The sequence below is a fragment of the Odocoileus virginianus genome, chromosome 1 (genome assembly GCF_023699985.2).
Source record: "Odocoileus virginianus isolate 20LAN1187 ecotype Illinois chromosome 1, Ovbor_1.2, whole genome shotgun sequence".
Taxonomy (NCBI): domain Eukaryota; kingdom Metazoa; phylum Chordata; class Mammalia; order Artiodactyla; family Cervidae; genus Odocoileus; species Odocoileus virginianus.
In genome coordinates, this window is record NC_069674.1 from 100,912,496 (window position 1) to 101,156,288 (window position 243,793).

Sequence of the window (243,793 nt, forward strand, 5' to 3'; positions counted from 1 at the left end):
TTGCAGAGAGTCAGACACGACTGAAGTGACTAAGCAAGCATGAGACCCAATTACCTATTCTTAACACTGTATTCAGTGACATCAAGTCAGTAGTTTAAAATCAGCCACACTAGGAGTATTTACACCACAGAAATTGGCTATAAATCTACAAATTGGGAACTTTCTTTGTCCCCTGAGGGCTAGTTGATAAACATTTATCAGAACATCACTGACTGTTTTCCTTGAAGTGGCAGGTTTACATTTCGTTGAAGATAAATTTTCTGCCAAGTCCCCTAAATTTAAATAATGATAGGTTGCCTGACAGTTGTTCTTTAAAAAAAACAAGTGCTCCATGAGAAGTATTTTATTCATCTCATTTTCAAACTATTAGATGAACGCTTTTTCCCCGGACAACCTATGTACTTTTTAGTATGCAAAATGCTTTATGCATATTTTCCCTTCCTTGAAAAAAAAAAATTAAAAAATGTTTTCAAGTGTTAAAATGTAATCAAATTAGTAATTTTTACTGCTTCATCAAAACCTTCCTAAGGAGCCAGTGTTAACCACCACTGCTTTTCAACACCTGTGCAAATGTCAATAAAGTAGAAAATGCAAATAAGATCTTAGTATTTTTATGAAAAGAGTTTTATGACTCCTCTGAAAGTATCTTGGGTTCCCCAGAGCCCTATAGTGTATACTTTGAAATCCATTGTTTTAGACAAACAGAAATTTAGAAACTTTACCAGCAATATACTCTCAATTAAGTCTAAAGAAAATAATGCCTCAAGAAACAAATACCAACATCAGATTATATCAGAGGAGAATTTGAGATGTTCAAGAAGGGATGATAGAAAATAAAATGGTAAGCATGTTAAATGAAAATATGAAATAATACTAATGTATATATTGAGGGATTAAATAAACAAGAGAAACTAAAATAGCAAATAATAAAAGTATTTAACTCAGGAGAGAAGGTATATGAAAATAAAATATTAATATTTGAAATTCTTGATTTGTTTCAGAAGACAGACAATATAACTAGACTACAGTTAAATCAAATATGAATGTTAAAATTTTCAAGGGAACCACTAAAATATTAGACATGTATATATCTTACATTATACTTTGAACAGGCAGAGAAAAAAAATGAAAAGAGATATTAAAGGGAGAAAAAAGGACTGGAAAAGTCATAACAATGCACCTCAATATATTTGTAGTTAAAACAAATAAAAATCAATTAACTTATCATGTTAAAAGGAAAATACTGATGATTTCCACTTTTGTCTATGGTAAAGGAGTTTGTAAAAGACTGACCTTCCATCAGGAATAATTGTTGACTGTAATGCAAATGGATAAACAACTATTTGAACATACTAGCGAGTTGCATTGACATCCAGAACTTGAAACAGCCTACATGACAGACAGGATAGAAACACTTCGATGAGGTCATGACATTTTCGCCCTATCTCTCCTTGAAATATTTGCTAATATGTAATTGCTATCAGGGGGCTTCTTAAGTGACACAGTGGTGAAGAATCCGCCTGCCAACACAGCAGATGCAAGAGACAGAGATGCGAGTTCAGCCCCTGGGTTGGGAAGATCCCCTGGAGGAGGAAATGGTAACCCACTCCAGTATTCTTGCCTGGAAAAATCCATGGACAGAGGAGCCTAGTGGGCTGCAGTCCATGGGGTCACCAAAGAGTTGTATGTGACTAAGCATGCACACATACTTGTTGTCAGCCTAGAGATCGTGCAGAAAGCAGCAATGCTAACCCTTTAACATTCTCACAATGCTAGGAAGACAAATGGAGTTTAATGCTACCGACTCAGCAAGGACTTGAGGGACCAAAATCATGGAGTTTAAGAAACTGCAGCAATTAAGCCTGACATTCTGCACATCTTTTTCTCAGATACATTTTCCTAATCCCATACTTTGTAAGATGGGAAATCTAAAAGCTGAGAAACTAATTCTCTTGTGAAATACTCCACTATGATATCTATTTTCTTGAATATATTAATCATAATTATTTTAGAGTTCACATAAAATACTTCCAAAATCTAGTTCACCTATGAGTCTACTTCTATTAACTACTTTGCGTTTTATCATTTTGTCACTTAGGTAGTTTCGTACATTTTTATTTTAATACTAAACACCACATGTAACATTGTAGAGTGTCTGCTGCTGTTTTTCCTTTAAGGGAATTTAATTTTCTTTTGTCAGGTGGTTAGACGAAGGCCACACCTTACTTCCAACAGAAATATTTGCATATTGATGAAAAATTTAAATCAGAAACATATAACTTTTCTAAATTTGTATATATCTAATATTCATGTGTGCCTCAGTCACTCAGTTGTGTACTCTTTGCAACTCCAGGCTCCTCTGCCACAGAAATTTCCCAGGCAAGAATACAGGAATGGGTTGTTATTTCCTTCTCCAGGGGATCTTTCTGACCCAGGGATCACCCAGGAATTGAATCCATGTCTCCTGCGTCTCCTGCATTGGTAGGCGGATTCTTTACAGCAAAATTTTAAAAGATATCATGCAAAAAAAATAAACAGAACAGCAAAAAAGTAATTCCACCATTTAACACTTAGTCATTTATAGCTCAAGAAAACAATCCCTAGTAAACACAAAAATTGAACAACAGAACTAATAAGTTCAAAGTAATGAAAATTATAAACGCTATAACCCATGTATATAAAGCTAGTACATATTCCTTACAAACATACACTTTAGGAGGGAAATGGTAGGAACAGACTGGGAGTTTGGGGTTGGTAAATGCAAACTGTTACATTTAGAATCGACAAACAAGGTCCTACTCTACGGAACAGGGAACTATATCCAATCTCCTGGGATAAACCATTATGAAAAAGAGTGTACATATGTGTATAACTGAGTCACTTTGCCATACAGCATGAATTAACACATTGTAAATCAACTCTACTTTAATAAAACATATATATATATATATATATATATATACACACATATGTACAGATATACATATACATTTTTCACTGAACCTAGAACATTTACTAAAATTGGCCACACTTTAGGTCGTTTTATCAAGTCTCAATAAATTTCAACACAACAGGGCATTTTCTTGTGAAAAATGAAGTGTTAGTTGCTCAGCCCTGGATAGTTAAGGTGCACATCAATGGAACGATTTCAGTGAGCCTACATCTTCCCAAACATAGAAAAGTGCTAAATTTATTAACTCGAGATGTCTGGTTTTTCTTTAAATAGTAATCTCTTGATGTTCTGATTGCCTAGGATTTGTTTTGTTTTGTTTGCAAAACTCATATACTGGCCCTTCCCTTACCTCTTGGGAACAGTCCCTCAGAGCTAGCTGAAGGCTGTCCCCAGGTTAATGTCCTCAGTAAGTGTGTGGAATAAAACATAATTTTGAACATCTAGGTGGTATTTTTTTTCTTTTAGTCAACACCAACAAAGCTGAAATTTGGTCCAAGGAAAGACCTAATACAATTTATAAATCTCGGACAATATTGATGAAAAAAAAAAACAGCCACAAATAAAAATACTTAAAAATAAAAATAAATGAACTCTTACAAGGATGCATAAGAATATATGCATAAGAATATATTTGAATATATAGACAATAAGAATATATTTGAAAACTTAGGTCAAATATTCCAGGGAAAAAAAACTTCACTAAAACAAAGCATAGAAAAGGCGAGTCCTTAAACTGTTCTTAAAAATTAAATAAGAAGTTAATATATATTCACAAAGAAAATGCCAGGTTCAGATGATTTTAAGGTGAATTCTGCTAAAATTTAAAGGCAGTCATGTCCATTATTTTACAAAGCCTTCTAGAAATTGTAGAAGAAGGCATTCTCCATAAGACAAATCATTTTATGAAGTCAGCATTATCTTACCCTTCAAAGTGGATATGAATCTTAGGAGAATAAAAAAATACAGACTAATCTCAATTATGAACATAAATCTGAAATCTAAATAAAATATTAAGAGATATAATCCATTAATGTGTTTTGAAAAAGCTGTATGTATTTCAGATATTCACAATTGAATCAACATTAGAAAATCTGTTTATGTTAATCTTCACTTTACATCATCATCTCCATAGACTCGGGTGGGAAAATCAATACAATGAAACATTAGTTTGTGTTAAAATTAATCTAATTTAAAAAAAAAACAAGACAAACAGCATATTCAATATGAATGTAAAATCAATCCTTTAAAATCAGGAGCAAGACAAAAATGTCCATTAATACCACATCAATCCCATCCTGTATTGAAAGTACAAGGCAGTTCAAAAGTACAAGAAAATGCAAGCACATAAAAGAAATAAATGGAAGAAAAGCTAAATAACTTGTAGTTGATATAAACTGCCTATTTAGAAAACCCCAAAGAATGAAAAACTATTAAAATTAATAGGAGAGTTCAGCGGGAATACTAGACAGAAGACCAATATGCAAAAATCAATTGCATTTCTGTACCAATAAACAAGGTATTAGAAAATGTAATTAAAACAATAGACACTGTTTACAATAGCAACAAAGGCTATAGGGTGTTCATGGCAAATATAGGAATAACCTAACAAAAGATAATATAAAAATACTTTTGGGAGATATTAGGGGCCTAAACCAAAGAATAAACAGAGCACAGAGATGAAGCTGACAAAAGATGAGGATGGAGACATAGTTAGGGCCACATCATGATGGGATCTAGGGTCTTATTAAGTGGTTGGAAATAATTCTGAGAGCAACAAGTATCCTCTGAAGGAATTTAAGTGGGGATATACACGAACTACCTAGACTGTGATCATTCTGGCAACAGTGTGGTAAACAGACTGAAGGGGTAACACTTGGGATGGGACTTCCCCGGTGGTCCAGCAGTAAAGAACCTGCCTGCCAATGCAGGAGACTGGGTTTGATCCCTGGATCAGGAAGATGCCCTGGAGAAGGAAACGACAACCCACTCTAGTATTCTTGCCTGGGAAATCCCTTGAACAGAGGAGCCTGGCAGGCAACAGTCCATGGGGTCACAAAGTCAGATACCACATACTGACCGAGCATGCACGCATGCACACACACAAGAACCCAACATTTGGGATCACGAAAGAAAATAAGAGACTGTTTAAGCTATCCTATCAATACTGAGGGCTTCCCTGGTGTTGGTAAAGAATCTGCCACCTTTCAGATGGTAAAGAATCTGCCTTCAGTGCAGGAGACCAGTGTTCTATCCCTGGGTCAGGAAGATCCCCTGGAGAAGGGAATGGCTACCCCCTTCAATACTCTTGCCCAGAGAATACCATGGACAGAGGAGGTGGCCTGAATTAGGGTGCCCAGAGGTCATTCATGGTCTAGTCCTAGACTGCCTCTTCAGCTCCACCCTTCATCAAGGCCGTCTCATACTCTGTTCTTGCAGTCCAACAAGCTCCATGTGGTTTCTCAAAGCTTCAGATGTGATATGAAACCTTGTCTCCTGGGACACTTTCCAGACTACCTTTTTCTGACATTGGCCTGGATTGGTCTTTCAGTTCTGAGCTTAACTATTGCATCCGATTGGAAAACATTTACTATTCCTTCAAAGCTGAGGCAGTTTGTTCATAAAATATAATTTCATACTTCTACTGTAATATCTCAATTGTTTTATGGAAATGGTCTCTTTATTTACTTCCTCCCCTCTAAGTCAGAAACCTAGATCTTATTCAATGAGGTATCCCTCGAGCCTTACATATATCTTGGTTTCAAAAAATATTTATTGGTATGAGAAAAAGAGATGGGGAGACAGGGAAGAGAAAGAAGGAGGAAAGGGCAAATGAGGGACAAGAAGAAATTCCATCTATTGTGTGGTATCCCAAAGGTCTTTTGCAGATCCTAAATAGAAGACTGGTGATAATTTGTTTAGCACCACTAAAAACCTTAATCTTGTCTAGAAAATGTAGCTCATGGGATTTCTACTGCACAATCTTAACTTTGGGTGGAGGAAGTGGTGAATCTTGGCCCAAGTGACAGTTCAAAGCAGAAGTTGGCAAACCTGGAGGTCATATATATCTCTGTTCTGTAAATAAAAGTTATATTGAAACACAGTCCCGCTTTAAAAACTCATTTGCATATTGTCTATGACCACGTTCATTTCACAACATCACAGCTAAATAGGTGTGCTATAGACTATATAACCCAATTGTCAAAAATATTTATTATTTGACCTTTTACAGAAACACATTGACAATACCTGCTGTAAAAAGCCAGAGCTCACATCATCAACTGGGAGTGGATTAACTGAACAATTAATTGATCAATTATGGTTACTTCCTGGTGGCACAATAGCACAACAGAACAGCCGCTCTCTTCTAAGTTCAGTCCTGGGTGTCATGAATTGGGTTAGGTAACATGACAAGGTCCCTAGGGGTACTAAATTATTATTTACAAAATTTTTAAAAATAAGACACAGAGACAGAGAAAGATGGAGAGAGAGAATAATTGATAAGAGTTATCGGCAGAATATCTTCCTGATACAGCAAAAGAAATTCTTTCCACTTGTGTAAAATAATTTGTCAGACATAGTCATCATACCCAGCCTATGGTTTTTGCCTGTCATTTTAGAATATTTCTCTTATGAAAAATATAAGACCAGTAATCCCGAAGGCTGCTATACTTTTATTTCAGAAAAATAGTTGATCTTGACTGAGGCTATGGAGTTCTTATTATCAAAGTGCTTCTTCTTATAAAGATTCAAGGAATTTTTACTTTTTGTGGCTATGGCATATTTATATCAACTACAGTCATTTCTCAAGACAGACCTCATTATATAGATAGTTCCTTAAGAGATCTTGACTCAATCAAAATAACAGAGCACTTCAAAAATTTATATATATATATATATATATATATATATATAAAATACACACACACATATATATATATTATGGCTATAAGTTACCATTTTCAAGAATTCTTATGGAAGTTTAAAATTATTTTACGATTGGGAAAGTCACACAGTACTATTTATTAAAAATTATAAAATGATGACTCTAGAAATATCATGCTGATTAGTTTTACTTGGATGCTTCAAAGGGTAATTAAACAAACCATCGATTAATCATTTTGCAGTGACATAAAAAATAACTCCATGAAATAAAAATTATCATAGTTTTGTGACAAGCTATTCCTTTCAGCTATCCTTCTAGAGGTGCAAAATTACATCTTTCAGTATTTCAAGAAAAGTATTGGCACATTTGTTCTTAATTAGGAAGAGTTTACTTCATTCACAGATGTATCTTTTGTACATCTTAATGTCTTCCTAAAAAGCTGTATAGAAACAGAGCTTTTAGTAACAAGTGTCAAGAATATATGTGTGCATATACACACACACACAAATACACACACATATAAAAACCCAATTAAAATCTTGGCTTTTGCATTGTGTTTTAAGAGGTTTTATAAATTACTTAATCCCTCTGAATTTCAGTTTCTCAACTACAAAATGGGGATAATGACATTTATCTCATAGGATACTGTGAGGAATTGAATGAGTTAAATGTAAAGCTATCTTATATTGTCTGGAATATGGTAAATGCTGGGGGAAAAAAAATTTTGGTCAGTCAAGTCCAACTCTTTGCAACCCCATGGACTGTAGGCCACTAGGCTTCTCTGTCACTGGGAATCTCTAAGCCAGAATACTGGAATGGGTTGCCATTTCCTTCTTCAGGAGATCTTTCTAATCCAGGGATCAAAACTGGGTCTCTTGCATTGCAAGCAGATTCTTTACCATCTGAATCACCAGAGGAGCCGGACAATGTTAATATCATTACGCCACCTGCATTGGGGAAGCTAACTATGGTGTTCCACCACAAGTAAAAGCCCCTGGGTGAAATCAGTTATTATCCCTATAACCTTTCTCCTGCTTGGTTGAGCTTTGGTTTTCATGTTTGATATTTGAATTTGTTTTCTTAATTTTAGTAAGTATGCACTTCCTCAGTGGATATTCTTAAAGTAGGCTAGGTTTACTAAGTATTACTGGCAAATTGAGTCTTGGAAAATAGTTACTTGGCAATGCCTTTAACAGACGTGGCAAATCTATAGCACACACATGACTACTTCACTCTCCCATGCCAAGAAAGATACCATTAATTGATGACATTTCTTTTCCACCTGAGTTCTAATGCAAGCTCAGAATACTCCTCAATACACCACTCCTGAAAGGCAAGAGCAGTAGATCAAGGATTACAGATGAACTGAAATCTGGCTGGCATCCCTGATGGCACCTGCTATATTTTCATCATTTATTTTTTATCCTCTAATAATTTCCATTCCGTTTAGTTCTTATATTTCATGCCTACCTTTTTACCTGCTTAAATCTTGGATCTACAGTGACTGCCACCCATGCCATCATATCTAAGATCTACTGCTCAAACTGATACTAAGGTATTGCTTAATGAATTTCTATAAAGCAGGCAGCTGCCTAGAAATTCATGCCTGCCCTTATGGGGTTTACAGTCTAGTACATTTATGAATATTGACAAATAGCCGCATTAAAATTTTAAATTACAGCTGAATTAAATGCTATGAAGAAAATGTATATAACAGAATTCCTGACTGAATCTAGTGAGTCAGAACTTCCTGGTGGTCCAGCGGTTAAAAATCCACCTGCCAACGCAGGGGACATGAGTTGATCACTGATCTGGAAGATCCCACATGCTACAGGGAAACTAAGCTCATGTGTCACAACTGCTGAAGCCCATGCATCCTAGAGTTCATGCTCCACAACAAGAGAAGCCACTGCAATGGGAATCCTGTGAACAGTGACTAGAGTAGTCCCCACTCGCTGCAACTAGAGAAAAGCCCATGCAGCAACAAAGACCTAGTGCAACCAAAAATAATAAATATAAGTAAATAAGATTTTAAAAAATCTAGTGAGTCAAAAAAGGCATCCCTAAGGTAGTGGTGGTTGTGCTGAGGTATAAAGATAAACAGGACTTAAGTAGAAGTAGGAGTTGCTGAGAGGGAAAATACTCCAGGCTGAAAGGCCATTAAGAGTGAAAGTTGAGGGCCAGAAGGATTTCGGTATGCTTAAAGACCTGGGAAGACCAGTGGCAGCAACTTAGACTGACAGGAGGGAGAAATGTGGTTAGACAGACCGGCAGGGGCCAAATCATCTAAGGACATTTGGGGGTACATTAAGTCTTTGACACTTCATCATAAGAACAGGTTGAAAGCATTGAAGGGGAGAGTAGCATGATTAGATTTGCATTTTTAAAGATTATTCTGGGCATCATTTTGATAGATGGATTAAAGTCAGTAAGACATGCTTGCCAGAACTCCAAATGGGAGGTGACAAAGTCTAAATAAGAACATAGAGTATGAGATGGTCTTGATTAAGGAATAAGGGGAAATACTTCCGTCTCCAAAAACTTGTTGATGAAACTTCCCTTCTTCTAGGGTAGTTCCCCTTCAGTGTCTATTTAATGGAAGATAATCACATATTCAAACTACTTTACTACACTGTGGGATATTTGCAGTAAGTAGTTTAAGTACATAATTGATAAGCAGTATCTCATCATTAAATCAGCCTGATGAAGTTTCATTCATTAGATTAGGTTATTAAGATATCTTTACTCTGGACTTCAGTCTCTGCTCAGCTAAAACTCCCAACCATCCATTTACCTCCTCTTTCTTGATGGCTCGGGTCTCACTTTCTTCCCAGCTTGAGATTGCTTGTTCAGCTTTCCTAACTCACTGTGTCTGTCTACATGATTTCCAAGTAAGTAAAGATCTTCCTGCCTAAGTTATTCCCAAATTACTTTTGACTTTGTATTGAACTATGGGTCTGTGTCATTCCTAAGAAGTTACACTCCCTCCATCCTCTCTATTCTCTATATTGTCTCCAATTTGAATATTCAAGTGTCTATACAGGACCAGCAGGGGTCACAAATAGAAGTGATTGAGTTGTGACTGAGGCATAGGAGAAATACTAAGTAGAAGGGGCTTGGCTATTCAGCTCCATCCTGATGCAGTCACAGTTTTGCCAAACTCTCCAACTTATCAAGAAAATCCAGAAATCCAGAGTATGCAAAAGAGCTTGAGCATTGCATGCATGCTAGGTCACTTCAGTCCTGTCTAACTCTTTGAAAGTCAGTCAACAGTGGCCTGCAGGCTTCCCCATCCATGGAATTCTCCAGGCAAGAATACTGGAGTGGGTTGCCATGCCCTCCTCCAGGGGATCTTCTCAACCCAGGGATTGAACTGGCATCTCTTGTGTCTTCTGCATTGGCAGGCAGGTTCTTTACCACTAGCACCACCTGGGAAGCCCATCTTGGGCATTAAATGCAGACAAACAGCTCAAAATGTACTGCAGGACAAACAGATGCATACATAGGTTTGGGCCACTGGTTGTAGCTTTATTGCCTTTGGCCATCATGTTCACGGAAAAGGCCGAGTTCTGACACTGGGTGACTCAGACTCAGAGGCCCTTAGGACCCAGTTGCAATTCAGCTTGTACATGGTGGAACCAGCAAGAACCTCACCCCTGAGATGAGTCCAGAGTGCATTGGTCTGTACAGGTTCAAGCTCTCAACAGCAAATTTGTGTGGTGCTGAGAGGCAGCAGTAGTACACTGGTCAGTCTTTTTGGACTTCTGTTTACTTGGTACTTGGAAAGAAGGTTGATTCCTCATTCATTCCCTAATTTTAGTGCCTGAAATAGCCTGTCATGATCTTGGGAAATGGAGGAGGATGGATATCCTCAAGAGGGTCATGCTGAACTACAACAATAATATGAGATATTTTAAAATTCATTTAAAACTACATATGATTATGTTGGTACACATACTGGTGAAAAGCACATTAATAGAAAAAAAGCACATCATTAGTACATCTAAAAATTAAGTATACTTTTAGATTATTCTTAGTAGTGAGGTGACTGTCAAACTCATGTAAGTTGGGAGGACTTTGTCATCCGTTGTGCAAGTTAGGAGTCTTTAACGAGAACTGCTGTGTTAGACAAACTCCATCTGGATCTTCATCTGTTATGCACTGATGTTTAGATAGATTCCTTAACGCTTTGTAGCTTACATGGTACATTGGCTTTACCCAGGAGTTTGTAAGGAAAACTTACAAAACTAAGGTCATGTGTATTTCAACCACCCATCATCCTCCTGCAGACAGAAAAATGGGAGCCTAAGCAATCTTCTGGAACTCCAGATGAATCCAAGGTAGAGCAGAGAGAAGCTGTCTCCTGCCTACTGTTCTCATCCCTTGTGAGGCAAGAAGGAAAACAACCTTCTCAGGCAATGTGGAACTGAAAGGCAACTGTGTATTGCCATGGAGTTCATTCAGACAAATTAATATTCATTAAAGGGTCATATTTATACTTTTTATGCCTAAAATGGGGCTTCCTATGTGGTGCCAGTGGTGAAGAACCTGCCTGCCATTTCAGGGGACGTAAGAGATGCAAATTTGATCCCTGGGTTGGGAAGATCTCCTAGAAGAGGGCATGGCAACCCACTTCAGTATTCTTGCCTGGAGAATCCCATGGACTGGAGCCTGGCAGGCTACAGTCCCAGGGATAGCAAAGAGTTGGACACAACTGAAGCAACTTATCACGCACAAACACATGCTTACCATGAGCACCTGAATCTTGACCACGGTGGCAGAATACATCTTCCAAATTTGGAAATCTCTCTATATATTAATATTTAGGCTCTTTAACTGGACCTTTTGTAGTCTACAACATTACTGAAACCATACTCTGAAAAGAGAACTCTATTTAGTGTTCTCTACATTTAGCACATGCATAATTTTTTACAGAAAATGATGTCTTGGATGGATACATGTGCATGTACGGATGAGCCCCTTCACTGTTCACCTGGAACTATCACAGCATTGTTAACCTTCTACATCCCCAAACAAAATGATTTTGGTGTTAATAAAATGAAAATGAAATTTTGTAAAAAAAAAAAAAATTCCAATTCCTCTTTACCATTGATTGGTAAATCCAATCTAAGATAAAACTCAGAGCACAGTCACTTTTCTGAGCAGATAAGGATCTTTATTCAACTAGGCATTACTACCCCTCATCTGTGTCTCTGCTGAGTTTGCCCTAGGATATTGTCTTTTTATATCACATATAAAATAAACTTTTTTGAAGTTTATTTATTTAAAATAAACTTTTTTGAAATAAACTTTTTAAAGATTTTTTTTTTGATGTGGGCTATTTTTAAAATCTTTATTGAAATTGTTACAATACTCTTCTGTTTTGGGTTTTTTTTTTTTGGTCGCAAACATGTGAGATCTTTGCTCCCTGACTAGGGATTGAACCCACATCCCCTGCCTTGGAAGACAAAGCCTTAGCCACTGGACTGCCAGGGAAGTCCTTGGAATAAATTTTTAATCTTGGCTTATGTACTTCGTCAAAGCTCCATTTCAGTCCAGAAATTTTATAACTTTGTTATTAAGGAGGTATTAGTTCTTCCATTACATTCAGAACTTGTGCTTCTCATCACCCATTAACCTGGAAATGACTAGTTTGTGATATACAGATGCTGTCTTTCTTTGTTCCTTTCTAAATGCTTTGTGTCTGAATACTCTGCATCCTAATCTGTTTGAAAATCCCATATTCTACTTGAAAATTCAAATTTTCTGTTGCAGTATCTAATTAAAAATTGACCTTTGTCTCTCTTTCATCCTTATCCAATTGGTCAAAATGGTGTAAATGAAACACAATATATCAAAATTTATGGAATGCCACTAAAACAGTATTTAGGGAATATACAGAAAAGTTTCAAAACAATGACCACAACTTGCAACATAAGAAATTAGAAAAAAATGATCAATTAAAACACAGAGCTAAGGACTTCTCTGGTGGCCCAGTGGTTAAGATTTACCTTCCAGCACACGGGGTGTGGGTTCGGTCCCTGGTGAGGGAGCTAAAATCCCACATGCTTCACAGCCAAAAAAACAAAACATAAAACAGAAGCAATATTGTAACAAATTCAATAAAGAATTTAAAAATGATTCACATAAAAAAAATCAGAGTTTGCAGAAGAAAGAAAATGAACAAGACAAAAATAGAAATCAATAAAATGGAAATAGAGAATAATATAAATAATAGATGTAAGCAAAATCTAGTACTTGAAGCATATAAAGTTAACAAACCTCTAGAAAGACTAATCAGGAAAAAGAGGAGATCCAATTAATTAGTAAATGATATCACTATAGATTCTAAAGATATTAAAAATATAAGGAAATACTAAAAACAAATTTATGCCGTTAAATTCACCAAATTAGACGAGACAAATGTCTTAAAAGACATAAGCTACCAAAGCTCACTTACAAAGAAATAGATAACATAAATACCCCTATATCTATGCTGCTGCTGCTGCGTCGCTTCAGTCGTGTCCGACTCTGTGCAACCCCTTAGATGGCAGCCCACCAGGCTCTGCCGTCCCTGGGATTCTCCAGGCAAGAATACTGGAGTGGGCTGCCTTTCCCTTCTCCAATGAGTGAAAGTGAAAAGTGAAAGTGAAGTCTCTCAGTCGTGTCTGACTCTTCCCGACCCCATGGACTGCAGCCCACCAGGCTCCTCTGCCCATGGATTTTCCAGGCAAGAGTACTGGAGTGGGTTGCCATTGCCTTCTCCCCCATATCTATAAAAGAAACTGAATTTCTAGTTTAAAATCTTCCTATAAACTCCAGACCCAGATGATTTTGCTGGTGAATTTCAGCAAATATTTAAGAAATAAATAATATCTATTCTACAATAGCTCTTCGATAAATTCAAAGAGAGGAAATATTTCCCTACATTTTAAGAGGCTATGTTTACCCTGATAACCAAGAGCTGAAAAAAAAAGACTATACAATAAAGAAAACTACAAATTAATAACCTGGATCAATAGAGATGCAAAACCTACATAAAAATTAATAGAGTTGTATAAAATATGAAAATGTCAATACATCAGAACAAGTAACAATAATATGTGGAATACAAAGTTGATTAAAAAATCAGTCATTATAATTCATCATATTAACTACCTTAAATAGAAAAACCCACAGATCATTTTAATGGAAACTATCTACCTTATAATCATTAAAAAAAACCTGCAAGCCAGGAAAAGAAGGGAATGTGTTCAATCTGATAACAGACATCTAAGAAAACCTTACAGCTAACATTATACTTGATGTTTTTGCCTCAAGGTCAGGAACAAGACAAGGATTGGTTCTTGCCACTTTATTCAATACTGTGCTGAAGACTCTAGCCAGTGCAATAATCAGGAAATAGAAGTGAAGGGAATCAAGACTGGAAAAGAAAAAGTAAGATGAGTCTTATTCACAGATGACATGATCATCTATGTTGAAATTCTGTCAAGGATAAGAAGAAAATAAAAACTTCATTTATTGTTAACAGGAATGTAAAAAAGTACATCCTATTTGAAAAACAGTTTGAAAGTTTTTCAAGAAGTTAAAAGTAAATTTACCTATTATTCAGAAAATCCATTCTCGGATGGCTCAGATGTAAAGAATTCACCAGTCAATGAAGAAGACCCAGGTTCAATCCCTGGGTTGGGAAGATCCCTGGAGAAGGGAATGGCAACCCACTCCAGTATTCTTGCCTAGAGAATCCCACGGACAAAGGAGCCTGGTGGGCCACAGTCCAAGGGGTCCAAAGAGTCAGACACAATTGAGCGATTAACACATACCCAGGAAAAATGTAATCATGTTTAAAGGCTCACACACAAATACCCACAGCACCATTATACAAAATAGTCCCAGACTGGAAGCAATCCAAAGTTCATTAACAGATGAATAGATAATCAAAATGTATATTCCTATAAGCAAGAGAGTTTCAGAAAAACATCTATTTCTGCTTTATTGATTATGCCAAGACCTATGACTGTGTGGATCACAATAAACTGTGGAAAATTCTAAAGGAAATGGGAATACCAGACCACCTGACCTACCTCTTGAGAAACCTGTATGCAGGTCAGGAAGCAACAGTTAGAACTGGACATGGAACAACAGACTGGTTCCAAATAGAAAAGGGAGTATATCAAGACGGTATATTGTCACCCTGCTTATTTAACTTATATGCAGAGTACATCATGAGAAACGCTGGGATGGAGGAAGCACAAGCTGCAATCAAGATTGCCGGCAGAAGTATCAATAACCTCAGATATGCAGATGACACCACCCTGATGGCAAGAAGTGAAGAAGAACTAAAGAGCCTCTTGATGCAAGTGAAAGAGGAGAGTGAAGAAGTTGGCGTAAAGCTCAACATTCAGAAAAGTAAGATTATGGCATCCAGTCCCATCACTTCATGGCAAATAGATGGGGAAGCAGTGGAAATAGTGTCTGACTTTATTTTGGGAGGTTCCAAAATCACTGCAGATGGTGATTGCAGCCATGAAATTAAAAGACACTTCCCTTTCCTTGGAAGGAAAGTTATGACCAACCTAGATAGCATATTAAAAAGCAGAGACATTACTTTGCCAACAAAGGTCCATCTAGTCAAGGCTATGGTTTTTCCAGTGGTCATGTATGGATGTGAGATTTGGATTATAAAGAAAGCTAAGCACTGAAGAATCGATGCTTCTGAACTGTGGTATTGGAGAAGACTCTTGAGACTTCCAGGAGATCCAACCAGTCCATCCTAAAGGAAATCAGTCCTGGGTGTTCACTGGAAGGACTGATGTTCAAGCTGAAACTCTAATACTTTGGCCACCTGATGTGAAGAGCTGACTCATTTGAAAAGCCCCTGATGCTGGGAAAGATTGAGGGCAGGAGGAGAAGGGGACAACAGAGGATGAGATGGTTGGATGGCATCACCGACTCAATGGACATGGGTTTGGGTAAACTCTGGGAGTTGGTGATGGACAGGGAGGCCTGGCGTGCTGCGGTCCATGGGGTCACAAACAGTCAGACACAACTGAGCGACTGAACTGAACTGACCGATACTCCTATAATGGAATACAGTTTATGAAAACAAACTGACAAACTCAGTTCAGTCGGTCAGTCGTGTCCAACTCTTTGCAGCCCCATGGACTGCAGCATGCCGGGCTTCACTGTTCTTCACAAACACTCAGAGCTTGCTTAAACTCATGTCCATCGAGTTGGTGATACCATCTCATCCTCTGTCATCCCCTTCTCCTCCTGCCTTCAATCTTTCCTAGCATCAGGGTCTTTTCCAGTGAGTAAGTTCTCTGCATCAGGTAGCCAAAGTATTGAAGCTTCAGTGTCAGCATCAGTCCTTCCAATGAATATTCAGGACTGATTTCCTTTAGGACCAACTGGTGTGATCTCTTTGCAGAGACAAACTACTGATACAAGTTTAACATGGATGAACCTCAAAAATACTACACTAAGTGGAAGTAGTACATTACATTATTTATAGTAAATGTCTAGAAAAGGCAAATCTACAGAGACAGAGAAATCAGTACTTGCCTGGGGCTTGGGGTATGAGCAGTAGTTGACTACAAATAGGCATCACTACAAACTTTTTGGAGTGGTAGAAATACTCTAAAATTGCATAATGGTAATAAAACTCCATACATTTACTAAAAATCAGTGAACTGTACAGTTATCATGGGTGAATTTTATGGTTTATGAATTATATTTCAATAAAGCATTTTTTACAAAGTCAACAAAGGGTTGGGAGCAGGAGGTTTTTATGAAGGAAATTTGGCAATATATTTATAATTGTTGATGCTAGGTGAGGGGTAATGGAAAGCCATTCTATCATTCATTTTACTTTTGTGTATGTTTGAAATTTTTCAGAACAGAAAGTAAAAACAGAAAGAGAATAAGTGATTCATATTTAGATCTAATGAGCAATTTCTTTTACACAGTCTGACAAGTGTGTTATTATATGTTATTCATACCCCTAAGCTTCCACATTCATTTTTCACCCACAGCTCTGCTGACCTAAACTTCCTAATATTTCCAATCTTGGTCATTTGTCATTCTTAGTAAGTCTAGAGGGCCACTTTCTATTTAACTTCTCTCTTCAATTATAAATGAGCCACATGCCTGATTTTCATGCACTTCCACAATTCAACGATTTTGTTCAACACACTATGAAACTACCAAAGGTGTGGGCTCAGATGCTCTGTGGCAAGAGAATGGAAAGAAAGAAGCTGTTTTTCACACAGCTTCCAAGTTTCCTTCTCACTCTTATTTTAGCCATCGATTAATAGTTCCCCATGAAGCTATACTATGCCTTACTGTACAATTTTTTCAGTAAGGAAACTATGAGTGCTTGAATTTAATCCCATTTCCCCAGCTGCTTCGTTGGGAGTTTCTGAGAAGCTGCTGGTTTCTCAGTTCTGCCAAGAGCCTGTAGTGATCTTGGATGGGTAGTAATCTAACTTCTCTTTATCTGAGTTGTATCCAAGATTAGGTTTACAATTCTTAAACCCTACTTCCTTTCCTTACAGCAATTTTTCTGGAGATATGACATTTATACAGACTAAATGTCACCTCTTTCTGAAGTGCTCTATGTTTTTATTCTACAATTAGAATTAGTCTTTCCTTCTGAGTTTTTATATCATTTGAATTATAATTCATCCTCAAATTCATCATGACTTGTATTATAAGAAGAGAATCTCATGCCTGTCTTTCCAGTGAGTGTAGGCACTCCTTGAAATCCACAACTTTGGAAAAACCACATTCTATTATTCTGTGAGTAACAGAAGTTAGTATAGTGATCTCTCAAAATGTTTGAGTGCAACTGAATTGAATTGGAGTTCATTTCATCCAATGTCTGCATTTTAGATATAAACTTAAGTCTAGATTGGACGGTATTTACTCATCTTCTTCATCTCTCACATCATGGCGCACAAGAAAACATTAACTCCTGTGCCGTATGCTAAAGTAATTGGAGGAAGAAACTTCCCTGGAAGCTCCAGAAAGCCCAGGCACTCCATTTCCATCCACACTGCCCTTCTCTAAACCCCTGAAAAGCCTAGCAGATTATCTCACCCAGTTTGTAACCCATCCGCAGCATACCCCAGTGCCAAGTCATACCGTCAGGGAGGGAGGCTCTGCTTGTATGTCTGCCTCAAGGTCATCCAACTTTCTAGCTTCAAATACTTTCCATGTTCAACTACAACTAAATGTGCAACTAAATTTGTATAGCAAGAAACTTATTTCTGAATAAAACATTTCCTTTTTCATTCAGATGGTGGCCAAACCCTCTTGGCTTATTTCTATATAACACTCTACAATCAAAATCAACTTAAGCTATGCTCTCCAAAATCTAAGTGGGATATTTTGAATATATATTGGCTTTAATTTTTTGTATTCCCAAATGTAATGGTTCCATTCATCTAGTTTCCAGTCATGGACCCTTTCCTTCATTAAAATCTATGACAGACAAAACTGATCTTTTTTGGTTGTGCTATATAAAGATGAATGTAATCCAGGCTGGACTCATTATTTTATATTCATTACTATAATATATTTTTCTTATTTTAAAAGAAATTATAAATAAAACATTTTCTTGGCTCCTAGGCAGTGTGCCTAATGGAAAAGTTGGCTCTACGCAATCCATTAATGATTTCTGGCTTTGAAGGTCACCCACTCAAAGACCCTTTAGTTAAACCAGCCTATGGGCTAAATTTCTAATGTCTCCAGCAGCAAAACAACTGGTCTTAGCAATAATTGGAAAGAAATGTAGCAGAGTTGAATGTACAACTAAGACTGAAAACAATATATTCTAATCTCTATTTGATGGCACATTAAGGTGCCTTGAACAAGTCCATTGAACTCAGTCCAATTACCTCTGTTTGTCCAATTAAAAATAACTCATGGGAGGTTAGGCTGTAACATTTAAGTCATTACAGAAGACTTCATATGGTGAATAAAGTTGCCTACCTGACCATTGTTGAGTAACTGACATCTGTCATAGAAACTGAATAGACAATCTGAATTCATAGGTTGTATAGAATCTGATCTCTCATGCTTCCGAGTTCATAATTATTAGCTGGGAAAGGTTCTAGTGTTTTCCAGCCAGCAAGTGGCTCTGAATTAGTCCAAAGAATAAAAAACTGGGGCTTCCCTGGTGGCTCAGTGTAAAGAATCCGTCTGACAATGCAGGAGACATGGGTTCAATCCCTGGTTTGGTCCCTTCTCCCCCAGAGAAGAAAATAGTAACCCATTCCAGTATTCTTGCATAAGAAATTCATGGACAGAGAAGCCTGGCAGGCTACACTCTATGAGGTTGCAAAGAGTCAGACATGACTTAGCTACTAAACAGCAAGGATAGATTCAGAGGAACCATCTGCATCACAAAGGCAGAATGCTCTGCTTTTGTCTTTCACATGCATTTTATTCAAAACTCTTTCTCACCAGTGTTCCTAGGTAAGAACTGATGCTAGGCTAGGACTTTCTTAACCTTTAATAAAATTCCATCCTGAAATGTATCACTTCCCATTGGGCTCAAATCTGATCAAACTCTGAAAGTCAAGGCCCCTGATAGCTCTCTTTTCTCCATTCTTTGATATGTATAATAGGGCAACAGAATATTAAAAGCTGAGACATCATTTTGCCCACAAAGGTCCACATAGTCAAAGCTATGGTTTTTCCACTAGTCACGTATGGTGTGAGAGATGGACCATAAAGAAGGCTGAATGTCTAAGAATTGATGCTTTAGAATTGTGGTTGTGGAGAAGACCCTTTAAAGTCCCTTGGACAACAAGGAGATCAAAGCAGTTTAGTTCAGTTCAGTCACTCACACATGTCCAACTCTTTGCAACCCCATGGATCACAGCACACCAGGCCTCCCTGACCATCACCAACTCTCAGAGTTTACCCAAACTCATGTCCATTGAGTCGGTGATGCCATCCAACCATCTCATCCTCTGTTGTCCCCTTTTCCTCCTGCCCTCAATCTTTCCCAGGATCAGAATCTTTTCAAATGAGTCAGTACTTTGCATCAGGAGGTCAAACTACTGGAGTTTCAGCTTCAACATCAGTCCTTCCAATGAACACCCAGGACTGGTATCCTTTAGGATGGACTGGTTGGATTTCCTTGATGTCCAAGGGACTCTCAAGAGTCTTCTCCAACACCACAGTTCAAAAGCATGAATTCTTCTTTGGCACTCAGCTTTCTTTATAGTCCAAATCTCACATTGGTAAATGACTACTGGAAAAAAACAGCCTTGACTAGATGGACTTTTGTTGGCAAAGTAATGTCACTGCTTTTTAATATGCTGTCTAGGTTAGTAATAACTTTCATTCCAAGGAGTATACGTCTTTTAATTTCATGGCTGCAATCACCATCTGCAGTGATTTTGGAGCCCAAAAATTAAACTCAGCCATTGTTTCCAGTTTCCCCATCTATTTGCCATGAAATGATGGGACTGGATGCTATGATCTTACTTTTCTGAATGCTGAGCTTTAAGCCAACTTTTTCACTCTCCTCTTTCACTTGCATCAAGAGGCTCTTTAGTTCTTCTTCACTTTCTGCCATAAGAGTGGTGTCATCTGTGTATCTGAGGTTATTGATACTTCTCCCGGCAATCTTGATTCCAGTTTGTGCTTCCTCCAGCCCAGCGTTTCTCGTGATGTACTCTGCATATAAGTTAAATAAGCATGGTGACAATATACAGGCTTGACGTACTCCTTTCCCGATTTGGAACCAGTCTGTTTTTCCATGTCCAGTTCTAACTGTTGCTTCCTGACCTGCATACAGGTTTCTCAAGAGGCAGGTCAGGTGGTCTGGTATTCCCATTTCCTTCAGAATTTTCCACAGTTTATTGTGGTCCACACAGTCAAAGGCTTTGGCATAGTCAATAAAGCAGAAATAGATGTTATGCTGGAACTCTTTTGCTTTTTCAATGATCCAGCAGATGTTGGCAATTTGACTTCTGGTTCCTCTTCCTTTTCTAAGTCCAGTTTGAACCTCTGGAAGTTCATGGTTTACATACGGCTGAAGCCTGGCTTGGAGAATTTTGAGCATTACTTTACTAGAGTGTGAGATGAGTGCAATTGTGTGGTAGTCTGAGCATTCTTTGGCATTGTCTTTCTTTGGGATTGGAATGAACACTGACCTTTTCCAGTCCTGTGGCCACTGCTGAGTTTTCCAAATTTTCTGGCATATTGCATGCAGCACTTTAACAGCATCATCTTTTAGGATTTGAAATAGCTCAACTGGAATTCCTTCACCTCCACTAGCTTTATTCGTAATGATGCTTTCTAAGGCCCACTTGACTTCACATTCCAGGATATCTGGCTCTAAGTGAGTGATCACAGCATTGTGATTATCTGGGTCATGAAGGTCTTTTTTGTACAGTACTTCTGTGTAGTCTTGCCACCTTTTCTTAATATCTTCTGCTTCTGTTAGGTCCATACTATTTCTTTCCTTTATTGTGCCCATCTTAGCACAAAATATTTTCTTGGTATCTCTAATCATCTTGAAGAGATCTCTAGTCTTTCTCATTCTACTATTTTCCTCTATTTCTTTTTACTCATCACTGAGGAAGGCTTTATTATCTCTCCTTGCTATTCTTTGGAACTCTGCATTCAAATGGGTATATCTTTCCTTCTCTTCTTTGATTTTTGCTTCTCTTCTTTTCACAGCTATTTCTAAGACCTCCTCAGACAGCCATTTTGCTTTTTTGCATTTTTTTTTTCTTGGGGATGGTCTTGATTTCTGTCTGCTGTCCAATGTCACAAATCTCTGTCCATAGTTCATCAGGCATTCTGTCTATCAGATCTAGTCCCTTGAATCTATTTGTCACTTCCACTGTATAATCATAAGGGATTTTATTTAGATCTTACCTGAATGGTCTAGTGGTTTTCCCTACTTTCTTCAAGTTAAGTCTGAATTTGACAATAAGGAGTTCATGATCTGAGCCACAGTCAGCTCCTGGTCTTGCTTTTGCTGACTATATAGAGCTTCTCCATCTTTAGCTGCAAAGAATATAATCAATCTGATTTCGGTATTGACCATCTGGTGAAGTACATGTGTAGAGTCTTCTCTTGTGTTGTTGGAAGAGGGTGTTTGTTTTGACCAGTGCATTCTCTTGGCAAAACTCGATTAGCCTTTGCTTCATTCCGTACTCCAAGGCCAAATTTGCCTGTTACTCCAGGTGTTTCTTGACTTCCTATTTTTGCATTCCAGTCCCCTGTAATGAAAAGGACATCTTTTTTGGTTGTTAGTTCTAAAAGGTCTTGTAGGTCTTCATAGAACCGTTCAACTTCAGCTTCTTCAGCATTACTGGTTGGGGCATAGGCTTGGATTACCGTGATATTGAATGGTTTGCCTTGGAAACGAACAGAGATCATTCTGTAGTTTTTCAGATTGCATCCAAGTACTGCATTTCAGACTCTTGTTGACCATGATGGCTACTCCATTTCTTCTAAGGCATTCCTGCCCACAGTAGTAGATATAATGGTCATCTGAGTTAAATTCACCCGTTCCAGTCCATTTTAGTTCGCTGATTCCTAGAATGTCGACATTCACTCTTGCCATCTCCTGTTTGACCACTTCCAATTTGCATTGATTCACGGGTCAAACTTCCCAGGTTCCTATGCAATAGTGCTCTTTACAGCCTTGGACCTTGCTTCTATCACCAGTCCCATCCACAACTGGGTGTTGTTTTTGCTTTGCCTCCGTCTCTTCATTCTCTCTGGAGTTATTTCTCCACTGATCTCCAGTAGCATATTGGGCACTTATCCACCTGGGGAGTTCATCTTTCAGTGTCCTATCTTTTTGCCTTTTCATTCTGTTCACGGGGTTCTCAAGGCAAGAATACTGAAGTGGTTTGCTAGTCCCTTCTCCAGTGGACCACATTCTGTCAGAACTACAGCATGGCTTAGTTTCATTGAGTTAGAAAAGGCTGTGGTACATGTGATTAGACTAGCTAGTTTTCTTGATTGTGGTTTTGGTCTGTCTACCCTCTGATCCCCTCTCTCAGTGCCTCCTGTCTTAGTGAGGTTTCTCTTACCTTGGATGTGGGGTATCTCTTCACAGCCACTCACCACTCTAGTGCCATGCAGCCAGTCAATCCTAAAGGAAACCAATCCTGAATACTAACTGAAAGAGTGATGCTGAAGCTGAAGCTCCAATTCTTTGGCCATCTAATGTGAAGAATCATTGTAAAACCCCATGATGCTGGGAAAGATTGAGGGCAGGAGGAGAATGGGATGACAGAGGATGAGATGGTTGGATGGCATCACTGACTCAACGGAGGTGAAAGTGAAAGTCGCTCAGTCATGTTCAACTCTTTGTGACCCCATGGACTATACAGTCTGTGAATTCTCCAGGCCAGAATATCGGAGTGGGTAGCCTTTCCCTTCTCCAGGGGATCTTCCCAACCCAGGGATTGAACCCAGGTCTCTCACATTGCAGGCAATTTCTTTACCAGCTGAGCCACAAGAGAAGCCCAAGAATACTACAGTGGGTAGCCTATCCCTTCTCCAGGGGATCTTCCCAACCCAGAAATTGAACTGGGATCTCCTGCATTGCCAGTGGATTCTTTACCAACTGAGCTACCAGGGAAGTTTACACAAACTGCATGAGATGGTGAAGGACGGGGAAGTCTGGTGTGCTACAGCCCGTGGGGTCGCAGAGAGCTGCACACAGCTGAGCGACCGAATGACGACAGGGCAAGGCTGCTGCTGCTGGTGTCATAAAGCGCTGACTTCCACAGGGAATGTGATTGTTGCCCATCTTTTTTTTTTTTCCCATTTATTTTTATTAGTTGGAGGCTAATTACTTTACAATATTTAGTGGCTTTTGCCATACATTGACATGAATCAGCCATGGATTTACATTTGTTCCCCATCCTGACCCCCCCTCCCGCCTCCCTCCCCATCCCATCCCTCTGGGTCTTCCCAGTGCACCAGGCCTGAGCACTTGTCTCATGCATCCAACCTGGGCTGGTGATCTGTTTCACCCTTGATAGTATACTTATTTCAATGCTGTTCTCTCTGAACATCCCACCCTCGCCTTCTCCCACAGAGTCCGAAAGTCTGTTCTGTACATATGTGTCTCTTTTTCTGTTTTGCATATAGGGTTATCATTACCATCTTTTTAAATTCCAAATATATGCATTAGTATACTGTATTGGTCTTTATCTTTCTGGCTTACTTCACTCTGTATAATGGGCTCCAGTTTCATCCATCTCATTAGAACTGATTCAAATGAATTCTTTTTAATGGCTGAGTAATATTCCATGGTGTATATGTACCACAGCTTTCTTATCCATTCGTCTGCTAATGGGCATCTAGGTTGCTTCCATGTCCTGGCTATTATAAACAGTGCTGCGATGAACATTGGGGTGCATGTCTCTTTCAGATCTGATTTCCTCAGTGTGTATGCCCAGGAGTGGGATTGCTGGGTCATATGGCAGTTCTATTTTCAGTTTTTTAAGGAATCTCCACACTGTTTTCCATAGTGGCTGTACTAGTTTGCATTCCCACCAACAGTGTTAAGAGGGTTCCCTTTTCTCCACACCCTCTCCAGCATTTATTGCTTGTAGACTTTTGGATATCAGCCATCCTGACTGGCGTGTAATGGTACCTCATTGTGGTTTTGATTTGCATTTCTCTGATAATGAGTGATATTGAGCATCTTTTCATGTGTTTGTTATATTGCCAATCTTAATGCCAGAAAGAGTGAAGCTTTACTCCATCAAGTATCCTATTTTCTTCAGTGAACTGCTTTCTTAGAAGAGCTCAGGACCTCTTGGTTCTTGGGGTTCAAATTAGGTGCTGACTACACAAGAGCTCTTTCTCTCTTTAAAATCCTCAGAAACTTTGCCTTTACACCCAGGGTGTTGTTCAGACAACACTTATGCTTAATTGGACCGTAATCTTTTCTCAGTCTCAGTATCTGGTGGTGGGAGGGGAGACTGGAACTGGTTATCAAAGGAGTAGCTATTGTATTTATGGATTTTAATTTCTTGATTCACAACCTATTTATGGAATGCTTACTAAATATCAAGTTTTAGATTTCAATACACAAAGAAGAAAGACAGTTTCTGTTCTAAAAGAGTTCATATAAACCAAGGGAAGAGACAGGAAGAAACAAGAGACAAGAGATACAGTGGAGATATACTGATACACTTGAGAGAGATAAATGCTATAATTAAAATGATCAGAAAAAGATCTGTGCATGCTCTGTATTCGTGTGTGTGCATGCATGCACAGTTATAACCAACTGTTTGTGATACCATGGACTGCAGCGGCCAGGCTCCCCTGTACATTGGATTCTCCAGGCAAGAATAGTGGAGAGGGCTGTCATGCCCTCCTCCAGGGGATCTTCCTGATCTAGGGACCAAACCTGAATCTCCTGCATTGGCAGGTGGATTCTTTACCATTGAGTCACCTGAGAAATACCAACTTGGTGACAACTTACGGTTAATTAACACCACATACATTCAGACTGTTTCTTTATTTGGACTTAATATGTTTTTCCTACTTCCTGGTGTCTGTTGGTGGTAGGTACTATTCTCTGATTTTTACAGTTTCAATTTTGTTTAATATCATCTGGTATCCTCAACCCTGTTCATTTTAAAACTCATCTTTCCCCAACACCATTTTCTTATATTCCTCTAGACCTTCCACCAAGAGAGTAAAATGTTGACTTTAAAAGTTACATAGAAAAAATAGATATGCTTTAAAAATGAAGAGGCAAGGTATTGTATTAGTTTCCTAAAACTTCAGTAACAAATTAACACAAACTTGGTGGCTTACAACAACACATGTTCTTTTTTTTTCCTTCTTCTTCTTCTTCTTCTTCTTCTTCTTCTTCTTCTGGTTCCAGAGGCCAGAAATTTTAAATCAGTTTCACTATGATGAAGTCAAGGTATCCCCTAGGCTGTGTTCCTTCTGAAGAGAGGGAAGAGTCTGTTTCCAGGTCTTTTCCAGCTACCTTTAAAGGCCCCTTATATTTCCTGCCTTGTAGCCCCTTTCTTTATCTTCAAAGCTCAACAATCCAACCTCTACTTTAATGTCACATGGCCCTCTCTCTGATTCTGTTCCTCCTTATAAGATCCATAATACACCCTCCTTATAAGGTCTATGATTACTTGGGTCCACCTGCATAATGGATAATCTCAATATCCTTAATTGCATCTGCAAAATTCCTCCTGCTATATAAGGCAATCTTTGCAGGTTTCAGGGACGAGGCTGTGGACATATGTGCAGAGCCATTATTCAACCTAGCACGGACATTTTGAGTCCGGGGATTTATGGAACACATTCAGGGTTTGTGCTTCCCGGCGGCATGTTGTTCGCCAGCACCACACATTTCCCCAGTCCTCAGTCTGCGCCCGGATCTTGGCTCTATATCAGAAATAAATAACATTACCACAAGTGCTCATTCTTATCAATGTTTTCCAATGTAAACATTTCACAGTCTCCTCGCACTTTTATTTAAAATGTATATGAACATTCAGAAATGCAACTGGGGATGATTGTGCTTCATTGACATTTAACTGATCTAAAAACTTCATTTAGGAAAATGCTCATACATTCACAAAACTGGGGATGCCTTAAAAAGTAAAGATGGTTGTAACTAAGTCAGAGTTGAGAACCATGGAGAAACGGACACAGTTTCCAGAGTTTCATTTCTAGTGAGATTAACATTTGTTCTAATATTACATTTAGTTAGTCTTCAGGGAGGAAAAAAATTTTTTCTAAATTAACATCATCAGCTTGACCAAGTGCCAGGAGATGGTGAAGGACAGTGAAGTCTGGCATTCTGCAGTCCATGGGATCACACAGAGTCAGACATGACTGAGCAACTGAACAAAAACAAGAACAGCAAAAATAGAGTTAACAACAGAAGAGAAAGTATGTATGTGAATGAGTATGTGTGTGTTTCAAACGGAGACAAATGCTTCCTGGGCTTTCACTGAGCAACTGCCCATGAGGTTATGGATATAACCAGCAGTTGATAAAACCAACACTGTTAAAGCTATTTAAACCTCCTCCCACCAGCATCTAAGTAACCTTGCAATGGAGAGATCAAGGTATGCAAAACAGTTCAGGTCCTAGGCACTCACTTTTTCTCATTTCAATTTAATGTTCTGTCTATTGATATGAAGCATTAATAGAAGTGCTATGAACTGTTAGAAACCAAAATGTTCATTCCACATCACCAGTGATGAGAAGAATGTTAGTGATTTCTATAAGCAGTACATATACCAAAGGTTAGGATGATAAAATATGGACAAGGACATCTAGTGTTTAAAGCTAAAAATTACACGCATATTGGTACTTCCTTGGCGGTCCAGTGGCTAAAACTCCATTCTCCAAATGTAGGGGGCCTGGGTTTGATCCCAGGTCAGGGAACTATATCCCACATGCAGCAATTAAGAGTTCAGATGCTGCAACTAATGATCCCACATACTGCAATTAAAGGCCAGCACAGCCAAACACTACTATGGGCGAGATGCCTCAGAAGAAATGGAGTAGCCATCATAGTAAAAAATGCATAGTCCGAAATGCAATTCAATTCAGTTCAGCTCAGTTGCTCAGTCATGTCCGACTCTTTGTGACCCCATGAACTGCAGCAAGCCAGGCCTCCCTGTCCATCACCAACTCCCGGAGTTTACCAAAACCCATATCCATTGAGTTGGTGATGCCATCCAACCATCTCATCCTCTGTCGCCCCCTTCTCCTCCTGCCCTCAATCATTCCCAGCATCAGGGTCTTTTCAAATGAGTTAGCTCTTTGCATCAGGTGGCCAAAGTACCAAAATGCAGTACGTGGATGTAATCTCAAAAACAACAGAATGATCTCTGTTTGTTTCCAAGGCAAAACATTCAATATCACAGTAATCCAAGTCTATGCCACAATCAGTAATGCTGAAGAAGCTGAAGTTGAATGGTTCTTTGAAGATCTACAAGACCTTCTAGAACTAACACCCAAAAAAGATGTTCTTTTCATTACAAGGGACTGGAATGCAAAAAGTAGGAAGTCAAGAGATACCTGGAGTAAGACAAATTTGGCCTTGAAGTACAAAATGCAGCAGGGCAAAGGCTAATAGAGTTTTGCCAAGAGAACACACTGATAATAGCAAACACCCTCCTCCAAAAACACAAGAGACGAACACATGGACATCACCAGATGGTCAATACTGAAACTCTGCAGCTGGAGATGAAGAAACTCTATACACTCAGCAAAAACAAGACTGGGAGCTGACTGTGGCTCAGATCATGAACTCCTTATGATCAAATTCAGATTTAAATTGAAGAAAGTAGGGAAAACCACTAGACCATTTAGGTATGATCTAAATCAAATCCCTTATGATTGTACAGTGGAAGTGACAAACAGATTCAAGGGATTAGATCTGATAGATAGAGTGTCTGAAGAACTATGGACAGAGGTTCATGACATTGTACATGAGGCAGGGATCAAGACCAGCCCCAGGAACAAGAAATGCAGAAAGGCAAAATGGTTGTCTGAGGAGGCCTTACAAATAGTTGTGAATAAAAGAGAAGCAAAAGGCAAGAGAGAAAAGGAAAGATACCCATTTGAATGCAGATTTCCAAAGAATAGCAAGGAGAGATAAGAAAGCCTCCTCAGTGACCAATTCAAAAAAATAGAGAAAACAATATAAAGGGAAAGACTAGAGATTTCCTCAAGAAAATTAGAGATACCAAGGGAACATTGCATGCAAAGATGGGCACAATAAAGGAAAGAAATGGTATGAACCTAAGAAAAACAGAAGATATTAAGAAGAGGTGGCAAGATACACATAAGAACTGTACAAAAAAGATCTTCATGAACTAGATAACCACAATCGTGTGATCACTCAGCTAGAGCCAGACATGCTGGGATGTGACATCAAGTGGGCTTTAGGAAGCATCACTATGAACAAAACTAGTGGAGGTGATGGAATTCCAGTTGAGCTATTTCAAATCCTAAAAGATGATGCCGTGAAAGTGCTGCACTCAATATGCCAGAAAATTTGGAAAACTCAGCAGTGGCCACAGGACTGGAAAAGGTCAGTTTTCATTCCAATCCCAAAGAAAGACAATGCAAAAGAATATTCAAACTACTGCACAATTGCACTCATCTCACATGCTAGCAAAGTAATGCTCAAAATTCTCCAAGTGTACATGAACCATGAACTTTCTGATGTTCAAGCTGGACTTAGAAAAGGCAGAGGAACCAGAGATCAAATTGCCAACATCCACTGGATCATCGAAAAAGCAAGAGAGTTCCAGAAAAACATCAATTTCTGCTTTATTGACTATGCCAAAGCCTTTGACTGTTTGGATCACAACAAACTGTGGAAAATTCTGAAAGAGATGGGAATACCAGACCACCTGACCTGCCTCTTGAGAAACCTGTATGCAGGTCAGGAAGCAACAGTTAGAACTGGACATGGAACAACAGACTGGTTCCAAATCAGGAAAGGAGTATGTCAAGGCTGTATATTGTCACTCTGCTTATTTAACTTATTTGCAGAGTACATCATGAGAAACGCTGGGCTGGATGAAGCACAAACTGGAATCAAGATTGCCGGGAGAAATATCAATAACCTCAGATACGCAGATGACACTACCCTTATGGCAGAAAGCAAATAAGAACTAAAGAGACTTTTGATGCAAGTGAAAGACAACAGTGAAGAAGTTGCTTGAAACTCAACATTCAGAAAACTAAGATCATGGCATCCGGTCCCATCATTTCATGGCAAACAGATAGGGAAACCATGGAAACAGTGACAGACTTTATTTTGGGGGGCTCAAAAATCACTGTGGATGGTGATTGCAGCCATGAAATTAAAAGATGCTTGCTCCTTGGAAGAAAAGCTATGACCAACCTAGACAGCATATTTAAAAGCAGAGACATTACTTTGCCAACAAAGGTCCATCTAGTCAAAGCTATGGTTTTTTCAGTAGTCATCTACAGATGTGAGAGTTGGACTATAAAGAAAGCTGAGTGCTGAAGAATTGATGCTTTTGAACTGTGGTGTTGGAGAAGATTCTTGAGAGTCCCTTGGACTGCAAGGAGATCCAACCAGTCCATCCTAAAGGAGATCAGTCCTGGGTGTTCATTGGAAGGACTGCTACTGAAGCTGAAATTCCAATACTTAGGCCACCTGATGTGAAGACCTGACTTGTTAGAAGAGACCCTGATGCTAGGAAAGATTGAAGGTGGGAGGAGAAGGGGACGACAGAGGATGAGATAGTTGGATGGCATCACCAACACAGTGGAGATGAGTTTGAGCAAGCTCTGGGAGTTGGTGATGGACAGGGAAGCCTAGCATGCTGCAGTCCATAGGATTGCAAAGAGTCAGACATGACTGAGCAACTGAACTGAACTGACAGTCAAATAAATTAATAAATTTTTTCTTAATTTGATACATAATTACAACTACTTTGGAAAAATCTGTTGTTTATAGTATGTATACTTTCCATTTTCAGTTTGGAGACCCACCACTAAGCAAAGTTAACTGAGTGTTGATAGTTTGTGGATAATTTGAACTTTAATTAAAATTGACTATTGCTATGAATATACTGTCATTTTCTTTCTTGTATTTCAATTCCAGGCTTCAGGTAGGTAATATGGGGAGGTAGCTAGAGCCAAAATAGGAGGCTGGATTTTGCCTTCAGTTTACCTGAAACCATTGGGCAAGTTATTCAGAAAACACACTGCAAAGGATTCTTATTTCCAACATCATAATGTTGGATGTGATGCTATTACCAACATGTTTTACCTGACTGTAAAAGTCCTGCTGAGATTCAAAGCGTCTACATTTACCATATTTCCTTTAATATTTATTCTACTCTACTTTCATATACATGTCAATGAATGACTTGGACATGGCCTCATTTTAAAGAAATATAGCAAGAAAGCGATTCACAGTTGGCTTTGATTCTGACTCATTAAGTCCTCAGTTGAACTGATACCAGGATCTACCCTTTTCAAGGTTATCAGATTTAGGTGAGAAACAATAAAATCACCTTGGTCTCAGATGTGGTGTCATAATTACCATCTCCATCCTTAGTACAATTTCACTATGGCTGTCTATACCTAAAATACTGTCAGCATAACACTAAAATGTTGTGAAAGAGAGTAAGAGGTCTTTATACTATAATAGTATTATTAATTTTACTGCCACCTCCAAGTCTTACAAGTTTTGTTGATAGAGTGATTCCTCCATTTTTAATTTCTCTGGTCAGGTGAAAAAAAATATTATTGCATATATTTCTCTTTTTTTTTCTTTTTACTTTGTTGGTTAACCCCAGCTTTACCATAGATTATGTAATTGATTAGCTTTAAGATGGTTCAACAAACACACAACTAAGATTTTGTTCTCCCTGCTGTGGAGTTTCCACTCAATCCCTCCCTTAAGGAAATATTTTAACATTGTCAGTATAAATACTAATATGTGCTAACACGTGAGTGAGTGTAATAAGGGGAAAACCCATGATCAGAGAATAAGAGAAAATGTGACAAGTTACTTAATTTCTGAAATCTGGCTTTTTGGATATAACGTGGGATGTATATCTACCTTGTAGAATTGCTGTGAAGGTGAGATAGTTCAGTTCAGTTCAGTCACTCAGTCGTGTCCGAGTCTTTGCGACCCCATTAATCGCAGCACGCCAGGCCTCCCTGTCCATCACCAACTCCCGGAGTTTACTCAAACACATGTCCATCAAGTCGGTGATGCCATCCAGCCATCTCATCCTCTGTCGTCCCCTTCTCCTCCTGCCCCCAATCCCTCCCAGCATCAGGGTCTTTTCCAGTGAGATAAAATATATTTAAATGTCTCATGCAGTACCTAAGGTCAGGATCAAGCCCTCAAAATGAGTAGCTCTGGTTATTAACAGTAGAGGTAGCATTACCAAAATTATTATTTCAGAGTCCTCCTAGGGAAATGAGTGAAATGAATCCTGAGGGAAATCAAAACGTGCCTAATTATGATTTCGTTGCAGTAAAATGGAATAAAGTCAAGAATCTGTATAACTACATGCACAGGCCCCTTTACTCATGTGTAATTCAGTTATTTCCCTCAAGATTCTGGGTAAAAGGACTCTGGGTACAGGACTCTGAATATGATGGTTTAAATAGCTTTTTTTTTAAGTGATCACTATCTTATGATATCTTTTGATCGTCTGTGCAAGGAAGCTGTGCAAGGAAGCTTGTCACCTTATCTTTCGTGCTTATTTTATCTCCTTTATTTTTCATGAAGTGCCTAGAGAAGGGCACTTTCAATTTCAGCCATTTATTATTCTACAGTAATTTCTGAAACATTCATAGGAACTTGGTTAAGGAACTGAATACAAGCGTGACTGAAGAAAGCAAGTAAGGTCATATTAGGACTCCTGGCTATAAATGACAGAAACTCAAACAAGCTTTTTTCAAAAATAAAGAAAGATAACTTATTGGCTGTCTTAACTGGAAAACTTAAGAGCTGACTTTTGAAGTTGAGATTGTTATGGAAGACAGAAAATTCTTATGATGACTAAAAATGAGTTTGAGAACCTGCATTAATATTGGGAAATATTTACAAGCCACAAAAGTTTCTACTGAAGCAAGTACAATGGGTCAAATGTGAAGATACTCTTTCCAGTAAGGAAACAATGTATTTATTCAGCAAATTTTGATAATGTCCATGGCTGGAGCATGTCTAATTGCCCCTCTAAACAGACTTTCTTTCTTCTTCACCCTACTATGTGCTTCAGGACTGACTTGCATAAACTGGGCTTCTTTGTCCTCTACTTTCTGATTTGTTGAGCACTGTTTGAATTTAAGGATAGAAGGAAAAAATTCAGGGTGTTTACTCCTGTATTCAGGGTATTTACTCCCTTTTCTGCTGTGGGTTGGCTAACACACTCTGTTCCTTGACCAACTCCTCAGTTGCTTTTAGATGGGTATTTCCTACAGCTGGAGATCTCAGAAGATTCCAGCAAACATGTGTACCCTTTGTCCTTTCAAGCCTATAGACGATGGCAGCTTTCTACTTTTGTTCGCTTGTGGGCATTTTACCAATCTTTATTGCTTTTCTTTCAACCTGGCCATATGATTGTAAAGAACTGGTTTCTTCAACTATTTTCAATAACTCCTTATGATATCACAACCTCTTTTTCTTGCTGATTTCATGCCTGATAGAATAATTTATACAGGTCTTGCCCAAGAAAAAAGACCTTCAAAAATGTATTTATGTAATTGATTTGTCCTCCCAGGTGATGCTAGTGGTAAAGAACCCGCCTGCCAATGCAGGAGACGGAAGAGACACAGGTTCGATCCCTGGGCTGGGAAGATTCCCTAGAGGAGAACATGGCAACCCACGCCAGTGTTCTTGCTTGGAGAATTCCATGGGCAGTCCATGTCCTGATGAGCTACAGTCCATAGGGTCTCAAAGAGTCAGACCCAGCTGAAGTGACTTACCATGCACTAGTACACACATACTGGATAGGTACACTAACTTTATTGTGCAGATGGGAGGATGGGCTTTACTGATCCCAGTTCTTCATCTCCCTGCAATAGAAGTGGGCAACCATTCTCTTGCTATGGACATGAACTCAAGATGGGCAGAGTGAACTTTCACTCTTTTATGAAAGTACCCAAGTTTTCAAAAGCATGGGCTAAACACCACTGGGGTCACAGTGGTTTTTGTAGGTTATGCATTCATAATCTTAAAGAAAACAGTAGCATCTATCTACCCTGCATGTCCCCTCAAGGTTCAGGAAGGCTTTATTCTATAAATCTTTACCCAAGAGTCATTACTTTTAGATATCAATTCCACAGAGCAAGAATTTCAAAAATTAAATATTAATAACGGCCTTTGCTCTATGTGGAAAGTATCTAAATACTCAAAGCAAGATGAAATTTTCCAGTGATCACTTATGTAGAAAAGTGAGTAAATTGTTTGAGTTAGATAGTGTCTGATAAATGTTTTTATACTTCTCCGGTAATGAGAGGACAGTGATGTGAAGTGGGGAAAAGCCCTAAATCAGGCATAATGTAAACTTTGTTACAATCCTCACATTAATATTTAGTGTAATTTCCATTGGGAAAATCATTTAATCTGTGTCATCTCAGTTTGTCTTCTTAAACTAAGAGTCTGAGGGACCTCTAAGTTTGCTTCTATTTTTATATTTCAAATGCCTCAGGCAGTTTTTAAATCTGTTTGAAATCTGTGCCTTCTAAGAGGTCTTCCAAAGACTGAGAAGTTGGTGAACTCAATCAGAAACCAAGTGTTCCAAGAAGGAAATGGAAAATAAACACAGGCTGAGTATCTCAGTGACCTTTAAAATAGTGGCATCATGCTGGTTGCAAAGTAATATCATATCATAACACTGTCAAGACCATGAAACAAGACATTGAAATTAAATACCAACAAATTAAAAAAAAAATAAGGGAGTGGGGAAGAGTACCACTGCATTCCATTCAGAATCCAAATAGAAATTTTTGGTAGTTACAGACTTCTCACAGGCAATTTCAACCTCTTGCACAGGGCAAGTATGAGTAGTCTATGGGCAGTATTGGAGAAAAAAAAAAGAAAGCATTTCCCTCTGACATCCAAGTAACTCGCAACACTGGTTGGGAAACTCTGAGCTAACAGAGAAAAGGCTGCAAAAACACAGAAAAGGCCACCGGAGACGGGGCTTGGCTGCTAGTGCTGGGCTTTGTTTGCTAGAGAATATGCCCACCTCCCCTATCAGGAGGAAGGCCTGGTTAGAGTAAGTGTGCTGACCATTTGAGATCCCTCAAGGCTAGTGTAGGGGTCAGTGTTTTCTTCTCCAAAGTCAGAATGCATGGGGTTGGGTTCCCAAATGGGTTACAAAGGGAGAGGGCGCTTGAAATGAGCAAGGATTCCCAAAATAGAGACAAAAATTGGGGCCCGAGGACCAAGAATACTGGAATAAGGAACACTTGGCTAGCATGGAGAAAAGAGGTGAGTGAAACATGAACAAATTCTGGAGCCAGAGGGTCATTGCTCATGACAGAACTTTTAGATCCTCCCAACATATGTGTGCAGAATTCTGGGATGGGAGAAAGGGGTAAAGCAGTAAATATCACATCTGTTCATTGTTCAGGTTCTAAACAAGTTTAAAAATAAACAGTAGTTATGGAGAACAAATTATCACTTTCATTAAGCAGTATCTAGGTAGGAGGGCTTTTAGGTGGGAGAGTGAAGTAGGATCATCAGTACTCAACCCCTGAACTAGACAGATGTGAGTACTCAGCTTCTGAGCCCACCAAGACCTCCTTGCAATGTGGAGGTCTGACCAAGCAGGACTCACAGAATGAAGGATAGAGGAGGACTGGTCTTGTAAGCAGTCCTGGTCCTAGAAAAAGATGGAGAGCTGAGTCAAACCCGTCCAGGAATTCTACTCAAGTTTATTGTTGTTTAGTTGCTAAAAATCATGTCCGATTCTTTTGCAACCTCATGGACTATAGCCCTCCAGGCTCCTCTGTCCATGGGATTTTCCAGGCAAGAATACTGGAGTAGTTGCCATTTCCTTCTCCAGGGGATCTTCCCAACCCAGGGATCGAATCCACATCTCCTGCATTAGTAGGTGGATTCTTTACCACTGAGGCACCTGGGAAGCCCCATCCAAGTTCACTACTCAGATAAATCATTCTATTAATAAACTCTTCAGGGCAGAGCATGTAAAGCAGAGGAGAGAGATCTATGCTCTACTGATTGAATTTTATTTGCAGGAAGAAGAGAGTAGAAATAGGGAAACACCTTCTCTACTAATAGGAAGTGGCTTCATTTGAGTGGACTGGCTTGGGCTAAGGTAGAAAGAGCTCAAAAACATATGCAAGTTATCAGTCAGGGAAGGTAGAAGTCACAGTGCCGTGCTCCAAGACCTGGAACGAACAGTGACTGTCCCAATACAACCCCTATGTAATTAATATGTTTTTAAAAGTCTTGAAAACTGAGCCAAGGATAAAAGATTTTAATCAATACCATTTCCATAGCTATTTGTGCATCAGTATTTCCCTGTAGTTACTTGTTACCTAATACTTTTCAAAATACCTCCACATATTGTCATTTTGTTTATGCTCATAATCACCCTTTGGGGGGAGGCAAAACTATCATGATCATTTCTATTTTAAAAAAGCACAGAGAGCTAACATGTCATTTGGAGGGAAGATATTTAGTAGAAGAACTAAAACAAGAACATGGGTTTCCCAAAAATTGTATGAATGGAATATGAAACTTTCAATTTACAGGATGGTACAAGTAGAAACTAACAAAGAAAGTTAAGATATGTCTCAACAAATTGGCCTTATTCTCAGAATATGAACAGTCAAACACATTCAGGCTAGGGCAAAGTTATCAACAAACATCTTGTGTGAAAATCTTTGACCCATCCAGTCCATGAGCTAAAATTTTAAATAGTATTATATAGAGAAAAGTCGGTTTTATTTTGTTTTAACAGATCTATTAAAGGCAGATTTACAGATATTTCAGATTTCCTTTTGCTAAACTCATAGTAATATAGAGAAAGTTTTCTAACTATTATTTTTAGGAGAAAGAGAACATTTATGTGTAAGCCAATCACTTACTCACTTATGCCGAGTGAACAGTAAATGCCAAGCTCCATGTTTAGATGCTTATTAAAACAAAGGAGATTAAGACTTGTATTTAACTGAGTATATTCAAGTCAGAGAAGGGTTTCCCAGGTGGCTCAGTGGTCAAGAATCCACCTACCAATGCAGGAGACTCTGCTTTGATTCCTGGGTAGGGAAGATCCCCTGGAAACGGTAACCCACTCCAGTATTCTTGCCTGAGAAATCCAAAGGACAGAGGAGCCTGGAGCTACATCTGTGGGATCACAAAGAGTCAGACATGACTTAGCAACTAAACAACAACAACAACAAAGTCAGAGAAATGGACACACAGATGAACCTAGCAAATTATTACAACTTAAATAACTGGGGGATATATAGCCTGCAATGGGAGCACAAAGGATAAAACAAAAAGAATTTGTTTAAAATCTGAGCTCTTAAATTTTCTTGGAAATTTTATACAACATATAAATTCTTTTATGCCAGGATCTTGCATTACAAATTGTATGGGAGCTTGGTTTGCCCTACTTAGTTTACACATAAAAATGATTTATCTTTACCACTCAAAAAATGTTTTAAAAGAAAGAGTAAAAGATCAGTATTAATTATCACTGCATGATTGGTCATTTTGGCATTTCGTTCATTATCACAGTATCATGAGGGTGGGGATTAGGAGAGAAAAACAGTTGGATCTTAGAGCAGTAAGAATAAATAAGGATTGAATGATACATTTCTGAAACTCAACATGTTCCATTATTCTAGCTGAGAACAGACTGATAAGTCCCTAGAGGATCTTTACACTCACCTAGAAATAAGAAAATAACTTAATGAATCAACAGAAAGAATCTACTTTTATGATCTTCTCTCAAATACAGTATGTCCCTAATCACATAGAATCCTATGGAAATGACTGATGCCATGACTGAAATACTGATTTGTCTCTCAAAAAAACAGAAATATTTTAGTAGTATTTCCCTTGCGACACACCTCATCTATGAAAAGTTCTTTACAAAGTCTTATTCTGGATAGGAAAATAAGCCTCTGTTAGTTTGCCTGATGAAGCATTCTAAATCTCCCCTGTCAACTGAGTAATTCATTCCATTCAAGCAGAGAAGATCCCAGGGGGTCTTGTTTATCTTATGATGAGAACATAAGCCACAGTTACAACATAACTGCCCAGTTCTGAAGAACTCAGTTCTAAAAACATTCACCTCTGTCAATAGGGAACCCACCTTAGAAGACATATCAGGCCCAATTATCCACCGTTTTGTTCATTCATTCCGTTTCTTCATTCATTCCTTCTCTTTTCCAAATGGATTTATACCTCATCATTTCTTTCTGAAGTGAAACATCTACTCAACTGTGTATTTTTCACAGACAACTGAGATAGAAACAAGTAATTCATCTGCTTGATGTCCTAACTTTAGGAAAGTGCTTGAGACAATCACTAGCTTTAGTGCTAATAAATGTACTACAATACAGGGCATGAGATTGGAGCAACCTCCAGTGAGGTCATGAGTGGCCCCACAAAGCCCGCTGGGGAAATATCTGTGGTACAAAGTCACTAGGTAACATTTCTAGAAATGACAGGTCATTCGTCACAGTGAGGAGGAAACATTGGGGGGCTCCCCACGTGGCTTGGGGGTAAAGAGTCTGCCTGCCAATGCAAGAGACGGAGGTTCAGTCCCTGGGTTGGCAAGATCTCCTGGAGAAGGAAATGGCAGGCCACTCCAGTATTCTTGCTGGGAAATCCCATGGACAGAGAAGCCTGGTGGGCTACAGTCCACAGGGTTACAAAGAGTCAGACACAACTGAGCGACTGAGCAGAGCAAATAGCATCAGGCTATAAGAATGGTAGCAGAAATGCAGAATGCAGAAATGCAGAAGCCTCAGGAAGCACAGAGAGAGAGGTAGGAAGGCTTGATTTGGGGCATTCATTAGCAGTCTGATAAGATCAAGCCTCACAGAGACCAAATAAGGTAACTTAGTAAGTAATCACTTAATCAACACTGGCCGATGATGCCAATAAATTCAGAGGACAGAACCAGCTAAGGGTCTGAGCTAGGTAGTGCAGGTAAAAATACCACAGGTAGCACTGAGTATAGGTAGCAGGGAGGTCAGCACTGAGGGTCCAGGAGAGGAGACTCTTGGGTCAGGAGAGGGATGAGGAACTAGGAGATCCGCAAATGTGCTGGACTGAATGCATGTGCCGTCCCCCCAAATTTACATGTTGAAGTCCTAAACCGCAGTGCAGCTGTATTCAAAGTAAGGAAGTAATTAAGATCAGATGAGGTCATGGGGGTTGGAAGGTCTGGATCCAATAGGTTCAGTGTCCTTATGAAAAAAAAAAAGGCACCAGAACTCCCTCTCCTCTTCTTTGGATTCTCCTTCTCCCTCTCCTGAGCACACACCAAGGAAAGGAAATGTGCAAGAAGGTGGTTGTCTTTAACCCTAGTGGAGACAGACCCACAGGGGTGAGAGTTCAATCCCTGGTGGGGGAGCTAGGATCCCACATGCCTGGTGGCCAAAAAACCAAAACATAAAACAGAAGCAACACAGTAACAAATTCAATAAAGTCTCTAAAAGTAAAAGAAATAAAAAAGAAAAAAAAGGGAGTCACATGATTTTAGGTTTCAGTGTAACTTCTGATCTGAGGAATTTGCTATTACATCTTTAGATGTTATACTTCTCAATAGGATGTAAACACCTGGAGAGCAGGGACTCAGTCACTCACTACCACATCCTCAATTCATAGAATATAGGAGATGTTTAATAAATATTAGCTGAGTAAATTTCACCTTGCCAAAATTGGCCAGAAGCCTCCAATGAGGGCAAGTGTAAACAAATCAGAAGATAAAATAGCTCCCAGTACACTGTTTTGCATACAAAAGACACTGGACTAATACTATACCCCAAACAGTCAGCTGTACAGGCCATCACAATAACAAGTCCAAAGGGTCACAGTAAAAATCATGCTTTAGGCTACTAAACAAATGCCTCGAGGCCCATCTGGTTGTCCTTTGAAAGGCAAGAGGTAGAAAATACTAATGATGAAAGGCAGTTCATTCAGGATAAGTATAATGGACTTTCTCATTTTTTCAAGAAAACAGCCACTGAGTGATCATGACCCATCACTGAAAACAAACTTGGACGCAATGTGCAAAGGCCAAAAGTGTGTGTGTGTGTGTGTGTGTGTGTGTGTGTGTATTTATGAAATACCTCATAATTCACAGATTGTTCAGATAACTCAAATCAAAATACAGATTGTTAATACTGCAAATGCCATATGCTATATGTACATTTAAAGGAACTGAACAGGGAACTGCTGGAGAGCTTAGAAGCCAACTTCACACTATAAGCTTAATTTAAACCACTATTTATTTCATGTACACTTACATGCCATTAGTCAAAGCAAATCCTAAATAACAAGCACAAAATCAAGGAGCGAAGACAATTTTACACACCAAGAAGTCACGTCAATGATGTGCATGTGTAATTGTATTACAGGAGAAAAAAGTGTTGGAATAAAGGGTATACTGTCACCGTGCTTATTTAACTTACATGCAGAGTACATCATGCGAAATGCAGGCTGGATGAAGCACAACCTGGAAACAAGATAGCCGGGAGAAATATCAATAACCTCAGATATGCAGATGACAACACCCTTACGGTAGAAAGCAAAGAGGAACTGAAGAGCCACTTGATGAAAGTGAAAGAGGACAGTGGAAAAGTTGGCTTAAAAGTCAACATTCAGAAAACTAAGATCATGGCATCCAGTCTCATTACTTCATGGCAAATAGATGGGGAAACAATGGAAACAGTGACAGACTTTTTTGGGGGGGCTCCAAAATCACTGCAGATGGTGACTGCAGCCATGAAATTAAAAGATGCTTGCTCCTTGGAAGAAAAGCTATGACCAACCTAGACAGCATATTAAAAAGCAGAGACATTATTTTACCAACAAAGGTCTGTCTAATCAAAGCTATGGTTTTTCCAGTGGTCATGTATGGATGTGAGAGTTGGACTATGAAGAAAGCTGAGCACCAAAGAATTAATGCTTTTAAACTGTGGTGTTGGAGAAGACTCTTGAGAGTCCCTTGGACTGCAAGGAGATCCAACCAGTCCATCCTAAAGGAGATCAGTCCTGAATATTCATTGGAAGGACTGATGCTGAAGCTGAAACTCCAATACTTTGGCCACCTGATGCGAAGAGCTGACTCATTGGAAAAGACCCTGATGCTGGGAAATATTGAAGGCAGGAAGAGAAGAGGACAACAGAGGATGGGATGGTTGGATGGCATCACCAACTTGATGGACATGTGTTTGAGTAAGCTCCAGGAGTTGGTGATTGACAGGGAAGCCTGGTGTGCTGCAGTCCATGGGGTCACAAAGAGGTGGACATGACTAAGCAACTGAACTGAAAGTGTTGGAACCAACAGTTTAGTCTAATACACTTGATATTTTCTGAATTTAATTTTTTGAAAACCTTTATGATTGTGTTATGCTATCATCGTAACATTGTTTTGTGGGAGTATTATGTATATATTCCCAAATCAAGCCAATTGTCCTTTATATGTTTTGAGAATATCTTCTCTCACATCTCCTAAACTGGTTTATCTTCACTTTTTTCTAATTCTTGGAGGACCAAAAATTTTCATTTTAAAGTAATTGACTTTACCATTCTAATATGGATGCTTTACTTTTTTTAAAGAAGTTCTTGAAGATGTTGGAGGAATAGGATGAGGAGACCACTTTCTCCCCCACATATTCATCGGAACATCATTTGAACACTGAGCAAATTCCACAAAACAACTTCTGAACGCTGGCAGATGACACCAGGCACCCAGAAAGGCAGCCCATTGTCTTCGAAAGGAGGTAGGACAAAGTATAAAAGATAAAAAGGGAGACAAAAGAGTTAGGATGGAGACCCATCCCGGGGAGGGAGTCGTGAAAGAGGAGAAGTTTCCAAACACCAGGAAACACTCTCACCAGTGGCTCTTTGGGGAGTTTTGGAATCTCAGAAGGCAACATAACTGGGAGGAAAAAAAATAAATAAAACCCACAGATTACGTGCCTAACCACAACTCCCAGCGAAGAAGTAGCCCAGACGCTCACGTCAGCCACCACCAAGTGGGGGCTGAACAGGGAGGCACGGGCTGCATTGCTTAGAGTAAGGACGGGGCCTGAGTGTCCTGAGGACAATTTGAGGGAGATAGCAATGCAAACTGTGGGATAGTCAGAGAGAAAAAAAAGAAAGAGGGGGAGAGAGAGAGAGAACTTTCCCGCAAAAAGCTCTAACCTCAGGCACTGCCGGGCCAACTCACAGAAAAAAGGACTGAGCGAATACCTGAGGAGAGCTAGCCAGCTGCGGACCAGCCCATCCCCCACCAGAGGCAGAGAAGCAGGCAGGCCAGAAGGCAAGGGGCAATCTTGGCCCCAGAGATGGCATCCTCCACCAAACTGTGAGCAGGCCCCAGTTGCTAACCTGGGGGATCCTGGATGGTTGACATCCGCCCGAAGGGTCGCAGTCAGAGATCAGCTCCCCAGAGGAGACACACGGCACACCTGAGGCAGTGATCCTGCTGCGCCAGGCGTGGGGGGGGGGTGGGGGGGTGGGGGGGTGATAAGACGCACCACCCACCTGGCGAGAGTGCACTCTCCAAGCACCTGGTCTCCTCACCTGCTCAGACCTGGGAAGGGCACAAAACGCAGGCCCCACCAAGTCTGTGCCTTTGTGGAGTACCTGAGAACCTGAACCTGAGCGGCTGAGACCTGGGAAGTGCACAAAACCCAGGGCCTGCTTTGGACAGTTCCCCTGCAGAGCAACCTGGAGCCTGAGCAGTGTAGATCAGGAAAGCACACACGCCGTGAGCGGGGGCAAACACGGTGTGGCCCAGACACTGCGAGCACTCCCCACACACGCCAGTGATATGTGCTTGCAGTGTTCCTCCCTCCCCACAGCATAACTCAACAAGTGAGCCTAAATAAGTAACCACCTTCGCCCCCTTTTGTCAGGGCAGAAATTAGACACTGAAGAGACTTGCAAATAGCGGAAGCCAAAATAAACAGAGGGAACCGCTTTGAAAGTGACAGGTGCAACAGATTAAAACCCTGTAGCTAGCACCAACTACACTGGAAGGGGCCTATAGACCTTGAGAAGAAGTATAAGCTGAAACAAGGAAATACCTGCAACTGAACTGACCCCACACTGCCCACAACAGCTCCAGAGAAATTCCTAGATATATTTTACTATTAGCATTTTTTAATTTTGTTGTCTTTTTACTCCTTTAATTTTCACGTTTGTAACCTACTATTACCTTGCAAAAAAAAAGACCCTATTTTTAAAGCAAGTTTCATATATATTTTTTATAATTTTTGTGATTTTGTCTTTTTTTTTAATATTGTATTTTTGAGAGTCTAACATCTACTCTAGATTTTTAATCTTGCTTTTTGGTATTGGTTATCAATTCTGTACCTTTAAGAATCCAATCTTCAGTACCCATTTTTACTTAGGAGTGTGATTACTGGCTTGATTGCCCTCTCCCCCTTTTGACTCTCCTCTTTCTCCCCCAGGTCACCTCTATCTCCTCCCCCGCCCCTTTCTCTTCTCTACCCAACTCTGTGAATCTCTTTGGGTATTCTGGGCTGTGGAGAACACTTAGGGAACTGATTACTGGCTAGATCTGTCTGTCTCCTTTTGACTCCTGCTCTTCTCCTCCTGGTCACCTCTATCTCCTTCCTTCCTCTTCTCTTCTCTATGTAACTCTGTGAACCTCTCTGGGTGTTCCAGGCTGTGGAGAGCACATAGGGAATTGATTACCAGCTAAATTGCTCTCTCCACTGTTTATTCCCCCTCTTCTCCTCCTGGTCACCTCTATCTCCCTCCTCCCTCTTCTCTTCTCCATGTAACTCTGCGAAACTCTCTGGGTGTCCCTCACTTTGGAGAATCTTTTCTCCATTAACCTAGATGTTTTATCATCAGTGTGGTATGGATGGAGAAGTCTTGAGGCTACTTTAAGAATAAGACTGAAAGCCAGAGGCAGGAGGCTTAAATCCAAAACTTGAGAACACCAGAAAACCCCTGACTCCAGGCAATATTAATCGACAAGACCTCACCCAAAAGCCTCCATACCTACACTGAAACCAAACTCCACCCAAGAGCCAACAACTTCCAGAGCAAGACATACCATGCTAATTCTCCAGCAACGCAGGAACATAGCCCTGAGCATCATTATACAAGCTGCCCAAAGTCACACCAAATCCATAGACACCTCAAAACTCACTACTGGCCACTTCATTGCACTCCAGAGAGAAGAGATCCAGCTCCACCCACCAGAACACCGACACAAACTTCCCTAACCAGGAAACCTTGACAAGCCACATGTCCACCCCACCCACAGGGAGGAACCTCCGCAATAAAGAGGGACCACAAACTTCCAGCATACAGAAAGGCCACCCCAAACACAGCAATCTAAACAAGATGAAAAGGCAGAGAAATATTCAGCAGGCAAAGGAACATGATAAATGCCCACCAAACCAAACAAAAGAGGAGGAGATAGGGAGTCTACCTGAAAAAGAATTCAGAATAATAATAGTAAAAATGATCCAAAATCTTGAAAACAAAGTTTTCAGATAAATAAAGTTTTCAGGAGTTACAGATAAATAGTCTGGAGACAAGGATTGAGAAGATGCAAGAAATGTTTAACAAGGACCCAGAAGAAATAAAAAAGAGTAAATCAATAATGAATAATGCAATGAGATCAAAAACACTCTGGAGGGAACCAACAGTAGAATAACTGAGGCAGAAGATCGGATAAGTGAAGTGGAAGATAGAATGGTGTAAATAAATGAAGCAGAGAGGACAAAAGAAAAAAGCATTAAAAGAAATGAGGACAACCTCAGAGACCTCTGGGACAATGTCAAATGCTCCAACATTTGAATCATAGGCGTCCCAGAAGAAGAAGACAAAAAGAAAGGCCATGAGAAAATACTTGAGGAGATAATAATTGAAAACTTCCCTAAAACGGGGAAGGAAATAGTCACCCAAGTCCAAGAAATCCAGAGAGTCCCAAACAGGATAAACCCGAGGCGAAACACCCCAAGACACATATTAATCAAATTAACGAAGATCAAACACAAAGAACAAATATTAAAAGCAGGAAGGGAAAAACAACAAATAACTCACAAGGGGATTCCCAGAAGCATAACAGCTGATCTTTCAGTAGAAACTCTTCAGGCCAGAAGGGAATGGCAGGACATACTTAAAGTGATGAAAGAGAAAAACCTACAACCCAGATTACTGTACCCAGCAAGGATCTCATTCAAATATGAGGGAGAAATCAAAAGCTTTACAGACAAGCAAAAGCTGAGAGAATTCAGCACCACCAAACCAGCTCTTCAACAAATACTAAAGGATCTTCTCTAGACAGGAAACACAGAAAAGGTGTATAAACTCAAACCCAAAACAACAAAGTAAATGGCAATGGGATCGTACTTATCAATAATTACCTTAAATGTAAATAGGTTGAATGCCTCAACCAAAAAACAAAGACTGGCTGAATGGATACAAAAACAAGACTCCTATATATGCTGTCTACAAGAGACCCACCTCAAAACAAGGGACACATACAGACTGAAAGTGAAGGGCTGGAAAAAGATGTTTCATGCAAACGGAGACCAAAAGAAAGCAGGAGTCGCAATACTCACATCAGATAAACTTTGAAATAAAGGCTGTGAAAAGAGACAAAGAAGGACACTACATAAAGATCAAAGGATCAATCCAAGAAGAAGATACAACAATTATATAATATATATGCACCCAACATAGGAGCACCACAATATGTAAGGCTAATGCTAACAAGTATGAAAGGGGAAATTAACAGTAACACAATAATAGTGGGAGACTTTAATATCCCTCTCACACCTATGGATAGATCAACTAAACAGAAAATTAGCAAGGAAACACAAACTTTAAATGATGAAATGGATCAGTTAGCCTTAATTTATATCTATAGGACATTTCACCCCAAAACAATGAATTTCACCTTTTTCTCAAGTGCACAAAGAACCTTCTCCAGAAGAGATTACATCCTGGGCCATAAATTTAGCCTTGATAAATTCAAAAATATTGAAATCATCTCAAGCATCTTTTCTGATCACAATGCAGTAAGATTAAATGTCAACTACAGGAAAAAAAAACTATTAAAAATACAAACACATGGAGGCTAAACAACACACTTCTGAATAACCAACAAATTGCAGGAAAAATCAAAAAGAAATCAAAATATGCATAGAAATGAATGAAAATGAAAACACAACAACCCAAAACTCATGGGACACAGTAAAAGCAGGGTTAAGGGAAAGGAAAGGTTCATAGCAATACAAGCTTATCTCAAGAAACAAGATAAAGTCAAATAAGTAACTTCAACATCTGAAGCAACTAGAAAAGGAAGAAAGGAAGAACCCCAGGGTTAGTAGAAGGAAAGAAATCATAAAAATTAGGACAGAAATAAAGGAAAAAGAATCAAAGGAGACTATAGCAAAAATCAACAAAGCTAAAAGCTGGTTCTCTGAGAAGATAAATAAAATGGACAAACCATTAGCCATACTCATCAATAAAAAAAGGGAGAAGAATCAAATCAACAAAATTAGAAATGACAGTGGAGAAATCACAACAGACAACACAGAAATACAAAAGACCATAAGAGACTACTATCAGTAGCTATATGGCAATAAAATGGACAACTTGGAAGAAATGAACAAATTCTTAGAAAAGTATAACCTTCCAAAACTGAACCAGGAAGAAATAGAAAACCTTAACAGACCCATCACAAGCACGGAAATTGAAACTATAATCAGAAATCTTCCAACAAACAAAAGCCCAGGACCATTTCACAGCTGAATTCTACCAAGAATATAAAAAAGAGCTAACACCTATCCTACTCAAACTCTTCCAGAAAATTGCAGAGGAAGGTAAACTTCCAAACTCATTCTATGAGGCCACTATCACCTGAATACCAAAATCTGACAAAGATGCCACCAAAAAAGAAAACTACAGGGCAATATCACTGATGAACATAGATGCAAAAATCCTTAACAAAATTCTAGCAAACAGAATCCAACAACATATTAAAAAGATCATACATCATGACCAAGTGGACTTTATCCCAGGGATGCAAGGATTCTTTAATATCCACAAATCATTCAATATGATACACCACATTAACAAATTGAAAGATAAAAACCATATGATTATCTCAATAGATGTAAGCCTTTCACAAAATTCAACATCCATTTATGATAAAAACCCTCCAGAAAGTAGGAATAGAAGGAACATACCTCAACATAATAAAATCCATATATGATAAACCCACAGCAAACATTATCCTCAATGGTGAAAAATTGAAAGCATTGCCCCTAAAGTCAGGAACAAGACAAGGATGCTCACTCTCACCACTACTATTCAACATAGTTTTGGAGATTTCAGCCACAGCAATCAGAGAAGAAAAAGAAATAAAAGGAATCCAGGTTGGAAAAGAAGAAGTAAAACTCTCACTGTTTGCAAATGACATAATCCTCTTCATAGAAAACCCTAAAGACTCCATCAGAAAACTACTAAAGCTAATCAGTGAATATAGTAAAGTTGCAGGATATAAAATTAACACACAGAAATCCCTTGCATTCCTATACACCAACAATGAGAAAACAGAAAGAGAAATTAAGGAAACAAGCCCATTCACCATTACAATGAAATGAATAAAATACTAAGAATAAACTTACCTAAAGATAGAAAAGACGTATATACAGAGAACTATAAAACACTGATGAAAGAAATGAAAGATGACACAAATAGATGGAGAAATATACCATGTTCGTGGATCAAAAGAATCAATATAGTGAAAATGAGTATAATACCCAAAGCAATTTATAGATTCAATGCAATCCCCATCAAGCTACTAACAGTATTTTTCAAAGAACTAGAACAAATAATTTCACAATTTGTATGGAAATACAAAAAACCTTGAATAGCCAAAGCAATCTTGAGGAACAAAAATGGAACTGGAGGAATCAACCTGCCTGACTTCAGGCTATACTACAAAGCTACAGTTATCAAGACAGTATGGTACTGGCACAAAGACAGAAACATAGATCTGTGGAACAAAATAGAAAGCCCAGAGATAAATTTATGCACCTATGGACACCTTATCTTTCACAAAGGAGGCAAGAATATACAATGGAGAACAGACAATCTCTTTAACAAGTGATGCTGGGGAAACTGGTCAGCCACTTGTAAAAGACTGAAACTAGAACACTTTCTAACACCATACAAAAATACAAAAAATACAGAAATAAACTCAAAATTGATTAAAGATCTAAATCTAAGACCAGAAACTATAAAACTCCTAGAGGAAAACACAGGCAAAACACTCTCTGACGTAAATCATAGCAGGATCCTCTTTGACCCACCTCCCAGAGTAATGGAAATAAAAGCAAAAATAAACAAATGGAACCTAATTAAACCTAAAAGCTTTTGCACAATGAAGGAAACTATAAGCAAGGTAAAAAGACAGCCTTCAGAATGGGAGAAAATAATAGCAAATAAAGTAACTGACAAAGAATTAATCTCAAAAATATACAAGGAACACCTGCAGCTCAATTCCCGAAAAATAAGCGACCCAATCAAAAAATGGGCCAAAGAACTAAACAGACATTTCTCCAAAGAAGACATACAGATGGCTAACAAACACATGAAAAGATGCTCAACATCACTCATTATCAGAGAAATGCAAATCAAAACCACAATGTGGTCCCATCTCATGCCAGTCAGAATGGTTGCTAGCAAAATGTCTACACACAATAATGCTGGAGAGGGTGTGGAGAAAAGGGAACCCTCTTACACTGCTGGTGGGAATGCAAACTAGTACAGTCACTATGGAGAACAGTGTGGAGATTCCTTAAAAAACTGGAAATGGAACTGCCATACAACCCAGCAATCCCACGGCTGGGCATACACACCAAGGAACCCAGAATTGAAAGAGACACTTGTACCCCAATGTTCATCGCAGCACTGTTTACAATAGCCAGGAAATGGAAGCCACCTAGATGTCCATCAGCAGACGAGTGGATAAGAAAGCTGTGGTACGTATACACAATGGACTATTACTCAGCTACTAAAACGAATGCATTTGAATCAGTTCTAATGAGATGGATGAAACTGGAGCCTATTATACAGAGTGAAGCAAGTCAGAAAGAAAAACACCAATACAGTATAGTAACATATATGTATGTAATTTAGAAAGATGGTAATGAAGACCTTATATGTGAGACAGCAAAAGAGACACAGATGTAAAGAACAGTCTTTTGGACACTGTGTAAGAAGGCAAGGGTGGGACAGTTTGAGCGGTTAGCATTGAAATGTGTATATTATCATATGTGAAACAGATTGCTAGTCCAGGTTCGATGCATGAGACAGGGTGCTCAGGGCTGGTGCACTGGGACGACCCTGAGGGATGGGATGGGTAGGGAAGTGGGAGGGGGGTCAGGATGGGGAACAAATGTGCACCCATGGCTGATTCATGTCTATGTTTGGCAAAAACCACTACAATATTGTAAAATAACTAGCCTCCAATTAAAATAAATAAATTAATTTTTTTAAAAGATAAAGTTCTTCACTACTTCAAAAATTACAAAAATATTTTTCAACATTAATGTCTTTAAAATAGCACGTTTACCATTACAAGTCAATCTTTAATTTACCTGAGAATTCTGGAAGTAGAGGTAGCCCAAATTTTTTTTCAGTATGGATTCCAATTGTACCAGCACCTTTGGTTGAAAAAAATCTGTATTTCTCCATTCATCTGTTATGTCACGTCTCTCATATCTTAAGTGTCTGTTTATACATGATTTTTTTTCTGGGCTACTGGTTCTGTCCATTGTCCTAAATGTCTGTCACTGAATTATATCATTTTATTTATTAAAAATTAATAATAATTTTGACATCTAGTTTAAAAAAGTCCATGTGCTTTTGGGAATGAGGCAAGTTACAATGTCCCAAGATTCACTGTTCTTACTGTGACCATCTGCTTTTCTTGAAACTAAATTATAATAATTTATCTATAAATATATTTGGAATGCCTTATGTACAATCACATCGTTAGTGAATACTGATAATTTTGTTTCTTCTCTTCCATTCCTTATGATTTGTTTTGCTTTTCTAAAGACATCCCATACAGTGTTTAACAGACATAACAAAAGCAAGATTTCTGTTGTTATTGCCAATTCAAAGCAAAAACTTTTCATTTTGCTATTAAGTATAATGTTGCTATAGTTTTTTTTTTAATTGGAGTATAGTTGCTTTAAAATGTTGTGTTTTTTCTATTGTACAGCAAAGTGAATCAGTCATATGTATACATGCATTCCCTCTTCTTTGGATTTCCTTCCCTTTTAGGTTTAACCACTATCAAATTAAGAAATTTTGCTTTTTTCCCTCAGGTTACTAACATTTCTATCTTATATTAATATTGAATTTGTCTGCATGTATTGACATGAAAATATAATTATTATTCTTTAAATTCTTAATGTAGTAAATTACACTAATTGATTTTACAACATTAAACCAAACTTTGATTTCTTAGATAAATTCAACACGGCTATGATTTCTTATTCTTTTAAGTTTTCTGTAGCATATTTTGATACCACTTCACACCAATCAGAATGACCATTATTAAAATGTCTATAAATACCAAATGTTGGAAAGGATGTTTAGAAAAGGGAACCCTCATACACTACTGGTAGGACGGTACCAGGATGGTGGAGCCACAATGGAAGTCTCTCAGAAAAACTAAAATTAGAACTACCATATGATTCATCAATTCCACTCCTGGGTATATATCTGAAAACAAAAACATTAATTTGAAAAGATACATGCTCCCCAATGTTAACAGCAGTACTATTTACAACAGCCTGGATATGGAAGCAACCCAAATGCCTATCAATGAATTAATAAGATGTGTATTTACAATGGAATATTAGTCATAAAAAAGAATTAAATTCTGCTACATGCAGCAACATTGATAGACTTAGGGAATATTATACTTAGTGAAATAAATTAGACAAAAACAAATACTGTATGATATCACCTACATGTGGAGCCTTAAAATAATACAACTGGATATATACGTAAAACAGAAACAGACCCACAGATATAGAAATCAAACTAGCGGTTACAAAAGGGGAGAAGAAAGGGGAAGGGGCAAATTAAGGGTATGAGATTAACTGATACAAAATACTATGTATAAAATAGATAAGCAAGAATGATCTTTCTAATAGCATAGGAAATTATATTTGATATAATAACTTGTAATGGAATACAATTTGTAAAAATACTGAATCACTGTGCTGAACTTCTGAACTTAATATAATAATGTAAATAAACTAAACTCTAATTAAAAAAGAACAAATTATATGCAATGTAAAAGAAAAATTCAAAACTGGGTGGAAACAACTGAAACAGAAAATGAACAAAATACCAAGACAATCAATAAAGTCTGATTTTCTGAAAATATTAATCAAGTTGAATAGTCGGGAAAAATAGATGAAATAAAATTTAACATCAGGAATAAAAACACTAAAATGATAATATGGACATATTATGAACAATTTAAAAATGCAGATAAATATGATACAGCATTCAGCAAATCACGACTTTCAAAAACACTATGTTAAATTTTAAAAGCCAGGAATGGAAGACTGATTCCCAAACAATTCCATTTAAATGGATTCCAGGAACAGATAAAAGTCATTAAATAGTGACATACAGAAATCATGGTGGGGGGAGGGAGAAATGATCGAAAAGGCGCATGAGAGAAATTTCTGGTGCGCTGCAAATGGTCTATAATATGATTTTCTTTGGTATTTACAAAAGTTTATACAATTGTTAAAACCAAGCATTTGTGATCTGCATATTTTATACCATGTGAACCATACCTCAATTTAGAAAATCTTTACAAAATTCAACTTCCTTACTTGCATCCTGTGTTTAGAAAAGAGGTTGAACCCTACCAGCGCCTTACTTTTGACATCTTCATGATCTGACATTCTTCCTTTGCTTATTAGTTTCCTCCTCATCCACTAGTCTCATTTATATATCTTTCCAGACATGTTCTTTCCTCTTTATATTGCCTTTCCCAAAGCTATTTGTGCTTTCTGGAATACTGAGGACAGTATTGACCTATTCATTCTTCTGATTCCTCAAAGCTCAGTTCTAATCCCCTTTAAGTCTTGCCCATCTATTCCTGCCATGATTATTATTATTAAAATGACTAATAGTAACTATCATTTATGGAGCATTTTACATGCTGTACCCTGTGCTGTTTACATGTATAGTCATTTCTCATAGCAACCACATGTGGTAGGTAATATTATCCCTCTTTGTACTATAAACCAAGGCTGAGAAACACTTTTCAAAGCATTGCGCAACTAGAAAGAAGCAAAGCCAAGATTTTCAAACTAGTAAGACTGTGATCTTGAGCCCACTGTATCACACTTAGTCTTATGCCTTCTTGTGGTCAGTATGAATAAGCACTTTAACATAGTGGGTTTTTGTTGTCACTGTCTCTTAAGAATAGAAACCAAGGCTGTCCTTTGTCTTACTCCTCCTAAAATACTTAACATATTTGTAGTCACATAGACAATGAGGGAAATAATTGCTGATTGATTGAAAATAAAGTTTCTCCAAGTTTCCATGGCTAGATCTTTGCCTCAGTAAATAAAGGAAACACCCATAACAGTTATGGCTAAAATAATGGGAGTTCTGTTGACATACGACTAAATTATGGCCAATATTATCACTTGGCTGACACACTCTACATAGGTTATATGTGTTAATGATTAAAGCTAACCTCTTAAACATTTACAGGAATACAGGAACATAGCTATTATCTGTACAAATATTTGCTATTCATTAGCACCATAATGAAAGCAAGGCTAAGTCATTTGGGTAAAGAGCTTTTAACACAAATTAGAGCTCAGAGTATTTTAGTCCACTTACTTGTATTTTGAAAAAACAACAGTAACATGTGGATTGTAATTTGAGTTGTCTCTTGTTAAATTATTTGAGAGGAAGTTCTCAGTCATCCTTTGTTTCTTTAGGTCAAAGATAAATATTTTCTTCCTGAATATCTCAAGGTCTTATTTTATTATCAGTGAATAATCATTACGCAAGCTTTCTCCACCCCTGATCTTCTGATCTTCTCCATATCACAGAGAACTACATTTATTTGTCTTCCTCTTGCCCTCGGTAGAGAAAGAAATGGCAACGCACTCCAGTATTCTTGCCTAGAGAATCCTGTAGACAGAGGAGCCTGGTGGGCTGCTGTCCATAGGGTCGCACAGAGTCAGGCACGACTGAAGCGACTTATTGTTGCCTGGAGAATCCCAGGGACAGAGGAGCCTGATGGGCTGCCGTCTATGGGGTCGTGCAGTCGGACACAACTGAAGTGACTTAGCAGCAACAGCAGCTTGCCCTCTGACTGCCAAGTAGGCAAAGCCTTTGAGAAGTATAACAAAGACTGGAAGGCAGGTACAGAATAAAATCCAGGCTATTTCTGTCTTTCGTCTCTCTCTACTCCTGGTGACATCTTTGGCAGGGGTCACATAGCCTGCTGACTCCAACTTTCATTACACAGCCTTCCACCTGTCCCCATGATTCTAATTCCCATAGGAAGACCCAGCTTTTGGATTCTGGTCATACCACCCCTTTTTATCTTATCCCTCCAGCTTTGGGGTGGTAGAGCTGTCTTGCTGCTCTTAACTCTAGATTGCTTCACCTTCTGCTCACCACTCTATTAAAAAAAAATAGATAACCAGTTCCAGTAATTGTTCTCTGGATTTAATTAATCCCCCCTTTTTGAAAGACCTGGAGAGGTATGTTTTCTTATTTGAACCTTGACTGATATATGTAATAACCATTCTCTTCTAAACCAATTAGTTAGTATGTTGTAGTAATATACTTCCAAAACATTTCAAAAGCAATACGAATAAAACTTCTCAGAAAACAATTAAATGATTTACGAAAATGCTTTTATTTTCTGTTTTGCTCATTCAAGACTTGATGACAGCAATTATTATCACTATGGAAGTCTCATTGTCCCTACTCTTATTGATAATATAAAACTAAAACTCACATGGATGAGCATGATAACACTGATTTCTCTGTTTGGGTCTGTGTTTCCTTCTTATTTGAATTTTTTAGAATATTTCAATTTTTGGTTGGATGTGTCAGGAACTGGTATGTTTAACATAAAATATTACCAGTTAATTAGTAACCAGTAGAAGTCTTTCATTAAATAAAATGAAATAGACTATAGATAGCAATCAAAATCATGCTCTAAAAGAAAAGCAGCCACACTTTTGAATGATGAATTAGCCTAAGGCAACAGCTTTCTTCCTATGGATTTATTAATAAATTAGCAAGTTTTATTAGCTTACCTAATTTTTTTACATCACAAATATATATTAACAAAATAACATCTCATTGCTGTCAAGATAAATTAGAGCACATTTTGTTAAACCAATTGAAATTCAGGACTCACCAGGTCTACCATAAGACAAGCCCTTCACAAACACATCTGGAGCTTCATTGAGTGATGCTGTTGACTGTGCCATAGATATGTGAAACATATATCTACGACAATTCTGAGAAACCCAGAATCGAAGCTTCCTTAGCAAACTAAGAAGTGTCTTTTGTTTCTACTATTCTGGTAGGAATAGAGGAGAGGAGCTCTACAAAAATCATCACGTCCTGTGCTAACCTGCCTCTTGTTTATCAGTGCCGTTAACCCAACAGGAAATTAAATGTCTTCAAATGTGTCCGTGGAAAAGAGGCCTGAACTACTGCTGCTATTCTTTACTCGAATAACTCCATCAATTGCCTCTATGGATAACAACAACAACAACAAATTTGCTAACACAGATATAAGCGATGATTTGGAAAGAGGATTTAATGTCACTTAGGTAATGTGTGATCCTGGAAAACATATCATCCTTTGGATCTCAGCTAACTCATCTATAAAGCAAAACATCTATAGCAGCTGATCTCCAATCCTTTTTACCTCTAATATTCCTTTTTTTGGAATCTCCTTTCATTATTGTTTGACAGTTGATTATCCTTATTATCTAACTAGACATGTACAAAGGAAAATGGGAAACAGGACTCCCAAAGAGCTGTGATGTGGAAAAATAAAATTATGCATATTATTAATATAAGGAAATCAGAACTAATAATAGGGGAAACCCTACAGGGAAAAAAAAAAAACATTAAACCATGTACACACACACACACTATTAGGAACAAGACAGAGTAGGGTGAAAGTTAAAGTTGGGTACCTCAAATAGAACAGAAGCAAAAAGGAAAGTGCCAAAGAGAGGACAATGCAGCAAGAAGCAGCTAACCAGGCAAATCATTTTCTTGTGCTCTCCCTTAAATACAAAGAGTAGTAAAGCTACCCACTTCATATTCAGACTCAGTCTTCTGAGACAATTACAAACAAATGCACACAAGATAATGGTCTTTTAAAGCAAAACAGTGGCCCAAACATGTGGAAAAACTCCTTCTCCTATTTAAAAAGCACATGTCCTCAGCTAGGGAAGATTTCTTCTCTTTTCAGCCCAGCAGAAAGGAATTGCTTGAGCATCTGACAGAGTCAATCTCTGAAACATTTCCAATCTCTCCTTCTTTCATTTTTCATTTTATCTCATTCCCATGTAACTGAAAGTTAACCAGGAGGAAAATCCAATCTCTTATGTAGTTTCATTTAAAAACAGAAAACAGTTTATCACGTTGAGTAGGTTCCTTTGAGCATTTTTACTCTACGAACAATTTATTCCTGAAGAGTAATTGAGAAGTAGCTTGGGTGGAAGAATGTTACACAATAAAGACATACCTCTATATTTGGAGAGGAATTCACTTTGCAGAAGTGAAGAAAAATCTAGTTGCTCCGTACTGTGGTCAATGCACACACTACAAGGAGTGTTATGGAAAAACAAAATAGCTTTCAAATTTTCCAACAGCAGCTGACTGTTTAACCAGGAATGTCTTTTGTGTGTCCTCAGAATTGGTTGCCACAGAGTTCTGGGGTTTTATCTTCTTATCATAGGATAATGCATAATTACCAGTTATTTTGTACAAAGAGAACGTAAGATTTTTAAAATAATGTGGAGTTCCAATTCCAGTGGTGAAATGTGTTTCTCATAACATGTGACCACAAAGACCATGCTCCTCCGTCCCTGGGGTTTCCTAGGCAAGAATACTGCAGTGGGTTGCCATTTCACCCTCTAAGGGATCTTCCCAACCCAGGGATCGAACCCACGTCTCCTATGTCTCCTATATTGTCAGGTGGATTCTGTACCTCTAGATCCCAACAACTGGGAAGCCTCAAAGACTGTAGGAACATTATATTAATAATTTGTCATTCCCTCTTAAACATCCCCCATCTCTTGACTAATCTGTCAACCCTAAATATAGTAGAGGAAGTACCTAATCCTTTAGAATCTGTTCCAGAAATTTTGCAGTAGTAGATAATCCTATACATTAAGGACTGTCAATCCTAGACACTAAAATACATATACATGATATACAAAAAAAACAATAATAATAATGGCTGCATGATATCTCATACTTATTTGAGGATTTTACATCCATTATCTAATTTAATTTTCATGATTTTCTAAAGCAGGTATTGTTATGGTACACATTTTATAAATAAGGAAGGCAAGACTTGGAGAAGTTATGCTATTGTTGCTTAGTTGCTCAGTTATCTCTGACTCTATAACTCCATGAACTGTAGCCTGCCAGGCTCCACTGTCCATGAGATTTCTCAGGCAAGAATACTGGAGTGGGTTGCCATTTCCTCCTCCAGGGGATCTTCCAGACCCAGGCATCAAACCTGCATCTCCTGAACTGTAGGCGGATTCTTTAGCCCTGAGCCACTCAGTAGCCTGGAGAAGTTATATCAAACAGTTAACAGGCATGGTTAATTCCTTTCAGGTCTTATGCACTGTAATACTATATTTTTATCAATTATATTACATTGAAATTTTTAAATGTTTAATGTTGTCTCTCAAAAGAAAAGCTTGTGAGACTCTGGAACAAATTATTGATTATTTTTAGAATGGCTTCTAAAAGCTTCTGTAGGTGTTTAGATAATGCAGTATTTCCATTTATATTTTTTTCAGTATATGCAATAAGTATTTACATTTTGTTTTAAAAGAGTTTTCAAGTTGTGTCTGGTGTGTATGCATAGAGATATTCATCACTTATATAATGAATATATTCATGACTTAGTCACAAACTGGTTTATAATTCAACTGAGGGATACCAGCTACCACAGTCATTGCTTTTTAAACAGCTTTATTAATAAATAATTTGCATATTACAAAATTCACTTACTTAAAGTGAACAATTCAACATTTTCAGTATATTCACAGGCTTGTGCAATGATCATCTCAATCTATTTTAAAATAGATTAAAAATAAAAGATTTTGACCTCCCTAAAATAAAAAATCCCATGCCTATTAACAATAAATATCCATTTCTCTCTAAACCCCCAACTCCACCTCCACCTGCCCCAACAAACCACTAATTTATTTTATATCTCTATAAATATTCCTATACTAGACATTTCACATAACTGTAAGTATATAAGCCATCATCGTTTGTGATTTTTTTTACTGAGAACATTTAGTTCAGTTGCTCAGTTGTGTGTGACCCTTGCAACCCCACAGACTGCAGCATGCCAGGCTTCTCTGTCCTTCACCAACTCCTGGAGCTTGCTCAAACTCATATCTATCGAGTTGGTGATGCCATTCAACCATCTCATCCTCTGTCATCCCTTTCTCCTCCTACTTTCAATCTCTCCCAGCATCAGGGTCTTTTCCAAGAAGTCAGTTCTTCACATGAGGTGGCCAAAGTAATGGAGTTTCAGCTTCAGCATCAGTCCTTTCAATGAATATTCAGGACTGATTTCCTTTAAGATTGGTGATTTGATCTCCTTGCAATCCAAGGAACTCTCCAGAGTCTTCAACACCACAGTTCAAAAGCATCAGTTCTTCAGTGGTCAGCTTTCTTTATAGTCCAACTCTCACATCCATACATGACTACTGGAAAAACCATAGCTTTAACTAGAAGGACCTTTGTCAGCAAAGTATTGTCTCTGTTTTTTAATATGCTGTCTAGGTTGGTCATAGCTTTTCTTCCAAGGGGCAAGTGTCTTCTAATTTCATGGCTGCATGTTGATATATACTGAGAATATTATACTGAGAATATACTGAGAACTTTAAAGATTTATCTATGTTGTAATGCATATTAGTTCTTAATTCCTTTTTATTGCAGAACATGTCATTGAATAGGTTTACATTATACTTATCCATTCATCACTTGATGAGTATTTGGGTTGTTTCTGCTTTTTGACTATTAAGAATTATGCTTCTATAAACATCGTGTCTAGTCAAGGCTATGGTTTTTCCAGTGGTCATGTATGGATGTGAGAGTTGGACTGTGAAGAAAGCTGAGTACTGAAAAATTGATGCTTTGGAACTGTGGTATTGGAGAAGACTCTTGAGAGTCCCTTGGACTGCAAGGAGATCCAACCATCCTAAAGGAGATCAGTCCTGGGTGTTCATTGGAAGGACTGATGCTGAAGCTGAAACTCCAATACTTTGGCCACCTCATGCTAAGAGTTGACTCATTGGAAAAGACCCCAATGTTAGGAGAGATTGGGGGCAGGAGGAGAAGGGAACAACAGAGGATGAGATGGCTGGATGGCATCACCGACTCAATGGACATGAGTTTGAATAAACTCCGGGAGTTGGTGATGGGCAGGGAGGCCTGGCGTGCTGCGATTCATGGGGTCGTAAAGAGTCAGACACGACTAAACGACTGAACTGAACAGAACTGAATAACTACTGATGTTGAGAATTTTTTCAAATGCTTAGTAGCCCATTTATGGTTTTTTTGGAGAAAAGTCTGTTCAAATCCTTTGCCTATTAATTACATTGCTATTTTTTAATTGAGGTAAAATTTATGTAACACAATCAACCATTTAAAATTGTGTAATTCAGGGGCATTTAGTATATTCACAGATATATTACAACCATTATTTCTATCAAATTCCAAGAAAAATTAGGTGCTCAACATAAATCAGATTATTTGTATAAACTATGTAGACAAGCTGCTACCCTATAGTTCAAGGCCCTAAGTATGCATAACACTCTTACCAGTCAGCATTCCATTAACTCAATTACCAAGAGTTTACCAAAGGCCAATATTATAAACAGGCCCATTTTATTTTTTTTTCTTTTTTTTTTTTCCATTTATTTTTATTAGTTGGAGGCTAATTACTTTACATCATTACAGTAGTTTTTGTCATACATTGAAATGAATTAGCCATGGATTTACATGTATTCCCCATCCCGGTCCCCCCTCCCACCTCCCTCTCCACCCGATCCCTCTGAATCTTCCCAGTGCACCAGGCCCGAGCACTTGTCTCATGCACCCAACCTGGGCTGGTGATCTGTTTCACCCTAGATAATATACATGTTTCAATGCTGTTCTCTTGAACCATCCCACCCTCGCCTTCTCCCAGAGTCCACAAGTCTGTTCTATACATCTGAGTCTCTTTTTCTGTTTTGCATATAGGGTTATCGTTACCATCTTTCTAAATTCCATATATATGTGTTAGTATACTGTAATGGTCTTTATCTTTCTGGCTTACTTCGCTCTGTATAATGGGCTCCAGTTTCATCCATCTCATTAGAACTGATTCAAATGAATTCTTTTTAATGGCTGAGTAATATTCCATGGTGTATATGTACCACAGCTTCCTCATCCATTCGTCTGCTGATGGGCATCTAGGTTGCTTCCATGTCCTGGCTATTATAAACAGTGCTGCGAAGAACATTGGGGTGCACGTGTCTATTTCAGATCTGGTTTCCTTGGTGTGTATGCCCAGAAGTGGGATTGCTGGGTCATATGGCAGTTCTATTTCCAGCTTTTTTAAGAAATCTCCACACTGTTTTCCATAGTGGCTGTACTAATTTGCATTACCACCAACAGTGTAAGAGGGTTCCCTTTTCTCCACACCCTCTCCAGCATTTATTGCTTGTAGACTTTTGGATAGCAGCCATCCTGACTGGCATGTAATGGTACCTTATTGTGGTTTTGATTTGCATTTCTCTGATAATGAGTGATGTTGAGCATCTTTTCATGTGTCTGTTAGCCATCTGTATGTCTTCCTTGGAGAAATGTCTGTTGTGTTCTTTGGCCCATTTTTTGATTGGGTCATTTATTTTTCTGGGGTTGAGCTGGAGGAGTTGCTTGTATATTTTTGAGATTAATCCTTTGTCTGTTGCTTCGTTTGCTATTATTTTCTCCCAATCTGAGGGCTGTCTTTTCACCTTACTTGTAGTTTCCTTTGTTGTGCAAAAGCTTTTAAGTTTCATTAGGTCCCATTTGTTTATTTTTGCTTTTATTTCTAAAATTCTGGGATGTGGGTCATAGAGGATCCTGCTGTGATTTATGTCGGAGAGTGTTTTGCCTATGTTCTCTTCTAGGAGTTTTATAGTTTCTGGTCTTACATTTAGATCTTTAATCCATTTTGAGTTTATTTTTGTGTATGGTGTTAGAAAGTTAAACAGGCCCATTTTAGAAATACGCAAGGCTTGAGCAACTCAGGCATACTAGATTAACCATTTTCCACATAACTGGTACCCAGAATATATAAATTACTCTTAAAACTCAATAATAAGACAAATTAATCAGTAGAAAAAAATCAAAAGTTTTGAACATTCCTTTAAAAAGATATATAAATGACCAATAAGCATCTAGAAAATATTCTCTGTATCATTACTCAGCATGGGAATATAAATGAAATCACAGTGAGATACCACTAAGAAATGACTGAAATAGGATAAAACTTAAAAGTTTAACAATATCAAGTATAGGCTTGAATGTAGTACAGCTTCATGTCTCATATATTGTTGGTGGGATTATAAAATGGTACAGCCAAAAAATAAAAATAAAAAAAAAAAATGGTACAGCCACTTTGGAAAATAGTCAAACATACACTTACCATAACATTCAGTAATCTCTCCTTTGGTGCTTACCAGAGAAAATTGAAAATATATGACAACACAAAGACTTATACTCAATTGTTCATAACAACTTAACCCATCACAGCCCCAAATTGAAACAATTAAAATGTCCAGCAGCAAGTGAATGGACTTATGAATTGTGGCATATTATTACAGTGTAATATTACTTAGAAATTAAAAAGCATGAACTTTAGATTTCACACAATACTAATACACACAACAACATATATGAATCTCAAAAGCCTCATGCTAAGCAAAAAGAAAAGCCAGCTGTGACTGATAATTTATAAAATTCTACAATAGGAAAACTAGTCTGTAATGTTAGAAATAAGATTAGTGGTTGCCAAGGGCTGGAGATAGAGAAGCAATAAGAGGGTAACAGGCGAGAAGGTCAAGTGTCTCCAAACGGAAGAAATAGGCCGCAAGTGTCTCTTAAAATTCTGTGTTTCTATGAGATCACCTGGTTCCACCTGAACTTAACTTTTCTCAGACCTTGAGTTAACCAATGCATTTGTCTTATGGAAAAGTTTTTCTTAAGCTATGTTAATGCAACTATGTGTTGGCTTTGGAATTTGCCTTTGTTCAAAACGGTTCCTCCTAAGACTTTTTTCCTTTTCTCAAAACTTGGGCTGATAATAGCTCAACAAACCAGTATTCATATCAATTATTTTATGGCTGGGGATGACACACCTGGTGCCATCCTATCTCAAAAATGCATATTGTGGGAGAGGGGCCTGGAAACTCCCTCAGCCTTGAGGTGTCTCCCTTGTTGACTAATAACTTTCTAACAGACATAAAACAGCTTGCTAAAACTAGCAGAGGGGGCAATCCCCATCCCCCTTCTGATGTCTATGTCAGAAGCTTTCCCTGTCCCTTTTTCACTTTAATGAAACTCTGCTACACAAAAGCTCTTGAGTGATCAAGCCTGGCTCCTGTTTCCAAAGCTAAATCTTCCTCTTCAGAGATCACAAATCCCACCCCGTTCACCGTAAGCTATTAGCAAAGATCACTGAAGAATCTGGGGTAGAAAAGAAAATGTTCTATCTTCATTAGGGTTATCAGAACTCATCAGACAGAACCTTCAAAATGGATGTTATTTTTTTATTCTGCCTCACTGGTTTAAGCTTTAACTTTATTTATGCAAATGGTTGTATTTTATTGTATGCAAATACATATACAAATACCTCACAAAAGGAGATTTGTAAAAAATAAAGCCAGAGTCACTGAATTAATACTTAAATGTGTTTTACCACTTGTCTTCCAGTTACGTGAATAAATAAATCTCGTTACTTTCAATCTAATTTGAATTGATTTTCTGTTACTTGCTTCCAAAAACATCTTTACTGATACATCTCAGCCATCATAAACAATATAGAGAACATATACAGATAATCAAGTCAATTATTTTATATATAAAACTCATGCATACCAATCAGATTATAAAAATAGTTTTCACATATTTTTGCAGCTTCAACTACAATTACACTTTAATCTACATTATAACACATATTCAATCCCTAACCAAAAACAGTGTCATTCTTTATTTTTTGTTAATAAGGCATTTCTTCAAGAAAATGGAATTTAAACCAAATTAAGATAAAATTCTTAATTGTTAAATGGTGTATATATTAAATTGGTTTTCTTTTGAAATATTAGATATTAAATTAAAATATATATACAGATACAGACATATCATGAATTTCATGATATTCTGATCTGAATTTATATATTTAAGATTTAAATATAAATATTCAAATTATTAATTAAATAATTTACAATAGATATAAATGATTTTTGTTAGATAACGATGTATAGATGGATAGATATATTTGGGCGATAAACTTTTCTCAATTTGACAATATTGATTTATGTGGTGTTAGAGCAACTAAGTATCATAAGAGAAGTCATAGTCACAGATTATAGTTAGGGGGGTTTTTCTTCTTTGATTGTTAGTAAGCGACAAAATGTAATGACTGGAGATTTCTCCTTTTCATTCTTTCATCCAGTCTTCTTTAGTATCAACAAACAATAAATTTTTTTTTCTTAACGAAGAAAGAAAATGACCCATAAGATACAGACTGCATGATCAGCCTAGGAATGATTTACATAATAAGGAGCTTCCCTTTATTCCTAAACTGTGCTCTTTACCCTTGTATCCTCCTTTTTCTGAGTGTTTTCCTTAAAAAGAGCTCAGTGGACAAGGCTGCCATTTTGCCATTTAATTTGAGTTGGCTCCATGTTCATGTGCTAAGTCACTTCAGTCATGTCTGACTCTTTGCAACCCTATGGACTGTAGCCTGCCAGGCTCCTCTGTCCATGGGATTCTCCAGGCAAGAATACTGGAGTGGGCTGCCATGCCCTTCTCCATGGGATCTCCCTGACCCAGGGATTGAACCCGCGTCTCTTATGTCGCCTGCCTCTGCAAGTGGGTTCTTTACCACTAGCGCCACCTAAGAAGCCCACCTGCTTACATTTCTACAACGTGTTAAATCATTTCCAAATTAATTTTATAAACTGGTACTGAGGTAACCCAATTTTTAGTTATTTTATAGGAACATTTTATGTCCTGGAATCAAAGTTCCATATTGTTCTCTTCCTCCCTGCCATTTTATTAATGAATAGGCTAAGCAGATGGTCTTCCCAATAGAACTGGACTTTACTGTCCTTCTTAGGCAGAGTGCCAAAGAATTGATGCCTTCGAACTGTGGTGCTGGAGAAGATTCCTTAAAGTCTTTTGGAAAGCAAGATCAAACCAGTCAATCTTAAGGGAAATCAACCTTGAATATTTGTTGGAAGGACTGATGCTGAAGCTCCAGTATTTTGGTCATCTGATGTGAACAGCTGACTCACTGGAAAAGTCCCTGGTGCAGGGAAAGACTGAGGGTAGAAGAAGAGGGCATCAGAGGATGAGATGGCTGGATGGCATTACTGATGCAATGGACATCAGCTTGGGCAAACTTCAAGAGACGGTGAGGGACAGGGAGGCCTGGCGTGCTGCAGTCCATGGGGTCGCAAAGAGTCAGATTGACTGGGTGACTGAACAACAAGATACTCATGCTTGGTCAAACTAAGCCCAACGAACACAAGCATTTCTATTCTTCTTGTAAGAGGCAGCAAAAGTTATATCGATATAGTTGGTTGGTGCTATAGATTGAAATGTGTCCTTCCAAAATTCACATGCTGAAATTCAATGCCCAAGGTATTAGGAGGCAGCCCTTGGGAGGTGACTAAGTCATGAGGTCAAAGCCCTCAAGAACAAGATTGTGCTCTTATTAAAGAGGTCTGATACAACTCCTTAGCTCTTCTACCACAAGAGTACACAGTTAAAAGCAATCTGCAACTTGAAAAACAGCTTTCACCAGAATGTGAGAATGCCAGCACCCTGATCTTAGACTTCCAGCCTCCAGAATTGTGAGAATAAATTTCTGATTTATAAGCCACCCAGTATGTTGTTAGAGCAGCCCAAACAGTTAGAGCAGTCCTAAAACAGTTGGGATGTTCCCACATCAATTTTTTTTGCAATATTTTTATAATAGAGCTCTCTACGAAAAGTCCATCTACACAAAATGAATGAATTTATTTTTGCTCTGTAATGTCTCTTTCCCTTCAATAGGTTAAAAGAGAAAATTTTCTAAAGATTCACCAGAAACATATCCTGAAATAGAATCTTAATAAATAAGTACCACAGAGAATAGAAGACAGAGCTAAAAAAAACCTTGGGGTTCTGAATTGGGCAGACCTGGATTCCAAAGAATTTTCCACTTAGTAGCAGTATCACCATGGAGATATTTAACTTCTCTAAATTTTACTTTCCTATTCTATTAAATAGACAAATAAAGGTGGCTGTAAGGATAAAATTAAATTATAAATAAGAAAATTAAAATGTACTTAGAAAAGTAAGCGTTAGTGTTCAATAATGGTTGACTTCCATTCTTAAAAATTACTATAGCTCCCTGACATCAGGATTTTTTGGATTTGACAGCACAGGCTAGTGTAACAAAAGCAAAAATAAACAAATGGGACTACATCAAACTAAAAAGCTTCTGCACAGTGAAGGAAATCATCGACAAAACCAAAGGTAAACTTCTGAATAGCTGGAGATATCCGTAAATCATATATATCATAAGGGGTTAATAACCAAGCTATACGAAGAACTCACACAACTCAATAACAAAAAAACCCAAACAATCTTACTAAAAAAAAATGGTTGGAGGACCTAAATAGACATTTGTCCAAACAAGATCTACAGATGGTCAACATGCACACAAGAAGATGGTCACTATCACTGATCACCAGGGAAGCACAAGTCACAACCACAATGAGATATGATCTCAAACCTATCAGAATGTCTATCATCAGAAAGACAAGAAATCTCCAGTGTTGGTGAAGATACAGATAAAAGGGAATTTACCATTGATGGAAACGTAAATTTGGGCAACCACTAAGGGAAACAGAATGGAGGTTCCTCTGAAAATTCAAAACACAACTACGATATGATCGAGCAATTCCACTACTGGGTATCTACCCAGAGAAAATGAAAACACTAATTTGAAAATATATATATGCACCCCAATGTTCACTGTAGCATTATTTACAATAGCCAAGACATGGAAACAACCTACATGTCCATTGATGGATAGATAAAAAAGAGGTGGTATTAATATATACACATACAATAGAATATGTACTACTTAACTATAAAAAGAAGGAAATTCTGCCATCTGCAACAACACAGATGGACCCTAAGGATATTATGCTAAGTGAAAAAAGACAGAGAAAGATAAATTCTGCATGATTCCATCTATATGTGGAATCAAACAAACAAAACAAAACAAAGCCCAGAGTCACAGAGAACAGATTGGTGGCTGCCAGAGCAGAAGGATGTTGTGGGGTGGGGAAGGTGAAATGGGTGAAGTGGGTCAAAACATAAGAACTTCCAGTTATAAAATAGGTAAGTCACGGGGATATAATGTACAGTATGGGAGAATACAATTGATAACATTGTATTACCGTTGTATGGTGGCAGACGGTAACTACACTTATTGTGCAGACCATTTTGCAATATATAAAAATGTTCAATCATTATGTTTTACACATAAAACTAATATGTTTTATGTCAATAATACTTCAATTTTTTAAACTACTGTTATTTGTATTTCTTTTTAGCAGGCCCTAATAATATTGTTTTGTTTTCCTTATTTGCTCAACTTCAGAGTACAAATATAAATTAAAATTTCAGAAATGGCCTTGTGCAGTTCACAGCCTATTGGAGGAACAAGACATGCTAACAGATGGGTGTGATACAGGGAGACTGTCTCTATGATGGTTTTTCAAGAGCAGAAGATATTATAGATTAGTTTCACCTCAGAGTAAGAGAAGGCAAAGGATAATGGCTGCTGAAAAGGTGAAAAGAAAATCTTCACTAATGTTATGACATTTAAGCTTTCTCACTAACTACCTGTACATTTGAGTCCTCCATTTTACACCATGATTATTTTAGACTTTATCCATCACTCCTTAAACCTATAATGGCTCATTTTCTCCCCACTTTCTTAACAGATGACAAGGCTTCATAGTTTTTGGAGAAAAGAGAAGACATCAGGCCGGGACTCCATTAATTTCATTTTCCCTAATATGTAAATTGTCACCTGGGCAAATGATAACCTATCAATATCCCATCATTCCTTTTACACTAAAGGAATGTACCCTCCATGTTTGCCTTGGATCTCATCTCCTCCATCTTCTCAGGAAACTGAATTATCTATTCCTCTTTCTCTCTTGTAGATTTAAGTCCTTTTTTTGTTTGCTTGTTTGTTTTTAATTTATCTTTTTTTCATTTATTTTTATTAGTAGGAGGCTAATTACTTTACAGTATTTTGTGGTTTTTGTCATACATTGACATGAATCAGCCATGGATTTACATGTATTCCCCATAATTGGAAGATAATTGCTTTACAATACTGTGTTGGTTTCTACCGTATATCAGCATGAATCAGCCATGGGTATCGGTACATCCCCTCCCTCTTGAACCTCCCTCCCACCACCCACCCATCCCATCCCTTTAGCACAATCAGCTCAGTTCAGTTCAGTTCAGTGGTTCAGTCGTGTCTGACTCTTTGCGACCCCATGCGCTGCAGCACGCCAGGCCTCCTTGTCCATCACCAACTCCCGGAGTCTACTCAAACTCATGTCCATTGAGTCGGTGATGCCATCCAACCTTATTATCCTCTGTGGTCCCCTTCTCCTCCTGCCTTCAATCCCTCGCAGCATCAGGGTCTTTTCAAATGAGTCGGTTCTTTGCATCAGGTGACCGAAGTATTGGAGTTTCAGCTTCAGCATCAGCCCTCCTGATGAATATTCAGGACTGATTTCCTTTAGGACGGACTGGTTTGATATCCGTGCAGTCCAAGGGACTCTCAAGAGTCTTCTCCAACACCACAGTTTAAAAGCATCAGTTCTTTGGCACTCAGCTTTCTTTATAGTCCAACTCTCACATCCATACATGACCACTGGAAAAACCATAGCCTTGACTAGACGGACCTTTGTTGGCAAAGTAATGTCTCTGCTTTTTAATATGCTGTCTAGGTTGGTCATAGCTTTTCTTCCAAGGAGCAAGCATCTTTCAATTCCATGGCTGTAGTCACCATCTGCAGTGATTTTGGAGCCCAAAAAATAAAGTCAGCCACTGTTTCCAATGTTTCCCCATCTATTTGCCATGAAGTAATGAGACTGGATGACATGATCTTAGTTTTCTGAATGTTGAGCTTTAAGTCAACTTTTTCATTCTCCTCTTTCACTTTCATAAAGAGGCTCTTTAGTTCCTCTTTGCTGTCTGCCATCAGGGTGGTGTCATCTGCATATCTGAGGTTATTGATATTTCTCCCGGCAATCTTGAATCCAGCCTGTGCTTCCTCCAGCCTGGTGTTTCTCATGATGTACTCTGCATATGAATTAAATAAGCAGGGTGACAATATACAGCCTTGATGTACTCCTTTTCCTATCTGGAATCAGTCTGTTGTTCCATGTCCAGTTCTAACTGTTGCTTCCTGACCTGCATACAGGTTTCTCAAGAGGCAGATCAAGTGGTCTGGTATTCCCATCTCTTTCAGAATTTTCCAGTTTATTGTGATCCACACAGTCAAACGCTTTGGCATAGTCATAAAGCAGAAATAGATGTTTTTCTGAAACTCTCTTGCTTTTTCAGTGATCCAGTGGATGTTAGCAATTTGATCTCTGGTTCCTCTGCCTTTTCTAAAACCAGCTTGAACATCTGGAAGTTCAGGGCTCACGTATTGCTGAAGCCTGGCTTGGAGAATTTTGAGCATTACTTTACTAGCGTGTGAGATGAGTACAATTGTGCAGTAGTTTGAGCATTGTTTGGGATTGCCTTTCTTTGGGATTGGAATGAACACTGACCTTTTCCAGTCCTGTGGCCACTGCTGAGTATTCCAAATTTGCTGGCATATTGAGTGCAGCACTTTCATGGTATCATCTTTTAGGATTTGTAATAGCTCAACTGGAATTCCATCACCTCCACTAGCTTTGTTCCTAGTGATGCTTCCTAAGACCCACTTGACTTCACATTCCAGGATGTCTGGCTCTAGGTGAGTGATCACACCATCGTGATTATCTGGGTCGTGAAGATCTTTTTTGTACAGTTCTTCTATGTATTTTTGCCACCTCTTCTAAATATCTTCTGCTTCTGTCAGGTCCATACCATTTCTGTCTAGCACATTACCATATGGAAAGTTAGACAGCCACTGAAAGCCCGCTGTATGACACAGGGAGCTCAAATCCAGTGCTCTGTAACAACTCCTTTTAACTGAATCTTTCTAGTTGGCTTTTATTTTTTAAACATACTTTTTCTTTAATGTTTATTTATTTTTGGTTGCACTGGGTTTTCGTCACAGAGAAAACCTATGCCTATGGGCTTTCTCTGGTTGCAGTATGTGGGCTTTTCAATGCGGCGGTGTGTCTCTTGTTGCAGAGCATGGGCTTTAGGGCCTGTGGGCATCAGCAGTTGTGGTGAGAGGTCTTAGTTGCCCTGCGGCACGTAGGATCTCAGTTCCTGGGCCAGGGATGGAAACCATGTCCCCTGCATTGGCAGGCAGATTCTCAACCACTAGACCACCAGGAAAGTCTTCTATTTGGCTTTTAAATATGTAAAGTGTTTCCTATAGTAAACAAAACAAACATCCCCAGCCACTTCCTGATCATCTCCCCTTCACAAGCAAAATGCTTCAGTTTTTTAACACCTTAATGCTTTCTTTTTCCCACCCTAACTTTTCATCTCACTCCAGTCTGGTTTATGTTCCCATCACTTCATGCTAGCAGCTCTTTTCAAGGTAACCAAAAAAACCTCATTCAACGAATTCCAGGTGAAATATGTCATGATATCTTAGGAGCCTCTGCCACAATGACAATGCTCTTTTCTTTGAGATACTTGTCTTCTTAGATTCCATGACACTACACTTCATTTACCTCCACAACTGATTGCCTTCCTATCTCTATGTGAGCTTATTGACCTCCACTTGGCCATTTATTACTAATATTCTTGAAGTTCTACCCTCTACCATACCCTCCATTGGTGATTTCATCCATGCCCATGACCTTACTTATCATTAGTACACCAATGGCTCATAACTAACTACCTACTTGGCGTCTCCTGTTGATTGTCTCAAAAGTATATCAAACTCTACATGTGTAAAGCCCAATTCATGTTCACTACTTTCCACAACCATCACATAATCCATTTAGCATGGTGGCCTTCCAAAGTGTGACAAACTATGAACTGTGACAAACCAGACACCTAACCCATATCCCTTATTCCTCAATCTGTCACAAAGCCATAGCATTTTTAGCTCTTGAAAATCTCTTACTTCTGTCTCTTTTCTTCCCTGTCTTCACTGCCCATCACCATAGCCCAAGCTGCTATTTGCTCTCACTCCAATAATTGCAATGTCCTTTATATTCAGTTTCTATTGCTTAGTAACAAATTCACCACAAAACTGAGTGTCTTAAAACAATACCAAGTCATTTGCTCACAGTTTTGTAGGTCTAAAGTCTAGCCTGAAGCAGGCATAGCCAGGTTCTCTGCTCATGGCATTAAAAGGCCAAAATGCCAGGTAGGCAAAGTTCTTATGTGTAGGCTTTGGGGGAAAATCTACTTCAAAGTGCATTCTTGTTATTTGCAGAATTAAGTTCCTTCAGGTCAGTTCAGTCACTCAGCCTTGTCCAACCCTTTGGAATCCCAAGGACTGCAGCACACCAGGCTTTGCTATCCATCACCAACTCCTGAAACTTGCTCAAACTCATGTCCATCAAGTTGGCGATGCGATCCAACCGTCTCATCCTCTGTCAACCCCTTCTCCTCCTGCCTTCAATCTTTCCCAGCATCAGGATCTTTTCCAAAGAGTCAGTTCTTCACAGCAGGTGACCAAGATATTGAAGCTTCAGCATCAGCATCAGTCCTTCCAAATGAATATTCAGGACTGATTTCCTTTAGGACTGACTGGTTTGATATCCTTGCAGTCCAAGGGACTCTCGAGAGTCTTCTCCAACACCACAGTTCAAAAGCATCAATTCTTCGGTGCTCAGTTTTCTTTATGGTCTAACTCTCACATCCATACATGACTACTGGAAAAACCACAGCTTTGGCTAGATAGACCTTTGTTGGTAAAGTAATGTCTCTGCTTTTAAATACGCTGTCTAGGTTTGTCCTAACTTTTCTTCCAAGGAGAAAGCGTCTGTTAATTTCATGGCTGCAGTCACCATCTGCAGTGATTTTGGAGCCCAAAAAAATAAAGTATCTCACCGTTTCCATTGTTTCCCCATCTATTTGCCATGAAGTGATGGAACTGGATGCCAAGATCTTAATTTTCTGAATGCTGAGTTTTAAGCCAGCTTTTCCACTCTCTGCTTTCATTTGCATAAAGAGGCTCTTTAGTTCCTCTTTGCTTTCTGCCATAAGAGTGGTGTCATCTGCATATCTGAGGTTATTGATATTTCTCCCTGCGATCTTGATTCCAGTTTGTGCTTCATCCAGTCCTATGGAACTGGGTTCCCATTTCCTTCCTTGGTCCCTGTAATCCAAATCCTAGAAGCTTCCTTCATTCCTTTCTTTCCAGTTTCAAGTCATCAATGGCACAACAAATCCTTATTTCGCCTTGAACCTCTTGACCTCTTCTTCAATTTGCTAAAGAAAATTCACTGCTTTTAGGTGATTTGAAGGTCAAATCAGAGCCACAAAGACAATCTGCTTATTTTAAGGTTAGCAGATTTGAGGCTTCAATTCATCTATCAAATATCTTCGCAAAAGTACCAAAATTTTGTATTTGAACAACTGGAAAAATGTATGAGTACACCAGATAACAAGAATGCTTGGGGCCATCTTTTTCTACTTACCATAATATCTCATTATTCTTGTTCTCTCCTACAGTTAATTCATGTTTCAACCAAACTAGCCACTTCATACTTCATACTCCATCCTTAACACTGAATATTCTCCGTGGGTTTTTTTGTTGGCATCCACATAAAATACTTCCCTGGTGGCTCAATAATAAAGAGCCTGCTAAGGCAGGAGACATGGGTTTGACCTCTGGGTCCAGAAAATACCTTGGAGAAGGAAATGGCCAACCCACTCCAATATTCTTGCCTGGAAAACCCCATAGACAGGGGAGCCTGGAGGGTTACAGTCCATGGGGTCACAAAAAGTCAGACATGACTTAGCAACAGAACAACAACATATAAGGTACAATGGAAGGTAAATATCTGAGTTTTTGTATATGTTTCATCAAAGAAGCATAATATAATTTACACACACTTGGATAATTATCATCTAGCATAAGGATTATTAGCAAGAAAGAACTGCATAAAGTTCTTTCTCAAAATATCCTCAGATACTAGACTAGTCCTTATTCTATAATGACATGATAGTTCAATGATCTGAGTTATAAATCTAATTTGAACATGTTAAGTAAGCTGTTCTGCTCTTGGGGGACAATTTGTATCAACAACCCAGTGAAAGCCGACTAGTAACCTGTTAGAATAAAAAAATATATATATCAAACAAATAGAGGATTTGAGTTTTGTATAAACATGCATATTCAAACATGCATATTAAGAACTCTGTGATACTGCAGACCTGTTTCTTCTCCCACTAACATAGTTGCCCATATCAGTGTAAATCAATCATTTTTTCATGGTTAAACCATCAACCAATTAGCATGGTTACACAGACAGTTTTTTTTAGATGAAGAAAAATCAGAAATGGGGTATTAGTGTTGTAGGCAACCAATAGCTCTATGGCACAGCTCTGTTTAACTGTTATGGTGACCAAGACTGTAGGACCGCCTGGCAAATAAGTTAGAAAAGATACTGTGAATGTAAGTAATTAGAATATAAATGTGCAGAATATGAGAGAGACAGAAAACAGCTTGGAATAAAACAGAAAAAAAGCATGAAAATAGGGAGAAAGGCATATTTGAAGTATACAGTCAAGAATCTCATTTTCCTTGAGTGTTGGAGAGGGTTTAATACGGGCCAAACTCATGGACAGAAATGCAACAGTTTCAAAGATTCTCTATCTCTTAGCATCCTATGGCATCCTTTGGAGATAGTCCCTGGGAACAGGGTATAGCGGGGCATGCCATGTGATTGTTCTTCTTCCTCCCTGCCCCATTCCCACACTGACTTTATTTTTTATGGCACAAGATGAACTAATCTTCATAGAGTCTGGGTTGAAATAAACTTCTTTGACATCAAAAAGCCTGAACTCAAGTGCCAGCTGCTCAGAAAAGTACTAGAAAAAGCCAGGTGCCAACCCCTTGGAGATACTGACAGCTTCTCCCACTGGAAAACAGATCTAAGTCCCTTAGGCAACTTAGAAGGATCATGAAAAATGTTATTGAGAAACCCTAACTACATCTCCCCATGTCTAACTAATATAATTATACTTTATTTGCCAGAGTGGGACAACCATTGGAGGTTTCCAAACAGGGGACAGAAATGAGGAGTCCTATCTTTAAAAGAACGACTAGCAACAATATGAGAGATGGATTCATTAAAAGAACATACAAAAGAGGAAGAGACACCATTAAGAAAACTATAAAGTAAGCAAGGTCATGAAGAATGCAGACATTCTGGAAGAATGGATTCTAGAGATATTTTGAATACCTGACCAAATGTTAACTCAGTCATCCTGCTTTTCATTAAACCATCACTACTCAATCATTCAATAAGTCTTCCCTTTATACACTTCTTGGAGCTACATTTAGACTTGTTAGGCTATTGGCATCATCAAAGACCCAAGGAATCCTCTGGAACTCCTCCACCCTTAATTTCTGTATCAATCTAGCTAAGAAATATGTAAATATAAGCTTCCTATAAAATATACATACAATACCTGACAAAATATATAGTAATTAAAGCATTTTGAAAGCTGTAGAGTATTAAACAAATGTAACAAATTTCCGATGTCTAACCTTTGCTTGTCAAACTTGATAGCCCCCTTCCTGACCCTAGTCTAATCACCTACTCATGCAAAACTCAAGAGAAATAGATGAAGGATCCTTGGACTTCCTTGAGTATCAGGATGGTCCTTGAGGTAGCCCAGAATACTGTTATTTATTGAATGATATTCTAATCAGGAGACACGTCCTTTGGTCATTCCTACTTTCTCAGTAACAGGTGACCGCTCACTCTTTCTGATCTATTAGCAGCTTTCCAGTCTCGTGGTAGAATCACAGAATCATTCAATTCAATATAAAAAATTTTTATTAAACATTTACTATCTATGCACAATGACATGTTAGGTATCATGGAGTAATCAATAGTAAGTAAGCAACAATTATTATCTTCAAGTAAACAAACCCAGGTCTCCTGCATTTCAGGCAGATTCTTTACCATCTGAACTACCAGGGAAACCCACAGTAAAGAAGGCAGATATAATCAATTAGATGTAGTGTCAAAAGTGAAAAAAGTAAAGGTGCATATAAAGGCCATGGAGCACAGAGGATATCAAACTTGTTATCTTTTTTTTTACTATAGTAATTTTCCAGAAAGCCTTACCAAAAACTGACATATAGGTTTATTTTCAGAAGAAACTCATATTGAAAAAAAAGAAACAGAATGAAATAGTATAAGAACGGTTAGTATTTCTAACATTATCAAACAACAAAATTTTCAAAAATCTTCACAAGAGAATCAGTTCAGTTCAGTTCAGTTCAGTCGCTCAGTCATGTCCAACTCCGCGACCCCATGAATCGCAGCACGCCAGAACTCCCTGTCCATCACCAACTCCCAGAGTTTACTCAAACACATGTTCATCAAGTCGGTGATGCCATCCAGCCATCTCATCCTCTGTTGTCCCCTTCTCCTCCTGCCCCCAATCCCTCCCAGCATCAGGGTCTTTTCCAATGAGTCAACTCTTTGCATCAGGTGACCAAAGTATTGGAGTTTCAACTTGAGCATCAGTCCTTCCAATGAACACCAAGGACTGATCTCCTTGAGGATGGACTGGTTGGATCTCCTTGCAGTCCAAGGAACTCTCAAGAGTCTTCTCCAATACCACAGTTCAAAAGCATCAATTCTTCAGCACTCAGCTTTCTTCACAGTCCAACTCTCACATCCATACATGACCACTGGAAAAACCACAGCCTTGACTAGACAGACCTTTGTTGGTAAAGTAATGTCTCTGCTTTTTAATATGCTATCTAGGTTGGTCCTAGAAAATGATTAGAGAAGGATAAATAGGAATGAGGTGAAGATGATACACATAGAGATTTCCAGCAATGATTTCTTTAAATACATATATATATGACAAAACGTTATGACTGAAGGATGAATGATGATAATGAAGATAGATCGATCAAATTTATCATAATGTAAATAAATCTTAAAAATATTATAAAAAAGTATTTTCCAAATTTCTAATAATTTTTAAAATAAAAGTATGTCTAGAACTTCCTGGTGCATATTGTTTAGTAAAGCCTCACTGTATTCTAACTGAGGATAATCTATTATTACTAAACTGTCCAAGTTATACTAGGAGGTCATTGGTTTGATCATAATTTCATGAGTAACAGAATTCTTAACACTAGATCTATACCTAACAACTGATCAAACCAAGGTGTCGTTGAACCAGTCATTTTAGCTCTCTGCAATATTAATACCAATCAGTATAATATTGATTGGAATACAAGGTCAGCTGTAGATTGAAAAGCTGGAGGCAATGATAGACTCATCCTGATTTTATAACAAGTGTAACAAGTGGCCCGAGGGAAGAGAAACAGCAAAATCTTTCCAATGTGTCAGATGAAATAATTTAGAAAGCCACCCTTCAACTTTTCTTTGAAGATTAATCCTCTGTTTACTTCCCAGAAAAATTTTTGCTTTTAATTCTGCCTTTTTGGCTCATAAATGACAATGTTATTTTTGAAGGTTTCCTGTATCAATTTTCCAAAGAGCAAGTCTGATCTATTCAGGCCATGTAATAAAGGGAATGTAGCTTCCTCCATGATGATGAATGAAGAAAGAGAATTAAAAATCCAGAGAAGGTAGATGTGGTAGACTCAGATTGTTGCATAGGAAAGGACTAAACTGTAATATACTAAAATTTTATAAACTATAATATTACTATCTAGTGTACATCGTCCTAGAATTTGAAACCTTTAAGTACCCTGTGGCATATGAAAATGACAATGGCATCCGATTTACTTCTATAAGCTTATAATTCATTACTAGAATTGGAATGCTTCAACGGTCTGACTGTGATATACGAACAGAGGAGACAGTGTGCTTTTATGGGCATTTAAAATGCAGTAGGTAAAAGTACCATTCAGTCTTCTCTTCCTATCTTCTTAAGCCAGTCCCCACATCAACACATGGAACTGTGGATGCAGTAATTCGTGGTCAGTGAAGGAGGCTGAAATAACACAATCTGGGTACCCAAAGTAGCAGAATTCTAAATATCCAGCAAAGAATTGCCTCTATATTGTGCTTACAAGTCATGGCATCTAACTCATGTCGTAGAGTTACGCATACATAATATCTGCTGCTCTATAAAGTGTAGCAAGCCTCCTTCACAGAAAGGAAAGGCAAAATTCTGTATGGAAACTCCTCCCCCCAGCCCGCCCCATCCCCGCAAGTTAGAGGAAAGAAGTGGGCTACCCCTACGGAGGGAACTCTGCACAAAGTGGGAGAGGAAATCTGAGCATGCCTGCGAAGGAAAGGCTGTGGATCCCACTATTCATGGATACCACCTACTGGCGGACGCGCGGCAGTGCTACACCCAGCAGGGCACCGCGGGGAAGCGCACGAAGCCCTGCAAAGACCGGAGGACGCCGACTACAGAATCCACCGTCTTTAGCAAGGAGTGCTGAAACTCGGCAAGCTTAATAACAAACTGGTGACACGATCTTATTCCTTCAAGAACTTTTCTAACAAGTTACTGGGTTTTGACTCTGAAACGTCTGTGGTAGTAGCAGTGATGGTAGTCATTGGCTCCACTTTATAACTTGGTCAGTGCTAATAACGGTATACAAATCCGAGGTTTACCGCTATTAACTCCTACACGGAGGGCAGTGACTCTCAAAGGGGACGATTTCGCCATCGCGATTGGGAAACTGGTCCGTGTCTGGAGTCATTTTAGTCGTCACATGGGGAGGCGCTACTGACCTCTAGTGGGTAGAGGCCAAGGGTGCTGTTCAGTATCCTGAAATACACAGGCCAGCCCCCACACCAAAGTACCATCCAGGCAAAAATGAAAACAGTGTCCAAACAAATAATTACATACCTCTGCCATTTAAAAACAAAAAAGAAAATAATGTCAAATTTGACAGATCCTCACTTGGAGGAACCAATTCGAAGGTAACAATAATGTTAAATCACAATACTTACACTTTCTGTAAATTAATAATAAAGTTATTTTATTTAATAGAAATTTATGTAGCACTTGCTATGCACCCAGCGCTCCTAAAGGGCTTCACAAACATTACCATATTTTCTTCTCATAACAATCCTAAGAGGTAAGTAGTATTAATACATGCATGCTCAGTCGCTTCAGTCATGTTCAACTGTTTGCGACCCCATGGACTGTAGCCCACCAGGCTCCTCTGTCCATGGGGATTATGCAGGGGAGAAAACTGGAGTGGGTTGCCATGCCCTTCTCCAGGGGATCTTCCCAACCCAGGGATCGAACCTGCGTCTCTTACATCTCCTGCACTGGCAGGTAGGTTCTTTACCACTAGTGCCCCCTGGGAAGCCCATACAGTATTAATAGCCCCCTTTTAAAAATAAGGAATCTGAAACACAAAGAGGTAAATAGTTTATCCAAGATGTCACAACTAGCAACTGCTAGAGCCATAATTTGAATCCAGGAAGCCTGACTCCCCAGTCCGTTGCCTAAGCTAGGAAATGATGCTGATCACCTTCAGCAGACATATTCTTTTCATTAAAGGATATATCCAAAAGCAAGACTGCCATTTCAATGATCTTCCTGCCCACCTCAAGATCTTCTGCTAGAACCTGATGAGGCCAAGGTATTGACAGTCACTGCGCTCTCTGGTGTCCCTGTTCCAAGGGAGTAGGCTGGAGTATCAAGAAGAAAAGAAAAAACTGGACTTTAAAAATCAAAAGCTATGAGTTCAAACTCTACTTCTGTTCTTTAACTCTACGGCCTTTACCAACTTCCTAAGCCTCAGTTTCCTTCTTGTAAAATAATTAATAATACATACAGACTTGTTACAAGAAATAGAGATATTTGATGTGCATAGGGCATAGAACATATTGAAAACCATTATGGCCAATAAAAGAGAGTTTTACAATTGTCTAAGTAATAGACTAGAATTTCCTACTAATATCTAACTGGTTCTACATTCTCTCTTCCATTTCTCTACCTTCCTGCCCATTCGCATCTGAATATCTATACCTGCCTAGTCTGCCCCACCACATGAAGTTAATTATTCCATTTCCTTGGTTATGTAATAAGTGGAGTTCCTAGCCAAATGCATATAGAAATACTTTTTTTGTGGTTGTGGTATTAGTTTCTTGGGAAAAAAAATTTTTTTTAATCTGCCTATGCTGTGTTGCTATGTTGAATTCTTTATCTTAGCTAGTTCAAATACAAATTCATGCCTCCTATATTATCCTTTATCTGAAACAAGACAAATTCTTGGTTTCAGATTTAAAAGAAATGATTCAATTTGTGTGTTACAGTGTCAAATTTGACTAATTAGATTGCCAGTAGTAGAAAACCCACTCAAGCTATCTTGGGAAGAAAAGGCATTTGTGTATTAATTCATACCATTGTTGTTGTTTTCAGTCATGTCCAACTCTGCGACCCCATGGACTGCAGCCCGCCCAGCTTCCCTGACCTTCACCATCTCCCAGCACTTACTCAAACTCATGTCCATTGAATCAGTGATTCCATCCAACCATCTCATCTTCTGTCACCCCCTTCTCCTCCTGCCTTTAATCTTTCCCAGCATCAGGGTCTTTTCTAGTGAGCTGGCTCTTCGCATCAGGTGGCCAAAGAAAAGAAGCCAGATCTGAGGTTTCAAGCATGGCTAGATAGAGGGTACTGCCTCTTTGACCATCTCCTAGAACTTTCTGTTCCTGCTGGCTTTCTCTTTGGCTTCTTCAAAATAAATACGATGATCATCTGTCGTAACCCCTATATCTCACACTTATAGGCTAATGGATTTTTGTTTTTTGTTTTTTAGAACCTTTCCTAACAACTCTAAGCTAAAAAACAAAAACAAATAAAAAACCTTGAGAGGCTCTGATCAGCCTAAATAATTTACAAGCTCATATGCTTATCACTGAACAAAGTGGCCAAGGAGATAAGATAGGTTATTCTGACTTCCCTGGTCTATGCCATGTTCCCTGTCCCTCCACGGCCAGAAAGGGGAGAGCTATCTTCACATAATCACAGAAAAAGAATTTCCAACAGAAGTAATAGTTTCATCACTTTTGATTGTTGTATCAAGTAGAAAAGGAAAAAAAATGGACTTTAGAAATCAACAGCTGAGTTCAAAGTCTCCTTCAATTCCAAGATTGCAGACACATGTTGTCCACTACCATCACCAGAGAATTCAAACTTGGTTTATAAGGAAACAAGTTTGGGTTACGTATTTGCATGTACTAGGCTCCTAAAGCAAGGTTATTTTTAATGTTTTCATTCTCTTGTCTTGAGAACTTTTTTCTTAACAAGAACCTATACGAAAATTAATTTTAATTTCTCCAGGAAAACTGCCCAAATCCTTAGTTACTGAGTTATATGGTAAATCCACTTTTAGTTTTCTTTTTAATATTTTATTTTTTATTAATTTTTATTGCCATATAGTTGCTGTACAATGTTGTATTACTTTCTGCCCTACAGCAAAGTGAATCAGTTACATGTATATACATTTCCCCAGTTTTTTGGATTTTCTTCCCATTTGAGCCACCACAAAGCACTGAGTAGAGTTCCCAGTGCTATACAACAGGTGCTCAAGTAGTTATCTCGATAGTTATCTATCCACGGTAGTATGTATGTGTCAACCCCAATATCCCAATTCATCCCACCCTGCTTCTCCCCTCGAGAACTTAGCTTGCACCAAAAGATTAAATGTTGTAGAAGTACACAAAGCCATATGAGAAAAATATATTCAACCACTAGGACAAGGCTGGGCTTCCCCCAAGGCTCAGTGGTAAAGAATTCACTTCTAATGCAGGAGACACGGGTTCGATCCCTGGGTCAGGAAGATGCCCTGGAGAAGGGAATAGCAACCCACTCCAGTATTCTTGCCTGGGAAATCCCACGGGCAGAGAATCCTGATGGGTTACAGTTCTCAGGGTCTCAAAAGAACTGGACAGGACAAAGTGAGTAAACAACGAAATAAAACAGGACAAGGCTAAAGTCAACGGCAGGAATAGGAATGGACTTAAATCTAGTTACAGGTAAGGGAAGCCTAGCCAAGAACAGCATAGGATTGTAAAATATGGTTAACAGGTAAAAATTTGTATCCAGATAAGCAGTTTCCATCTGTGAAGTTTTGTAAAATAAAAGTCAAGCAAACTAAAATATACAGGTTGATAGCATCCTGGAGAAGGAAATGGCAACCCACTCCAGTACTCTTGCCTGGAAAATCCCATGACTGGATGGAGGAGCCAGCTAGGCTACAGTCCATGGGGTAGCAAAGACTGAGCGACTTCACTTTCTTTTCATCAGTAGTAAGACGAAACAAGTGCAAAAGCCCACCCCATACCTTCTGAACTATTTTCTATAGCCTGTATCCACAATTGCTAGAGTAAAAACCTTTACTCTAGAGATGGAGGTTATAAAGGATGCCTTTTGTAATGCAATCTAGGGTGGATTAAAGCTTTTCTTCTAACATAATGAAAAAAAAAGTAAATAAGAAACTAGTTCCTTAAGGAAAGGTAGATACTTTTAATGCTATATCACCAGAACTTTTATTAATCAACATAATAAAGTAATAAATGACAACATTATTTGGAAGAGTAAAGGGATATTATTAACTAGTCTTTCAGATTCTTCTCTGATAATGACATCAGGGAGGTTTCTGCTCCTTCTCCCTTGGTTTTCAAGATCTGAAAACACTCTCTCCCACCCTCCTATTCAACAATAGACTAAGAAGTGACTAAGGATGACAAACAACACAGGCTAGAAGACAGACTTCTGGGAAGGAACCAAAATACTAAAAAGCACAGAGAGCTCCAAGCGCTGACAGAAAAACAGTGTAGTATAGACCTAACAATCAAAGACAGAAGACAAAAGCATGGAGATGAGTTGAATGTGTCAGAGAATCCAGTTTTGAACATCCATCACTGTGGACTCTGTCTGTATTGGAATATGACATTTGAATGTGAAAGACTACTTAGACATTCTTTGGGACTCCTTTTATGCATTTAACCAAAAGGAAGATAGTTTTATGATGGATTTGACCACACTTGTCTTCTGTAATAAAGAAGAGTAGATTGAGACTGATACATTCATTTAGAAAGAAAAAGTTCATTCAAAACCTACCATACACACGCGCGGCAGGTATATATATATATACACACACACCCTAGGATCTGTATCAGCACCAGGAATATACAATTAGTACAATGTATTCCTGCTAGAAGATAGAGATAACTTATACAGTGGTGAAATGAACATTTCATGAAAACAAAGAGGGGATAAGATAGTAGAGAGAAAAAGCCTGGAGAAGGGTAATTAGAAAGTAATACATGGACCCTTCCTATTAGGAGCTAGGAAACTGGGAAGACTTTAAACAAAGGACTCAAGCAATAAAAAGTAAAATAAGAACTTTTTATAAATATGTGTTTAAAATCTAGGGAAAAAAACAGAAGCCCATGTACTAGAACTAAGAAGCCGAGATTAAATCAGTACTGACAATAAAACTGACTTGATTTTTAGTTCCCTAGGCATAGTTCTGTATTTCCTAAAATGTCTTCCCTGATAAAATGGAACAGATCTCAGAACTTAGAGATGATGATTGTACCATATGTAGGAGGACTAAAGTTATACAAACAGTTACTGAGTAGACCATTATGTAAATATAACACCTATTCATCTGAGTTCTTTTTTGATACCTTGTATCTGAGCTAGCAACCATTTTTAAATATTATCTCTGGTGATCACAAGAGTGAACCTGCTCAAATTCTTCATCAAATGTCTATTTTCCTTAGAACATCACTTCCACAGCATTTCGATGTAATTAACACAAACAGCAGAAAAGATGCTTACATTCCCTTTGTTGGTTCTGATGGCCAGCCCAAAAAGACTCTGCTTAATCATAAGAATTTTGTATTCCAGTAATTATTTATCCATATTTGTATTATTTGTGTTGTTATTAAAATGTTTACCACAAAACATTTTAGAAACAGATATTATAAGAATATGAACACTATTTATCAAGCAGCTTTGGGTTCTTCTGAAACTTTGCCATGTCACAGAAAAAAGACTCAATTTGCAAAGCTTAGTTTTAGAACAAAAGAAAATTATATTTTGATCTTAGGAGAACTGGTGCAACAGTTAAATCTGGATAAGTGTACTTTGTGATATTTCCTGTCTCCCTTTCCCCTGCCTCATGATATGAATGTACTGAATATTCTTTGGAAATTCATGTCATGTAGAGTTGTAATGGACATTAAACAAACTCATTCTCAAGAGGCTTTTGAACCTATCCTGATAATAAGAAAACTCATTTTGTTAGAGTCATTCTAAAAATTTAAAGCACGGCTTCCAGTGAAACAAAAAAAACAAAATTATCTTACAATCATGAAGGACACATGGTTCTATCGAGACAAATTTCAGAAGGAACACTGTGAGAAAAAGGAATGTGCCATGTTGTTTTTGTCAATTACTAATTTACAGAATTTGCTCCCCTTGTATGCCAGAGTGTTGCAGAGACAATACAATAAGATACCATTGTAATCTCAAGGAATTTTGCCTTCAGCCTCTAAACATACCATAATGTTTGACTTTCACTGCCATGTTTATAATCACAGTTCCTTAAAACCAAGAAATGAGAACCATTTTGACAGATGCTAGACTTCCTTGTCACAAATGCTGACTGGAACGTTTTCGTAAGGTAATCCTGCCTCTTGAAAAGTTTGCTCTTCACTTTCTTGATTCTTCCAGTTGGAGAATGAGATAACAACAGATCATAAATTATTCCCTCAAGTGGAAGTTTTGAAAAATTATTAAAATATTATACACGTATCCATACTCTCATCTGGCTTCCCTGGTGTCTTAGTGGTAAAGACTCCACCTGCCAATTCCGGAGACTCAGGTTGGATCCCTGGGTCAGGAAGATCCCCTGGAGGAGGAAATGGCAGCCCACTCCAGTATTCGTGCCCTGGAAATCCCATGGATACAGGAGCCTGGCTGACTACAACAGTCCTTGGTGTCCTGAAAGAATTGGACACAACTGAGTGACTAAACAACAACAATGCTCTCATCAGCTTGTTGATTTCACTTATGAAACGGTCAACCTCTGGGGAAAGGTTCATGGAGTTCGTGTGACAGCCTCCTTTAATAATATAATCATTGTATCATGAGTCCTGATGATGAAGGAAATTAGAATATATAACCCATAATACGATACACGTCTCAGTCTGTCACAGCTTTTTCCCACTCCTGTTTGCTTTGGAAATAAAGAAGACCCTTTTGTCAACGATTCAGAAGAACCAGAGGTTAAAAGTATAATTTTTATCAATATACCTCAAGTCTCAGGTAGCTGCGTGGCGCTCATTCGCTCAGCTGCGTGGGACTGTTTGTGACACGCTGGCCTGTCAGGCTCCTCTGTCCATGGGACTCTCCAGGCTAGAATACTGGAGTGGGTTGCCATGCCCTTCTCCAGGGGATCTTCCCAACCCAGGGATCGAACCGGTGTCTCTTACATCTCCTATATTGGCAGGCGGAGTCTTTAACCACTGCACCTGAGAAGCCCCTCAGATGGATACTGGCTTCATTTAAGAGATTTGTAAGTTCTCGGTTCAAAATGGCGACCGTAGAGGATCTTGAGTGCACCTCCTCCCATAAACACATCAAGTCTACAGCTACCTGTGGAAAAACGTCCTCTGAAAAGAACCTACAAACTGGCTGAGGCACTCCTCGAATCCAGGGGAAGGAGAGAAGGTCCACACGGAAGCAGGTGAGAGAGGCTCCGTCCCAATCTCACCGCAAGCCCCGCCAGTCCCACCTTGCCCACCCCCGGGAGTGGACCCATGACTGCTCACCGAGAAGCTCAGGAAAGGGTCTGAACCCCGCAGCATGCACTCCCACTTTTAAAAGTGGCATCCGCGAGACCCCAAAATATCTAGCGCTGAAGACACACTGGGCTCGGTCCACAGGCCCGTCGAAGCTGTGGTGTCGGGGGTACCTGAAGGGGCTCGCGCCACCCACGCCCACAGGAACTCGCCAACCCCAAAGCCCAGGGCAAAGCGCCGATCCAGGCTGTCCGGACCCGGTGTGGGAGAGCCTCCTTTGGCTGTTTGGTTGGCAGGCGTCGCATAGGACAGGCGTTTGGGGCCCTGCTCTCGGGCGGGGACCAGCGGCAGCCATCTTCGCTGTCCCTGCACCGCCGCCAGCGGCCGGGATCCCCAGATCCACGCTTTTATATGCGTCTGGCTGCCCATCCATGCCTACCGGCCGCCCAGGGGACACTCCTTGATCGACTGGTTCTGGTGGCCAGCAGAAGGTGCAAGCCTGGGGCCCTTGTCGTTGTTTGGTTGCTTCACTCGCGTCCAACTCCTTGTGATCCCATGGACTGTAGCCCGCCAGGCTCCTCGGGTCCATGGAATTCCCTAGGCAGGAATACTGGAGTGGGTTGCCAGTTTCTCTTCCAGGGGATCTTCGCCACCCAAGGATCCAACCCCCATTGTCTGCATTGCAGGCTGTTTACCGCTGAGCCACTGGGTCCCATGGGAGTGTAGCAATTTGCAAGGTGGTTCTTGGCAGGCTTTCACTTGGGGCAGTGCATGGAGGGTAGTCTGAGGCACCCTCTAGTATTTCTGCCAGGACATCCTCTTTGCTGGTCCTGGGGCTTTGGCCTGAGGAGCAGGCACACCCTTTAGATATGGATGTGCCCTGTGGAGCCAAAGGCTAGGGCACAGCATCTTTGCACTCTCCCTCTGCCTCACTGCAGCTTGCAGGAATCTCCCAGACAGGAGTGTGTATGCTCGTTTGAAGCCCCAGTTGTGGGGATTGCTACCCAGGGGACTCCTTGAAGTGGTGCCAGCAAGGTATAGGTTTGCAGTCCCATAAGACTTGTATGTTTATCTTTTTTAAATTGAAGTCTAGTTGATTTACATTGTTGATTTACAATTATGGCTGTACAGCAAGCAATTCAGTTATATAAATATATATATATACATGCATTTTAAAAATATTCTTTTCCATTATGGTTTATCATAGGAAATGAACATAGTTCCTTGTGCTATACAGTAGGACCTTGTTATTTACGCATTATATAGACATATAAAAGCTTACGTCTACTAGCTGCATTCTCCCACTCCATCCCACCCCCAACCCCCTTCCCTTGGCAATCACCAGTCTGTTCTCTATGTCCATGATTTTGTTTGTTTCACAGATGGGTTCACCTGTGTTGTATTTTAGATTTCACATGTAAGTGAAATCACGTAGTATTTGTCCTTTCTGACTCAGTATGATAATCTCTAGTTGCATCCATGTTGCAGCAAATAGCATTTTTTTAATGGCTGAGTACCAGTCCACCCTAAAGGAAATCAGTCCTGACTATTCATTGGAATGACTGATGTTGAAGCTGAAACTCCAATACTTTGGCCACCTGATGCGAAGAACTGACTCATTTGAAAAAACCCAGATGCTGGGAAAGATTGAAGGCGGGAGGAGAAGGGGACGACAGAGGATGAGATGGGGATGGCATCATGGATGCGATGGGCATGAGTTTGAGTAGGCTCTGGGAGTTGGTGATGGACAGGGAAGCCTGGTGTGCTGCAGTCCATGGAGTCGCAAAGAGTCAGACACGACTGAGTGACTGAACTGAACTGAGCATTTCATTGTATATATGTACCATATTTCTTTATCCATTCTTCTGTTGATGAACATTTAGATTGTTTCTATATCTTTGGCTACTGTGAATAGTGCTGCTATGAATATAGAGATGCATATATCTTTTTAAAATTATTATCTTGTCCAGATATGTGCCCTGGAGTGGGATTGCTGGATCATATGGTAATTCTATTTTTAGTTTCCTGAGGAACCTCCATACTATTTTCCACAGTGGCTGCACCAACTTACATTCCCACCAGAAGTGTAGGAAGGTTCCCTTTTCTCCACATCCTCTCCAACATTTGTTATTTGTAGACTTTTTAATGAGAGCCATCTAACTGGTGTGAGGTGGTATCTCATACTTTCGATTTGCATTTCTCTAATAATTAGCAAAGTTGAGCATCTTTTCATATTCCTATTGGCTACCTGTATACTTTCATACTTTAAAAGCTACTGCCATTGGAAAACTCTAAATAAGAAAAATAATCTCCCTCGATTTCACCAGCAGTCGTTGACTTTCATTTATGCCATCCTCCAGTCTCTGGCCAGTTCAGTTTCAGAATCAGTATTGACTTTATCTTCTTGTATGGTGATTTTAAAATACAGTATTTCATCTGCTGATGGGCATCTGGGTTGCTTCCATGTCCTGGCTATTATAAACAGTGCTGCGGTGAACATTGGGGTGCACGTGTCTCTTTCAGATCTGGTTTCCTCGGTGTGTATGCCCAGAAGTGGGATTGCTGGGTCATATGGCAGTTCTATTTCCAGCTTTTTAAGAAATCTCCACACTGGTTTCCATAGTGGCTGTACTAATTTGCATTCCCACCAACAGTGTAAGAGGGTTCCCTTTTCTCCACACCCTCTCCAGCATTTATTGCTTATAGACTTTTGGATAGCAGCCATCCTGACTGGCGTATAATGGTACCTCATTGTGGTTTTGATTTGCATTTCTCTGATAATGAGTGATGTTGAGCATCTTTTCATGTGTTTGTTAGCCATCTGTATGTCTTCCTTGGAGAAATGTCTGTTGAGTTCTTTGGCCCATTTTTTGATTGGGTCATTTATTTTTCTGGAGTTGAGCTGGAGGAGTTGCTTGTATATTTTTGAGATTAATACTTTGTCTGTTACTTCGTTTGCTATTATTTTCTCCCAATCTGAGGGCTGTCTTTTCACCTTGCTTATAGTTTCCTTTGTTGTGCAAAAGCTTTTAAGTTTCATTAGGTCCCATTTGTTTATTTTTGCTTTTGTTTCTAAAATTCTGGGATGTGGGTCATAGAGGATCCTGCTGTGATTTATGTCAGAGAGTGTTTTGCCTATGTTCTCCTCTAGGAGTTTTATAGTTTCTGGTCTTACATTTAGATCTTTAATCCATTTTGACTTTATTTTTGTGTATGGTGTTAGAAAGTGTTCTAGTTTCATTCTTTTACAGGTGGTTGACCAGTTTTCCCAGCACCAGCTGTGGTACATATACACCATGGAATATTACTCAGCCATTAAAAAGAATTCATTTGAATCAGTTCTAATGAGATGGATGAAACTGGAGCCCATTATACAGAGCGAAGTAAGCCAGAAAGATAAAGACCATTACAGTATACTAACACATATATATGGAATTTAGAAAGATGGTAACGATAACCCTATATGCAAAACAGAAAAAGAGACTCAGATGTATAGAACAGACTTGTGGACTCTGGGAGAAGGCGAGGGTGGGATGTTTCAAGAGAACAGCATTGAAACATGTATATTATCTAGGGTGAAACAGATCACCAGCCCAGGTTGGGTGCATGAGACAAGTGCTCGGGCCTGGTGCACTGGGAAGACCCAGAGGGATCGGGTGGAGAGGGAGGTGGGAGGGGGGACCGGGATGGGGAATACATGTAAATCCATGGCTAATTCATTTCAATGTATGACAAAAACTACTGTAATGATGTAAAGTAATTAGCCTCCAACTAATAAAAATAAATGGAAAAAAAAAAAAAAAAACCAGTATTTGCCTAACAGCAACAAAAGCTCTCTCTGCAGGAGCTATGCATAAGCTCTGCCAAACATGTTGTTGGTTTCTAATGTGAATGTCATGAATAAACTCACTAATATCATGGGTTACCCTCTGTGTAACTTGTGCTCTCCTGCAATAGTTCATGGACTGACTTTGTAATCTCTGCTTGTCAAAATAGAAATTTTCTATTCATCACTTCAATTCTTGCTTACTAAACTTCACAGATAAAGTCAGTGGTTCCCCATGGCATATTATGAAGAACAATTAACTTGCCATTTTATTTAAATGGACAAAGTCCTCATTTCAAAAGCTCTGCATGTGTTTACCATAATCATATAGGAATCTTTCTAAAACTGCTTTTTAATCTTTCAAAGTGCCCCCTCTAACTTTGTCAAGTATAGTATTGATAAGTCTCTACAATAATTAATTTTAAGCAAATTTGCTTACTTTTTAAACAAGTTTGGAATGTTTTATTTATGTAAGCACTTTTGTAAATATAAAAAGACACTAGGCATCTTTGAGAATAATATTTATTAAAACTGACCTAATAAATTCTCTGGTGCATGAACTTTGTATTAATACTTGTATAAATGCATACCATCACCTCTTCCATTACTGTAAGGTTTAATGATTATGGTCTTAGGGTAACATTAAAGATTTCCTTTAAGTAAGCAGTAGCTTTTTGAGAACATTTAACTTTTTTACTTGGAGGCAGTGTGAGGAATTGGTGACTCTGGTTATTTCCATAGGATTAATTCTAATGTGTATCCTTCCTTAAAGTAAAATAGTTAACCTTATCTCTAAACTTTGTTTTGTTCTAAATGGACTTTGTGGTCTTGACTATTTGAATTACACAATCCATATTGTAGCACATAAGGAAACTCAAAATGAGAAAAATTATCTTCCATACTCTCACCAGCAACCTTTGACTTTTGTCATTTATATCACACTCCAGTCCTTGTCCTTAATCATTTTTAAGTAGTTGTAGAATTGTGAACTCCCCAGTCTCTATGGCAGGAATAGAAAGAACTTATTTTTCATCAGACCTCTTTGCATCATTCTGCCCAAAGTTCATGAGTGCGTCTTTTAATTACCTCTTTTTTCTAACCTTGTTTTTACTTAAAGAAATCTATTCCCATTAGGGAAGTTTACCCACCACAGTGTTCACCGTTGTTTAACATTCATCTTTCCATCTAGCGGTGTCTCATTTTTCCTGGTCCTGCATCTGATGTCCTGTTTAGATGTTTACCAAGTTCCACTCTAATTCTATGTCATCCTTTAAAATCATATGGTAGAAGAAAATATCCCCTCACAATTGCTCTGACAAGATATAAATTCAAGAGCTGGTCACCAAAAACCATTTTTTTGGCATCATAACTCCATTCCTGAAGAATGGAAAACTCAACTGGATGGGACAGAAAATGAAATTTTATTAAGTACTATTCTAACTGCTTTTCATGTGTTTTAACTTTTCAAATATTCACAACCCAATCATGTAAATAATATAGCTGATTCCATTTTGCAAATAAGAGACCAAGGCAGAGAAAGGTTAGACAACTTTCCCAATGAAAGAAATCTGGCTCCAGAGACTATGGGTTTAATCACTGCACATATTGCCTCTTGAAATGATTAACATTGTCACCTTGCCCTTGATTTCTAACAAATGCATCCACAGGGCTTAGTTATATTTGAGAATAGCTAAATATACATAAGCAACAGTCACCTTAGAACTTTCTAAAAATCTTGAGCTAAAAAATATGATCAAAGATTACATCGTCAACATGCTAGATTTTAAAAAGAATTTCAGGAAATAGCAAGGGGATAATTGAAGTATCTAGTAGTATTTTTCATTGAACTGTAGTCCTATAACATGGTATAGCAGATAAAATTAGTTTAATTTTAGGAATTAAACTAAAAGTCAGAAGACCCAGCTCCAGTCTCAGCATTGCCCCTAGATCTATGTGTGAGTTTAAATAAGTCACTTTCTTTTTAAGTTAGTGTCATCTGATTTTTTTTTTAAAAATTGAGTGAAAGTATAAGTTTTGCCCATCTTACTGACTTGTTCTAAAGATGAATGAGACAATATGTTGGGAGGACTCTGTAAAGTGTGTAATGCTACTCCATGAAAGATAGTATCAAATATGGTTAAGAGCAGGCACTAGTGTCTTTTTCATATACTTCCTAGCGATATGATCTTGGCCAAGTTCCTTCACCTCTCTAATATTCTATTTCCTCAACTTTAAAAAGTTATAAAAAGGTTTCATAATAGAATTGACTTCCTAGGGTTTTTGTCACCTTTTATAACACATGTATAATTTGAATTTCTTCAGATGCAGGTCATAGGACAAGGATTCAAGTGCAAGTAATTTATTGGAAGATAGGGAGGTGATACAAAGAAGGCAAAGATACAATAAAAGGTGCATTAGCAGATAAATCACCACCCCAGGTTACTGGAACTTAATCCTGCTGAGGAATTCTGAGTCTGAGGAATGTCATAGACAATATAACAAATGTGTTCATTTTTCTTCATTAAAATAAGTTATATTTACTCATCTTCTAGTTTAACTGATCTTCTCATTTCTCACGTCCAGTTACCAGACCCATCAAATAAATGTTCATTTTTTTATTTTATGCTTTTCACTTCTAGAATATCCGCCTGTTTCTCTCTTACAGTTTCCATTTCACTGCTGTAATTCTCCAACTGTTCCCAGCTCTTCTCTACCTGTCCTGGTTATTACTTCTGCATAATAAATTCCACACTTAGCTGCTGAAAATAACCATTTTAGTTTGCTCATGATTTTATGCTAATTCAGGAAAGGCTCAGCTTTTGTTGTCTCACATGTGGTTCTAGTAAGATATCATTTGGCACTGCAGTTATATGAAAGTTCAACTGGACTGGATATCAAGGTGGCAACCCATAGCAGACGGTTGATGATGGATGTAACCTGTGAGCCCAGTTAGGGCAACTGACCTGAATTCCTACATGCGCCCACTCCAGGAGACAGTAACCAAACTTTTTATGGGGCATTTGGCTTCGGCCAGAGGAAGCATCACAAAAGGAGTGGAAAGAAACTGCAAGATTTTTCTTTTGTTTTCTTTTTCTGACATAGCCTCAGTAGTTACATAGTTCTATGTTACTATGTTACTCAGTTCTAACCATATGTTTGAAGCAGATAAAAACCTGTCCATATTCAAGGGGAGATGAAACAGAGTTAGTTCTCAATGAAGAGTGTCAAAAAATGGGGGATGGTGTTTTAAAACCATTACACCACCCTTATCTCTAAAACTTCGTCCTAAGTATTTTAAAGGCCTTTTCAGCTAAGTCCAGTATCTGTGTTATGGAGGGATCTGCTTTAACTGACTTTTTCTTCTCTTGACTGTGGGTGACATTGTCTTGCCTCTTCATATATCCTGCAAGTTCTAACTAAATGTCATGTACTATATCTAAAAGGAACAGGAGGGAAAATTAGGTAAAATTACTCTAGTAAATGACACACGCCTTGGAGAAACCACTCGGTTGCTGAGTGAGTGAGTATAATCCATGATTACGTAATCTTTCTTGGCTTTTTTTTTCTTGGATCTAATTCACCACTGGTTCACATGTTTTGATGGGGAGATCAGTTCTTTCCTGAGCATAGGAAGATGCTGAAGGTTTCTATCTACTTTATAGCACAACTGCCAGCACTACATATTGCTAGGAAGACTTCTTTGCTTTCTAACTTTCTACCTTTCTTCCCTAGACCCAGTTTTCCATTGACTTACGCTTTGTGGAGTTCGCATCCACCTCTCAGCTCTCCTGCTCTTCCCTCAGCCTCCAGCCACCTGATTCCTTGCACTTGAAGAGGGTTCAGTATACCTCTAGGACATACCTCTCAGCTTTCTTTCCCTGGGCCTCACATTTCACACACTGTTGCTGTGCATACAATGAAGGGCCAAAGGGAAAGATTTTATGACTGTGTGTGGACCTGCTTTGTCACTGGGATTTTCGGAAATCTAAGCACTCATTGCCATCTACGCATAGCCATTAAAAGTACATTAAAAATTTGGCTCCCATCTATTGGAAGCTTCTCCCACCACGGCCCCAGGGATAATAGCAAGACAGAGGCATCTGCTCTCCTAAAAAGGGATAATTTCTTTTTAGAATTTAACTCATTGGAATTGCCTTACATTTTCACCCCTATGAAAAGTTTCTGAAAGACTATGATTTTATAGTAGCTTATATGACATTTACTTGTTATTAGATCTCTTTTAATGAAACTGAAACATCAGAAACTGATTTTGAATGGGAAAATCTTCCCTGCTGAATATAGCGTGACCCTACTCCTAAATGCTAAGGGTCTGTGATGTGATTCTTCTATGGGGGTTCACTAGAGACTCCACACATTATATAACTTGACAACATATCCCTGGTACAAGGCTATAAATGTCTGTGTTTGTTCATCCCAAGTAAACGTGAAATGCTTTCTAATACTTTTTCTTGATTGGGATTGAAAGAAACATTCTTGTCAGGTCAGTAGTCACATAAAATGTGTACAGTGTACTGACATCTTCTAATAGATATATAATAACTGGCATGGTGGCTATACTCGGGGTTATTACTTTGTTAAGTTTTTGGAAGTGTACCACTACTCACCATGGTCCATCTTGTGTTTTAGGGGCAATATCTGCACTTTTTAGTTTTTGAAAGTGGCACTAATCTCTGCCAGTCTACCTTGGATGCTTCTGATTTATGACCTTGCATGATGGGATGCAGTTAAAGGGGCTTTCACTTGGCCTTTACTACTCTAATGGATATTATTCCAAAGGTCAAGGAATCAACAGGAGAGTTGCTTTAGTCACTAGATATATCCATCCTATTAAGCACGTATATTTTCAATAAATAACTACAGGTTGATCCATAGACCCACTGAACCCACTGTCAGATAGTCTTAGGCCATGGCTCTATTTTATACCTGGTCTCAGTTTATACACTTCACTCAACCAAGAGAGTACTCACAGCATTGATGCATCTCAGAAGCAACCTCTGAGACAAGGTGAATTAGTCACCTATTGCTGTGCAACAAAATGTTAGCAGTTTAAAACAATAGGCATTTATTATCTTCTTTAATTTCTGAGAGTCAGGAATCCAGAAGCATTTTAGCTGTATGATTCTGGGTTAGGACCTCTCATGAAATTGCCATAAGATATTGCTGATACTGGAATCATCTGAAGCCTTGACCAGAGCTGGGGGTCTTCTGTTTAATAGCTGATTCACACAGTTGTTGTCAGGAGGTCCCAATTCCCTGACACATAGACCTCCTTGGATAACTATTTAAGAGTTCACATAAAATGGCAGCTAGCATCTTCCAAAACAAGTCATCCAAGGGTGACAGCAAGGAGTAACCCGTGATGTCTTTTATCCCTACACACAAAACATCATTTCCACCATACGCTATTGTTTAGAAACAAGTCACTACGTCCACATAGATTGTCAGAATCTGGCTACATCTTAGAGAAGAAAGAGTGTTTGAGGGTTCTGGGCAGATTTTAAAACAACTCCAGGAGGATTTGAGTGCAAAGAGTTTGCTTGAAAGACAATACTAGGAAACACCAGGAGAGAAGAAAGTGAGACAAAAATAGAGAAGGAAAAAAATCCAATAAAGGATTCATTATCAAATAAATCACCACTCTAGGCAACTGAAGTATAACACCACTGGGAAACTTGGAAAAACTCATTTCAGAGTTTTCCTACCCAAAGTGTAAGACAAGCAGAGCAAATATGCAGTAACTCCCATTAGTCATTGATTGACATGTATCACTTACATTCACAATTCATTGTCAAAAACCAGTTTCTGGCCAACTTCAAGAGAACCAGGATGCAAAGAAGCACAATTGTGGCATTTTCCAAGAAGAAGAAAATCATTCACCTGAAACAGAGGGTAACTGAATATCTATGAACCCAGCTGGTGATGACCACAGCTCTTAAGAATCAAAACTTAACACTGAGAAAAGCAGAGCCTAGAGTTTTTGCGTTAATGAGATATTGGAAAGATAATGACAACAAATGAGGACACTATGGGACTGGTCCTGAGGGATAGGAATGATAAAATACAAACTTTGAAGTCACAGGGCCTGAAGGGAAGACATCAGACAAGGCGGTTTCCCTGTCTCTCTGTTACCTGTACCAGTGAGTCAGGGAAGGCTGATCCAACACCTAGAGATTGACTATTGTCATCCTAGGACTCACTACATGTTTTCTATCTGATTAGCCAGCCACATTATCTATTCATACCACTTAATCCATAGCTGCCTTCACGTTGCCTACAAAAGAAGCAATGCCCTAAGCTCTGCTGAGTGTCTTCTAAACCACCCCCATGAGGATGCCCATTGTCTATAAGCAAAGGTGCATCCTTGATAGCTACAGAGGCAGTGACATTATATAAAGAAATGAGGCATTCCCAGTCGTTGTGCTTGGAAAGGACCAGACAGGGATGAAAACCATCTCTGTTATTTGCAACCTTTCTCCTAATCACTATGTCTGGTTAATGACATTCTCCATTTCCCACACCATGCTAGGTGTCTGAAAATGTATTATATCAAAGAAATAAGTGTATCAAGCTTTTAATAATCCCATTCATTTCCATCACTACTGGTTGAGTATCTTTAAATGAAGATCTAGACTTACTGTGATCATTAGAGATTTTGTTAACACTTTCCATGAGATTGACATTGCTAATCCCAGTGCCTTATTTAATTCAAATGAAAGAAATTTTATTTTGTCTCAGTCACCTTTTTGAAATTGTTATCTCAAAAGGAAGATGATCTCTTTTTTCCCCACACATGATTTCGTGAGTTTTTAGAGAATTCCTTAGTTTGTCAATCACTTCAAATTTCACATAGCAGTGTTGATTTTCAACCCAAAAAAAAAAAAAAAAGGGAATATTTCTTTAAAGAAACCATTTATTAGCAGTGTTGCCAAATTACACCAACATAGTCAGCATTGGGTTTTCATGGGAAAGGATGGATATTACTAGCTTTCATGTTACCATAGACATAATCATCAAAATACAGTAAAAGATAGCATGTTTCTCTAAAATGGGAAACTGGGGATATTAGCAGGAGATCTGGCAGGTCCAAGGCAGATTTTTCTCTAATCAAAAAAGAGGTAAGTCTTTGAAACAAGACACTGGGGTCAGGCAGAGAACAGATGATTTTTAACTCACTACTCCTTGACTTACCTCTGAGTTTTTAGGTTTTGTCTGCCTAAATGTAGAAGCAGAGTCCAGATCAGTCCCACCTCTCCCTTGGTGATTCTTCACACTATTTTATTTCAGTTCTCAGTGTTATTAATCATATTTAGGAATGGCAATTCTGTGTTCTAGTTTATGACAAATACTATAGACAGATGAGGTAAAAAGTGTGAAGACTGGATATTAACAACAGGGACTTTGCTTTCATATGTCATTAAATTTATCTTTTATTTATGTTATACTGATAGGCTATCTCTTTTCTCTGTTTCCAGAAAATCTTTCATTATTTGATGATGTGTTTCTAAAGCCCCTGTTGAAAGTATTGTAAATATTCCTTGTATGGGTCAGCTGATGTTTCAAGAAGTGTGCAGTGAGAATGACAGCAGAGAAATGGGAGATATTGAAAATATATCATAAAGAACACAGCCTGGGCTCTGCCAATCAGAATGGATGTTCCAACTAATAAGAACCCTGGCCACAATTAGTGCATCAATGTCTGTACCAACGATCTTATTATGCAACTTGAAAATGAGGGTCAACAGGATAAATTGTTAGAATGTAAGAATAATAATGAAGATAAGTGTGTATTTTTTTTAACATCTCAGCAAAGCTGATACCATGTAGGATTATAAAATATAGTGAGAAATACTGTAATCCTTATTATGTAACTATAAAGGAAAAAGAAAACAGTGAAAGAACCTTGGGATAATAAGATACCTGACTGATTTGAATGTAGGAAAATGTCTTATAATTGCTAACATGAAATAATGGTCACCATTTCTAGTTCTCTAAATTTGTTGTAAGATTTTGCTTGGTATGCAATGCATAAGCCAGTGAATTCATGTCCCACGTCAGTAATCATTTCTCCATCAGATAACAGGATTTACATAAAGATGAGTTGCCTATGAAAACTGATTTTAGTTTATTGCTAGCAATAGATAATTCGATGAGGTCTCCAGCTATGCAGAGGGACCACCCACGATGAAAAGGACTCATTAATGTCCCCTGAACAGTGCACAGGATGCTCAGTAATTCAAAGAAACTATCCAGATTTCAAAATGGAAAAAAAACAGGTTGACCAAGGAGGAACAAGATCCACTTTAAAGTTATTTCAGAAGAGTAAATGCCCTACGCTTTGCAGTACTCAAAAAGAATCTATAACATTTTAAAGTTCTACTTTGGATGAAAACAGGTCATGAGATTGCGAAGAAAAAATGAACAAGAAATGAAAACGATCATTCAGTGAACCCTGGGCCGTTTAAATTCTTGTTTGAGAAAGTAAAAATTTTCCATTCAACCTTTCATCACTCCCAGTCAGTCTCTAGACGCCTCGATGAGAAGAGAATGAACTTTGTCCAAAAAGATCATTTCTCTTTGTGAGATCCTGAACAACCAATGCCATATTCTATAGGTCTGCAGGAGACAGAATGTGTGCATTCTGAGGAAATGTATTTCATTTTCTTTCCTACTTGTTAACTTTGATAGCACTCTTTATGGTATCAAACTCTCTACAAACAGGAAACCAATATTTATAACACTCTTGCCACTTAGGTGTATGTCTATCTAATTAGAATGACCATCTTCTTGAGTTGAATCACTGAACTTTCATAAGGTGAAACATTTATAGAATCATATTATCATAAATCACTGTTTTCTTTTTAAAGACTGTTTTTCACCATAACTCAATAAAAGATACATTTTTCACACAACCCACTAAACATATTCATATGCTTATGCATATTGAAACAAAACCCTTATTAGCTAATTAGAATTAGCTAATATCCTCTGTGGTAGCTGGGACACTCTTATGCTCTGTATTTTATGTTTTAATTTTAATTGCTTTCACTGCCTACTGCTGCTAAGTCACTTTAGTCGTGTCCGACTCTGTGCGATCCCATAGACGGCAGCCCAACAGGCTCCTCCGTCCTTGGGATTCTCCAGGCAAGAACACTGGAGTGGGTTGCCATTTCCTTCTCCAGTGCGTGAAAGTGAAGTCGCTCAGTCACGTCCGACTCTTAGCAACCCCATGGACCGCAGCCCACCAGGCTCCTCCATCCATGGGATTTTCCAGGCAAGAGTACTGGAGTGGGGTGCCATTGCCTTCTCCACATTGCCTACTAAACTTACTAAATTGATCTTGTGCATGCTAAGTCACTTCAGTTGTGTCCAACTCTTTGTGACCACGTGGACTGTAGCCTGCCAGGCTCCTCTGTCCATGGGATTCTCCAGGCAAGGACACTGAAATGGGTTGCCATGCCCTCCTCTCGGGGGTCTTCCCGACCCAGGGATCAGATCCATGTCTCATGTCTCGCAGGTTTTGGACCACTAGCACCACCTGGGAAGCCACCCATTTATGGCCTGTGTTCTTCAATTGGAAAACAGTGCTGTAAAGATCTTAAGATACTGTCTTGACCTTTGTTTCAAATGAGAAGAAATCAAAAAAAGGAGTTCTTTCCTAGAGATGAGTTCTCTAGGACAAAGAAAAAAAAGACTCTCTTTTTTCTAAGGTAACCTACCAAGTCCAGTGAGTAGGAATCTGTTTCAGGCACAAGGACATGTCTAACTAAATGCCTTTCAATTATTTCTAAAGCTTGATGGTAAAAGTCCAGAAACTCACAGCATTGCGGGAGCACAACAATACTGCTCTTAAATTCACCATGTAGTTCCCCTTTATTGCTTCCAGAAATGAAACTATGCATTAAATGTAGATGGAATAAAGGAGGCCAAATGCCTAGAAGACGGCCTTGAGGAAGAACAAGGGGCATCTTACAGGCTGTGGGTTGCCACTATCCTGACATTGTGACATTATTATCAGCATCGTACTATCAATGTCAGTGTTAAACAGGATATTACTGTAAGTAGCTGAGGGAAGTCAAAGCCACACTAAATGATCATGTGTTTCTTTAAGTCTACCCAGACATACTTAGTACGATCTTTATATTATGCCAGAAAGACATATTTGTAATTTAGAGCATTTTCCTGGTGTCCACAATTGGTTAGCATTTTATTTCACTTGAATTTGCCTTTGCTTTTTCTAATATTCCACCATACCCTATGTCACAAGTTCCCAGGGATGCTTTCTCTGTTTTAACCATATTTAAAGAATATATATATTCTTTTTAATTACAAATTAAAGTTTTATGGCCCCTAAAGCCCTTTAAGAGAAAAAAAAAAACATGCACAGCAGACAACATTTTTCTTCTCCTCCTAAAGGAAAGGCAACATAACAGCATGACTGAAAGATTTTGCCTCATTTAAAATACTTTTTCTAAGAAAAACATTGTTTTTAAGGTCAGCAAAGGATTTAGAAACATGGCTTACTCAATGTGGTCCATTATCTGGCATTATGCATTATCTGACTATGGATTATATGCTCCTGAAAAGGGAGTAAAGGGATCGCTTTTTAGAGCCACATTATCTTATTCAGGCTTTTGAAGTATTCATGCATATTGAAGAGAGAGCTTTGGATTCCCAAAGGTTTAATGCACCCATATTAAATACAGAAGAGAATCTTTTCTTCCTAGTAGGCTTAATGTGGAGAGAAAAAAAGATCATGAGACAAGAAAATTCAATAACACAAGCTACAATGAATTTAACAGGAACATGTCCAGTCATTCCAAACAAATACATTCTGATACACCTTAAAATTCTAATCAGCTGAAAACAGACATGTGAACACCAGAATTATCTGGCTCCACAAAATCTTATGTTTATGTTTTCTTTGGCATAAAATGGGAAAATAAAGAAAAGAAGGCATTTACACAGATGAAGTATAAATGTGCCCTCATCTCTCAACAAGATACAGAAACACACTAGATAATTTTGATGTTTGTTTAAGTCCTTCAGTAGACTACCTCAGTGAGAAATATAGTTTATTTATGATTAAAATGTTTATATAAAATGTGATATAATTCTGTCAAGTCAACCCAAAGCACATTTTAAATAATTATTTAAATTATTTAAAGATATAAGATAAATATTATATCTTCTTACATCCAAATTTTTATTATGCATTTGAATGAAAGCTACTTGCTATTGTAATAACATAAAAATCTTTTAGAAGGATCAGTTCAGTTCAGTCGCTCAGTCGTGTCTGACTCTTTGCAACCCCATGACTGCAGCACACCAGGCTTCCCTGTCCATCACCAACTCCCACAGTCCACCCAAACCCATGTCCATCGCGTCAGTGATGCCATCCAACCATCTCATCCTCTGTTGTCCCCTTCTCCTCCTGCCTTCAATCTTTCCCAGCACCAGGGTCTTTTCAAATGAGTCAGCTCTTCGCATCAGGTGGCCAAAGTATCGGAGTTTCAGCTTCAAAATCAGTCCTTCCAATGAACACCCAGGACTGATCTCCTTTAGGATGGGCTGGTTGGATCTCCTTGCAGTCCAAGGGACTCTCAAGAATCTTCTCCAACACCACAGTTCAAAAGCATCAATTCTTCAGTGCTCAGCTTTCTTTATAGTCCAATTCTCACATCCATACATGACCACTGGAAAAACCATAGCCTTAACTAGACAGTTTTCTTTTTGTTGATTTTCTTTGTTGGTTTTCTTTTTAGCATAAGATAAGTAATCTCTTGTTAAAAACAGCATTAGCAATTGTAATACTGCTGAGGTTAAATTTTCTCAATAGTAATATTGAGAGTCTTAGAGTTAACTGGATATTGAAAACAAATTTAATTACTTTAGTCTTAGAAGAGACCCTACATCATTTCTCACAAAGACATTGCAAGTCATGTGTGACTTAGTTCCAAATACTATAGGTCTATATTATTAATCTTTGGATGCCAGGCCAAAACTTAGAATTAAAAACCTCCAAACTGCAAACCTTTAGCTTTAATCATTAGCAAATATGTATGATATAAGCTTGATAGAATATCAGAGTTTGATAGAATATCTTGATAGAATATCTTGTTAAAACAGTTTTTCAATTATATAAGTTTTCTCAGTTTCTTAGACTGCGTAAAGCATACTGCTAATTAGTATCATGAAAAGGCATTCATTGAGTGGACAGGAAACATTAATATATGTGTGCAATTTGCCACAAAGGACTCATGATTGAAGAGCTCAGTTTATATTTTCCTGTGGCCTCTAAGAAGACCTATTTGAAATTTAGTCAGGACCAAGTCAGTAGGTATTAAAGTAAAATCTAAAATTTTGCTTTTGGTTTGCCTTTCTTTGGTACAGTGCAAGTGGTACCTCAATACAACTGATTGGAAAATTCTGGGAAGATGATAGGAAATGAGCAAAATTACAGCTCATAGCCTGCTTTGGCTAAAAGCTACTTGGGCCCACCGGCTTAGAAAAAAGGACTCCTTCACAGCCCAACCTAGAATTCTTGCATTTTGAGACAAAACTCCAGTCAATATAAAATATTGCATCACCTACTTTATCTCTTCTCTGCATGGGTTCCTTTTAGGAGCAGAAAGAGCTCTAAGGGTATTTGTTTGGCATTCCATTCAAGCATTATGCCTCTGACATAGTTTCGGTAATCCAGCAAGTACATGCCTAGGAATGGACATTTGGAGAACAAAGTACATCTGTGGACAGATTCCTGTACCTAAAGTCACTTTTTCCTGTTAAACCTCAAAAGGAAAGTGTCCTGAGATCCAGAATAAGTATGTGTATGCTTAGTCTCTCAGTTGTGTCTGACTCTTTGCGACCCCATGAACTGTAGGCTCCTCTGTCCGTGGAATTTTTACAGGCAAGAACACTGAAGTGAGTTGCCATTTCCTTCTCCAGGGGATCTTGCCAACCCAGGGATCGAACCTGCATCTCGTGTGTCTCCTGAATTGGCAGGTGGATTCTTTACCACTGAGCCACCTGAGAAGCCTCGGGCAAATACAGAGAACTGTTTATTAAGCTTCAGAACAAAGGAGAAGCGGCTGTCCTTGCAGCCTGAACCCCACAGGAAGTCAGCAGAGCTCTCACTTAACCCTCCGTGGGTACCGCAGGCTGGAATTTGTTTCTAGGGTCAAGGAAGCATCGATCTAAACCAGGGACATAGACATTGATCAGTGGTGGTGGTTTTGCTGATCTCACTTATTTTGCTTTGGTTTTCCCTCTTTATTGATTTTTTTTTCTTAATCAGCACTGAGAACTTTCATTTTTCCACATGGGAAGTCAGGTTGTGTCCCAATTAGAAAAAAGTCATAGTTGAAAAATATTATGTTATAATAATAACGTTTCATTCCTCATTGAAAAACATTTACTGAGCACCTAGTATATGCTAAAGTAATGAAGTTCACAATGCAAGAGAGCTCAGGAAATGATCAGATACAAGTTCAGCATATGAGAAGGAGCCGGGTTACAGCATGAGACCTGCACAGTATATATTGCTTCTGATTTGGCCCCAAGAAAGCAGTCTCCTGAAGGAAGCATCTGGAAGCACAGCTTTCTGCAGTAGAGTCTTGACCAGATTCTTCAGGCTTCCAGAAAGACTGTAGGGAAGGGCAGACAATAGAACAATTAACCTCTTCCTATGAAACTTCTCTTAAAGGTCTCATATAATCTGGAAGATTTGAGTGACATCACCAGATGATCAACACCAAAATCAGATTTAAGGGACTATATCTGATAGACAGAGTGCCTGATGAGCTATGGATGGAGGTTCGTGATATTGTACAGGAGACAGGAATCAAGACCATCCCCAAGAAAAAGAAATGCAAAGAAGCAAAATGGATGTCTGAGGAGGCCTTACAAATAGCTGTGAAAAGAAGGGAAGCAAAAAGCAAAGGAGAAAAGGAAAGATATACCCATTTGAATGCAGAGTTCCAAAGAATAGCCAGGAGAAATAAGAAAGCCTTCCTCAGTGATCAGTGCAAATAATTAGAAGAAAAAAATAGAATGGGAAAGACTAGAGATCTCTTCAAGATAATTAGAGATACAAAGGGAACATTTCATGCAAAGATGGGCTCAATAAAGGCCAGAAATGGTATGGACCTAACAGAAGCAGAAGATATTAAGAAGAGGTGGCAAGAATACACAGAAGAACTGTACAAAAAAGATCTCCACAACCCAGATAATCACGATGGTGTGATCACTCACCTAGAGCTAGATATCCTGGAACGTCAAGTCAAGTGGGCCTTAGGAAGCATCACTAAGAACAAAGCTAGTGGAGGTGATGGAATTCCAGTTGAGCTATTTCAAATCCTAAAAGATAATGCTGTAAAAGTGCTGCACTCAGTATGCCAGCAAATTTGGAAAACTCAGCAGTGGCCACAGGACTGGAAAAGGTCAGTGTTTATTCCAATCCCAAAGAAAGGCAATCCCAAACGATGCTCAAACTACCGCACAATTGCACTCATTTCACGCGCTAGTAGACTAATGCTCAAAATTCTCCAAGCCAGGCTTCAGCAACACGTGAACCCCGAACTTCCAGATGTTCAAGCTGGTTTTAGAAAAGGCAGAGGAACCAGAGATCAAATTGCCAACATCCACTGGATCATTGAAAAAGCAAGAGAGTTTCAGAAAAACATCTATTTCTGCTTTATGACTATGCCAAAGCCTTTGACTGTGTGGATCACAATAAACTGTGGAAAATTCTGAAAGAGATGGGAATACCAGACCACTTGACCTGCCTCTTGAGAAATCTGTATGCAGGTCAAGAAGCAACAGTTAGAACTGGACATGGAACAACTGACTGGTTCCAAATAGGAAAAGGAGTACATCAAGGCTATATATTGTCACCCTGCTTATTTAACTTATATGCAGAATACATCATGAGAAATGCTGGGCTGGAGGAAGCACAAGCTGGAATCAAGACTGCCAGGAGAAATATCAATAACCTCAGATATGCAGATGACACCACCTATGGCAGAAAGTGAAGAAGAACTAAAGAGCCTCTTGATGAGAGTGAAAAAGTTGGCTTAAAGCTCAACATTCAGAAAACTAAGATCATGGCATCTGGTCCCATCACTTCATGGCAGATAGATGTGGAAACAGTAGCTGACTTTATTTTGGAGGACTCCAAAATCACTGCAGCTGGTGATTGTAGCCATGAAATTAAAAGACGCTTACTCCTTGGAAGGAAAGTTATGACCAACCTAGACAGCATATTAAAAAGCAGAGACATTACTTTACCAGCAAAGGTCCATCTAGTCAAGGCTATGGTTTTTCCAGTGATCATGTATGGATGTGAGAGTTGGACTATAAAGAAAGCTGTGCACTGAAGAGTTGATGCTTTCGAACTGTGGTGTTGGAGAAGATCCTTGAGAGTCCCTTGGACTGCAAGGAGATCCAACCAGTCCATCCTGAAGGAGATCAGTCCTGGGTGTTCATTGGAAGGACTGATGCTGAAGCTGAAACTCCGATACTTTGGCCACCTGATGCGAAGAGCTGACTCATTTGAAAAGACCCTGGTGCTGGGAAAGATTGAAAGCAGGAGGAGAAGGGAACGACAGAGGATGAGATGGTTGGATGGCGTCACCAACTTGATGGACATGAGTTTGGGTCGACTGCGGGAGTTGGTGATGGACAGGGAGGCCTGGCAGGCTGTGGCTCATGTAGCCACAAAGAGTCGGACACGACTGAGAGACTGAACTGAACTGATGAGACTTCTCTTAAAGGTCTCCTAACATCTGGAAGATTTGAGTGACAGCCCAGAAAAGCTGAAACCAAGAAACTCTCTCTGTATGACATTGTCTCTACTTTTCTCCTGTCTACTATATTCCCTCAAATTGTGCTAACAGCTCTTTCTTTACTCTCAATTTCAGACTGGACCTAGAGTTTAATATGCACTGATTTGGGGAAATTGCTTCACTTGTAAATCATTGTTGTATAAGAGAATCAGTGTTTAGAGGGTAGGTTACTGCTTTTACATATAGGAGTTTTGTTGGATTCTGGGAATATGTATAATTAAATCACATGGGTGTCCTGTGTTACTGATATTCTGGAATCTCAAAAAGAATATATGAGAAGCTTGTCATATTATTTAATGAGTGCTGCACAACAGACAACCCACAAAGAAATTTATCTGCTCATGACTCCATGGGGGTGACAATTTAAGCAGGCCATGTGGGACGCCTTGTTTCTATTCCATGTGGTGGCAGCTGGGCTCACTCCTGTGTTCTCTGTCAGTTGGCAGGGGCTTCAGAGTCTGCCTGCTCCTGGACGGCCTCACTCATAAGGTTAACAGTGGTTTAGGCTTTCAGCAGAGGTGCTTTAATTTTTCCATGTGACCTCTTCATATAGTTAATCCAGACTTCTCACCCAGTGACCAGATTTCAAAATGTCATGGCCCAACGTACAAATGCTCATCAAGCCTCTGCTTACACCACATCTGTTGATGTTTAATGGGACAGAGTAAGTCATGAGGACAACCCCAGAGCCAATATGGAAAAGAACACACAAGGGCATGTATGATTAGAGACATGACTCATTGGGGGCCATTAGTATAACAATGTGCCACAGTTAGGGCTTCCCCATTGGCTTAGCGGTAAAGAATCCGTCTGCCAATGCAGGAGACTCGGGTTCCATCCCTGGGTCAGGAAGAGCCCTTGGAGAAGGAAATGGCAACCCACTGCAGTATTCTTGCCTGGAAATCCCATGGACAAGGGAGCCTGGTGGGCTATAGTCCAGGGGATCACAAAGAGTTGGACACGACCGAGCAACTAAACAAGAACAAATGCCACAGTTCTGGTGAGGATAAGCACTCTTTAGTGGTAACCAAGAATTGATGCTTTTGAACTGTGGTGTTGGAGAAGACTCTTGAGAGTCCCTTGGACTTCAAGGAGATCCAACCAGTCCATCCTAAAGCAGATCAGTCCTGGGCGTTCATTGGAAGGACTGATGCTGAAGCTGAAACTCCAATACTTTGGCCACCTCATGCGAAGAGTTGACTCATTGGAAAAGACCCTGGTGCTGGGAAAGATTGAAGGCAGGAGGAGAAGGGGTCGACAGAGGATGAGATGGCTGGATGGCATGACCAACTCGATGGACATGGGTTTGAGTAAACTCCGGGAGTTGGTGATGGACAGGGAGGCCTGGTGTGCTGCAGTCATGGGGTCGCAAAGAGTCAGATACGATTGAGCGACTGAACTGAACTGAAGTATCCATATTAGTCCTGTGCCAAATGATACGGGCTAAACACAGACACATGCACTCATTCACTTCACTTGAGTGAGATTCTTTTAGGTAGGGCCAAATAGAATAAGAAGAAATCTTAAAATCTCTCTTTAAGAAGAAATCTTAAAGAAGAAATCTTTGAATTATTGGGGGGCAAAAAGTTCTCCTTAGCTGAAAGAAGGAAGTTCTTTGTCCTTTTTTATGGAAATAGGTATTATCTTGATGATTAAAGAATTTTGATTGCATTATTTGGCTCATAGTATCCATTTCACAGTGTTTAATACTGTCTGGTGGGTGCACCTAGACAGCAAGAAGGCTTATTCAAAGTAGAAAATAGAAGATATGGTAAATTCTTGACTTGCTATGGCCTAAGGGTTAACTTAATATTTTATCTTGATCAACTGCAGAAACTTTCTGAAGGGATTATAAAAGATCTGAGGGTGTGGTGGTTCTGAAATATGTCCACAAATTCTTTGATAGCCCTTTCTTCAAGCGAGAGTTTTATTTTCTTTCCCGAGTTTAGACTCAATGTAGTGACTCACTTGTGACAAGCACTGTGTGGCAGAAGTGATTATTTGTGACAGACAAGATTAAGACATAAAACATATTTTGACTTGCTCTTCGATCTCTCCTCTTGAATCACACGCTCTGGAGCAAGCAGCAGCCAAGTCATAAAGACACTCAGGAAATTCTATAGAAAGGTCTATGTGGTGAGAGACTGTAGCATCCAGCTGACAGTTATGTGAGTGACCCTCCTGGAGGCAGACTCCCCAAGCTCACTCACGCCTTCAGATGACTCCAGCATCCCCTGATATCTTGAGTGCAATGCTATGAGAAACTCTGAACCAAAACTCCCCAGCTTAGCCATTCTCAGATTCCTATCTCTGAGAAACTGTATAAGGTAATAAATGTTTGTTGTTTTAAGATGCTAAATTTGGAGATACTTTGGTGACTCAGACGGTAAAGAGTCTGCCTGCATTTGGGAGACCTGGGTTCAATCCCTGGGTCAGGAAGATCCCCTGGAGGAGGAAATGAAAAGTAGTCTTCCTTGGAGGAGACATGGGCAGAGGAGCCTGACGGTCTACAGACCATCGGTCCCAAAGAGTCGGACTCGACCGAGTGACTAACACTTTGTTATACAACAGTAGAGTTCAGAGGAGCTGGACCACCTCTATCCTTAATCCCAGATGCACAAAATAGTGCACTGAATGTGCTCAGGAAAATTGGGTCTTCCCAGGTGGTCCAGTGGTTGGGACTCCAGGCTTCCCACGCGGGGTGGGGTAAGGGTTTGATCCCTGGCTGGGGAACTAAGATCCCACATGCTGCGTGATGTAGCCAAAAAAATTTTTTAATTTAAAAAAGTTGAAAATAACCCCAGTGATGCATGTAGAACTTGCTGATGTTTACTGATCTCTTTCCCACCAAGAGAGATAGCCTCCCCCTTAACTAATCACAGACTTGACTTTTAACTCCATAGAATTAACATGAGAATGAACACAAAGACAACAATTTTGTCTTCTGGGGAAAGAAACAAAAACTTCTCTTCAAGGCCCCTCCTCCTTACTTCATCTCAAGGAGGAATCTGAATCTGATGAAAAATACTCTGCCACCAAAATAGAGCATATACTGCTGAATTTCTGAGGGAGAAACCACTAGTTAACAGATCTGTCATGGACAGGTATGGCCAGGTGTAGACAGTCCCCACGAAGCCTACGAGGTGGCAAGCCCAGGGTTACACCACCGGGTAGGAACACACACCTTTCACTCTTTCTTTCAACTCTTTTCTCTTCTAGCCACAAGTCTGAGAGAAGCTCAGAACTTGTTTTCCTTCAAGCAAGACAAAAGCACAAAAACAAAACCACACACAATGGGAGAAGGAGGTGAGGAAGAAATTAAGAGAGTAACATTGAAATATACATTACCATATGTAACATTGATAGCCAGTGGGAAGCTGCCCTATAGCACAGGAGCTCAACACCGCAACCCTGGTGCTCTGTGATGACCTAGAGGGCTGGGATGGAGTGGGCCAGAGCGGTTCAAAAGGGAGGGTATATATGTACTTATGGCTGATTCACGTTGTTGTTTGGCAGAAACCAATGCAACATTGTAAAGCAATTATTCTCCAATTAAAAATAAATTTAAAAAAATTTTTAAGTTAAAAAAAAAACACACACACACCAAACAAATGCTAGCTATCTCTTCATAAAGCCCAACTTATCTATTTCTACTTTATCCAGATTTCAGAGCAAAAGCCCCAGCCAAGAACAAAATAGCTCTTTGCCTTCTTTGCTTTTCTGTGCATATATATGTATATACATATGTATAAGCTTCCCTGGGAGCTTAGCTGGTAAAGAATCCACCTGCAATACAGGAGACCCCAGTTCAATTCCTGTTTGATTCCTGAGTCGGGACGTTCCCCTGGAGAAGGGATAGAATACCCGCTCCAGTATTCTTGGGCTTCCTTGGTGGCTCACGTGGTAAGAATCCACCTGCAATGCAGGAGACCTGGATTTGATTCCTGGGTTGGGAAGATTCCCTGGAGGAGGCCATAGTCTTGCCAAGAGAATCCCCATGGAAAGCAGAGCCTGGCAGGCTACAGTCCATGGGGTCACAAAGAGTCGGATATGACTGAGAGGCTAAGCAAGAGGCTTTCAGAAAAGGAGGCGGAAGCAGGGTTTCAGTGTTGGCTGTAAGTGACCGCTGTTCGTTCTTGTTGTACTAAACAATTATTTAGTGAAATGTAGGAATCATTTGCTTGAATTAATTGGCGAATCAAGTTAAGAAATGGACTCAATGTCATTAGCCTGTCAAATTGTCTGTCAAATTGTCAGTCGAGCTAATGCTCTATAAAATGTGAGAAAATGCACAATATTCCAAACAGGAATCTGGCACCATAAGATCAGGCCAAATTTCATAGTGTCAAGTTCAAAATAAGGCACATGGGAAATAGCAATTTCATATCCTTTTTCCTGATTTTGTAGTTTCTTACCCAACTCCCATATTTGAGGAGTCAGTTTTGCCTCGGTATGAACTATGGAACTGGATCACAGCGATAAGCTGTGAAATAATTTAACCACTTGGAGAAAAAAGAATTTTAAAAAGACCCAAAAGTTATCACTGCCATGACAGGTTAACAAAGTCTTCTGTTTGCTGTGAAAAGAACTTTAAAAAGCAAAATTCTGGGCAGTCTAAAAAGTGACTGTATATATTAAAACTGTGCACGGAGTATCTGGTAAATGCCAAATTCATTAAGTAATTATCTCATTTAATTTTCATTTAATATGCCTGTGAGGGCAACACTATTATAATTCCTATCTTACAGATAAGGAGAAGAAGGCTTAAAGAATTTAAATGTGTTGGTCATGATCACCAACAGAGGATCAGGAGGCAAATCTAGACAGGCTGACCCCAGAATGTTCATTCCTAAACAGCTCATTCTAGTGTCTCTAAGAGGAAAGAACCCTGAAAATATTGAAGTACTATTAAATACCACCAGCAAATTCTGCTTAAAGATTATGAGGTTTCACTCTTAGAGATACTTAAGATCTGATTATTTCAAAGGAGAGAAATGGAGGATTTTATTTATTATGTCTTTCCTTGGCTACCAGCTCAGTAATATTATAATCTTAAAGTCTATCTATGTGTCTGTCTGTCTGTCTTCCTCCCTCTTATTCTCACATTATGGGTTTTGGAAACGGCAGTTCTTTCTCTCTGATTCAAAGCTGTATATCTAGGAGATATTCTCTGTGGAGCTCAAAACTGTCACCTTCCTCCACATTCAAAACACAGCCTCAGGTCAAAAGCACAGTGCCCTGACCAACAGCTCTCAACAACCTGGAGAAAATCTATATGCTGCACCCATCATTGTTGCCCAGTGAAGCCTTGTAAAATGCTCTCCTTTTACCTGCATCACTGAACAGATGGTTTTGCTATCCCTTTCAACTGTTCTGGTGCGAAATCCACAAAGATAGCACTGTGCCAAGCCCTCAGCTTTGGACAGGAATATCAGCGACATCTACTGTTTGACTCTCTGTATTAATTCCCCCTGACTTTAGAACTCTGGCATGGAGCCTAAGGGAGCTAGCCAGACAATCTGAGCATCACTTCACCATGATGAAACAGAAGTGTCACGAATGAAATACCTTGAAGATAGTTCTCCCCCAGGCTTTGTGATAATCAGGGAGAGTGGAACAAGGTTGGCTGTCAGCCCCCAGAACAGGTATTGCTTTCTCTCTACCAGGCTCTTGGTTCCTCATGAAAATATTCCCTGGCAGGTCCACTAAGCAACCCTCAGAACATGCCCAGATGCACATGAATCTGCAAAAAAGGAGAGTTAGCTTATTATTCCAGCATTCTGGATGCAATGTCAGAAGCCCATCACCAGTCAACTGCAGGACAGCCTATATATTATAACCTACTCAAGTGTCCATTTTTTTTTAAATGTATGCTTTAGCTTGGATCAAATAGGATGTGCAAATACTGTTAACTATTTTGTTTATGATTAAAATAAAGGCTGAACAATTCTAGCAATTCTAAATTACAATCTGTATATTTAGGAAACCTTCCAATTTCATCTCAGTATTAAAATAGTACAGAGAGTATAATATTATCCATATATTTGTCAATCAAAGCATAAATATCATGCCAATTGAGGACATGTCTAATCACACAGGCAGCATTGAGAACATCTTCATAAGATCTTGGTTTAGAAACAAGCCACTAAAAAAATCCTTCCTTGTTATGCAGATAAAAAGTAGTAATTAGGCATATATTTACAGGGCAAGTTTATGCCGAAAGGGCATAAAAATGACTTTTTTTTTTTAATCAGTTCAGGCTTTCTTGTCTGACAGTTCTAGCAGGCAAAGCTCATCAGTGGAAAGACTAGACAATAAGCAGAAAAAATCTGACACCTTTTGGGAAAGAACTTGAGAACCCAACCTCTGCTTTCTAAGACTATAAATTAAGGACACCTGGCAGAACAAACTGGGCTGCCCTCACTGAGGTCCACTGACACAAATGAACTCTAAAGGTCCCCAAGAGAAATGAAAGAAGTGAAAAAGGGCAGCTTGTCCTGCTGACGGAACCTCAGGGTTCACCAGCAATGGCTGAGAGTTGGAACTGGAAGCCCTTGGGGATCCAACAAGCATATGTCAAGTAAAGGATGTGAAGATGGGGGTTCTTGCATACAAAAGCCACTTAGAAGGAGCCACTCTTACCAGAGAGTCTCCTCGTCCTTTCACAAGACACTGTACCTGCTCTGAAGATTATCACAGTGACGACTGGAATGGGGGAATATCAGACACCAGCAGTTTCTTGTGGTATCTTGGTTAGTTCTCTCAACAACTCAGTAAGATTGACGTATTCCTCACTATTTTCCAGCTGAGGAAATCTAGGCAAAGAGAAATTAGTCTGTCTATAATCGTATGAGCAAACGATAAGGCTGAGATTTGGACCTTGATCTGCAAGATGCTAAATCTCATGCTTTTTCAGAGTTTGAGGTCTTAGAGGTGTTTCCTGGAGATCACAAATTCTCAAGATGTATTCAGATGAATACAAACCAAAGTGAGTTGATAACTTTGGAACTGAAGCTACCAGAAATTGATGAAAGTAGATGATGAGAATTCAGAGGATAAAGGGAGGCGGTATCATACAAGTCAGCTTAGGTGGGTCAAGTACAGGTTACTGAAAACATAAAAGGTCAGGGTCTGTGTGAGAGCAAGTGGGGTAAGCAATTAGAATGAATTAATAGATAAAGGTAGACAGGTTTGGCAGAGGGTTTTATAAGTGGACAGTGGGATTTGAAGAGGAATTATTTTTTCTTGATGGTAGAATAATAACTTCCTAAAGAGTTAGGGATTTATTGCCATATTACATTTAATCAATGCCATTTTCTGAATTAAATAATCTCATAGATTATACTGCACTGATTTTATACCATTGGGAAATAAGAATCTATATTATTTTGTAAATTAAAATCTCAAAGCACTAAGTTAGGGAACAGGATACTTTAAATTCCCATCACTGTCTTGGAAATTAACTTAGTTTCTTATATTTTATATTAAAATAACAGTATATTAATATAACAGTATACACAATGGTATACTATGACAGGACTGTTAATTTCCTTTCCAAGATTCAGTCTCTGCATTCACCTTTAGTAATAAAGCTCAGTTATATAGTTATATATATTACATATATATATAGTTTTTCATCTTCCAGTTTTACTAAGATGTAATTGACATATATTACTTCATAAGTTTAAGGTGTACAGCATAATGATTACATACATCATGAAATGAATGTACATTTCATGTACATACTACATGAATCCAATTGCATTTGGGCAACCAAGTTACTATTCAAGAGACTATATTTTGTGTAATTTTTTGTGAAAAGGGACATCTCAAGTCCATAAAATGAAAGTAGAGAACTTGTGAGCCTTCTTAGAAAGTATAGATTGTCTTTGACTCTTAAGTATGGCAGAGTAGCCAAATAAAGGGAGACTGGGCCCCCGACAATCATTGGAATCATCACAGTGCCAGCCGCTGGCTGCCTGCAGACTCCTTTATGAACAAGTCAAGACTCTTCTTGTGTACGCTTCTATTACTTTAGGTTTTCTCGTTTTATTTGGCCAGATCTGATTCTGACCAATATAGAACTAATTAGATTAAATCATCATTGACTTGAGCTATTGTTAAATGCTAGATAATCTTCAATTAAAATTGTAGTAAATGATAATTAGATGATTCGAGTAATTTAAAATTTATAAATAGAGTTTGTAACTGAGTTTGATCCATGAGTAGCAAATATAATAATTATTTGAAAGCTGATCTGAAAAGGATGAGTCAAAATTAGGTAATAATAGATAAAAATTGTCCTGAATTTCTTTCACATTTCAAGTAACTTCCCACACAGAGCACAAGCAATAAAGAAAACAGAATGTTTGGACTGTTTCCTTACTAATTAATGTTGTTATGATAAAAAAAATGTTCAAATGCAACAGAAATGCATGAATTCATTTTAATGTCCAGTATTCATTGATGTGTCTATTCTTTTTTGTCAAATTATATTATTGAAGAAAATGTGTTATGTCTAAAGGTAATATTATTCTTGAATGTAATTCTTATGATAACTTTACCATCCATTAAATTAATAATAAAATAAATAGAAAATTATGGAAGAGTCATGAATATTCTTTCTTAAATTTCGTCCCAAAATTTTGCTGCAATTAGGCTATGATTTTATATTTTATCATCTGCATGGTGTTCTTCAAGTGATTTCAGACAGAGGGAAGATATCAGATATCCTGATCACAGAATAGGGTACTTCCAGAAGAAAGAAGCAAGGGTGGGGGAAAGGCCATAGGACAATACTAAGTGGGATGCCATGCATACTTTAAAAATATGCGTGTTAACTGGAAATGAAAAAATAATTACTTAGAGAATGTAAATAACCAAGCCCCACCTCTGTCAGTAAACGAAGAAGGAAGCTCCAGGTAGTAACTTCCTTGGCTCTGAAAAGGAACAAATCCATTTAAACTGTCATTCTAATCAGAAAGTGTCATTGGCTTCCTCACTGTATCTTGCTTTATGCCCTATTATGGAGTAATTTCTCTAACCCCACAATCTCAATCGTCACTTATTTATAGATGAATCCCAAAGGTCCCTCTCCAGGTCCCACTCCTGCCCTGTATTCTAGGTCTGAATAATTTATTATCACTTGGATGTCAAACAGATCTCTGCAATCCAAAGACATTAAAAATGAAAAATAAATATTTTCTCCTACTCTTCTCCCAGCTCATGCGTTCTCTACTATGGTTACGTCATCATCTTTACTGTCCATTTCTATCTACTCTCTATTATCCCCTCGCGGACTTACCTCTGCAAGATTCCTTTTCTTTATCCCCTCCTTTCAATTGTCTCTGCTAATGATCAAAATTAGCCACCATCACCCCCATCTCTTACTAAAATCACTGGACATTCTTCTAAACAGTCTTCATCCCTCCTGTCCCTTTCCCCTTCCACTGAAGATGAGTGATTCCCTAAAACCCAGATCTGACTATACTTAACCTCTCCTTAGAAGCCTTCAATGATAATCTGTCCCTAACCACCTTTATATTTTCACCTCCTGTCATTTATTTCCCATGACCTTTACTCTAGCAACATAAAGCAATTTACATTTCTTCAAACAAGATACCCACTGGAGCCAGGCGTGTATGGTTTGCCTGCTGCTCTTTCCCCTGCATGAGATGCTATCTCTATGTTCCCTCTGTGTGGTTCCTATTACCTGTATGTTTGTGTCTTTTTCATGCTTCTCTGTCGGGATGAATTGTTCTCCTTTGTACTCTAAAAGCATTTAGTACACACCCCTATTCAAACACATATATTTGTATGGCACTTAATTTTTTACTTCCCTTTTCACCACTAGACTGTGAGTTCTTTGAAAGAAGACACCATATTTTATCCAGTTTTATATCCTTAATATAGCACATCCGACCTTGTACATGGTAGGTGCTTGATTTTTCCGAGTTGAGACAAAACATACAAACTGTCACATTAACTCAAAGTTTTTTTGTTTTATACATTTTTCCTTCTCTCTGAAAATTACCTATCACTTTAATTTTTTTTTTTTCCCAAAAGGTAATGACTTGAAATAAGCAGGGAAGCAAACCTGGGAGACACTTGTAGTGCTATTACATGTACAGAGCACATTTTAAGTGCATCTAGTGCTTAATAACCACCCTAATTATTTATTAAAATTTAACTCTCTTTTCCAGTTAATTAAACTTGACTTTGGTAGAGCTATCCAATTTTGGCAGATAAGCAGCTTTTTTATGAGTATGGATGTATGTTAAAAGCTGACTGGATACAACATTTGCAGCAGGTTTAAATTTCTCTGCCTACTTAAATACATGGCAGAATCGCCTCTTTAGTACAGGAAGGCTCTCCCCAAGAAACAAGACTTAGTCTATTGCCTCTGAAGGGGCAAATCTTAAATAATTTAGAGACTCATTATTTTTTCCTTTAATATCCACATACTTATAGATTAAAAGTACCCCTCTTTTAAAAAACAAAAACATAAATATTAAAAGAGTCTATAGCATGATGTTTGGTCTTCCTAAATAATTTATCCTACTATGAGTAAGTGATCTGGATGTTTTGCCAACTAAGAAACGCAGAACCCTTATTTCTTCAAATGCTCTCATCTCAGAATGTATCAATACTAAGACAGGACGTTCATTTTCTAGGAGACATTTGTCTTCCTCTCTGTTTGGGGATGCCAGTGCTATTGTTGGAGTATATAGCAGAGGCAGACACGTTTTCCAGATGATGTACAGAGTCTCTGGAACTGCTGATAGGATTCTGGAGCTTCGGTCACAAAAACACCACACTCCAACAGGACCCGTCTACTCAAGGCACCACTCTGTAAGGGGACATCCAAATTGGATTGACACCAAAATGTGATTACAATACACATTTTTTTAAATGGTGTGTAGGCTGTAATTTTTTAAAACCTTATTTAAGTATTTAATAATAGAATATTTTAAACATACCAAAGAAATACCCCCAAAATTAACCTAACAGCCTCCCATATACCTACCACCTAGATTTGACAGGTGTTAAAATTCTTGGGCAAACTCTGAGAGATGGTGAGAGACAGGGAAGGCTGGCTTGCTACAGCCCATGGGGTTGTGAAGAATCAGACAAGACTTGGCGACTGAACAGCAACAATATTTTATCACAATTTACTTGTTTTTTTTTTTAAGAAATAAAACTATACTGCTAAATCCTAAGTCCCACTCCCCATCCTTTCTCCCTCTCTCTCATTAAGTGAGAATACACTAAATAGTAGTATATCTTATCTATGGACATACCTAAGTAATACAAATGTAAAAGACTTCTTTTAACTAAAGACAATAACAATGAAAAAAGAATGGGTTCATTCAGAATTTGTGAAGCTACACTCTAGAGTCTAGAATGGAACTTGGCAAATTTTTTAGGTAAAAGGCAAGATAGAAAATATTTTAGGTCTGTGTTTCACCTACTCAATTCTGCTTTTGTTGTGTGCAAGCAGCCACAGAAAATACAGAAATGAATGAGCATGACTGTGCTCCCTTATAACTTTAGTGACAAAAACAGAGGGCGAGCTGGATTTGGCCCATGGGCCATTGACTTGTATTAAACAGTTAGCTGAAATACAATTATATAAAGAGTGAGTTATTAACAATATTCACTATGGTTCTTCTAATAACTTCTCTGAAAGAAGTCAAAACTGTCCACAGGATCCATTCTCTCCTTCTTTTATAATGATACCATTTTCAGCATATGGTGGACTAGAATAACAGATGGATTTTCCCATATGATTTATCCAGACTCTTATGTTGTTTGTGGCCATATGACTAAGTTGTGCCCAATGAGCTGTAAGTACAAGGTCACATGGCAGCTTCTGTGAACTTTCCTTAAAAGAAAGTTGGCACACACCCTTTGGTGATTTTTTCTTTTACTTCCTGGATCCTGCTGCTGGAAATATGGTTGCAGTCATTGGAATTCTGTTTTAGCTCATGAGGACATGAGCCCCACCATACGAATGGAAGAGCAATGAGTCTGAACAAACCCAGATCTCTGGTGATTTGGCAGAAGGAGATCTTCTTATTGCCCATCTCAACAAACTTCAATATTAATCCAGAGTTATGTGGGATTCTCATGCATGCGTTATAAGTTGCTTCAGTCATGTCTGACTCTGTGCGACCCCATGGACTGTAGCCCACTGGGTTCCTCTGTCAATGGTGTTCTCCAGGCAAGAATACTGGAGTAGGTTGCCATACCGTCCTCCAAGGGATCTTCCTAACCCAGGGATCAAACCCATGTCTCTTATGTCTCCTGCTTTGGCAAGCGGGGATTCTTGCAGCCACATCTAATTCCTACTGATACAACTTTCAGGCCTACTGAGTAGGCAATGGGCAGAACCTTCAGATCCACCTAACATCAATATTCTTGTCTAACAGAATGTCCTCTCTCCTTATCCAAACTCTGCACGACTTGCCTCTGTTCATCATGGAAACTGCTAGGGGAGTTCATGTTTACTTATATTAGAAAGTTAAACAAGGAGGCTTCCCTGGTTAAGGGAAGGAGGCTTCCCCTAGTGGTTAAGACTACGGGTTCCAGTGCAGGGGGTGTGGGTTCAATCCCTGATCAGGGAGCTAAGATCCCACATGCCTTGTGATAAAAAAAAAAAAAAAAAAAAAAAAAAAAAAACATAAAAAACAAAACAGAAGCAATATTGTAACAAATTCAATAAAGACTTTTACAAAATGGTCCACATCGAAAAGAAAAATCAGAAAAAAAAGTACACAAAATTATACAAAATGTAAAGAGTATGAATCTCCTCTCTACAACTCTTGAAGGCAAAGACCTAAAGTGGTAGCAGAGACTTTATCTTTTACTGCCCTAATTCTGATGAATACAATAACTATAGCAGATTCATGCAAATGCTAAAAATTTCACTGTGCTTTCTTTTAAATGTTTTGTGCCTATTACCCTGGACAACAGACTCTCAGCTACACTGACAAGTGTTGTTTCTACACAGGAGCCACTATCATGGTGGTTGATGTTACTTGTGCTGCCGTAGTAGAGACTGGAAGAGCACAGATTCTAGACTGGGCAAAGTCTGGAAACAGTTACCCCAATGCGTGAAAACCAGGTCATCCATACTTTGAACTTATATTCTCTCCTAGCTATGACACCCTGGGTTTGAAGTAGTTTATTTCACATCTGTTTTCTTTTTTAATTTTTTTTTATTGTGGTAAAAGTCACATAAAATAAAACATGCTATTTCAATCATATTTAACTGTACAATTCAGTGGTACTATGTACATTCACACTGTGCAACTCTTGCCATAATCCATCTCCTGAATTTTTCACCTTCCTAAACTGAAACTCTATCCCCATTAAACACTAAGTCTTCATTCCTTCTCCCCAGTCCCCCACCCACCTTCCAGGGCCACTGGCATCTACCAGTGTACTTTCTGACTCTATGAATTTGACTATTCTAGGTATCTCATATAAGTGGAATCAAACAGTATTTGTCTGTACCTAATGTAAATTGGAATGCATTTTTAAGGTTAACTTAATATATATCCTATAAATATATATACTACTGTGTATAAAATAGATAATTAATGAGAACCTATGGTATATCACAGGAAAAATAAAAAGTCACATCAGTTTATAAACCACTCCTCCTTATCAGATCCTAGATAATGACTGAAGGAGGTAAGTTGCAAAGAGAATTACAATCTCAATTTAAATGCAATTGAAAATAAGAGAAAGATAAGCAGATATGACTAATATTTTTAACATGGAAAAATTACTGGGGGAAAAGGAACCGGAATGTTAATGTTGCTTATCTCTGACTGGTGAAGTTACAGGTGGTTTATTTCTTCCTTTTTATTTTCTAAATATTCTCCAACAAACATTTATTACTTTTGAAAATGGAAAAAAAAAACACGTATATTTCAAGTTCCTGAAAAAAAACTCAATTTAATAAAGAAAACAAGTAGAAGAATGAAAAATATAGAAAAATCAACATGGCACAAAAATTAAAAGCAAATAATAGACCAACAATTCTCTTTTATCTGCAAGAAAGAAAGGCAACAAAGATGTGGCTACCCAAAGAGCAAATGATTTTCCTTTGGTTTGTTTTAGAGTTCCAATCCAATTAACTTTCCAGTTTCTTATTCTCTGAGCCTTTGAACCTCAGTTTTCCCTTCTATGAGATTGCATCCATCCCTCAGTACAGAAAATTGATGTGAAAGCACCTGGATTTCCATTTCTAGCAAGTGAATAATCAGTTCCAATCATTATAATAGCAGATTTCAATTAATTCATGAAATTCAGTGTGGGCACTGAGCTCTCATGTTGAGTAGGAAACAAAGATGAATGGGAAAGCCTCCCTTGCACCCAAAGATGTCACAACTGAGTTGGGAGGATTAGAAATATACCTGAATCGGTTCCGAGCAATGTTCCTCATCACAGAGGAACAGAGTACAATGGAGTTCAGAGACAGATTAAGAAAAGTTTTACAGGACAGAGTATTCCAGTGTAAAGATGCAAAGAAACACTCTGGCAAGGGGAGTAAAAATGCTGAATTCTAGAGTTGGCTGTGCCAGTAGCAATGTGGCACAGAACAGGGTTACAAACTCTAAGTTTCGGATTCATCATTTTTCCAATTAGAAGGATTTTCCCAGATGATCTCTAAGATAACTTCTGCTTTTATAACAAACACTTAGTGTTTTATGTGAGAACTGACCTTCATAACTACAGATAAAAATTGTGCATGTGTGATATAGTATAAGGGCATACGTATGTTTAATCCTCATAAACATGAGGATACAAATAGAATGATTATTGTTCCCATTTTTCAGCTGAGTAACTGAAGCACAGATAGTCAAAGTAAATTGCCTAAACCCTAAACTCACATAACTGGATTCAAATCTAGGTAGTCTTGAGGCAGTACCGTTTTAGTGAAGCCTTGAAAGATTTTTAGGGTTATCTTTTTAATAATAAAAAAGAAATGAGTTTCATGGAAACTCACCATGAACAAAGGCAGAGAAGTGGGGGAACAAGAGAGATTTAGGGAGGCAGCGTGCAGTCCTGGAAAGGGTGACCTTTGTATCTAAATACTAGAGTTGGAATATTTATTCATTTTGTGACAGTGATAAAATTACATAGATGCTCTAAGCTTTAATTATCTGTAAAATAAGGATAATAATATGTTCCCTGTAGGGTTGAAGTGAAAATCAAATAAGATAATACATGTAAAATGCTAAACACGGTGACGGGCACACAATGGGTACCTAATACATGGAAGCCATTACTACAAATGAATAGCCTAGTTTGGGCAAAGCATGTCAGGATAAGGTGAGAACTGGACAATAATTGGCTAAAAAGGTACAGCTTGGGAAAATTTTGAATGCCTGAACAAGTTTAGATTTTTTAATCAAGTCACTTAAAGTTTGCAAGGAGGGAATTTTTATATGTTGACAGCCAATATTAAACTTGAGTTTCCTGAACATTCACTTGATGGTAGGAGGACTATGATACTGAGGAGGATCCTCAGTATAAATAAAGATATATGGAAAATAATCTACATCCATTTACAAGGATACTGGCTCTGACTTCCCAGTGTATGGGATTGTTGAATTTTCAGGGTAGAAATGTATTATTTTATTTTAGAAGTGTCAATTTCTTAAGGGCTAAAAGTATAGAACGATATTATTAAATAGAAAATACCTGAACTGCCTTTATTCATTTATCATCTAAAGTTCAATGTCCAATCTAGTGACTTCTCACTTTGAGCAAATGAATATGTGACAGAAAGAAAACATAAACTAAATAAAAAGAAAAAAGTCTGAATTCAACCTATTTGGACAGTTACAAATTAAAAATGAATGTGGGAACCATTAAAGACCTTGCCTTCCAGTGCAGGGGATGTAGGTTTGATCCCTGGTCAGAGACCTAAGATCCCACTTGCTTCATGGGATCTCTTTTGGCCAAAAAGCCAAAAAACATAAAACACTGCTACCAGAAGCAATAGTGTAACAAATTCAATAAAGACTTTGAAAACGGTTCACGTTAAAAAAAGAAAGAATGACTGTGGAATCAGTCAATTTCACCAAAAACTAATCCATGCATTTATTGAAAATATGTTATATACCTTGCACTTTGCTAAAGGCTTCATGTGTTTATTTCAATTAATCCCTAAAGCATACTCACAGTTAAGTACTTTATTATCACCATTTTTTAAATGGGAAAACTGAGATTCAGAGACATTAGTTTGCCAAAGTACACAGAGATATTAAATGACTTGAACCAGAATTGAAAACCAAGATTTGCTGCTCTTTTATTTAGTGCAGCTGATATGATCACCTTCACTACCACTTTCACCCACATCTCAAGCACTGTGCCACTATTACAACACCAACACTACCACTATTACCGTTATGACTACCACAACCACTCCCTCTGTCACTATCACCACTATCATAGCTATAACCACCACCAACAAATCACCACAAATACCAACACCATCACCATCATCACTACAACCACCATCACAGTCACTAGCACCACCATTACCATTATCTACTACCATTATCACCATTGCCACAACCACCATGAGCAACGTCAGCACAGTTAATCACCACCACCATCATCATGACCACCATCACACCCACCATCACCATCATACTAACCACAATCACCAGCAAATCATCACCACTATTGCCACCATCACCAGTATAACCATCTCCACTCCCACCACCAGTTTCCTTGACACCATTACCCCCCCTGCATCAGAAGCCTCATCTCCACCACCAACACCCCCTTCTGCCTCTAAGGGAGACTAGCTTCTTTAAAACCAAATATCGTCCCAAGGACAAATGACTGATGTCCATAATATCTCCCAAGAGTAAATTTCCTTCCCAGCTTCCTCCTACACAAGAGTCGTGTCTTCATCAAAAATACCTGTCTCCCAGAAAAACTGTCCTCAGTACTTCTACCATAGATAGTTGCTAAGATATTTTTTAAGATCAAGAAAACCAGAATTAGTTCTATTCTCCATGGTCATGCAGTAATGTATTTTATAGCATAAAAATATTTCTAAGTTTTGAAAAAGTAAAGTTCATAAAATGATGTGCGTATTTGAAGGGAATGTAATCCATAAATCAGCATGTGGGCATGGAAGCTTGTTAGAAATTCAGAATCTCAGGCCCCACCCCATATGATAAATCAGAATCTGCATTTTAACAAGATCCCCAGGTGATCTGTGCCACCTTAAAATTTGAGAATCACTACCCTAAATCTCATAATTCTGCCACTCTGCATAAAACAGTGGGTGATTTTTGTCCATTTTTTTAAGAGCTCAACACAGCCTCATTAGAAACATAAAAATATTTACTTTTAAATAATAGTATAAAAATAAGTAATAGTATAAAGCTGTCTTCAAGTAGCTAAGAATCTAGCTGGCTGATCATTGAGTGATGAAAATAAAAACTGGTATTCTTTCTTAGAGGAAGGCACACTTCAATATGTAGGAGAAATTTTGAGTTACAGAAAAAAAAGAATATCAGAAAAGGGTTAAAAAACAAAGTAAAATATGAGCAGAAAGAAACAATAACAGAGAGAAAGCATCCTTTAAATAGAACAGGAATAAAGAGGACATGGAAAAATACTGCCCCCCTTTGAAGTAGAAAAGACAAGGCTGGTAAATGGTGATGCTAAAGTGACAGAGGTTTAATGAGGTTCTGAAGGTGTGATTTTCACTCCCCCCCACCAATATATATGTATATAGTAATCAGTTTAGTACTCTGTAGTCAATTTTTACAAAAGATAGCCTCAGTGACAAGGGTAGTTTAAGAATCACCCCAGAGATGAAGCACCTGATAGCTCACGGTCCTTTCTCTCTTTGAATCCTTTTCCTCATCATGCCTTCTCTTTATACTAAAAAACTCCTTTCTCTTTTCAGTTTCCACCTTTGAAACATGTGTGCCCCCTTGTCATCATCTTCCTCTCTAAGTAACATACTCGATTAAAAACAATTTCGGAAGTATTTATAGATGCCTACCAGGGACCGATTCACCCATCATTTAAAATCACAGTATTTTAGGATGTTGGAGAGACCCACCTGAGGCAAAGGAGTCCTGTTTCCCTTATAAACTGTGTCCGTTAGGAACTAATGCCTCCGTTCTCTTTCTCCATCTCCTCTGGCCAGCCAGGGTAGATGCAAGTGGAGCAGCAAATTCCAAATTTTATCAAAATATTTTCATATATTTAAAATCTCAATTTTAACAACAGGGTCCACTATTTCCCTATTTTTATTTTGCTTTAAGAATATCTCTTCTCAGTGTTTTATGCTGATTCCATTTTTTTCTATCCTTTAAGTGCCCCAGTCATGCAAATTATCATCAAAATAACATTTTTGCTTAAGCTACGAACTGGAAAGAATCTGTTGTAAATGTCTAAACACAATATCCAAAGAAAAGCTGTCTGGACAATATATTCTATTGTAACATGATTTTATTTATGTATGTTTACCATGTAATTTAAAATGTCACCTCTTATTTAATACTTAAAAAAAGGAAAACTCTATTTCTGGGGCCACGTATAGGCTTTGTGTTCTTAACACTCACCCACCCACATCAGAGTCTATTAGTGCCAGAGTATTAGATTTTAGGGTGACGATAACTAGTAAAAACAAATCTCTTCCCAGGCAGAATTAATCCCCTCTTTTCTGAGCTCCCAGGGCAGTGCAACATACTTCTACTACAGATCTTTGAATTATTATTAATTGTTTAAATGGTCTGACTCCTCTATTAGACTATATCCTGTGCCTAGAAGGCAAAAATCTACTCTAATTCAGATGGCTAGGTGTTTGGTTTGGAGTTGGCTGAAACATTATTTTTTGAAAAAAAGAATTTCTGTCATTTAAAAGTATGAGAATCTGTACAGAATTGCCTATTAAGATAATCTTACAAATATATAAAATATATATATTTAAAATAAATAAATATATATATATATATATATATATATATATATATGTCTGTGCTGGACAGTTACTGAATTAAGGCCAGTTAAATATATATTAAGCCTGTCAAATGCATATATAAGCCAGTCTACCATATTAGACTGCCTATGTTAGAATCCAGTCTCCATTATCAAACTATTAAATATCAGTATCTGCACCTCTCCACAGTGAGAATAATCATCATACCTACTTCCCAGAGTTAAAATGAGAATGCACTGAGAGCTTAGCATACAGTAGGTGGTTGGTGTTCATTAAAGCAAATTCAATAAAGCTATTGATTTTTCATCAGAAAATGTAAAACCAAGAATCATAGATATTAAAGGTAAATTTTGCTTTAGTTTTGAGGGAAGTCATATATTCTCTTGCATTTTAGCACTCTGCCGACAGATCCAGAGACAATCCAAGCCAAAAGTCTAGCACCATGTTAGGGTTCTTTCCTAATTTAACTTCATATGGACCAGCCCCAAAGTACCCAAAATTACTGCTCCCTGTCCCACTTAGGGCAAGTCAAATACTTCCCATTTGCCAGGTTCCTGATCACAAATTAAATACAATTAAATTACAGAGAGTCCTTTACATGTATACACAGTCACAAATACACTCACACACAATCACAAAAAGAACATATTCCAGATCCTAGTGTTACTTATTTTCATTTAACAAGGACTGAAGCAACACTCTATGAGGATTTTTACCGGGGAGCTCAACATGGCCAGCTCCGTCACATCTCAGCTCAAGGTACCCCCTGCCTGCCTGTCGGTTACTCTGCCTATGATCTTCCTAGTATTGTCAGTATCTGAAATCAACAACTTACTTCTTATTTTGTTGATTATGTATCTCCATCCTCCCATAAGAACATAAACATTTTGAACTCAACTATTCATTATTTATCAAATGATTTAATAAATAAATGCATGCACCATTTGCCTCTGCAGTTTTCCTCCTGGATTCTGAATTTCTCTGCAGAATTCTCTCTAGAAACTAGGAAATAGCTGGATATTTCCCAACTTTAGCAGACATGGGGCAAGAAGTTTCCACTGCCCCATGGTGTATGTCCCCACCATCTCCTCCTAACGGGAGCTATTCATTCATAAAGCTAACAGTTAACCCAAGTAAGGTTTGTATAACTACAATCTGAAAAGACACTTCCTAGCTTAAGTGAAATTTGTTTTTTCTCTGCCAGGAGACAAAACTGTGTCTGCAGAACAACACGACTGTGTTATACCCTTTGAAAGATGAAGAGGGAACAGACAAAAGTGCATTGTCTCCTATTTCCGGAAAAGACACAGAAAATCAAAGCCGAGACTACTCTGCCCGAGAGAGAGCTTGATCTATCAGGTGGAAGTTCAAATTGTTTTAAAAGGAAAATATTTCTTTTTCATTAAGGTGAATTATTCTTCTCTCTGTCATGATGAGGTCTATAAAGCTGTGAAGGGTAATTATATAAAGGATAATTACCAGCTGTTGTCTATTTGGAAGGAGCCTAAAAGAGGAAGAAACAGACATCCTCAAATAGATTGTGGGTTCCTTGAGAATAAGGGCTACGTATCGTATTTTGGGGGGTTCCCCCATGGGTAGATAGGCCAGGGTGTCATGACATAAGGTAATATTGAATATGCAGTGAATTGTGTGTTGAGGGATTGGGTTGTATTTCAAGGTAAGGAAAAATTTGTTGTTTGGGGTGTTAAACTAGGAATTGGGTTCCTGAAAGAGGCCAGGAAACTTTTCTCTACAGTTATTTTCAAAAGAGAATAAACTCAAATGCAGCTATCCTGATAAGTGATTTTTCTTCCAAATATAACAAAATGCATACATTTTTATATGCATGACTTTTCTCAGTCCCTCCAAAATGTGACCTTCCCTTACATAATCATATTTAACAAGAACAAGCTTTAGTAGAGTTAGTTGTTAATAAAAGGCAATCTTCCTTTCACTCACAGCAATTCAAAAATTTTATGATTTTATGGAAAAGTCAGTGGAGTCTAAAACCATAAATGGCATTAAAGTGATACAGCCAGAATCCTGGTTTTGCGGAAGAGAAACCTTGTTCTGAAGACACAAGGTTGAGAGGTCACTTGGCTCTATCTTTTTTTAAAAAAGAGGAAAGGGGACAGAAAGAAAGGGGCAAAGTCTTGTAAAGACAGAGAATTTAAAAGTCACAAGCAGTCGGAGAAAACTTCAGAAATGGTTATGACATTTCAAGATGCTTATTTCTTGACTGCCCCTTTGATGAACTAATTTTATTTGAAGGCTTATTTGCAAATATAAGATATTCCATTTGAAGTGTGGCTTATTATAAACAAGTATCTTAAGATATTTTTGCTTGTGAGAAAAAGAAATATACTCTACTTTGTATCTCAGTACACACACAGAGACACAAGTTTCTTGCTCACGTCTGTCACAGAGATGAACTCTGTATTTTCTATTCCACTTCATTTTTAAAATGTAGCTTGTGCCTCCTAAATTGGTTTCAGAACTCTGTAACGGCCTCAGGGTATTTTTAAAAACATTGCAGAGTTCCCTTATCGGACCATCCCCAGGTTAACACCCACCCTCCAAGGGTCTACAACACTGTATCTACTTTAGGAAATATTTTGACAGTGTTCAGACAGCAATAGAGTTAAATCTCTGTAAACACCAAGTGCTTCTAACAGGTGCAACCCCTTTTGGCGCTCAATAAATGACTGTGTCCGATGCTCAATTTTATCCTCTTGAGAGGCCAGAGAGCCTCATCTTTGACCCCACTTCTCCTTCCTTCAAATTTACCTACAGAAAACTCTTTTTCCTCCAATATTGTCTCTAATTACAATCAGCACCTGAATTCATCTGGGTTCCTTATGTTTATACCACACCCAGTTGGACTTATTTTATAAAACACTCATGCCATTTTCTCACTAATTCTTAGACTTCTGTTTTGTCTCTCTAAGTTACAGTTAAGGGTCTCACACACCTTTGGTAGCTTTATGGAACCAAGCCCCATCCTGCTCAGAATACCAGTTGCCAATCGGAGATAATGGATGCCCGAGGATAAACCTGCAACAGAAAAATCTCCCTGTGCTTGCTTGATAACACTATGCTGAGGACAGCAACACCCTCCACTTAGCAAAACCTCTTCCTGATTCAATGTTGTTGCCACGATTTGGGCTACCATAGGGAAATGCTCAATGCTTGGCCCCCAGAAGCTGACCATAGGGGATACTCAGACAACTTTAATAATTTTCTGCTTGTTTGCACTGGCAAAGGTGTATGTAAGAGGTGTGTCAAAGGAGGGCATGGTCAGGTAGGTGTTGGCTGGTCAGCCCCAGATGATTAGCAGGGGGCTACTGAACCCAGGAAAAAGTCAAAGCACAGAGGGAATATTCATATCTACGTCCAGAATTCAGATTTCTTGTACAGGTCTTATTTGTATTAGTGTGTGTGTGTGTGTGTGCACGCGCGCGTGTGTTCCTTTGCAAGATTCCTCTCCCAATGGGTCCAGCTACCTTTCCTAGTTGTATTTTTTACTGGTAAATACATCATTCCCACTTAGATCCTCAGAATGAAGGGACTGTGGGATAGTCCCCGGCACTGGGGTGGTTCTGTAGGGTTTGAATGCATGGTGAGTCACACACAGCCCTCTGGGTCACCAGACTGGGGGTGGCAGCAAAGTGGGGTGGGTTATGGAGGGGAGAAGGAGCCTGGGAAAACAAAACCCCTAATAAGGTCTGCCTTACCCCTAATAAGCCCATCTGACCCTGGACTCTCTCTTCCCCCTGAAAAAATCCCAATCACATGAATTTGGGGCGCGCGAAGTCCCCCCGAGGGTGGGAAATGGGAGTTCAAAATAGGACAGAAGCACACGCACCTTTTGCCTAGAGTGTAATCTCTCCAGGGAAGGGATGAGAGGACAGATGCGTGCAGGTCGCAGTCCCACTCACAGGGCACCTCTGACGCCTGAGTGCTTAGGAGAAACTCGGACGGTGCCGGGAAGGGTGCTGTGCTTCTGGCCGGCTTCCTTCCCGTCCTATTTGGTCGCTGTTGCCCTTAGTTCTTTTGCTGAGTGCGGTAACGTTGGTAACCTGGACGGTCCACGGCCACCTCGAAGTCCCGGGACACGGCGAGATACTGCTTTCTTAGCCCAAAGTCCCTTGAACAGAGTTAGGGGGGAAAAAAAGTATCCACGGCTCCCTTGCTCTATCCAGCGGCGGGCTAAAGGATGTTGAGGTCTGTGCGTCCTTGGAACCAACTTGCCCACCTCCCAGAGCGCTCCCGCCAGCCGGAGTAGTGCCCTGCCTGGAATCGGATTGTCCCAGGCTCTTCCTCGCATCAGAGGCTTTGGGGGTGGCGGGGGGTGCGGGGGGGAGAGGCACTGGAGACCCCGGTCTTCCTCACTTCCTCACTCCGGGTAAGCCACTGTGCCCACCAGCAGCCCCCCACGTGAAGGGCGCTGCTCCTCGAATCCAGCCTGCGCTTTCCGCTCCGCACAGCTGCCCCAGTCTGAACGCTCTGCCAGCACCTTCCGGACCCCCACGGGCCCCTCCTCATCCCAGCTCCTTCCCTGGCTTCCCCTTAGGACCCCAGTGCCTAGCCCACCGTCTCCCCACCCACCTCCATCTCACTTTCACCACCTCGCCCACTAGGGACCCTCTCTCCGCAGGCGCCCAGGTGGTGTGTCCCCCGAGCAGTGGCTGAAGGAGCTGGGGGGGGCCACGATCTCTAGGGGTGGGTTCTTTTGGAAACTCGCCCCTGCGGAATTGGCATCCTCTGGGGGAGGGGGACAAGGCTCCCAAAAAGCTACCTCCGTCCCCCAGCCCAGACTGTCGCCCCCTCCCCAAGGTCTAACTCGGGTCCCTCTCAGGCTCCTCGTGTTTACGCCGCCTTTCACTCCGGGGGGGGCTCGTGGGGTGAGCCCCCCACCGGGACTCCAGCAAGGCAGCCGCGGCGGGCCGAGCCCCACTCGCGGACCAGGGGGCAGGGGGGCTGTTGCGGAGGCTCTCGGAGCTCTCCTGCTCCCCCTCCCTCTCCGGGGACAGGAGCGGGCTGGCGGGGGCGGGAGGCTTCGGGGACAGGGGGGGCTGGCGCTCATCAATTCCGCCGCCACCTCGGCTTCCACGGGGGGGTGGAGGGGGACGTGGAGGCGGGCCGGTAGGGCGGGGGAGCGGGCAGGAGAAGACTTAAGTCGGGAGAAGTTTGCGCCCAGCTCACTGCTGGAAGGGAAGGCGCCGGGAAGGTGAGCCTCCTGGACTTCGGGGAGGTTGGACTCAAGCGCCGGGATAAGGCAGTTTGCCTCTTAGCCTATAAAACAAGCTGGGGTTAGGGATCAACTCTCACTTAAAGCAGAATTAAAGTGGCAGGAAATCAGGAGGGGGGCGAGGCAGAGAGCGCTCCGGACTAACGTAGTTTTCTCTCCACTAGGACGGCCAGCCCCCCAGGCTCTGGGTGGGCTGCGCCGCGCCGCTCTCGGACCTTCCTGGGTTGGAGAGGCGCGCACCGTCCGCACCGCACCCAGCGGCGGCCGGCCGTCTCCTGCTCAGGAGATGCCCGCTGGAGCCTGAGTTCCTGAGCCTCTGGAGCGACCACCTGCGAACGCCCGTGGCTTCTACTGCGCCACCATGGAGGGCAACTCAGAGAAAATACTCCAGGTAAGGAGGGTCTTGGAATGAGAGGGATTTATTCCAAGCTCTGGGATGTTGCGGGGTATGGGGGAGACGCACTAGGTCCCTTGGGTTTTGATTGCAAAACTGCAGTTTGATTGTGATGTTTGAGGGTCTGATTAGGGTCGGCTTAGTCTCAGCCGCCTCTCCTTACTCTTGATTAGAGGAAAGCTAGTTGTCCTGGGAAGGTGCTGAAACTCAGGGTGTCATGTTGAAGAGTCCTCTGATTGTGAGTTTTACTCTGCTGGTAATATCAATTTCCCTTAAAAGTTTCATTCTTCAGCTTCCTGCGTCTGCAAATTACCCAATGAGGGGCTGAACGGCGTGGATTTTTCCTCAGAGATGTTTATTAACTAACAAACAGATGATACGGCATCTACATGATGTGTCTTGGTTGTTCTTGATATTGGTAATGAGCCCGGTAGTCAATGGCATTACTTGTTAAGTCATGTTTTACAGAGAATTATTTTCAACAATCATTTATGCATAGCTGCCATTCTTCACACCTATTAGGAAAAATATGTTGTGTGCAGTTTCCAAAAGGGTACTCTTTTTTTTTCATGACGCTCTTTCCAAGGCTGGGTGAAAAACTTCGAGAAAAGCTCTAACATATTAGTTCTATCTTCCTGAAACATTCACTTTCCTTGTGGTCCAAGGAAATCCAGTCAAAGTCAAAAATTAACAATCCAGTTAGATTTCTAACCCATTATTCAGGCTATATTTTGCAGAACTGTCCAAGAAAATTTCTGTCTGAAAGCTTTAACCTAATATTACACAGTACATGCAAGACTAGAAGGCAGGGTTCACTCGCCGATCTTCAGGAGACCCTGACTGATGTTGTTAACCTGAACCAAATCATCTATTCAAAGTTATTTGTTGCATTATTGGGTGATGGAAAGTGAGATGTTCAAAATCAACCAAAGTGTGGCCACGTAGTTTCTGAAACTAATCTTTAGAAAGCAGAGTGTCCAAGTTTGAGTGTATCTTAAATGGTAATAGAAAAACAAATAGTCCATATATTTGAGCAACCTTCACTTACCATTAGAGACAATGGTAGGAATGTTATAGTGTTGTGGGATTTTAGTGGTTTTAGTGTTGTAGGAATCGTTTTAGTGTTGTGGGATTTATAAGGTATCATTTGTAATAGCATGTTGGTAGCCTACTCCGTGTCCAGTTGGAACCCGGCTTTAAAAGGTCAAAATTGCTGCTTTTCTACACTGGCATTATGAGAGGGTCTAAGGTGATTAGCTTTGTAAAACAGCTTTGCAGTTGAAGTCAGTATTCTCAATGGACAGTCATTTCTACTTGGTGTTTTAACTTAGGTCAAAATATCCATCAGTCGGGATTTGCTTTGGTTCCATGCCTCTCATCTGCAGTTAATTTCAGAAACTATAGCCACAAGAATAACTGTCAATCCTTGTAAAGTACTCTAAGGTTATTTATTGACCATACCAATATACCCAATATGATAAACATGAAATCCTTATTATAACTTACTCATAAGAACACATAAATAATCTTAGAGTTGTTTTGTTTCATGATGCTCGGAGTCGAAGAAAACTCTATTCTTGGTGAACTTCTCAGATACTTTCAATGTTGATATGAATGAAAATATTATCTACTGCTGGTTTTTATTAGAATAAAAATGAAATGGAAATAAGAGACTGGTGATGTTTTCAATGATAACCTAAACCAGTGTTCTCAACTCAGGCTGCAATTTAGAATCAATGCAAGAACTTTACAAAAAAAAAAAAAAAAAGGATGCCCAGATCCTACCTCAAACTAAATAAATCAGATTATCTGATGAGGGGGTTTACATTGTGATGGCTTCTTTAATGTGATTGTAATCTGCAGCCATGGTTGGGAACCACTGACTGAGGCAGTTCCCGTCAGGTTTGGTAGAGTCGGGTGATGTCGGAGAGTCTTGGAACATAAATGCCATATGTTCTATTGTGGGTCTAATTTTAATTTTAATATTTATAACCTGATAGCCCAAATAGAAGAAATATGTTTTCCCCCCTTGATCGTAGATGTTTAAACCATAATGGTTTCTGGTGAAAAAATATATATGTATATATGTATATGTATATGTGTATATGTATATATATGTGTATATATATGTGTGTGTATATGTATATATATGTGTGTGTATATATATATATACATTTTTTTTCCTAAAAAACAAGTTATTGAGTCTGAAGCTTATCTGACTATCCAGAAAATGGTTTAATAAATTATCTCTAGCTTTAAGAGCTACTGAAAACAATGTTTTACCAAATACAGAATTTGATCTCATTTTTGCTAAGATCTATATGATGTATAATATGCAAATAAGTACCCTTTTGAAGGCCGAAAAGAAGAAAATAGTACCATGTTTTTCGGCACACCAAATAGCATAACCCAGGTGCCGACTATAGTATTTTCACGTAAATTATTTTCTTTAAAGCTTACAATAGCCTTGTGAGGTACCAGCTTTTCTTTTGATTTTACCTATAAGGAAATTGAGGAAATTAACCCATTAGGTTAATGAACTTGTTCAAAGCCACAGAGTAAATCTAATATGTATTTGAACCCTGGTCTTCTTCTTCTAAATTCAATGCTATTATAAAATATAGTTAATACACATATTTATATATGTACATCTATTTAAAGACAGCATTTTTCACAAAGCAGTATTAATTAAGAACACAGATTCTGACAGGGCTCTTCTTGAGTTTCATGCCTGACTCTACCATCTTCTAGAAGAAACTGTATGGTTTGGGACAAATTATATAACCTTTGTGCATCTTAATTCTCTTCATGAAATTGGGTTTTTCTAATGAGAATTAAATAAATTAATGTTTGTAAATCACTTTGAGTAGGTGCCTGGTACATAGTAGGTTCTATGTAAGTACTATATTTTTTAAATGTCATTTATTCAAAAAGTATTTGTGATTATTTATGATATTCCAAGTATTCCATTAAGCCTGAAGTTACATAGAGAAATAATGACCTGTCCTCAAGGTCAATAGAGAATGACCAATACATATGTAATATTCCACTCAGGTATGAGATTTTATTCAACTTTAATTTTAATTAAAAGCATTATTTTATGTGACCACTCTGTGCTTTTCAATACTGATATGATCTTATAGAGGTCTATGTAATGAGTATTACAAAACAAATTACAAATGAGCATTACAAACCAAGTGATAATATTTCATGTTGTCACCATGGTATTAACTTGTTTTCAATTCTATCAAAACACAGAAAATAATATTAATTTATGTTTCTGGCTTCACTTTATGAGTGTAGAAAACTAGTAATATGGAAAAATGTTAAGTTTTTATAATTTTATTTTAGAAATGAAGAATCGAGAGGGGAAGAATTGATAGAAAATGGCATCAGAATCTATTTCTCAATATTTGCAAGTGCAGTTTTCTTGAATTGTTTTTCCAAAAAGGGTGTTGTCTGTTTGGAATGTAGTTCAGTGCTTTTTTTCTTTAAAGAAAAAAAAATTTTATGGTCAGAAGAGTGGATCAAGGAGTGCAGTTAAAGGTGTCTAATACCCAGCCAGCCAGCCGGCTCTGCAAGACCATTTCTCATGGAAGCTGACTATGCTTCTCCCACTGTGCCTTCGGCTCCATGCCCTTGACCCGCACTGCTGGATACCCCCAGGGTTCCTCTGGGTACCTGAAGTATAAGATTATGTCTTTGTTCAAATGAAAAACCTCTCTTTATTAAAAGTAGCATATGAATTGGTATTCTCTGTAGAGGAATAATACAAATACTCTAAACCCAAGGAGCTGTTTCTCAAAGAAATAAAGTACCGGGCTCCATGAAATATTTTCTGCTTTTGTAATCAGTATTTAACCATTCTATTTCATTAAAATTTCTGTTTGCAAATGTGTATCTTGCTTCTGTCTTATCAAGTCTCAAGACTACTCCAGATTTTTCTCATGGAGGCTACATTTTTCTTCTACGTAGTTTCACTGCCACCCCTCTCATTTAAGCTTTTTTAATTACCTTTAACAAAATATTTAAATGTTCCCCTAATATTCAGCCACGTTTAGTCTCTCTGTAATGCATTCAGTGTCATACAACACAGTCAGACTTGTTTTCTAAGCTTCCATTTTGTCACCCTGTATTCATAATTATTCAGTGATGCCCTGGGAGCCTAAGACTTAGAACCACTCTTCAGCCTAGCATTGAAGAGCTTTCATGATGTGATCTCATTTTATCTTTCCTATCTAAGCCAAGTAGAAAGCCTCAACAGCTTCCTAATTCCAGTTCCAAAGCCATAGTGATGCCACAAAAATTGAATCCAGGCTCTCCTTCATTTTCAGCTCTTAGGAAAATGAGCCCTTATGAAAATTTTCAGTGGGCAATTTGAATTGATATTCTATTGCCTTAGAATTGGGGTATGGGTGGGAGGGGGGCCCTTTACATTAATGGTTTAGTTGCAGAGCTGCTTTACTCTGGTTTTAGTTTTTTCCTGCAGCCCCCTCCCCAATCCTTTCCTTTTATTTGTCTGGGTGTTCAGAATTTGGCGTTTCAAATATCACCTTCCCCAGTCCTTCAAAACATATTCAGCGTTCCCCAGTAACACGTCTAACAAATTATCATCCTCACAGCTTTGTTCATAGTTAAAAACTCAATAAATTTTACTAAATGCCCATTGCCGTCCTAGCCCGGTACAGTTCCTGGCTTCACGGGGGACTGGAAGTCAGCCAACCCAACAGACAGTCACGGACCTGTGGGGTAAGTACTGGGAGAGAGAAACGCCAGTGAGCGCTACCCAGGGAGGAACGACACGGAGCCAGACCCCGTGGAAGCGTTCCAAGGGTGGTGACCCGAAATGGGGACATGATTCAGCATTTAAGTGGCAAATCAATGAGCCAGATAAGCAGGGGAAGAGATGAGCTGTGTTATAGCCAGGACACCAGACGGTGAAAAGCCCCGCAGGCTTGAACTAACATGGTGATTTGGGAGCAGCCACGGGTATCCGGAAGCACCCAGGAGGTACCCTGCGATGCAGGGCGCGGAGGCTAAGGCCTCGGGGAGAAGCACCCACAGCTCCGACGAGGTCTAGTCTTGCCGAGCCAGCCCGGTATTAGAGCAGGACGGAATCTGCCTTCCTCTTAATTTGTATCCATCCGCCTTCCATGCCAATACTCTGCCTATCTTTCAGCCAGGCTGATGTGTCAAAATGGCAGATCTGATTATTTAAACGTCCTCCTTTAGCTCTTTCAAGGGTCCCCATTGTCCTCAGGACGAAATGCAAACCGTTTAGCACAGCGGCTTGCAAGCCTCTTGTGACCCATACCCTGCCGACCTTGCCAGGACTAATCAAAATACCTTACTGCAGTAACAGAGAGGAGAAACTAATTGAGTCATCTTGGTGGAGATAGAAAAGAAAAAGGAAAACAAAAAAAAAAAAAACCAAAAACAAAAAACAGGTGCTTACAGCGGTCTGCAAGGGTAGTTGATGAATGATAGAAATGTGAACTAGGAAAGATGAGGGAAAGGAACGGTTGTGTGAGCAATTTCAAGTTTCTTTCACAGATAATAGGAGAGATGCATGTCCTTCACATAGGACAAGTAATATTTTGGGAAAGGCAGATAAAGAATTTAATTAGGAATGTGATGCATTTGGCTTACCCAAGTGGCAATGTCCAATAGAAGTAGATACAGAAATGGGTTTCAAGAGAGAATTCTGTCCTAGAGGTACAGGTTTGGGAGACAATCATGTATCTATTCCAGCTGATGGTGTAGGAATGGAGGATATAGCCTATGGAGAATTAAAAAGAAAAAAAAAGGAGTCAAAAATGAATGGACCAAAGGAAGCAGAAAAATAAGAACATCTAAGACAGAACGTTCGAGAAAGCCAAATTTTTAAGGGTCAGTGGAAAATGAGCCTGCAATAAAGATAGAGATGAAAGGTTAGATGAAAGGAAGTAACACAAGAAAATGCCCTATTAGGGAAGCCAGAGAGGATAAAGTGGGCGGGCACCTAGACTCAATGTTGCAAGTAAGTCAAATGGGATAAGGATTGAGAGATTGCAGCTGGATTTAACTAAGAATGAGAAGTGAGGAAATGCAAGCATTGAGTGTACACGACAATTTCAATCAGTTTGATATACACTCCTTACTTTATCTCCCCTTTTTGAAATCTTAACAATTCCCTATAGCTTAACTTGAATACTGCTTCTTTTTAAAGTCTTTCCAGTGGTCAATTCCCCTGCTCCCAAACAAGATATAATATCACACCCTGTGATATCTCTTTCCTTGGGGCTTCCAGAGGTAGCCTGCATGCACACTTGTGTGTGTGTGCCTCTATGTATATAAAGTATTCTTCCCTTTTGTCATTCATTCATTGAAATAAACTCTTAATCTCTTTGATATAACAGTGTATTGGGGAAAAATATGAGTTTTATAAATCCCCTCCCTGCAAAGATTGCAATTTAGAAATACCCACCTTTCAGCACCCAAGTGTCTCCCAGAATATTTGTGTACTTAGAAACCGCACATGTGAATTATACAAGTGAAAGATGCCAATTTTGGATCACAAAGTATACCATTTAATATTTGTTTTATGGCATTTTATTCTCCATTTTCTGTTGTGGATATCTGGGTTTTTTTTTCTTATTTCCCTACTATATTGAAAAAGACAGTCACATATTTATCCCATATCCAGCACACACAAGAGACCATCTCTTCTCTTCCTGAAATGGGTTAAATTTACCTAAACACGGTCATGCTTTTTTTCCCCCTGTAATTATTTTTGTTACATTGAGGATTAAATTTTTCTTCTTTTATGGTATCAGCTCAATATTGCTACAGATTTCAGCCCCTTCTCTCTAAAATCAATAATCCATTCACATCTCAAAGCTTCTTACACCCACACTCTTATTTCCAGATTGAGTCGGTGTTGACTAGAAGAGCCAACTCTGTTTTCTTCATTGAGCATTTAAAACAGAACTTACCTATTCACAGCACAGCATTTTGTTTAGGCATGGAGAAGCATTTCCCATCCGCCTCTTTACACTTTCTTAATCACAAAGTAGATTCTTCTATGTCTCCCATGCTTCTTGCACTAGGCAAAAGCTATTTACGTAGTATTTATTTTCCGTAGAAAAGGGAAAAAATAGAACTGACCTCTCTCATGTTACCAGTATGGACTGGCATCCTGGGAGCAATTAATTCTCAACTGTTTGAATAACTGATTATCAGCAAGTTAATACCTTTTACATGTTAGGAATATAAATAAAATAATTATGAAGCAGCTATAATTCACTGAAGTCCTACTGTGCTGGAGAGAGTGATGTGCAGTCACTTCTCGCGACAGTCCTATGGAAGATTCTCGATCCCACTCCATAGGTGAGGAAGCAGGGACACAGAAAGCCAGTGAGGCTCACCAAGCTTCTCGGAAGTGGCAGAGCTGGAACTCAAACCTGTTTGCCTAATGCCAAAAGATTGGTTTATTTCACAACTGCAGTCAAATGACATTTTGATGACAACTTAGACATCTTTTATTAGAATCATATATATGAATTGTCTTGAATGATCAGAGCCTTTAATAATCAATGGAATGGGGAGCACCTCTCCGTGGACATTTAAGTCCATCTCTCTGGAGGTGTCAAGCTCAGTTTTCGCACCCACTAGGGTTTCAGGAACTAAGCCTCTCTCAATAACCAACGCCCAGGAATTTGGACGCATTGGCCTGCGTTCCTGGGCCTCCCCTGGTTCACGCCACGTGCCAAGTGGGCATTCTAGGGAGTTATGTACATATGCAGGAATTTCCTGCACAGCAGTGAAAAAGTGAAATGTGACATTAGTTCTTCTAGGATTTTAGCTTTTATATATGACCCAGCCTATTTCTATGAACTAACCAAATTAATTTATTGTAAACAAGTATGAATTTGGTGTCAGCTGACTATGAAAACTGTATTTATCCCTTTCTGGAGCCCAAAAGTAATAGCACTTACCCCAGGACTAGACTAGGAAAAAATTATCACTTTGATGATAATAATTTTTAAAGGAAAGTTCTGCCATTTTTTAGAAGTTTCCTCTCTGGTGGGTTTTCATAAAGTCAACTTGGGCAACAAGGGAAAAAAGGACAGATGAAGTTCACTGCTGCCAAATTTAAATTTCAAATGGACTCGACTCATACATTAATTAACCCAAACTTCAGCATAATTATTTGTTGCTAACCTTAAGTCTGACAGACAGAATTCTTACAAGCAGGAGAATGTAGAAAATGTCAGTGTTTATGGACATTGAGGTGGGATCTCTTTAGCCCAAGATTCAGAGACTTTCACAGCACAGAGAGCACAATAATGCAAATTGCTTTAACACCTCATTCCCTGGACCCACCACAGGGCTAAAAGGTCAGGACAATATTAGAACACTTTTTCATCCCTAACATCATATAGACTGCAAAGATGGCATTAAGGCAAAAGAAAAAATCCCAGCAAAGTGGTGAGGGATCACTGTTGCTCAAGGGCCAATTCAGGAACCATGAGACTTTGCAGGCTTGCTTCTTTTCCCCATTCAAAGCAAGAATGATTTTACTGCCTCCAATGAGGAAAACGTATATCTTGCAAATTAGATATATCATTTTAGTGAATAGAAGTTCAATGAGAAACTTGGCCTTTCTTCTTAGCTACTGAAATGTTAATAATTGGGACAGAATTGAGTAGTGGCAACTTGGAGTCAGCATATATCAACACTGGAAGTTGTCTCTCTCAGCTGCATTTTAATTTGTGAAAAGGCACTCCTAGTATCTGAGATGATGCGATACGTTTTCTCGGTAGCTAATATTTTATCCATATTTTTGATGTGGAGTCGAACGCTTTTACTAAAGAGCAGACTGAGGCAGAGATGGCATAGTTCCCCACCAGTAGATGACAGTGCTGCCCTGTAAACTCCAGCCTTCTGACTCCAAGTCCAGTGCTCCCCCTGAAGAATCTGCAAAGGGGCAGGGAGTCATGAACATTTGCAGGCAAATATGTGCATGAATGTACTTAGAGATGACCACATGGAGTTAAACACATGAATAAGAATGGCCCTGGGCTACATTCCATAAGAGGCCCAGCCTGTCTCTGGAGGCCACTCCCTTCCCTTAGTTTCCCAAAGCCCTACCACTCATGGTGTCTCTCTTTATTCCAGAAACCTGCTCTCCTAAGAAAGAGCCCCACTACTTATCTTTCCACAGTCTCCCCCTCAACCACCTTTTGCCCCCACCCCCAAATCAATTGCTTTTCTTTTGCCCTATTCCTACAAACCCTGCCATCTGCAGATGATCTAGTAGTGGCATAAACCCTTCCTCTCTACAAGAAAAAAAAGCAATTGTGTTATCAGTGATTCAGGAGGTAATTCTTGAACCTGGCATTCCCTGACACGTGTTAGTTGACCAAATCAGTTTGGATCTTTAGTATGAAATTTGCAGCTTGAGGCTACACTTGAGCACATTCAAAGCTTCGAAGTCCTGTTTGCCCTGTATCCTCCACGGGCAGCAGGGACCACTCCACTGGCTCCTGGCTGGCCTGCTCGCTAGGCCTTGCACCCCTCCCCTACGTAGTCTTTGCTCCTGAAGTGAACTCCTAACGTGCAAATCAGAGCAGGTCTCCCCCTGTGCATCATCGTGAAGGGCTTCCCAGCACACCTGCGCCCTTGCTGCCCCAATCTTGGTCGTGGCCTCTGGCGCTCTGTGACCTGGCTGTCCCAGCCTCATTGCTCCCACCTCATTTACCTGGACCTCTCAGTCTGCCGCACTCATCTCGATCCATTCACCGGAGCACAACACATCTTTTTCCTCATCACACCCTTCACATGAGCTCTTCCCTCGGTCTGGGATGCTCCTTCACTGATTTTCATGGATCTGGCTGCTTCCCTCACTTCAAACCTTAGCTTAAATGTCACTCCCTCAAAGAGGTTCACCACAGTCAGTCACGCTTTCTAAAGTATGTGTTGCCCTGTTCATCTCTCTCTCAGCTCCTTGATTATTTCCTAACAGTTAGTACAGTTCACAATCATTTTATTTTCCGTTCCTGTCTCTTTTCTATCACCTTCATTAGAATATAAAGCCCATTGGGTCTGTCCTGTTGATCCTTCTTATTTACTGCACGCGATTAATATCTATTTAACAAATGAAGGTATATATTCATTTAATCTTGTCCTCACAGCATTTCTCAATTTACACAGCCCCAAGACCCTTTTGTGATACACCAGTTCTTAATACCCTGCTGAAAATCTTTGGGAAATATGCCTTTTCAGAAAGTTAAGATAATAACAGGAACTTTAAGTACTGATGCAAGGGTGGCTTGGGGCAGGTGGTCCTTTTTGATCATTTTCAAATTTCCTTTTAGATGCAGCTGTTCACAGTGGGATTGACCATATGATGTCATATTCATGAGTCTAAACGGGTCTGGTACCTGCTGAGACAGAACCATATCCAGGCTTGTAAGAGCTAATTTTAGTCTGTATCGCTTTGGAGGATATGTGTTTTCTTTAAAAAATCTAATCATTTTTATAAATACTCATAATTATATCTTCTGTTCACAGCCTTGGTTGAATCTGTAATTTTTACCAACCAAGATTATCACCTACCTGCTTTGCTGCCTATATATAAAGACAGGCATTTCTAAGTAAAATACTGAAGAACTTTCCATGAATTAACTTGGTTCAAATAGGATTTTTCAATAAGCATTTCAAGCTGCAATATGCAAAACTAGCTGAAAAAAAGGCTTGTGTCACAATAACCAACTTGTACATGGTAGGTTCTTAGGAATTAAGTGTTGGTGTTGTGTCTGACAGGAACAAAGTCAAATGTGAAACTTTGACCAATATCTGATTCACAACAAAGTGTGCATTTTCAGGAAAAGTATGTATTAAAAATTTTCAAGGAAGCTTGGTTATAAAATAGGTTTATTGAAATATTTCAATAATTATAATAACATCTAATAATTACATAGCACTTACTATGGGCCAGTAATGTTCTAAGCCTTTTATAGACATTAATATATTTAATCTTCATAGCAGCACTCTCAGGTAGGTACAATTATTATCCCCTTTGCACAATAAGGAGACGGAAGCACAAAGAGGTAAGTTATTGTGGAAGAACACACAGCCAACCCAGGACAGAACTGGAAAATGAAGGAGGTCTGGCTTCAGAGAGTAAGTAAATCCTAAAAGAAAGATGTGTTTATTGTACGTTTATGTTAAAAGCTTAACAGTCAGTGTTGTTATCATGATGTGAAATGTCAACACAGCATTATGAACAACTATACTTCAGTAAAATAAATTTAATAAATAAATAATGTAAAATGTCTTTCACTTTTAAACTTTTTTCAACAGGGGGTCCGTGGATTTCTCTCTTTTTAGAAAATTAAAGCAATTGAAGTGGTTTTCTTGATTTGTTCTAAATCTTAATCTCTCCAGCTGTCATAGGATGCACCCAAGGGGATAGTATTCCACTGTGGTTTATAAGAAGGGGAAATTGTGCTTTGCCAAGTTGACATCTCATTCATAAAAAGCAGAGTTAAATGCAAGAACTTTGTTCTATTATTCTAAAGGTGCAATTTCTACTAAACAAAAGCAAAATTTTGTCTTAGCAAAACATAGTTTTAAATAGAATTTCAAAACCATATCTTGATTACTTACATGAAAATTAGTCAGAAACTCATGATATATAGGGTTTTAATGATGTGGAGGGAAAAAAGATTGCTCTAAAAATGGCAAGTACAAATACATTGAATTTTAATCAGTCTAAAAATGGTCAAGTTTCCTATTCACTCACTTGAAGATGATAAACTTTCCAAGATCTATTTTGGAGCATGGCAGCACTTTTCCATGTGTTGTAAATGGTCTTATTTCCCTGTGAGATGACTACTTTGGCACTCTGTGTACTTGTATAGGGGGTGGGGGGTGGGGGTGAGGAATCTGTTCAGATAGTCAAAGGAAAATCTGTGTGTATTTCCATGTTCAAGTTGCTCAGCCTTTTGCAAGTGATTTTTATTTACCATCGCTGATATGTTTTTAGTTTACTTACCATATCTGCAGTTATTTTCCTTTCTAATATCAATTTTAGCTCTTTTGTTTACTGTTTTTTTAATTTTTCATGTATTCTATTATGTGATATGTTTCAATCTAAAGCTTTTCTTCCCCTCCACTGTTATGGCGCATTTTAAGAATAATGAAAGAAAGAATGGAAAATGTGGGTTTCTGGGGTATTTCACAGAATATTGATCTAGAACCTAACTGTTTCACATTAGCCTATCCAATTTCACTGTGAATCAGGTCATTTTTCTAGCAATCAGGTTATTATTTTAGAGGCAAGGGAAATAAATGTACTATAAAGGAAGAAGGTTTAATCCTCCAAAGTTGTATGAAGTGTAATCACATTCATGGAGGGGGGAAAATGTATATACAACACAAGAAGAAGCAGTTTTAATTATTTTATTTCAATCTAGTTGGAAAAGAAAATCTACTCTTATTTTTTGTTGTATCAATTTGATTTGATGCTACATTCTAAGTACTCAAGAAAAATAAAAAGGTTCAGCAGCATCTTTACCCTTTATCAATCTCAAAATATTACCAAGTAATAGTTATATTACCCTCAGTTAACACAAAATATCCTCTGAGGACAGGAAAAAAAAAAAAAAGAAATCACTTAGTCTTTAACACAGAAACTTGTCTTGAATGCTGTCGAAGATTGATCACTGTCTATAGCAGAACAGAGCACTTATCATCCTATTCTGTTTGGAACCTTCAGATAGGTAAATTAGTCTAATCAATTTAGCAGAAGTCCAAAGTCTCATAGACATTGCCTTGTAGAATTCATTTAATCCCGGCCTAAATTCTTCTCTGCCAGAAAGCCAAAGAACAGTCTGGCTTACTAACTGAAGAAGAGCAGTCTGACTCTGATGATAACAGTTTGGAACTGGAAAGGGGACATGGAACCTTTCTTTGTTGATTTAACAAATTTTTCCCAGCCCCCTTCCAGTCTGTACCGCCTCTTAGCATAACAAGGACAATGCTTTTAAGCCCTTCTTCATATTTATTTAAATGCCCAGCTAAATGATTCAGAATAAAACCCAAAGTTTTAATAACACCAGGTTTTGACAATAAAAGTTGTCTCTCACCATGCGTTTGTCATGTGTGCCCATTCCCAAATTTCATTCAGATTCTTAACACCTAGTTACGTTCCTTTAAGTTAGTTCATGGTCTGCTTGTGTGTTTGATGAATCTGCAAAAGAATGTAACACCTTTTGCTCAGGCTCCCTCTTCTCAGTCATTATCAATCTTCTAAAACAACCTTTTCCCCACTCCTTATATGCATCTTCTTACAGATAATTAGAGAAGATCTTAGAGGTCCTAACCCAACCCCTTCATCATACAGATGAAGAAATAAAGGAAATATGACACCTCCAGTATCACATAGATATTTCCCTTTATCCTCTTAGTCAGATGTTTTGGGGGAACGGGAAAAAATAGCTGTTCTAGTTCCATACCATGGTGCATTGAACAATTTTTTAGATTTGGAGGTATGTATTAGAAAGAAAAAGGACATTCCCTATCAAGGAGAATTCTCCATCAGATCATAGCAGTATAAGCTGAATTTATCCTTCCTTTTGATCTCATCACTGTCCAGAATCTACAACTGCCAGATGCCACCCCACAATAAAGAAAAGAAAGGGTTGAGATCCAGACATAACCCCCATGATAACTAGCAGGTAGAAATGTGGGGAGCTAGATGGCACCTTGAGGGACCCCCTGAGTTGTCCAGGCTGATCGACATGAAAATAGACTTAGGCAGAAGAGAAAACAATCTTATCTGGTCTTACCATTGTTCCTTGTTTCCAAGCTGGAAAAAAAATTTTTTTTTTGAGTCTCTTGTCTTTTTTTCTTTCCTCTTCACAATACTTTTAAGCTAGGCTCCGAAATGGGTATTGCTGAGTTTTTAAGTGATAATCACGAATGTGTTTTGCTTTCAAGATTTTTCAGTGTGCTTGTTTGAATAACATTCAAAACTTTCCCAAGGCAATTTGCTGATGGAACTGCTTTCAGGTCCATTCAGGACCTTAAGGGACAAATAAACGGGACAGGTGAGTTTTTAGGCAGATGATGGAGGGATTGCAGTTTCAAGTACAACACCAAAGAGGAGCTTTGAGATGTCAAGGACCGTCTGCCAACTGTGCGTGCACTAGGGGAATATGGAAGGGAAATGCCACCAAAAAATAGTAAGGACTACCGTGTACTGGGCTTTTGATAAATGCCATTCTATGCACCAACATGTATTGTCTCATTTAGGCTCCACAACAATCCTGCAAGCTAGCTATTTTTATTTCTATTTTACAGATAGGTAAACTGAAAATCAAAGAAGCTAAATGAATAACAATAAAAGAAATAAAGATAATTTTAATTATTAATAATATGTTAATAATATATTAATTTAAAAACTAACATTTGGAGGGCTTACTATGTTGGTTCTTAAGTGAATTATCCCATTTAATACTCATAATAATCAAGGCATTATTATTATACTCCTTTTACTTCCTGAGAATAATGAGCCTTAGAGACATAAGGAAAGATGATGTGACTGGAAGCAGAGGCAAGATTTAAATGCAAACAGCCAAACCACAGAGCCCATGGTGGAGCATCACAGCATCCTGTGCTATGAAAAGCAGAACATACTTTCTCACCCAGGTCTGTCTGCTGCTCAGTCATGATTTTTTCATGGGCCCACATGGTCTTTAAAATAGTAGCTCTCAAATTTCGTCTGATGACCCATGTGGATCCATGATGAGGTTTTACTGTCTGGCAGCAAAATTAAAAAGCTCAAAGAGCATGTCAAGAGTTTGTCCTACCACTAAGTGTGTTCAATTTAAAGGATTGTGCTTTGTTCTGAGATATATTCATCCCTTTCTGGAGCAAAAAAAAAAAAAAATCCATTCTTTTTAATCTAATGATGATAACAGTTGATGACAGGTTTTTAAAAAGACTCTTTATTTAAAAATTATGAATTCATCAACCCTATGTCCCCTACCTCATATTGGAGACAATGGGAGAGGAATTGTACCTATTAATAAATTTTGAAATCAAGGCTCTTCTGAAAAAGAATGCTGCTAGGGATGCAGAGTGGTACAGAAAGCAAACTCTGTAAAATTTCCCAAGATTAACCCTTATGCTAGTAAGTACCACTTTATAGTTTTTAAAACATTTTCAAGGAAACAGGTTATACTTGAAAGAAAATAGTACCAGCGAATACACATATCTTTACATTATAGCTTTCTTCGTATACAAAATGCCTAAGCCTTGGCTGAATAGAGCACACAGCATCTAGGAAGCACATTCATATTCAGTATCTCATTTGATCCCCACTCAACGTGCTATGATGCAATACATGCTTTAAAGGAAACAGCAAAATGCACTGCTTATTAATATTTTTTTGCCTCACTTAGCTAACTCCACTTCCTTTAAAGAAGGAATTATTTCTATCTTAAAGAATTATTTATAGATTTACTATAAAGTAGGAAAAATTTCAGGAATGACACAAGATAAACAGCAGCCAGTAACTGCTATCTATTTTTTAATTATTTTGATCCTCATTTTATAGAAAAGAAAACTTGAACTCAGGTTAAAATGTGCGCTAAAGGAGTCCATTTAGCTTAGTAACAAAGCTGGGGCTTGAGCCTAGTTCTATTCACAGCCCAAAGCTTCTCTTGGTTACCCCTCACCCACAATTTTATGTGAATCCCAAACCTTCTTTCTGCTATCCCGCACCACAATTCCACTAATGAAAAAACCCTGAGAAATCCCACTGATTTAAATGTGCCTCCATTATTCTGTAGATGTATGTTTTAGACTATAGTGTCCATATGGGCACAGTACATAAGCTTATCAGTAGGAAAATCAGATGAAATGATTGATTGCATATATCCATCCAATAAAAACATTAGAACAAAGACAAGTGGAAATGGAAATTGTAAAGATCACCAGATGATAATAAAAAGTAAGATCTTGCAGGACATAAAGGGGGGAGTCACTGAAGGTCATCATTTTCACGGGCAGATAAAATTTGAAAGTGGATCCGTGACTTTTATGTCTATAAAAAAAAAGACCTCGTTGTGTGACTAGTCCAGAACTAGCAGATCTGTTTTTCTAAATTACAAACACTGATCATCAGTGTGTTGTTTATTTCTATTTAAATTACCTGAAGAGTAACTTCTCCCTAGAAGACATCGTGGCTTTGATTGCCAATGGAAGATTAGAAAAAGTAGGCATTTCAATGATTCCTTACAAAGAAGCTTTGTTTCCATGATAATGCTAAAGAATAAGAAGTTTCTGTCTTTTTAAGAAAAAGGGGAAGTATGACATGTTTCAGTCCTCAGAGCACGTGAATGAGGAAGGAAAACCAATTCCTTTTCTTTCAGAGGGGTTTTCTCTTAATATAGCAGGCTCTAATTTAGAGTTCCATCTCTTGTTTTGAGCTCATTAGTGATCTGGATCTTAAATAGCTGCTTCTAATATATTCAGGGTCAAGTGTATAGGAATACACAATGTGTTGTGAGAATAAATATCTTGAACTAAAAGAACTTTAACAAATATTAAGTTTCATATCTTCCTGTGATGTGGGGTATAGTTGTGCAGCAGAGAGCTTGTCACATGGTCTATCAGCCACCAGACAGGGATGATAACAAGGCTGGACCTCCAAAGGAAAGTTGTTCAAGAGACAGGAACCAGTGAGAGGATGAGAGAGAGAAGGATAACATTTGGGAATCTCAATTATCAAAGGCACTGATTATGAAAAGGGCTTGAAAATATTTGATTTCAAAGGCCAACATATTTTTTAAAGATTAACTTTGCCCTATGAAAAATAAAGAGTACAAATATTCAAAATGTTTTTTTCAAGTACCAGGTCTTTTGCCAGAAACTCTTCACTACACCTAAAGGTGAGAAGTGGTGGGGGTTGGTCACAGTATTTAGCTTTGAGCCTTACAGATTTATTTCAGGTAATAAAAATATTTTAGATGAAATAATCGAGCTGACCACTAAAGGTGAAAGTCCCAGGAAGTAACTATTTTTCTTCCTGAAACAAATGGCAGAATAATATCCTTTTAAATAGTACAAATAGTTAAACAGTTGTCAAACCTTGGTATACAAAGAAATAAAGATCCTACCGATATGACAGCTTTGGAAACTATGACTGCTGACATGATAATTATATGAAAGACAGAAATTGCTTTATTTTTTTCCAAATATTGGATACAGGGCAGTAGTTATAATGGTGTTTTTGTTTTATGTTTTCTATATTTGTTTGTTTTAACAATAAAATAAGTTTTAAGAAAAAAAATATGGATGTAAAAGAGACTTAGATTTAAATTTGTTTATTCAAACCACATATATTAAGTGCTCACTCTGGACTAAGCATTGTTTTTGACAATTGAAATACAGTAATAAGAGAGACAAGGCCATGCTTCCCAGGAAGTATCCTAAAATGCAGAAGATGGGTGGTAAGCAAGTAAATATAACCAAAAGATTAAAAGGAGTCAGGGTCTTGCCTTATCAAAGGTCAAAACATGTCATGAAATTGAAATAGCTAATATACCATGATATAAACACAGAAAAGCGTAAATAGATGAATGGAACTAAATAAAGAGGCCAGAAACACCTCGAAATTTAGCATATAATAACATTGGCATTTCAAATCAGTAGTAAAATGATGAGAAACTCAAAATGCATGTCTGCATTGTACTATGCTCATAAACACTGATGCATTGCAGGTCTATGTGTAAAAATTAAAACTGTAAATGTACTAGAAGGAATAAAATGTATTTGTTACTACCTAGGTGTTATAATTCTGAGCTTAATACAAAACACCCAAAAGGTTAGGAAATAAAAAGTCCAATTTTTAAAAATAAGATTATAAATCAATGGAAGATGAACCACATGGCCAAATTTATTATAATAAGGCATTTAGCCACACTAACAACTAGTATTACTTGTCAAAATTACAAATACTCCCCTACTGTGGCCCAGCATTTCTGTTTATCATCTACCCTAGAGAAGTGAGGGTCTTTCCGTATACATCCTTCAATACCTCTGTAATGTTCCTTGCAGTATTATTTGTAATTCTTCAAAAATGGATACTCCCTAAATACCAATCAGTAGGGGAATTGTGAAATGTATATGGCATATGTGTATTATGCAATACAATACAGTCATTTGAAAAGAGTGAAGTAGATCTGTACGTGCCCGCACGCGTGCTAAGTTGCTTCAGTCGTGTCTGACTCTTTGTGATCCCATGGACTGTAGCCCGCCAGGCTCCTCTGTCCATGGGATTCTCAGGCAAGAATACTGGAGTGGCTGCCATACCCTCCTCCAGGAAAGTGAAAGTGAAAGTCACTCAGTCGTGTCCAACTCTTGCAACCCCATGGACTGTATGTCCATGGAATTCTCTAGGCCAGAATACTGCAGCGGGGAACCTTGCCCTTCTCCAGGGGTGCTTCCTAACCCAGTGATCAAACCCACATCTCTTTGTCTCCTGCATTGGTAGGCGGATTCTTTACCACTAGCACCACCTGGAAAGCCCTAAATCTATATGTACGGCCATGGAAAAATGTTTGTACACTAAGATAAGGAAGTTTCAAGGGAATATATTTTGATAGACAGATTTTCTTGTAGAATTGTCTGTTCTACACATATCTAGGTGCACATAAAAATATCTAGAATGGTAAACCTCAAATTGTTCATGGTTTCCACTTCTGAACAGTTACATTGGAGAAGTGGGATGAGTATGAAAGATAACATTAACTTATGTAATATAAAATAAAGTAGAAAAAATGTTTCCTTCAACTTAGATTAAGTGATTAAAAATATGTATTTTGTTAAAGGCAATAAGAAAAAAAAGCAGTGGACATTTCTTAAAACAAATTTTAATTAAAAATTAGAGAACATATTGACGATGTCCCATGTCAAACGACATATACCGTATTCTTCTTGAATACAATCTTTGAAGGAAAATGCCCATGTTCATTTTTGAACTTTTTGCAGGATATAGTATTTAAGTTAAGCCATGCATGGTGAACTATCTGTTCCAAGTGCTTGACCATCCAATTTACTTAATTCAGTATTATGGATTAATTTTATTCTTTTTTTATATTGGAAAATATTTATTTTTAATTGAACAACACTGAGCACATTTTCTTTTCCTGCGTACTGCTTTGTCCACTAATGCTGAGTGCCTCCACACAAAAGTTTAAATTCAGCATGAACTCCCCCCTGCCTTTTCTTTTTTTTGGTTGGTTTAGATGTTAACAAACATCTTATATACTTACTAGATGTTAACAAAATCTGTATTAGTACCAGTTGCAGTTGTAGTGGTGCATTTACCCTGAAGTTTTATTATAAGCAAGTATGTATTTTATCAGAATCTTGACTTTATTATGTGTCATCTTCATATAGTTTTGAAAAACTACATGCTCATTATTCCAGTTTTTAACAATCTGTGCCTCTTCTCCAATGAGATTCTAATGAGTCCATATATAATGATAGAACTAGAAAACAATCATAAAATATGTTGGTATAATTATTGAAGAAATTATATTTTAAAAACGATGGTAACTAAACTGTTTGCTATCGGCAACAATTAATTTTCTCTCAGTGTATTTTGTAATTATGAAAGTCCAAATGCTCTTGCATATAGTCTATAAACAGAGAAGATAAATTAGCAAGCACCTCAATCAAACAACGATTTATAGAAATCTAATGATCAGTTTTAACTAGTTTCACTTAGAGTCTTGTTGTAGTTCAGTTATAAACATTCTTGTTTTTCTGTCAGTAAAGAGAATTTGCTAGTTCTCTTGGGGGGAAGACTATTTTACTCAATATTTTCCTATGCCTTTTAAAAAATTACTTTATTTATTTTAATTGAAGGCTAATTACTTTATAATATTGTGGTGGTTTTTGCCATACGTTGACATGAATCAGCCATGGGTGTACATGTGTCCCCATCCTGAACCCCCCTCCCACCTCCCTCCCCATCCCATCCCTCTGGGTCTTCCCAGTGCACCAGCCCTGAGCACCCTGTCTCATGCATCCAACCTGGACTGGTGATCTGTTTCACATATGGTAATATACATGTTTGAATGCTATTCTCTCAGATCATCCCACCCTCGCCTTCTCCCACAGAGTCCAAAAGACTGTTCTTTACATCTGTGTCCCTTTTGCTATCTCCCATATAGGGTTATCGTTACCATCTTTCTAAACTCCATATATATGCATTAATATACTATATTGGTGTTTTTCTTTCTGACTTACTTCACTCTGTATAATAGGCTCCAGTTTCATCCACCTCATTAGAACTGATTCAAATGCATTCTTTTTAATGGCTGAGTAATATTCCATGGTGTATATGTACCACAGCTTTCTTATCCATTCGTCTGCCGATGGCCATCTAGGTTGCTTCCATGTCCTAGCTATTCTTTTCATAGTTGGCGAGAAGGACCTCAGTGGATAGGAGATATTTTAACAAGATTTTAAATTGAGCAGAAATATTCTTTCCTAAATGTGATAAACCTTCTCTGTCCACCAATAAAAAGATATGATTTCAGATTAGATTTTGCTTGATGTTTCTCTTTTAATAAGACTACAGTGAGATCAGTGCCATGCCTGACCTCTTCTACTTTGATTTAGTCATTAACCTGCATCAAGCAGCTGCTTGGCAAGTTTTGAATTCAGTGTCTCCACTTTGATAAATCTCTATCCCTTCAAAACAGCTTGAAAGGAGACATTCTAAATACTTGCATTTAATCTGCTCTGTAAGAGACTTTTTTGCTGTTGAAACCACTATCAGATTTATTTGGGGCTACCAGCCAAAGTCTCATCCCAGCTGCAGACCTATCATTTCTTTCTCCCAACCAGTTTGAGACTAATGGGTAAGCCTTCCTCTGGCCCACAGTCCCCAAGGGTCCTGAGTTAACTATGCCTGCACTGCTTTGGAGTACAGAGGGCAATGAGGCATTGCTGGAGCCTGATCACAACAAAATCCCCCCTGACTATCAAGTTCCTGACCTTCTATTCATCTAGAAGTTTCTCCAGCCCCATGCAGAGTACTGACACCTACTACTGACACCTACCTAGTAGTTCTGTTTGACATTCTCCATCACCTAGCTGGGACCTGCCTACCTAGAAGTTCCCACTGGCCCTGGGACCGTAGGGAGATGGGATCTGGCAGTTCTGAGAGAGCCAGGAGTACTCTCAGTGTAGTAGTTGAGTACAGAGACTTTGGAGTCAGAGATTCCAAGATCATACCCCGGCCTGACCGGTTACTGGCACCGTGGCTTGTGGCAAACATTTTAACTTTCCAATGCCTCAGTTTTCTCATCAATTCAAAAGGGATATTGGTCCCTAATAGTCCCATCAAAGTGATTGTGTTAATAAAGATTAAATGAGTAAGGCTCTTGGCACAGGGCCTAGTATAGAATAAGTGCTCAAATATTATTGACATTATATACTTTATAAAATGATACATCCTTATAATATGTATGGCCTGGCAATTGGACTCCATTATCTCTGCCTTCAGAATTCTGCATTTGTCTTATTTCTGCTGCTGAGACTTCCCTTTGAAACATAGTGCTTGAGAAACAGACTAGAGATAGCCTGCTGCTGCTTGCCTGTAAACCTTCTGCCCTTCCCGACAGACTGGTGCTGGACTTTGTGTCCTTATATTCATAGTTTTCCTGTGTCCTTCATTTTACCTAAGGGTTAGCTTTCTTGTTTCAAGGAAAGGCTGATAGTGAATATCAATCCCTTTTCAGAAACAAATGATGACAGGGTCACTTGTGCTGTCTAACTTCTCTCTCCTTTGATCTCTTTGCATGTAGATTTCCTTTCTTTGAGGAAATCTTGCATTTCTAGAATGGTTCTTAATCTGTAAGGAATAGAAACAGATATCTTCTAGCAAGTGTTGAAAACCTTTCTTGGCAATCTCTAAAAAATGAAATAGCGTGAAAAATAGATACATATACTGTCAAACAGATGACTTCTAATAGACATAATACCACTAATGAAGCACACCTCTTGGAAGCACATTTTTATACACCAATTTTCATGATGGCTTATTAGAAATACACATCTCTTCATAGGAAAAAAATAAACAGATAAAACCGAAATCTTGTGGCACTTTACAAAGGCCACAATGAAAACATCACACTGAAGCAAAAAGTGGGGTGGAAGCGTCAGTCTGAGGTCTACCTCTTGATCCTGACAGGTTTCACAGTTAAAGTTTAAATTCAAATGTCTTGAACAAATTAACAAAAGCAGAAATGACAGTAAGTTTCTTCTCACTTGTCTACTCTAGAATCTTGGGTTGAGAAGGATGCTGAGGTCACATCTAGGCACAGTGGTATTGGCATTGAGTGCCATGCTAGAAGATTAATAACTGCAATGATTACAGGAGTGGGAAGTGATGGAATTTGTAGCACATAGTCACCACCCCTGCTTGTTTGGGGATTACACATACATTCCCTTTATGTAGTCAAAGTCGGGTGTGCATTTAATAGAAAAGAAGAGTGCATGAACTCTTGCGGGGGGGGGGGGGGTGTAAGGAGTATTTTGAAGGCATTTTCAAAGAACATATACTCACTCACTGAATCACTGTAATACCACCAAAAAGTACATACTGCTATTAACCACAGTTTACAAATGGGGAGTTTGAAGCACAGAAAAACTTCATTAACTGCCCAAGGTGATGCAGCTAACAATGAGCAAAGCCCATTGGCAGAGCTGTCAGGAAGTCTGATTCCACACTGCTGTGTCCTCACCACTGTGCTAATATGCCTCCAAGGCCTTTTTGTGCAAAAAAAAAAAAAGAGAGAGAGAGAATAAATCTTTCTACAGTATGAATTTTGTAAACCTAGAATTATAGAATCCTAGTGTGGGAAGGGATCTTATCTGGACCAGACTTCCTCCTGTAAAATGATCAAGTCCCTAGTACCCAGTCCCATCTCGGTATCTCCAGGTTCTCACCTGATTAAACAGCTACCCAAACTCTTTGATATATTGAGCCAAAATGTACTTCTCTATGTGTGTGTGTTAGTCACTCAGTCATGTCCAACTCTCTGTGACCCCGTGGACTGTAGCCTGCCAGGCTCCTCTGTCCATGGGATTCTCCAGGCAAGAATACTAGAGTGGGTTGCCATTTCCTCCTCCAGGGATCTTCCCAACCCAGGGATCGAACCCAGGTCTTCTGCATTGCAGGCAGATTCTTTACCAGCTAAGCCTCCAGGGAAGTACTTCTCTATGAGTTACATCTTTGATCCTATTTGCATCCTTTATGGACGCAAACAAACCAGTCTAAACTGTCTACCACAAGATGGCAGTCAGCATTTTGCCAGTGAAGTCTCTCCACCATGGCTGAAATCTCATATGCAAGAAGGCAGCGGATTTTAAAAACAATCCATAGTTGAGTGAAAGACCATTTTATTTTAAAACTGTCTCCCTCTAAATCAACACTATTCATTTGAAAGAAGGTGGTCAAGGGTTCATATTTCCATTTGCTAGCTTAAAAACGTGTGTACTTTTGCCATTATCATAGAAACAGATTCTCTGTTTATCCCACCCAATGAAGAAGAACTTCATTTTTCCAAGGGTTGTCGGACATATTCTACTGAAGATGGTTCACCCTTTGCAACTGGGCAAAAGTAATCCCTTCTTTATGGGGCAAGTCGACTAAGAGAAGAGGGAAGCTCTGCATGAGCAGTTCCTCTTATGATGTCCCTCAACTGCTTTTTACTTAAGATTCATAAATTCTCTTTGATTCAGTAATCTATCAATGGGCTGTACTTCATATACAAAGATAGTGCTAATTATCAAAGATTAACTTTGAAATTAGTCTAGTTATGTCCTCCAGAGAGGATGGAAATAGGCCAAAGAGAGAGAATTACAGAGATGTTGTTTCGTATAAAGGTTTAATATCAAGCCTAATTCACCCCTACTTCAGACCATGGAAGTGACTTTCTAAAGATGGGGCTGAATAAAATGTAGACAATCAGTTGATTCACAAAGGTCAAACTTTGACCTTGGCTTAGTTAAACTCACGAGCATACGTATATCAATATGCATACCAATGGAACTGAATCTTAGTTTTTAAATTGCTTAAATGTAAGTAGATGGTCAAGAATCTGCCTGCAATGTGGGAGACTCGGGTTTTGGAGGATCATATTTATTGAGTACTTATTAGATTTTGAGAAATTGAGCTGGGTATTTTATTTTAATATTTCTTTAATCTTCATAGCCACTTTCTAAGTTAGAGCATACATTAACCTTGTACAGACGAGGACCTGAAAATTCTGAGAAGCTAATTAACAATGGCCAAGATCTCTCAGCTGGTAAATGACAAAACTAGGTTTCAATACAGCCTTTCTCTGCATTAAACTCCTCCCATCACTTAACCTCCTGAATCTGTTTACTTCTTTGTAGAAGTGGGGGTCTATATACACTCTCTATATATTTTGAATCTTGAAGTTTTTGACTCTAGTATAAATATTTAAATGTAATGTCCAGTTCTATTATTATTATTATTCATTTCACTGCTGGCCAGCCTTTTATGTTTTGGCCACACCATGAGGCATGCAGGATCCTGGTTCCCCGACCAAGGATTAAACCCATGCCTCCCACAATGGAAGTGAGGAGTCTTAACAGCTGGACCACCAGGAAAGTCCTTTTTCTTAATTTCAGTTATTTTATTGAACATTTATTTCAGTTGGATTTAGCAAATTATAGAATTTCTAATTGGGTTGGCTTAACATAGCATCATGATTCAATCTTATGTTTGTTTTAGCTGTAAAGTTAATTATTACAGGATTTAACCCCTGCAGCTCTAAGGCACAGGTTCTCTCTGTTGACCGCAGAGGTGTTGGCCTGCTTTGTCCCCTCCCTCCAGGAGACCTACCTCTGCACGGGCGGCGGTCCTCATATTCGCTTTCTCAAAGGGTGGGGAGGTAAAAGGACCTACGACCTTTTCCATACTCATCTGCGTTTTTGTAGTCGCTGGCCTGGTGCCTCAAAGGAGCATTGTTATTGTCTATGTGGGAATGGACCCTAACGTAGCGGGCACTAAAAGATCCTATTGAAGGAAGTCGTCGTGTTGTTATTGCTGGAATTAAGGGATTGATTCTGAGCATATGGATCATGTTAGCAAAAAGTCTTCCATAATAAGTGGGGAAGTAGCTTATTGACAATCATGGTGGAAAGGTTTGCCTGCATGTATCCCAGAGTTTTGGGTTTCCCAGATGGCTAAGTAGTAAAGAATCCGCCTGCCAATGCAGGAGATGCAGGTTTGATCCCAGGGTCGGGAAGACCCCTGGGAGAAGGAAATGGTAACCCACTCCAATATTCTTGCCTGGGAAATCCCATGAACAATGGACCCTGGTGGGCTATTCTGGGGTAGCAAAGTGTCAGATGAACTGAGTACGCACACAGGCAGCTTCCAGAGCTTCCTTTCTACCAAAGGATGGTAGAAGCCTTGCTGTTGAAATACTCATTTCAGGTTCCTGAGTGCATTTCTTGGAAGCTAACAAGTCGTCCAGCAGGTGGCAGAATGTTAACACTCTGTTAATGGTTTTTCATGTTAGGAACTTTCTTAAATTCGGTTGAAAACAATTTCAGGAAGGACCTGCTTTATATGCATAGTGTTGGAGTATATTTACTTCATTTCAAGCATATTTCAAACATATTTATTTCATTTTTTGGAAATAATTTCAAAATTAAATATTTTTTGAGCTTTTATATCTTGTTTGGGGTTCTTTAATTAACTTTATACTCAATCATGCCTCCTTCCTCCAGATATTTATATTATACGCTTCCAATTATTTTTTCCTATAAATAGGCAGAAGATATAGATTGAAAGTCGATTTTTTTTAATATTTCAAATAGTTATTTTGCCATCTTTAATCCACTCATTTACTGTATTTGCTTAATATGCTTCTAACTGCCCCAGTCAACACATCTCATTTTCTTGTGTATGTATGTGTGTGTTAGCACAAATGAAAATTCTTGGTTACGATAAATGTAAACTCTAAAGATATACTTAAAATATGCCAAGCTTAATCAAATTGACAAATTTCTCCAATAACTCGTCTTTAAAGGGGAAATGAAAAGATATACTATGTACACTGTGCAGTATATACTGTTTAATCAAGTCATTATTCTGAGAAACAAAGCTGATCAAATGTTCTTACTGGGAAGAAATAATAAAGATTCCACCTCACATTTTGACATATTGCTGTATTTAGCTAACGTGCAACAAATGATGAACTCCATCATTGTGTTCTGAAGCAAATCGTCGCGTTTAATTATGTTGCCAGTCTGCTCCCCCCAGAAGATAAGATTTTTAGTGATTAAAACTGAATTGCCTATTTGCACTGTTTAAAGCACTGCTCCCTCAGCAGTGTATGGTGGTTGGGGATGGATTAGTTCATGGATAGCCCTTCTTAAATGTACTTGTCATTGTAATAATATTTAAACACTGCTCATGATCTTTACATCTCAGTTACAAAAGTTATAAAACAGTATTAGCTTTGCATTTCCCATTAACTCTGCTTAGTAAGGTCCTTGGCAAGCTTTCAATCTGCAGAGGGTTTATCTAGTCAGACGATCTGAATATATTCTAAGATCAACCTTTTAATTTTTTTACATCAATCTTCTCATCTTGATACCCAAACCACAGATTTTAACATAACATTTCATAAACTTCCACAGCCAAGTTTCTCAGTTGCCAGAGTAATTGTCTTCATATTATCCAATATCAGTTTCCTAAGTTAGGTATTTTAAATGGTCCACAAGTTGAGAATGCTCAAGAAGTGAACTGGAAAATTTCACAGCTGAGGTCTCATTCTTTCTTTTATACCAGATTTCCCCTTTTCTCTCTTCACCTTCCCTAGCTGAAAGGGGTATCAAATTGAGAATTACGAGAATCACCTGAAAAATGTTAGTGCTCTTACATATAAAATAAAAGAGGTCTGAGAGTACTTAATCATCACTTAGTATCTAACACTGATGTAAATCTCCAGGCAAATCATAATACTCATGTGCAGTGTGGTCTTGCCTCATTGTACACTGGACAACAGGGAGCAGAGATCAGTTTAAAGACAGAACATTAAGAGTAACTTTTTGGCTGGACCATGTTAGTTTAACTGTTTTAGACAAATTAAATTGGTTACAGCTAATTGCATATTCCTCATAATGAATCATTGGCAAATCCACTACTGCTAACCAGAAGCAAGTCCTATGATCCCTGGACATAAGTAGAAGACTCCGAAGTGGTCAACATTTAGAACATCTGCCGTTACCTAAAGCAAACTTCCTACCTCAGACTCTACTAAATCTACTGCTTCTTGTTATCACATATCAAGCAAAAGGGCTGGTCACAATGTAAATTAATATATAAACAAGCTCTTGATTTAAGGTTGCACCATCACATGAGGTTGAAAGCTAGACATTTTTTTTTTTTTTTTCTCTTTAGTTACAGTTTTTTGAATCAGAACGGTCTTGCTGAACCCCTGGCCTCCAAGTGGAGTCATTTTTCATGTGAATTCTTCCTGCTGAGGTTGCCGTGGCAACGAAGGAGAGGGCCTGGCCATGGCCACAGCCAAGTTCTACCAGAGCCACTCAGCTCTCTCTTCACCACCTAAGATTGCTCTGAATAAAGAGTTCAGCAGCTAAAAGACTAAATGGATTTCATCCAACTCCTTCATTGTAAACATGATAAAACAGGCACAGAAAGGCTCAATGGCCAGCCAGACATCTTTCCTTGAATAATCACTAGGAATTTAACAATTGGAAATTTTATATCATTAATTTTTTTATATGCTTTTAATTCATATTTTCCATTCAACTTCCTGAAAATAAGGAAATAATTTACACTCAATGTAGCACCCTTTTTACTTGAAAATTTTGATAATCATGCCATTACAATTCTCTGAAGGAAAAAAAAAGTACAAATGTAAATCTTAATAAAAATCCCAGGGGATAATAATTTAAATACACACAAAAAGAATTTCTTCTAGACTGAATTAGTATTATAGTTATCATCAATCAACAGTTTCACAATACAACATATCATGAATTTTAAAAATTACTAAATATCTAAAGTAAAGCTTTACTGAAAATGCTTCCCTTAATGAGACATGATATGTTTTGTTTGTGGGGTTTTATTTTTCTATTTTCTTTGTTCTCATTAGTTTATAATATCCATAGGCAAAGATTATTTACTGATAGAAGTATACAGAATTCAGCATCCAATTCTATTCATATTTTTGGTCTTTTTGATCTAAGTGCTGAGAAAAATTTTTAACATTAAAAAGATGAAATAGAAGGAGTTTTATTATAATCCTGTACCTCAGTTCTTTGAACTCATCCCTAGTTAGAGGTCAAAATCACATAATGATGGACCATTAAATTAAGAATTTTGTCTAATCACTTTCCATCTTAACAACTTACTGAGATCCTTCTACAGTTTTATGGAAAGAAAAGACTTTCACTCCACCTGACTTGCAAAAAGATTTGTCAATCATCATGGTCATTAAGTTTATTTAGTACTCTCCACTGATTTCTTCTTGCACCTAAAATATCTCCATTTAGGAATTAGAGATCAAACTTCAGTGCTTATCTCTTACACTATGTATAACATAAACTTCAAAGGAAATTGGGTTCTGTAAAGAACACATAATGTCCTCATGTCACACTAACTGGGAGTTTCAGCTACCCACTCGAATCTTAGAACTCGAGCTTTTAATCCAGTCCACCTGCTAATGCCTGAAGGGTAGGGTTCCCACAAGCCTCATGTCCATCCTTGAGAGGTCTATACCTTGAGATCATGGGTCTTTTCCCTGGCTTCCTGGAAGTTGCTAAGGTCAATGGAAGAATCCCCATTTCTGGGAATGTTCTGCCCTTTCTTCTCTGCTCTTTCTGAGAGTATGTCCTCCTGTACAATTTTTAACACTCTGTGAGAGAAGAGAGATGAGAATGAAGGCACAGAAATCAGCTTATCCCAATGAAGAAAACTCAAGTCTGAATCTAGTTTCTGCTCTGTTCTAACAATGCCCTGTGAATTAGAAGCCACTTAGCCAGAGGACACATCTTGGGGACCCCCATGGCAAGTTCTGAAGCCACACTGCCTGGGTTTCACTTCCAGATTCTGCCATTTACAAACTGGGTGGTTTCAGATAAATTACTGAATCTTTGTGTAAATTCATCTGTAAAATGGGGCTCATAATAATAGTATCTTTCTCATAGTTCTCACTAAGATAAAAGGTAATAGGTCACATAAGTAATATGACCATATGATTTCTTATTCAAGTACACTTTTATGAGTGAACAGAGAGGTTGTTAATAATTACATTAGGACCACAGGAATAAGCCAGGACTTTCCTTGGAAATCCAGAATTATGGAGTTGCCTTGTCTTAAAACACCTAGCATGATGCCTGGGACCTTGTTAGCGTGAGCTATTAATATCCAATTATATTGTCTGAGGGATTATGGTGGAATTTTTTCTGAGAGTATGGTATTCCACATTAGTATATTCACAGTTTGTTAATTTGTAGCAGTTTTTTTTTTTTTTTTAAAGAGAAGTGTACTCAAATATATATGTTTAAGAGGATCCCTTACCACTGTTTTGGAGTTTCCCACGTGAAGCTAGTGGTAAAGAATCCACCAGCCAGTGAAGAAACACGGGCTTGATTCCTAAGTTGGAAAGATCCCCTGGAGAAGGAAATGACTACCCATTCCAGCATTCTTGCCTGGGAAATCCCATGGACAGAGGAACCTGGTGGGCTACAGTCCACGGGGTCACAAAGAGTCAGACACAACTGAGCATCTGAGCATGCTACATATTGCCGATGTTTTGCTCATTTAGCTCCTACCCACGCTTTGTGCAAGGGGAAAGAAAGCAAGCCTGCAGGGTAGCAAGGAGGCTCTTTGTGTTCTTTCCAATCGCCTCACTTGTCTGATGATGAAAGGGGTGATATGAGGTCGGTCTCACAGTAGCGGCAGGACTCAAGTTTAACTTCAGGAAGTTGATAGTTATTTTTGTTTAGATTTAAAAAAATTAAAAACGCTGTGTCAAAAATCCAGCAAAAATAATTGGTAATAGAAGCAAAGACATTCCAGACTCAGAAGTCCCATGAAGTCATCTCTATACCTCTTGCCAGCATAGGGTCTTTTTAAAACATGTTCTCAGGGTCCTGGCCAGCCTAACATCAGCTGCCCCAAAGATGGAGCTTCCATCATTTCTTTGGCAAAACATCATTGAAGTGCAGAAGACAAGGTCTTCTGACCTGGATTTCTCGGTTTAATATAATCCCAATCCTAAGAGATACCACATTTCTGTTAAACTCACCTTTTAACCAAAATTTGCTTCGTTTGAGTCTGTGCGCCTAGAATCAGAATTGACACAGCATAGTTCAAATTCTTTTAATACTTACAGCAAAAACTCCTGCTCTTCGAGGTTAAATTGAACAAAACTAGCACTCTACATTTAGCAAGAGGACGGGAGTTTTAATCTATATGATGTAAAGCACAACAGCATATGAGAAAGTCATATTTTATCAAAAAGTCTAATAGGTTCCTTTCTTCCTGATAACAGGAATCGCATTTGGTATAGGACCTCCCAGTTCACAAAGTAAGCCAAGATACATTACCTCATGGGTATTTCATTCTTTCCTTTCCACCAATTTAACATGCGTCAGGTCCCACCTCTCGCACGACGCAGCCTAAGGAGAAAGCCCAGGCAGTAGACCCTGCGGTGTTTTCGGCCCCGCTGTGGCCGTCAGGGAGAAGCGGGGCCAGCTCACAGCTCGCGAAAAGATGAGTTCATGTCCAGCCTGGGAAAGCGGCACGGCGGCCTTTCCTGCGGCTCGGCATGAAATGAACCATGAGCAGCGTGAAATCACTGACCACAGGTGTAGAGATCTGCAGTGACATAAATATCTTTGCTGTTGAGCAGTTGGAGGAAGGCTGTGGGAAGACTTGCAACAAGCTCCTCCCGGCCAAGCCTGCCTTTATAAAGAAATGGTCATTTCAGCTGCATTGTTGCCAGGGGGCTTCACAAGTCTCATCCCAACTTCCAGTTAAAAGACTCATGAAGAAGAATTAAAGAAAGATGTGGGTGACTACTTCTCTCTGGTCCTTCTAAAGAAAAAAGCAAAAGCAAAAAAAATCCATAAAGTACAAAACTGGTGTGTTTGACCACAAACAAACTGTTCTGTGTGTTAAAATAAAATCTCAATAAACAAGATTTACAAAGACAAAAAAAAAAAGGCAAAATTGTAAGCTCTATGACAGGGAGATTATTAACAATACAACTATATAAAGTGTTTTAAAATTATCGGTTTAACATATGAAAATATGCAAAGAAAATAGCAACTCATCAAAAGGATGAAGGGAAGTCTCAACAAAATATATGCAAATGTTCAAATTCACTAATAATATGTGAATTAATGTAATAAATATAGTGTATTTGCCTGTAAACCTGGAAGGCTTTTATTAAAACTATAATATCCAGCCTTATTTAGGATTTTAAAAAGGGAGACTAAACCATCTGATTTCAATTTTAATGCTTCTCCCATTTTATTTGATATCAAGCCAGAATTTGTTTTATTTATTCATATCCACATTATTGTGTTTGGTCCTTATCAATGTAAGCAGATTACAGTTGGATTTTTTAACTGAAGCAAAAATTATTGTTTTTTAATGGGAAAATATATTCCAACTATGTTTATTGTCACAAATGCCTTGTAACAGACTATAGGGATTTATTTAGAATTTAAAAGATCCCATTTATGGTGGATGGGCACAGACCAAGCCCTTTCAGAAGAGTGGCTAGTTCCAGTCACACAGTAAACTCCATATTTGTAGACAGAGGAATTGAATGAAATGGAATTTGACTTGCACTTTGCCAAACTGCTTTCATATGTTAGCATACAAGTCACAACCTTGAGATGCCCTCTAGCCCAGATTATCTGACATATACTAAGAGAATATAAAACAAAACAAGCCAGCAGCTGATTTCTTAATTACAAAAGTATTTGATGTATTGTTCTGAAGTCAATATGTAATGCAAAGGCAGCAGTGAATGTATCTCCACCAGTTCCTATCAGTTAATTTAAATTCTGTTGCTTTTTTATCTTAAAAAGAATTCAGTGCTCAGTTTCATGTTTCGTTTACAAAGCAATAATTTGATTGTGCTAGTTGGGAGTTTATAATCCAATTTGTATCTATTGTTCAGCCCAGTGGAGTGAATTTGCATGGCTATCACAGCTTACAAATTACAAAAGCAAAACACATATGAAGTTTTTCAGTCTTTATAAGACTACAGTGAGTTTTAATGCCAATCACTTGTCATTTTTCTTAATGAAACTGACTTTTTACTACTGATATTGAACTAATTTTCTGTTGAATCCTTCTTGATTGATTATAAATGGGGAAAGAGAGAGGTTGAATTAAGTTGTTCAGTCCAGTGGAGTGAATTTGCATGGCAATCACAGGTTACGAATTATAAACTCAACACACATCTGAAGTTTTGCAGTCTTTACAAGGCTATAGCAAGCTTTAATGCCAAGTTGCTTGTCACTTTTCTTAATGAAATTGAATTTTTTGCTACTGATATTGAATTGTTTTCTATTAAATCCTTCCTGATTGATGATAAATGAGGAAAAGAGAAGTTGAATTAAGTTGATTGACACAGGAATGCTAAAGTTCACATATTCCCATTCTGTGTTATACCACTTAAAATATAAATAAGACATATATCTTTTCTTTAGAGTTGTCTCAAAGTTTGAGCATATGTTGTTTTTAAAAAAATGGACAAGTAGGGATTAAACAGAATACAAATCGCTTTAAAGGAACAAGAAAAAGTAGACTGAACTAGGCTTTTAAAATAAATTGGTTGTCATTGGACACCAAATTTGCCTCTGATTTTCAGTTAATGAATGCACTGGATTAAAGATCAAAATAGAAACTATATCAACAAAGATAAACTTTTTACTGGATCTCAATTCAAACAAAATTTTATCTCATGGTTCCATTTATGAAAAATGTTGCATGTCAGCACGAAATACTTTCAACCACATTTTACCAAAGACAGAATGACCATCTTTAAGTGCACAGTGTATTTTCCTGCCCTCTGTGCAAGAGAACCCTATGCTAACTGATGACTCCTGTCTTCTTACTTAATGTACTCATGGGAGTGTTTCACAGGTACTCAAAACTCACCAAGTCCAAAACTGAACTGCCAGCCCCTCAAATCCTGCTGATTAATTGGCATTTTTGATTGTACACAACAGAAACTAATTTGTAGTCTTCTTAGCAACTAGTGTTTTGTTGGGAGGCTCCTTGAGCAGCTTGTAGAAGCTGAAAGCGACTGTCCTCTACCCTGCCCCACCCCGCCCTCTGGGGACTGGAACTAGACATTGAAAACCTGCAAAAATCCTGGCAGAACTTTCCAGCTCTCAACTCTACAGCCTGCTGCAGACCCGCGAAGTCCGTGGTGGGGAACAACTGCTCCAGAAAACTTTGGATGTGGGTCCTCCAGTGCAGGCCATACAAAGACATGGACTTCCCCTTTCTTATTCTCTAGACTCTTGTCATAGGAAAGTTTCTTCCAGTTCTCTAAGCAAACCATGCTCTTCCCCATTACCATCACGACTATTGCCAAGCAATGCTCGCCACCCAGCATGCCTTTGCCTAACTCACTTAGAGATCTTTGAGCTTTCAACTTAAAAGTCATTTCCTCCAGGAGACCTTCTTTTAATTCGTAGAGCCTCCATTCATTTGCACAACAAAAACTTACTGAGCACCTACTCTAGGCACACAGTGTTGGGACTGGAAGAACACTGCTCTCGGTCTTCATGGGCTTATGGTCTGTGTTCATGTGTGCGCTGTCACTCAGGTGTGTCCAACTCTTCCACCCCATGGACTGTTAGCCCACCAGGCTCCTCTGTCCATGGGATCTCCCAGGCAAGAGTACTGGAGTGGGTAGGCATTCATTCCCTTCTCCAGGGGATCTCCCCAAGCCAGGGACTGAACTGGGGTCTCCTTCATTGCGATTCTTTACCACTGAGCCCCTGGGCAAGGAATATTTAAACTTATAATAAATCCAATAGAGGAGAGCAATAGGATAAAGAATAATAGGGTGGTCAGAGGAGGCCTACCTGCAGAGGTCATATTTCAGCTGAGACCTCTGGAAGACAGACAAATCAGGGTTCTGATCCAAAGAAAGGGATTGGAATATGCACCAGCTCTATGGTGTGTTTGAAGAACTGAAGGGAGGCCAGTGTCCCTCCAGACACTGAGAACACGAACTGGAGAGTGCCATGACAGAAAATGAGATCACCCCCAAGAAGGCGATGGGGCAGAGGTGAACCGTAAGTGATCTGTCCACAGGATTTGGATACAGATACATTTTGCTTGACTGGTAGAATATTTTAATTATCTTTTTAAAAATAACATTAGTACATTAGGCAGGGCAGTACTCCACACTCCACAGTTAGGTCAGATTCAGACATTTATGCTTCTTGCCAGTCCCCAGAATTCCGTTTGAAAGGAACGGGAAACAAATTGGACTGACTGTCGGGCATTCTGTTTCTGTGGATCTGTAGAAACACATAACGCCATATTTAAAGTCTTTGAATTGCCAATATAGTGTTGAGTGGAATCCTGGAGCCACAGTGGAACCTAGCTCAAGATGGACATGAGAACTGAACTCATCTTCTCAGCCTTGTCATAGGCTGGCCTTTTTATTTCTCTGGATAGTAAATGCTCCAAAATTATTTATATAAGGAAATTATATAACTTATAGGAAATTCTCTTAAAAGCTTTGCATCTTTCAATCTTATACAGATACTCTCAGAATTGATTTTTTTTTCTTACAAAGGCTTCCATATCAGTATAACTTGCTTCATTTGCTGCCTAACTGCTTACAGTAAAATTCTAACTCAATATGTTAGCCCCTGCATCTGATCTAGACAAATAATATATTTTAAAACTATCTGGACCAATGTCCCTCAAATTTTTAAATTTAAGTCTAACACATCTCAGTTAAGTGATGATCTTCTTATAAAACACTTAAATACTAAATAACAATATTGCTTTAGGGATTGTAGCTAATTATGTTTTTGTTTTCTTTTCAGATATTTTATTCATAGTTCATGTGTGTGTGTGTGTGTGTGTGTGTGTGTGCACATGTGCACTGCATAGTATATTTCTTTATCAAAGGAATTCCCATCATTTCACCATTAAGTGTTCCTCCATGAAACTAGTGATACCTGGAATTGTTTATGACCAGTTTCTATCAATCATCAATCACACTTTTGGGAAAAAAAAAATGCTTGATGACTAAAAAATCCTACATTACTTTGATTTATTAATAATTAAATCCTAGGAAAAAATATTTGAAAAATAACTTGAGGTGACAATTGTAAGTTGCAAACACAAAACATTAAGAAAAAAAATACATCCACTCAGACACTTATAACTGTCAAAACCAAAGCTGAGCTACATTGGAAGCACAAATAGAGTTGTACAAAACTAATTCTAGCTTAATATTCTATATAAAAGGCATAAATACCCTCTTTGGGGATGTTTTTCTTCAGCAATTAGGACTAAAGGAGATAATAAAATTCACTAGGTCTTCCATAGTTTTTCTTTAATGTTATTTTTTACATTCTCATTTGTTTTGGTATATGTTCAATATCTGACAAGGCAGGAGAAAATAAAATAAGGAACCAATTTTATACCTACATTATAGCTTAAATATACATTAGGTTCCCTGGGGAGGGACTTCTCAATAGACTCTGATGTACTTTAGTAAAGTCAAACACAGTAAATGCTTTTCTTTATCCAAATGCTGCACTGAAAGGAAAAAATACAAGAAAATTAAGAAATCACTAAACATATAATCCATATAAACATAAAATCCAAATCGGGAAAGGAGTATGTCACCCTGCTTATTTAACTTATATGCAGAGTACATCATGAGAAACGCTAGGCTGGATGAAGCACAAGCTGGAATCCAGATTGCCAGGAGAAATATCAATAACCTCAGAAATGCAGATGACACCACCCTTATGGCAGAAAGTGAAGAAGAATTAAAGAACCTCTTGAAAGTGAAAGAGGAGAGTCAAAAAGTTGGCTTAAAGCTCAACATTCAGAAAACTAAGATCATGGCATCTGGTCCCATCAGTTCATGGCAAATAGATGGGGAAACCATGGAAACAGTGAGAGACTTTATTTTGGGGGGCTCCAAAATCACTGCATATGGGGATTGCAGCCATGAAATTAAAAGATGCTTGCTCCTTGGAAGAAAAGCTATGACCAAACAAGAGAGCATATTAAAAAGCAGAGACATTACTCTGTCAACAAAGGTCCATCTAGTCAAAGCTATGGTTTTTCCAATAGTCATGTATGCATGTGAGAGTTGGACTATAAAGAAAGCTGAGTGCAGAACAATTGATGCTTTTGAACTGTGGTGTTGAAGAAGACTCTTGAGAGTCCCTTGGACTGCAAGGAGATCCAACCAGTCCATCCTAAAAGAGGTCAGTCCTGGGTATTCATTGGAAGGACTGATGTTGAAGCTGAAGCTCCAATACTTTGGCCACCTGATGCAAAGAGCTGACTCATTGGGAAAGACCCTGATCCTGGGAAAGGTTGAGGGCAGCAGGAGAAGGGGACAACAGAGGATGAGATGGTTGGATGGCATTGCCAACTCAATGGACATGGGTTTGGGTGGACTCTGGGAGTTGGTGATGGACAGGGAGGCCTGGCATGCTGCAGTCCATGGGGTCGCAAAGAGTCAGACACAACTGAGCAACTGAACTGAACTGAACTGAACTAAACTGAAACATATGTACAAGAAACAAAAAACTTTCCTCTTGGGGAAAAAAATAAAGTATGGTGTTCTCTACTATTCTATATAATTTTGAAAGATTGAATTTTTTCCTTATGTAGTCAGAGGAGTTCAAAGTTTTCTCGGGGTCTCCAGGTTTTCCTTCCAAAATCAGTGCACAAGAAACATTAACATTTCTTAAATAGAAGTGCATTTCACAGTAAGAAAAGAATGATCCCTTTAAGCTGATCAGTAGAGCAGGAAAAAAATTAATGCCCGGGACTGGTGACAAAGTGTGCCACTCGCTTCCATGAAATAGCATGTGACTGTCTGAGGGCAAAAAGCATTTAGCATAGAAAACAGCTTGCAGGATTTATTTTGCACTTTTAAAATGCTCTTATACTTCTTCCACACACCTGAAGCTTCAAATCAATGACTACTAGCGAGAAAGAACTTCTGGACAGCCTCACCAATCAACTTATTTCTTCTCCTCAGAATAGCAAAACACTACCCTGGGTGCATTTTCTTTCTTGGTAGATGCATACAAACACATGTGGTATTAACTAAAGAGGTAAAAGTATTTAATACAACAAAGGTTAAGAAGGCACCTTGAGAGATTTGAGAGGATGCAAATAAGGTAAAAAAAAAAAAAAAAAGAAAAGTTGAAAAATCTGTGCCTAATCAGAGAACTTTTAATATCATAGCATTAGCAGAGCTCTGTATGGTTTAGTAGTTCAAAAGTCCCACACTGGCTCAGCCTATGCCTAACTTCAAAGTCAGAGAAATAATCAAACTGCCCCTTAGGTCAAGGGCAAGTGCTTAAAGATCATATCCATCCCTGAGTAGATAAACCAGGTTTATTTACTTCTGGTTTTCAATATGAGATTCTTCCCATTGTGAAATTCTTTGGCAATATTCTATATGCTGCAAGTGAAAACTACTAAGCCAAGGAAAGATACATTTTAATCTCAGTGAGAACGTTAGTTCACTCATTCAGTCATTCAAAAACTGTGAACTTGAGTTTATGTTAAATAAGACAGGCCGGCCTCTGCACTTAAGAAATTTAAGCTTCCAAGTTGAAGTATGCAGCTAGGTGGAATTTTTTTTTAATATGAAGAATAAAATTTGCATTTCAGCCTATTTGGTATAAATTATCCAATAGATTTCAGTTATGCAATTACCAGGATTTAATATAAGCTATCGCACTCATCTCACACACTAGTAAAGTAAAACTCAAAATTCTCCAAGCCATGCTTCAACAATATGTGAACCATGAACTTCCAGATGTCCAAGCTGGTTTTAGAAAAGGCAGAGGAACCGGAGATCAATTTGGCAACATTCATTGGATCATCAAAAAAGCAAGAGAGTTCCAGAAAAACATCAATTTCTGCTTTATTGACTATGCCAAAGCCTTTGACTGTGTGGATCACAATAAACTGTGGAAAATTCCCAGAGGTGGGAATACCAGACCACCTGACCTGACTCTTGAGAAACCTGTATGCAGGTCTGGAAGCAACAGTTAGAACTGGACATGGAACAACAGACTGGTTCCAATAGGAAAAGGAGTACATCAAGGCTGTATATTGTCACCCTTATTTAACTTATATGCAGAGTACATCATGAGAAACGCTGGGCTGGATGAAGCACAAGCTGGAATCAAGATTGCCAGGAGAAATATCAATAACCTCAGATATGCAAATGACACCACCTTATGGCAGAAAGTGAAGAACTAAAGAGCCTCTTGATGAAAGTGAAAGAGGAAAGTGAAAAAGTTGGCTTAAAGCTCAACATTCAGAAAACTAAGATCATGGCATCTGGTCCCATCACTTCACAGCAAATAGATGGGGAAACAGAGGAAATAGTGGCTGACTTTATTTTTTGGGCTCTGGAATCACTGCAGATGGTAATTGTAGCCATGAAATTAAAAGACGCTTACTCCTTGGAAGGAAAGTTATGACAACCTAGATAGCATATTAAAAAGCAGAGACATTACTTTGACAACAAAGGTCCATCTGGTCAAGGCTATGGTTTTTACAGTAGTCATGTATGAATGTGAGAGTTGGACTATAAAGAAAGCTGAGCACCGAGGAATTGATGCTTTTGAACTGTGGTGTTGGAGAAGACTCTTGAGAGTCCCTTGGACTGCAAGGAGATCCAACCAGTCCATCCTAAAGGAGATCAGTCCTGGGTGTTCATTGGAAGGACTGATGCTGAAGCTGAAACTCCAATATTTGGCCACCTCATGCGAACAGCTGACTCATTTAAAAAGACCCTGATGCTGGGAAAGACTGAGGGCAGGAGGAGAAGGGGATGACAGAGGATGAGATGGTTGGATGGCATCACCAACTCAATGGACATGAGTTTGGGTGGGCTCCGGGAGTTGGTGATGGACAGGGAGGCCTGGCGTGCTGTGGTTCATGGGGTTGCATAGAGTCGGACATGACTGAGCGACTAAACTGAACTGAACTGAATATAAGCTGTGTCTTATAACTAGAAGAAATGCTGATTGCACTTGGAGAAATAGAGCATAAGCATAGAATTAAAAATCATAGGTCAGCAAGATTCAACGACAGTGAAACTTACACTCATTTTTCTGTGTATTCACAAGAAGTTATGGGGAAACTGCTATGAATAGCCATATACTAATCTAAATAATGTTGAGAGGCAGCAAAGTTTGCCATTAGAGAGACTGGCATCACGCCCTCTATCACCCATTTAATGATATTAGTAAGATTCCCTGAATCTCACTTTTCTCATGTATAAGATGAAGGAAGTAATCAGTCTATCTGTTGGTCTTTATGTAGATTGAGACACTGTTTCAAATAGCCATTTCCTTCTGCAGGATATTCCCAACCCAGGGATTGAACCCAAGTCTCCTGCATTGGCAGGCAGGTTCTTTACCACTAGTGCCAGCTTGGGAAGCCCAACATCAACTGCTATTAAATAGACATTAGGAAGGTAAAAGCAAGCTGCCCTCAAATGCGTGAGCAATGACCCTCAGATTTACTTCCCAAAAAATAACATTTGTAGCCCCAAAAAGTTGAATACTTTCAGAATTTATTAGGCAAGCAGGGGGGAAAGATTCTAAAATGGTGGCATATCTCTGTAAACTTTAGATCTACTTAGTTATTAAACCTCATGAGCAAAGGCCCCTAATTCCTGCTCTTCTTCATTCAGAGTGAACCCACAATAAAATGATGAAGTGAACACCCTTTTACATAAGTGTATTTCACCGCCCTAACTTTCCAGTTTGTGTCTAAGAATCCAACAATACCAAGTCTTTTTGATCTTTCCTTTAATAGTGCCCCCCATTGAAACCTCATCTTTGACATTTTATTAATATAAAATATAAAAACCAATAGCAACTTAATGTTTGATCCCTCCCATTGGTCTTGGCATTTCAACAGCAGTCAAAGGCCAATGTTTCAGTTGAAAAGTTGAAGCATCCTTTATAAAACATGTCAGGCTTCTGATGGAAAGGAAGGCAGATTAGGAAGGTGGTTACAACTTCCTACAAAAATAAAGTCACCTTGGATAATTACTGCTGAGTCATCTCTTGGGCAGTTTAGTTAATGCAAGAGAAATGAGTGTCCATCCAACATGCTTTTAACTTGTTCAAATGAAAATCATGTATTGATTTTCTTCAATTTAGAATCCCTAAACATTATTAAATAAAACAAGAATAAAAATGAAAAAATTGGCACCCCTTTTATGCTCAAAAATGTCAGCCCCCAGGTGACTTTTTAGAGAAATATCACCTTTAATCCCTGAGACTTCACAAGATGTGTTTCTGGAATGTCAAGACCTAGGAGGTAAGCACCAATATCATACTTGTTTTGTGAAAGCTCAAGAAAGAAAAGTAGTTACGGTTGAATAGGTAGTTATCTGCAGAGCTGAGTTTAGGATTATCAATTCAGTAGACTATTTACTGAGCAACTGTTATGAGCTAGGTCTCCAACCACCCAGCACTGCTGGGCATTCCTCAGTTATTGCAGGATTTCCTGTCTGCTTGTCCTTGGTTTGGCAGAGCAACGCAACCCTTCATTACTCGAATGCCATGAGTTGACCAAGGAGAAAGAGTGCTTGGGCTCCTCCAGCTTGCATTACACCTCCAAGCCCCGAAGCCCTGGCCTATACTGGGTGATCCCCCTGGCTATATTCTCTGGGTTAGATGGCATGTGCTTAAAAGAAAAGAAAAAAAAAATCAAAGCTCTTCTCTTCTATCCTAGAACTGTAAATCCCCTGAAGGATTTTATTTGACCATTATTCTTTGGGCAGAAATGTAGTATTTGAAAGTGGTTAAACTAAGGGAGTTTTGAGTCAACCAGCTGGAACATATGATCATTTTCTTCCTAAATTTAAGTCCAGCCCTAATTTTAACCATGATCCAAAGAAGCCTTGGTTCTCTGGCTCCTATGTATACAAGGGTCATATGAAGGGAAGTCAGAGCACCATTTTCCCCATTGGTTTGGCAGTAAATTGATCTTTTATAAAGAATATCAGCCAGATGAGTTGATCCTACATGTAGTTTGCCAAGCATCTCTGCCATGACCAGGAAATGGGAAATTATCTTTCACACCAGTGGCACTGAATACTCACATCTTTCTTGAGACTTTTCTGCTTTGATGTGAACAGTCAAGACTCTGTGATATAGATGTGTATTGAATTCCAGCAGAGTCCTCTGGGCTTTTTGGCAAAGGAGCACCCCCTCCTTTTTTATTCTAAAGAATTGCTTCTATAGGCCACAAGCTGTCCACCAATCCAAAACCTAGCCAGATGGACTGTTAGTGGGTCTGTTCTAATTTGGGAACCATTCCAGTTCTGAAACAGTGCCTTAATAATTCTGTTCCATGTGTATCACTCATTAACTGAGGTTTGGCCCCACCATGAAGAGCAGTTATGCCGCTTTCTCATTGCTGTCATTATCCATCTGTAAAGCATCCTGTCAATAAACTATATTCTTTGCTTTTGGGGTCTTTTGAAACCTAGCCTCCTGAATATCTGCCTAAGGTAAAAGGAGATGCAGTAAGCACTGGCATGTACAACAGAAACACTTACAAAGATACAGTAGTGACTAGTAGGTAGTGAAGGAGACCGAAAAGTGTTTGCTTTCTGTCCTCAGCACTGCCCCACCCTTGGAGCTAAACTCTTCCAACACTGAATATCATCTCTTTGGGGCTTGTGGGTATAACTATTTGTTATAGAGCCTGCACTTGTTTTAGAGAGACCTACTCATGCAGTATCCTTCCCAAAATTGACAAGGAGGGAAATAGTGAGAACTTTGATTAGTTTTCCACTACTTTTATTCATATCACACAGTTATGGGAATGATTTCTGCATGACTACCTGTAGATTGTGTTTGAGCATATGCAATAGGGTTCATGCTAACAAAATTCATATTCTTTCTACAGTTTGTCTAAGTTGTTTTTATAAAACCTCAGAAGGATATTTTTAAGTCAGTGTGAATGTTAACCACACTATTGGCTTTGCTGGTTTATTTATTCAGTATGTGAAATATTCTTCAGCTGTAATTTAAAAACAAATTTAAAATTTAAATTTAATCACAAATTTAAAAACTTTTGTGATAATTCATTGATGATAATTTCATCATATTAAAAATTCAGCTAAATTGAATTTGTATTGAAGTATAGTTGATGTACAATACTGTGTAAGTTACAGGTATACAATATAGTGATTCACATTTTTAAAGGTTATACTCCATTTATAACTGTTATGAAACATTGGCTATATTCCCTGTGTTGCACAATGTATCTGTGTAGCTTATTTTATACATAACAGTTTGTACCTCTTAATTCCCTACCTCTATATTGCCCCATCCCCCTCCCACCTCCCCAGTAGGGAAGGAATTTTGAATAAGACTTTGGCCACCAAATCTTTGGGTTGTTTCAATTAATCTAAAGCTAGAGAGTTCCTTTTGTTGGTTTGCTTTTAAGCTTCCATTAGCAGTGGCTTTTACAATTGGCACTGTTGACATGGAAACCAGTATAAAGATGAACAGAATAAAAGAAGTAGGATTAAAAGAATGCAAATATAATCAAATGACCACATAATTCACATTTCCATGAAATTCTAGAACTACCTTGAAGAATACATAAAAATGAATTCAAGTAAAAGAACTATTTTTCCTGTTGACTCCCTGGATTGGCAATTTGCTGATTTCTGCATCTTCCAAGATGGTTTGTAATTTTCAGCTCTTTTTTGATGTATAAAGGAAATATATGATTCAGGGAAATATTCCTGAAGGCATAGAGCATGCAAAATGGACATATGGAACACCAACGGCTATAATTTAGCATCTCAGGTCCCTGCCAGTATTCAAAGACTTTCACACCAACTCAGCCTAGGTTACCACATTCAACAGTTTCCTTTCTGCTATTGCCTAAAGCAAGTTCTTCACAGAGCTAAGTCACAGTTAGCCTCCATACAGTGCTATGTTGATGAATTCTTAATTTAAATACATTTTAATACATTCAAAATGAAGAAATGCCTTGCCCATGACCAAACAATGTTTTAAATTATAATATAAATTATAATATTTTAATTGTTATATTCCACTGTGTTCTCTCTGGAGAACCTTTTTTCCAGGCACCTCCATTTAGCTTGCTGCAGAGGTTATCAAAATTTAGGTTGCATGGGAATTATCTGGAGGGTTTGTAGAAACACTCATTGCTTGGCCAGACCACCAGTTTTTGGCTCATTAGGTCTGGGGTGGAGCCAAAGAATTTGCATATCTAACAAGCTCCCAAGCAACGTGGATGCTGGTCCAGCGACTGTACTTGAAGGACCACTGGCTTAAACGGCCACCCACACTGCAAGGCTTAGATTTCCCACCACTCACCCATTTGAAAAACTCTAAAAGAAGTGAAAAATAATATTTTTTCTCAGCTTTATTGAGATATATTGACATGTAATATTGTATAAGTTTAAGATGTACAATATGTTGATTAATGAGCAAAGAATTTATGTAAGGATCCAAGATGGTTAGATTATTGATAGGAGGTACTTTGAATAGCATCTAATATTACTTTTTCCTTCTGGAAATTCAGAAGTTACTTTCCTAGACAATGCTGGTGTCCTCAGTCACCAACTGTGTGACTGATTGTCATCTGTGCTCCCTGGAACCTTGCTAATAAGAGCATGTCAAGGATCTTTAATGAATTTTAAGACACACCACTTATGGATAATCTTAAGTACTTTTTACATAAAGGAAATTATGGACCTCCTGTCTAATATATTACATTAAAGCAAATAAATGAAATAGAACCAACCCTTTTGTGGGATGTGGCATTAAAGTTCAATTAAAAGGTGAGGATAAACTCTATAGTTACATAGTCTATATAGCTTCTAGAATGTAAAAACTGGTCCACCTGCTGAGTCCCCAAGTAGAGGAGGGTGTCAAGAAGGAGAAAGGGAATATTCTCCACTGTCAAGAGACCACAAATCTAATGTTCCCATAAAATTAGCAGAGCAGAAGCAAAAATCTGAATGTTTTGATTTATACATTTACCACCTGTGTCTGCTGCTGACTTCCTAGGAGGACCGCTTCACATCTCAAACATTGTATTTTTCAGTTCCCTTACAAGGGACAATTATATTGACCTGCCACATGATTATGTGAGAAGACCACTAATGGAAAAGAGCTCTTTTCAAACTTAGCTTTCTAGACTATAAATAATGGTCAAAGTACTTACTGGTCTATCTTTGCTCAACTTGGTTAACCAGTTTGCCCAAGCGTTCATGCTGTAAAAGATGAACACTGATAGAGTGCAGTGGAAAAAAAAGAAATCTATTTTACGTGTAAAAATGTAGAGATAGTGATGTTTGGAGGCTTTTTTAATTATAAGGGGAGTATAAATTGAATAGTTAATCTAGACTCCAAAGAAAATTTTACCTTCACATATATTAACACTAATTTTATTGTACTATCTTTCCATCGACTAAGTGTTTTAGGCTGGAAATCACTGAGTTTGCCCAGACCTTAGTCATCTCTCCATTCATTGACTCATTCACTCATTGAACAAATACTAATACCTAGTGTCCTATTTGAACTATGGTGGATCTGTCCCTTGACCTTACATTCTATCAAAGTCATGTAAGACCAAGATACAAGATGTTCAAACATGAAATTAAAAGAAATAAATACATGAAAAGATAACCAGCATATATGGGGTGATTTAAAAATAAATGAAAAATTGTATTGCCAAATATGCAGTTTGGTGGCTCTTCACATTGTTACTTTACTTTGAAACTCAATTAAACACATACTTACATCTTTTGCTGTATGTCCACTTATCAAATTTCATTCATTAATCTAATTACCCATGTATGCAACAGGCATTAGAATAAGCTAATCTTCCCATAATCACATTACAGGCTAGTGCATATACTGTTATAAAACCCAGCATTTCTCCAGGAGGCGTTGGAGACCAAGGTTTCCTACGGAAATAAAGCCAAGCATTCCTCTTCCACAAAATCTCCAATTAAGTTGGATAAATACTATATACCAATTTCAACCTAAGTTAGCAACTTGAGTGAGGGTAAATACTTCTTCAGGCCAAGTATTTGGGGGTAAAACAGAACATTAGTGTTAATGAACTCTGATCTTAGGAAATTTCAGTGTAGCTTTTTCTTTGTGCTTCATTTGTTCCTTAAAGGCTAAATTTGAGTAAGATATAATTCTAGTTCTTTCCCATTAAAGTCTTTTGAAATTATATTACATTTTCAAATAAAGTAACCAATTTTGATAAATTTAAATTTAATGTTTTAGAGCTTATGTATTTCTCCAGGCAAGAATACTGGAGTGGGTAGCCATTTCCTTCTCTAGAGGGTCTTCCCGAACCAGAACTTAGATTGAACTTAGGTCTCCCACATTGTAGGCAGATTCTATACCGTCTGAGCCACCAGTCACCCATTTTTTAATATGATATCATAGATTTTATAATTTCACAGGAGTTTCCCAAACATTGTTGAAAGAGTACTTTGGACCAAACTCCACGCAAGGCTCTGGTTCTGCAGAAATGAGTAGGGTATAGATGTAGATCTGAAATTGATCAGGCGAGTGTTAGCCTTTGTTGATAGTGTACAGAATTTGTATAAATATAGACTTAATTTTGGACTATTCAGAGGTGTCAGAGCATTTATTGATTGGTTTTTAGACTCTGAGGAACAAAAGAGGCTAGTATTTCAGAGCAGTAGACAATGGCATCTTAAACTCTGGAACCTAAAATAAGCCATTAGATTACTTTATAAGTTTATAAGTTATAAACTTATAATAAGCTTTAATAAGCTTACTAAATTAAATTTTAATGGTTCACACAATGAATAACAAAAACTTCATCTCTGTAATTAAAACTGAGCAGGTCTGTTTCCTCCAAAGATGCTTCAGCTTTAATCACTTTAACCCTGAAGATAAAATTTTCCCTCCCTCTGGAGCTAACCCACATGAAATAGCACAGAATTCTGCCCTCATGTAAAGAGCTTTGATTTAATGAAGTGCTTCTGTTGTTTATGCTTATTTTTTATAAGAGCTGTGGGTCATTATTGTTTTGTCCCAGAAGCTTACAAATAGACACTGTTTAGCTAACCCTAGCCAATAGTTTGAAGGAGAAGGCAATGGCACCCCACTCCAGTGCTCTTGCCTGGAAAATCCCATGGATGGAGGAGCCTGGTGGGCTGCGGTCCATGGGGTCGCGAAGAGTCGGACACGACTGAGCGACTTCACTTTCACTTTTCACTTTCATGCACTGGAGAAGGAAATGGCAACCCACTCCAGTGTTCTTGACTGGAGAATCCCAGGGACGGGGGAGCCTGGTGGGCTGCTGTCTATGGGGTCGCACAGAGTCAGACACGACTGAAGTGACTTAGCAGCAGCGGCAGCAGCCAATAGTTTGAAGTGGACAAAGATTATTTTTGATACTTTCCCTTGAGAACCATTTTCTGAAGATGTCTACTTACTTCAGTTGCTTGTCATCTTTAATCAGATGACAATTTTTTTAATTTTTTAAACAAAACATGTTGTTACTCAAAAACCACAAAATTAAATAAATATAAAATAATTAAATTTTCAAATGACATTTTTATAAGTTCATAGCATGTGTACTTCAGAAATCATTTAAAGTTTAAAACTATACAAAACTTTAAAATAACATGTAATGGAGAGATGATATTTAAATGTAAATGTATACCTTTTAATAAACATATTAACTTATAAAACATATGTCGTACATATAAATTTGTGTAAGTGTGTACTTATGTTTATATTTGTATATATAGATATGACAGATCTTATGTATATACATATATATGTTGTTGCTGTTTAGTCACTAAGTTGTGTTCAACTGTTTGTGATCTCATGGACTGTAGACCACCAGGCTCCTCTGTCCATGGGATTTTCCAGGCAAGAATACTGGAGTGGGTTGCCATTTCCTTCTCCAGGGGATAGTCCTGACCCAGGAACCAATCTCCTGCACCAAGAGGCAGATTCTTTACCACTGAACCACCTGGGAAGCCCATATATATATATATATATATATATATATATATATATATATATCCCTCTATAATTCACTCATTTGCCAAACCACCTATTTGACAGAGAAAGAAGATATTTTATCAAGTGAATTTGCAGTTCTGTTAATTCATAGAGGTTTTTGTATACAATTCCTTCTTGTAAAGAAAAATACATTTCATAATACAAATCCAAATATGAAGAAAGAGAGCAATCATGAAGAAAAAGTAGATTTTTCTAAAAACTATTTTATTCTTTTTTATTCTTATTCATAGTTTTATGCTCTTTGAAACAATTTCATTCATCTTGTATCAAGGAATAGCTAACCTAAGGCCAGGTATTCTAGGAATGGAGTGATTCAAACCTAGAATTGTGGTATCTTATACTTGTTCACAATCTTAAACTGTCAAACATAGACTCTCTCTCTCACCTTAATCTCTTAATTTCTCCTAGGATTAAGAACTAATTTCTCCCCAACACAGTAATTCTTTTTCCCAAGAGAACACAGTCACTTCACTATGTAGAATGAAGTTGACAACTATTTTCATTTCAAACTATTGGAGAGAAATTTTAAATCAATTCTTCTAGGTTTAAATAGTAAGAAGGGAAATATCTTAGAATCTGATTAGTCCAGAGACTCACTTGTAAATGACATGTTCTCGAATATTCATTTAACAAATAACTTTTAAATTACTATATTCTATTACATTTCAAGGAGTTGAGTATTGTGAAGAAATATTTTTGATAATTTCTAATTTAAAATATTAACATTAATAATCCATCTGAAACTTATTGACATATTGGGAAGGAAGAAGAAACCAAAATTTCTCCCAAATGGCTTTGCAATTGTTACCCACCATTTATTAAGTAATCCATCTTTTCCCTACCAAGATAAGATGCCACTTTTACCCTACAATAAACTCTCACAGGGAGTTAGACTTATCTATGGATTTTCCATATATATGTATTAAAACTAATCGCTTTTACACTTCTCCTTTGGTCAATGTTTTGCTCAACAAGATTTCTTTATCTTGGATAGAAAATATATCCTCATTAAAGCCATAAGATAGAAAGTGAGGGGTCAGTGAGTCAGGCTACCTTCATAGACACAAGGAAGTCCAATGTGTGTGTGTGTGTTTAATATTGTGAATTATTACAATGTTATATTTAAAAGGCCTCTTTCAAAAATAGAAATAGTAATCATTTATGTGTACTAATCATTCAGGGTTTATAATAATAATTTTTTAATCTTCCCGACTATGTGGAGAGGTATTAGAATTATCAATACCATCTAAATTTTTTAGGATGAGTATTTGTCTCAGAGAGGCAGGTCATTAGCTCAAGACTAAATGGCTAACAAATAACAAAGAGAGATCTCAAATCTAACACAGATTTTGTGACAGTAATTCAAAGCTCTTTCTAATACTTCAAATTTCCTAGAGTTGGAAGCATTTTCAGAGTTTTGGCTTTGTGTCTAGCACTACAATAAATGTTGTGTGGTAGGAAAAAAAATCTTCGGTTCTGACTCCCTAGGTTAACAGAGGAAACACCTCCAAAGTCCCTAATAGACTGAGCAGAGGCAAAACTGCGAAGTAGTGGCTTATCTTGTCACCGCGCACCACCTTTACGTGATAGTATTCTCGCTTCAGACACCAGCCATTTCATGCTCGCGTGGTTCTAACGAGCAAACAGCACTTCAGTGCTCCGTTCAGGTCTGTCTCCCTTGGACTTAGTCTCATGCTATGAAGCACAGTTGCTTTTCACTTTCAGGGCTGTGAATTTACAGCTCTGTATCCTCACGGAGTCTCCAGTTGCATAATAATTGAAGAGTGGTATACCAAAATCCTTTCTTCTTGGCTGTTTTTACTTTATGAAGGACTTCTAGTAACTTATTACTTTTTTTTATTATTAAAGAAATATGTCATTATGGGAAACTTCACCTGTTGTCCTAAAACTTATGATAATCTTTATCTTTGCTTAGATAAATATAAATAAATATAGATATGTACACTATAGGGAGAAATAAAACAGTGGAAAGATGTGAGCTCTAATCCTTTCCTCAGCATTTATAACTTGGGTAATAATGGCAAATTTCTTTGGCTGCTAGTCCTATATCTAGCCTGTATACATATGGTAAAACATGGTCAAGTTCCACTTATCTAAGCCTCATTTCTTTATCTATAAAATGAATATACTTACATTTGCCGTACTCACTAAGGCTTGTGAGGTACAATTGAGCTCATGTGTATAGCAATCAATTGCAAAAAAACAACATAGCATAGGATTGAGAGATTTTGAACAGTGCACTCTTAAGGATGCTAATCTTTGTAGAAATCCTTCTACTTTTCTAGTCTCTACTGATATGAGGGATCTACTCTTGGCATGTAAGGAAATTGAGACAGACACAAACATATGTGCTAATTATTCTGCAGAAGCATTGGTACTTTAAAGTGAAAATTTCCATTATTGTAACACAGAATAACAAAGACGCTTTCCATCTCTTCCCTTGCACTATGAGTTATCCAACAGTTTATTCTCATTATGTAAAAGGTGGGCAGAAGGCCCCCAAAACAGAACTTTGTCTTGGCCACAAATGAAACTTTTTTTTTCCAATTAGGCCAGCATCACAGCAAAAACAAATAAACCAGTCAGCAAACAAAGCAGAGAAGATTAAATCTGTGGGATGTCAGTATCATTTTCTCTGTTTTCAAAGCAAATGAAATCTCTCATGCCTTCATTTCAATGACTAAGACAAGAAGCTGGCCTTCTGGGTAGAGGTCAAGTGCAATTTGATAAGGACCTTGATCTCAGAATTTATTAAAAATCAGAACATCTTATAAAAAATTATGATGAAGTTTTCTGAGCTGTTGTAAGAACCAGAAAATGTCAAGTTTCAAGAGACTTTAGACCTTATCTGCTAACAAAGCTGTTTCATTTTACAGGTGGAGACTAGAGCTGAGTTGATTAGCCTAAGATGATATGGGTATGGTGAGTGGTAAAATCAGGACAAAAGAATGGATCAATAATATCACTTGAACATTAATATTTGTAACTTCAGTAATTATTTATACTCTTTAAGTTTCCTTCCAAGTGTAGTTATAAATACTACTTCACAAATACTTAGGGCACTCCCTGAAATGCTTTCTCCATCTGCCTCAAACACAGAATGGTTCAGCATATAGATTACATACTCAGAAAGTTTTCCATGGAGAGGAAAGAGAACAGAGATGGGAATGCTGTGATTCTACTGTTTTCATTATCACTCTCCCCTTCATCTTTTTCTTTAATTTGAGAGATATTTGCTCAGTTGCATCCAGTATGTCTAAGGCAACATGCCTTAGTATTGATGTTCTCGGGACATACCACATCTATCACTCTTTCTTGTCTTCTTAATCTCTCTATGCCTCATTTTTTTCACCTGCAAAACAGGGCTGACAATAGTACCTAGCCTACCTGTGAGAATTCAGTGAGACAACAAAATAAAGCAATTTGAGCATTGCTAACACGTGAAAATGCTAATAATATTTGCTATTAATATGACCACTGTTATTATTGTTATTTGCGCAATCTTTTCTTCAGACAGTGTCAGTGAAATGCCACTTTTTAAAGTAATAAGGCTTTTCTCATTGTACCTGGAAAAATCTGGCCAGAGAGCCCCAATATATTATTTGAGATTGTTTTTAAAAGTCAGTTTAAGTGCAGAATAATTTTCAGATCCCATTGAAGATTGTTCCTTGTAATTATAATGAAAGATGCAGTTTTTTTTTTCCATTTATTTTTATTAGTTGGAGGCTAATTACTTTACATCATTGCAGTGGTTTTTGTCATACATTGAAATGAATTAGCCATGGATTTACATGTATTCCCCATCCCGGTCCCCCCTCCCACCTCCCTCTCCACCCGATCCCTCTGGGTGTTCCCAGTGCACCAGGCCTGAGCACTTGTCTCATGCACCCAACCTGGGCTGGTGATCTCTTTCACCCTAGATAATATACATGTTTCGATGCTGTTCTCTTGAAACATCCCACCCTCCATAAGTCCGTTCTATACATCTGAGTCTCTTTTTCTGTTTAGATGCAGTTTTTTTAATGTGTAAAATTTTAAATTAGGTTATTAAAGGAACAAGTTTACCAGCAATGTACAAAAACAGCCCCATAAATTGTGACTCTCTCCTAGTAATCTTATTTGACACAGAGATAAAAGTTATACTTTAATTCTTTAAGCTTTCTAAGGACTTTCCACTCAAACTCATGTCCATCAAGTTGGTGATGCCATCCAACCATCTCATTCTCTGTCATCCCCTTCTCCTCCTGTCCCCAATCCCTCCCAGCATCATGGTCTTTTCCAATGAGTCAACTCTTCGCATGAGGTGGCAATCATCTCTGAAAATCCCTTCTATAGATCAGTAAAAGTAAAAGATTAATAAAAGTATATAAAAATAATGCCTAACTAACATGATTATAGGGAAGCTTTAGGTCAAACTTACTGTGCAGGGAAATTTTTTTTTTGTATACAGCCTATAAATATCCACATTTTGGAATTAGGATTACTAATTAAATTATTACTAATTTTACCAGAGATATTTTTCAAATCTGTGTTTATCCTTTTGTGATATATTGATGTCATATATATATAATTTACTTGATGCTGAGTCCTTAATCAGGACATAGTCTATAAACGCAACATTGTCCCCAGAATAAATAAGACCTAAAATAAATAAGACTAATTTCCATTGAGGAAATAAACTGGAGACTTCTGTATTTGCCAGAAAGTTAATCTCCAAAATGTAAGTCTTCCACATGTTGCTTTGGACAAAGTCTTTAGAAAGGAAATAAAACTAGTTTCTGCTTTGAAAGCAGTTGACCTCAAAAGTTTTAGATTGATTCTAAATTGGAATTTTTTGCTGAGTTATCTTGAAAGTTTTTTCATTTTGTTTTGCTTTTGTCAGATGTACTAAAAGGTCCAAAAAAACCTAGGGCATCTGTTTATTTATATTATATAAGGTTAGGAAGCCTGTTAGTTCTTAAATACCCTGTTAGGGTCTTCTGTTTCCCAGATAACAATATCGTATTTCAAATAACTTGAGTCTAAGAGTTGCCAGCAACTCTTGAGAGAATGACTCCCCAAATTACATTTTCAGTGATGTGCAAGATAAGACTTCATCATTCCCTGTCTAAAAACCAGTATTGTTGGAAACAATTTAAGGTATTTAGGGTAAATACATCACTTCATCCCATTCACTCTGTTAAAACTAAAGCTCCCCAAATATTTAGTTAATGGTCATTATTTTATTTTTAAAATTTTTCTTCATTCATTCAACAAATATCTATTGGATATGCCTTATGATATACTCTTATGTAGAATGGTCCATCAGAGAATAATGAATCCTAGGGCTGGAAGGGACCTAGTCCAATTTTTCCAACTAGAGATGAAAAAACTGATCCCTGGAGGGTTGCATCTTTTACTTATGATTAGTTACATTAGACTAACACATCTACTTAGTGGTAGAACTGAAACTTGGCCCAAATACTCTTCTTTGCTCTTTTCCTGAGCCCTTAAGCTGTATTTTATTACAGTTACCTATTGTTGCATAAAGTATTACCCCAATATTCAATAACTTAAAACAATAATCAGCATTTATTATCTCTGGCTGTTTTTAAGTCAGAAATTTAGACAGGACACAGGGAAAACAATTTGACTTTGTCCCTTGATGTCTGGGGCTTCAGCCTGAAGTCTTATAGGTGAGGTACTAGAATCATGGAAAGGCTCTATCATCACGAGCATAGCAGTTGACACTTGGGCTGTCGATCAGAACACCCAAACTTGGCCCTTCTACATGTTATAACCTGAGCTTCTTTACATTGTGGCTGGGTTCCAAGGGCAAGTGTCTCAATGAAAAGAGAGAGCCAAAGAGAAACCAATAAATAGGCTTTTTATAGCTGAGCCTATGAAGTCATGAAGAGTCATTTCTGCCACACTCTGAAAGTCAAGACAATTACTAAAGTATCCCCAAATTGAAGAGGCATGAATATAGACACCACCTCTTGAAGGAGTGTCCACAACACATCTTAAGATGACTTGAGATGAGATTTATATTGAAGCTGCCATATTTGGGAGAATACCATCTGTAACAAGTCAAAGTTTATTTATGGGAGCCTGGTACAATTTGAACACAATGTCCATCACTTTTGAATGTAAAGGAGCAAGACAATGCAACTCCATCAAGAATACATCTCTGAAAAGCCTAAAGCCAATCTTGCTGTTGTGACAAGATTGTTACAATGTTGAGCATGGCTCAAACATACACACACACACACAATATATATATATATATATCCCTTCCACGTTTAATATTCTGAGTTTATACCATATCTTCATGCTTATTAATGCTACAGGAATGATAGTAGTAAGACCCCTGAAAAAAATGAACAATAACTGTTATCTTCCACACTGGAAAGTGGAAGAAATTTTAGTCTCCTCATATGGATCCTCAAGAAATCAGAAAAAAAAAATTACAATATATATGGAGATTTACTATATAAAGCCATGTTAGAAAACCTCATTATTTTAGAATATTAAAGAATATTTATCTGACTGTTAAGAGACAGGAATCATTGACAAAGTTTAAACCTAATAGGATATTATTTTCTGTTGTGATTAACACAAAATAACCAGAGTGATTAAGACATTTTAAATCATTTAACTAATTTGATTTCATGATGGAAAATCTTAGTTTTACTTTTTATTTTTAAGACTTATTACACTGGCACCTTGTTAGGGAAAATATTTTTTGTCACCCTTTCTGTTGCTGAATATAATTGAGCACATATCAACATAATTTAGTAAATTTAAACTGCTTTGACTTGCAATTACCAATTTAGTGACTGACACAGGGGCCCACTGTTATTATCATATTTAGGAGCCATCTATCATACTGCATGTAATAACTTAAATGAATGCGTGAAGATAGCACTAAAAGGTAAGATGAAAAACTCTCTTTAAGCCTCTCAATTTAATGGCAAAGCTAATTTGCTGCATAGGTCCCAAAGGAAGGCCATCCTTATTAATTCATCCTTTCTAACCACTAAACATGTAGATGGTCTAAGTCCTTATTCTTCTAATTTTCAAAGCTCTATCAATTTACTTGGGAATTATTTTCTAAATATTTTTAGAATTTTAAACATAGTCATTGAATTAAAGATGTAGCTGGGACAGAGTCCTCGATTCAAGTATTATTAATTGAATAAGCTTAAGTCAAACCCCAACTGAAGAGTCCTTTAAAACTAACTTGAATTCTAAAATACATTCCTAAAGAAATAAATACATGTATAAAATTTTTCTTGATATTATAACACTACAAAGGCAATGTTAAAGGATTTATACACTTCCCAACTATGGCAATTATATGTTATATCCTATAAAAATGAAATTATTCCAATGATTCTGTTGACTAAATAAATTCCTTTGGGTATATACCAAATGGAAATAGAAGTTTTCATTGTACTTAGTATCTATGCTTCCATAAGATTCTTCTAGGGTATCCAATGACATAATGTAGATTTGATCCTTAAGTTAATCAGAAATTCAAGGTTTTGTGAATTTGGACAGTTGAGTCTTACAGATAAAAATGGAGACGTAGCTATCTTCATCTTGTCCATGTGGACAATTGCACAAAGGAATGCAAATTTTATCAGCCTAATTCCAGTCCTGCACACACAGTGATATAGGTGTGGTTTCTTCTGCTTCCTTTCTCAGTAATTCTGTCTCTCCCTGGGGCCTGCTTTAACTTCCAGGCTGTCTCAAGAACCCCAACATTAAGAGACAGTTGGCCTGCCTTACCTGACCGTTCCCTCTGCCTCTTTTCAGTCCGAGCTCACTACTCTCCCTGCTTTTCGTTACCCTCCCAGCTGGTCGCCCTTTTGAAATGTGGCTGTTACACTAAGGTTTTCTCAGGCAGGTGCTAACTGCCATAACAGCTTAATGGGTCCCCTTTTTACTACCTCCTCCTGTCATCGGAGGGTGCCTCTTCAACAGGGAGTATTCTGCTGCCTTCTAATTACATTAAGGCTGCTCACACTTCATTTTCGCTAAACTAACCCTAATTTGGCTCTTTGGGATTTTATTCCTTTCTGATTATTAGTCACTTTCAGGAGGAGAAGTTCTTGCTTAGAAAAGTAAGCTAGAAAGCAGAGACCCTCCAGATCTAACACAGTCCTAAGTGATCAAACAAATGTTTAATATAGAAATCTTTAGTTGGGACCAAAATTTACAGTCTGCCCCATAATGGTATATATTTCATCATTATTTGGTTCCCGCACATGTAACACATCTGTAATAACTGTTAGCAGTTCATTTGTGACCTCTGGCCATTTAACTGATTTCCATTGAAAATTTTACTATGTTTGCTCTGTCTTTGGTTGTTGAGTTGCTAAATCATGTCCAACTCTTTGCGACCCTATGGACTATAGCCCGCCAGGCTCCTCTGTCCATAGAATGTTCCAGCCAAGGATACTGGAGTACATTGCCATTTCCTTCTTCAGGGGCTCTTCCCAACCCAGGGCTCAAACCCCCGTCTCCTTTTAGGTGGGCAGATGCTTAACCACCAAGCCACCAGGGAAGCCCTTGTTTTGTCTTAGTTTATGATTCAATTTTGTTTTATGCTTTTTCTGTTTTTATGATCAGATCAGTACTCACCGCGGATATACTTAGTATCTGGGCAAAATCACCCTAGTGAAGCGTTTTAATGACTCAGCACCCTATTTTTAATGGCAGCTCAAGGCAGCTTGTTCTCCGTGCAAGAACTTGTGCATGCAATGTCCACAAGGAAAAGAGAAGATGTGTTAAAATACCTAATATCCCTTGATGTAACATCTGTTTCTTTGGAAACACTCTCGAGATATCCAGATATCCTCAATGACTTCTTTCCAAGAAATTCTCCAAAGAAAGAAAGTATCTTCCCCTCTTTAAACAGTATTATTAAACAGAATATTTGTTGTTTGGCACTGGTAGCTCAGACAGTAAAGAATCTGCCTGCAGTGGTTTGGAAAGATTCCCCTGGAGAAGAGAAGGGCAGCCCACTCCAGAATTCTTGCCTGGAGAACCCCGTGAACAGAGGAGACTGATGGGCTACAGTCCATGGGGTCGCAAGAGTCAGACACGACTGAGCAACTAGCACACACATCCACCCCCTTCTATTCAGAGGTCACAATGATGGTGTATACTAGGATTGCAATGCTGAAATTGTAAGAATTTGTTGTGTTCTTCCCCTGCTAGTGGGAATTTCCAAAAAAAAGCAAAATGGTGATAAGCAAAATGGAAATTTTGGGCCATTTTCTGTAATATCTCAACATGTTCTGCCTTTGTTTGTGTTTTGTCAGTTGTTTTTATCAGTTTATTATGACTGGTGTTTTCATTGGCCATTGAGATTCGTTTCCCTTTATAGTTTGGTAATTACATTTGTGAAATATATTTTTAATACCTAATCACCATCAGGGCACTCTTAAGGGATGCAGTTAGAAAGATCATCAGACATTATGTCTGAAATGTATTGCTAATTAGTCCTAACTCTTTTTTTAAATTGCAACTTGCTATTGTGTCATGAACAGAGCTTTAATTATACAGAATGGTCCTTGCTGAAATGGCACTCTCTTTGGTCTAAGTGCCTTCTTTCAATTTATGGAGTATTCCTTTGGGGAATTATTGTCAAACATTTTTAAAATTATACTTCCTGTTACTGGAAGACAGATTGGAAGCAGCACCAAACAGTTTTCTTCTTCTGTCTCCAAAGCTACACCACAGGGAACATTCATATTAGCAAGACTGAATAAAACCCAGAACCTGCATCCCCAAACCAAATAACATTCATCAAGATTGCTTCGTTGGTGTTCTTAATTAAATTAGTTAAATGATTGAATAAGTCTTATTTTTGTACCTTAACTTCTTTATATACTGAATTTTTTTTAAAGCAAACTGGCAAAGTGAGTCATGAGCAAGTTCTTCACAAATACCAAGTTTTCTGTAATAAAGCAGGTGGCAAAATGTTCTCTTCACCTGAAATATTGGGTTGCCACGCTGAAATTGACTTGGATACCATCAATTAAGATATATGTCCTTTAGATCATATTAGGGTCATGGTGGGAAACAATTGCTATGATGGCAACTATTTACATCATCATGGCTTACATTTAGCCATCCAACTAGGCTGACCATCCCTGATATCATTAATCCTGCTTAATCTCTGTTTTTTTTTTCCCCTGGGAATCGAGCTAACTTTATAGAAACTTTTGAACTGTTCACACTGCCATGCAAAAAGGATCATTTCCAAGGTGCTCAAATTTCAGGGAAATGGCTCCTTAAATAATTTAATAAGAAAAGGAAAGCTTTGTAATGATTAAATTACATTTGATGGCACTTTTCAGTATTAGTAAATATATGCTACTGGAATTGGAAATACAAGGGCAACATTGTCCCTTGTAAGGTTGAATATCTTTGTGTGGAATCTCAGAATTGTGGGTGCATAAGAGTAGGTCCCACTCATTCTCTGTAGTGTGTAATGGTTCATAAGAGCAAGAAATGCATCTGACTCAGTAATGTTTAATGAGTGAATTTATAAATACAAGAAGTGCTTTCTTGTATCGTACAACATAAAGAATATAGCCAATATTTTGTAATAACTGTAAATGGAAAGTAACCTATAAAATTGTATAATTTTTTTAAATTAAAAAATAAAAGAAAATATTCCTCATCACTAGAATCAGAAATTTTACATTTTAAATTTTTTTTATTAAAAAGAAGATGTAGTGCTTTCTGCCTTTTTCCACCCCAACTCCATTTCTGCAATTACAAATGTGGAGGTATATACATAGTGGGTAGCAGAGCTATGGAAGAAAGGGAAATAGAGAAGCCTGGGCTGGTTTACAGCTGCTGAGCATTAGTGTAACAGCACCTGTGGTTAACAGCCAGCAATTATTCTGACTGATGGATGTTTAAGTAGCAACAATTGTTAAATATTTTGAATAAAACCACAGGTCATTTCTTTCTTTAACCCATTTGTTCTGGGGCTAAGCACCTTCTACCTCAAGATATCCTTGAGATCGGGGCCAAACAGAATTCCTAAAGGTAATTAAGAGAAATTGAACTGAGCAAGAGAATAAACTATGGTCGTGGGTTCCATCTATTCCAACTAGACACAGCCTTAGAAGTTTCACTGGCAGAAGATTGAACCCAACTAGGGAAAATTTTGATGTGAGACAAGAGAGTAAATTAGAGTGTATACTAGTTTGGGGGCCCATAATTTAGGCTCACCAGAGCTCTCTCACTAACTTTCTAATCAATTTAAGGGAAATCATTTCAGTAGGTTTTCAGTTAAAAATTCGGAAAACTTGAATTCTAGAATCCCTTCCAGTTCCATCATCTAATCAAATCAGGCGTATTTTTTTCTAAAAGAGAATCTTTTCAATAGTGTGTAAAAGGACACAATAACATGTATGGGAAGACTAAAATCATAAACCTAGAGTTTTAAATTCCTGTGGGTCTTTATAGACTGTTTTAATGCTTGTATGCCATTGAATTCTACCTAAATACTTTAAAGTTTGACTTAAATACATACATCCCGCTTCTCTCAGGGGTGGAATCGTAGGACTTTCATATTCAGGTGAATTCTGTACCACTGAGCCACCAGGGAAGCCCTGACACATATATGTATGCTTTTAACTTACTAGTGGGCTTGAAGTCAATCAAAGACAATGGGTAATGATCAGTGTGTGACACTTGAAACTTACAATGTACATTCTGAGTTTCCTGGCATACTAATATGTAAATTGAATACAATTTACTTTGGGGGGAGGGAGGAAAAGTATGTTGAGCACTGTACGGTCAGGTTACTCAGGATGGTTATTTTCTTGCTTTTTGTACATCCCTGCTTCTCTCACATGCATATCCAACTCCCTGAATGACAGGACTTAATCAGTAACTGTCCATATGGTCACCCTCTGCCCCAGCTGCTGGTTTCCCTGGCAACCAAACCAACATGGTAACCGAACAACATGACGTCCGTTCCCCTTTAAATGGTAGCCTCATTCCCCGCCCCGCTGCCCCACCTAGTAATGGAGGTTGCTGCCCCTCCTGCCTGCCTGCCTGCTACTGCAGGCGGTGTCACTCCAGAGCCCACATCCAGTAAACACCCGAGTCTCTGTTGCTGTCTCCTGTGGCTCATGGGTCCCGAGGCTGGGCAACTACAAGGCTTGCAGGCCTACGAAGTGCAGCCCTCTCTGAATCCCAAAGGAAATCAACCCTCAGTATTCATTGGAAGGACTGATGCCAAAGTTCCAATACTTTGGCCACCTGATGTGAAGAGCCGGCTCATTAGAAAAAGCCCTGATGCTGGGAAAGATTGGAGGCAGGAGGAGAAGGGGACGACAGAGGATGAGATGGTCAGATGGCATCATCAAGTCAATGGACATGAGTGTGAGCAAACTCTGGGAAATATTGAGGCTCAGGGAAGCCTGGGGTGCTACAGTCCAGTCCATGGAGTCACAAAGAGTCAGACATGACTGAGTGACTCAGTGAACTACAGCCACCACTGGTGAGGCAGCCAAGAGATAAAGAAACTCCAGTGAGCCTCAAGATGTCAGAAAATAAAGATGGGGTGTGAAAGTTGAGGAAGTGATCTGAGGAGGCGATCCACCAGCATGTGTGGCCCTGGGGAGCTGACCACCGTGAGAGATGAAAGATGTCTTTCTCTTCCATTAAACTGATGATCTCCTGCTAACCTCAGAGCCTCTTACAAGTTTAAAGGTAGCTGTCCCATGCTCCTGGCTCTTCTGACTGTGTGGGGATGGCTAAAGAATACAGACAAAGTGTAAGCACATGGATTATCTATCAAATACTTGGATGTTAGCTGGTCAAGTAAGACAAGCATACGCCCAACCACCAGCCCTAAACAGCTATAGACACCGGCTTTAGGAGTGTTAACTCAGGGCCAGGCTCGTGAGTTGGAGGTGGCCAGTTAACCAGAAGGGCTTGGGGCCAGTGTCAACTGCAAAATACCCTTGGGCTTCTGGTTCCTGCTATGGAAGTGGGCAGAGCAACAATACTGCATAATGGGACAATAGCTATGTGTAGTCCACAACGTGTTACAACAGGTGCAACCCCATGGACTATACAGTCCTTGGAATTCTCCAGGCCAGAATCCTGGGGTGGGTAACCTTTCCCTTCTCCAGGATCTTCCCAACCCAGGGATCGAACCCAAGTCTCCCACATTGCAGGCGGAGTTTTTACCAGCTGACTCACAAGGGAAGCCCAAGAATACTGGAGTGGGTAGCTTATCCCTTCTCCAGTGGATCTTCCCCACCCAGGAATCGAACTGGGTTCTCCTGCATTGCTGCCAGATTCTTAAACAACTGAGCTATTAGGGAAGCCCCAGAACAGATGCCAGGTGTTACAAAGGCCCACTGGGGCTCTAGAGCAATGCAAAATGGCCACCAAGGTCAGGAAGAGGCCAATACAGATGCTACACACTAGCATTTCCACTGCCCTACAGGCTGAGTGAAAGGATGAAGGGACTACGTCATGACAATTGAGATGGGAAAACTGTCCACATGTGAACACGTCCCAGGAGCAACCACTCCAGTGTTTATGCCATGTTAACCCAGAGGCAACTGGTCACCACCATCCAAGTTCAACTGTTGACCACCTGAGGACTGCTGCCAGTGGTCGGTCAGGACAAAAGCTTGGTTTTGCTCTTGCCACGGGATCTGCCCCCAGAAGAACACATTATAAATCACCCCGGGGCTGGTAGGTACGGCCCCGGTGGTTTGGGTTTGCTTCCTCATGGGGAATAATATTAGAAAGGAGTTTAAAGGCTTCACCTGTCTTCTACTCAGCCCCACCTGAAACTACTAAAGGAATTAATTAGGGCACCATCATCTTAACCCTTGGTCCATTATACTGTCTCTCTGGTATTCGGCACCAGCTCTGGGAACTAGGGCTGGACAGGTGGGATCATACTGCAGACCAAGACAAAAACCACAGCAGGGGTGGTATCTCAGAATGCTCTTACTGCTTGTATTTTGCTTAATGGTCATATCTCCCCTCTATTGGGCCTGCTGAACATCTTAAACTCCCTCCTTAGTCCAAGTGGAGGGAGTCTGTTCATGGGCTGGGAGACAGTAGTGACCTCACTGTGAAGTGAATTTGATTACTGGGTCCCTCTGATACTGGTGGGCTATAGTCCATGGGTTTCAGAGTCGGACTTGACTGAGCACGCATTGTTGTAGTGAGATGATGCTGTTATCCTCAGCTGGACTTCCAGATGAAAGTTGACCTGAAAAGCCCCTGGCCCCAAGTTTGCCCGCCTCTTGGCAGCTGTTACCTGTATTGCATGCGTGGTGTTTGGTTGCAGCGAGACTCTTTATGCCTGAGCCCAGCGATATCACAGAAAAGGGGTAGGCCAAGATTGTAAGAATCCTGCAGGGTATGTAGGGATGGAGCGTATGGTCAGGCCACTCAAGATGGCTGCCCTCTTGCTCTGTACTCATCCCTGCTGGACCAGGCTTTGTTTCTCTCAAGTGACTCCAGTCCTCTTAATTATAGGCCTAATTAGTGACTGCCCATGTGCTTGCTCCCTGCCCCAGCTGCTCGTTTCCCTGGTAACTGAGCCACCCTGATGTAAATTCCCCCCATAAATGGTAGCCTCTTTCTCCCCCAAGTAGCAAAGATTGCTGCCACACCCTGCCTGCTATTTGCTGACAATGGTGGGATTTGTTCCAGGACCTTTAGCTTAAGATCCCCTCTCCAGTAAGCAGTTGATGTTTCCACCATCGTCTCCAGGCCCTTTTTTCAGTCTGAAGTCTTACAGGGCTACAGGGTACAGCCCAAAGGCACACAGTGTGGATACTAAGTCCAACCAGAATATGTAAAATCTGAGAGTGGTACAATCAATACAGCACTAGATGCAATTATAACCACTCACCCCTATTTGAAACAGTTTTCACACAAATCCCACTGAAGAAAGGAAATGTTTGCGTGTAAAATTTTTTTCACCCCTTTATTTTTCCATGTATAAAATTATCTGCAGGGAAATGAAAAACTGTTTGTTTGTGACAAAGCAGCCTATTTCTGACTATTGTGCTCTTGAGCAGGACTGGCAAGCTGTTAGGTGACAAACACAAGTCTTACTGTGGAAGAAATTTATTCTTAATAGCAACTTGAAACTTGAAGAATTTGTAGGAAAGAAAAATAGTCAAGGCTCTAAATAAACTATTTAAATAAGAGTTGGCTTTTGATTACCCAGAAGGCATGGCTATTAGTCCTTTACAAAGCACAAATTTTATTTATTCATGCCCATAGAAGTGACTTTTTTGTGGATGTTTCCAGCGAAATTTTCAGCAGTTCTTTTGATGTCATGTGTTAATTGTAGTCCACACTGATTGCTCTTGATTTCTCAGAATCTTTTATTGTGGTCCTGACATGTAAAGAGGGCTCAAGAATTCCTTAATGGGAGAACTTTAGACAACAACCAGACAACAGTCTCTCCAGGTTGACAGAAAGGGCAATGAAACATGCAGTTGCATTCGCCTCATGAAAATACGGTTCTCTTTTTTTGTATCTTTCTTTTTATTGGACAATAATTGCTTTGCAATGTTGTGGTGGTCTCTGCCTTACATCAATGTGAATCAGTCATAACCATAATTATATGCATATGTATACATATATCCCCTGCCCCTTGAGCCTCCCTGCCCCTGCCCATCCCACCCCTCTAGGTCGTCACGGCGCGCCAGGCTGGGCTACCTGTCTTATACACAGCTTCCTGCTAGTTATCTCTCTTACACATTATAGTGTGTATATGTATGTCAAGCATACTGTTCTTACTTTACATGGATTTTATTTGGGGTGTCTTGGGACACTGATCTTCAAGTCAGATTGACAGGGGAGAAAAAGGCCACAGGCAATATTAGAGCTACATTAATTTTAATGTCTTTGTTACTTTTATATTTTTTAGGTCTTAAAAGACCGTTTTCAAAGGCCCAAAATGAAGTTCACACTTACCCGCTGGTGCTTGACCCTCTTCATCTTCTTGAATGTAAGTGAAACAGTTATTTTAAGCTATGTTAATCAAGAATGCTGAAACAGTAAGGTGGAGTATAATTGAGCAAGAATAGACATCGTTCTCCAGAAGACAAACTATAATTTTCTTTAATATTTTGTTAACAAATCTCCTCTTTACATTATTCAAGGAAAACTATTACTAACATTCTATGCCTGTCAATTTAATTTTAAGGGGATTTACATTTTATAATGTTACACATCAAAGTTTATGGGAATAATTGCTAATGTAGTCCTTCCTTCTGTACCTGCCTGAATGAGGACAGTTTATTTTATTATGTAAGACAGCTGTGTTATTTTAATCTTCAGATAAAGTACAATATAATTTGCTAAAAGTAATCCAGTACTTGGAAATGCATGTATCTTCATGCCATTGGAAATAAATTTTAAACAAGAATATTGTAGAAACTATTGGAATATTTTCTTTTGTCTGTAAATGTCTAAGCCTTATGTCATATTCTATAGATGCAGAGAGATTGGTATATTTAATTCATATTGATATTGTTATTCATATCTGAAATGAAATCCTATGTGATCAACTATATGTGAATATTTCTGAATTTTGCTTCACAAATCATGTAACTAGACATTGATAGAAGAAATGATAAAGTAACTACTAGATAATAAGATAGTTTGAATATTATCCAATCATCTTTTTTTTTTTTAGAAAGACTAAACAAAGTCTTTTAACAAAGACTACATAACTTTTGGTGTGTTTTTTTAAAAAAGCTCACCTTTTAAAAACTCTTACCTAGTACATTTTAAAATTCAAAGATTGAAAGAATTTCATATATTTGCATGTGCATGATAGGTGCCTTGTGGTTTGTAGGCATCTTTTTACTAGCAAGCATGATTGCACAGGGCACTTCAATGGCTTTATGAGGTCTTCACTGGGACAAACAGAAATTTTGCTTCTGTTTGCATTTGGATTATTTATTTGATCTGGAGGATTTGTCCATAAAAATTCTGATATATCAGTTTTCTTCTAAAACACTCATTATGTTCCACATTAATGTTCTTCAGAGGAAAGGAAATTTTTTCATGACATTAATTACTCTAAAATGTCACTTCTTAGATACATTATTAGGAAAAACCACTACCAATATATTTACTGAATTCTAGCAACCTGATTTCCAAATGGTCTTTAAAAATTATCAGTTTGGGTCACCACATTCCCTTAGCTTTATCTACATTTACCAAAAGCACCCACTGTCTCTTCTTATCACTTTCTCTTCTTGTGCAGTAACACAATAGGCTTAGAACAATGCTTGGCACGTAGTGCTCAGAAGATGCTAGTGAGGATGATGACAGTGATCACAACAACAATGAGGAAGACGCAGAGAAAGTAGGCTTGTCTGAGAAGCATTTGTTGTTGTTCATCTAACTGTGTTTCCCTATTTGTGTTGAATTCATGACGCCGTGGACTGTAGCCCACCAGGCTCCTCTGTCCATGGGATTCTCCAGGCAAGAATACTGGAGTGGGTTGCCATCTCCTGCTCCAGGAAATTCCTGACTCAGGGATCCAATCCAGGTCTCTTAGTCTCCTGCACTGGCAGGTGGGTTCTTTACCAGTAGCACCGCCTGGGAAGCCCCTTATGATACATACAGGAGTTTTATATAATGCTTAGGTAGAAGGTACATAGTCAGGCATCTGATCCCATCTGGAAGAAGCAGAGCTAACGCTTGGCAGACCTCCATTTTATCCTTGACTTTGAAAAGTACAAGTAAAACTACAAATCATCCTAACATAGACATTCTCATTGCCAAGAACAGTGACATGGAAAGTTGGTCACATCAACTTGTGAATTCTGGATTCATATTCCCATTGGAACAGGTCTGTCTGTGACAGTCTGTAGAAACGGCCTTCAAGCCAGTAGCGTGGATCCCCACAGTCGGTAGTTTTGGACCATTTCTAAAGTTCTACACAGAACTGCTCTTTTCTTGTTCTCTCTATTCTCCTGGAAACCACCTGTAACACACAAGCAAGTTGATTGTCTTACATCAACGTAGGAACTGCTTCAACACACAGCCAGTCAAAGCAGATTGCTTTACTTCTAGACCCCATGACTAGTGTGGATGGAACCTTCTAGAATGTAAGCCCCACGAGGGCAGGGACCTTGCCAGTTTGTTCTCACTGCTGACTCTTCAGAACCTAGGACGGTGCCTGGCATGTGGAAGGCATTCACAGTAAAGGAAAGTGATGTTTCCTCTGCGGACTACAGCTGTCAGTGGCAGCTTGGTGGTCGTATGTGTGGCGCCATCTACTGGAACCTTTAGGAGTGACATCACATATACGGCGACTAAACTGCTGCATAGGACAACAATTAAGGTGTTTTTCTGTTTGATTTTGGAAGCATCATGCAAGATGGCTTGAATGCAAAACTTCGAATTTCAGTCTTTATTCAGAAAAGCAACATGTCCTGCACGTCTCATTGCTATCTTCATGTGAGCATAAAATTATATATTTACATTCCACAAACACATAGAATAAACATAACACATATGATAAGTGGAATATTGTTTTCACACCACTTTGGTGGTTTAATCACTACTGTTTATATTTTCCCTCTTTACTGCTGAAAATTGTACCACCTCACTAGCAATTTTTATCTCTGAAATCATCAGCAAACAGTTTAATATGTTCAATGAACCTGATGAAATTTGCATGTTATTTTTCAGCAGTAGTAATACCATGACTGGGATTACATAGATATAATGGTTATATATGTCATGTATACATATATAGCAGATGCCTCAACTTGTATGTTATTTTCAGAAGAAAATCAGTGAAACATTCAGCTACCACTGGAAAAACTGCTTTGTCAGTGCTCAAACATGAACCAGACCAGCAGCGGACTCAGATTATTATGGCCCCCTGAGGACAGAAGTTCTAATTGCTCATTCCCTCAGTGTTGAAACAGTCTCCGTTGAACCATGTTACAGGAAGTTCACTGGAGTTTTGTTTCAACATTGGAGGAATGATAAGATGCTACTGTCGTCTACATGAACTACAGCTACTTTTTCAGATGGTCATGTCGCCATGATTACTGGTGTTTAAGACTGCATTAAACCAAATAATGTTGTCATTAAAACTACAGGTATAGGGTTTCCACTTGCTATTCTTGCACACACTGCCTCCCCATGGCCTCCATGAATTTCCAACTAACACAGGAGCATTTAATGGGTTGTTCAGTCTGTTTAAAAATAGAATTCAGAATGTTACTTTGGGCTTAAGCAAAATAGTTCCTAGTGTCTATCATATCTAATATAAGTGACAGAAAAAAATTATATATGACATTCTATTACAACATAATGGCTTTCATCCACATTGATAAAGGACGTGTACACCTTTAATCATCATTGTTGGTTTGTTCATTTCTTCTGTCATGAATTCTAGAGGCATTAAAATTAGAAATAATTCTAACACTTAGAGTGGTGTCAACTATATTTGCAATAAGCATTCATATAGAGTTGTAACCATAATGTTACAACAATAATAAATATTCATCCTCTTCTGTTTGCAAGTGATTTCTACCCAGATGACTTGCTGATACCTCCACATCCAGTCCAAAGGAGAACTTATCTTTTCCCCTAAGAAAGGTTTTCCTTTCTTAATGTCTTCTCTTTCTCAGGACACTTTTTTTTTTTTTTAAACCTAGCTGTATTGGCTAAAATATCTAGGCCATTTGAGTCTTCTTATTCTCCATCCCTTTTCAGGTATACTTCAGTGCTTTTATTATTTGAAAAAGTGCTGAGTTGCTGTTTCTTGTTCCATCTTAAGGTGATGTAGTCCATGCCTTGAGCTGCCTGACTGGCCTTCCCAGCTCTAATCTGATATCTAACTCTCCTTTCACAACTTTCACTGGTCAAAAAACTACAAGACATCTTTACTTTATCATGCTTTTAAAATATTGGCTAAAATACCTTGAGCCTTTCATGTCCCCAAAGGTTTGTATTTGTTTTCGTAGGGCTCTGTGTTATCTGATTTTCCTGGATTTCATTTCTTACCCTCAAACACGCTCCCCTCCAGGGTGGTTTCTGTCCAATTTCACACATGGCTTTCCTTCCTCTGGGCTTACCCGTGTGCCTTGCTTCCATCCAGAAAGCCTTCCCTCTCCTCTCTGCCTATGCAGACAGTACGTTTATTCAAAGTCCAATTCTACCTGGAATCTGTACTCATTCCCATCTACTCTTGCTCCATGCTCTCTCTCCACTACGAATTTTTATTGTTTAGCCTTTAGTGATAGACTATCTCCTGGGACAGGATGCACTGTCTACACAGTGAGATATGCTGGAAAACAGTGAGGCTCTACCATGAATATCCTGGGGTATATGAGTCAACTTAATAAGGATATTTATTTTAGCAACTGTGGAGGATAGAGAAAGGTATATAATGCTATCTCTGCCATCAGTACATCGGGGAAACTTCCATCTTAGAATAATTTAAACAGAATAAGACCAATTAAAAGTGTTTCAGCAGGTGTGATAGAAAGCCAGGAGTATTTCTAACTTCAGAAAAACAGAAGTCAATGCAGGTTTATGCTTGCAAGTCTTCTCCAAAAAACTTCCTATGCATAACATGGATATGAAAAAAATCCAATTCAAGCACAATCAAAAACATCAGAGCCACAAAAGAAATTGAAATCTACCTAAACACTACTTAAGACAATTTGTCAGACATCCATCTTTTCACATACACAGACACACAACTTTGATTAATAGGACCTATGATGGTAATGAAAACCAACAGACTGACAAAATAATGTCAGCCTGCACTGAAAATTCAGAAGCACTAGGAGAAATATTTAAGATTTACATTAATTTTCAGCAGTGAAAATGAATTATCTTGTATAGGTCATCTGCTGATGAAACCAGTTTAAAGAGATTAAGGCAATTATCCAAAGCAGAATATTTCAAAAGAACATATTTTGTTTGTTCTGTGGAATAAATGGGGTAAATTTTTTGGCAGTGTGTGCAATCTAAGTACAAACAAATCAGTTGAAAGAATCCAATTAAAATTTATTTATTGCACTAATATGTCTACTTTGAATAACATGATTCATGATTCTTAGGAGCACCAAAGAAAGCAAAGTTGATTTAATATTCATATTTTTTGGAAATCAGGTTATTTATTTCTAAACTTTACACTGATAATAAAAATTTTAAAAATCTTGTAAAGAGGTGCATGGGTCTGTGTGGGTGTATACATTTTCAGTGTGAATGGAATGAATGCAAATATGAAAAATTTTAGGTAGAATTTATAGATGAAATATAAATACACTTAAATTATAAATAATCCACGTGGAGACCGTGCATAATTGTTGCTTGTAGGAGGGAAATAAATGTTTTCATACTTTTTGATTGTTTCATCATGTATTCCCCTATCTCTACCATAAGTAACTCCATTTCCTGTCTAATACAGCGCCCACTTCCGGTTCTTCCTGCCAGTTCAGATTCCACCTACTCTCCAACCCTGGAGCCGGAGCCATTTCTCTTCCTTTTAGGAAAACAGAGACTGTTGCAGGCACAGCACAAATGCTTTGACCGAATGCAGAAGTTACCCCCCTACCAAGGAGAAGGTAAAAAGAAGGCTGTATGTGAGTGTGTGTTTCAAGCGTTAGTAAAGGCTTATTTACTTCCATGGGTAAATATGTTAACTCAATTCATTTAATATGCTAATGGTTTTAACAGTGGCTTTCACACTTTGGTATGTTTCTGTATTTTATGACACAGACGTGCCTAGTTTCTTTGCTCAGGTTCATCTGACTGCTTTTGGTTAACATCTGCCCTTAAGACAAAATTAAGTAGAGCAGCCCAGTGGGGTGGCTCAGCAGTGAAGAATCTGCCTGCCAATGCAGAAGACCCAGGTTCGATCCCTGGGTCAGGAAGATCCCCTGGAGGAGGGCATGGCAACCCACTCCAGTATTCTTGCCTGGAGACTCCCATGGACAGAGGAGCCTGGTGGGCCACAGGACTGTCATATGGGGTCATAAAGAGTCAGACATGACTTAGCAGCTGAGCATGCACCCACGATAGAGCATATACTTTCACAAGGTTGCTTTCATGACATTTCTGGAGATATTGTAAAGGAGAGATTTTGGAGCAAAGATTCGACACAGATGACAAGTAAGCCTTTTGAGGAACAAATGGAGAATATCCTACCAAAAAAAAGGAAACTCCCTTAGTAGTTGGAAAAGTTAGTACTTTATTTTGTTGCTGCTGCTGCTACGGCTGTTTTAACGTTTCCACACCCGAGTGGAGAGCCCCTGAGTAACCGTCTGTGCCCTGTTAAATCTCGCTGAGGATTCTGTGGTTTTTGATAACTGCAGTGTAATTTCTTTCGAAATGGCCAGGTCTGTACTGCAACCGCACCTGGGATGGCTGGGCCTGCTGGGACGATACACCAGCTGGAACGCTCGCCGAACAGCACTGCCCAGATTATTTTCCGGACTTTGATGTGGAAGGTAGAGTATTTCTTTTTAGTTTATATTTTGCTATGAATCTTTTAGCATTATTCTAGTTCCAAAAAGAAAACCAGATGCAAAATATACTATCAAATCATAGTCTCTACAGTTTAGCACATTCTGAAACATTTCCACAAATGAAATATCCAGTTGTACAAAGATTGTGAACTACCTTTTTTTTTTAAGTCAATTACCAGTTGTGCATGTTGGTCATACATTCTATTAAATATTAAATGAAAATGAAAGAATTATATATTTTAAGTATTTAATATTGAATTTTAATAAACATTGCAATTACTTTTTCTAAAACTGAACAGTTTTTGTTTATAGCTGAAGTTTTTGTAAAATTTTCAATTATTTCCCATTTGATGACTTATGCAAATTGTTGATCTAGGGTTTGTGTGTACTGGGCTGGTGGAACAAGCATAATGGGAATTTGATTGTAATGTTGAAAATGATATAAAACTATCATGTGTAGGGAAGAGAGATCAGAAGGTGGTAACTCCAAACATTTACTAGATTTCTGTTCCAACAGCAGATGATTGAAATATGCTCAGTAAAGAAGACTGGTACTATTAACATGGATCATACTAACCCAGCTCTATGCCCTGCCCCACATGAACAGCCAACAGATGTGTTAATTAGTAACATCAAAGCCACTGTAATTATAAAAATAACATAGGAGTATTTTCATTGAATATTGGTTTTTGTACTTTCCAAAACAGTTTCATATATATTATCTCCTTTTATACTCACACAATATTTTATATAAAACCACAACTGAACCCAAGCCTTCTGAATTCCTACCTAACCCTTTTCTCAGTAAATGAAAAAAGCATTTGAGAAACAATATTTCTAAATCATTGTACAAACTTATGTAGGTTGAAGTGGTTTTCAGAACTTTCAAGCCAGAACATGGTTTTCCTTCAGGCTTCAGTCTAGCCACACTGGTGGGGGACTTGCTTTCGTGCTTCCTTCGAGAATGAGTTACCAAGTTTGACCCCAGTGAGAGAAGATAATGGAAGTGGAATTACAGTGGGACACTTCTAAAACCAGTTCAGGCCAGCCATTTCTAGGAATTCTCATTTTGATTTAAGAGAATCAATGTGAAGGAAGAAAGAGCATATCGCTCTTCCCTGCTCATCACTACCTCCCTGTAAACCCTAACTCGGTGCTATTTGATGGTGGTCCCCAGGTCTTTACTGACTCTTCCTGATAAATGATGTTTCATCAGTCTTGATCTGATGACTGCATTAGAGGAAACTGATTGGCACAAAGAGTTGTTCTGCAATTGAGGCTGCGAGGCCAGTTCCAAAGCAGCAATGGGCTGTTGCCAAAGTGGCTACAATTATTAACTAAAAGGCAACTTTGGGGTTAGCCAAACAGTGATTTCCAGGCATAGATCCATCTTTTCAGCCCGATTTTTACATAGAACCCTCTTAGCTGGGGAACAAACCCACTTCGAAAGAAAGGCAATTCTTAAATACCTCTGTATTCAACAAACTTAAATTCTTAAGTACTTTACCATTGACCCAAAGCTGTATCTGGATGATCCACACAACAGTTTAATGAAATGACAGAGATTTCCTTTTAAACAAAGTGCTTGGCAAAAAGATAGGTAGATAATGAGAGAGTGAATAGCAGTGTTAAGATTCCAATGAGGCTGATAGAAAGATAGAAAAGAAAGTGAAGTCGCTCAGTCGTGTCTGACTCTTTGTGACCCCATGGAATGTAGCCTACCAGGCTTCTCTGTCCATGGGATTTTCCAGGCAAGAGTACCAGAGTGGGTTGCCACTTCCTTCTCCAGAATGAGGCTTGATAGGCTGAAGAACAGTGCTAGAGTATAAAAAGCAAATCCCTGTTAGGAGGGATGTAAGGGCAGGAGTCAAACACTCAATCAACAGGAATGAGGCAGAGCCAAGGTGGCCAGCGTATGATTGAGGACAGTGATTCTCAACCCCGAGATCCTTGGGAATCGGTGAGCTTTTTATAAAGGCAGGTGTCTGGCATCTCTTGAGACTAATGGCACATGAATCTCTGAGGACTGGGTTTGAGAATCAGGAGAAAGTTCCCCAATGTGAAGGAAGGGAGCATGCTCCCCTCTTCATGGAACAGTCCAGACTTGGACTATTTCAGAGGAAATGCCAACCTTTGAACACATGCAGAGAGGCTCCAGGCTTGAGGGGACAGCAGGCGTGGTGTGAATGAGGGTGCTTGGTTTAGAAAGGGAAGTCAGAGGAGACGTAGCCTTCTGTCAAATATTGAAAGATCGGCCAGGTGGAAGAGGACAATTTCTTTTTTTTTTATAATTATTTATTTTTGATTGATTGATGATTGTTTGCAATATTGGCTTCATTTCTGTCGTACATCCACATGAATTAACTGTAATGTACACATGTCCCTTCCCTCTTGAACTCCCTCCACCTCCCACCATTCCCACCCATCTAGGTGATTACAGAGTCCCACTCTGAGTTCCCTGAGTCATAAAGTAAAGTCCCATTGGCTGTCTATTTACATATGTTAGTGTATATACATCAATGCTACTCCCCCCATTTGTCTCACCCTCTCTCAGAAGAGGACAAATTCTTGATAGCTGCAACAGTTAGAACTAGGAAATGCTAGATCCATGTAGCACAGTAGTAAAGAATCTGCCTGCTAATGCAGGAGACATGAAAGACATGGGTTCGATCCCTCGGTCAGGAAGATCCCCTGGAGGAGAAAATGGCAACCCACTCCAGTATTCTTGCTGCGAAATCCCATGGACAGAGGTGTTGGGCAGATTATAGTCCAAGGGGTCGCAAAAGAGTTGGACATGACTGAACTGTGCACGCACACAGACGAGTTAAATCCAAATAAAACATGTTTACTACAGTGCTGCCTATGATTGGAAGGTTCTCAGGAGCATCACCCTCCTCCATAGAACACATTGCCCTATGTAGCTGTGTAACTTTGTAAAAACCAAATTATATTCATTCAAGAAAACAAAACTACTTCCTAACAAGATGTTAAAGATAAAATGCTGCATTACAAACCCCTTTTTTAAAATTGCAAATCGTTAACTAAGTCATTGACCCGTTTTCAACATCAATTTTTCTCTGCTGATTAATGCTGACCCTTTGGAAACCGTTGGTTTCCAGTGGTGGTCCTTTAAATAATTTTTGTCCAATGGCAGTCACAGCAAATTCACAATTTAAAATGCTTCTTAATATGGAAACAGATGATTCTAATAGGTGCCTTAAAACTCCTTTGTTGGGGAAAAAAATGGGTTTTTTGGTCCATGTTAAATCACTGTTGGCATAGACATACAAACAAGTCTACTGTTTTCAGTTTAAATCTTGTGCTGAATTTGGTAGTGTGTTTCAGCCATACAATGAAAAATTGTGAATTTTACCTGAAAAACTGCCAAAGATAAAATAATCTTCATACTAGCTCGTAGCATGTTAATTTGACTAACCAAAACTTCTAGTAGAAAATTATTTTAAATGTTTTCAAATCTCAGTAATAATTCACCAAATACATTTTTTACCATGAATCGTTTCCTTAACCTTTAAAACAGTAACATATATTAGTATATGATTCTGATTTCCATATTCTTGTGTTTAAAAAAAAACATGAGAAGTCATATGTAAAACGATTTTCCATAAGCTTTACACCTTTACAATGCTACAATGCTACAAAAATATTACTGCTGTGAAATTATCAAAAATCAAAACTATGTAAGGGTTACAAACACACTGATAAAATCTCCTTTCATATTTTACCAATTTACCATTTATCAATTTACCTATGATCTCTAAGGCAATACACACATTGCAGAGGCACTTTGGAGAGCTAGAAAAACAGGTGAATAACTCAGAATAAGTTTGGCAGTGTAAAATGGAGGGGGCAGTGCTTCACCTGCCTTTGCTGAAGATAAATTGAAGCAATGCATATTGAAGCATCTTGTGTGATGCATGGTTCCTGGTTGTCTCTATTGACTTCTGCTCACGTTCAGGTTCTATAAAGTGATTGACCCTTTGGAATGGCTCTTAAGCTTTAATTTATTGTTTTTCCTTCTTGCAATTTTGAGATAGTAATAAGTTGTTTCACTAACAGAAAAAGTTACCAAGTATTGTGAGGAAGATGGGGTTTGGTACATGCATCCTGAGAGCAACATTTCCTGGTCCAACTATACCATGTGCAACGCTTTCACTCCTGAGAAAATGCAGGTAGGTTCTATTGCACATTTCAGTATTGGAGGAGAATGCCATGATCTGTACACAGAAGTGTATGCCTAATGGTAAAACACCTACTACCAAGAAGTCAGCCTCTTTTGTAGAAGGAAATCAGATAATGGCCTGTCAATGCTGGGGAGTTTAGGGAGTGGCCTGGAGAAAACGATGCTTTACTTCGTGGTTGGCACTCAGTCTGAGCGTGTGGAACAGGCCATTTATGGCAAGGGAATGTGTCCATGGAGCAAATGATGGGGCTCCCTTCTCTGCCAGACATCAGGCAGCATGTTCAAGAACTTCCTTAGCAGTTCTCTTCTGGAAGGGTTCCAGAACTAGAGTTCTCCGCAAGTCAACAGCTACCAATTAATTGACCACTCTCTGTCCCGAGAGGTCCATGACAGTTTTACTATCAAGCCTTGAACAAACTCTTAAGGATAGAGCTTCTCATCAGCCCACTGATATGAGTGCCAGTGTTTATTTTTTGTGGAAATCCATTCTAATTTGTTACCTCTTGTGTCTTACTGTTAAATAGCTTTATTATCTCTGCTTAGAAACATTTAAGCCAATGGGGCGGGTGGCGGGAAATGGCGAGTAGATAACTACCCCCTTCTTCAGGTTCTTCAGAAATCTGAAAAGCTCACCAAATCTGCCACCAGCCTCCTGTCCCCACAGGGCTGGGGGAAACCACGGGTCAGCATTGAGTCACACAGGGCTTCTCTGGGCAGTCCTGGTGGCTGCAAAGGAAACCTATTGTTTCCTTCAAGGATAGGCCTGTATGCTAAATAATTACTCAGTCGGAAGCTACAAACACATCAGTGCTTTTGTTTTCTATAAAGCTTTCAAGTATAGAAAACTTTCCTGTCATTAAAACAGAATAAAAAACAATTAAACAAGATGAACAGATAGCTTAGAGACCAGATAACTAGAGGGACATCTCGGCATAGGCCGAGGGCACCAAAGCCAGTTACAGCATTTTGTGTACAAGTTTTTCATCTCTCTTGGGTCTTTTTTTTCCCCCTTGATCAGTCTTGCTAAGAGGTATTGAAATTATTTTTTAGAGCTAGGTTTTGTCTTTGAGCACTCAGTATATATTCGTTATCTTTATCATTTAAGTTTAATTTTCTTTAGATAGAAATTTAGGTAATTGATTTGCGATCTTCTCATATATGCATTTTAGTCTGTAAACTTCCCTCCGTGTACAACTTCATCGATATCCAAAAAGTTTTGGTATGTCATTGTGAGTTCCTCATTGATCCAATGGTCATTTAGAAATACATTTTTACTTTTTAACAATATGAGGGTATTTTTTGAGTTACCTTTTTATTAATGATTTCTAGAGTATGATGGTCAGTGAATATCCAACTTAAGATTTGAATTGAAATATATTCATTTGCTTTACTGACCAGTATACGTCAATTTGGATGTCCTTTGTGCTTTTGAAAAGAATGTGTATTCTGTAGATGTTGTGTGCAGTGTTTATTGCATGTGAATTAGTAAAATCTGTTGATCATGTTGTTCAAATCTTCACATCTATAAACTGATTTTTTCCTCCCTGTGTTCATTCCATTGATGACTAGGAGTTGTCAGTTTTTGCTTTATGCTCTCTGTGGCTTGAGTTTATATTATTAGGTGCATAGAAATTTAATATTGCTGGGTCACCCTGACTTAACATCTAGAGTTTTATAATTTTTCACCAGTTTTCTTGTGGTTAGTGTTTACCTGGGTCATCTTTTCACAACCTTTCAGATCCAGTATTTCATGCCTGTCTAAATGATATTCCTTACAGCAGCATATAATTGCTTTAAAAATCGTCTAGTCCAACCACATTATTTTAAAGATGAGGACTACTGCAGTCAGGGAAAGTAAAGTGACTGGACCTGTGAGAGTCACACAAACACTTAATGACAATATTCTGAGTAAAAAACACGCTGACGAACCCAGTCTTATATTCTTCCCACCATGTCATTCATATTCTAGTTTAACTGATATTCTTATAATATCAGTTATGATAGTTAATCCATTAATCCAATTTACAGTTCGATATAATTTAATTCTCTGAAATATTTATAATTATAGTAGTTTCTTTTAAAGGAGAAAAACAGTTGTCAATTTACATTACTTTTTCCCCTCTTCTATAGTAATTTATTCATATATTTGTCTTTGTAACTACTTTGCTTTTCTTCGTGTGGTTCTAGAGCGCATACATTCTGTACTATCTGGCTATTGTGGGTCATTCGATGTCGATGGTCACCTTGGTGATTTCCCTGGCGATCTTCATGCTTGTTAGGTACGTACACTTATACCATCTGCCTTGTATTTTCTCTTAGGTGCTAAAATAAGTGGTATACTCTGCAAGAGTGTTGGGCATGAGAAAGTCTGCAGATTACATGACAGGTGACACTGGGAGTCTTGGAGTAGCAAGAAAAATGAAATTAATTAAAAATATGCTTTTGAACCCTATCTTTGAGGAAAAATAGAATGGATTCATATAATTTTCAAAGGCAATATACCTCCTTCCCAAAATGAAATAGTCCTGTGAGCCCGTAGATACACTACTTTAACATGGTCAAGTTCCACTTACCGTGGCTAAGCTGCCATGAAGCATTAAGGAAAGAATCTTCCTCCTTTTTTTTTTCACCCCCACTCTGAAATATGGAGGCCGCGGCCACAAGTTCAAACACACCCTGCTTAACTGGGAATTGTATTGTAAGTGGATTGGGCCAGAAGAGAAGTGGGCTGGGAAGGCTCCAATCATGTGCATCCACGAAAGGAAGTCTCTTTTGGCCTTGACGCACTCAGCCAGAGTCAAGGACAGTTTCTTGCAGAGGATGGCCTGTTGTCAAGTGTCAGATTCTTGCCCCTGCATCCCTCCCATTGTTAACTGAAATGTTCTTCTAAGAACTGTAAGAAACAAAATTCCAGTGAGGGTCTCTATTTGGAGGTTGTGTCCATACAAATGATTGCATTATCTATTGCAAAATGATTAAGCTGATTTAGACACTGATTTTACACTAATAGAGAATTTAAAACACTGACTCTGTATTGTTAGAAATGACCACAATGTATCTGAGACAGTAACACATGCTAAATTTGGTCCTAAAAACATCCTAAGTGTATTGTCATTTCTATAGGTCCAAGTCAGGAGGCGCACTATGTTACTCTTTCATGAGAATTCTAACTTCTACACCACCATGGTATTTCCTTCCACTGATACTTTTTTAGTGACATTATACAAATCACTAAAAAACCTCATAGACACAGACTACAAATAATTCTCCACACTTAAAAGATGTGAGATATAATTAAATGTATAATGATTTGTATACACAATAACAGAATCTTAAATTGACTTTTGCTCACATATTGCCATAATAATGCTAGACAAAACTAAACCAAGGAATCACTTGTAAATACACCCTTAACATAAGTATTATTTTTCTTTGATCCTGTTTTTAATCTTTGCCTATAACTTACATCATAATCACATATTATATATGTCTAATCTTATACATCAAAATTTATGTTGACTAAGCAATATAACTGAATAGCAACTTTTTGTTAACTAAATAGCAAATGATAGTATAAATAAGCAGAAAATAAGTTTCTTCCACATATGGTTGAACAGGAGGAAGACTGACAAAGCAACAAGACATGAGGGGTTAATTATTAAAATAATTTTTTCAATTATAATGATTCAGGATATAGCAGAGTAAACACATAGCATGATTAATCTTTGAATGTCTGTTCATTTTTCAACTATGCTTGACCACAATGCAAAAAATATATCACCATGGCTCTCATATAACGTTGATTAAAAAGTCTATCACTAAAAGTATATTCTTTCATTTTTTTTTAAATATAACCATAAGAAAATTCAAAGAAAAGGCCCCAAATTTGCAACTGTGCAACTAAATGTATGCAGGACTTTGAAGATGAAAAAAAATATCAAGTGAACATTTTTTTCCTGTCACTTAAATGAGTGATGAGTTATGAGAACCAAATCAGCAAAGAAAGTAAGGATGTTCTTTCAATAATTATTTCTCTATTAAACCACTAAAGATGGGTGTTTAGAAGTGCAGCACATAAGCAAAGTGAAATATTTCTCAATTTCAGTTAGTCCCAAAGCAAAATTAATCTGGTAAAAATCTTTGAGAGAGTGTGAGGGCAGACGATCTAGGAAGCACCAGTTTTTGCCCTTACCATCTTTTCTTTCAAGAACCTACTAAAGAGCAACTTAAATCTTGGGAGGAAAAACATGTCTTATTAAGGTAGAATCTGGATACAAAGATGGGAAGACAAACCAAAATACCTGGTTCTCCAGGGTACACACAGTAAGAGGTGACAAGGGTATGAAGAACACCATATTCAAATCCAAAAGCAGTCATGTCTGATATTATACTTGTTCTTAATCTTACCTTAAATTTCCCCAAACTAAAAATATCCAGGCTATCTGTTTTTCTTAAAGTACATTTCTGGGAATTTTCTGGTGGTTAGAACTCCATGCTTCCACTGCTAGGGGCATGGGTTTGATCCCTGATTGGGGAACTAAGATCCCCACAAGTCATGCAGCATGGCTAAAAATAAGTAAATAAGGTACATTTCTGATTCTTCACATTTTTTCTTACACTTGGATTTCAGAAATTCAAAATGATAGTGAAAATAAAAGGTAACTGGTCTATGACAACATTTTTCTCTTTTAGAAGTATTTTTCTAGATTTTCTTCAAACGCTCAACATCACCCTTGTGATAGTAACTGGATATTATAATGGGAGGCTTTACAATTTGTGTACTTAAATGACATCATCAGTGTGAAACTTGAGCAGGATCTAATCATCACTCCCTTGCTTAATTCTGCATGCCCAGGATTGAGTTATTTAGCAAAATCCAAATAATCCATTTCATAAAACTTTCATGAAACCAAAATGAGAAGTTACACCCAGCTCCACTTCTGAGACCTAATGCCCTATTCACAATCATCCCACTGAAATCTCACCCTAATTTTGCAAAATGTGCTTTCTAGGGTCTATAACAAGGAATAACTCTGCAGGTGTCCTACTCAAGCCAGCAGGCCAGGAAGGCCTGCAGAAGAATTTAAACTTACTGCATATATGGGAGCCTGTAGAACAGCCAATACTTGGTGAAAAATCCTGAGACATTACTCAGAATGAGATCATTAAGGCATGCCACTAATCTTAATGTGATTTTATTCTGAGCATGCAGAAGATAAAAGGCAGGACTATGTAACTCTGAGACAAACAAGAGTTATTGTTCCCTGTGCTGTTGGGAATGAATGTATAAATGTATATAAAGTCTTTGTTATTTTGAAAGAACAAAATTGAACTTCTATGCCCTCTTCAAGATAAAGGAAAATTTTTTCAGTGATTTAAATCATAGAAAAGGCAACACTGAAGATCTTAACTAAATAAAAGTGGCAGAGTTAAAAGAATATTCAGGATGATATGCTGGTTACCTCTGATCCACCAGTTTAAGGTTGAAGATAGCCCTGTTAGTATGACATTTATTTTAGGACATTCACTGGGAAAAATAGGAGCAATACCAGGGAGAGGAATTAAATAGAAACATCAAATTAGTTAATCAAGACTCCTTATACTAGATGCCAAGAGTAGATGTCTGTAAGAGTTAAAGTAAAAATAACCCTAGAGAAGACTGGCTAATTAAAGTCATGCAAGTGGACATTTGTGTTTGTTTTCTGCTTGTTTTAAGCAAGTTTGCGATAAATTCGCTTATCTCTTTAGTACCATTTATAATTTATCAACTTACATTTCCACAGAACCATTCTAGACACTGAAACATCTCACTGATTTCTCTTAAGGAAGGTCCAATAATAGGACATTCGTTAACCTCCAATTTGACTGCTTAGTTTCCATGCATTGCTGATTGTTAAATATTGTGAATATCAATTACTCTTGCCTGAAAGTGTATATTGGTATATAGAGGTATATGTTGAAAGAGGAGTGTCTTTGTCGCATTCCATTCTCTATATTACATTGGCTACGTTGGCAAAAAAAAAAGGGGGGGGGAGTTTCCACTGGGACCTCCAAAAGGAATATTGATTCCTCTATTACTCAGTATTCCCTGTTATTCTATTTCACATCTTTATAGAGGACAGATAGATAACTCTTTGTCTTGTATAGTATCTTATTATACATCTCTGGCTATTCCTCCAGAGAAACCATTAAATCAACGGCTGCAAAAATAGCATCCTTTCTCCCAACCCACCCCAAAGATAACTGTTGGTCATGTCTTGGCATATGTTCACTCATAGACCAGTAGTAATAAGGAAAAGAGTCAGGAATCATAATTGAAAGGGAGTTGCTTAAGAGTAAAGATTTTGTGCTAAATTCAAAGATACAAAGTCCCTTGTCAGATAGGAAAGATGTATAATGTTTTGAATTTTTCTAAGAGTTTTAACATTCTACTTCAGTCTGTTTCCCATTCCCTTCTTCCCTGATTCCTCTTGTTCATCATTAACAAGGTATGATATCTAAGTAAATGAAAACTTTTAAAATTGACCCTTGTCCCTGTGATAGCAAACTGATTTATACAATCTGCAAGACTCAAGGCAAATATTAAATACCATCTCATACACCTTCAAGAGTGCCCCAAGCACACGTAACATGAATACATACATAGGATACCAGTAACTTGGAACAGTTTTTAATGTGAAAGACTTATACCAGGTAAATTGAAATTATGAAAGTGACATTTGGCTTCGGCTTTAAAGTGTGACATCTTGAGATGCATAGAAAGTAAATCATTATCTAATCATCATATGTGAACGACATCTTGACTGGGCCAAGACAGGAGTAGATTATGTTGTCTGATTCTCCCACTCTTGGAGAATTCATAGTACTTATGGTTCCCTGTCACTCAGAGTAAGCAATGTCCTGTCCATCTAAATACTTGTTTTTTTATCAAGAGGAATAAAATATAGCTGACATCTGGTTCATGCTATTTCTACTAAAGACATTATAGGTCTGACAGGAAAATGACCACTTCTCTCATGTTCATTCAAGCAACAGGATATTTGTATTGAGAACAATTAAACACATCATTTCTTAAGTTCAAGTAATCCTCTTGAATATCCTGTACCTCTCTTTCAGAACATTTATTGTAACAGTAAACAATTATGTAATATATAAGGTCCCTGAAGGCAGCAACTGTTTTGTTCACGCATATATCCCAGGCATCAGCAAGAAGGTTTGAATCAGAGTGGATACATAGTAATACATGTTAGATTATTAAAAGAATTTTAATAAACTTAAAGTACCTTCAACTCACTTCAGAAAGCAGATTGTAAATGTCAAGCAAGTGTAATAAAATTTTTAAAACTCAATGAGCAGAAATTATATTGAAATCTTCAAGAAACAGAGACTTGTTTCAAAGTCAGTCATATTCTTACTTTGGAACTTAACAGTTTATCCAACTTTAAGCCATCATTTTCTCATTGTGTGCCTAGTGTAAATAATACATTTACATAATGTGAACAACAGGATAATGTCCAATATTAGTTAATTTAAGAATCTGGCAAATGTTCAATATGATACAAAGTGTGAAATATGAGATTATCTAACATTTGATGTTAATTCTCTGAAGGACTGGGAAACTGTCCAGTAGTCACGGTTCACAGAAGCAAAGTGCTATTTTGTAAAGATTTTTGGTGCAAAAAACAAAAAAGAGTGTTAAGCCCTACCACATGCCAGACCCTCTCCTCCTAGGGATACAAAACAAATACCTTTATCAGTAGGTCCACTGAAGAAGGGACAGGCTACCCCGCCAGTATTCTTGGGCTTCCCTGGTGGTTCAGCTGGTAAATAATCCGTCTGCAATGCGGGGACCTGGGTTCAATCCCTGGGTTGGGAAGATCCCTGGAGAAGGGAAAAGCTACCCACTCCAGTATTCTGGCCTGGAGAATTCCATGGACTGTATAGTCCATGGGGTCGCAAAGAGTCAGACATGACTGAGCAACTTTCACTTAAGCAAATATATGGCAGAGGATAGTAAGTGTTAAGAAGAAAAATCAAACGGGGATACAAGTGGCCCCATAAACTGGAAGTAGAGGAAGCATATTTTGTTCAGGGCAGTTCTAGTTTACACAGGAGACTGAACATTAACCAGTTCTGTAAGCTAATGTCCATCGACAGATTATTGAACTCTGCTCAGTTCGAAGAAAATTAGGCATGAGAGTAACAACGCTGAAGGATTCATTCATCCATACTCCTTAGTTCTGCATAATGTCAACTGTCGTTGGTTTAAGCCAGACTGAATCCAATAATGAGACCACAGATATTTGCCTCCCAGGGAGAAGAATTATAAAGTGCTATTGTGACTACATGAAAAATGGCAGGTCACAGATTTAACAGTTGCTTTATGGAAGAGCTTATGCAATATAAATGGGCATGATAAATTTCTATTTAAAGTCTTAAATTTGCATCCTACTTTTAAAGTACTATTCTAAAACCAATTAGGTTCAGCTTATTTAACAAAATTTTCTGCTGCTACATAAAATAGCACATAGTAGTGTATGTGCGTGAGAGAGAGAAAGTTCTTCTCTAAACCCCATCTTTGCCACTGGCTACCTCCTGCATTTTACCCCTGCTCAACAAGTTGAGAATTTAAGAATATTCTGTATTAACTGTTTACTAATGCCGGTACCTCCTATGGAGCTGAAAAGTGTAGCCACAATAATCAAAATATGCTCTTCTCACAGATCCCTCATGCCTTAAACTTACTTTTCACTACAGATAATTGACAACTCATTTTCCTTTGATTTGAAAATGTAGGAAAGCATTCCCATTGTCATTTTCCCCCAGAATTTTCTTGTCAAAATGCCTGGAATTCTAGCTTTATTCCATGAAGATTTTTTTAGGAGTAGTTACTATGATCAATCATTGGCATCATTAACTGAACATTAATGTTAAAGTCCTCACATTATGTTAAATGTTCTTTGACTGGATCAAATATGGTAAACACGAGATTTTAATTCATCTTGGATAATCACTCCAATTTTGTACAGCCCTCCTGCAGGCTCTCTCCATTTGCATCAAAAAGTGAAATAGGATATTTAAACTAATGTTCCTTTATGTGAACATTCACACAAATACATATGTACAAATTTAGGAGGCGGAGGAGAGGAGAATGGAAAATCCAGCAAACTATTTAGAACCCCAGAGGTGGGGCAGAACTGTGCCAGTGAGCAGAACACTTGGAGCAATCCCAGGTCCAAACCACACTGTGCCCCAGCACGACATCAAGTTTGAGCCTGGTTAGAATTCTCTGTCTGTGTCTGAGCTCCACCATCAGGAGGACATGGAAAAGGAGCCGTAGAGTTGATTCCAGTTGGAATACAAGAAATTAGAAGGTATCAAAAGAATTGGTGAGGGGACTTCCCTGGAAATCCAGGGGTTGGGGCTTCACTTTCCAGTGCAGGGAGTACAGGTTCGATCCCTGGTCCAGGAACTGAGATGCCGCTTGCCTCACTACCAAGACACCAGAACATACCCAGAAGCCACACTGTGACAAACCTGGTAAGGATTTTTAAAATGGCCCACATCCAGAAGAGAAAAAAAGAAATGATGAAAGCAAGGGATGACAGGAGACTTAAGAAAATCAGCCGATGTGAGGGGCCAAGGACATGGATTCAGTCAGGCTGTCAGGCAGCCTTGGTGCTGACTTTAAGCTCTTTCCCATTTGCCACTCAACTTCTGGCAGATTACATCAGTGGAGAGTTGATTTTTTCCTCTGAAGTACCACTCTAAACCCCAATAGTTTCTCTTAGAAAAGTTCTTCTCAATTAATTTTATGACATTTGTTACAATTAAAATAGATGTTTATCCCTCACTCTTAGTTATTGTAGGAAGTCACCCTGAGATCTGAAAACCATGAATTACCATGACTGGGAAACTGTCTAAAAATCAGGCAGAAAGGTACTAGTGAATCTTAAAAGATGGGACCAGCCTCATTTATATATTCTTTCATCTATTGCTAAAGAGAAGATTTAAAATATTACTAAATAAGGTTTATTTTCCTGGAGCATCAATATTTTGGCACTGGTTAATGCTTTCTCTTCCTTTTTCCTTCCAGGAGCCTTAACTGCCAGCGTGTGACTCTGCATAAGAACATGTTTCTGACCTACGTTCTGAACTCTATCATCATCATCATCCACCTGGTTGAAGTTGTGCCCAACGGAGAGCTGGTGAAAAGGGATCCGGTAGGCCCAGCATGATTTGTTTTTAATTTTATTTTTAAAGATACAGTATCTGTAACTGGGCTTCCCAAGTGGTTCAGTGGTAAAGAATCCATCTGCCAATGCAGGAGAAGCAGGTTCAATCCCTGGGTCTGGAAGATCCCCTGGAGAAGGAAATGGCAACTCACTCCAGTGTTCATGCCTGGAGAATTCCATGAACAGAGGAACCTGGTGAGCTACAGGCCATGGGGTCGCTTGAGTCGAACATGACTTGGCAGCTAAACAACCACCTCTGTAACAGTGAACATGGGGTTATTGTCTTACGTAAGCAGCTGTTTATATATATAATAACAGTTACTTTTACAGTTGAGTTTTGCATTAAGGCATATCATTCCTGTGTAATTTTTGGAGGTATCAGTTATATGCTGTAGTAAAGGGCTGAAAATAATTAAGTTATAGCCAAATAAGGTTTATATCATCCATCATGAGTTGTCATGACTAGCATCTAAGGGAAGCTCACTGAGCACATACACTAGGTGTTATAAGGCAGTGCTTTGAGGTGGCCCCGGTATGTCACTAATGGGTTACAGGTCTGCATAGGTATTAATTGCTCATCATTCTGGAGCCTGAATGGTCTTGGGCCGGTCACTTCCGCTGTAATGCCTTTACCCTAGTGGTTCTTAGAAACTTTATCATGACTTATGTCTGCATGACTTTAAAAAAGGTTTGCATGTCCCTAGTTCACATGCTCTCACCTGCCAGTCTCTGCTGGTGGCCCCCATGAACTGAGCCTAAGAAACCAGAGGGTGAGGAAGCCTGGAAGGACATGCGCAGAGCAGTTTCTCTGGGTCCTGGAGCAGAGAGTGCATTTGAAAGCACAGACAGAAGTTATCCAGCACACAATGAATGGCCATGGGATATTTTATTTCTTTTTTTTTTTTTTCTTTTTTGTTTCTCTGCTTAACTGTGTTATGCAAGCATCTGTAGATAGCCTCTTTCAGAACTGGCACTTGATGGCTTTGCCAACCCAATGACAAAAATGCGTGAAATCTGCCCAGAGCGTGCATCCTGTGTGACAGTGGCATGGCATGGGAAAGCAGCTTAATCTGGCTTCTAATGGATCCACAGTGTTAATAACCTTTGCAGTGTGAATACATCCAGGAAGGCATTATGATCTCTCTTTTCAAACCATGGCATCTGTGATTGGAACAGAGTCCTTCTTAGGTGCAGAATGGGTTTTATCTTAAAGAGTTTTCTTTTTTTCGTGTCAACTGATTTTAATAAAAGCAATCTCATGTCACTTAATCCTCACAAGACCCCAGTGAAGAGTGGATATTATCCCCATTATTAACTGAGTAAATGGAGGCCCTCCACACTATGGATCATTGGAGGTGGAATTTGAAACCAGACCTGTCTTATACTGAAGCCCAGCTTGTGTCCTCTGTACCACATGGAGCTCTTGTTTATCTTGATTTCTTTCCTTAGGAAGATTGTTCTTAAAGATACAGACTCAGCCATTTCAAAGTGATGGTTGTCCAAAATTAAAGATGCACACCGTATTTCATTAGGGAAGCTCACCCCCACTAAGATTAAAACAGTTATAGAGGGACATCCCTAGCGCCTTCCAACATAGGTGATGCAGGTTCGACCCCTGGTCAGAGAACTAAGATCCCACATGCCACGGGCAGCTAAGCAAGCCCATGCACCACAGCTGGAGAGCCTGCGTGCTGTAAGGAAAGATCCCACATGCTGCAACTAAGATCGGATGCAGCTGATAAATAAATAATAAATGTTTACAAAGTAGAAAAACAGGTGTAGAAACCATTAACTGAGAATATCTCAGCGAAGAAGACTCCAATTTGGAATTCCCTATGAAGTATGAAAACCCTGTCATTGGCAATACCCCAATACAAAGTAAAATGTTTAAAACTGGTGGGGGGGGGGCGGTACGAAAACCTGAGAAAGTTACCATCTGTTCAAAGTAGGCCAGGAAATGGCACTTTGGTTATTGAATAATCAGTGCATCAACCTGGGAGCAGCGCTCGGTCAAATGATGAGATATCGCCAATTCTTAAGTACTCTCTCCCACCCCTCCTTGTGGGGGGGTCTCACACCCACTTGTCATGCCTCCAGCCCACTCTCTGGATGTTAGAATAAACGGGGCCTCTCATCCATGATGAGATGATACTTAACCTGTTACCTTCCTGAAATAGTATCACTTCAGGACTTTTCTGAGTTCACTAATAAATTGTAGAAGCCATTTCACCTTACCCATCAAATGAGAGTAATAAAAACTGCCCTGTTTACTTCTAAGGGGTTGTTCCAGAGTCTCAGAGACCCATAAAGCTTTTAAAAATTCCCCAGGGTGTGCTATTGCAAACAATTGCTCACAAGGTAACTGCTAACCCCGTCCCTGTGACTAGCTCCTTAAGTCTCTGCACATGGCTTTCTCAACCAATCTGTTACTCTATTCATTGTCTTAGTGTCATAAGTTATCATTGGTGGATGTTTTCACTTTCATAGTATACTTTAGGGACAGACAAGCCTAGGTACTCCGCCAGTTGACACGCACAGGCTGCCTCCTAAACAATAACATGCCAGCTCAGCCCTGCCTTGCATCTCCATTATTGCCTAGAAACACTTAATAATGCCTGGAAGCAGGGACCTAGGGACCTGGCTTAGCCACAACACAGCTGATTCCCTGGGAGAGTGTGAACGTGCACATAGAAGAGTGGAGAAATTAATAGAAAGCCTTCTTCTGCATGTGGAGGGGTGAGGGCTGGCTCTTTCACACACATTAGGCATCCTCAAAGTGATATGAGTTTGAAAAACAGGAAAGCAGTTCATCTTTATAGCATGACCTAGTTCTCCTAATCGATATTTTTTTAACCTAACAGCCTTGGTTTTTGTTGTCTTTTGTAGCTGTGCAAGAGCAAACTTCCCAGGAAAAAACTGTAAAACTCTTGAAAGGCAGAATTTCATCCAGTCAGTCAAATACTGGTTGAGCGCCCCAAACTCAAATTTTAGTCTTCAGGCTGAACTAAATTCATATCATTGGGGGGAAATACCTATTTATGACATTCTCTTCACAATCCCTGGAAATACACCCAGCCTCACATGGAAACAGTGTTCTGTGTCTTACAACTGTATGTGTGAGGCTCCACCATTTATTTACCTGTTTCAGTGTGTGTCTGTGTGTGTCTTTTTTTGGTAGAAAACAAAGGAACAAAACATCTGCATATTTTACTTGGTATGCCTGAGTGAGAAATCTCCTTTTCTCTGAGGTTCAAATGAGAAAAAGTGCAAATGTTAGTTGCTCAGTCATGCCCGACTCTGTGACCCCATGGGCTGTAGCTCACCAGGCTCCTCTGTCCATGGAATTCTCCAGGCAAAAATGCTGCAGTGGAAAGCCCTTCCCTTCTCCGGGGGATCTTCCCAACCCAAGATCGAATCCAGATCTCCCGCACTGCAGGCAGATTCTTTACAGTCTGAGCCAGCAGGAAAGCAAAGCCACCAATCACAGCCCACTTAGAGGGGTAGATGGGGCATACTATCGTGTGTGAGCACACACTGACCTCTTTCATGTGACCAAACGTCTGGTTCTTCCAAGGGACAAACTCTGAAAGCGTGTGTCTTTCACCAAATAAATAGCATAGGCTAAAAACAGACGACCACAGTGACAAAAGTCAGCCTATGTTTGTAAATTGTGAAGCATACACTTGGCCCAAAGGAGGGGAAAAAAAAGGACATTTGTTTTCAGTACTTTCTCCATTTGAACACAGCTTTTGTTTTCCAGTGAGATTTTGACCATCTCTTATCTAACCTTCCATAGACAAACAACAAAAGACTGCTCTCTCAGGCAGGCATAATTAGTTCAAGAAAGGGCAGGAAAGAACTCTCCAGTGGATATAGCTTGTGTGTTATTCATCCTTGAAACTGCTTATTTACTAGTTCCAAGAGAGATACAGGTCTTAAACTTTGTATTGGCTCTCACCTCGAAAATGCATATTCTGTCATAAATGCTATCATAGAAGTTCAGTTTCTTGGGGATCTTTTCCTATCCAAAAGCCTATTAAAGTAAATTGCAGTTGAAACTACACATGCAGGCATTAGGAATAAAGGAGATTTTTGTTGTTGTAACATATTTGAACATACAGGTCATAAACAAGAACAAGGAAAGGTTTAATTCGATTTAACTAGAAAAGCCCCATCTATCCCAGCAGTAACCCCACCTCTAAAAAGACAGAGAAAATCATATCCAAACACTGACCGTCGTATTGTCAGCATATTATTAAGTCATGTGTAATTTTAAATTACTCTAAATTATGTGAAATATTGCATTTTTCTTGAAATACTGACATTCCAGAAAACATTAGATTAAGGTCCTCCCTAGCTGAGAAAAGTGGAGATAATAAAGAAAAACCCAAGAAAGAAGTGACAAAGAAACTAGCAGAAGAAACTTTTGAAAAAAGGAAGTTATTAGATATTGTCAATCTACAAATATTTATTTTAAAAATTGAAATTAACATGAAAAACACAACCAAAGTCATAAACTAGAGAAAAGCACATTTATTAGACTTCATATGTCTGTAATTCAAACATATCTCTTTCCTATAAAAAAATATAATTTTCTATATACAAAAGAATATATACTTTTTAAAGACTTTCTTTTTTAAGCAAACTAAAGGCAGAATTGTGGGTTTGTTTGTTTGTTTTCCTTAATTTTGACCCAATTCTCAGGTCACTGAATCAGCAGTTAAGAGGCAAAAATATTTTCCTTTCCAGTGCCCATGGGGATATATTAAAAAGAGAGTTATTTCTTGTGAAAGGAGGCTGCATCATCCCAAATGCTTTTATACTACTTCTGTGAGGGTGTATTTAGTTGGGGCCAAAAGAAAAACGTGTTCTCAGTCCTCAGCAGGGAATCCCATGGCTTCTGGTCCCTTTCCCATCAAAGTAGTCAGTCTGTTCCTGTGGAAGTTTTTTGGTTGGGCAAATTCTCTCCAGTAAAACCAAGAGTGTGACTCTTCTTCCTTCACACAACTTTTTTTTTTTAAGTTAAACTCAAAATAACTCATGGAATAAATAAGGGCTGAATAGATCCTCAGTTTATTGAGTGATATGAAAATTGCCCATTGTCACTTGTGTCATTTGAACATTTCATTTCCATAATATCTAAAATTTCATTTTCTTGTTCTATCTGCTTTTTCAATGATCTTCATGTAGGGAGTCAGGAGGCAGAATTAAAAGCATTGTTCTTGCTGCATCTAAAGGAAGCTGGCAGCACCCTCATCATTTTCTGGAAAGAAATGTCTTTCTGAACTTTTTGTCTGAGTCCAAAAGGGGACAATACAGCAAGATTAGTTTTTGCTAGGAACCTGAGCATTTTGTACCTCAAACGCCAAAACAATTGGGTCACATTTTCTATAGTCTCTTATATAAGCAAAGTCAAATGATCCCCGAGTTCTGAAAAACAAAGTGGATTTCTTCTAAGTCTCACTTGTTCAGGACAGTTGGGACAATGGACTAGGTCAGAGCTTCATCCTAGTCACAGGATGCTCAGCTTGGAATGGATGCTCAGAGTGAAACCAAGGGTGCAAACTGACTCCTCCTGCCCAACTTAGAGGACCCTGGTGGGAGGGTGGGCTTATACACGTGAGGGAAGTGACAGCAAAGTTTGGGGGATGAGAGATCAATGGCCAATAAAACTGTATGGGAATTATCCATTTTGGTGCCTATGAAAGATATTTGATTGAGAAAGAACAAGTATTATGGATTTGAGGAACAGTGCAGAGAGAATAATGCCAAGATGTGATAATGAAGTGAGGTATCTTACCCTGGTTACTTATACGATTTCACTTGACTTACATAAAAACACCAATAAATGGTCTTTTAACCAAGACCATATGGTACAGAAAAGTATAAAGGATATCTTTATTCCTTTTAAAATGTATTAATTATAATCAACCACATTCCCATGTGGCTGTAAAGAATTTATTCTTAAAATGGCTATAAACATCAACCCAGTTTCTCTCATCTGACCCACCTGGGCGATACTTCTGCACAAGAAATTAGTGACCTACAAATGGTATCTTGCAGCATGGTTTTGGTAGTGAGTCTTCATCTCAATGTTTGCAGCTCATTTCCCCCTCTTTGAGAAGGCTGTTATGAATTTAGGGCAGCACTTCTTCTAGATTTGTTTTCATTCTCAAAAAGAAACTTTCAGCTGAGATACTAGAAGTTTTCTTCCCCCTTTTCATTTATTTTTTTAAACTTTTTATTTTGTATTGGGGTATAGCTGATTGACAACATTATGATAGTTTTAGGTGAACAGCGAAGGGACTCACCCATACATACACACGTATCCATTCTCCCCCAAACTCCCCTCCCATCCAGGCAGACACATAACATTATAACAGTGAGCCGAGTTCCCTGTGCAGTACAGCAGGACCTTGTTGGTTATCCATTTTAAACACAGCAGTTTTTACACGCCTGTCCCAAACTCCCTAACTATCCATTCCTCCCATCCTTCTTCCCCCCGACATTTGCAACCATAAGTTAGCTCTCTAAGTCTGTGGGTCTGTCTCTGCTTTGCAAATAAGTTCTTCTGTATCATCTCTTTTTAGATCCTGCATATAGGGAATGCCATATGATGTTTGTCTTCTCTGTCTGACTTACTTCACTCAGCATGACAGTCTCTAGGTCCGTCCACACTGCTGCAAATATTCATTATTGCATTCTTTCTAATGGCTCAGTAATAGTTCATTATACTATGTACCACATGTAAATACCAGAAGTTTTGTACACTCCCTTGGGATATGTTGGTTAACTGTCAGAAAGCTATGGAGCAATAATCAATTTGATATTTGCTGTGTTTAGGTGGCTTGCTTCAAATACCATAGCATTGTTCTTGCTAAAGCCCAGGATCTCGAATCCCAACTCCTACTTACAGATTAATCTTGAGCCAGTTACTTTACCACACTGTGCTTCACTTTCCTGATAATGATAGCAGTAGTGCCTTTCTCAAAGAATTGCTTGTGAGGATGAAATGAACCAATACACCTAAAATCCATAAAATTGAGTCTGCCATGCAAGAACTCTCAAATGTTAGCTATTATTATTTATATTATAGTTGTTACCATTGTCCTGGCCTTAAGCACTCATCATTTTCTAACCGTGGTACCAAGTTTCATTTCTGTGTTACACAGCATGGGAGATATGGAAACTCAGAGCAGGTGTAAAATACTGCTCAAATCTTAAAGGACTAAGTGTAAAAGCAGAAGGCACATACTCAAAGGTTTTTAACTCCCAAATAACCAAAAGGACTGTGGCATGAGAATATAAAACTCATTCAGTCATGGCTTTGAAAATCCCCAGTGAAGAGTGATAATACCCTCATTACGCTGTATAGAGAAAAGACCCTTGAGTGTAGCAAGCTGTTAATTTTTATTCCCCTGCCACATTTCTAACAGGCAGCCCCCTCCAAATCATGTTTCTGTTTTCTCTGGCTTTGTTTCCCAATCACTTCCAGAGTGTTGCCTTTGCCAATTTCTGGATCATTTTCCAATGTATTTATCTCATATGGGACTTTTTCTCCAGTGTTTTTGTTTCTTTTTGCTAAACACGCCCAATTGTGACTACAGTTGCACAGATTCAAGCTCATTTTCTCTGAGGTGTTATTAAAAACCAATCCAAGATTGCGTGACAGATTCACATTTAATTGAAAACATTATATCTTTTAAATTTCTCTAGAGAGAAAGGCTGCAGTGGTTTCCTTCAAAGTTAATGCTGACTTTCTGACTGGGGGATCTTCCTCCTTCATTCAGCTAGCATTAAATACTGGACCCACTGACAGTTTTCAAGTTGGCAAGGAGAACATTTTTCCTTTCAGTTCCTCAACTGTTCTGGCATCTTGACAAAAAGTTCTCTAACTCCTCCTCAGGTGGTTTTAGTATGCATGTGAATTAAAGCCAGGGCATTTCCCTGTTGCATTGTGAATCTGCTGGAAGAACAAGTCTGTGCTCTTCAACAGGTAGGGAAGTAACCAAAACAGGAGTCAGGTACCGAGGAAACTCCTTATATACCCTAAATCTATTCCAAGTGTTACTCTTAGACCAACAGCTTAAGTGTCACTTAGATACTTACTAGAAATGAGAATCTCATGGCCCACCCTAGACCTTCTGAATCAGAATCTCTACTACTGGGGCCCCAAAAATCTGTGTTTTAACAAGCTCTCGCAGTGATCCCGATGCATGCTAACATTTGAAAAGCACCATTATGAACTCTTTTATTATTTATATTTTAATTGGATATTTTTGGAGGGATTATTCAGTACCAAGTGAGGATGCCACCTCTGTGTCCCAAACCTTTGGACCCCAGTGTGGAAACTACTGGGGTAGTTTTATAAGGCTCCCTTACAAAAACAAAATCCCTCAGGTCAGATGGGCTCAGCATAGCTCCTGGCTTATGTATGAGAAATGGATCATCTGGTTCTCTCCTTTATTTATTTTTTGTTTTTAATGTTAAGTAGGTATCACAGATCAGTAAACTTCAGGAGAGCATTAACAATTTCTGTGTTATTCTCATTAGCCATAGAAAAGGGGTCATAAAAGTCATGTGATGAATCCTTGGATGCTGTCAGAAATTATGGTTCTCAGACACATTATAGGAAAATAAACTTGTCTAGTCTATAAGTCCATGGTGGCTCAGTGGTAAAGAATCCACCTGCCAATGCAGGAGACGCAGGTTCCATCCCTGGGTCGGGAAGATCCCCTGAAGAAGGAAATGGCAACTCAGACCAGTATTCTTGCCTGGAGAATTCCATGAACAGAGGAGCCTGGCAGGCTACAGTGCATGGGGTCACAAAGAGTCAAAGACACTTAGGACCAACTAAACAACAACAACTCTATATAACTCAACCCACCAGAAAGTAACAAGCAAAGAACTTGGGGCCCTGGAATTCCATTGCCCTGGTTGGCTGTTGACATGGGATACTAATCATCTGTGAGCTAGTACACTGAACTCCGCATCTAGCGGGCGACACGTGTTGAGAGATGCTCGGGGAAACGGTCTCTCTGGCTGAATGCAAATACTTTGGCTCATTCTCACGTTCATCCTCTGTTCACGGCCAAATCGTCGCAGATGTCTTCCTCTGAGTATCTCCATTTCTTTCCAACAGCCGATGTGCAAGATTCTGCACTTTTTCCACCAGTACATGATGTCGTGCAACTATTTCTGGATGCTCTGCGAAGGCCTCTACCTGCACACTCTGATTGTGGTGTCTGTGTTCGCTGAGGGCCAGCGCCTGTGCTGGTACTACCTCCTGGGCTGGGGTAGGTATTTTCTGCGGCTGACTTTTGATCCGCTGTTACCTCTGTCTGATTGTTTGCAGTCTTCTGCTAGTCTTGATCAGAAGATAGTCAAGGGCTCAGGTTCTATGAGGAGAGAAGGGACACAGGTCCTGGCCACGGCTCAGTCTCCAAGAGAACTTGGTAGAAGCCCCTAACAAGTTCAGACAGACTGTGATAGGCGTGGGGCTGAGTGCCACAGAGGAGGGCTGTGATTATGAGAATGTCCTCAGGAAACAAACCCAGCTGACAGATTGGCGGAAAGCATGCTCTGATGGACAGAAGATCTGATTCTCCTCGAGAGAAAATGAAAGAATGCTTCTTTCAGTAGTTACTTCCTTGTAAGTCTGCATGGGACCACTTCTGGTCATTTTCTCCCAAATCGAAGCAACTTCAAATGCTGAAGTTTAGTTCTCGGAAAACTCATTTATTTTACAACCCTCTTCAGATTGATTCTTTGCCTTGCTCACCCTCCCCTTGTTGTAAACCAAAGAAGGAAATTCCCTACCCTCCATGAACTTTTATAGTGAACAAATAAAACATATCTAGTGCTCCAGGAGAAGAATCCTAGGGAGAGAAGGATTATTCTTTCTCTCACCATCTTTAGTGGAAGGGAAAGGTTGTTATGGCTCTGGAAGCCTGGAGGGAGAAGAGGAAAAGAAAAGAAAAACTAAACTGTGTAAAAAGTGGCATCATGATTAGAGGAAGGTGAAGAGCTCTAGGAATTAGCAGATATGGAGTCTACACCCTTCTCTAAAGTATGAAACACATTTCCTTTCTACAAAATGACAAGGTAGAAGTGAAATCTCCATGTTGCCTCTCTTTCTAATTCTGAAATGTGCATTTCAAAATCAATCCAGAGAATGAATTTCTGATTCTAAACCTGAGTGGGGTGTTAGAACTGCTGTGAATAAAACACAGTTATGTCTTGTGTAAATAGTCAACTCAGAATTCTTTCAAGTCAAACATTTAATCGATGGTCCCATTTTGAATTATATGCTTCACAGGTTAAGAAGCTGAGGTGGTTCTTAGATGAAAACTCAATATTCTGAATCTCCTTTTGCACATAATTCACAGAAAATAAAAGTGTGGCAGTCTAATTCACCTGAGACACATATCTTAATCCGAGAATAGTTTTTAAAACTGTCTACAAATCTCAACCACATGAAACAATATTTTATTGGGCATGGGTACATCTGAGAAAAAGAGAATCTTTTTTTTTCTTTTGACAAATATTTCTTTACTCTAGACTACTTTTATAGAATGAAGGTTAATTTGTAAAAGATTCAGACAGGGTGCACTGCCTGCAGCTCTGTCCTTCATTCCACTTGTAAATTCAAAGTTGTTTTTGACAAATACTTCAAGTTTACTCAGGGAAGTAGATTCTGAGCTACTTTAATGAAGGTCCTGCAGCCAGAACTTACAGAGGGTAGCTACTCTGAAGTGTTCTTATTGAATGAAAATAGGATCCACACACATGTTGTAAACAGAAGAACAAAAAGCCTAGAAGAAATACTGAGAGCATCTTTGGAGCAATCAGACTTTGGCTTTCATACGCTGTCTCAGGTCAGCGTACGACCTGAAGGTCATGTCCCTCCAGGACAACCCTGCTCCCCTCTGTAAGACAGCCCAATTCACACACAATGAAAAGCTTTCTGGTCTCAGTTACTGGTCATCGTCATGCACCTACCACACTGGATAATTTGTGAAAGGCTTTTAAGTAACTGGATGCTGTTAACCAAACTCTCTTACAGTTTGTGACGTTCTAAGAGCATTTGATCTGCTTTGACCAAAGATAATTTGCACCAGAACATCAGGATGACATCTTGACAAGACGCTGAATTTGTCACTGTTCTTTCCATCCAGCTGTAGTTATAGCTTTCGTACTTTTTTTTCCATTTTAGGACTCCCGCTGCTGCCAAGCACTGCTCATGCTATTGCTCGGGCTCTGCTATTCAACGACAAGTAAGTATTGTGGTTTTTAGTCAATTTATTTGTAAATAAAATACGATCATATTGATGTATTCCCCCCCTCTTTTATTCAGCTGCTGGCTGAGTGTGGACACCAACCTGCTTTACATCATCCACGGTCCGGTCATGGGGGCGCTGGTGGTGAGAATTGCTTTTTAAATCCATTATTAACAGTGTTATCTCTGTGGGGTGTTCTGTCAAGATGGTTTTATGTAGTATGTGTATTACAACTCCAAAATGAAGTTAATTTAATGATAATCTATAATAACAATTTGATCCAAGAATCATTTTTTTTAAATGACTTTAATACAGTTGAGTGGAGGGTCATGAGCTCATTTCTATACAAGCCACAGCAACAATACAGTGGGTTTTTTTTTTTTCAGACGATTCGATAAATTCTCCTAATTAAAGTTAAAGACCAAAGGTGAAGATGTTGCTGATAAGAATGAGAGAGACCACAAAGTCCACTTGCACCATTTTCCGCTGGGCTCTGCCGAACTAAACCATCTTCCATTTCACCTTTGGTCCATGAGCCATCATCATGACTGCCACTGAACATGCACCTAAAGTATATCAGGCACTTCACATACATTGCCATGCTATTCGCTAACAGCAGTCCTTCAAAGTGGACACATCAAGATGGTTTACTCATTAGGAAAACTAGACTCAAAGGCTCAAGTAAAGTCATTTAGAATCCCATGACAAGTAAGAAGTTGGGCAGGGAGGGAATATGATTATCTGAATCTATATCCAAGCTCTTTCTTTCTACCCATAGTTTACTATATGTTGGCCATCATCAGAGCCATCAAATTTAATATTTAGACTTTATTTCCCCCATTAATCTCAAAGACTGTTTTCTTCAGGTAAGAGTTAGAAAAATAAAAACAGTCAAAGTCATAGATCATACTCTCCTCCTGTACTAAAGAATCATCCATTGGTAACTGATCAAACTGGGTCACACCCAGTTTGTCCCCTAACTTTTCTGGCCTTTCCAATGCAGATTCAATTTCTTTTGCCATTTTTCAGAGTAGTGATGTACTTACTAGTTCAACTGTGCTCACAAGGACCTACTAATATGGGTCTTGAATATTTATCACCACCGCATAAGAATTTGATTTTTATTAAGGATCTCTTTCCTTCTTGAATTTTGGGGGTAACAATACTTACTTCTAGAGAAACCACTCTGATTATTTTTAAATAAATGATCAACTAAAATTTTAAAACAACCTTGGTTTCAAAACTAACTTTCACAGCCAAAAGTAGTTTTTTGTGATCTACAAGAATGGCAGATATTAAAGAGTGACCATACCAAGTGCTGGCAAGCGTGAAGAACAACTGGAATTCTCACATAATGCTGGAGGGAGTGTAACATGAACCACCTCTTTGGAAAGCAGTTTGGCAGCTTCTCATAAAGTTAAACATACATTCACCATATGAACAGGCCTTTCCACTGTTAAGTAATTTTTTCAATTGAAATGAAAACATGCCCCCACAAAGACTTGAACACAAGTATTCACTGTGTGCTTATTCATAACAATCAAATTTTGGAAACCATTGCAATTTCCATAAACAGGAGAATGAATAAACAAATCATGTATGTGTGTTATTTATATAATGCAGTACTATTCAGCAGTAAAAATGAATGAAATGCCAATATACACAACACAAATGAATCTCACAGATAGTATGTTAAATCAAAGTAACCAAACACAAAAGAGTACACAGCATACACACACACACACACACACACACACACACACACACACACACACTCCCATTTCTGTGATGCCAAATATAAGTGGCTACTAGAGGTGGGGGCATGGAGTTGTTGACTGCAAAGGGGCAAGAGGGGCCTTTCTGGGGTGGTGGAAGTGCTCTTTTCTTGTTTGGAGTAGTTGTTACTCTGATACAAACATTTGTCTAAACTTCCCAATTGTAAACTTAGAATCTCTATTTTATTGAATGTACATTATGCCTCAGTGAAGTGATTTCCTTTAAAAAGTGTTATTAGAAAACAAGAAGTTAGCCTTCTTGGGTTAGCCTTCTCCACTCCATAAGCTTTACAGATAAATGTCTCAGACCTCATTTTACTTTTAGTTAACTAGTCCTAGCTAAAGGGGATGGAGAAGGCAATGGCACCCCACTCCAGTGCTCTTGCCTGGAAAATCCCATGGATGGAGGAGCCTGGTAGGCTGCGGTCCATCAGGCCGCTAAGAGTCAGACACGACTGAGCGACTTCACTTTCACTTTCACGCGCTGGAGAAGGAAATGGCAACCCACTCCAGTGTTCTTGCCTGGTGAATCCCAGGGACGGGGGAGCCTGGTGGGCTGCCATCTATGGGGTCGCACAGAGTCTGAGACGACTGAAGCGACTTAGCAGCATCAGCAGCAGCAGCAGCTAAGGGGGAAAATCTTAATGAAAAGATAAGAAGGTGAAATCTAAAAATATCATTTATGACTTCCTTTTGGAAAAATGATAAAAACCTAAATAAAGAATAAAACATCTTCCTTAGATTTGAACCTAATATAGTTACATGTTCAGGATATTATTTTCTCATTTAGAAAAAAGGGGGGGAGGAATGTTAATTCATGCTCAATAAGAGTATTTGGCTCCCCTGATGCTCCGTGTTGGCATAGTAAGGAGCGGGTGGTCTCAGTTCTCAGGCATCGCTTGTGTTCCATCCCGTGTGGGTACCAGCCGACCTCCCCACCCCCACACACCGGGTAGATAAGAACTGGGCCAAGGGGGTGTCCTTCACGGGCGTTCACCTGGAGAATTTGCTCAGAACATCGTTTATCTTTGCAGTTGAACTTCTTCTTCCTGCTGAACATCATCCGGGTGCTTGTGAAGAAAATAAAGGAATCGCAGGAGGACTCGTACATGTACCTGAAGGCGGTGAGGGCCACTTTGATCCTGGTGCCCCTTCTGGGGGTCCAGTTCGTCATCCTTCCCTGGCGACCTTCCCACCCCGTGCTTGGGAAGATTTACGACTTTGTGATGCACTCTCTGATTCACTTCCAGGTGAGGGGTGACGTGCTCTCTGATTCACTTCCGGGTGAGGGGGGGAACCATGGATGCAGCCACTCACTCAGCTACTTGGAACAGGGGCCGCAGTTGTCTGGGGCTCCTCTGTGACGAGAATGAGCCTTTTGAACACGCATTACCTGGAAGGGAGGTGGCACCTCTCCGTCTTCTTCACTGCCTGCTTTCCCACGTTTTGAATCCTAAAACTGAGCAAGGAAACGGGAAATGGGAGGTCTGAACTTCGAGAATACATCTGGAATCCCATGGACAGAGGAGCCTGGCGGGCAACCATCCATGGGGTCGCGCAAGAGTCAGACGTGACTGAGTGACTAGACAACAGACAACCGAAATATTTGTCCAGAAATAGACCCACTTGCCCAGTGCTGAGGACAGAGTTATCCCCACAGTCGTTGGCCTCTCTTTCTCCTCCCCATATCTGAGGGCCACGTTGGGTTTTGCTCTATTGAGGAGAGTGTTGAAGACCCATGTAATCGATGCCAGTTGGCTTTCCAGACTGGATCACCATCAACAGTTTCGGCCATTTCTGTAGACACAAGCTTGGGTACACAAGAATCTTGAGTGGTGACAGGAACTTGAGAGTAGTTACTAAATCCATGTCCTGTTTGGTGAGGTGGACTTAGCTGTGGGTGCAGTACTGCACTAGGTCACCACAGGGGCAGGTCAGAGTCAGGCCTACAGCCATGCATTGTGACACGTGTGCTTGCAAAAGTTATCTCTACTAAACTCTACAAGATCCTCATTCTTAAGTTTTTTGGGTACAAAAATTCTTTTCAAATCCCCTATAATCAGAATATTCTGCTATAAATCTCCATGCTAAGGGAAGCAATATATTAACCAGATTAATGAGAACAGGTCTTGTAGCCAAACAATAGAATCCTGATGAGAAAAAGTCATTCCTGATGGAATATTCTTGGAGCTAAGCCCTGGACATGAGTGGTAATATGTGTTTTTCCATTGAGCTTTGACTTGCTATTGCCGTAATGAAATGTTCCTCTCCAGGTTGTCTGTTTGTATTGATTACTAAACAACACAACGCACACAAAAATAAGTTCAGCTCCATTTTTCCTCCTCTTTTTAGGGATTCTTCGTGGCCGTCATCTACTGCTTCTGCAACCACGAGGTAAGTATGCATTTCATGCAAAGGTGTCACCTCTTTATATGAAGCCAGCACTTTACAGTCTCCCAGGGGCCTCCATGCACTTTGCACTATCTCTCACTTCTACAGTTGACCTTACATAGTTTCCTGACTAGCCCAATCTTATTTTTTCCACTACTGCAAGTTGAATCTTATCTATGTTCTTGTGTGGTACAATTGCAGCTATTATCCAGACAGGTAGTTAAATTCACTTTTCCTGGCATTGTACCTTAAGCTGGTTGGCACCCTGAGAAGCAACAGTGAAAGCTGTTCTGGGTTCCCATAGAATCCAAGTCACATTCCCATTCACTTTGGAAGAACCAACCCATCACTAGGGCAGAGCCAGAATCTAGCCAGTCTATCTTGAGTCACTTGCCTTCTTTTCCATTTGCTTGGTACCAGTGTCACACCACCTATTCAACTCTTGGGAAATCACCCTGGAGTTAAGACTTAAAAGAGAGTAAGTAATTTGTTACTTGAATATTTAGATCAGAAAAACCTAGAGATCCACATGGCCAGTGTTTTAAGGGGTTTTTTTTTAGCCAGAGTTCCCTTTCTTCCAATGATATTCTGCATGGAAGCCCAATTTGTAAAACATAAAGGGATCTGCTTAAATTTGTACCAAAGAACTTCCAGGGCTTCAAAGAACGTGATTTGAAAGCTCCCTCATTTGTCAGGTGAGAAATCGAAACTCCAGAAAGATCACGTGACTTGCACAATGTCACAATCATAGCTTATAACCAGGACTAGAACCCAGATTTCCTGATCCCTAGTTACATGGACTAAATTTTCCACTGCACAGCCTTATATATATGCCTCCTTCCTGAAGCTTCATTAGTATACTTCCTTGAGTTATACACCTCATAACTTTTAATGTTAAAGTATCTGTGATCATTTTAAATCAATCTTTATTAATAATTTTATAGCAAAGCAAAACACATTTTGTTAAGAGATCTACATATTATTTCAAGTTGGTAATGAGAACCATTGTTTTAACCATTATCAATTGATATTTAATGGATTTTCTAGTCTTTATTTCTTCAGTTAAACAACATTCAGTGAGCACCTATGATATTTTGCAGCTCTGTGACTTCTTGCTCATCTCCAACCCTCAAATTGCAAGACTGTTGCTCCTGTTCTATCTCTTAATTGATACATTTTATTCCTTCATTCATCCATCAACTCCTTCCTTAATCCAACAAAAATATACTGTACATTCATTATTGCTAGGGACTATCCTGAAAGCCTGAGATAGAAATGAAAGACATCTTTCTGTTAGCAGCAAAGTGTCTCTTTAAGAATAGTAAAAACAAATAAATAGGACTTCAGTCACCCCATCTTTATATCAATTCCTATGAATGTATATCCCTGCCTTTTGAATTGGCTCAGGTGGCATACAAAATAAATATTTTCATCTAAAATAATATCAGCATAGGGCTAATATAAAAATCAGGTTCAGGCAGAGTATACCTTGAAAACACGAGAGAACTGCATGCATTTATAAAAATTCCTCAATATTGATTGTGTCTTAACCATGATGCTGTCTCTAAAGTGGCAGGCATAGAAAGTGAGCCCAGAGGTGTGCCTGACAATTGAAAGTCTCTAGTTCAAGTATGTTATCTCTGCTTTTAGAAGTAAAGACACCATCTCCATTTTAATTAGCATCATGTTACTGGGGGAATGTACAAGTGTAACATTTCTAATAATATAGACATCATGTACTGTGCCAAATGTAATATCACAGTCCCATGAACTGTGGGCATCTGGGCCTCAGCTGGGCCTTCTGTGAACATATTGTCTTACAACATTGAACACGGGCAGAGCGCTGACTCATGCAGGAAGTGATTTCCAGCCACATCTGGGATAGAGTTGTAATCAGGCTTTGCCTGACTGAATGTTACGTTCTAGCAGAAATCTAGGGGGCTAATACGTCAGTTCTACAATGAAGATAAAGGGTTTAATTTTTCATTATTATCCATTTGTCATCAGTGATACCTGCCATGGAAATGGGTCAGATAATCAGTGGAGGAAAGGATTTTTGAGAATTCCAGTACTAGGTATCAGGAGGTGACTGTGAGAGCACGCTTATGTAAAAAACATTTCCCACAACTCTTCCAAGACAGTGGACATTGACCATCCAGTCATTTCAGTCAGTTACTAAGGATCTAAGAGACCTCAAAAAGATGATTACAGCTATGTGCTTAGTTGCGTCCGACTCTTTGCAACTCCATGGACTGGGGCCTGCCAAGCTCTTCTGTCCATGGGATTCTCCAGGCGAGAATACGGGAGTGGGTAGCCATTTCCTCCTCCAGATTACAGCTATAAAGATGCCCAGTTTTCCTTAGCTGTGTACTCACCACTTCCCTTTCCTGTTTGTAAGGGATTCTCCTTATGTCACTATGTGCTATTTCCAGATCAGGAATGTTATCACTTCATATGCAAAGCTAAATTCTTCTATTTAAAAATTCTTTCAATAAAACTTGGTTTTCAAAAATACTGCCTTTCTAGAAAACTCAAGAAAGTCAGCTTCAGGACCCAAAGCTAAGCAATGATTTCTTTGTCCTAGACAAAAAACGATCAGAACTCCTGAGATAAAGCTCATTTTCCATTTAACAGCACATAACTGCAAGTTCTTATAATGAACTTAACAGGAAGACAAAGGCCAAAGACAAAAACATCCAAATTCAACTGCAAAGATTCCAACCTGATTTTCTTTTTTACAAATATAGAGATAGAGACCTCCAAATGTAACCAACCCTATACAGTTAGTTACTAATAGAACCAGGTATAATCATTATTCCTTCAAGCCATCCAGACTCTTATTTTTTACAGTTGACAATAAATAAATTGGCATAATCGGGAAAATGTGAAGTGATCTGTGATAATTGCTTTTATAACTAGCAATGCATTTATATAATTCAAAACTTTGTGTATTCTACTTTCCCCATGGGCAACTCCTTATATTTCTGATGCTTTTCAGGAGCAACCAAAGTCTCCTCTGTTTTTTTCAAATAGATTCAATGCCCATATTCTTGTGATCAAAGCACTGTTAGGCTCAACCTGAGGTATTGTAGGAGATAATTGCCCTTATTAAACTGAAATTATTGAAGTGTCTTTCACATGCTGCTAAGGGCCTATTCTTACACGTGTGGTTTACAAATGGAAGCAGATTGCCATCTCCACACAAAAGGATAGCTTATAATTCTGGAACACAATTACAGGAGGCAGTGAACGTTTCTGTCATAATTTTTAAAAATTAAAATAGACTTCAAACCCTTTGGCCTCATGCTGGGTACTTCATTAGTATGCATGGATACTCCAGTGGAGATTATTTTAAAAGGACAGATGAGGCAAAACAAAGGACTTCCTTTTTTTTTTTTTCCCTGCTGGGTGCTGTCAGCCTCGGACACCTTTAAATATCTGTGTTACGTTTTAGCTATAAAGACAACGTTGGTATTTAGGAGATTTTGAATCCACAGAAACTATCAAGTTCCCTTTGTCTGGGGACAGTGCTTCTCTGAGCTGTATATTTCCTAATTTAACAGGGCATGTGATAGTTCCTAGATAATAAGCAGGAGAAGGCAATGGCACCCCACTCCAGTACTCTTACCTGGAAAATCCCATGGACGGAGGAGCCTGGTAGGCTGCAGTCCCTGGGTTGGCTAAGAGTCGGATATGACTGAGAGACTTCACTTTCACTTTTCACTTTCATGCATTGGAGAAGGAAATGGCAACCCACTCCAGTGCTCTTGCCTGGAGAATCTCAGGGATGGGGGAGCCTGGTGGGCTGCCGTCTATGGGGTCGCACAGAGTCAGACACGACTGAAGCGACTTAGCAGCCGCAGCAGCAGATAATAAACTCGGCATTTAAGGACCTATGTTTAATAGACAGGACAGCCCCAAAACTGGAAAGCAATTGAAATATTTCCTCGGTTCTAGAAGAGGCGCTAGAGGAGAAATGGCATGGCCACGGGTATTTAGCTGAAAGTGTAACTCAGGAGGGGTCTTCTTTCCCAAATGTATTCAGCTATGGTTTCATATCAGCCCTTTCTTACATAATCAATCTAGTCTTTTCAATTCTGTAACTCTCCCTACTGCATAGATTGCAAAGCAAAAGCTCACAAACTGACAGGGAAACATGGTGTCTTTTTCAGGAGTGAAGTAGAAGACAGTGGGTGATGCAAGAGGAGATTGTGAACTATTCATTCATCAATACCTTTAATAAATGCATTCGTATTTGAAAATACATTCTTAGGGTAATCTTCCCACCAAGAGTATTATCTTTCCTTTTCCCAAAAAGATCGAACAACACCCTTTTCCCAGCACAAATCACAATGTGAAGAAAACTTTCATTCGCATTAGCATCCAATATTTTCCAGGCTGTTGAGGACTCTCCATGGAGACCTCGCTTAGAATATATGAGAAGTAACTGAACATGAGATCAGAAACTATGTCATTAAGAGCTCTTTTTATATCCTTAACAACACCACCCTCCAGATATATATCCACACATGACAGGAGAGTTTCCTTTAGCCGAAAGGTTAAAGACCACCATCCTGCCATAATAAGGGTATAACAGCAGGAATACTAGCAGCCTCCTTGTCTGGTATTATACTTACATCTTAGATGCCACCTGATTCATACTGTAGCCATGTAATCTATCAGGAAACTAGGTGCGGTAGAAAAGTTGTATTGAAGAAAGTAATTTCAGAGGGGTTAACTATCCTGCCCAAGATTTCATGACTAATGTGGGCAGAGCTGTTTTCTTGACCTCAAGTTCAATACTTTTTCATGGCATCAAATGAGACACAGTGAAATGGCCTTATCAGTGGAAAAGGCATTGAAAGATGATGTGATGTCACTATTACAAGTGTTTGTTTCTGGTAATTCCAAAATTAGCAACCCACTGCAGCTCCCGAGCAGTTCTCCAAATCATACACCATGGCGTGAGAGAGAATACCTAACAATAAATGTAGATGACCCAGTGGTTTATAATTCACCTCAGGGAGAAATTCAAGTTCTCCAAAACCTGTGTTTCTAAGTCTTATATCAAAACTCAGGCTTTCATATTTGCATGAAATAAAACTTCCATTTCTTCCTCAGATTCAGTCTAGACATTTTTAGCACCCTCACCCTAATACCACTGGATGTCAATATGCTAATTACAATACAGTCATGGATGGTCATTTTCTTGGCATTAGAAATTCATTCTAGAATGGATGTTGACAGCCATTCAGAAAACATTTATTGAATAACTGCTCCTTGCCAAACACCATGACATCTAGCGTTACAAAACACGAATAAGACATGGTTTGTTAACCACTAACCAGAGTTTTATTGGGCACACCTCATCTCAAGCCATGCTGGATAAAGGAAAATCAACAGTATAAGGCCATTATCATAAAATCCAGAGCTGTGAATAGCTTCCAGATACTTTTTCAAAACCAATAACATGTAGATTTAGATAAAAGCTTCTGCTGTATCAGAAATTGTAGCAGATAAAAAGGTTTCAAACTCTGCCTTCCAAATGTGATGCGCATGCCGTATTGAATATGAAACCAGATCAAATTTCATTCATGGTATAAAAGCTCTAATGAAGAAACTTTTGCTCAAAAGAGCAAATAACCTTGCCAGGGGCAGCTGAGGCAAATTACTCAGTCCTCCGGTCTGCAGATTCTTCCTCCAAGATGGTATTTCATAGCCAGAGCCTTTCCCACACAGCCCTTTTAGATGAGAATTAAAAATTCAACCTCCCCAAACCTCTGATGGGGGCTTCCCTAGCGGCTCAAAGGGTAAAGAATCTGCCTGCAATGCGGGGGAGACCCGGATTCCATCCCTGGGTGGGGAAGATGCCCTGGAGAAGGGAACTGCAACCCACTCCAGTCTTCTAGCCTGGAGAATCCCACGGACAGAGGAGCCTGGCAGGCTGCAGCTCGTGGGGTCACGAAGAGTCGGACCCGACTGAGCAGCTAACACACACACAGCCTCTGATGAGCGCCAAGGACTGTGCTCGGGGCATTCCCGACAGAGATGTGCACAGAAGATTCTCTTTGGTCTTCCAGGTCCAGGCCGCCCTGAAGCGCCAGTGGAACCAGTACCAAGCGCAGCGCTGGAATGGCCGCCGCCGGGCCCACCGCGCGGCCAACGCTGCCGCCGCCACCGCCGCCGCCGCCGCCGCCCTGGCTGAGACTCCGCCGATCTACATCTGCCACCAGGAGCCGCAGAACGAGCCCGCCGACAACCTGGGCGAGGAGGGTGCTGAGGTCATCCCTATGGAGGGAGGGGAGGTCATCTCCATGAAGGGTGCTGAGGTCATCGCCGTGCAGGGTGCTGCTGAGGTCATCGCCGTGGAGGGTGCCGAGGTCGTCGCTATGGAGATCACTGAGCAAGAGTCATCCGCTTGAAATGTGACGCCCACAACAGCCTTGTGACCCCTGAGCCCTCATTTCCTGGGAGCAAGACCCTACATCTCAAGTGATCTCCATCCTCCCAGGAGCACACATCTCATTTGTGAGAAGTATCAAGTGCATTTGTCCATAGTGAATCCGAAGATAGTTTTACTTGGTACTATTGCTGCCGGGAGACCGTCGAGGAATGGAGTCTCCCTCTGTAACACCTGTGAACTCTAACACCTGTGAACTCTGCAACACCTGTGAACTTTGTAACACCTGTGAACGCCTGTGAATACCATCTTTCATCCAGGACTGAGATGTACAAATGTCAGAGTAACGCAAGCAAAGTAACCGAGTAAAACACAAGTTGACCTAGTTCAGATCCAGGGTGCTCCGTGTTAATCTTGAGCCATTTCTACCTTCGAAAAATTCAATCACCATCATTGGTTTTCTTTTTAACTCAAAACTTTGAAATTAGGATACTTTAGTATTTGGCTATGGTTCTGATTTTTTTATTTCTTTTTTTAATTTCAATCAATTCTAATGTTACTCAGATGTTTTACCATCCACAGACACACACACAATGTAAACCGCACAAATTACAACGTGACCTCCTCAAAACAAAGTGGCTTTCTAACGTAGAGATGACTGAGTTTGTGGGGGGAAAAGACCTGCATTTGACAGGAAGATGTAAGGCTTTGAATGGAAAAAAAGTTAGTTTGCTCCAAATATTACATTACTCTACTAATACCGTGTGCTCAGCTTGGCCTTGGGCAGGTCCTGACTTCTGTAAGAAGGAATTAGCTTTCGTGTTCACTGTGCTTTGATTACTAACATTTATAAATTGAGAAGTCACAAAGAATCCATCACTAAATTTTTCACAAAACTGCCAAAAAATCGAATTCCTAGTGGAAGAGAATACTCTCTCTAAAGAGAGTTTCCCACTTTCCTAAACTTCCAGGATTTATATAACAAATCACTCGAGGTTTCTCAAGCAGATTACCTCTTGCCCTTGGGTGCTATCTAGCAGTAAAAGATAAATTTGTTTAAGACTGGTAATTAAAAGACTCCATATAACTCCATTAACTGCTTTCCACCCAACTTATAAGCTTAACAAGATCTCAGCCTTTTCCAGAAAGATTCAGTAGGGCTAATTAGAAATCAGTTTGTGGTTGACCTCTTGTTTGATGCTATTAGTGAAACAGGAGGGGGTAAAAACAATTAACCACTACAAGTTTGACTGTATACCAACTCATTTAAAATAAGAGTTTCTCATTAAAATTCAACGTTATATTCCCATACCTCTCTTTACTTCCATATAAAATCTTCAAAAATCCCTGAGTAAACCAGTATCATTACTGGCACCTGAGATTAATTTGTGAATTTGCAACAGTACTCAGTTACCCTTATGTAATTTGTATTCCAAATGAAGAGATACATCAAAGGCCTCCACATCTCAAGTCTCAAGTATGTGCTCTTATGCCACTGCCTTTCAGAGATGATATAGTTTTAAAGATGATATAGTTTTAGAGATGATATAGTTTTGGAAAGACAAAAGAAAACTATATTCTTTCAGAGAAAATGTATTTTGGATACTAAAGTAGCTTATGTCTCCTTTACTTGAATGTAAGGGAGGATTTGAAAAGAGGGTATTTTTCCAATCACAGTGTTTATGTAATAAGTGTTCCTATTTTTGTTTACAAACATGGAAAGCAGTATTTCTGGCAGCTCTAGTACAAATGTGATAACATTTTGCTGAAATATTCTAAATGCTATTGTGCTAATATAGTAGTGGCTGAATAAGATCAAACAGCTTACTATAGAATTGTGCACAGTGCCAAAATGATGTGAAATGCTTGTGCTGTATCCATGTATGAATTAATAAAGATTAATGATAAGCAAAAGTTGTATGTGTGTTTCAGTTGTGTCTGACTCTTTGTGACCCTATGAACTATGGCTTGCCAGGCTCCTCTGTCTATGGAATTGTATGTGTGCATATTTTCTAAAGAAGTATATTCATCTTTTCATTCATTCATCTCATCTCCTGAGGTCATTCCATATTATCTGGGATGCTAACATCTCATCTTGCTTGTATTACAGGAGATGGCAAGATAATCCAAAAATATAAATTAGAAAACAATATGCAAAAACACCAAGGTTATTGTCCGTCAGTGTAGCCATCTTCGATCTTCACTTTGACTATAACCTCCAAAGCACAGTTCTCATGCCCTTGTTAATGCAAAACCACACAGGCCTATCAGCCTATTTTGTATAAGTTTGGGAAGCACAGCTAAGAAATCTAGGACAAGAAAGTATCACATTCTTTTATCATTGCTGTTTTGTTTTATTTTTTTCATTATTGTGGGACCAGACTTGAACTGTCTAACATCACATCAGATCATTAGAATTGTTACAGTCACTGATTTTTAAGATAGTTTTGGAGATTAAGGCTGGATAAAAGGCAACAAATTAAATATCATTAGAATGTATAACAGCCACTATTAGAAAGATTTTCAGATCTGGAAAGCATGAAATGGAAAAAAATGAGGATTAAATGAGAACCATGATGAACTAATACAGGCAAACAGAAGCAATTTGTAGGTTCATGCAACGTGATGGCACCCAGAATTGCTGGCCTCTGGAGATCCGGGTACATCTTTCAGAAAGGATACATCAGGAATACATTTTCCCTTTGTGTTCTACTGGGAAATACAAATAAATATCATTACCCTTGTGATGTTGAAAAAAAATAATTTCCCATCGTACAGTAAAATCTGATTCTCTAATAGAGTAACTTGAATTCAGATGGTGAGCTACCTTCCAGCTTTGGCCCAAAATCGACCTTTGGATGTATGTCAATATCATGGCTTCTGGAGGAAGGAAAGATGTTGCAAAGAAATGATAGAAACACTCATCACAGGGCTCCAACCCTTCTCATTCATTCCTTCATTCATTATCATTGATTGAACAGACGTCTCATACACCTTTCATTCAGCTATACAGCAAATATTTGCTAATATTAGCCATTGTGAAACAATTTCTTTGTGTCAAACCTGCCAAGTGAACCCACACCCTTAAACCATGCATGTGTGTGTGCTCAGTAGTGCCTGACTCTTTGCAGCTCCATGGACTATAGCCTCCTGTCTATGGGACTCTCCAAGCAATAATACTGTCATGGGGTGCCACTTCCTCCTTCAGGATATCTTCCTGACCCTTGCGTCTCTGGTCATTGGCAGTTGGATTCTTTAGCACTGCCTGGGAAGACCACAGCCTTAAACTATAACCGCTGATATCTTTGGGGCTGATATCTTTCCACACACACGGGGTGGAAAACCAAAGCAATATAGGGTTGGAGGTGGTAGCTGAGTGTGACCTTTCTTAGCCCTGAGTGGGACAACTAAGTTATAAGAAATATTTTTAGAACAAAATCTCTTCCTAAAGGCTTAGCAAGGACTCATTTTTCTTTATAATAAAGCCTAAAATAGTAGTTCTTTCATTGGCTAGGTTACAGTTCAACACCTTATCATTGTAATTAACACTTCCAGAGTTTAAGATTATTCATGAAGAGGATGGATCAGAAGACATATTTAGGAAAGCATACATAGATAAGCTCAGAAAGAAACAATCATTTGTCATTTTGAGAGAGGAAACAAGATGTCTCCCTCCTAACTTAAGCTTAGGAAAACTGATTTTACTGAATCAATCCATAGATAACTTGTATGCGGTTGGGAGGGAGGTTGGGGAATTAACTGGAAACATAAAGAAAAAGGATGGTAATACATGCAGACACAGGAAGACACAGAGAAGCCACATTTGAAAATTTAAAACTAATAATATTTTTAATATTTGTTCTTCTGGACAGAAAATTAATATGTTTAAGATCTGTGAAAAGCATTGAAGGAGAGAAAACACAGCCATTGAAACTATAAATTAACTTAGGTCAGGAAGACTTCTGAATATATCTTCCTCCATTTGAATTAGCAAACACTTCTGAAAGATTTCAGAGATTTTTCCATTAATTTAACCATTGATCAGCCAGTTTCTTAGGTCACTGATCAGTGTCCAGTCTCATTTACAGACATCCAATGCCTTCTACCTAAGTCTCTCAGAAATTCTTCCCCTGACACTCAAACTGTGTTGCTGTTTGCCAACGAACCAGCCATCATAACCAACCACTGCATGTCACCACAGCCTCCTTTACTTCAGAGACTTAATATCTCATTTTAATTTGGAGAAATCGCCTCGAAACAACACCTCAGAGTATCAGCGGTCAAGTGCTAAGTAGACATTCAATAAGAACCAACTGAGGGATCTTCAATAAGAAAAAAAATTCAGAATAGATCAGGATATCTGTTTTCATCCAATCATGCCAGACTCATTCATCAGAGCTAACACACTTGTCTCATGCCAAAACACACATCCAGCTGTGAGCCCTCAAGATCTCTGCCCAATACGGTAGCTGGTGAGTTCTCAGGGCAGTTAGCCCTTCTCCACAGCATGCAACCTTATAGCTTCTGTATGCTGTCATCCCAAGATGGATACTGTGAGGCTTAATATGGAGTTCAGTCACAGATTTAGGAAGAACACCCATCAAATAGACATAATCTGAGAAGGAAGAAAAGAACACCAATTTCTGAAACACTGTAGTCAATATAATCCTATGGACATTAGCTTACCTCCCCTTTATAACAGCCAAGTGTGTTTTTAATCGCCGTTTTAGTGATGAGAAAACTAAATGGAAGTCAAGTGGGAATAACGTGCCCACCACCGTCGCTACGTAAGTGGCTGAGCTAGGATCAGAATCAAGAGTATCCAAAGCCTTGAGCAGCCCCATGTAAATGGGGTTAGGTTTTGCAAACTCACTCAAAAGAGCAGGCAAGCTCCTCTCTTCCTTCCCCACCACAAAACAGGGACTGAGGAAATAAAAACTGAAAGTTCCTTTGAGACTTCCCTGGTGGTCCAGTGGTTAAGAATTTGCCTCCCAATGCAGGAGACACAGGTTCAGTCTCCCGTCAAGGAGCTAAGATCCCAAATGTCACAGAGCAACAAAGCCTATGTGCCACAACTAAGACCCTCAGCAGCCATAAATAAGTAAATAAAAAATTTGAAACCTTTGAATGTTACAGCCAAGCATCATATCTGGTGCTTCCCAAGAGAAACTGATGGGGAAACATGGCAAAGCTGTATATATTGAAATGCAGAAACTATTGGGCTTATTTGGAGACCAATCTCAGATTTCTATATTTATTAAACCTAAATCAATGCCTGACATAAAAAAAAAAAAAAACTGCCCAACGCCTCTGCTTTTTAAATTTCCATCTTGGAAAGACTGGCGCAAGTTCTTGTTTGGGACTTTTGGCTTCCTACTAAGAATGTTGCCACATTTTGTAGTTTCCCCTTTCCCAGTGGAGATACAAACAATACTAACCACATGGGTTTAGATCCTGGCTCAGAGCACCAGTGGGGCCCCCAAGGAGCATTTGTACCTGGAATAGTGGGTGCAGAGAGGCCTCGGTGAACTGCTGAGACAGGAGAGTCGACTCTAGGTTGTAGAAGCTGATTTCAAAGGGGCTCAGGAATAAGGAGGGTCAAAAGGAGCATCAGAGCCCAAGTCAAACGTGTTCAGTCCGTACTTGGTTACTGCTTCCAGCTCAAGAAAATGAGTCAGAGCTGAGGGGATTGGCCAAACAGGGGTCACCTGACTAGGAGCAGAAATGAGAGACTCCACAATGCAGCTTAGCATTCACTAAGCTGGGGCCTAGTGAAACGGTTTGCAGGGGTGGGAGTATGGTTCCACTTAAAGAGATAGAGGTGACACTTTCAATTAAAAAAAAATGATGTCTGAAAATCAGGGATAATTTTCTACTGCAAAATGTTAACTGAAACCTGTCCTTCATGGTGGGATGTTCTCTACCCAGAGTAGGACAGCTGTCAGTTCCTTCTCCCCATCCACAGCTACAGAAGCCAGTATTTTTCCCCCAAGAGGTTCGGTTGGAATCTTCAACAACTTATTCATCATGAATCTCAACAGGTTACAGTCCCCATTCCTGTTAGGAAAAAATTTCCTCTGACATGTTGCCATGTGACTTGTAAAGCCTAGCTGGTCATTCTCAAAGAATGGGCATTGGGACTTCCCTGGTGGTCCAGTGAGTAAGACTTCACCATCTGAGGCAAGGGGTGCAGGTTCGATCCCTGGTTGGGGAGCTAAGTTCCCACAAGACTTAAGGCCAAAAAGCCGAAACATAAAACAGAAGCAATATTGTAACAACTTCAATAAAGAGTTTAAAAATGGTCCACATTAAAAAAAAAAAGAAAGAAAAAGAAAACTAAAAAAGGTGGGGCATTATTTAGAATGGCCCAAAGGGGCTTCCCTGGTGGTTCAGAGGTTAAAGCGTTTGCCTGCAATGAGGGAGACCCAGATTCGATTCCTGGGTCGGGAAGATCCCCTGGAGAAGGAAATGGCAACCCACTCCAGTATTCTTGCCTGGAGAATCCCATGGAGGGAGGAGCCTGGTAGGCTACAGTCCACTGGGTCGCAAAGAGTCAGACACGACTGAGCAACTTCACTTTCACTTTCACTTTCAAAGGGGAAATCAAGGCTGGTGAAATGAATCTGTAGGCTTATAATTCTGCAAAGTGGCAATGAAAGGGTCTCTACCCAATATCTGGACAAAAGCAATTCTATAAGAGACCAGAAAATGAAAATAGAGAAGGGGAAATACTTGAAGAAATATTGTTTAAATCTTCCAGGATTAAAGAAAAAGACCTCAAATAGGAAAAACTCATAGATTATAAAATAAATTCCACAAACTAAAAATCTTACTAATACTGACAAGGTTGGGTCAAGATCAACATAAGACAGCAGACTCTTTGTCCGACTCTTTGCGACCCCATGAATTGCAGCACGCCAGGCCTCCCTGTCCATCACCAACTCCCAGATTTTACTCAAACTCATGTCCACTGAGTCGGTGTTGCCATCCAACCATCTCATCCTCTGTCATCCCCTTCTCCTCCTGCCTTCAATCTTTCCCAGCATCAGGGTCTTTTCAAATGAGTCAACTCTTCGCATCAGGTGGCCAGCTTTCTCTTTTAGGGAAAGAAATAGAGACTTGGATAGCTAAGAAAGCAATATGCTCAGTCACTTCAGTCATGTCCCACTCTTTGTGACCCCACAGACTGTAGCGCGCCAGGCTCCTCTGTTCATGGGATTTTCCAGGCAAGAATACTGGAGTGGGTTGATATTTCCTCCTCCAGAGGATCTTCCCAACCCAGGGATCACACCCAGTTCTCCTGTGTCTCTTGCATTTCAGGCAGATTCTTTACCGCTGAGCGACTAGGAAACTGTAAGAGAGCAATATGGATAAATAAACATGAGTATGGGTCATAAAATGTGTGAAATAATTAATATAAATTTAACTATAATTAGATGGCCATGATCACTTGTCAAAAACAGATCATCTCATACTGGGAGCAATTCACACACAGGCTTTATTATTGTCTAAGTAATAGTGGACCATATAACGTAGACCTCTATATAATAATAGTGGTCTAAATAAAAGTGGACTTGGTACTGTCCCTCACTCATATTCAACAGGTTTGGGTGAGGGAAAGGCCAGCTGATCAAGATTTCCTGGTGTGAAATTAGAGACCTGGAAAGAGTTTATGATGACCCAATGTCCAGTACCTAGCACAGTGCCTGGCATCTTACAAATATCAAACATTCAAAGAACATTTGTTGAATTGAATGTAGACCAAGATAACTAGCCAGAGATAGAACCAAGATCTTCTATCAGAGAGTAGCCCTTTTGGTACTTCTCTATTCTGGGGTTCAATTCAGTTCAGTTACTCAGTCATGTCTGACTCTTTGCGACCCCATGAATCGCAGCACGCCAGGCCTCCCTGTCCATCACCAACTCCCAGATTTTACTCAAACTCATGTCCACTGAGTCGGTGTTGCCATCCAACCATCTCATCCTCTGTCATCCCCTTCTCCTCCTGCCTTCAATCTTTCCCAGCATCAGGGTCTTTTCAAATGAGTCAACTCTTTGCATGAGGTGGCCAAAGTATTGGAGCTTCAGCTTCAACATCAGTCCTTCCAATGAATATTCAGGACTGATTTCCTTTAGGATGGACTGGTTGGATCTCTTTGCTGTCCAAGGGACTCTCAAGAGTCTTCTCCAACACCAGAGTTCAAATGCATCGAATCTGCCTTTGCAGAAGAAAGCTGGAGATCGTGATATAGACTGCAGATAAACAGCTTTCTCCAACTGGCTATTTGTGGTCTGAAAGCATAGGAGAGATGATGGAAAACACACTCCTAAAGCTGCTCGGCTCTTTCCTAGGTGGTTTAGATATTCATCAGGCATCCTGACTAAGCCAATTTGTGTTCAGAATTTTGATTAGTTAGCAAATTCACAATAACCTGAAAATCAGTCAAGATTCACTTAGCTCTGGGGATGACTGTTGACTGTATTTAGAGAGGATGGTACACAGAGAGCATGAAGGAGTATTTGTCAACTTCCAAACACCATCATTAAAGCATAGAAATTAGTTTTGCACCCAGGATGTCCAAAGTCTTCACATTTGTAGGTGTCTTCATTCAATAAGGTAAATAAGAAATTGGTCTCGTAGGCTAATTTATTTATACCATGCAAGTATCAGTAGGTTTGCAGATTTTAAAGAAACAGATTGGGATAATGGCAGATATTGTGTCTCTTGATTTTCCCTTTAAGAAAGAACTGGTTGCCCAGCCATGTAGTTAGCTGGCAGCTGTTAACTCTGGGTCCCTCTCACCTTTTGGGCTCATTTCAGGCTGTGTGTTCAGTCATTGAGTTGTATCTGACTCTTTGTGACCCCATGGACTGTAGCCCACCAGGCTCCTCTGTGCATGAGATTTCCGAGTGGGTTGCCATTTCCTTCTCCAGGGAATCTTCCTGACCCAGGGATTGAACCCACATCTCCTCCATTGCAGGCGGATTCTTCACTACAGAGGCACCAGGGAAGGCCCTTTTCAGGGTGGCACCAGCCACTGATAAAGCAGTATCTAATTTCTTTACAGTGAAGTCTAGAAGATAACGCATGCAAGATAAGAACCCAGAGCTCACAATCTTACAGATCTTTACCATTTTCCTAATCTTCATCATTGCCTCAACCACACTCACTTCAACAGCAATTTTAATAATTCATTCATCATTACTATTGTTCTAAAGCATTTAACTTAGTTTTCCTTAAAACCGCCACTCTCTTTTCACACTCCTTATCTTTATGTGATACTTAGTTAAATTATGGAATTAGAAAATAAAGAGCAATTGGTATCCAATGATTGGAAGCAAACATTAAGCAGGTCTACTTCTCATAGTCCTGCTTAAACTATCACCTGGGAATCATTCAAATACAAACTCCTATTCAGCAGATCTGGGGTTAAGACTAAAAATCTGCACTTCTAACAAGGTGATACCAGGAGATGCGAATGCTGCTGGTCCCTGAACACACTTTTTGTTGTTTGCTTTTTAATGTTTGCCCTAGGAATTCGTTTTTTGTTGTCGTTGCACTGAGTCTTCATTGCTGCGTGCTGATTTTCTCTAGTTGCAGCGAGCAGGGGCTCTTCTTCGTTGCTGCGCAGAGGCCTCTCATTGCAGCGGCTTCTCCTGCCGCGGAGTCCAGGCTGTAGGCTGCACAGGCTTCAGCAGCTGCGGGTCACAGGCTCTGGGGCACAGGCTCAGCAGCTGGCACGCATGGGGCTTCGTTGCTCTACGGCAGGTGGGATCTTCCTGGACCAGGGATCGAAGCCACGTTGCCTGCATTGGCAGGTGGATCCCACCCACTGCACCACTGGGGAAGTCCTCGGCTACACCTTTTTGAGTAGCTTCCAGA

The 243,793-nt window shown here is 38.8% G+C and overlaps 1 protein-coding gene across 1 annotated transcript; it reads left to right on the top strand.

The window, feature by feature from the left end:
- Positions 1 to 127,147: 127,147 nt before the first annotated feature.
- CALCR (calcitonin receptor) lies at positions 127,148 to 234,302 on the top strand. The gene is made up of 14 exons (XM_070471532.1): positions 127,148 to 127,228; positions 127,414 to 127,640; positions 191,044 to 191,124; positions 196,570 to 196,726; positions 197,501 to 197,611; positions 201,707 to 201,819; positions 204,018 to 204,109; positions 211,927 to 212,053; positions 221,208 to 221,361; positions 223,281 to 223,341; positions 223,422 to 223,488; positions 226,154 to 226,369; positions 227,472 to 227,513; positions 233,591 to 234,302. The coding sequence occupies exons 2-14, from the start codon at positions 127,611 to 127,613 to the stop codon at positions 233,930 to 233,932; spliced, it is 1,593 nt and encodes a 530-aa protein (XP_070327633.1). The 5' UTR covers positions 127,148 to 127,228; positions 127,414 to 127,610; the 3' UTR covers positions 233,933 to 234,302.
- Positions 234,303 to 243,793: the final 9,491 nt, after the last annotated feature.

Coding starts and splice junctions, on each gene's coding strand:
- CALCR (XM_070471532.1), top strand. CDS start 127,611: ATGGAGGGCAACTCAGAGAAAATACTCCAG. Junction 223,342..223,421: donor GCTCTGCTATTCAACGACAA/GTAAGTATTGTG, acceptor TCTTTTATTCAG/CTGCTGGCTGAGTGTGGACA. Junction 226,370..227,471: donor ACTCTCTGATTCACTTCCAG/GTGAGGGGTGAC, acceptor TCCTCTTTTTAG/GGATTCTTCGTGGCCGTCAT.